This window comes from Rhinolophus ferrumequinum, chromosome 23 (genome assembly GCF_004115265.2).
Source record: "Rhinolophus ferrumequinum isolate MPI-CBG mRhiFer1 chromosome 23, mRhiFer1_v1.p, whole genome shotgun sequence".
NCBI classification, from domain to species: domain Eukaryota; kingdom Metazoa; phylum Chordata; class Mammalia; order Chiroptera; family Rhinolophidae; genus Rhinolophus; species Rhinolophus ferrumequinum.
In genome coordinates this window covers 19,570,938-19,789,755 of record NC_046306.1, presented here as the reverse complement: position 1 = coordinate 19,789,755, position 218,818 = coordinate 19,570,938, and the positions used below count along the sequence as shown (strand labels likewise).

Here is a 218,818-nt window from a genome sequence, read left to right as displayed (position 1 = left end):
TTGGGAACATGACAGTGCAGAATTTGAGCTTAACCTCTAGGCTTCTTATTTGGGAAGAGGAAGATTTTAAGCTCCGAGTCACTTGATGATTGAATATCCCTTAAGTTGTTTTCTATTCAAGGACCATCAGAGTGAACCTGGCAAGTTAGCCCTCAATTAAAAACTGCCAGCTGGAAAACTCAGTCTCTAAAACAAAAGTGTTTTTTATATTTCAAAGAAAATATTTAAAACATCATATGCTTTTCATTCACTTTGCAAAACTTCTCTGGATCTGTCTAGCTCGTGGACTTTCTGTGTAAATTAATTCCCCTTTAATGATTTTGTTCTCAAGTTATTTGCAGCAAAAAGTCATTAAGTTAAATCATCACCACTCTCAAGAATGCTATTCTGTCCTATAACTTACAGAGAGGAGGCCACAGCATAAACAAGGGCCTGGGATAGAAGAAGTAGTAGATTTACTCTCTGAGAAACTTTCAAATATGCAATACAGTATTATTAACTATAGTTTCCATGCTGTACTTCACATCCTCATGACTTATTTTATAACTTGAAGTTTGTACCTTTTGCCTCTTTTCACCTATTTCATGAAACCCACCCCCCCCCCCCCGCCTCTGGCAACCACCAATCTGTTCTCTGTATCTAGTATGAGCTTGATTTTGTTTGGTTATTTTGTGTTTTTTTTTAGACTCCACATATAAGTGAGATCATATGGTATTTGTCTTTCTCTGTCTGTCTTATTTCACTTAGCATAATGTCCTCAAGGTCCTCCATGTTGTTGCTAATGGATTCTATCCTTTCTTATGGCTGAGTAGTATTCCATTGTGTATAATACCACCTTTTCTTTATCCATTTATCCGTTAATGGACACTTAGGCTGTTTCCATATCTTGGCTATTTTAAATAATGCTGCAATGAATGTAGGGCTGCTGGTTGAGTTAGTATTTGCATTTTCTTTGGATAAATGCCCAGAAGTAGAATTGCTGGACATTTTAAATTGGAATGTCTAATATGTCAAGTTCTCTTAAACATTACAATTTAAGTACAAATATACACAAAGTATTCCTAAACTTAAAATGAAAGTTTTAAGATTTCATCTGTATATTTAAATTTAAACCTCCCCTGGATAGACACCCATAAAAGAAGGGTTTTATTATCTCAAAACGCTTGAGACTAGCATCCCAAGAGAATTCAGATACAATTTCAGAGGACCAAGTTTCCTTATTGGTCAGAGTTTTTGACCTACATGACAGACTATGGTTGCATGGTCTACCTGATAGACTTCAACAATTCTTCTTGAGTTACTGATACGTAAAATGAGCCTTTTTTTTTTCCCTAAATCACTATGACAAGGAGTAACTTGAGCCCATTTCATACAGATGAAATTAATTTTGCCATCCATATGACTTTTGCCTGATTTGCGTGGATGAAACTATCATTCCCACCTTAGTACTTGATTATCTAGTCAATCTACTTACTGATTGAATTTGGCATTGGTTTCAAATACTTGTCTGTCTAAGGGCCAAAATATCAAGGACATTGTAGTGACATAGACCAAAGAAATTTGCATAAATTTGTGAAGGCTAGTCCTTAAAAGAAGAGGTTTTGGGGTACACCACTAGCCACTTTTTTGAGGTTGATACCGTGGGCTGCGACTCTCATAACTTGCTTGGGATCACCATCAAAAAATTCTGTTCCTCAAACTCAAGGTAGAGTTTTTTAAGAGCCTATGTGAACTACATAAGGAAGCGACCATTGATGTTTTTGCCAGAGCTTAATTTTTGGTCAAAAAAAGTAGAATGTTTGAACTTCCCATAGTTAAGACAATCAAGAAAATTAAGGGGTACTCATGAATAAATAATATAACCCATCTATCCATAATTCCCTGGGCAAAAATAATACCCAAAACACTATTTTAGAATAAAAATAAAAATGAAAAAATTCAATACACTATAACTTAAAATATAATTTAGAACATTCTTTTACAGTTTAATCAGTGAAACGTGCCATTTACTGATTCATTCAATAAGTCTTTATTTAGTACCTTCAAAATTTTTAGCATTCTGCAGGACAATCTGTGAGTACAAAATAAATAAAAAGCACAGTCTTTTTCCTTCAAGCGTTTCCAGTTTAGTTAGAGAACATCTGAAGGAATAAAAACCATGTTCAAGATAGTGTTTTATATTGTATTAAAATTTTGTATAAACTCCATGCCTTGAACATTATAGTATTAATAACAGCATTGAGCACTTCATAGTTTAAAAACTGTTTTCTATACTTTATCCCATTTATTCCTCTAAATCTACTGGTTTACTTGAATAAAATAAATTGATGTGATCAGACTATGAAGAAGGTGATCACAGAATATTCTTTTGGAAAGAGCTGGTATGTCATCAGAGCAGTTAAGGAGTATTTTTTCAACATTTTATTACAAAAATGATCAAACAGAGAGTTGAGAGAATAATATATATGCCTACCACCTAGTTCACGTTTAACATTTTACAATATTTGCTTTACATTTAACATTTTACAATATTGATTTATGCACCTACCCATCCATGAAGTTTAATTTTTTAATACTTTTCAAAGTAAGTTATAGACACCAGTGTACTTAATCCCTAAACATTTCATTGCATATTCTTAATTAGAGTTTAAATTCTTTTGTTTTATGAGGTAAATTTTACGTACAGTGAAATGCACAATTCTTAATTGTACTCATAGATGTGTTTTGACAGATACATACAAATTGGGTAATGTTAATTTTATTTAAAGTGAAAGCATGGCAGAAGCAGGCATAGAGGGCTAGAGAAAGCAACATATTTTATTCCAAAATATCCTGATTTGACAACTAGAGAAATGAATAAAACATTGCAAATTAGGAGGCAGAGTATTATTTAAAAACATCTGCTAACAGAAGGAAAAAGAAATGCAATCAAACATAACATTGCAAAAGATGTGGGGTTTAAGCAAATCTAGCCACAGAGAGGAAGATCCTGCTGACAAGGCATTACAAGATGGAGCTATACCTTGAAAATGATGGTTGGAAAACAAAAGAAGCATCAACCCACAGTGAATTTGAATGTAAAGTATGTGATTCATGACATGAGTGAATGACCCTGTATAATGGATAGCCCAGAAAGACAGGATCTCTGAAAGGATGTAGCTAATAGACTCAGTCTTTCTTGGAGCTGGAAAAGAAAAAAAAGGTCCTTAACCATCATTTTCTGGAGTAAAGGAGGCCCAAAGAGATATGGCTTATGGAAAAACATCTCTAAATAACCAGGTCCTACGTCAATATGTAAATGAAGCATCAGAGTTGGAATATGTGCAGCATGAACATGACTTGTATGCAGTAGTTGTAAAAGAAAGGAGATGTTGGCAAGCATATGGAAAAAGTGGAAGCCTCAGACATTGCGAGTCAATGTAAAATGGTGCAACTGCTTTGCAAAGAGTTTGGCAGTTCCTCAAAAAGTTAAATGTAGAATTACCACATGACCCAGCAATTCCATTCCTAGGTATAGACAAAAGAATTGAAAATATGTTTCAAACACTTGTATGTGAATATTCATAGCAGCACTATTCAAAATAGCCAAAAAATGGACACAACCCAAATATCTATCAATCGATGAATGAGTAAACTAAATGTGGTGTATCCATACAATGGATATTATCAGCCATAAAAAGGAATGAAGTACTGATACACGCTACAAAGTAGATGAACTTTGAAAACATTATGCTAAATTTAAAAAAAAGACACAAAAGGTTACATGTTGTCTAATTCTATTTATTTATATGAAACATTCAAAAGAGATAAACTCATAGAGACAGAAAGCAGACTAGTGGTTGCCAGAGGGTGGGGGGAGGTGACTACTTAATGGATGCAAGATTTCTTTTTGGGGTGATGAAAATGTTCTGGAATTAGCTAGTAGTGATGGTTGCACAATATCATAAATGTAGTAAATGTCCAAAATTGCACACTTTAGCATGTTTATAGTTAATTTTATCTTATGTTATGCAAATTTTACCTCAATAAAAAAAAGAAAGAAACAAGGGATCTTCTAAGGACCTCCAGAATCTAAAGCAAGAAGAAATGAGAAGCTTCCAAATTCCTGCTTTCTAATACATATTTCTTCTCATGTCATGGCTTCGTTCCCTATTTTCAGAATATTGAAATAAGTCATGATGAATTTAAAGTATGTGGCAGCCACAAAACTAGGCCCTGGGAAAGCAAACAATGGAGTATAAAAACAGTCATGGACCCTGCCCCACTTGAGCTTACAATCTAATTGGAGGAGGGAAGTATTAATCAAAAAACTGTATCAATAAATGAAGATGTACAACGGTGACAAGTGCTACAAGAAAGGTTAATGGTGTTATGAAAGCATAGAAAAGGGAGATTTGATGTGAGGAAGAGCATTTAATAGGTGAAGCACATCCCAGTCAAAAAACAGAATATGCAAAAGGCCTACCAAGAGGAGGAAGCATGGTGTATTTAAGGACCTGCCAGAAAGCCACGTGGCTGTAGTAAAGAAGCTTATGCCTGACCACGGCACTGTACACCTGAAGCTGAAACAGAATAATATTGAATGTCAACTGTAATTTAATATATATTTGGTCATGGGTTATGGAGTACAGCATAGGGAATAGTGTCAGTGGAATAGTAACAGCTACGTATATACGATGTCAGAGGGGTAATAGATTGTGGGAGGGGAGTTATCACTTTGTGAGGGGTGAAATGTCTAACTATTACATTGTTTTGTACACCTGAAAGTAATAAATAAATAAATTATAGAAGCTTATGAAGAGCCAGATCATGCAGAGCCTTCAAACCAGGTAAGCTGAATCAATTATTAGGTATTGTCTCAGCTCCAAATGCACTCTTCTATGATTATGAAGCTGGGACTCTGCAAACAGTATTTCTCCTTTGCATACTAGCTCTGTTAAGTTCTCCCAACAGAGGCTACTAGAGAGATACTGCAGTGGCATCCCAGCAAATCTTAGTTCTGGCAGTGACAGTTTCTTCCATTACAGCAGCTCAATCAGTTTGCGGTTTCCCAACACTTACAGAACCCATCTCATTACCCCTTCTTCAGAGACACCAGTGCCAAACTGCTCAGTGTCCCCTACTCACAGGTCTGGGTCCCAAACCCATGGGGCCCTTCCTCTGAGATCAGAGACCCAAGCATCTGCCAAGTAGCATCTCCTCTTCAGAAGCCTGAGTTTCAGCTCTGTTTGGCCCCTCCTGTAAGTTTCTGTGTTTTAAGCATTTCAACCTCTTCCCTTTGTTCCTCAGCCCTAGGGGTGGTAGCTATTCCTACAATTAGGACTCACATATCTTCAATTTCTCTTTTTATTTCCTCAGTTATATAATTAATAATCCATTATATTAAATTCTTCAAATAACATGTGGCTTCTACTTCCTTACATGACCTTGACTGATATATAAGGATCTAATATTTACTCTTCTATGTGCGTGTTTTTCCATTACCCTCAGTCATAATTATTCCTCCAGTTAATTCTTAATGCCTTTCTGTAAATTTTTGCTTTTGTAATCATATATGAAATCACGCCCATATGTCTACAATTACACTGAAACCCCTTCACTTCCCTTTCATACTTTTTCTCAATAGCACTTATCATCATTTTAAATACCATATATTTTATTTATTTGTTGATTTCATTGTCCATCTCCCACCATTATTATAGCCCCAGAGCCTAGAATAATATCTAACACTATCAATGGTGTGCCGATAAATTTGCTCTCAAAAAAAAAAAAAGGTCTGATATGTAGTGTTTGCCAATATCCATAGTATAACCACTCCCACACTCCCACTATGGCCTATTTTAAGCTACTAAATGAATATTTAATAATCAACTCTTGCAAACCAGTACAAGCTGGCTCCAGCACCCCACTCTATGTGGCATTGAATAAGTTATTTAACCTGTATTACGTCTCAGTTTTTTCATCTGTGAAATACCTGTGGGATAATAATAGAACCTAATTTATAAAACTGTGGCAAAAGTTAAATGAGTTAATACAACCAAAGCACATAAGTCAGTAGCTGATATATAGTGTTAATTTTATTATTTTTATTTACCATGTTTCCCCGAAAATAAGACCTAGCCAGACCATCAGCTCTAATGCGTTTTTTGGAGCAAAAATTAGTATAAGACCTGGCATTATACTATATTATATTATATTAGACCCAGTCTTATATTATTTTTTGCTCCAAAAGACGCATTAGAACTGATGGTCCAACTAGGTCTTATTATCGGGGAAACACGGTATATACTTCCCACGTACACTTTTCTCCACATCTCACCAACATTACTTTGTCATTTCCAATAACGTTTGCTATATCTTCCAATGTTTGTACTGATTGAAACAGGTCTATCAAGTTCTGTAGCATTCTTTGATCAATCAACAGAATACCTACCATAGTTTGTTGGTCATGATTTGCTGATAACCAACAGGTATAAAATTTTGGCAAACGTTTCTCAAGATGTTGACCGATTGTTGTATTTCCCCCTGTGTTCGTGATCTAGTCACTGATTTTGACCACTTGCCCATTTGAGATTCTGCTATAATGGAGTGCAACAGAGTTTCGGGAACGCAGAGGAGTCCAGGAAGCCTTATCATCTGTCTCACCCCACTTTCTTTATCTCAAAAGTTTCAAATTGTCTGTTACGTTCTGGCCTAGAAAATGTCTGCCCTTAAAGATACTTGTGTTTTACTTCCTCAAGGAAGTTGGCCTTAATCCTGCCCGCCCTTGTCAGACTCAACCAATTCCTCATTATTCCTTTTGTTAGATCATAATTCAACTGCATTTTTTACACATTTGCCTTCACTACCAGATTGGGAGCTCCTCTGAGAACATTGACTGCTTCTCCTTTATCTCTATCCCCCCAGTTCCTAGCATGCTGCCTAGAATGTGCTGGTTGTTTAACAATTATTTGTTGAGTTGTTTGGGGATGCTTTGGAGATGGATCAGAGGCAGACTGAAGAAAGATGAAAGAACTTCTCAGAAAGAGAGCATATTGCCCAATGACAATTGAGTATAAACAAGTAGGGCGTGTTCTCAAACGGACAGGAATTCTGTATGATTTGAAAATGGGCTGTGTAGGTGAGTTGGCCAGTAAAAGAGATTCCATCAGAAAAACAGAAAAGGGTCAATTTGTGAAAGCCTTTTCTATGCTCTACTGAGAACAGGGCTGGAATATGCTCATATTAGCTCGTGAACCGCTTATTAGGAGTCCAGGAATTTCGTGAGCCAGTTGATCTCACATTGGTTGTTTGAAATCAGCCACAGAGTATTTACACCACAGATATCTGCAAATGCTACCAATCAACCTTTTTTTTTTTTTCTCAGAGAGCCAGTGGTTCATAGGCCAACTGAAAAAATTTGGGTATCACATTAAAAGGGTTGTTCAATCTCATAAGGTTGTTATAAAGATTAAATGAGAAAATAAATATGTAAAGTACTTAGAATGTCTGGCATAATAGAAGTACTCCAAAAACAATTGTGATATTATCAGTCATGTAAAATATTACAGTCCTATTTTTACACTAGACATCATTCCACACACTGGGGATATAGCAATAAATGACAAAATCCTTGCCCCTTAAAAATTTTAAATTCTAAGGACACGAAACAGATTATTAACAGAAAAAATATTTAATACACAAGGTTATGATAAGTGCTCTGAAAAAAAATAAATGAAGATAAAGGATACAGAGAAGGAGAAGACACTTTTATTTAGGGTGGCAGGGAGAGCCCCTATGATAAAATGACACATGAAAAGAGACTAGAACGAAATGAAGTGGTCAGTCTGTGGGTATCTAGGGGTAGATCTTTCCAGGCAGAGGGAACAGCAAGTACAAAACCCCAGATAGAAGTGTATTCAAGGAAAAGCAAGGAATCCAGTGTAGCTGGAGTGAGCAGAGCAGAGAACAGAATTTGAGGTCAGAGAGCTAGGGAACACAAGAGGCAGATCAAGAAGGGCTTATAAGTAAAGATTTTGGATTTGCTTTCAGTGAGAGAGGGGACAACATTAGAGGGTTTTGTGCAGAGGAGTAGATGATCTGATATATTTTAGAAGGATTACTTTGCTTATGGTTACTATTATGTTAGAATGGTAACTTGAATAGTTTGGCAAATAGACCGGATTAGAGAGAGATTGAGGGCAGAGGAAATAGGAAATGCTCCACTGAGAATTTGTTTAGTTTAGAATTAATAAGCATGAAATCTGGAGTAAAACTGTCTGTGCTTAAATTATTCTTAGCAATGTGACCTCAGACAAGCAACTTGACTTCTCTGGGCCTCCATATCTTCAGCTGCTAAGTGATGATAATAAATGCAACCTCTCTTCAAGGGTTATTGTGAATATTACATGAAATAATTCTTATAAAGCGCTTAGCACAGTGCCTGGCAAACAGTGAATGTTCAATAAATATTATCATTATTTTGTTTTTCCAAAAGGGATAAATTTTGAGGTAGAATAGGAAGGGGAGACAAGCAAAGGTGAATTTGTAGGGATAAAAGGAAAATTTGTAAAATCTGTAGGGAATATGCAACTTTTCCCCCCTCTCCATCTTGCCTCTGAAAGGTCAGAGGTCTGACCCTAATGCATGTGGTAGGAGGACAGTAGCCCTCTGGGGCAGGGAGAGTGAAATGTGGGCAGGATCTAGCTCTCTCGTGTATTCATGTATTCCTTAGGTTTCATCATCTGGGTTTTTATGGCACCTTTAATTTCTACTTTAGCCAAGTATGCAGAGGTTTCTGTGTCTATTTTACCTCCTGCAATAAAAAGGCTCCCTTGCAAACAGAGGGAGATGAAGTGGGAGGAACTAGAATAAATAAACCTTTGAAAAGTATAAATGCCTGAAAAGTGCTTGTGAAGTAGCAAGAAAATAAAACAACAACAATGATATAGGCAAGGGAAGCAGGGAAAGCGGAATTGGGTGTGAGAATACCTGTGACTACCTGTTTCTCCATAGCTGTCATCCAGTGAATTCCTTTGGTGGTGCTATTTTGAATATGAGATTCCAAATCTAGATTGGATTTCAGATACTGTTTTAGGCTCAAGGAAACTGTGGGCTGGGCTGGGCTGGGTAAATTCAAGGAGGAGAGCTTTCAAAGTAAGCATGGGGCAATAGAGAAAGGGGCCGCAAGGTTTTGGGTCTTAGGGAGTCAGTAAGTCAGCAAGAAGGAATCCAGGGGGGTTTGGACTGCAGAACATCTCTTATCATTGTTCTTCACCATCACCATCCCCACTTCTTTTTAAAACCTCAAATGCACAAAACTACACTAATACACTCAATCACACATTTGTTTCTTGGCCCACAATTTCCATCAAGCCAAACACAGCCCCACTTTTTCTCTCTTTTTTCCTTTTTTTGAATGTACAAGACTGCTTATTGAAGCATTGTTTTTAGCAATTGGAAATGTTGTGAATGACCATCAGTAAGGGAATTATTTATTGCAAAATGGTTTATAAACATTGGAAACAAAGTGAATGGTCTCTCTTTGTTTGAGTTACTCCTCTTTAGCCTCCATTCCCTGTCTCATTTCCCTACCTTTCTGAGATCATCCATGTAAAAATGAACATTCATAGATAAAATACAATTTTTTTATGTTGTTGAATTTATATATCTTTACATATCTTAAGGATGTTTTCCTCTATATCAAGATCCTCAAGAAAATTTCCAATATATCTTTTTAAAGACAGATGGTGATTACATGGCCATGTGTGACATACATAGCTGTGCAGTGGGTTATACACATGCCTCACTGGAAAAATGGAACATTACTCATTTCTCTTCCTATCAGGAATTTGAGTAAGTGAGAATAACATAATGAGAATAATCTTGAAACCACTTCTATTTCTTAAATTATAAATAACTTGCCTGAATTTTAATTGTTGCAAGTAACAGATTACTTGCAACACATTTTGCAACTGTAGAGTTACATCTTTGGGGAATCCGCAGAGGGCACTTGCAATTTCTATCAAAATTGTAAGTGCATGTACCCCTGCCGCTCAAATCTCCCATTTCTGAGAATTTAGACTACAGTTCTATCTGCATATGTCTGCTGTACTATTTGTAAATGGAGCATTTCTTTTTTATTGCAAAAGGCTGAAAACAACCCAAATGTCCTTCAATAGGGGACTGATTAAGTAAATCATAGTACATCCACACAAGGAATACTATGCCGCAGTAAAGGAAGACAAGATAATGAAGAAGTTATTTTTATGCCATTGTACAAAATATATTATAGGGTGTCCAAAACGTGCTTTTTAGTGAAAAACATAAGGTGGAGAACTACGTATATAAATCCTTCCTTTTTGGAAAAGGGCCAAAATGTATTTGAACTTGTATTCAAATTTGCTTATCTAGGCATAAAGATATCCTGAAAGGGTTCATAAGAAAGTAAGAGTAGTGGTTACCGATGGCAACAGGACCAATGAGGGACAAAAATTTGAGGGAGACTTTGTGTTGTATACCATTTATATAGTTTTTGGCATTTGAACTCTGTGACAGCATTACCTATTTAAAATTAAATTACAAGATGTTTGGGAGTGGAGTACCAGCAGATTTAGAGATTGTTTATTTAATCAACTTCTTTATAACCTCCATTCCCTTAGTCCCTGGGGCTAAACTCCTCCCCCTTTCTTTTTATCTCTGGGATGGCATGAGTTTTAACCCACAAAAAACATGTATTAAGTATGCTTAAATTACAGGGAACAGTGCTAGGTAGCGGGGGCCCCCAAGGGGCAAAGGAGACAGGACATAATCCCTGCCCTTGAAATGGTCCACATGGATTTTATCACTCTTTTTAGTGGCTAGGAGAAGAATCAAAAAATGTTCTCTCCTCTTTTCTTCTTCTTCCTTCCTTATAATCTTGCAAAATGCGGGAAATATATTAGAACTCCTACTTAATTCTCCTCCCCCTCATTTGAAGAGTACTAAGGCTTGGAGTTCAGGAACTTTCCATGAGGCCCAGACTGCAAGACCTCAGGCCAGGGCCAAGACTCAACCCGCTTCCCGTGGGCCCCTAGTGCCTTGTGGAGGTTCTTGGACCTCTCAGACGCTGTTGTGACTGTGGTTTCCGGTTTTTTGAATTCTCACACTCAATTTGGCGCTGCAGATATCATACTCTAGTTCCTGCTTTGCAAACGGACATGCTGAAGCTTGATGATACTCTGAGTCCATAGGGTCTGTGGGGGCTTGCTTTTCTGTTTTAGTTTTCCTCTTTTCCCTTGAGTATTGTAAATGCCTTGGGGTTACATAAGGACAGAGTATAAAGGTTTGCCGGGTAGAAGCTGAAAAGATCACTTTTCTAATTGAATATCCGATCTCCTGTTAGATCTTTAGTTCTGCTTCTCTTTAGCTGGGGACATTTTGAATATTCTAGATGACAAGTCTAGTAAGAAAGCAATCAGAAAATCATTTCCCCGGAACTTTGCAGTTTACAATACATTTTCTCACATGTTATTTAATTTAAATGTGACAATGCTGGGGGTGATTGGTTAGCTCAGATGGTTAGAGCCTGGTGCTGATAACACCAAGGTTGCTGGTTCAGTCCCTGCATGGGCCACTGTGAGCTGCACCCTCCTTTAAAAAAAAAAAAAAAGTGACAATGCTGTGAAGGTAGATACCCAATTTAGAGTTGAAGAAAAGTGATGCTTAGAGAGGGAAAGCACTCTTCCATGCAGGTATTGAATGCTTCTTGTGCTACTGTATACCTTGTGTGTATGCAGGGAGCAATCTTTTTATGGGCTGGGATCACAGTTCTGAAATTGTTGGATACTTAGCAAGAGAGATTCTACTCTCTGGAGTTGAGGCTGCTACACATTCATTCTTTCAGTCATTCACTCAATCACAACTGTTAGTTGAATTCCTATTCTGTACAAAGAAAGGCTCTACCAAAGAAAGAATTGGGATGTTGAGACCAACTGCTATTGAGATTCTGGGGAGGCTCTTAAGGCAGAAAGTTGGAGGCTGCTAAGGAGGCAGTGGTAAGACCTGGGCTTTAGACCAGAACTTTGCAAACTGGAGATCTGTGGTTAGCAGTCAGTGAATGCCCAGTTTAGAAGAAGCTAGCAAGCCAGGTTTCTGCAGGTTTTTTAATCAGAAAGAGCTTAACTTCCAACGTACTTTATTTATATCTGTATCAAGTTAGTTTTGCCTAACAAGCATCAATTCTCCCCTTTTCCCGTTTGGAGGGATATCCTTTGGGGAAGATTGTTCCTCTCTTCTTTAGCAGCGTGGTCTAATCCATGTGATCAGAGATTGACCAATCAAAAACAGCTCTTGGACAAGACTTTGCCTCTTGAGTGAGTGACTCAAAGACAAGGGGATGTTAGGATTGAATCCCAGTTGTGGTGTGTGGTGCTGCTGGCCACATCAGGTGTTGCTTCTTTTTGGAGGTGTTATTGCACCTGATTGCTTTCCAAGCCTGGCCTCTTGTTGATGCTCTGGACCCCCAATATCCTTATATTTCTCTTTTGGTTGTTCTTGCAACAGACAAAAAATTTTTAACTTACAAATTGTGACGCTTTCTTTACCAGGCTGTGAGCTCTCTGAGAACAGGACCTAAATGTCATTCTGCTCTCTGTTTTGGTGCCCACCTCAACCTTGGGTCTAAATACATGCAGGTCGAATAAACGAAGAAACATTGTTATATTTTTATGGGACTATGGAGTCTGGGATTCTTGGCATTATTGTGGTTGTGGGGCAAAAAATTCTGTATATGCTACAATAGCCACTAACATCTGAGCAACTTCACGTTAACAAATGTAAACTGAGAGGATTCTGCAAAGGTCCTTTCTTCCTGTATTTGAGCACTTAGCTGAGTTCATGTAGGTGGTTCTGGTCCTCAAATTCCTGAAGGTATTTTGTGGGTTTTTTTGTTCGTTTGTTTGTTTGAATACTGAACACTTCACTAATTTGAATGTTATCCTGGGGGCTAACACTAATCTTCTCTAATTTGTGTATATGTGCTGCTGAAGTGAGCACAGCTGAAGCTTTTGTCCCTGGTTTCCCCAAACCTCTTCCTAAGCACTGTCCTCTGTTTTTTGTTTTTTTTTTCCTTTTATTAGCATTTATTTGATGTTGAATTTACTCCCGGGCCATAAGTTTTTGTTTCTTCAGTTTCTTCTGGGAGATCTTCTGAGCAACCTCCACTTCTGGTTTAGGAACAATTTGTTCTTTTTCAGTTAGGATCATCTCAATGTGGCAGGGGGAAGTTCATGTGTGGGTTAATGCGCCCGTGAGCTCTGTAAGTTCTCGCTGCATCTTGGGAGCTTTGTTCACCTGGCTCTGCTCAATGATCAGAGAGTCTACATCTAAACCCTTAAGTTCAGTATTACTCTCTGCATTTTTAAGCATGTGCAGTAAAAATTCTGCACTCTTTTTGGGCCAACGACCCTGTGTCCAACCCCACTGTTTGGCTTGGGCACACCTCCCAACTCCACCATTGTAACAACGGAATGGCACACATTGCTTTTGTAACGTGACATCCTTTAAATACTTGGTAGCTTTTCAGATATTCATACCCTTGATGGCCTGGGCAGTTTCACGAGTGTTCTTAAAATGAACCCGTAGATTTGAACCTCTCGATTTACATGATTTTGTGGGGTTCTCTGGGTCAAGAGAATAGCGAACCATTTTCAGAGGTCACCTCAGGCTGCTTTCGGGAAGAGCTGTCCTCTGTTTTTACTTGAGCTGAGGTAATGCCCTCTTCAGTCTCCAGCCCTGATATGAAAAGCACCTCTTCTATGGACTCAGGTCATAAAGAAGGATCTACCAATTTTTTTTTCAATGTTATTCTCTTTCATTCCTTTCACAGATACACATGAAGCATCTATTATTCGTCAGGTTCTGACAATTTATTAGGTACAAGATAGTCCCTAACTAAAATTCAGGAAGTAGACAAATACAACCAAGAGAACAGACAAATGAAATAATAACAAACTGTGCTAGGTGCTCTGTTGAAATTGAAGTGATAGAGAATAATTGCTATGGGGGAGGCATGCATGTGATTGAGGGAAGCATTTCTAGATAATGTAATCAAAGAGGATCTCACTGAGGAGATGACAAACAGACCTGCATGATGAAGAGTCAGCTTTGCAAGATGGAACAGCCTATTCAATGACCCAGCAGCTGGAGAGAGCTTGGAAAGAGCCATAGCAACTGACAGAAAGTCAGTGTGGCTAGAGGATGAAAAAGAGTGGAGGATGCAGATGGAGAGATTGTTTTAAGCAGGACAATGACATGATTAGATTTACATTTAAAGAAGTGCAATCTGGCTGCTCTGTCGTCTTTCCAATGTAAAATAAAGTTATTGCCCTCATAAATTACAAATGGTTAGCATTTCTCTTTGGGACTTTCCAAGTCTCATTGGGAAAACATCTCAGAACCTTCTGGGGTGGCTGCAACTCCCATCTCCGTCTCTGGAGGCTAAATACAGCTCTTCACACCAGTAATTGGAATCCTTACCCAGCAGATAATGAGACAAAGTGGAAGAGGGATTAGTACAAAGGCCCGGAGGTGGGAAGGTACCTGGCTTCTTTGAGGATTTGAAAGAGGCTGAGAACTGGGGAAGCTGGTTGTATTAGCATGTGAGGAGAGGCAGGTTAGGTCCAGACTTTCCAGAGCCTGGTAGATAGGTTTAGATCCTAATCCGAAGAAAAGTGGGGGGAAAAGACTTTAAGCCTGTGACTATATTTGCTTTTTGAAAAGCTCCTACTGTCTGTGTGTGGAGAATGGATTGGAAGGGGGAAGAATAATAGGCTGGAGGGGACAACCGTCACCTAGGAGAGAGGTGATGGTGGCCTAGACCCGGGAGTTGGGAATGGGATGGAGAGAAGTGGGAGGTTTCGACAGGCATTTAGGAGGCAAAATTAACAGGCGATGGATAGTGTCCAGTCCCAGGTTTGCTTTGGTCTCACTGATTGCAGGTGAGTGAGGACTTCGAGCTCCGTCCGCATCAGGGCGCCGGTCGGGTTCCCGCGCGTCAGGGCAGTGGGCGTGGCCCGCCTGAGCCGTCGCCACGGTGACCGGGTTGGGCGGGGCCGAGGGCGGGGCAGCTGGGGAGCTGCGTCACTCGGTGGTGGCGATGGTGCGTGTATGTGGGGGGCGGGGGATACGCTGGGCGCGTCCCGAGGGTCACGTGGTGCGCAGCACGCAGAGTCCTTCTGTCGGTTGGTCCTGGAGCGGCGCAGCCGGAGCCGGGCTGTGAGGTGAGCTCGCGGTGAGGCGCGGCGAGGCTAAGCCGGGTGGCCGAAGCCGGGTCGGGGCGAACCCGCGCCAGGCGCGCGCCGTGCGGGCGGGGACGGTTACGGACACCACCGCTGCTCGGGTCCCCTGCCCGGCCCCGCTCCCTGCTTGGCCCGTCTCGCCCAGCGCGGAGGGAGGCCCGGGGACCGCTGCTGAGAGCGTGGCGGTCGTGCGAGCGGCGCCCAATCCCCAGGGTTGCCCGCTGGAGTGACGGCGGCCGCGGCCAATCAGCGCCGCCTGAGGGGGCTGGGCCGCGGGGTGCGGGCCCAGGGCGCGGAGCGGGCCGTGTTGGGGGTGGGGGGTAAGCGCTAGGGCCACAGCTTGAACTATGAGGCCCCCGAGAGCTCCACCACCAGCCCTTGCTGTTTTCATGTGCTTTGGGAACGCTTTTTTTTTTTTAATTGACTGTTTTATCCTATTCTGGGAAGCACACCCCTTTCTTAACCCCCGACTATGGGAGTGTCCCCTTTCTCTAGTTTTGGAAATGTGGGTGGTGCACCCCCTTTCTGAGGCTCCAGCTCAGTTTCCAAAGCCCTTCGAACAGGATGTATCCCTTTTCCCAGACCCCCCCCCCCAAACTGGGAGGACACTTCCTTTTTCAAGCCTTCAATCTGAGCAAGCACTCCCTTTCAAATTTGGAAGTTCGCCGCATTAACGACTCTCTCAAACCTGGAGTCCAGTAACCAAGTTTTGGGGTACTTCTGTTTCCACAAATCCAAGGAAAAATCCCTTTTCCAGGCCCCAAATATGGCAACATGCTTTCCAGAATTTCTTAAATTTAGGGGACACTTCGTTTCTCCAACCCTGCAAATCTGGGGTGCACCTCGTTTCCAGATGTTACTGAAAATAAAATCGAAATCCTGAAGTTTAAGGGTACATATTTGCAATTACACAAATAAGGGAATTCGCTGCACTTTCCAGTCACTTTTTGGATTTGCATCCTTTTTCATGAGTTCCCCAAATCGAACTACCGTATTTCCTGGGAGATACTTATTTTAATGTCTGAGAGTGTGTTTGTATCCCCAAATGTACAGAATGCACCCCTCTTGGTTACACCATTCTCAGGGAGCAGTAACTTTCCTGATGCTTCTTAAATCTGGGAGGGCACACCTTTTTTCTGAGTCCGATCATTACCAAACCTTGGTCCATGGTTCTTGAGCTTTTCTGCCCTCCAAGACATTTTCTTTCCTCAGTTTCCTTCCCTTTTTTCCTTCCCATTTCCATTTAGGTGCTTTTCCTATCTGGTCATTGCACCCATTTCCTCTTCTATTGATGAATGGGTATCTTGAGCACAACACTTTCCCTGCTTCTATGGCCTTTTTTTCTGAGCACAATTCCCAGTCACACCTCCCGAATTCCCTTCCCCTAAAGGGAGGGTCCCCCTCCTAAAAGAGTGTCTGTATGTTTTCCTTTTCTATGTCTACTTTACCTTTTTCTGATTTCTGCTAACCGGAACTCTCTTCTCTCTCGGCTTGCTCTATCCCCAGGCATTTTTTTGGTTTCTAACTCTCATTGGACACTGCTCTGCTTGCTGGAGGCTGTAGAGATTTTCCCCTTTCTTCCCCTGGCGCTGGAGGTGACCTCAGGTCCAGGACTACCTGATGCCCCAAGCACTGAATTCAAACTGGAAATGAATCCCCTCTCATTTCTTTGGTTATTCACAGGACTCTTAATCCTCCTGGTGATTTGCTTCCTTTACCATTCTGCCTTGATAGTACTGTTTTCTTCTTTGCTTTATTTCCCTCAAGAAATTCTTTTAGTCTTGGTTTCAGCTAATAAAACTTCCTCTCTCTATTGGCTTTTCTTCTTTCCTTTTATCAAGAAAAGAGGTCATTTGAAGGAACCTCTTAGTCTTTTTGTTCTTGTCCATGGGTTGCAGGTGGGGGATGGACTTAACTCTCCCTATCATCCTCACACATATCTGCCAAGCCTTGCTCCCAACCCTCACCTTAAAATCTACAAGTATCTGGGCCCTCTTCTCTCTTTAAGAGCCTCTCAGTAGGTTCTTTTGTATTTTCCTCTGCCTTTCCAGATCTTACTTAGGGCTTTTCTGCCTGAGCCCCTAACCAGATTAATTTCTCCACAGCTGAAACCCCAAGTGCTTATGGGATAATGACACCTCTGACCTTTCTCCTTTTTTAGGAAGTACTTGAGTGTGCAGCTGTAAGAGGCCTCAGTGGAGGAGAGAGTTTGGGCCTGCGAAGCTATACTGGCAGGACAAGGCAGGAAAATACAGCATTTTTAGGATTACATCCTTCTGAATGTCATTTGGAGGTTGGACGTTTGCCAAGCACCTGCTTCATAGGGATGCTAGGGGATATAATGAGACTCCCAGGAACCTATAGGAAATAATGGGGCTTGTGGAGAAGTGTTCTGAACTGAGTGTTGGAACTTGAATAAAATTAACCATTATTGTATTTTCAGAATAACTAAGCTGTTTTATATTTCATGTTCAAGAAAGCCCTGGAGCTAGGTTGTGCTATTTCAGGAAGTGAAATAGATTCCACATTTAGATTATTTGGTCATTATTAGTAAGTACCAAATTCATGAAAAAACACTGGAGGTCTGTCTGAGCAGTACGTAAACTGTGATATACAGCAAGTGAACAGGTACTTTGTCTGCCTGTTTGGTGCTTATCTGTGTACTGCTCTGTACAGTGCAGTGTTCAACTACGCCACTGCTTCTCAAACTTGAATGTGTGTATAAATCACTTGGGCAGGGGCGGGTCTTGCTAAAATACTGATTGTGATCCAGTAGGTTTAGGGCGGGGCCTGAGTATCTGCGTTTATAATTCCCAGGTGATGCTAATGTTATTGAAATACACTGAGTAGTGAGATGCTATATATACATAATAGCCAAAGATTTCTCTGTGAAAATAGGTGATTGGTTAGCTTTATGCTGGGGTATTTCCATTTTCTCTTTATCCAGACACATCCCTTCAAGTTTGTACCAGGCATGGTCCCCTTCTGAGGACTGTTAGTTATACTCAGTTTCCGTTATTCTAGCATTTAGATTTTAAAACGATGGCTGAAACTTCTCCAGGAGTTTGATTGCTATGTATTTTGTCAAATTTAAGTGCTTAAATATTTCTTGCTTAAATGTGAACATAATTCTTGACATAGAATCATTCTAGTAAATACTTCATAGCTGATCATCAGCCAGCTTGTGTCACTGGTTCCTCACCTGTCCTCCTACCATGGGCAAGGAGTCTGAGATACCGCCTGGGTCCCAGGTGTTGGAATTTCCAAGGGGTCCTTCTTGGTGTTCCAGGTTCTGGAAATAGGCCTGGGAAAGGCAGGTGCTTGGACCTTGAATGGAAGCTGCTGGCTTATCTCTGTATGGGAGCTTCACAAAGGCGAATGCTGGTGGGAAGATGACCTGCTTTGATGGGGGTCAGGCCTTATGATGCTCTCTTTCCTTTTGTACCCACATCTCTATTTCTAAGTCTTAGTGGGTTTTTCCTTTCTAAATGTCTTAGGTCATCTCTACCTATTTCCCTGGCTGTCACCTGTCATGGCCTTTTTCCAGCATGATCCTATTCTGGGCCCTAATCAGGACAAACCTGAATGACTAGACCGTTTTGTGTCTTGGTCCTTCCCCCTCCCCCATCCCTCACATGAATGTCAGATCCTCTTCAGTAACGGATTTGATCTTGATTTGGCTTTAGTCCCAGCTCTTCCACGCACTGTGAGACCTCAGGCAAGTCATTTAATGCTACTGGGCCTCATTCTCCCCATTTCTAAAGTGAGGGGCTGATTATCTCCAAGGTCTACCCTGCCCTAAGTCTTTGTCAGTACCTTGCTTAGAAACCCAGTGTCTGGGAGTTTGTTGTAGCAGATCTGATTTCCTTCATGTGCGCTGTTGGGCCGACTGCCAATCATTCTCTCGTCCGAGTCGCTTCTGCCACCGTCTCTTTTTCAGCCGAGGCGTCCAGCTTGTCCTCACACCCAACTTCAGCGTTCTTCTGCCTCCATGTCCTCTGCCAGTTCCAGGCTTTATTTCATTCAAAACTGCCTAAACTTATCAAAGAAGTCTTCTTTGAATTCTCCATTAAATGTTAGCTACTCCTCACAAAGAGGAAGACTGTATTTACATACAGCATGTTTATTTGTAAGTTCTCTTATCTGATGTGTATTTAAAAAATGTTTCCCCACCTCCCCATCCCAGCTTTCTTTTTCACTTTGAATTAGCAGTGTAGGTAGAATGAAATTTAAAAGGGAAGCAGGTAGTTTGCCTTTGGCTGGAGTTGGGGAAAGTGAGATGTAATGCTTTTAGCCCTCTACTCCCAAGGTCTCCCATAATCTGTGGGAAATCAGCTACTGGTACTTACTTCTTCCTGGATTTTAAAGGTGCTTAAACTCCCTATCTGAAATTTGAAAGTGCATCCTAAGAGCAAGCACCATTTAAAAATTACTTCCAAGTGTTCTTCCTTATAGGAATATACTTAGCCACAAAACCCCAGACAAGATGCTAAAGGCAATGATAAGAAATCTAGATTTTAAATTACTTCATCAGTGAGTAAAACTAACAGTTTTTTGAGAACACCTGGTTATTCTCAAAGGCAGTTGCTGACACTACATGGAAATCAGGGCTCTAAAGTATATAAGGTGTGATCAAATGATACGATGGAATGTTTAAATAAAAAAGTTTATTACAGTAAAAGACACATTGCCATTAATCTCCCTCAAAATTCTCCCCATTTCTTCGAACATACTTAACCTTATCGTTTTTGTCACTTTCTGAAGCAGTTCTGGAAGTCCTTTTTCGTGAGTGTCTTTACTTCATCTTCTATCGTGACAACGCTTTGTGTCACACATTGCTTCTGGTATGGCAATTTGTGTCAAATAAAAACATTATAGCGTGTCCTCATCCACCTTATTCAGTGGATCTGGCACCATGCAACTTCTTGCTCTTTCCCAAAGTCAAAATGACCGTGAAAGAAAAACGTTTTGAATTGATTCAGGACATTGAGGCAACCATGACAGCGCAACTAAAGACACAAATAAAAGAGGACTTTCGGAACTGCTTCAGAAAGTGGCGAGAACGATGGGATAAGTGTGTTTGAAGCGAAGGGGAGTATTTTATTTTATTTATTTATTTTTTAAGATTTTTATTGGGGAAGGGGAACAGAACTTTATTGGGGAACAGAGTGTACTTCCAGGCCTTTTTTTCCAAGTCAAGTTGTTGTCCTTTCAATCTTAGTTGTGGAGGGCGCCGTTCAGCTTCAAGTTGTTGTCCTTTCAGTCTTAGTTGTGAAGGGCGCAGCTCAGCTCCAGGTCCAGTTGCCGTTTTTAGTTGCAGGGGGCGCAGCCCACCATCCCTTGCGGGAGTTGAGGAGTCGAACTGGCAGCCTTGTGCTTGAGAGCCCACTGGCCCATGTGGGAATCCAACCGGCAGCCTTTGGCATTAGGAGCACAGAGCTCCAACGGCCTGAGCCACCGGGCCGGCCCTACATTTTTCTTGATAAACATTCTTTAAGCCAAAATGTATGCTAAGAGCCTCCTTTCCAAGATTGTAAACTTGGAAAGAAAAGGGAGGATGCTGTCCCTGTTCATCTCTTAGCAACTGTACCTTGCAGATTGTTGACTGACTACCATTGGGTTAACCTATTGCAAATTGAAACCCTGATTCGTCATGATGGTGTGACAACTTTGCTAGATCTTGGGCTACGTATCCATCCAGCTGTCCTTTGCTTTCTTTGGCCAAATGGAAGCAATGAGCTTGCAGAAATCCCGTAAAATTTTTGGAGCCTGGTATGAGTCACCAAGTGTAAATAGTACAGTTGTATTAAAGGGAGGTGGTGCCTGAATCCGCGGACTTCGGGGAAAGAGGGAGAGGAGGGGGCTGGGGAAGGATTTAAAACGATGGTTGTATTCAATGAGAGCTTATTCCGTGTCAAGAAACATAATCCTAGGATTAAAAAGGCTGACTCCCAGGCATCATAGATGCTATTGGGGCTCTCTTTGTCCTAGTGGAGACCTGATTTTCAAGAGGTCTCTTTTTTGCATGGAAAAGGTGCATGGTTAGGTGGATTGACATGCCTTCCTTGCTTCTACAGGTGCACAATTATTGGGATTTCTAGGTTGTGGAAACCTGGCCTGGAAATGTGGACATTTTACAATCATAATAACTACACCAAGCATTTTTTTGAGTACTCTATTGGATCTTTTTTTTTTTTCCCCCCCAAGTCAAGTTGTTGTCCTTTCTTAGTTGTGGAGGGTGCTGTTTAGCTTCAAGTTGCTGTCCTTCAGTCTTAGGACAGTCTTAGTTGTGGAAGGCGCAGCTCAGCTCCAGGTCCAGTTGCCGTTGCTAGTTGCAGGGGTGCAGCCCACCATCCCTTGGATGGGGAGTCGAACCGGCAGCCTTGTGGTTGAGAGGACGCGCTCCAAGCAACTGAGCCGTCGGGAGCTCAGCGGGAGCTCAGCTCAAGGTGCCGTGTTCAATCTTAGTTGCAGGGGACAGAGCCCACCATCCCTTGCGGGACTCGAGGAATTGAACCAGCAACCTTGTGGTTGAGAGCCCACTGGCCCATGGGGGAATCGAACTGGAAGCCTTTGGAGTTAGGAGCATGGAGCTCTAACCGCCTGAGCCACCGGGCCAGCCCTCTATTGGATCTTATTAAATCTTTACAATTTGTCTATTATCTTCATCTGGTAGATGAGGAAACTGAGATTAAGTAACTTGTTCAGAGTTATATGCCTAATAGAGTCCAGATTTCTTTGTCTGCAAACCTGGTGCTCTTATATCTTCCTCTCTCTATAGCTGCCATCTCTCTCCCCCCATACCCCCCACCCCACCGTTTGAATAAGTCACTTTAATCACAGTATCAAACAGGTGGAAGCCTGGAACCCAGGACTGAGGTACTGCTGAGAGAAAGGGTGGCCTTGCCCTCTCACCCCAGATTCCATTACTGACCATGCAAACATTCCTTAATTGTAGAAGCTCCACTTTCCCAGCTCAGGCTGTCTTTCTCCCTTTCTTGAGGCATTTGGGAATGGATGGTTTGGGCTGCTCTGCTGTCCCTTTGTCCCATGGAGTAGTGAATGCTCTCCAGTGTGCTTTGATGAGTAGGAAATCGGTCATGCTATGACCTCTCTGAGAATTATGCATCTGTAATTGAGAAAGGCAAGATAAAGAGGCGGCCTTTTGTGTTCAGGCTGCATGGCATGTAGTGGTTAAGAACCAGGATTTAGAGCAGAATGGCTGAATTTGAATTCCAGCATCTGCCCCTCTCTTGGGGCTCCATGTAACTTGGGCATGTGGCTTAAACCTCTTGGGCCTGTCACTGGCGTGGACACTGGAGGCAGACATCCACCAGGGCAAGTCATTTAACCTGTCTCGACCTGTTTCCACACTCAAGTATCATAACGGCCTCCCATTGATCATTGGAAGTACATATCAGTAAATGTTAGCCTTTTCCTACATTTCCTACTCTGTAAAATGGGAATAAGAAAACCTAATTCATAAGGTTAGCAAAACTTGATGAACTGTGAAGACTTGTCTATGTTACCATTATTTTTGTTTTATTCCTCTCACAAAATGTTTGTAAAATTTCCCTCATGGACCTTGTTTGTTTGTTTGTTTGTATTTCATTCATAAGTACATCACTTTTGTCTGTAAGAGAGAAAGATACTTAAAATTTCCCCTCATTTTCACACTTAACAGTACTCCTTTCATTTCATTAGTGTTTAGATATCCCAAAGGTGTTAATTTTTATTTTTTCAAAATTTTATTGGGGAATGTTGGGGAACAGTGTGTTTCTCCAGTGCCCATCAGCTCCAAATTGTTGTCCTTCAATCTAGTTGTGGAGGGCGCAGCTCAGCTCTAAGTCCAGTTGCCGTTTTCAATCTTCAGTTGCAGGGGGGCGTAACCCACCATCCCCTGGATGGGAATTGAACTGGCATCCTTGTTGTTGAGATCTCGCGCTCTGACCAACTGAGCCATCTGGCCGCCCCTCTGGAAGCTCAGTGGCAGCTCATTGTCCTTCAGTCTAGTTGTGGAGGGCGCAGCTCACTGGCCCATGTGGGAATCGAACTGGCAACCCTGTTGTTCCGAGCTCCCGCTCTAACCAACTGAGCCACCTGGCTGCCCCCTAAAGGTGTTATTTTTAAAAGCAGTGTAAGTATAGTGGGTTTTGGAAGAGGTCCTGCTTCTGAAATCCCAGCTCTTCCGCCTAGCCGGTGACCATGGGCAAGTTATTTGCTCCAAGCCTCCTTTCCCTCCTCTGGAAAGTGGGATAATACTGCCCAGTTGTCTGCATTCTTGGGAATGAGATATATGTCAAGGATTTAGCCTGTGGTGAAGACTAAGTAAAGTTAGCTATGTCCTGGTATTAAAAAATAAAGGCCAGGAATAAAAATTATTTAAGAATAAGATAATTAATTCATTAACTATTAAACTGTTTAGTTTTAAAACCCCATACGCAGTGAAAGGGTTGTAAGTCAGGTAAATGTCTTTGGAGGCCCTGTGGAGTAATGACTACATCTCCAAATTGTTTTCCTTTGTAATATAGTGATACCTCAATTAAAGAATCCTGTAAGAACAGCTTAGTCAGGTATGTTTAAAAAAAGACACCCTTCCTTAAAAGGAACCCACACAAACCCACTCCACAGCTCCTGATATTTATAGATTGTAGCCTCCCCCTGACAACCGAACACAGCTTTTCTTTGGCCTTGAGGGTGAAATTGTGATCTGTCTTCAGGTGCCTCATTCTTTGTGTTTTGCCTTCCTCCCCCTGCCTCCAAGGAGTAGAAACAGTTCCTACATTTACCCGAGGATAGCACTTTTCCAAGAGCGAGGTTCTACATGGTTGTCTCCTTGAATCCCTACATCCCTTCAGGGGAGTGGTATTGGTCTCTTTCCTGTTTTTATTCCCTTTTTGCCAGTGAGGAAGCTGAGGTTATCTCTGACAAGCATCTGACCACCCTGTAAGGGCACTGCTTGCTTGTTAGATGCTGGGGGTCTCTGTAGGTCAGTGCCTAGGGAGAGATTGGCTCAGAAACAGGCAATTGCAGTGTAGAGTGCTGCATGCTGTGGCCCAGAGGGCAGGCCAGGCTGCCGTCAGAGAATTTGTGTTTTTTTTAAGATTTTATTGGGGAAGGGGAGGGGAACAGGACTTTACTGGGGAACAGTGTGTACTTCCAGGACTTTTTTCCAAGTCAAGTTGTTGTCCTTTCCATCTTAGTTGTGGAGTGTGCCATTCAGCTTCAAGTTGTTGTCCTTTCAGTCTTAGTTGTGGAGGGCGCAGCTTAGCTCCAGGTCCAGTTGCCGTTGCTAGTTACAGGGGGCACAGCCCACCATCCCTTGTGGGAGTCGAACCGGCAACCTTGTGGTTGAGAGGACGCGCTCCAACCAACTGAGCCATCTGGGAGCTCAGCACGCGCTCCAACCAACTGAGCCATCTGGGAGCTCAGCGGCAGCTCAGCTCAAGGTGCCGTGTTGGATCTTAGTTGCAGGGGGCGCTGCCCACCATCCCTTGCGGGAATCGAGGAGTGGAACCGACAGCCTTGTGTTTGAGAGCCCACTGGCCCATGCCATGGGAGAGTATTGAAATGAGCCCCTGTCCCAGTAAGCCCTGGTTGGGCCCAATCCTGAAGGACAGGCAGAGGAAACAGCTTGTTTGAGCAAAGATCTGGAGGTTGGAACTGCAAGGAGTCTGGGTGTGTGGGCTGTAACAGCAGTAATAACCTTGAGAGCTTACTGTGTGCCAGGCTCTGTGCTACCAAAGTTTTTATCTTCACAACACCTGTGTGAAGGTATTAAGTAGGTACTGGTACTATCTCTCTTACAGATGAGCCTGAGGCTCCCAGAGAAAATGACTTGTGCAAGGTTATCTGGGAAATGGTGGAGCTGGGACCCCAAACCAGGCAGGCTCACTCCAGAGTTCTGGTCATAACCACGGTGCGCCACCGCCCCTCTGCTAAGCCTGCCTGCTTCCCTCCTCTTAAGCTCCCATCGAGTTTGGTCTGGTCATAATGGCTAACTCACGACAGTCTTGCTGCTCCACTGAATAGCTTGAACTCTGTTCTGTAGGGAAACTACTGAACTGTTTGTTTGTTGTTTTTTTTTAATTGAGATACCATTGACATATAACCTGAACTGTTTTAAACAGAGGCGTCTTATAATCAGGTTTGTGTTTTAGAAATACCACTGAAGTAGCAGTGAGGAAGATTAGCCACAGTACTAGTTGACCCGAGTCAGACTACCTGGCTTTAATTCCTTGCCCCAATACTTGCTAGCTTTGTCATTTGGGCAGCTTACTTTCTGAATCTGTTTTCCCATCTGTAAAATAGGAATAATAAGAAGCTTCATTATGAACCTATGAAGTAGACCCTAGATGATGTATTAATATATATAAAGTAACATATTTTGCTGCGTTTAATGTGCACTTTTTTGCCCAAATTTGTCAGGAAAAAACAAGGATGCACATTATACGTGGGTAGTACTAATTCCTATCTATATAAATGTTTTTAATTCTTTTATTTATGCTTATGAGTTAAAGTGTAACTCTAGAAATCAATAATGATATCCGTATGCAAAATACCCTGGAAAACGATAATCGGTTTTGTTAACCTTACCACGAACTTACGACGATGAAGAGTTCTTGGCCTTCTATGATGTGTAAATATCATAAATTTGTTACCGGTACATAACATTTCTTATGCCTTGTATCTGTTCTTGTGTTTTGTAATTATGTGTGACATAAAATTTCTTGTACCATAATATGTTAAAAAATGAATGCTAAAATTCCTTTATAATACATAATACAAAGAACAAGTACCTAAATGTAAACAAATAAAAATTTGAATTAAAAAATTAAAATGAAAGATTTTTTTCCCCCCTGAAAGTTTGGGCCAAAAATGTGGGTGCACGCGCATTATACACAGCAAAATACGGTACTTAGTATAGTGTCTGTCATAAAATAGGCAGTCAGAAGATGTCAGCTAAAAAGACAGTATTGATTTGGATCTGGGGAGGCTTTGAGCTCCATGAGAGCTGTTGCAGTAATGGGATGAGAACTGGTGGAGACCCTGGACTGGGCAACCACTCAGCAATGGGAGAAGTAGGTGTTACATAAAATGGTGACTGAGAGTGGGAAGCAAGGGCGATGCCCATGTTTCTAGCTTGGCACATTGGCCAGTCTTTGGGCCTTAAACTGTGATGGGGAGAAAATGAGAAGGAACTTGTGAGAATGAGATGATTAGCTCAGTGAGGTTGAGTAATGTGGCAAAGGTCATGCAGCACATATATTCTGGAGCCAAGCCTGGGCACTGCCTCTGGGAAGATCCACTGACTTAGCCAGCTCATTCTCAGTACTTTGAAATGAGTAAACTCAACCTGTGTTTGCTGTCTGTCTGAATTTTAATTGTGGGAGGAAAAGCTAGGGTCTTGGAGAAAGCATTTCAAGTATCTGGGAAGAGGGCAAGGGAATTTTTTTGGCCTATTTCTTTCCTCCCTTTCTCCTTCTCTGACTCTCTGCTTCTGTTTACTTCTTTCCTTAGCCCTTCAAGTAAAAAAGGCTAATTCAACTCTCTCAGTGTGACCTAGGAAAGGGCCTGAAGGAATGGAAATGGTCTTTGCTTTAGACCCAGTCTTCCTTCTGTGTCCTTGAAACTTGAGGACAGTGGTGGAGAGGCCCTTCCATTTACTTGAATCAACTTGTCACTTCCACAGGACTAAAGTTGTTCACTTTATGTTCTTTAGTATATTGGATACTATTTGTTAGTATTTCATAATAACATTGACTGTAATCCTTTGTATCTGATGTCCTTTTTGTTTGTACTACTGTTACACAGCCATTTTATCACCAATACTGAGTATTTAGTGCTTATTGTGCTAAGCACTTGACATCTATTAACTCATTCCTCACAATAAACCCAGGAGGTAGGAGTTATTAATCTCATTTTATAGATGGGCAAACAGAGGGAGGCTCAGTGATTCTTCTCATCTTCATTCAGCCTCCCAGGATTGGCCGAATTGAGTGTAAAACCTGTCTGCTCCCATCGCTACGCACTCCCTGGTCTTCCTCCAAGACAGAACTTTGGCAGAGGCCCTTGAAAGCTTCCTCCTGTGAGACCTATGTGTCACTTGACCTACGAATATTGTTTATGTTTTTCTGGGACAGCAGAGAGAGTCTCCACCTCCTAGGCTCAGGGGCCCCAGTACGGAAGGGAGCTCATTCCCACCTGAGGCCCCTGGCCTCTAGGACTTTGCCTCTGCCTAGATAGAATTTTCCTCCCCTAGATCTTCACATGAGTGTCTCCTTGTCATTTAGATCTCTGCTCAGACCTCAGCTCCTAGCCCATTCTAACTGCCTTATCTAAAAGGGTCCTCCCATGTCACTAGTTCACATTATTTTGTTGGGTTTTCAGCCATAGTACTTAGCCTGCCAGAAATTCTCTTTGTCTATGTGTTTACCTTGTTTTTGCCTGCCTTCCCCACTGGAGGACAGGGTTGGGGTTCTCTCGTCTTTAGTATCTATCTCCAGCACTTAGCCGGCACTCAATTACTATTGAATGCAGGAGGCCTAAAGACTTAAGCAGGTCTTTCACTTGCAGTGTCCCTCAACTGAAAGGGGGTTGCATTAAGTTTAAAAGTCACCATCACCCTTTAGTGGAGGAGGTTGAATGCAGTCCTGGTGGTAAGTACTGTTCAGTTGTCCCAAAGCCTGCTCTGTAGTTTCTGGTGATTGACAGTCTTTCCTTGAGTGTGACAGAGTCTATTTCCCCCCAACCCTGACTCAGAGCTGACTAGTTGAAACGTCTTGTTCCATACCCATCTATCACTTTAATTCTGGCTTACTTTAAGCCCTCAATACCTTTTCTCAGAGCACAATGCGATTGCTGAGGGCAGGACTTGCAGTTACCATGGCTATCGTACTCTTTTTACCTCTTTCAAAAAGAAAACCCAGAGTCCTTATCAGTATGTATGTCATTAGCTGTAAATGTATTATGAATTCAGAAAATTCTCCTGCCATTTTTTGAATACCTTCTTTTCTAGACAAATAGGGGCTTTGCAGATCTTTTCTCACGTAATCCTTATAATAAGCACCCAAGATAGGGGCCATTAATTCTCATTTGATAAGTTAGGAAAGAGAACTCAAAGATGTAGCTGGTAAACAAACGTAGTGGTTAAGAATCGGAAGCCACGCAGCCCTAGATTCAAATCCTGGCTCAGCCTCTTATGATATGGGTGTCTTAGGGTATCCCTAATTTTTCTTTGTTCCTCTGTTTTCTCATCTTTACAATGAGGGTTAGTAATAGCACTTAATCTCTGTGGTTGTGGTAAGGATTACATGACAGTATGTGTAGAGTTAGCTATTATAATCATAAATTTTTTATGTAGGTCTTGTTAGTCTGCATAAGGGTATTTTATATCTGCTCTTTTTTTTTTTATGAGGTTAATTCACATCCTCGTCATTTTAGTAGCTTGGTAGCTTTCTTAATTTCGTTTATCAGGAATTTGTTGAACACCAGTCATTCATTTCCCTAGTAGAGCTTATAGTGTAGTCCCACTATATTAGGTTTTGCTTTCATATTTTCTTGTTCTTAAAACATATGAACTATATCTAGTTTCCCTAGAATTGTATGTAAAGAGCCATTGCTTTTTCCTCGTTTTCACAAATGATTTATTTTTATCCTGAGCTGTACTTTGCAGATTGAAATTACTGAGCCCAAGTGAATAGGCAGTTTTACAGCTTGTTCCTTGCTTCCAGATTGAGGTATAAAAAGATGGTTGTAGTCACGGCCCCAGGCAGTGGTTCAAGTGTTCTAGTTTCCTCACCTGGATCAGTCTTAGGTTTTGTCCTTTCTGAAAAATTAAATATTTCTATTTTTATATAATGGTGTGGTAATTCTGACACAACATATGAAAAGCACTTGGTTGATTAATCTTGTATTCAAATTATGTTTGTATCTAAAGGCACGAATATAAGCATAGAAACGACTTTGGTAGGGGAAAGAGGAAGGGCCTTTGCGAAGTGGTTTGTCTGCCTCTGGGAAAATCCTGTTACCTATGTTAAGACGGATGTCTCCTGTCTTGGAGGACCTTGAAAGCTGCTAACCCCTATGTACCTTGGTTTCCTTCTGCACCTCAGTTCCCTGTGTTTACCATGAGGACATCACATTGAGTCCTAATCATGTGGTGGTTGTGAAGATCCTGTACAATACTGTAGTATAAGATTATTTAATATGTAATTTTTTATTGAGATATAATTGATATATAACATTGTGTAAGTTTAAGATTTACAATGCGATGATTTGATACACTTGTATACTGGAAAATTATCACCATCACGGTGTTAGCTAACACCTCCATCATGTCACATAATTACCATTTCTTTTTTGTAATAAGAACATTTAAGATCTACTCTCTTAGCAACTTTCAAGTGTATAATACAGTATTATTACCAATAATCACCATGCTATACATTAAGTCCCTAGAACTTATTCATCTTATAAATGAAAGGTGGCACCCTTTTTTGTTTCATTTCCCTCATTCCCCAAATCCTGGAATACACCATTCCATTCTCTGTTTGAATGAGTTTGGCTTTTTTAGATTCCACATGGGATGTAAAACACTATTTGTCTTTCTCTGATTTATATCCCTTGGCATAATGCCCTCAAGGTCCATCCATGTTGTCACAAATGGCAGGATTTCCTTCTTATGCCTGAATAATATTCCATAGTGTGTCTTCTTTATCCATATGCCCATAGATAAATACTTAGGTTGTTTCAGTATCTTGGCTATTGTGAATAATTCTGCAGTTGTGACCAAACAGAAAGAGTTCATCCACCCAGCACTTGCAGAGCCTAACACTAAACACTGGTAACTGCGGTGAAGAAATTGGGGTTACTTTATTTGCAAAGCGGTAAGCAAGGAGAAGGGGTAAGCTATGGCTCAAAAACCCAAACTCCCCGATCCAGGGTTTGATGTATGTTTTTAAGGGGTTGGGGCAATAGGTATGTGGAAGCACTGGTGGAGCAGTTTTTAATTGGAGGACCTTGGAGCTTGCCCATTTATGGTAAGGGGTTTCGGCACCCATCTTCCTGGACAGACAGTGGACCCTGTACCTCTGAAAGGGTTCCAGTGTTCAAGTTCTGATTATGTCCTTGTCCTTTGGTTTTGGAGAGTGGGGGGGCAAGACTTTGGTTCTTTGGTGCAGGATGGAGATCAAAGTTCTCTCCTGTACACATGCTTCAGCTGCATGACTTACAGTTTTGGTCTGTTGTCTCTGAAAAGCAACTCGGTATCTTTTTAAACAGGATAAGACCATTTTGAGTTGGTTCTGCGGGTTACAAATCTCCCCTTTTTGTTGTTCATTCCTCAGTCTTGAGGGAAATAGGGCAACAGGTCTAGGTTCAATTAAGAAGGATGACGAGCTTCAAGATGGAGTCAGGTTTGTCTGCCCATTGTGCCCCTCTTATCAGGCTCTTACAATCTCATGCACCTGCCTCTGCCGTGATGGTCTCCGAGCCTTAGAGGGGATATTAGGGGTGTTCAATTTGTAATCAGAGACCGTAGCAATAGTAGTAGAGAGTAGCAGGTGATGATACGTGTACCCTGCTGTGACCCATGTAAGCAAGGTATCAGGCTGGTATCTCAAGAGGCATTTATTGGCTTCCAAAGTCAATCTTAATTCTTTAAAACTTTCTGGTCATATCCAAGTCTCTGCATCTCTCTCTCAAACATGACAACCCAGACAAAGCCTTGAAAATAAAACCAGTTTCCAATTATGTCTAGTAGACATCTTCCAAGCCAAGAACCCAATTTCTCTCACTGGAAAATGAAAGCTCCGTAGGTCAGCCACGTCTGGTCAGCAGCAAGCATTGCAGGTCTGTCCTTGGAGCAATTAATCCAGGCAGCCACTTGGACAGAATCTGGGGAGACCTTCCCAGCCAGGGGTTGTTGAACCACAGGGAGAAAGCCCACTCAGAGCTAAGTCCCATCTAAGTCACCATTTTTGTTATCCAAAAGAGAGAGTTTGTACAACCAGCACTAGCAGAGCCTAACACTAAACACTAAGATTTACATATTTAAATAATGTTTTTTAAAAATATAAAGAAGTAATCAAAAATTAAAATCTTACCAACTAGATAATCCCTGGAAGTATATTCTTAAGGTTAGAAAATTGTAACAATACAGAAAGGTAAAAAATGAAAAGTCAAATTTTCATGCTCTATTCCTCTCATTTAAGAGAACTACTTAGACAGTTTCTTAGTTCCTTCCACGGAATCACTTTATTATGTATGTGCTGTAATGGATCTGTCTATGTATATGTGTTTGTTTACATTAAAGGCATAATACCATACATACGCCTCTACACATACCAGGCCTTTTGTTAGTTGTCATTGTATCTGGCAGATGGCTTCATATCATCTATAGATTGCTGTTATTCCACTTAATAGCTGTACAACATTCTATTGTATGGATGAACCATAATTCATTTAATTAGGCCTCTTTTTTATTTTTGACTTTTATTTTTTTTAAGTGTGTTTTCCAGGACCCATCAGCTCTAAGTCAAGTAGTTGCTTCAATTTAATTGTGGAGGAGGCCTCTTCTGATGGAGAGTTTAGCCTCAGAAATCGCAAAGTTATATTGCTAATTCTCATAGGTATTTTGGTAGACTTTGGGGGATGTATCTGTAGGATAAGTTAATGGCAGTGGGACTGCTGGGTTGCAGGTATGTGCATTTTTGTGGGTAGTGCCAAATTGCCTCTAGAAAAGCAATTTATTCTTCTATCAACAGTACATGTAAGCAGACTCTTTTCTCCTCATCCCTGTAAACGTTGGGTAGCCTACCTTTCTGAGTTTTGCCTATCTGAGAAGGGAAAAATTGTTATTTCGATTTTCATTTTCTTTAATTTAGGGTGAGATTATATGGATATAATACCACATGTTTATTAGACCTTCGCTTTATTCCCCTCCTTTCCTCCGGTGATCTGCAGTTCTTACATTTTGCCCATTTTTAAGCGAGTTGACTTTTTTGTTCTTGGTTTGTATGTACTCTTTGTTAATAAAGGAAGTGTCATATGTGTTGCAGTTATTTTCTCCTAGTTTGTCATTTGTGAAAGTGCCTTTCAAACTGTATTACACAGTGTACAGTTAAAGCTTTCATTGTCATTGATACAGGGGCATTGACTGTGAATATGGTATTTAAGGAAATAAGCGAGGCTCTCTGCTGTGTAGCAGTGGGGTCCCATTGTAGGGAAATTTGAATCTAAAGGAGTAATTTGAAGTCCTGCCAAGGCCTTTAATGGAATCCCGTATAAATACAGACTGCATCAGATTTGTTTCTCTTAGTTTTTCTTGGTGTCCTTATTGAACATACTTCCTTTTGCTTCTTATTCTGCAAGCTGGAGATTTTAAGAAAAGCTAAGGCCCTGAAGAATGGATAAGTTAAAAGCTACAGAATCTTAGCCCTCTTGTGTCTTGAGAAAAATTTGTGTTTAAAATTAAATGTGAGAAGTAAAAATGTACTTCTTATGTAATCTTTTTTTTTTTTTTTTTTTTTTTAAATTCCCGCTTCTGTCTTGAACTCTTTTTTGTTAGCAGGTGTTGTCAGATTGGGACTTTCAGATGACTTCCCAGGTATCCCTCCACGTGCCCTTTGCTGGAGCTTGTTCATCTCTATTTGTGTTTGTCTTGCTGGGTGGACTGGAGCGGGGATGAGCTGGATTTCTTATTCCTAATTTCCAGCACAATGCCTTACTGGTAGTACCAACTAATGGTTTCTGAATGAATTAATGTGAAATTGAAAAACTCTGCCTCTCCCGAGAAGTGGAGGGAAGACTGGGAATGGGACGTGGTAGCCAGATTAGTCCTTAGTCGTGTTCCGTGTAATGTCAGAATGAAACTTCAAATAAGTGGGTCAGAGTTAAAATGAAACAGGTTTTAGTTCACGATGAGGAAAACCTTCTGACAACTCAGCCTCAAGAGGAATTGGTTGTCTTGAGCCGTTGGGAATAATTTGCTCATCTTCATTTGCTGCCTTGCTCCCACACACCTGTGTTTTAATGGAAGGTCTCCTGAAGCACCCTGGGGGAAGTTGTGTGGTGAAAGTGTTAATTCAGATATCCAGCAGACGTGGGCTTTTGTTCTGGGGCCTGCCACTGAGCACCTGAACCTTAGCCAAATTATTTTAAGCTTAATTTCCTCATTTGTGATAATAGAATTATTAATGGCTACTATGTAACAATGTAGTCCTTACTTTGTACTGGCCCTGTGCTCTTTAAATGGATCATCTCATTTAATCCTCTCACACCCACTACCTAACAGCTAGGTACTGTTGTTATCACCATCCCCCTTTCACTAGCAGCTCAGTGCGTGTTCAGTGCCACTCCCTTTCTTCTTGTTTGGCACCACCTTTTCATATAATCTGGGAGGCCAAACTATTAATCTGAATATTACTTCATACATGAGGTCAGAGATACAAAGAAAACTTGATGTGGTATTTCAGGCAAGCAAAACGAAGACTTTTCTCTTGGTTGGATTAACTTGCACCAGATTTGGTATTTTATTTTCCTGGAGAGTGTTAGGTAAGGCCAGTCAAACCTCTGACTCCCTTCCCCCGGGGTCCACATGAAACACTCCTACTTAGCATAGCTTCTCAGTTTATTAGGTATTCAGCTTCCTTAATTTACAACTGGCAACCATTCCTGCCTTAGTTTGATTTGCTTTGTGTGTTTCCCAATGTCATTCCTTCGGAATGGGGTGTCTAATGGATAGCTAGCTCATCCTTCACATTACATGTTATTTTTCTTGTGGAAAATTTCTGCTGTGAAAAAAACTGTGTAAATTTAGGAAACTGTCTGAGAGGCAAAGAACAATCACCTACAACCTGTTTTTTTCCCCTCCCACTTAAAAAAAACAATGTATATGAGTTTTAATGTGAGCTCAAAGTGGTGTCATTTTGCATCCTGCCTGTTCATGTAATACACTTACTGCAAGCAGATTCCTCCTGAGATGTGATGGACCCACTTCTGTGATTTTTTTCCACATTCATCCATTGCATGATTGTGCTCCTGATCTGAGGTAGATGTTGCCCTGGCAGTGCTCTGGCGTTGCTTGGGTATTGTAGGCTGTTGAGGGCCAAAGTTTAGTGGCAGAGAATTTGGGGGTAACTCGCTGTGTGGAGGTGGCCTGCTCCAGTGGTTTGAGAGCTCGAGTGGCTCCATTTCCATCAAAACCACCACGAGCACCTAAAGATAGATTTTACTTATATATAAAATGACCACCAGTCTCAGTACCCAAAGGCTCCTAAAGAATTACTTAGGAAAATGTAGATTGTCAGAATGTACTCAAGAAGAAGCAGAAAATATAAATAGATCAAAGAAAGTATAAATAGATCTTTTTTGTCCAGGCTTCCAAAGGTAGGGTCAGGAATTATTAGTGTCTCTGCTTTTGTTAGCTTCCTTTGTGGCACTTAACATTCACAGCAGGTACAGCTTGCAGTTATTTCATTTATCTGTTTACCGGCTACATTTTTGTCTTTCCCCCATGGACTGGAGGCGCCATGAGGGCAGGAACTCTCTCTCTTTTGGCCTTGACTAGTTTCCTAAATAGTCTCTCTGCAGATACATGTTGACTGAGTCAGCAAGTGATTAAATTTAACGCTGAGAGCAATTGTTTTCTTGGAGTTCTGAGGGGTGCCCCTTATATGTGAGTCCTTTCTCCTCCCAGGTCCAGAGACTGCAGGGTGCTGCATAATAGAGGAGGCCCCAGTGGAGGGTACACACCTGAGTTAGGATGCGGGCAGGCGCGAAAGAGTCTAGGCAGGGTTTCCTGCAGCTTTGTGTTTTGAATAATGCCTGTTTGTCTTTTACGTGTAGTGAGTGCTGCTACACTCTGGGCAGACTTTGCCTAAGTTTCATAAATATTTAATTGGCTTTTGCAGGAGAATAAAGGCAGCTCCGTTGATGACTGAAAATGACAAAGCATCCACCTAACAGACGAGGAATCAGCTTTGAAGTGGGAGCCCAGTTGGAAGCCCGGGACCGATTAAAAAACTGGTACTTTTACGTTTTTCTTAATTAAATCCCTTCAGTAAAGGAGTTTTGCCAGCACTGATAAAGAGGTGTAGCCTGGGCTTTTCTGTAGTGTTTTCCTGCTCCCTGACTCTTGGAAGGTGGAAGGAGAGAGACTTAAGTCTTGAGCTGTGGGAATGTCCTTTCTCTTTGGTGCAGGGGTCCCTGTGTCAAGGGGACCATTCTGTGACCCCTTTGTTCATGCTTGTTTCCCCTTTCTGCCTCTTCATCTGAAGAAGTTATAAGAAAAAGAAGCATGAGTGGCTGCAGGGAAGGGAAGAGTTAATAGTGGCAGGTATCGTGCTCTTGGCTGCCTGTCTGGAAGAAGAGAGGAGAGAGATCAGGATGGAAGAATGAAGAAAAGGGGTTAGATCAGAACAGCTCCAGTGTTGTGGACAACCCCTCCAGTTTTCGGGGTGTGTTGTATGGTTGAAAGTTAGTTGTCATACTGTAGGAGTGATTAGATTCGGAAGCTGAGGGGTTGTAGTCTTTGTCATTGACTTGTGACCTCATTGGTCATTAGCCACTTTGAGCATCAGCTTTATCTATAAATGTGGGTAATAGTAATATGACCTCATAGATTTTTTTTTCTGAGAATCAAATTATAGAATATATGGGGAAAGGCCTATAAACTGTAAAGTGATGCTAGTTGTTGAGGACATTCTAGAATTTGATTATTTGTTAATGCTTAAGGTGAAACTCAAAGCTTTCTGAGTTTTCATAAGGAAGACGGTAGCTGTTTTGGAGTTATCTCAAAATATAGAGGCAGCCAGTGCCTGGGATGTAAAGAGAAGACAAGGGAAGAGAAGCAGGGAAGTGGCTGGAGTAGAATATATCTCTGCTGCCTTTTGGGGCTGGGAGATTTAATCCAAGAATTGGAGACACTTTGAACACCCAGTTGTTTTTAGGCTATTTGTATTATCTATAATTATTTCTCTTTTTTGTTTTCCCTCAGTTTTTTTTAAGGCAGCTTTCATAAAAAGAAAATTCTTTTTAAATTAAAAAACTTAAAATACAGAAAAAGTAAAAAGAGCTAATCATAAAATAATCTGTGTACTTACTACTCAGAATTAATAAATATTAACACTTGTTTTATTTACATTTTATAAAATAAAGGACATAAAACATTTCTGATGTACTGGAAGTGCCTTATATATCCTTCCCTATTCAATTCCCCTCCTGCACTCCATAGAGGCAACCGGCATCCTGAAGTTGGTTGTATCCTTTCTGTCTGTGTTTTTACATTTTTACCGTATACAGTAGTACCTCAGTTTTCGAACGTCTCTGTTGACGAACATTTCGGTTTACGAATGCCATAAACCCAGAAGTAAATGCTTCAGTTTTCAAACATGCCTTGGAAGTCGAACATGTCACGTGGCTTCCGCTGAGTGCAAGATCCTGAGGCCTAGCTGTGGGATGTTTTCGAATGTTTCAGAACTCGAACCGTCTTCCGGAACGGATTACGTTCGAAAACCGAGGTACCACTGTATATGTCTCAGTAAATAATAGAATCATTCTGAGTGTTTCAAAAAAATTCATATAAGTGATATCATATTGTTTGTTTCTTTTCTGTATCATGTTTTTGATTTACCCATATTGATATTGATATACGCTATTCATCCTAACTTCTGTATAGAGTCCACTGTATAAATATACCATATTTTGTTTATCCAGTCTCCTACTGATGGACATTTAGATTCCAGTTTTTCACTAAAACACAGTGCTACTGTGAACATCTCTGTAAATGTCTCTGTGCACCTGGGCCGAGAATGTTTCTTGGGCAATGGCTTTCAAATGGTTTTGACTACATTCTGTATAATAAGAAATATATTTTAAGTACAGTGTGGTATCCGCTCATGTATACATATAAATTTAAATGAAGCAAAAATTTTATGGAACTTAACCTTATTAAGTACCATAAGTCCTAATAAGTCCATAACCTAATAAGTCCTTAACCTTATTACATGCATTATACTCTGATGTTTTTCTTCTATGTTGCGTGCATATCTCCTTAACATACACACAAAAATGCTGGTCAAGAGGCACTAATTTGATTTTTATAATCTACTGATGGGTCATGAATTGCAGTTTTTTATAAGCCCTACCCCAGTGAAATTGTTGTGTAGTATGATACACACATTTTCAGTTTTACTGGAAACTGCCAAGTTGATCTCCAAATTGCTTCTGAATTACACTCCCATCAGTAGTACACAAAACTTCCTGTTTTTCTACATCCTTATCAACATTGCCTTTGACAGATTTTCTGGTTTTGCCAAACTTTATTGTTGGTTGTGAACCTCACAGTGTAGTTTCGGACAAGGATTGTCAATGGATACAGTAATAAAATCATTATCTAAATGGTGTGGGGGAACAGGATATTGACAAGTACCAAAGTATCACCACAAATTATTTAATACTTTCACAGGGTAAAGTATACCTTTAAAATGGTGAGAGATGGTGGGCTTTACCTTATCCAAGTAAAGGAACAGTGGGACGACCTAGCTTTATGTGTTCCCTGATATGATGCATTATGAAACACAGCATTACCATTGAAGCATTCTGCAAAAAATATGTTTAATCTGAAGTGTAGACATAACTTTTAAGTTTATAGGAAAGTTTATAGGAAATATAAGAGAATACAAGAAACAAGTTAAACTCACCATGAGAAAATAATGTGATCAACCCAGAACGTGGAATGTTCTATAAAATAACTGTTTAGTACTCTTAAAAAAAAAATTAAAAAATGCCGTGATGGGGGAAAGGGTGGGGAGGGGAGGATTATTGTGGAATTAAAGGAACTAGGGAGACATAAAAATGTGATGTGCAAACCTTTGATTGAATCTCAATTTTGGAAAAAGACATTCTTGGGAATAGAAAAATCTTAATATCGTCTGGATATTAGATATTATGGAATTATTGGTAATTAGGATTGGTTACGTTACAATAAGTATATAAAGTGGATGTCTCTGTCATTCTGTGTTTTATTAGCTCACGTTCTGCAAGAAGAGCTTTCTCCCCTCCTCCTTTTTTCCTTTTTTAAGGATCACTAAGAACTCAGATTATTTTGTATAGTGTTGTAGTCAATTACATTCATTATTCTATTTGATGCTAAAATTATTCCAAATTTGGCCAGTGAGAGGTCCTTTAAACTATCTCCTTTGTTCTTGTGACACACTCCTATTAGTCCATGAGCATTTTCTTGTTTTCTGGCACTACGAGAAGCCCCAGATTTATCCTACACATGTCTTGTTCCAGACCCTGGAGTCCGCCATTTCTCCAAGGAGACCCGGTTCCTTTTAGTTGCAAATGGTATATAGAAATTAAGCTCTGGGCACTGGGTGTGTTTATTGCTTCTAGAATGTCTACTCTTTTAGGCCTTTTCAGTGGCTGGAGCTAGAGAATAAATTATTTGAAAATTGTGAGTTCATTTTGATATTTCCAGTTTAAATTCAACGTTTTGTAATTTATTTTTATTTTTGCCTTTCTCTTATATTGAAAATCTTTGTTCCTAATCACACTAATATATTAACCTGTTTGTCTCATTTTACATTGTACACAAAATAATTTCAAAGTTACAATACCACTGTTACCACTAATGAATCTACTGAGCGAAGTTTAAGATTTTCTTGACATTAAAAAAAATATGTCTAAGGATGAATTATATTTAACTTATAAGTTTATATATTTAATTTGTTATAAATTAAATACGATTTCAAATTAATGTGAGTTCCTTTTTAATACTTACTCTTACAGTATAATTTTATCTCTGCATTTTAGGTTATTTTCTAATATACATACAGTAAAATGCCCCCCTTTTTTGGTGTACATACCTGTGAATTTTAACACATACATAGATTCTTGTAAGCATCACCATTAACAGGACACAGAACACTTGAAAGAATTCTGTCATGCTACACCTTTGCCAGTCTAAGAATTATTTGATTTGATTATTTTGTATACTTGTTTATCTGTCTTCCCCACTAAAATGAAAGATCAGTGAGGGCTACTGTGTTAGCTTGGATACTCCAAGAAGCAGTGCAATTGATTTATTTGGAAACCGCCTGTAGGGGGAAATGGGGAGTGAGGCGAGGAGGCTGGGAGAGCTGTCAGATAGCCTTGCAAGTCTGACCCCTGTGGAGGAGAGAAAAGGAAGGAAGGTAGGAAGTATGGGACTGCAGTGCAGTTCTCTGAAAGTTTTGGCAAAGGAGATGGAGAATCCTCAAGCCAAAGTTGTCAGAAGAGTCTTGTCTTCTAGAAAGAGTCTTATCTTAGTACCCCTACTTACTCAATCATTGGCTGGGCCAAGTGTGGAGATGGCACAGAGATGGTGATTGGTTTAGAGCTGCTGCAGCTGTGGTCAGTTACTAGCCCCTTGATAAGGATAGGATAGGTGTGTTTTCAAGACAGCCACAGGTGGCCTGTTTTGTTTACTGATATACTCCAGTGCCTCAAAATTGCATGTGGCATATAATAGGTACTCAATAAAATATTTGTGGACCAAGTTCCAAATGATTGTAGGAAAACATTTCCTAGGGTGTTTTGATTACTTACACCTTAAGCGTGAGAGAAATTTTTTTTTTAATATTGCAGAATTTGATAGCAATTATGTAAAGAATTGATTCTCTCAGGCTCTCCATATGCAGTTTCTCCATTAAATCTTCTCAACAAGCTATCAGGTTGTTTACTATTTTTTTAAAAAAATTTATTTAAAAAAAATCCCCCTCTCCCTCCCCCAGTTCAAGCCGTTGTTTCTCAGTCTAGGTGTGTAGGACATAGCTGCCTGGCCCATGCTGGTATTATGAGCTCCCCCCTCCCCCCAAGGCAGGCAGTCGATGACCGGTCGGCCGCTCACGGCAATTCTCCCGGCTGCCGGTCTCTCAGGATGGCTGCCTGCCATTCACACTGGTTGCCGGCCACTGATGCTGGCCACCGGCCACTCATCCCGCAGCAGTGCACCGCAGCTCACGCTAACCTCTGGCAGCCCACGGCCGTTCATGCCAACCTCGGGCTGCTCTCGCTCGGCCCCCCACCTCCAGGGAGAACTGTTGTTCACAATCTTAGCTGTAGAGGGCGCAGCTCACTGGCCCATGTAGGAATCGAACCGGTGACCTCGGCGTTAGGCGCATGACGCCCCAACGCCTGAGCCACTAGGCCGGTTCTATTTACTGTTTCAATGTTTTAAAGGAGGGAAGAAACCGAGGCTCATACAAGTAAAAGTTCTTTGTTCCAAATTTTATAACTGGTGAGTGGTAGAGCTGGGGTTTTGCACCCCTGTTGACTTGACTCCAAAGACTGCCGTGCCTCCCAAGTGATTGCTTTCCCTGGTGATATTTTTCTAGGTGCTCTTCCATATTTTCTTGATTTGCTGCTAGTTGCTAAAACAAACACATAAAAAAACATGAAAATGAAGGGTTATTTTTCAAAACCCATGTGACAGTAGTGTATGGAGGCACTAATGTGACCCAGAGTGGGTGAGTAGGATTCATGTTTATAATAGGTCTATATCTTTTATTTGTCTGTATTGCTCTGTATACTGCAGTAACAGAGTACAGGACACCTAATATTATACTTCTGTTAAACTAACAACAAGAGCAATGACCGCTAACATTTATCAGAGATTTGCTATGTGTCAGGCTGATGCTAATTGCTTTAGTTGCTTTTCTTGGGCTATCTCATAGCAAGCCCATTTGGACCTGAAGCTCAGAGGTATAGTGACTTGCCCAAGGCACAAATTAATAACTGATGAATCTAAGACTTAACTCAGTTTTGTTTGACAACATTGTTCTGTGTACCTTACCAGAATTTTATTTGTAAGTCATCCAAGCCAGCTTTTCTTAAATTAATAGGGTCTCAAAGAAATCATGAAATTAGGGTTTTAATTTTTTTAGAAGAGAGGAGTTTGTAAAATACAGATTTGGATTTTCCATGGCAGTTTATCTCACCAAACAGACTATGGCATAGTGATAAGAATCCATGTTCTAATTTTGGATCTACCACTTTGGGGTGAACTTTCCACATATCCTTTTCCTATTCCATAGACAGAGGAATCCTGCCTGCCCTCTTCACCTCCAGGGTTGTGTAGGTGAACTGACTAACATGTGAGAGGCTGCAGTTTCCTGGTAATGAATCTTGGTGGATAGAATGGAAGCTGCTTGTTCTGCCGTTTTTGCCTTCTTCCTGTCATCTGTTAGGAGCGCACCATCTGCCCTGAACAGGAGGCCTGGCTCTCCCTGTTCCTGTTCTGAACACAGTGATAAAAGCTCCTTCTGTCTGTTGTTTTCCTGACTCTTTGGCACGTTTTCACTACTTTGTTTCCATTTAAGTTGATCATGGTCTCCTTCCATCTCTTTTACAAAGGATTTTAAAATCTGAGTTTCATAATGTCCTTAGCTCTCTTTTCTATTTCTTTTTTATTAGGATTATTTTACACTGATTAGGTCTGAGTTTCTGCTTCATCCCTCTTCACTTCTTGTACCAGCTTTTCTTTTTCAGTAATCTTTCATTTCTGAGCTTTCCACGTACACGTATTGAGCTGAGTGTATGCTGTGATCAGGCATTATGATAGAAATGAAGAAAAATCACATCGGTCCCTTAAGAAATTTAGAGGCCAGTGTAGTACTGGCTTTTAGCATTGCCAGCCAAGGATTGTTAATCATATATTCTAATGCTTATGTCTTTGCTAATAGCTCACATTTATTGAGTGATTGACTCTGTGCCAGGCACAAATGTAAAGGCTTTGCATGTTATACCCCATATAATCCTCACAACACTATGAGGTTGTTATTCCGATTTTATACATTAGGAAACAGAGGCACAGAATAATTCAGTAAGTTGCCCAAAATTGCACAAATAGTAAGTGTTGGGTTTGGGATTTGAATCCAGGTAGTCTGGCTTCTGAGCATAACAAGATATGGCTTTGAATCCCTTGCTATGTTCTGTACCTAGGAAGGAGAGTGAAGTCCCTGAAATTAATTACATCTTGAGGTGATATTTACATATGTACAAACCCCTGGGGGAGAACAATAAATTTCATGTGTGGGAATTTCAGAAAGCTTCACAAAGATGACTTCACGTGAAGTCTTTCATTCATTGCTAGGAGCTGGAGATAGAGTAGTGATTAGGACATAGTCCCCGATCTTTAGGAGCTGACATTCCAGTGGAGGTGGATAGACCGTAAATAAACAGGTCAATACCTGTAAGGTTAGGTGGTGATAAATGCTAAGAAGAAGAGTAAGTACTGGTAAGTAGATAGAGAATGACATTGTGTGTATATGAGGTATGCTTTTTTATGTAGAGGGTGCTTGGGGAAGGTCTGTCTGACAAGGAGACATTTGAGTAGAGAGCCAAAGCGAGGGAGCGATCCAGGTAGATATCCGTGGGAAGAGAGTTCCAGGCAGAGGCAACCAAAGCACGGAATGCTGGCTGTGTTCAAGTAATACAAGATGGGTAAAGAGTGAGGGGCGAGGGGCAGCCGGATGGCTCAGTGGTTGGAGCACAGTGCTCATAACACCAAGGTCGCCGGTTCGAGTCCTACGTGGGCCAGTGAGCTGTGTCTTCCACAACTAGATTGAAAAACCATCACTTGGCATCCTGGGAAAATCACACTGTTCCTTAATATTCCCTAATTAAAAAAAAAAAAAAAAGGGGTCGGAGGTAGGAGGAGTTTACAGATGTCAGCAGGAGCCAGACTGGCCATAATAGGGGGTTTGCACTTTATTCTAAATGTAATAGGAAGTCATTGAAAGATTTTTAAACAGGGAAGTGACATCTGATTTCAGTTATTAAAAGTGGCTGTGGTTATTGTGTGTAGAATATGCTGTAGGCATACCCGTGCAGAGGTAGGGAGAACAATATGTCTTTTGTAGTCGTCTGCATTAAATGTTGCTTGAATTAAAAAGCAGGGGTGGAGATGATCAGAAGGGATCAGAGTCTGGGTGTTTTTGAAGGTACAGCTGACAGATTTACCGACGATGTGAGAGACAGAGAAGAGTTAGGGATGACTCCAGGGGCTGAGTAGCAGAGTTACTAGTTGCTGAAATTGGAAAACCAGCAGTTTGGTTTTGCACATGTTAAATACGGGATTCCTTTTAGATAACCAAGCGGAGATGTTGAGCAGATGGTTGAATAATAGAGTCAAGCATTCAGGTGTGAGCTCTGGGTTAGGGATAGAAATTTGGGTGTTGGCAGTGAGTATATGAGATTAAAAGAAAAAAGGTCTTATTTTGTAGACCAGTTTTAGGGTTCCATAAACTGAGCAGAAATGCAGTTCCCCTCCCTTGTATCCACACATGCATAGCCTTCCCTACTGTCCACGTCCTTCACCAGAGATTACGTTTATTCTAATCGATGAGCCTGCACTGACACGTCATCATCCACAGTCCATCGTTTACATTATGGTTCACTTTTGGTGGTGTCCATTCTCTGGGTTTTGACAAATGTGTAAAGACACGTGTCCACTATTACAGTATCACGCAGAGAATAGTTTCACTCCCCACAAACCCTTGACTCTTCTTCCTCTAGCTCCTCGCAGTCACTGAGGTTTTTACTGTCTCCCCAGTTTTGCCTTTTCCATAATGTCACATAGTTGGACATACGTATAGTATGTAGCTTTTTCAGATTGGCTTCTTTCATTTAGTAATACGCATTTAAGATTTCTTCATGTCTTTTCATGGCTTAATAGCTCATTTCTTTAAAGTGCGAAATAATATTCCATTGTCTGGAGGTACCACTGTTAATCCATTTCCTACTGAAAAGCACCTTGGTTTCTTCCAAGTTTTGGCAACTGTGAATAAAGCTGCCATAAATATCTATGTGCAGGTTTTTATGTGGATGTAAGTTTCCAACTTATTTGGGTAAATACTGAGGAATGTGACTGTTGGATCATACGTAAGAGTATGTTTAGTTCTGTAAGAAACTACCTGGGGTGGCTGGTTAGCTCAGTGTGGTGCTGATAGCACCAAGATTGCCGGATTGATCCCCGCATGGGCCACTGTGAGCTGTGTGTGCCCTCCTTAAAAAAAAAAAAAAAAAAGTATAGAAACTACCAAACTGTCTTTCAAAGTGGCTGTACCATTTTGCATTCCCACCACCTATCCTGTATTTGGTATTGTCAGAATTTTGGCCACTATAATAGGTCTGCAGTGGTATATCATTGTTATTTAAATTTTCCATTTCCTAATACGTTGAATATCTTTTCATATACTTATTTGCCATCTGTATACGAGTATTTTTTTTGGTGAGGTGTCTGTTAAGTTCTTTTGCCTGTTTTTTAATTGGTTGGTGTTGTTGGTTGTTACTGAGTTTTAAGCATTCTTTTGCAAGTATTGTATATGGGATTTAAGGCGATGAGACTGGATGAGCTCATCTAGGGCTGCACGATCCAAAAAACCATATCGGAGAGCAGAGATACAGAAAGTTTCCACTGAGAAGGTTCTATTGGCCAGTGCTGACCTAGGGAGTCAGTGTAGATAAAAGGACTGCGCCCTAGAGCCTTTCACTGTTTAGACATCAGCAGATGAGGAGGAACCAGAAGAAGAGACTGGGAAAGAGTGACCATTGAGGCAGGAGGAAATCCATGAGGAAGGTGTCCAAAGGCCAAGTGGAAAAAGGGTTTCAAGGAACAGCAAGTAATCACCTCAGTCTTGTGATGCTGGTGGGTCAAGTAAGATGAGGATCGAGTGGCTGTTAATTTGGTCACATCAAGGTTATGGATGACCTTGACATGAGTTGTTTTAATGGAGCAGTGGGCTCAATTAGCCTGATTAGCATAAGTTCAAGGAAAAAGTGGGAGAGGAGAGACTAGTGTAGTACACAGGTGGAGGGATTGGCCATTGATAGGAGCAGGTCGTTCTTTTATTCTAAGGGGAAGAGGGAGGCTGGGTATCGGTAGGAATGAAGGTTGACTGGGAGAGTTGCTGATAGGTGCATGTGTTACTGTGTTTTTAAATTGAGGTCTAATTTACATACAGTAAAATTCTTTCTTTTCAGTGTATAGTTCTTTGAGGCTTGTCAAACTCATACAGTCGTGCACGCATTACCACAATAAAAATGTAGAGCACTTTTATCACCCACGAAATTTCTTTGCGTGCCTTTGAATCAGCCCCACCTGCCACCTCCAGCCTTTTGCCCCCACTAATCTGTCCCCTGTCCATATAGTTTTATTTTTTCTAGAATGTTATATAAATGGAATGATATAGTATGTATTTAAATTGGGCTTCTTATACTTGTCATAATGCATTTGTGATTCATCCATATTTTTACATGAATCAGTAGTTTCTTCCCTTTATTGCTGAGTAGAATTCCATTGTATGGATGTACCAGTTTATCCTTTACCTGTTCAAAGATATGAATTGTTTTCAGTTTGTGGTAAATATGAACAAACATTTCCATCAGGTTTTGTGAGAACAGAAGTTTTCATTTCTCTTGGGTCATATGTTAAATGTATGTTTAATTTGAGAAACTGCCAAACTGTTTTCCAGTGTGACTATTACATTTTGCATTTCCACCAGCAACGTATGAGTCCCCGTTGCTCTGTATCTTTGCTAGCACTTGGTGGGATTCTTTTCTTTCCCTCTTTTTGATTGTTTTTTTTTTAAATTGAGATATAATTTGCATACCATAAAGTCGTTATTTTAAAGCATACAAATCAGTGGGTTTTAGTATTCACAGTACAACCATCACTACTAATTCCAGAACATTTTCATCACCCCAAAAGGAAACCTCATAGTATTAGCAGTCACTCCGCCTTCCTCCGCATCCCTAGGCAACCACTAATATACTTTCTTTTTTTTTTTTAATTAAAATTTAGTGTGACAATGATCAACAAAACTACATAGATTTCAAGTGTACAATTCTATACATAATATATCATCTATATATTGCATTATGTGTTTACCACCCAGAGTCAGTTCTCCTTCTATCACCATATATTTGACCCCTTTACCCTTTTCTACCAATCCTCTTCCCCCCTTACCCTCTGGTAACCACTAACCTGTTCTCTGCGTCCATGAGTTTTTGTTTCTTTATTTGTTTGTCTTGTTCCTTTGTTGCTTTCAGTTTTATATCTCACATATGAGTGAAGTCTTGTGGTTCTCGACTTTTTCTGTCTGACTTATTTTGCTTAGCATAATCTCAAGATCCATCCATGTTGTTGCAAATGGCAGTATTTCATCTTTTCTTATGGCATAATAGTATTCCATTGTGTATATGTACCAATCTTCTTTATCCAATCATCCGTCGAAGGACACTTTGGTTGTTTCCATGTCTTGGGCACCGTAACTAAAGCTGCAGTGAACGTCGGAGTACATATATCTTTACAGATAAATGTTTTCAGACTTTTTGGGTAGATACCCAGGAAATGGATTGCTGAGTCATATGGTAATTCTATTCTAAATTTTTTGAAGAACCACCACACTGCCTTCCATAGCGGCTGCACCAGTCTGCATTCCCACCAACAGTGTATGAGGGGTCCTTTTTCTCCACAGCCTCTCCAACACTTGTTACTATTTTTCTTGTTGATGATAGCCATTCTGATTGGGATGAGGTGATATCTCATTGTGGTTTTTATTTGCATTTCCCTAATAGCTGATGAAGTTGAGCATTTTTTCCTGTATCTGTTGGCCGTTTGTATGTCTTCTTGGGAGAAGTTTCTATTCACGTCCTCTGCCCATTTTTTAATTGTTCATCTTTTTGTTGTTGAGTTGGATGAGTTCTTTATATATTTTGGATATTAGCCCCTTATTGGAGGTGTTGTGTGCAAATAATCTTCTCCCATTTGGTTGGTTGCCTCTTTGTTTTGTTGGTGGTTACTAATATATTTTCTGTCTCTTTAGATTTGCCTGTTCTGGATATTTCACAGAAACTGAATCATGCAATACATGTTCCTTTATGGCTAGCTACTTCACTTAACATGATATTTTCAAGATTCATTTGTGTTGTAGCATATATATCAGCATTCTTTTTTATAGATAAATAATATTCCATTATATAGGTATACCATATTTTGTAATATTTGTTCCATCAGTTGATGAGTATTTATTTGTATTCTTTTCACTTTTTGGCTCTTATGAACAATGCTGTTATGAACATTTGTGTTCGAGTTTGTGTGTGGGCATACGTTTTCATATCTCTTGGGTATCTACTTAAGAGTGGAATTGTTGGGTCCTATGGTAATTAACTTGTTTAACCTTTTGAGGAACTGTCAGACTGCTTTCCACTGTAGCTGTACCATTTTGCATTCCCACCAGCAATGGGAATTCTTTTTTGATTGATTTTATTTTTTTTAAGTGACTGAGGATCAGGAGGAAGGCTTGTGCTGAGGGAAGAAGATAAGGTATGAAATGTCATTTGAGAGAGTGAAGAGGGATTGGACATGAGAAATGTGGTAGGATTGCTGGTGCTATCAAGTGACATTAAGGTCTACAGGGGGTTGGTGGTCATGGAGTTTTTTTCAATAAGCTTTTGATTTTAGAATAGTTTCAGATTTACAGAAAAATTACTAAGATGATACAGAGCGTTCTCATATATGACACACCCAGTATCCCCTACTAAGATTAAGCATTATTAGCAAGATGGAAATGTTACAATTAATGAACCAATAATGGTATATTATTATTAACTAAAGTCCATACTTTATTCATATTTCCTTAGTTTTCCCCTGATGTCCTTTTTTTGTTCCAGGATTCCATCCAGGATGCAGCATTATGTTTAGTAGTCATGTCTCCTAGGCTTTTGACTATGTCTGTTTCTAGAGTTCTCTTGTTTTTGATGATTTTTTATTTATATCAGTATGGACTCAGAAATTTATTTTAGATTTTGGGTTATAATCCAATACTGCTTTATTTGTTTTGTTGCTCCTGTTGTTTCATTGGGAGCTCTTTCAGTGGTCTCTTGTGTCCTTTTGACATACTCCCATCATCGTGTGTGTTTAACACTTCCTTATTTCTGGCACTACAAAATATTCTAGGTTCATCTTGTATAATTCCTGCCTCAGTCCTAGAATCAGCGGTTTCTCCAAGGAGCTCTGGTTCCTTATTTTAAAAATTTTAAAATTATAGTTGACATACCATATTATGTTAATTTCAGGTGTACAACATAGTGAGTAGACATATAATCTCATGGAGTGATCGCCATGATAAGTCTAATAACTACCTGTCACCATACATAGCTAGTACATTATTATTGACTATATTCCCTATGCTGTACATTACATACCCGTGACTTATTCTGTAACTAGCAGTTTGTATTTCTTAGTCCCCTTCACCATTTTCACCCGTGCCCCCCCCCCCCTTTGTTGGACATGATGTTAAACACTGAGATCTGGGTCCTAGATGTGCTCCTTCCTACTGAGGGATCGTTGCTTCTAGGCTCTGGATTATTATTATTATTATTTTTGGGTAAAAGATAATCTCTGTATTGTTTTTTTCTCATTGCAATAGTAATATGTACTTTTTTTGTGTGTTTTTTTTTGTTTTCTTAAATAAAACAGTCAAGTGTCACAGAACTCAACAGGCCAGAACCTTTAGAGCCCCCTTGGAGCCTCCTTGCCTGATCTCTTCCACCCTATCATCTGGTCCATCAGCTAATCCTTTCAGATCCACCTGCAGAATCTATCTTGACTCCGACACTGGCTGTCACCTCTACCCTACCTCCCTGGCCCAAGTCCCCATCATGGATCTCTGGACCCTGGCAATAGCCACCTAACTGGTCTCCTGTATCCTTCTGGACTGTGCCTCTTCCTCAGGCTCTTTTGCACTCAGCATCCACTGGTAGGCCCTGGATTTTTTTTTTCAAAACTTTTTGATATTAATTTTCATGGCAATTTACAGTTGTAAGGCATTGAATTAAGAGAGCAAAGATGCTACTCTTTAAAATTCCTTTTTTGGAAACCTTTTATTAAGGTATAATTTATACCAGAGTGCACAGATCTTAAGTGTGTAGCTTGATGAACTTTTATACATGTTTACACATGTGTAACCACCACCGAAATCAAGATATTGACATTTTGGGCACCTCAGAAGACCATTTTTCCCCATACCAGTCACACAACTCCTTCCACCCCCCAGGGAACCACTATTTGTGGTCGTGCATTTAAAGAGAGTCCTATCAGCATGTTGAATGTATTCACCAGCCATAATCTGCTGCCTGGAAGCAGGAGTGGAGAATGTCTACAATGTGATTTACCTAGGGCTGGTGTTTTCCTAAGCAGGAATGATGGAGGGAGAGAGGGACCGGGGAGTTGGGGGTCTATACCAGGGAATAAGATTAAAGTGTAAGATGTCCAGGATGAAGTGAGGGTGAGAAAGCAGGCAGAAGGAACAATGTAAGCAAAAGTATTCAGGGCTCAAAAAACATAGTGTGTTCTTAGAAATCCACAGAGGCGATAGATCAGGAGTGGGAGAAAATTGGGCTAACGAGGGGATTTTTAAGCCAGGAGAGAGACACTGTCCCGTCCCTCTTAGGAAAAGAAAAGTGGTGTTTATTCTGTAACCAAATATTTACAGAGTGTCTCTATATCAGTCCCTTTAGCAGTACTGAAAGAGGCCTAGGGGTCATTTGACGTACTGACAGTTGCTGGTGAGAAATTACCAGGATAAGAGAGGAGAGATGAATGCAAGATTTCCTGAGTTAGAAGTGTTAGATGTTGATTAATGGAAGTGGTGAAGAGGTAGGGAAAGAATTAAGGCATCCAAAACAGCGCAGTTTTTATGTAGCTTAATAGTCAGTCCTTTGTTTTTCACTAAATACAACTTCCATCGCCATCCCCTCTAGAGCAAAGGCTGGGGATGGCTTAGAATGTTACTTTTGTGCATAGGCATCTTTTGCTTCTGGTGTTTGCCCTGAGCCAGGAATAGAGGCACACTCTGATTCTTTTTTTTTTCCCTTTCTTAAAAAGTTTTTCTAATTATAAAAGTTACAGCTATTGCCCACAGAAAACTTGAAAAATACTGGAATATATAAATAAAGATCACATGGTCTCACAGAGATAACAACTGTAACATTTTAGTATATTTCTTTCAAAATATGCACATGCCACACTCTGATTCTTGAAGTAAATGAGTGCTGTATGTTTACAGAAAGGTTGTTTATGTAGGGAAGAATCTGGAAGCAGCCTGAATGCCCAACCCCTCGGGGAAAGTTCAGGCAAATTCTGGGTTAGTCACCGGGTAGACTTTAGATGGTTGAGACACCTCTGTGGACCTGCATCATGACAAAGATATTTACACGTGAAGTCACATTAAAAGCAGTAGGCTTGGGGGGTGGGAGATGAGGGTATGGGGGATCAAATATATGGTGATGGAAGGAGAACTGACTCCGGGTGGTGAACACACAATGGGATTTATAGATGATGTAATGCAGAATTGTACACCTGAAATCCATGTAATTTTACTAACAATTGTCACCCCAATAAATTAAAAAAAAAAAAAGAGCAGTAGGTTTTTTTCTGGGTTTAGTGTCAGGTTTGGATACTGATGTAGGTTACACCTCTTCCTCATCACTCTATTTGGTCCTCCATTTCCACAAATGTAAAATGGGTGCAGTGATAATAACAACTCCTTAAGTCCTCATGGGATTGTGGTAAATATCTAGTGAGATACCCTACGTAAAGGCAGTTTATAACCCCTAGAGTAAGCCTACACACATTAGTTATTAATAGCCATGTGAGTGAAATGTTGGGGTGGAAATCAGAAGGGACTTGTTATCCTTTCTGGTTCCTTTTTTTTTTTTTTCCCAGGTAACATTTCTTCAGTTTGTGTTTCTGGGGTGTGTGTGGGGACCAAACAAATTGCTGCCAAGCACTGCCTAGCTGCTCTAATTTAAGCCCACACACAGTGTGCAATGTTGGGCAGCTTAATTTTACTCAGAAGCAGCCAAGACTCTGAGCAGCAAGCCTTTGTGGGACTTGAGGTCATATACTGTGGACAAGCCAACATTGTATCCTTGCATGAGACCTGTACTGTTCTCTGTCTTTCTGGACATAAATGTGGAGTTACTCCCTCTGGTTTGGTGTGGGCTTCACTCTCCCACAGTCCTCTCCTTTCCTTGGTGGAGCCCGAGGGTGGGTTGGCTTATCTGGTATCTTAGAGCGGTGTTTCCCAAACTCAAAACCATGAGGACTGGAGCCTCTACCCTATATACTATCTATGGATCCCACTTTTAGTAGCATTGGAGCAAAATGCTAGAATTTAGTTATTTATTGCTGTGTGACAAATTTTCTCAAAATGTAGTGGCGTAAAACAGCGCTAAACATTTATTATCCTCTCAGTGTCTATGGGTCAGGAATTCAGGAGCAGCTTAACTAAAGGGTTCTGGCTCCAGGTCTCATGACGTTGTGGTCCAAGGTGGCTCCCTCATGCCACTGGCAAGTTGGTGCTGGTTGCTGGCGGGAGACCTCAGTTCTTTGCCACGTGGATCACTCCATAGGGCATCTAGAATGTTCTTACGACATAGCACCTGGCATCCTTCAGAATGGTGAATCCAAGAAGCAGCAGTGCTGTGTGTGTGTGTTAAAATATACATAACATAAAGTTTACCATTTTTAACTGTACAGTTAAGTGAATTTAAGTACATTTATATTGTCGTGCAACCATCACCACTATCCATCTCCATAACTTTTTCATTTTTCCAAACTGAAACTCTGTACCCATTAAACAGTAACTCCCCATTCTCCTCTCCCCCCAGCCCTTAGTAAACACCATCCTAGCTTGGTGCAAAAGTAATTGCGGTTTCCGACCATGAATTTTAAATCATGATAACTAGCCTCAAACACATCTTTATTAATCAGGATAGGAGCCATTACAGTCAACACATTTTTGCCAGCGAGAAATGTTTGTTTATTCCTGTAGCGTAAAAATTCATGCTTTGGGATTTGACGAACTCTTGGAAAGCATTTTCTACATCCTGGTTGTGGAAGCGTTTTCCCTGCAAAAAGTTGTCGAGCTGCTTGAAGAAGTGGTAGTCGGTTGATGAGCGGTCAGGTGAATATGGCGGATGAGGCAAAACTTCGTAGCCCAATTCATTCAACTTTTGAAGCGTTGGTTGTGCCATGTGTGGTCGGACGTTGTGGAGAAGAATTGGGCCCTTTCTATTGACCAATGCCGGCTGCAGGCGTTGCAGTTTTTGGCGAATCTCATCGATTTGCTGAGCATACTTCTCAGATGTAATGCTTTCGCCAAGATTCAGAAAGCTGTAGTGGATCAGACCGGCAGCAGACCACCAAACAGTGACCATGACCTTTTTTTGGTGCAAGTTTGGCTTTAGGAAGTGCTTTGGAGCTTCTTCTCAGTCCAACCACTGAGCTGGTCATCACTGGTTGTCGTATAAAATCCACTTCTCATCGCACGTCACAATCCGATTGAGAGATGGTTTGTTGTTGTTGAGTAAAATAAGGGAAGATGACACTTCAAAATGACGCTTTTTTTGATTTGCGGTCAGCTCATGAGGCTCCCACTCATCGAGCTTTTTTTCACCTTTCCAAATTGCTTTAAATGCCGAACGACCAAAGGACTGTAGAATGGTCGACGTTGAGTTCTTTGGCAATTTCTCATGTAGTTCTAAGAGCATCAGCTTCAATGATTGCTCTCAACTGGTCGTTGTCAACTTCTGATGGCCGGCAACTCCACTCCTCATCTTCAAGGCTCTCGTCTCCTTTGCAAAACTGCTTGAACCACCACTGCACTGTATGTTCATTAGCAGTTCCTGGGCCTAATGTGCTGTTGATGTTGTGAGTTGTCTCCCCTGCTATACGACCCATTTTGAACTCAAATAAGAAAATCTCTTGAATTTGCTTTTTGTCTAACATCATCTCCATAGTCTAAAATACATAGAAAATAAACAGCAAGTAATAAGTCACTAGCAAAAAAAATAAAGCGAGAAATATGCATTAAAATGATGTATAACATAACCATATTTATTAAAGAATGTAGTCTAATATCAAATGGAAACTTTTAACAGTGCAAAAACCGCAATTACATTTGCACCAACCCAGTACTTTCTGTCTCTATGAATGTGACTATTCTGATATTTTATAATATGCATGGAATCACATAGTATTTGTCCTTTTGTGACTGACTTATTTCACTTAGTATAATATTTTAAAGATTCCATCTATGTTGTAGCATATATCAGAATTTCATTTCAAGGCTGAGTAATAAATATTATATTTTATGGATATATTACATTTTGTTTATCCATTCATCTGTCAACGGACACTTGGGTTACTTCTACTTTTTGCCTATTGTGTGGATAATGCTGCTGTCATTGGTGTTCAATAATCTGTTCGAGTCCCTGCTTTCATTTCTTTGGGTGTATGTCCAGAAGTGAATTGCAGCAGTGCTTTTTATAACCAGCCTTAGAATCCCATGCTGTCACTTTCACCACATTCTATTTGTTAGAAATGAGGCCACATTAAATAGGCTCTGCCTTTTAAAGGACAGAGTGTCAAATTTGCAGACGTATTTTAAAGCTACTACAACTATGTTTTCGGGAGTAATCATATAATGCCAGGTTAATTGCAAACACAAATACACCAAAATCCGTTAGTAGTCCTTGAGTGTGTGGTGGTCATGTGGTCAGTGCATCTCAACCTTTTCCATGTCATTGTTCACTTGTAATTCATTCATGTCACCTCAGCTGGGAAGCTCTCATACAGATGGTCTAGATTATGGAAAAGCACAATAAAACATTTCCTCATGGAGACCTTATGGACCAGCTCTGTGTTCAGCCTCACCTGGTGGTCCATGAACTGCTATGGGAAATACTCGTTTAGAGCATCCGTACAATAGCTATGGAATCCACAAGGTTCCTGTGCAGCTCTCTGTGCTGAGTGACTGTTTCCTTTCTCACTTTCAGTTTCCTGCATTTTCTTTTCCTGTTTTCTGCTTCCCTTCTTCTGTCCTATGCTGGTTTACTAATATGCACCCTCTCCCAGAAATACTTTCTGGCTTCAGTGCCTCCGTGATGACCTGGAAAATGCCGATTCATCTTTCAGAATTGAGATTATCTCCTCTTCACTAGGGTTGTTTTGGCCTTTCCTTCCTTTCCTCCCACCGCCCTCTCCCTCTGCCCTAGAACTAGCCTCTCGTTCCTCTGTGTGCTACTCTAGCTTAAGTAGTCTTCTGTTGTCTCACCTGTAATGCTTTATTACAATTATTTGTGCATATAGACACATGTTTATTCCCCCTGAGGATGCTGAAGAGACAGATGCCTTCAGGGGACGTCTGTAGTCTCCCAGGGCAGCAAGCCATAAACATAAACAAGTAAGCAGGGGGGCAAATAAAATAATTACAGATTGGGGTAAGAAAGAAGCAAGCGGGAAACGGACAGGCTGGAAGGAAATGGAGCTACTCAAGATAGTGTCGTCAGGGAGCCGAGGCTGCTGCTTGGGAACAACAGGCAGGAGAAGTATTGCAGGTAAAGTGAGACTGGGTCGGTAAGGTGTGCGGTATGTCTGAGCAACGTGACAGTCTCCCTCTGCCAGCTGCTGTGGTCACACATCTTCACAGACGTGGGTCGGTATTTCCAAACGCCGGCACACTTCCTGGCCCAGAGTAGGTACTCAGAAAATATCTGTGGGATTGACGGATTTCTCTCCCTCTAATTTTTGTCCATTCTCCTTTTCCCTTTGTGTTTGATTGGCTACACTGGCTTTCTGTGGTTGGCTTAGTGACCAGTTATACCACTTGCCTAAAATAAGGTCCCCATAGTAACCTAGTTCGCTATGACGTTTAGGTTCGCTGACCTTTCCGAGTTGAACTTTGGATAAATATGAGTTCTTGATACTTTTTGGCTTTGGGTAGAAACCTGTTTTGTTACTAATTTAATTTTGTCATGGTGAGCACAGCACATGAGCGTATATCCCCTCTAATCTGACCATTTTTTGTCGTTCTGACACCACGTGGATATCATTGGTTTATTTTGACGATTCACCTTGGTTTGTGTGTATATTCCTATTGCAGTTTTATGGCTCTAGGTATTCATAATCAAGTCTTTAAAAATTACATTTGATAAACACTTATCGAATGTCTAATATATTCAGAACACTCTGGAAGAAATTTAAACGTTTGGCAAACACCTCTCTTCATCAGGCTCAACCCAAGTGCTAAGTCGTCTTTAAAGTTACTTTCCAACCCTATAGTACCTTATGGAAAAGTTTGAAGTGGGTTCCCAGTTGGTTGCTGCCTCTGAAGGGGAGCAGAGGAAGTAGATTTGGCTAATTAAGTAGGAGACTGGGAAGAGAGTGGTAGGAAATGTACTTTAAAAGGAGAAGGGTCCATTCAGGTGCTTCAGAGGGGTTAGGGGAGAACATGTAGATGCTTAGATTCTCCAGCCCAAGTGTGCCATGGAAGGGCAATGCCTCTCTTCCATCTGGTCCTGGTTATGGGTACAGACAGGCCAGACAATTCTAGGGCTATCCTCCTTTCCCTTCAGAGGTCTAGAGTGTTCTTGGTCTCTTTGCTTGTGGAAAGGGGTGGGAAATTCCAAGGAGTACACCAAACTTCTCCTTGGGCTGTTGTCATCCTAGATGCTCTGATGTTTGGTCATCTATTTAGTCAACTAGCAGTTTTTCTCAGAATGCAAACTTAGGAATGTTTGTTGAATAATGGAATCAATAGGGCATAGTTTCTGCCCCATAAAGTGTTTAACGATCTAGTGTTTGTATTTGCCATTTAAGTCCTGTTTGTAACTTGAGTTTGAAATGTTTTCGTTGAGTTTTCAGTTCTTTTCTTCAAAGGAAAACTATAGATTTTGAACACTTACATTGTATCTGATGATCATTTCAAACTCTCTCTCTAGTTTAGGCAAATTTAGCTCAAGAATAGGTAGAACACTTGTCCAGACTGATAACCACAGAAGTCATGGAAATGGTAGATCAAGAGCTATCTTATGAAAAGGTTCCAGAGGAAGTAGTTTCATAGAAAATGAAATAAAGCTTTCTAGTTTATTCTATGAGGTTAGCATAGCCTAACACTAAAATTGGGCAGGAAGATCTTAATACAAGGAAACTTGGATAAATCCTACTTATAAAAGAAACACAAAACTTGTCAATAATATACTAGAACCTCACACAGACACTTATTAAGTGAATGACACATGCAACCAAATATGACTTATTTTAGCAGGTAATGATAACAAATTTAAGAAATCTTACTATATTCGTAGAGTAACAGAGAAAAGCTGTATAATCATCTTAACAAAGACTGAAAATTCTCAAAACTTATTCTTGACAAACCCTTGGTAAGTTAGGTATAGAGGAAAAAACTTCATAAGCTTGATTAAAGTTATTATACTTAACGATGAAATACTGGAGACATGTTCATTAAAGAGAAGGATGCCAACTATCTCCAATAATTTTTAACATCATCTTGGGAGCACTATTCAATCTGATAGTATAAGAAAAATAAATGGCAGGTGTCAGTGTTGAAAATGAGACGGTATAATCATAATTTGAAGATGATATGATAGTCTATTTGGGATTAACTAGGATTAACTGCAAGGGAATTAACTGATAAAACATTAGACAGAGTTTGAATAGGTTCAAAAAAAAAAAAAACCAGTGTAACAAGATATACATTGAGAATGAGTGCTTCCACTTCTTTATCCTATACCCACCCTACCCCAGTATTATTAGTTTCTGTCCGTCCTACCAGTGTTTCTTTATTTAAATACAGGCAAACACCCACATATATTCCTATTTTCCTCTTTCATAACACAAAAGGTATCATAAGATATGCACTGTTCTGTAGCTTGCCTTTTAAAGCTTAATATGTCTTGGAAATCTTTCTATATCAATTCATAGAGTACATTCTCATTTTATTTTATTTTTTTACAGTTGCATCATATTCTATTTTGTGGATGTGCCAAGCAGCACATAAGCCCAATAACCATGAAGCTATTGGTTGATACCTGCCCATTAAATACTTTTTAAAACTTTTAATTTAAAAGTATTTCTTTTTACTTACATGCAGGTATTATGTAACTAAATCCTTAAAAAATTCGGACTACAAGCAAAAGTCTCTTGGCCCTTCTCAGTCCTCTCCCCTCCCCTTTTGTTATCAGTTTGGTGTTCAATATCTGCTTCATTCTGGCTAATATTTCCATTAGAAATGTGACTCCCAGCTGCAATGTTAGTTTGGAAACTAGAGTCTCATCAGTGTCTGTTACATGTTGAAGCTGGAAATTCTCTCTCCCCTTTTTTGTTTATACAGATACCAATCTTGTCTCTTCATTTGTTAACCTTGCTGCAACTTCTCCAGCTCCACTTATAGTTGTCCAAACATTTAGGTTGAACCAGATAAAATTAGTATTTTTGTAGGTAAAAAGCAGTTGATTATCAGCAGTTTCATGTGATTCCCACTAATAGTTTTAAAGCTTAATTGATTCATGTGTCTTGTTTTCCGTAAGGAGAGGGGCCAGAACACATGTCTTATAATCCCTTCCAAGACCAGGAATTGACTGCCCAGATCAAAGTCATTTAATAAAGTTCTGTGGACTGAGGAAGCTGAGCTGTCCCCAAGGCAGCTAGCAGTTGTGATCCCTTGAGTCTTACGGGTTGATCTCTGAGATCGACTGTCTATTCTCTGAAATGCAGTTGGGGTTCTCCATCCTCCATGAGTGACTTGCATCTTTGTCACACTTTAGAGTAGAAGGGAGAACTACCTTCTCCATAGGAAACTTGCTCACCCCTTGGTTACTGTTGATCCTCCTGGAGAGTTTTATGTAGTTTGCAGGTAGTGGGGTGCCTGTGCCCTTTAACGTGTTTTGAACGAGGAAGAAGCGTTGGGCTCGCCAAGGGCCCAGAAGGTCCTGCAGACTCCGAGTGTATGCAGTGGAGTCGTTAGCCTAGGAATTTGGAGTTGATTCTATGGATGCAGACTACCAGACTCTTAGAAGACCATGAGCAGTGCAAGTTCAAAAGAATTTGTCCTGAGGTTGCCAACTTTTTATTTTGCCAAATAAAGATATTTAAAATAAGTATATAATGATATACTTTTTATAGTTAATACACGCTCATGGTACAGCATTCAAAACATACGAAAGGATATACATTGAATAAAATAAGTCTCATACTTCCTCTCCAGTTTCTTAACTATCCAGTTCCCCTCCCAAGAGGCAAACCGGGTTGCTTGATCATCCTTCCAGAGATAGCCCACGCATTTAAAAACAGGTACGAATGTATTGGCTCTCTCCCTTCCCCCCAATAAATAGTAGTGCATTCAATACGGTTCTGCATCTTGAGTTATTGTTTTTTTTCCCTATTTTTCTTAGAAATCTTTTAAAATCAATACATGGAGAGCTGCCTCATTCTTTTTAATGGCTGCATAATTTTAGTAAGGGTATTAAAAACAGTTACCATTGTTTTAATTTAAAAAGTATATTTAAGCACCAAAACGTTAGAAAGAATGTGATTTTTGTATAAAGAAAAGCTCTGTAAATTAAATAAATTTAGTTCTGTGAAAAATTAATTTTGTGCATTGATCCAAAGACCTGTGTTTAAAAACTATTGCTAGAGATAGTAAACCATTAAAGAAAGGTCTTTGAATAGGTGTGTGTTAGGGCAGGTTGTGCTATTTTAGGAAGACTCACCAATCTCTGGCAGGCTGAATGAATGATAGGGCAAGAGGAGTATAATTGAGTTATCCATGTCCTTCTCCCCATTTCGCAGGGAGGAACCCTCTTTTGTCTCCTACAATTGTACTACTCAGTTCACCAGATCGTACAGTTAACCATTCTGTCGTCAAGACATCTTGTATTGATAGCAGCTGTATGTCAATTGGATTGAAGTAGGGAGACTAGTTTCCGGGCTGTTTATTCCTTCTGTTAATGTTTTTTTGAGCAACTAATGTGTACATAGTACCATTAGGAATTTTGAAAAGCATACCCTGTCAGTCCTGTATGAGAAATACCCACATGAAGTGGTGGGTTACTGAAATTGGAATGGGTAGCTGGAGCTTGAGAGCCTGGGCATTGAAGAATTGACAGGACATGTGACCTTTGGGAAGAATAGAAAGAGTGGAATTCATATGCTGAACATTTATTGAATGCCCAGTATCTGCAACCTACTGTGATAGATTATCGCCAAGCCCACTGCCTTGGAAGATACGTGTAGGATTGAAGAGGACACAGTCTACAGACACAAGGAGGAGACCTATTCATTTAGGTAGCACATATTTATCAGGACAGCAGGGTATAAGAAAGGAAGGAAGTGGTGTAAATCCAAGTTGTAGGGAGAAAATATTGGTAGAATCTAAAGTTTCTCAATCTAGAACAGCAGTCTGATTAATAGAACAATTGCATGCAATATTTGTTTTTCTTTATTTTTGACCACTTATTTATTTTTGGAATGAACAATAAATACGTTTATATGTTGAAAAATGAAAAAGTATTGAAAGGTGTACTGCAAAAGTCTCTCTCACTTTTGCCCTTCCCTGTCCCCCATACCCAGTTCCCCTCTTAGTCAGATTTAAATGCTGGAAACAGAAACCACTCTGGGTGCTTTAACCACAAAAGGATTTAACACAAGCAATTGGGTACTTAGAAAATTGTTGGAAGGGTTGGAGGAGTGGGGTTCAAGGGGGCTGCCCTTAGAGTATCAGTTTGAAGGACCCACCGCTGAAGCTGTGATCTAGAGCTCAGGAAGTCACTACTGCCACTGCCATCTCCACCACTGCTGCTTGACACTCGGAAAGCTAGTGACTAGACATTAGCCCCTTGCTACTGCAGACCAGCATCTCAGTATCACTTGGGAGCTTGTTTAAAGCTCTTGGGCCCTTGGTCTGCCTACTGAATCAGAATCTGCATTTTAACAAGATGCCCTGAGGATTTGTTATAGGATTTGTCACTTGAAAGCTTGAGAGGCTCTGCACTGGAGCTTTGGTTCTGGCCACTGTAGTTGCCTCCAAACCCATAGGTCTCTGTGACCTTGATTGCCATTTGTAAGGGAGTTAGGGAAATGTAGTTGTTGGTTTTCCCAGCTCTCAGTCTAGAAGGAGGTGAAATGGAAATTGGAAGAGTCTATCTACTGAACTGACCATCCTTCCACAAGAAAGCACTGTTAGTTTCTTGTTTATCTTTCCGGATATTTTATGCATATTTAAGCAGATACGAATATTCTTTTTAATTAAAAAAATGAACAATAGCTTACCATACATAGTGTTCTGCACCTTGCTCGTTTCATTTAATAGTTCATCCTGGGAGAACTTTCCATATCATGGCATAGAACCATCTTGTTCTTTTTAACACCTGCATGGTAATCCACTTTATGGATTTCAAAAATCCTTAAAATTGAGACTGTCTAGTACAGTCTGGTTTGCATGGTCATTCGTATTTGTTGGAACATGTAAAATATAATCTAGTTGTTAAATGTTTACTTACTTCCTGTCTCCTTTGTGCTCAGGTCTTGTGTATCTGTTATCTTGTTTAACCTTTACTACCACCCAGTGTGCTGGTATCCTTCCTCCACTTCACACGAGGGAACTTTGTAAAGTTAACCTAATAGTTTATAAGCTAAGGAGTATCAAGGTTGGAATTCGAATCTCATGTCTGTAGCCTCCATAACTTGTGATTTGACCAGTTATGCAGAGCCTCTAAATGGTAGTATTTATTTGGTACTTTGGTAACCTACTCCTTTGGAAAGAGGTTTGGAAGGATACCATTTTTGGTAAGTTGGGTGGGTATTAAAGGCATTTTATTTTTTTTTTTTCTGACTCAGGTATCCAGCTCACATAGAAGATATTGACTACGAAGAAGGAAAAGTACTCATCCATTTCAAGCGTTGGAACCATCGTTACGATGAGTGGTTCTGCTGGGACAGTCCTTATTTACGCCCTTTAGAGAAAATACAGCTGAGGAAAGAGGGTTTACACGAAGAGGAAGGATCTTCTGTGAGTAACAGATCTGGGAAGTTCTGTACTGAGCGGGACTGGCCATTGGGTACTTTGTGTTCCAGCCTTTGATGTTCAGTATGAAAGTCAGTAGCAGCTGGGGACCAATCTTTATTTAGGCCTGTAGTTGTAACCCTGAGATCCCCAGGGCACCTGGGGCTCTTGAGGAATCCCAGTTGTCATCTGCTGGTATGATGTTATTGACGTGTCAGCTCATAAACTAATTTGGTTGAGCCTGCATTGATGAGGAATGGGGACCTTATATTTCTCTTTTACACCACTGTACGAGTGTCCCTTTGGTCATTTATTAAGCTGATCTGCTCCTTGATCATTTATTAAGCAGTCATGCCATGTTGAGTATTGTGCTAGCTTCATATCAAGGTCTTTTATAAGTCCTTGAAAAACCTGGAATTGATTTCATCACTATTCTTGGAGCTTTTATTGACTTCAGAATGAAGGATGAAGTTTTGAGTTTTTTAAATAGACATTGAGACGTCTATAGAGATCCTGCTGCCTTTGGATCTGACTCAGCCCTGGATTCTGGTTTCCATTTTAACTCGGACCAGGAAACTTGAACTCTCGATAGCCTCCTCCTTCCCCCCGTTTAGGATTGTTCACTGTTGTTCAATTTGATTGCTCCGTATTTATTCTACAAAATACAAACTGTGTACTAGGAAAACAGTATGAAATATTAAAGGTGAGTGGGTGCTTCCTTTGGCAAAAGACCCTTTCAAAGTGTGAGTGGCTGTAGGTGGCATGAATGCTTCTTCCCTCATGATGAGGTAGCCTCCTTCCTTCCAGCCTGTCTACTGCATGTGTTTCCTGGTGGTCCTGCGCTCTTACACCCACTTTCACGGTCAGGGTAGGATTATCATCAGTGCTGTGCTGCGCTGCCTGCACCTCCTTGGATGGGGAAAGTCTGGCATCCAGCCTTTCTGTTGTGTCTCCTACTACTGAACAGCAGAAATACCTTCCTCCATCCAGTCACCATCTCCCCTTCCCACTCTTGTGAATTTCAACCTCTTTTATGAATTCTGGTTCTGTGTGTGTCCTTTGAAATTAGATTGGTAACAGGATCTTTTTTTTTTTTCCCCATGTTTTTTAGGAATTTCAAATAAATGAGCAGGTCCTTGCTTGCTGGTCTGATTGTCGTTTTTATCCAGCCAAAGTCACTGCTGTTAATAAGGACGGTAAGGCATTTGAGTTATAATGGTTTTACTCATGACTTAGGGGGGAGTTTGTAATAGTAGTGTTGGATAATATATTTTCAAATGTATTTGTTGCCTAGAAGTCCCCTCTCCAAATTAATCACTACGTCAAGAGTTAGGAAGAAATTATAAATGGAGAGAAAGCTAGGTTAAATAGGGTAGTTTGATTCTTTGCCGTCTTAATTTTAGTCATTGTTTTCTAATACAGTCGTGGTTCATCTGACACTCTCCTGGAAAGGGTGTGGGTTCTTGCTGTCTAGGAGTTCCTAATATAATTGATGAAATAAGCCCCTAATATTCCTTTTTCTTATTGTGAATAGCCTAGAAATGAATACCAACAGACATTTCTTAAAAATGTGCTTTGTGGATGCAAGGTGACTGAGGGTGGTCTGTTATATCAGAGTTGCTAGTTGAAATTGGGGTGCTGGGATTTAGAGCACCATGTTGGGATGCCTTTGCCAGAGTTTAGAACACGTGAGGAGTCAGACCAGGAACTGTTACCCAAAAAGGCTCATTTTGCTAGTACAAAGGCAAGAGGAGGGTCATGAAAATAATACCGTGTTTCCCTGAAAGTAAGACCTTGCTGGACAATCAGCTCTAATGCGTCTTTTGGAGCAAAAATTAATATAAGACCTGGTCTTATTTTACTATAATATAAGACCGGGTCTTATGTAATACAGTATAGGATAATAATATAATATAACATAATATAATACCAGGTCTTAGTTTACTGTAAGACCAGGTCTTATATAATCTAATATAAGACCGGGGGAGGGGTGTTCTTATTTTACTATAAGACCGGGTCTTATATTAATTTTTGCTCCAAAAGACGCATTAGAGCTGTTTGTCTGGCTAGGTCTTATTTTTGGGGAAACGGTATGTGTGGTCAATATCTTGACACAGACAACAGACTGTGGGTCCAAGTGATGCTTTATTTTTAGCATTTTCTACCAGGATGATTACGGTATGTCCATGATCTCTGTAGTGACTATATAGGGTAATCAGGCCTCTTAGTACTACTGTTAGGGGTGACTAAGCCAGATTGACTTTGCATTCAGTGAAGTTACTCAAGTACTTATCAGCTCTCTGCTAAATGCTGGCCCTTGCGCTGACCAAGAAATTTTGTCTGAGAATAGGTTGAAATGGTTAAAAATGAACATATATTTGCACGTAGCAGCAATTTTAGTTTCTCTGTTGCCCCACCTCCACCCATCCAGCTGTTAGACCAATGTGGGTTGATGGATGTAGGTTAACTCCCGTGCCAGATGTCGGTTATCCTCAGGCCTCCAAAGGAAGATTGTGTCTTCTAAGTTGTCTAAGCAGTTGCTGATCCTCCAGTTCATGGTTGGTTGTCTTTTTGGATAGTCCCTTGTTTCCTTAAATTCCTTTTATAAGCTTGTGTTCAAAATAAAAACCTCTGTTATAATTTTCATATGTATCACATTAACCTTAAAACTTATTTTAGAGGAAAGCTTATATGTTATTAAACTGCCTTAAATCCCTTTTGTAAAAGATATAATTCACTTTTTCAGTCTCATTTTCAAGATTAATAATTTTTCTGCTCTTACTGGGTTTAAATCATCTGATATGAAATACAGGTGTTCTTCATGTACATAGATGTGTTCCTGAAAGTCTGTTAGGTTGATTTATCCTGATCAAGTCTTATTTTCCCCCTGAATAATATCCATTGGAGGTATACCTCCTTGAAAACATGGCTGCCCCTTGGAGGAGATGAAAGTTGTGGGTGGTGACATGGGTAACTATAGGTAAAGAAGGTAGCAGAAAGGAAGCAACATTTTTCTTTTGTTCCAGTGATGTCCCAGAGTCACGTGGAGGACAGAAATGAGATGAAGGTGATTGGATGAGGGATTAGCAAAGGAGGGGCAGTTTGAGGAAGAGGGATTGGGGAGCCCTGGGAGCTCTCACAGAGAGGGGAGTGGCTTGGTGGAGGCAGGATGTACTTAGGAGCCTACTGTGTGTATCTAATATCTGCAGAGTCCAGAGCTTGCCAGCATGGATGAAAGAAAAACACCACCACCTACTAGTTCAAGGCAGAATGAAGTAGGTGTAGAGATGGAGCCACCAGAGGAGGCAGGGCAGGAACAGATGGTGTAGATAAATCATAAGGGGAGTGGGGAGGGACCCCTGTGTACAGTTAATGGTTTTTGTGTGTGAGTGGGTCTGAAATCCTTTGAAATAATCATTTAAGGACTAGAAGTCATTGGCCACATTGGCAGCCATAGTTAATTAAGGTTTTTAAATGTCTTTGAAACTGGGGCAACCAGAGCTTTACAAGTTGTTTTAAAAATCTTTTCAGTTTATTTCCTCCATGAGCTAAAATTATAGGATGGAGAGTCTTGAGGTAATGGTTGTTTGTTCCTAAAAAGGTCATTTGCTCTCCTAATACATGGGTTCTATAAGCTCCAAATTTTGTCCCTTGAATTTTAGTTAATTGAAGGACGCTGGAAGAGAGGGGAGATTTCTGCCAGAACCTGTTTTCCTGAGTTCTTGAGTCTGAAGTCCTGTGTTATGCTGCTACCCTTACTGGTTCTGGAGACTAATTGGAAAGGGGAGGAGAGAAAGGACGTGGGGGAGGGGAAGTCCTGAAAGTTAGTGGAACTGGCTGGGTGGTGTTTTGAGGGAAAGGTAGTCTTTGTGGGAGCTCAGATATTCTGAGGTGGGGTTCTGACCCTTGGGTGCTGCCTTTGGGTTAGATTTTATCTGTGGGAGCAAGTGGACAGTTTCTAGTTCATCATGAGTCGTTTTAGCAATTGCAGAATTGGGAGGGACAATGCTGGGCTCTCTTTTCACTCTTTTTCTGGTATTTTCTGCCCTGTCTCCGTTTCATTTGTAACAGGGGCCACCACAGCTCAATGGCGCTGTGAGTAGAAGCTCTGCTGGCACGGTGCCCCTTTATTTCCTGTAAAAGTCATTCTGTCTTGTTAGCACTGCCAGGAGTAGGTCCGGGATATAGCGAAGTCACACTGTGTAGATTCATCTTTGGAAGGCTTGGTCTGGTTTTCTTGCCACTCTTAACCTCCCTGGTGTTTTTGCTGAGACTGAGCATTGACTGAGCAGGGTGATGGGTGGGGGGCTTTAGCCAGAGTGGAGAGCAGTGGCTGCTGGCATTGGGAGCCTGGCATGATTGAATTACAACTGAATAGTGACTTTAGAGTTTCTTAAGGGAGTTATTTATTTAGCCTTGGGAAACTGTGGAGGAGGGCAATGCCATGTTATTTAGCTCTTTTCACCTGGAATGGTTCTTTGGCAGTGGTAATTAAGCATCGTTTAGTGTGAAGGCAGTCACACCTGGTAGTTTTGTAGACCCTCAGTCTGTGTTGGAGTAAAAGATGGAATTCTGCTTCCAGGGAATCTTAGTTTGGAAGCCATCTCTGGTGAGTTGACCTCAGTTGTTTGCTGCGGCTACTCAGCTCCCCCCCTTTTTACACTGGGGGTGGCAGAGCCACTTTTCTATCAGGGCTTTGTGCCCCCAGCCGTGGAGGACTTTGCTCTGCAAAGCGTTATCTCCGGGGGAAACTGAAAGTAGGTTCATATTTACAACAAAATGAGGAATTGTTCCTTCCTGTTGATTTGTGGTTCTTTAACTCGGAGTGAGCTGGGGTAATCAGGTCCCTCTTCCTTACCGATATGCATATGCGTATTCTTAGACCATGTGCGCCCCACCCCCGTCCCAGTTCAGTTCCTTGACGTAGTGCGTGAAGTCTGTAGAATGAGAGATTCTGTGGAAATGGTTTTATTTCTAGAGTCTCTGATTGAAGCAGTTACTGTTATTTGTTTTCTTCATGCTGTGACTGATCTATTTGAAACATGGGGATGTGAAACTATGTGAACAGCTTTGCCCAGAGATAAAAGGAAGATTTAGGCCCACTTATGCCAGTGCTAGCTTGGCTCTTATCTTCCATGGAGGGGAGAGGTTGGTGCTTCTGTTTTAAAGTGACTTGGGGATGGTAATAATTAGAACACTTATTGATCCCTTGCTCTGTGACAGTCCCTTTGCTAAGCAATGTCCATATCTGATCTCATTTAGTTCTTCACACAAACATGGAAAGGTTGTTGCCATCAACTTCATCCTCATTTTAAAGATGAGGAACTAAGCTCACGAAAATGCTTGAGGTTACAGAGCACATACATAAATGGTAGAGCTAGGATCTGAATGGAGGGCTGTGTGACTCCAGAATTCCTGAACTTCAGTTCCCATAGTACCACGCTGCCTCTGGGAAGCAGGGTGTTTCTAAACAGCAGGACTTGTCAGTTAGGGCAGGTGTTCACTGCACTGAGGGGGGGAGGGAAGGGGGAGGAGGAGGAGCAGGAAAGAGAGAGAGAGAGGGAGAAAGAGAGGGAGGGAGAATGCGTATGCACGCATGCACCTGAGGTAGTGGTAGGATAGGTGGGTGTGGATGGTCTGTACATTCTGGAGTCTGGTGGTGCCTTTAGAGCCTTGACTGGGAGACAGTCTCTAGTCCAATCCCTGCTTGGTGATTATAGGCAATTCACCGTCCTTGCTCTGGACTCATTTGAGCAATTAGAAGCTGAAGAAGAAATCGGACTACATGAGCATTTTTTGAAATTGTTGGCCACCGAACCTAAGCCCATTATATAAAAATTGCTGAGAAGAAAAGACTAAGGGAAGGGAAAGTGTGCCTGCAGATGGGTACACATCCCTCTGCCCACCCACTGAGGCACATCTGTTGAAACCTCAGTACTTTGAGAAATCATGTTGGAAAACTCTGAGTCTCCCATCCATGGCATTCTGGAATTCTCTGATTCCTGGAGAAGAAGTGGGATAGAGAAAAGGCCCTGAAGTCACAGGTATGGTAGATTTCAAGAGCAACAGAACTCTGTCCTATCCAGAGTGACCTGTGTATCCCTTGGTCCTAGAGAAGACGAGCTTGCGATACATCTCAAGTTTGGTCCTTACATCCCTTCTGCTATTACTGATGCTGTAATTTGTCTGATACGCTGAGTTCTGAACTTCCGGAGAGGCAAGGCCGGGAAGCTTTGTTTCACCTAGCGGTGTAAGGACAGGGGCTTCTCAAGGGAGCCTGAGCCAGGGGACCTTTGTGTTAAGGACACACTTATTTTGAATTCTGTCATTTACATGTTATCGTGTAGATGTTGTTTATGGCCATGGGAGAGCTTGATTGTCAGCCATCCATGGGAGAGTTCAATGGGAAGACATTATTTTAGTTATGTATGAAACCATTAAGGTAGATTTGGGGCCTCTCTAGGTCACTGTTGTCCATGGGATGTGTTGTTTTGTTCCCAAAGTCCAAGTTAGAGTGTGTGCATGATCAAGGGAGAAAGTTTCAAGATGATCCCTTGTAGTCCTTTGGAAGTAAAAAAGGTTAGGGTTGGGATATTGCCATCTAAGGACTGTGGCCCTGAGCACCTCTGGCTATATAGTTTGGGTCATTTGCAAATGGCCATTTGTGCTGTGGGTCTGTGGTTTGGACTTTAGGCTAAAGGACCTGGGGAATAGGCAGTGTGGGGTGGTGGGAGAAGAATTGGTCAGAGGTCAGCAGACAGGCTTGGATCCTAATCCCAGCTCTGCTTCAGACTTATCATGGAACTTGGGGCACAACCCTTCATCTAAGGTGTCCTTTTTGAGACTGTCATCAAGAGTAAGCTTCAAAATTGACCTCAAATAGCTGAAAAGGTACTGTTGGATAGTATTACTTAATGACGTCCTTCTGGATGTTTGACAAGTCTGTAAAAATTGACAGTTTTCATTTTGATGTAGCTGATGCTGAATTTCCTTTCTTGATAAAATAATTGAAAGGATAGGCTTGGGTGGCTTGTTGGTACTCTTAATCGTTAAGATTTCATGAGAATTGGGTGCTTACGGCCCCCACCCCCATTCCCCAGGCTGGTCAGAGCTGCCCCATGATTACTTGGAAAGGGTCTGTTGAGAGTTCCGTAGCATCGCCTGTGATTGCTCTGTTGCTTGCCAACCCCTTCACCATAGAGGCAGGAAGACAGGAACGAAGACTTTTGTTGTCATTACTCATCAGTTAGCGCTGAGCTGCCTGATCTACATGAGAATCCTTTACCATACCATCCAAGCACAGCCATATATCCTTAATATCTAGCTTGTGTTCTAGCCATTTTCTTTCTATGTTGGTGACTCTTGTGACAAATAATCACCTTTATTTTATAATTATTAGGATAAAGATCAGTAAGTAATTACTAATTGTCTCTGCCAGGGGTTCTCAGACTTTAGTATGCACTAGAACACCAGAAGGACTTGTTAAAACACACATTTCTGTGTCACATTCCCAGAGTTTTTGATTCAGTGTATTGGGGTTGGGGCTGGTAACTTGCATTTCTAACAAGTTACAGGAATTGCTGGTGCTGCTGGTCTGGGGACCACACTTTGAGAAGCACTGGTCTGCAGTGAGCCAGATGCTACGTGAGGGAGAAACGGGTGTGAAATGTGGTCTCTGGCCTTGGAGAGCCTGCCTTTGGGTTGGGATCTGCCTTCTATTTTAAGGCAGATCTAAGTGAGAGGCTGTGCAGGCCGGGTGCCAAATGAGTCGTTGAGAAGCTCTGGAGCAGGGAGAAATCTCCAGTAGCTAGGAAGTCAGGAAGCTTTTACAGAACTGTTTGTCATCTGAGTGGGAGGCTTAAGGATCAATGAGTGGCACATTCCAGGCAGGAAAACACTCGATAAAGATACGTATGGAGGTAGAAATATCACAAGGCAGTTTTAGTGGGTAGCAAGTAGCTAATCACTTTGAGTTTGTGGGTATGAGAAATAAGTTTTGGCAAATAATTGGGCTCAGGTTGCATTTTACTTTGAACACTAGAGAAGAAGACTTTTAATAGAGGTGGCTAGCCATTGACAGGGCCCTATTTAGGATTGGAGGAGAGGTGGGGTGGGCAGAGAATGTATAAGGAGGCAACCAGCCTGTTACATTCTTCTGCTCTCAGTCTTTGGGATTTTATTTTTTTCCTTCCTTGTTGGGTGGGAACTTGATCCTAAAAATTGACCATGTTTACTAATGGTAAACCATTATGTAATTACCACTGGTTCACTGGTAATCTTGACAAGAATAACTGATTTTTGTTTTTTTTAATCCCTGGGACAAAAAAAAAGAAAAGGGACATCGGTGGGTTCTAAGACGCAGAAGTTTGAAAGTTGGTTTGGGTGTAACTAATGAGAACTTCTGTGGTCGGGTGCCTTATTTGGGAAGATAAAGGTTATTTAGATTTCCAGCTTTATTACTTTTTAGCAGAGAGTGATTTTTGTTGGACATTTTTTTTCTAATGGAATAAAACTGGTAATGAAGCAGGCACCATTTAATGTTTTGGCCAAGTCTCTATTTTTAAATATTCTAACATGAAGGTAATTCGTATGGATTTTGAGATTAATGTGACCTCTAAAAACATTATACCTTTAGTAGATGGTCATGTTTCCTTGAAAGTTTAAAAGCTATTAAGCCCAGAAAATAAAGATTAAATGATAAAATTTAATAATTCACCAGTAAATAAATAAATCTTCATTTTCCTCACCTTCTCCATTGTTTTACTCCTCTTTGTTCTTTGTTCTTGGTAAATTCAGTGCAATTTTTATTTTATTTTATTTGAAGCATCATAAAAATGAGTTTTTTGATGGATTTTAATCTGTATAGATAAAAAGAAAGGCAAACATACTATTATCTTAGACATAGGTAAGACTGATGTGATTCTCAATTTTTTTGTGTGTGTGTGTGATTCTCAGTTTTTAAATTTCCATAAGTTTGTTATTGTGATTGGATCTCCCTTGTGTTTATGCTTTGAAAAGTTTTTTCACGTTCATGAAACTGCAAGTTAAAATCATGATATCTTCTTGAATTTTAGGTACTTACACTGTGAAATTTTATGATGGAGTAGTTCAGACTGTCAAACATATTCATGTCAAAGCTTTTTCCAAAGATCAGGTGAGAAATGTGGTTTTTGTGCTTTGTGGTATGAATAATGCTAACATTGTAGTTTTGTTTCTCAAATAAAACATTACGTTTGTTTATGTTGGCAAAGTCTTTGTTTCCTCTATCTGACACGATTTCACCAAAAAGCAATACTCAGATTTTCAGAAATTGTAAATATTTGTCTCTCTCTGCCATTTCCTTTTAACATAGTTTCTTCTTTTCAAAAGCACCAAACACTTGGATACCATTACCTGTTTCTGTTTTCCTCATCTTTTCTCAGAAATGTCGTTATTTTTCTCTCTCCATGTGCCCTGTGGCCAGAGCTGTTCTCCATCGCAGGGAACTTGCCAAACTGCTTGAGTAGATCTAAGTATGTTTCCTCCTCATCTCACTAACTTTGTCTTTAAGCTCAGGACCATGACACGGGTTACAGAGCTACAGTTCGGTGGGATTTGGCAATAGCTTGGCGCTAGATGTGCCAGCATTGAAAATTTTGTTTTCTGTTGTCGCAGGCATATATTTGCCTGAGCACGGGCCTGAGTTTTGATACTGGAAATATGGTGCATACGTATATGGGCCATCTGGAAGTGCTGCCTGCTTTCGTCATGATTTTTTTCTCTTATAATCTTTTTCATGTTTATGTCTTAATGAAGTAATTGAGGGGAAAGAGATCAAAATTTGGATACTGATGTTTTTAAAAACTGTTACTAATTGTTACTCACCTCTTTGGTGGTTGTTGATGTAACAGTGTTTTGTGATGCTGCGACCTGTTGTGTCTTTTCTTATGATTATCAAATGCTTCTACTTATCACAGATTTTGTAAATTCTTCTGTACATATATTTAGCAATTTCCGAGGATTGTGAACAGGATATCTTTGAAGGTAGCCTCGAGACATTTTTACCTTTTGATGATTATCCTCGTCAGAAAATTGACAAAATTATAAAGCTTCAGCCCCGAAGATGTTTTCTCTTTGATGATTTGTCCCTCAGACATCTAAGGAGATACACTGTACCCTAAAACGTTATTTTAGCGTTCGGTTTGGCATTTTTTGTGTTCCGTTCGTGGAAAGAGTTAGTATAGATAGAGGACCATGTTAAGAACTTGTTCAGAATTGTCAGGTTGTATCCAGAACCTCCCCCAAAGGAAGTCCAGGGCACCATATAACATACTGTCAACTGTTTAGTCTGCTGCACTCACGGTGCTTTGGCTTGGAGCTGGGCACCTTACCTAGTGTGGATCTGTGGGTGCTCTTCAGTTCTCATTTCCCAGATGCCTCTAAGTCTCACCTCATCTCAGACCTGGCAGGTAGTCAGGCACAGGCCCATGGTGCCTGTTTGCTGGATTTTCTTTTCCGGGAGGACACAATAGTTTGGATAAATGACGTCTCAGCTCTTTTCAACCCTAATAATCTAGGGTTCTGTATTGGCCACTTACAAAGCAAAACTTCTTTGAAATATCTGTCAGACAATTTTTAAAGTTTTTTTTCATATAGTATTAGACTAGATTGAGGTTGCTTCTGTAGGACTAAACTGTCCTAAATATTTTGATAAACTGTGTTTTAGGAACATTTATCTTTCTTTGAAGTTGTAAAAATAATACATATTTGCTCTAGAAAATTAGGAAAGTACAGAAAAGCACAAAACAGTAAAAACTGATTTTATCATCTAGATACAATTGCTGTTGACTGTTAACATTTTGATGTATGTCCTTCTGTGCTTTTTGTTAAGTATTTAAGTGTATACGTATTCTTTTCAAAATTTGAGTCATGTAGCATATTACTGTACCATAACTGGCTCTTTTAATGAAATAACATTTTCCCAAGCTCCTTAAGACTGTATGAGAATACGGCTTTTAATAGCTATGTAGTATTCTATAGTATGTATGTAATACATACTGTATGTATGTATGTAATGCTACTTTGTGTAACCAATTCCCTAATGGTCATTTAAGGAATATTTGTAAATCTGAGTGCACAAATCTGATTATTCTGTTAGCAGATTCCATTTCTAGGAATTCATTCTAGTTCAAAAATATAAACTCAAGTCTTTCACACAAATTGCCAGTACCCCCACCCCCCACCTCGGTGGTTGCCGTTTCTATTTCTGCCAGCAGTTAGGAGGAATGCGTGTTCTCAAACCTCGCTGCTTTCAGAAAATTTCTGGGACTTGAAAAAATATTTCTGTCTAGGCTCTAACCACAAGGATTCTCCTTGTTTATTAGTTTTCCCTATGGGACAAATTAAACTTTCACTCAATGAGTGTTTGGGCGCTCCTTCCTGCTTCTGGGAAAGATCTGTGTGCCTAGTGCGTGCTAGGTGCTGGGGATCTCATCTGAACCTGATACGGTGGAGACTGAGTTCGCGAAAGAGAGATGCACATACAAATAAACTTAATTGTACTTTTGGAAACGCCAGAGCTTTCAGAGCTGGCTTTATTATGAGCCAATCATAACAGGACACAGGACTTTTAGGGTGAATTTTTAGTTTGGATTCTTCTTTACACAGGGAATCAGTATCCACTGGCAAACGGAGCCATGCCTCTGAAAGGCCCTGGTTCAGTGTAGTCATGCTTGGGATGAGAAGGATGGGGCACGAAGTCATTTTCTTAGAACACCTCTGTCAGATTGCTTTCCACAAGAGGTCCCTGGGGTAATTGTATGTTCCTTTAATTATTTTCTAGTGACTTATTAATCATAAGGGAGATAGCTCTGTCTCAGAAGGAATTGAACATGACCATTGTTTTCTTTAAACCTAAGATTGATTCTCAAGCCCCAGAGTGTGGATGGATAATTTTCAGTGGTGCTTTCCATTATGTGACCTGGCATATGTCCTCTTTAATTTTCTCTGTTTGTTTTCGTAAGTTTGCAAAAAACCATCTGATTTTATATTTTCAAGTAATCACAAAATGTGTTTCATCGCTATTTTGCTCATTTTAGAATATTGTGGGTAATGCTAGGCCTAAAGAAACAGATCACAAAAGTCTTTCGTCATCTCCTGATAAACGAGAGAAGTTTAAAGAGCAGAGAAAAGCCACAGTCAATGTGAAGAAAGACAAAGAGGACAAAGCCTTGAAGACAGAAAAGCGACCCAAGCAGCCTGATAAAGAAGGAAAGTTAATCTGTTCTGAAAAGGGGAAGGTGTCAGAGAAAAGCCTTCCCAAGAACGAGAAGGAGGACAAAGAGAACATTTCAGAAAATGACAGAGAGTACTCTGGAGATACTCAAGTGGATAAGAAATCTGAAAATGACATTGTGAAGAGTCCACAAGAAAACTTGAGGGAGCCGAAAAGAAAACGAGGCAGACCCCCTTCCATAGCTCCTACTGGTGAGTTTCCCAAGTGGGCTCTGCAATGGGCAGTGCCAACGTGTTCTTATGTGGCCATTTGTGGTTCTTTTTCACTTCTATACGTCAGTCCTTCATTTTTGTGGCTAACTTGGAATTGTCCTGTGATCTGAAATCAAGTTGTATCTGTGGAGCTAAATTTTTTTTTTTTTTTTAAGATTTTATTGGGGAAGGGGAACAGGACTTTATTGGGGAACAGTGTGTACTTCCAGGACTTTTTTTTTTCCCCCAAGTCAAGTTGTTATCCTTTCAATCTTAGTTGTGGAGGATACCATTCAGCTTCAAGTTGTTGTCCTTTCAGTCTTAGTTGTGGAGGGCACAGCTCAGCTCCAGGTCCCGTTGCTAGTTGCCGGGGATGCAGCCCACCATCCCTGCGGGAGTGGAACTGGCAACCTTGTGGTTGAGAGGACGCGCTCCAACCAACTGAGCCATCTGGCAGCTCAGCGGCAGCTCAGCTGAAGGTGCCATGTTCAATCTTAGTTGCAGGGGGCGCTCCCCACCATCCCTTGCAGGACTCGAGGAATTGAACTGGCGATCTTGTGGTTGAGAGCCTGCGCTCCAACCAACTGAGCCATCTGGGAGGAGGCAGCTCAGCTTAATGTGCCGTGTTCAATCTTAGTTGCAGGGGGCAGAGCCCACCATACCTTGTGGGACTCGAGGAATTGAACTGGCAACCTTGTGATCGAGAGCCCACCGGCCCATGTGGAAATCGAACTGGCAGCCTTCGGAGTTAGGAGCATGGAGCGCTAACTGCCTGAGCTACCGGGCTGGCCTGTGGAGCCAAATTTTAAGGGAGACTCATATCCACATGAACATAAGTTGGGAAATATGTCTGTGACTGAGCTTCTAGGGTGATAGATAACTGTCCACTAGATACATCAGCTTATATATAAAACCTAATGAGCTGAGACCTTTTGCTTGTGGCTATTTAAATGATCTCAGTTTAAGTAAGCTTAATAGAACCTGAGATCAAGAAATACAGTTTTCATGAGAGACATGAAAGAGAAAAGGAGAAGTAAAATAGGTGTGGACGTCTGAAGGAGGTGGAGCCAGAGAACACTGGAAGGCATGGGTGCATTTGAAATGGAGCTCTGGAGAGTGATTATTGATTGGAAATTTTTAGTCTAAATAAGCTGAGATGGTTACTTGGTAAGAGTCAAGGTTAGAGGGCACAGATTTAGGGAAGAATGAACAGCTCTTTAAAAAATTTGAAATTTGAAATTATTCTAATCAAGAATGAAACACACCTCGATTTCTTTCTAAGCCAAACAGTCCTCCTCTAGATTGATTCAGTGGCATGAAGAGCCCGCAGGATCTCTAGACTGAGCGCCACCTATTGGCAGTGGTCTTCAGACATTGTTGCTTGCATACATGAATTTGGAAAAACTCTGAAGCCCCTAGCACAGTTTAAAGTGATACCTATTTTTTCTCACAAGTTTAAATAGTTGCAAAAGATATATATAATAAAATTTATTTTCAGCAAAACTAGAGGTAGCTCTTTCATTGTTTCCATATGCTGTAGAACGCAAAGTTAGTCCCATCGATCCAGACAGCTACACTAGACCATCAGACTTAATTTCTGTGACAAAATGTCTACCTTAATTTACTTCGAATGAGTGTATTACGACTCATTCCCTGTAGGCAGCTTCTCACATCTGCGTTCTAATTTTAAGGTATGAAAAGAGGTAGATTGATTTCTTTCCAGATGAAATAAGGCACGTATGTCCCCTTTCAGTGATTATAACTGGATTTTGCCCTCAATTGCAGAGCATGCTGTGGACCTTATATCTGGGATAATTAATAACCTTATCTCTGGAATAAATAATATAAAAATACACATTTATTTTGCTAAAAAAAAAAAAAGCTGAACAGGCTCGAATTGTCCCTAGACAAATCTAGGGCCTAGACTTGTGCTGTCCAGTATGGTAGCCGCTAGCCACATTTGGCTATTGAGCACTTGAAAAGTGGCTAGTCTGAATTGAGGTGTGCTGTAAGTGTGTAAAATACACAGCGGATTTTAAATAGTACCACACACACAAAAAAACCCAACAAAAAACAAAAAAGCAAGAATTTAAAATATCGCAATAATTTTTATATCGATTACATATTGAATACTTTTAGATATATTGGGTTAAATAAAATACAGTCTTAAAATTAATTTCACTTTAACTTCTTAATGTGACGAAAGCTACATTCATGGCTTGCATTTGTGTCTCTTACTATATTTCTGTTGGACGGCACTAGCCTGAATTCACTGACGGGCTTTCTCAGCAGAGTTCTGGGGGAGAATTAGTCCCTAATGTTCAAGGCATCCGTTATCTGGGATGAATTGACTTCTCTCCTGTGCATTGAGAATGGTTACAAACCACCCTTGGGTGAATTCAGGGAATAACCTGTGTGTTTGGTGTTCACGTGAGGACCCTAGTGGAGAAGGTCTAGGGGTTTTAGACCTCTGGGCAGTGTACCATGTTAAGATGTGGGATGAGTGAGAGGCAGACCTTTTTATGTAAGTGGGAGAAGGGCACTTACGCAAGGAGAGGTGGAAAATGTGAACTGGCAGAAATCTGATGTGTCCCCATCTCAGTTTAGGAAAAGAGGATATGTGGGAATTGAGTTTTCTGAAACTGGTTCCTCTTTAGCTATTCATGCTCTGGCTTGTACCTTCTGGAAAGTGTGTACTGGCGTAGTTGCACTTCACTTTCCAGACTGCTCTTATGAAGCCACATGATTTCATTCAGATAAAATAAAGGCCATTCAGTTTATCGCTTTTATTTTGTAAATGTAAGATTTCATACCAGGTAGGATCAATTTAATAGAGAAATGGTGTATTCCTAGTTTACTGTTAACACTTGTCTGCGGCTTTCCTCCGCAGTCAGAATCTCTGGATGAGGGTCTGAGAGTGTGACTTGTTAAACAACTTGCCCAGATTATTCTTATTATTGTAAGACAAGTTTGGCAACACTGAAGTTCTGTATAGTCAGCCCCAGTTTGTATCAAAGTGAAGAAGTCTTGCCAAATATCTCATGTAGTTCAAGTCCCCTTTAAAAATTGCTTCGGATAAGATCATTGACTCCGTGGGTCCTTGAGCTGTCTAGATTGTACAGATTTGATTGGGAACAGGATCTGAGCTATTTAAGGAGGATTGTTTGTCTTTGTGTTTAATTTGGAATGTGTGTGATCTCCAACTTCCCACCACGTGGAACAAAATAGTGTTGGCACCTTGGGAAGACTGAACACAGGAAGAGCCAAGGATTTCAGCCCTCATCAGCTTAGCCTCCTTAGAGCTCAGTCCAGTTTCTTGTTTGGCCATTTGTGATGGCAGCTCTGAAGCTACTGGTGTTAGATGAGTCTTTTCTCCCCTTCCCCTTCCATTTCTTCCCCTTCCTCCCTCTTCCTCTTTCCCCTTTCTCCCTCCCTCTCCTTTCAACCTTCATTAGACCCGTTAGCCCTGCCTTCACCCAAAGCGTCCCAGTTTTTTTCTTTTGTTTTTTTCTTTTGCCTGCCTTTCATATTCTCATCTTTCCTGATTGGGCGAGAGCTTCTTAAGTGTTAGACTTAAAAATAAAGAGTGAGTGCTGTCCAAAGGTTTAGCATCTGCACTGCTAAGTTATGTCGGAGCTGGATTTGCTAGTGATCAGCCGCCATGCCTGGAACACTGACGACCAAATAACATAGTCTCCTGAGACTTTTCTGGAATTGTTTTTAAGGGGTTATAAATATTGACATTCTTTTTGGTTCCTCAAAGCTAGGACCAATGCCAAGCTAACTAATTTAGCAAGTAGAGATTGGAAACAATAGTCAAGCTGTAGTTCCAGGGTACATATTTTAGGAATTAGCCTGCATGGTGGATTTCCTGGGTATTGATGAAAAGATTTGATGTTGATAAAAATGTTTCTATTGCTCTTACACCTTCATGTTGAGGTATAGTGTTTTTTTTTTATTACTATTTTTTAAATTTATTGGGGTGACAATTGTTAGTAAAATTACATAGATTTCAGGTGTGCAATTCTGTATCACATCATCTATAAATTACATTGTGTGTTCACCACCCAGAGTCAGTTCTCCTTCCATCACCATATATTTGATCCCCCTTACCCTCATCTCCCACCCCCCAACCCCCTTACCCTCTGGTAACCACTAAATTACGTTCCCCAGATTAATTAAGGTATAGTGTTTTAAAGAGAGGGTTTCAGGAGAGAGGTATATGACTAGAGCTGGGTCTTAAGAGAGACCAAGAAAAAGAAATTTAGGAAGTCAGTCTGCAAGGTGTAAGTATCTCCTATAAGGAAGTACTTTCTCACCCATTTCACTTTTCTTTTCACTTAACTAAGAAAGCCTCTTGGTCTGTTTATCACGCGAGGATCTCTGTATGTTATTTATATATAATAACGAAGATTGGACCCTAAGAAATTACATGCCTTTTTTTGTGTGTGTTTTTATTTATATTGTAGCTGTGGATTCAAACTCTCAAACTTTGCAACCAATAACATTGGAATTGAGAAAACGGAAAATATCAAAAGGAAGTGAAGTCCCGTTAAAACGTCCTCGGCTTGACAAAAATTCACGTGAGTCTTCAGTTTGTGTATGTGTGGCTAGAACTTGATGTGGATTAGGATAGCTTCCCCTCTATCCCTATAGACTCTAAGGCTTGTCCTTAATTTCAGGAGCTAGTGTGCGTGGGATGTGGTTGGATTAGAACAAGTTTTGCTAGAAGAAATAAATCTCAGAGCCCAAACTCCACTACTGTTGGGTTCAGCAGTGTCATCTACATACCCATAAACTACATTTGATTTGGAAATTTAATGGCTTAGAAAGGGATGGATTTCATATGATGAGTGAAACTTTAAAAATACTACTTACTGATTTTTTTAAAAGTAGTGCTGTAGGCTCCAAAAAGGATTTGTGATGGCTCTAAGCTTTATAAATCTTACTGACTTTCAAAGTTAGTACATAGATTTTTATATTGGGAAGCCCTAACATAGAACTTAGTTTTTAAAATTGGGACATGATCTTGGAACATATTTTCAGACCATGAATCCTTTAATAAAGAAAATTCTGTCCTGGAAGAGAGACTGTGCCCTTACTTAAAACTGTAAACTAGGAAAGGATATTTCCTTTTATTACTGGTCTAATATTCCATAAGTCTCTGTAAAGCCTGTACAGAGGACAGCCAGTCCAGAAATCTGTAATAGTAGAGTTATTTCTTCTGGTCTCTTGACTACAATTCTCTTAATGGTTTATAGCCCAGGAAAAGTCAAAAAACTACTCAGAAAACACTGATAAAGACCTATCGAGGAGACGGTCCTCCAGGCTGTCCACTAATGGGCCCCACGAGATCCTAGATCCTGACTTGGTTGTATCAGATTTGGTTGATACAGTTAGTACTGGTCCTTTGCAGCACACATCATCCAGTACCAAGGAATCAGAAGAAGGTGAGTCAAAGTCTGTTCTGGAATTGTCTTGCCAACCTGATACCTGTCTAGTGACAAGTAATCTAAATCGTTGTCTACTGCCTTCCACAAGTTTTAGATAGTCTTGAAATCAAGTTATTGAATGGGCTGCAGTGTTTCTTACATTGTTCTTCACTGATGGTTCAGTAGACAAGCTTGAGATTGGTTTTGCTTATGTATGTCTGAATGCGGGTTTGAGGTATGATACTTGAAGAGCCCTGCCCCGTCTCTGTCTTTCTGGTGCTAATTCACTCCAGTGTCTTTGCTTTTTTTGTTAATGCTTTTGGCAAATCCTCCCTTCATTTTAGCCTCTTATTAGCCTCTTTCTTGAGATGCTCACAGCCCTGGCTGTAGGTGCTGGAACCTGCGGATATATTCTTGTATTGTGGAAGATGAATGGCTTCCTCTAAAAAGTCCCTGGTTTTCTTAGTCTGCTGAGGTAGTTTTGGTTCCTAGATTATATACATGTATATGTTTCCCAAATTTTCTTTTTTCCTTCTAGGTCAGTTGAAATCGCCCTTGGAAGCTGGCCAGGTCTCATCTGCACTAACTTGCCACCCCTTTGGGCATGGAGTGGGAGCTGCAGGCGCAGAGTTGAACTGCACGTCAATGGGAGAAAACGCTATGAAAACAGAACCGGCTACTCCTCTTGCTGAGTTACAAGAGATTTCTACTGTGGCAGGTTCATATTTAGAGTTAACATAATTCTCTTCTAATGTATACTTTTGCTTTTGCTTTGATTCTGAGCTACAATTAATGGACTTTTCTAATGATGTTTTTCCACCTTTTATTGATAATATTCCCTTATCACTTTAATGTTATACCCTTTTCATTTCTCATATTGCTAATTTGTGTTTTCTTTATTAGTATTGCTAGGAATTTATCAATTTTGTTAGATGCTTTCAAAAAACCAACCTATATGATTTTCTCTATTTGTCTTTAAAATGTCATTGATTTCTATTTCTTTCTTTAAATTTTTCTAGAAACTGAGGTCATTGATTTTAGATCTTTCTTCTTTTTCAGTATGAACATTTGAAGTTATAAGTGTCCCAGCAAGCACTGGGATCTTGTATTTTCATTTTCATTCACTTCAACTATCTTGTGATTTCTTTGTTGATCACGGGCTACTTAGGAAGTAACTCATTTCTAAGTGTTGGGGATTTTATAGATACATTCTTGTTACTGATTTCTAATGTAATTCCATTGTGCTCAGAGAATGTACTGTGTAGGATTTCAGTCTTAACCTTTGTTGAGACTTATTTTATGATTTGTCTTGGTGAATTTTCTATTATATATGCACTTGAAAAAAATCTGCCATTGTTGTGTATCTGTTCTATGTCTGTCAAGGTGTTTTATGGTGTTTTTCTGGTATATATCTCCATTGATTTTGGTTTTTTGTTTAGTTCTATCAGTTACCAAAAGAGGAGTGTTGAAACTCTCTTAACCATGGTTGCGGATTTGTCTATTTCTCTTTTTAAATCTGCCAGTTTTGCTTCATGTATTTTGAAGTTCTCTTATTAGGTGCATACACGTTTATTATTATGTCCTCCTGATGAATTGTCCCCTTTGTAATATGATATATCACTCTGTCTTTGGTAATAGTATTTGACTTGAAGTTTACTTTATCTGATATTTAGTATAGATACTCCAACTTTCTTTTACTTACTGTATGCATGGTATATTTATTTCTGTCACTTTCTGTCAACGTAAATGTGCCTTTAAATTCAAAGTGTATCTTTTATAGATAGCAGATAGTTAGGTTTAGCTTTTAACTGCAATGTTTAGTCATATTAAGTGTAATTATTGATATGGCTGCTTTTAGGTCTACCGTTTGCTTTTTGTTTTCTGCTTATCCTCTCTATGTTTTGTCTTTTTCTCCTTTCCTATTTTTTAGGTTAATTGAATACTTTTGAAGAATTCCATTTTAATTCATCTATTAGGTTTTATCTGTACTTACTAGCATTTGTTTTAGAGGTTACCCTAGGAATTGTGACATACAGAGGGTGCTAAAAATATATGTACATTTTAAGAAAAGAAAAAAACTGTATTAAAGTTGTAATGCTCGGGGCCGGCCCGGTGGCTCAGGCGGTTAGAGCTCCATGCTCCTAACTCCGAAGGCTGCCAGTTCGATTCCCACATGGGCCAGTGGGCTCTCAACCACAAGGTTGCCAGTTCGATTCCTCGACTCCCTCAAGGGATGGTGGGCTCCTCCCCCGGCAACTAAGATTGAACACAGCACCTTGAGCTGAGCTGCCTCCCGGATGGCTCAGTTGGTTGGAGCACGGGCTCTCAACCACAAGGTTGCCAGTTCGATTCCTCGACTCCCTCAAGGTATGGTGGGCTCCGCCCCCTGAAACTAAGATTGAACATGGCACCTTGAGCTGAGCTGCCACTGAGCTCCCGGATGGCTCAGTTGGTTGGAGTGCATCCTCTCAACCACAAGGTTACCGGTTCAACTCCCGCAAGGGATGGTGGGCTGTGCCCCCTGCAACTAGCAACAGCGACTGGACCTGGAGCTGAGCTGCGCCCGACACAACTAAGACTGAAAGGACAACAACTTGAAGCTGAACGGCACCCTCCACAACTAAGATTGAAAGGACAACAACTTGACTTGGAAAACAGGCCTGGAAGTACACACTGTTCCCCAATAAAGTCCTGTTCCCCTTCCCCAATTAAAAAAAAAAAAATAGTTGTAATGCTCAATATATACCAATAACAGAAGATAAATACAAGCCATGTTTGACTCTGCAATTACAAGAGGTGCTCAAGTGGTTACCATCAGCGTAATTTTAATACAGTTTTTTTCTTTCTTAAAATGTGTATACATTTTTTTGGCACCTTCTGTATGTCCTTAAGTTTTCCCAATTTAATTAATGTTGAATCACTTTATGTAAAATGTTGCATAGTTCCATTAACTCTCCCTCTTTATGCTCTAGTTATCACATGAATTATATCTGCATATGCTGTAAAATCCACAATACAGTATTATAATTTTTGCTATAAACAATTATATATTTTAGAGAAAATAAAAGAGGTAGTCTTATTTATTTACATATTTACTATTTTTAGTGTTCTTCATTTCTTCCTGAAGATTTCTTTCCAGCCTGAAAAATTTCCTTTAGTTTTTCTTGCAATACAGATTTCCTGGTGACAAATTCTCTTGGCTTTTGTTTATCTGAACATGACTTTATTTAACTGTCATTCTTGAAGGATATCTTCACTGGATATAGGATTGTGGGTTTAGTTTGTTTCTTTAAGTACTCTAAAGATGTTATTCATGGTTCTCTGCCCTCTATTGTTTCTGAAGGGAAGTTAGTGATCATTTATATCATTGTTTCCCTGTTTGAAATGTGTTGTTTTCTTTTTGGCTACTTTCAAAAGCTTTTCTCTTTATTTTTGATTTTTAGCAGTTTGACTGTGATGTGTTCAGGTTTGTTTTATTTTTGTATTTAACCTGCTTAAGTTTCACTGAGCTGAATGTGAAAATTGATGTCTTTCATCAAATTTCAGCCATTATATCTTTGAATATTCTTTACTATTCCATTTTCTCTGTCTTCTAATTTTGACATTTACATTAGACTTATATTAGGCCTTTTGATATTGTTCCATAGGTCACTGGGACTCTTTACCTTTTTTTTTTCAATCTTTAACCCTTCTTTTTCAGATTGAAAAATTTCTTTTGATCTGTTCTCAAATTCTTTCTCAACTCCAATCTGCTGTTAAGTTTGTCCACTGAATTTTTTATTTTGATAAAAATATCGGAAAAAAAAATAGAAAAGATCACCCCCCCAAAAAAAAATTCTAGAATTCCCTTTTTTCTATATTCTCTGCTGAGATTTTCGATCTGTTTATTCATTATGAGCATAGTTTTAATAGCTGCTTTAAAGTTCTTGTCTACCAGGTCCAATGTCTAGATTATTTTGAGGTTAATCTTCATTGTTTGACTTTTGACTACAGGTCACATTCTTCCCTTTTCTTCATGTCTAATATTTTTGGATTGTATCTTGGGTATTGTGACTGATACGTTGTAGAGTTTGGATTATGTTAGGTTCCTTAAAAAAAGACTATTTTCTTTGTTATAAAGGGCAATTAGTTTGGCCAAACTCAAACTCCAAATTCTTTTCCTCTGCAATGGGCAGCAGTTGAAACCTCTGTTCAGTTATTTTTGCCTTAGTTGGGCTGCTTGAAACTGTGTACATTCAGAGATCAGCCAGAGACTTAGGCAGAGCTTTTATGCAGAAATTGGGGCCACCCTTTTGTGGCTGTCTTCTTTCTAGGATTTTGTCCCTCACTTTCTAGTAGTTGCACTGAACTTTATCTTCTGTTTCTTCAATCAATAAGACTAAAAGTTTCTATCTGAGTTTTAGCTACCCAATGCTACTGACTGGAACCTGACTTTAGGTGAAAAACCTTAAAAAATAGGAAACTCATCTAGTGCCCTTCTCTATTCCAAGTATCTGACTCCTGTTTCGGCCTGCGTTTTGTTACTCTTCACTGCCCTTAGATATTTGTTTTGTTTTACATGTTTTTTGTAGAGTTTATAATAGGGTTGCATACAAAAGTGTTATTTCAATATGAGTGATTCTACCATATCGAAGAAGAAAACCCTATCTTATGTTAACAGACAGCTTTAGGAAGTTATGCACATTCATGAGCACATAAGGGTTTTCTTTTCTCTCAAGTAGAGATTGCTTGTTGCATTAATACCTATCTGGATGTAATTGGTAATGCATACTCTTAGTTTTGCTGATGGTGGTGGTAAGTGGTCAGAGTCCAGGACGGTGCTGACCGTGATTGCCTTTTAAAGTGAAGAACATCTAAGCCCCTTGTATTGTGTGTATGTATATTTTTTATTTTCCTTAAAAAAAGCAGTATGAAGTAATACATATTGATCATAAAAAAGCCAAACAGTATGGAAGCATTAGGAGTAAAAGTGAAACGCCTCCTCTGTCTTGTTCCTTTCCACTGGGGTAGACCTCTGTTATTAGTTTGTGATTTTTTTTTTCTTCCAGACCATTTTCTATATACATTTACATAGGTAGGGAAGAAATTAAGGTTTTATTATTTCTAAATATAATTGGGTTCTTTTAGTCTTATTTGGGTTAATTCTAGGCTTGTTGTTCTCTATTTAATTTTACAGTATTTTCTGAGATCTATCCATGGCAGTGCACTGTCTTACTCTTTTTAGTGGTTGAATATTTGTCTCTCGTAAAAATGTTCCAACATACATTTAACCGTTTCCTTTTTGATGGACATTTAGAGTATTTCTGAGCAGTAAGTATTTCAAATAATGATAGCGTGGTATTCCTTGAACATGTATTTTTTGATTTTTTTTTAAATGAAATAGAAGTGTTTTTCATGTGTTCATTGAATATTTTTATCTGTTTTTCTGTGAATTGTCTTTTCTTACTCTTTGCCCACTTCTTGTTGGGTTGTTTTTATTATTGATTTGTCACATTTTCTTTGTATATTATTGACACTGTTCCTTTTTCTTTTATATACATTGTATTATATTTTCTCTTGGTCTATCACTTGTCTTTTGCTTTTATTATTGTATTTCACAATAGTGAAATTAAAAAATTTAAATTACTGTCTTTTTTCCTATTTAAAAAATGTTGTTACGATCATAATATGCATGCAGTCGATATTCATATGTATGTATTTTCCCATATTATAAACCCCATATTTAAAAAATCATTTTAATTATAGTATAAGCCACTCTTTAAATGTTTTGATGAGGTTGTTTGTCTCCTACCCATAGCTTATGTCCCATGGTTGTTGATTAACATCCATCTTTAAAAAGTTTTGTGAAGTTTAAGTTATCACGAATTGGGAAGGGTCGAGTAGGGGAGCAGGGAATTAGTGTCGGTAAATTCGGGCATTTCTAAATATCCATGAAAGTTTAAGGCCTTGTAGGATAGCTTCCTTCTGGACTCAGCTATATTCTGGACGAAGGCCAACTTAACTGTGGGAAGACATGGCCTTATGGGAGAGTTTATCCATAAACCATGTGTGGAATCAAATCTCATGAGGTATTATTCGTTACGTGGTTCTGGAGCTGGGACATTTTCTTTGGTATATATGGATGGTCTGTAAATTTCTTCCTTCCCAGTATGTAGAGAGGTTTGTGGGTACCTATTACCCCAGAGGACAAATGAAGCAGCTTGTGGAGATTTTTGTGGGTTGCTTCTTGTTCTCTGGGGAAGAATATGCCGGCAAGTGCTTTTACATAGCAACTCAGGGAAACACTAAAGGTGAAATGAAATTGTCTTCCGGCAACAAGGCCATCACACGTGAGAAGAGGTGGTGCACATGTGGATGTGGAGGTCGTGCACGGCTGCACATCTTTTTTTTTTGCTCAGTTCAGTTACAGCATCCTGTGAACTCGCTAAGTACCAGGGCCTGTGCTAATAAGCATCACTGATACAAGATCAGTCAGATTTAGTGCTAACTAAAGGTATCTTAACTTGGGAGACTTGACATTGAAGCTGAATCTTGATGGATGAATAGCAGTGTTCCACGAGTAACAGGTGGGGCTGGTATTCTAGCAGAGGGAGCAAGATGACCAAAGGTATAGCGCATTTCCTCTTAGGCTGTTTCATATGGAGAGAAGGTGGTCGAATATTTAGTGATTCTGTATTTTGACACTACATACTTGCGACTTTATTTAATATTAGCTGTCATGAAATCTATATCCTCAGTTGTGTTATAAAGATATAAATCTAATTTGTATATTTAACAGTGAACATAAGATTTGAGATTTTTTGCCTTTCTTGTGGAAAGGCAAATTCCAAATAGTAAGTAATTTAAATTATAAATAGAAAATAGAAAATTTTGCATTGTTAAAAGGTTAATGGTATTTAAATAGTTTTGTTTTTAATGTGACTATTTATAAGACTTTTACACCATAATGTCTACATGTCTACAGAATTGCATACTTCTATTTGGATGATTTCAATTTTGAGGGGAGGGGTAGATTTTTTTCTTTTCTTTTTGTCTTGACAGATGCCATGTAGTTAACATAAATACTGTAGCAGAGCAGCACTTAGAAAATAGTGAACTGAAAGTTCTCAAGTATTCACTCCTGGCTCATTTGTGGTGCCATTAGTTTGGTCTTTTGACCCAGTAGGTCCAGAGTGTTGTAGCTCAGCCTCCGAGGCTTGTGGGTGCAAGTGGTCTCCCTTTTCTTGCCGAGCCTCCTCTCAGTGGCAGGGCTCCTCTCCCCCCAGCCTGCTTTTCTGTCATGTGAGAGGAATTATTAGAGTTGATGTATAGATGAGGTGGAAATTTATTCTCAGAACTTAGTTGTCTGTTTTGGTAGGGAGAGCTCTAGCTGACAGCCATGTCTCTTATAACTCCGCAGACTAAGCTCTTAATTATGTTGTCTTCAGGGAGGTGTTACGTTAGACATCACCTGAAAATGGCGGTGAATTATTCCTATACCACTAGAAAATACGCTGTGCAGATGAGACGAGTGGAGACTAGGCTAGAGGCTAAATGCAGTGCCTATTTGGAAGTTTGCATATTTTGTAGAGTCTTGGGCTACCTCTTTCCAAAACACTCACATATAATATATGTCTTGTGTCGGTTAATTTAGTTGTGTTTCTGGTTTGTGTCGAGGACAGAAATAAGGTAAAGTGAGGATGGGACAGTCTTGGGAAAGGGGGATGGTAAGATTTCATGTCTTTTGCTTCTTTAGGTTGCACAGAGGATTTTCTAGGGAATAATCCTGAAACCACTACAACTAACTTAAGCGCTGCTCATTTTCCAAGAGAGTTTGAGGAATGGTAGCGGTCATACTACCTTGAGCCTGAGCTGGGAGAAATAAATGCAGCATGCAAGCCCTGACTATACTCTTGAAGTAGGCTCTAAACTATTGGCCTTGATGACTTAAAAGCCAGAGGAGAATGCGGTTCAAATTGTTCTACTTGGGTAGGCATTTATTTATGCTGTAAAACAGAAATTAGAGTAGATGCCCTTAGAAGTTCAGAGATCTCAGGTTATTTTCTAAATCTGGGCCCAGCCTACTGACCATTCACAGATAACCAGGAGTGTTAGAAAATGGACTGCAGTCCATTCATTCGTTTTAGTCAACAAATTTTAGCAAGTGCCTACTAAGTGATAGACTCTATTCTAAGCTGTCTCATTTGTGAATGTTCTACATGAAACACAGGTTAAACAAGAGAAGACCTAACAGAAGTACAGCCTCAGTGTATATACAGAAGGTGCCAAAAAAATGTATACACATTTTAAGAAAGGAAAAAACTGTATTAAAATTATCCTGTTGGTAACCACTTTGAGCACCTCTTGTAATTGCAGAAGTCAAACGTGACTTGTATTCATCTTTCGTTTTGGTATAAGTACAATTTTAATACAGTTTATTCCTTAAAATGTGTATACATTTTGTGGGCACCCTTGATATGTATAATTTTACTAAGTACTTATTAGAAATGGGACACTTTGCCATGTGGTCTAGATAAATGATTTTAACCCATGTGTAATCAGTTATAAAATTAATAGGAAGTTATTTGTCAAAGTATCAAATGTTTACAAGTGATTTACTTTAAAATTAACCAGATTTGTTTCAGACTAATATCTATAATAGATTTTGCAAACGACTTTGAAAACAACCAGGTCTGTGTAATGCTCCAGTACTTTAGCTTTTATGCATTTGTGTTCTCTATGCTTTCTTGACAGGAGAGTCATAGGGTTATAGCCATTGTATTCTGGGAAGCTGTGTTGTCTATGGTCTGCCATCAGGCGTGTGCTGTGGTGGAAAATTGGTTGAGAATTCATTGTTCTAGGGGTTAGAGAGATGAGTGAGACATCTGGTCAATGCCTGTCTCGGTGTTTTTTTGTCTAGAGGAATGAATAAGACTGCAGGTACCTGTAACACGAGAGAGAGAAAGTAAGGTGGTGTCATGAGAAATACTTAGAACAAAAGTATGGAAGAGAAGACTGACAGTGATGTTGTGTGCCTGCCACATGGAAGTTGAACTCAGGACTCACTTGTTGAGCCCTGTAGTACATGCCCAGGAGTTCTGCTAACTGTTGAATAAACACAGATGAACGGGGCGCTCTTGGTCTTGGTGTTCATTAAATGCGTTTTGGATCTGACTTTGGGAGAAACATGAAATTTAGGTTGATGGTTTGGGGACAGGGGTGGAAGAAGGTGGTACTTGCTCAGGGCCTGTAAGCAGTTAGGCATTTGGAGGGGGACACAGAGCAGTGTCAACAGCATCATCAGAGGGTCTTGTCGGAGGCTGTCGGGTGTGCTTTCTGAATTAATTGCAGGTTTCCGGAAGTGGGTTAAGGCTGAGCAGGGAAGTTGTTCCCAGACTGAGGTCAGTGGCTTTGAGGATTTTATGGAGCTACTGAAATTGCTTTGTTTGTAGGACAGGGAGAGAGCCCTGAAATGTTGGCTCTCTGTGTTGTGTCGGTAAGGTTGCTTTCCTCCTATTTAGCTAAGCCGTGGCCTAAAGATGTCTTAAAGTATTTTTTCTGAATTGTTTGCCGACTTTTACCCTTAAATACTTTGGTATATATTTCCTAAGAACAAGGACATTCTCTTACATTACCACGATGTGATTATCAAAATCAGGACCTTATTTAAACTTCACCAGGGATTTTGTTGGTAACTTTTACCTCATTTATGGAAGTGATCTTGTCTTCATTCATTTGGTAACTTACTTTTTTATATTTATACATTTGAAAAAAAAGCTAGAAAATAACAAAAATAAAACTAGCATTCACATCTCCCACTGCGCAGAACTTTTGGTATTTGTTCATAAGTGCCTGCAGTGGGCCTGCTTCTTCTGGCCACCTTCTACCTCTCCAACTTCACCTTTCCTCACTCTCTCTCCTTCCTGTTGACTGTTCCAGGCATGTGGCCGCCTTGCTGTTCTGCAAATACTGCAGGTACACTCTCATCTCTGGGCTTTCATTCAGCACACTTTTATTGAATACCTTTTATTCCCAACCAGAGCAAACATATCCATTGGAAAAGTTATTTCATCAGTTCAGTAGTAGGTAATATTTAATTCATTGGGCCAGTCCCTAAACAGTGACTTGAGCATTTCTTACGTACCACAACTTTGAGGGAGAGAAAGGAAACCTGGAGAGAGTTAGGAAAACACACAAAAATGAATAAATTATCTCCTTGACCTTAGGGAGGCATTTACTTATAAGAATGGGTTGTCCTGCATACTTCCAGTTGATAAATGTTGAATAGCATTGTTGATTGATCATTGCCCAGCTTAAATATTTCTAGATCTGTCATAATGTTGACAATTCTTTTATCCAAACAAAATTTCAAATAAGTCCTGCTTTTTAATGCAGTGATTCTTTTTCCAAGATTCCTGTTGGATTTGGGGATTAAAAAAACTCAACATATATGGCCAAATAAAGAATGTTTTGAAAATTAATGTGAAAAGGTATTTTAGTACGTTTTCTAAGGTATTAAAAGTTAAATCACATCAGTTGCTAATTAATTTCTTCATTGAAAAACATAACATGGCAGGAACTTAGTAATCTCAGACTTTGTAGATTTACTATCCTCATCATTTTTGAGTCTTATATAAGGTGATAACAATAGCAAGTTTTGTTTAATGTTGATTTTTAAGTGAAATTTAATATTTCACAATCAGAACGCTAAGGAATACTAGTTCTTTGTAAGTACTAGTTCTTCATGAATTTTCACAACTACTCTCAAAGGCATCTGAGATCCATATTTTAAAAAGTATTTTATAAAGAGTCATGTTGCTGTTTGTTTTTCCTATAAATTTCAAAACCAATACATGCTAGGAAAAATTAAAACCAAGTAAAAGAAAAAAAAAAGTTAAAAGTCCTCCTTTTATCGCCTTCTCATTCTCGAAAGAACCATGGTACAATTTGGTGTGTGGCTTTCCATCCTTCCAGTCATGGATCTGTGCATATATATGCAAGCCTATATACACTCATATAGCTTTAAAAAAACACAATAATAGAATCATATTCTTGTGTTTATTCAGTGGATTGCCATTTTCATTTATGGTATTTTCCCATGCCGGTTCATAATCTCTTTTCACAATTACATGTAATTTATTTCCTTGTATGGGTATTTCATAATTTATTTAACTATCCCCTGCTGACAGACATTTATTTCTAATTTTTCACTATTAATTCTTCCTGTTTTATAGACAAAGAGCCTAATACTTGGCCAAGAAAGAGTGACTTAGCCAGAGTTGTACACTTCTTTATAGCTGGTGATGCAGGGTCTCTGACTCCCATCTACTGAATGAGTGCCTGATGCCATCTGTTGAGATGCCGGCTGCTATAAAATCAAGCGAAGTGAACACAATCCCTGCCTTTAGGGAAGTTGTACCTATGTGATGTATAACTCCCACTGCTCTTGTGGGCACTCATCAAAGCGTTGTGTACACTCTGAGTAAGAGGCTGATTAAGTCGGGTGGTCAGTCTGGAAGAGCAGTGTGGGACAGTGATGTCAGTATGCGGACACGCTGGTGCCTTTGGAATTCTCTAATTTGATCTGGAAACCGAATGGTGTTCCTGGTGTTCTTTTGGAACAGGGCTTAGTGGTGAGTACAGGACGATCCAGAAAGATTGCTGGGAGAGAGACAGGGGTTGTTGAGAAAACTCATTCACCAGGAATGTGTTTTGTAAGTAAGCAGGAAGGAGGGCGGTATCATCATCAGAAACATCCAGCAAGGCCCCTGGAGGCCAGGATGCTTCGGTGTTTAGTCATTGTTTAGTGATTGTTGTCCTAAGCTGGTGCCTGTCATGGAATTTCTAACCTAGTTTGGAGTCACGATCTGAGAAATCAATGTTAAGGAGGCGCTTGGGCAGCAGGAGGAGACGCTAGGGAAGGCAACACGTCTAGTTCAGAGAAGAGAGGAAGGATTAGCTGTTCTAAACGCAGCTCTGGCATTTAGGGCAGCTCTGCCATCTTGTGGAATAAATGCTCAGTGATTTTTGTGAGGGCTGAGTGCAGACATTTGCAATCTAGAGGATGGCCGTGGCAGGGTTTCTTTCCTCCTACTTGAATATTCTGTGGCCTCAAAATATTTTTCCTGCATATATTTTTAAGACGTTTTTATTTTGAAATAATTTCAGACTTATAAAAAGGTTGCAAAAATAGTACAAAGAATTTCTGTACAGGCATACCTCTGAGATTTTGCGGGTTCAGTTATAGGCCACTGTAATAAAGCGAGTGTACAATAAAGTGAGTTGTAATCTTTTTGCTTGTGGAGGGTCTTGCCTTCAGTTTGTAAAAACGCAACATCTGTGAAATGCAGTAAAATGAAGCACAATAAAACGAGGTATGCATGTATGTCTTTAACCAGATTCCCCACTTGTTAGCAATTTCCCTTGTTTGCTTTTTTGTTCTGTTTTTTAAAAAATATTTCTTTCTGAATGTTTACAAATAAGTTGCAGACCTTTACCCCTAAATACTTCAGTGCATATTTCCTAAAAACAAGGACGTTCTCTTACATTACCACAATATAATTATCAAAATCAGGACCTTATTAAAGGTTTGTCAGTTATTATAATAATATTCTTGATAGCAAAAGTGGGAAAAGCATTATTTTTCTTGGTCGGATCCAGTCCTAGATGACACATTGGATATAATTGTTTTGTTTCTTTAGTCTCCTTTCATCTGAAACAATTCTTCAGATTTTCTTTGTCTTTCATGACCTTGACATTTCTAAAGAATAAGATGTTCCTCAATTTGGGGTTTTCTGATGTATCCTCATGATTAGATTTATTTACTCACTTATAGCAGAAATACCATATAAGTGATGTGTCCTTTTCAGGTGCATTGTTTCAGGAGGCACATATCTGTTTGTTCCATTTATTGCTTGATGTTAATTCTGTCTCTTGGCTAAGGTAGTATCTATCGGGTTTCTCTGCTATAAAGCTATTATTTTTCCCTTTGTAATTAAAAAATGTCTTGTGAGAGAATACTTTGAGACTGTGTAAATATTTTGTTTCTTCATTAAATGTTGCAGACATTTTAGCATCCCTTGATATTGCCTGAAACAACTATAACTACGATGGCTGCCAAATGGTGATTTCTAACTCTCCTCATTCCTTCTGCATTTATTAGTTTGTATTTTATTGTAAGGAAGAACTTTCCCTTCTTTTTTATTTATTGTATTTATTTATAGCCACATGGACTCATGGATTCTTACTTTGTTCTATGAGTTATAATCTGTTAGTATCATTTACTTATTTTAATACCCATATCGTCCCATATTTGGCCAGTGGGAACCCTTCAAACTGGTTCCTATGTCTTCATCATAATTGAGCACTTACTATTTTTTGGCATAACAAGATGTTCTAAGCACATCTTATATTTATCCAATTCTGGATTCAGCTATTTCTCCAAGAAGCCATATTTTTTTTTAAGTGGAGAATTGTATTTGGAAACCAAAATCTGAGTGCTAGGTGTGCTCCTTGTTTTAGGGTATACAGAGAAAATGTGGAAGTTCTTCTTTACCACCTGCCTTCCTAGCCCAAGCCCCTCTCCAGAGGTAACTACTGTCAACAGTTTGATTTCTATCCTCTGCTGTCCTTTCTGTGCAGTTTTATAATGGAGTTGTACAGTATGTACTGGGCAATTTCCTGTTTTCACTTAACAGTGTATCTTGAGATTTTTCATATCAGTAAGTACAGAGCTACTTCATTCTTTTTCTTTCTTTTTTTTTTTTTACTTCATTCTTTTAAGTGGCTGGTTAGAATTACATAATGCAGACTTCCCATAATTTTTTTTAACTGTTCCACTGTGGATGTTTAGATTGTTTATTTTTTAATTCTAAGCATTTGAGTGGACTTGCTGTGAATATTTAAAGCTGTTCATGTTTCTCTTTGATTGCTTTTGTTGCTTCAAAGCTGAGAAAGTTATTCCTTCACAGACTTGGAAAATGTTTTATTCATTATATTACAGTATTTGAAGTACATGTCAAAAAAGTATTCAACTCCTGGGTTCATGTGGTGCCATTACTTGACTAGGATACTGACCGTATTAGGGGTTGTTGCTGAGGGAACACTAGACAATGAGAAGTGGCCCTTATCTCTGGCTGGAGAAATGACAAATGACAGGATCCAGGAGCAGATCCAAAGTGCTAAAGATGGGGTGCAGCAGATAGTCAGTCAGTCATTTGTGCCAGGAGTTGATGGCATGTGGTTCTTAAAGAGCCAGGGCCATCTGGACGTCTTCCTGCACGTGGAGTGAGCTGGGTCTGGATGGAACTGAAGAGTTGGCTGAGCCCTGGGGGATGGCAGGGAGAGGGCACAGTATGAGCAGAGGTGTGAGCTGCGGGAGCATGAGCGGTTGCGGGGGCCAGCAGTAGGCTGGGGCAGACCCGAGGCCTCATTGTGGTAGATTCATGGGAGATAAGCTGGGAAAGCAGGATGGTGCTTAGACTGACATGGGCTTAGAGTGCCAGACCGAGTATCGCCAATCAGACTGAATATAACTATCCCAGTCATCTAACTGTGCGGTTTTGAGGTACTGGCAATGGATACACACGAAAAAAGAGTGAAATATGAAATAGGACATTTATTTCTAATCCAAGTTTCAGAAAACATAGTTAAAAAACTTTTTTAGTATAAAAGTAATGTATGCTTATTGTAAAAAAAGAAACTATAAAGCATTTGTGGGGACAGAGCCCCAAAAAGCAGTTTCCAGGCTCTCGGCCTCACATAGAAAGGTGCTGGCTCAGGTAATAAATGGCCATCGACTGCGATCAAATGGCCATCAACTGTGGCTAGTTGGCTGTCAGCTGTAACCAGTGAGCCATTGGGCACTAATATAACTGCCGTGGCTAGGCTAGCAAAAAATGGGGGCGAGCAAGAAGATGGTGGCTGAGCCTGCAAGCGGTGCAGTGAGGGTTGCAAACAGTGTGGCTCCTGCTTCCTGTGTCTCCAACCCAGCTGCCAGCGAGAATATAGTAGTATGACTCCCCTACCTATGGCTCCATGGGTGTTCCTTTTTGGCCTCACCATGTCCTGCGTTTTTATGTGGGGAGCGGGAGCAGAGACCCCGCAGGCCGCCCCGCATGACAGCATTATCCAAGCATATAGAAAATGAGAGGGCTTCTGATCCTACTCTGTATTATCTATTGCCGTGTAACAATATTAGCACAAACATAGTGGCTTAAAACAATGCATTTATATTCTCAGTTTCTGTGGACGAGGAGCCCAGGTACAGCTTCACTGGATCCTCTGCAAGGCTGCAATCAAGGAGTTGGCCAGGGCTGTGTTCTTAGCTGAAAACTACTGGGGAAGGATCTACTTCTAGGCTCACATGATTGTTGGCAGCTTTCAGTTCCTTGCAGGAAGTCACACTAACGGCCACAGTTTTTTGCTGGCATTCTCAGCTCCTTGCCACATGGGCCTCTCCGTAGAGTAGCTCACAACATAGCAGCTTGTTTAAACAAGCCAGCAAGGGGCTGTGCTGACTGGTAAGATGGACATTACAATTTTACATAACATGATCAGGAAAGTGACACACTGTCACCTTTACCATATTCTATTAGAAGCAAGTTACCAGTCCTGCCCATACTCAAGGGGAGGAGATTTATACATGGGTGTAAGTACCAGAAGGCAGGGATTATTAAGAGACATTTTATAATCTGTTCCTACTTTCACCACCAAAAAAAATTAAAAAATACAAAAAGAAAACAAACATTCCTTAGAGTTACCATTATTAAAAGCAAATTCAAATTCTGTGCACTGTTTTTCTCTGTCTAGTAGTAATTTGGGAGAGGGAAGAGCAAACGGTGCCTGGGAGCCAGGAAAGCTCTATGCTTTGATTCCTTCAAACATCTGTTAAACATAGGGAGAGCACAGAGCATGGAAATGGTAATACCATTAACTGTTTGCAAAGATTGATTTCCATATGACTTTCTAAAACAGGAATAAATGGGTTTCTACCCCAGGGGCAAATTCCATTATCCCTAGCTTTTGAACCGGGCTCCCACGAGGTTTTTTTTTTTTCTTTTTCTTTTTTTAAATTAAAGTTTATTGGGGTGACAATTGTTAGTAGTTACATAGATTTCAGGTGTACAATTCTGTAATACATCATCTATAAATCCCATTGTGTGTTCACCACCCAGAGTCAGTTCTCCTTCCATCCCCATATATTTGATCCCACGAGGTTTTAATGTACGTATTTTCTGCTTTCTGTCCTAGTAACTGCTCCCATCTTGACAAGGACCGTAGTATTCCAAGAGTGGATGACGTCACTTAGCTGGTGCCATGAGTGACATAAGTTCCAAATGAACTAACTGTCCTCCCCTTGGGAAATACACACCTATGTGTGAGATTTGGAATTCATGTAGACAGTGGCCAGCAGGCCCTTTTGGCAACCAGAGGCTCTCCTAATTTTTCGACCATGCTTCCATCACCATGTTTCTTTTGTCACTGGAACACCTTTCTGAGGAGGAGTGTAATATGAAAATATAAAAGAATTTTTTTTCTACTATGAAAATAATATGGCTATTATAAAAATTAGAAAATATGGGAAAGTAGAGAAAACTGATTCTTTAAAAATTTCTCACCTATTTTTTAATTTTTAGTGGTTAAACATTTATATAATTTACGAAGTGGTCCCCCAGTAAGTCTAGTACCCACCTGACAACACACATACTGTGCGTGTTTCCCCAAAAATAAGACCTAGCCGGACAATCAGCTCTAATGCGTCTTTTGGGGCAAAAATTAATATAAGACCGGGTCTTATAGTAAAATAAGACCGGATCTTATATAAATTTTTGCTTCAACATGTGCATTAGAGCTGATTGTCCGGCTAGGTCTTATTTTTGGGGAAACACGGTAGTTATTACAATATTATTGACTATATTCCCTATGCTGTACTTTACATCTCCGTGACTATTTTATAACTATCAATTTGTACTTTTTAATCCCTTCACCTTTGTCATCCAGTCCACCAACCTCTTTCCCATAAGGCAACCATCAAACTAATTTTTTGTTTTACTTAAAATCCCTTAACCAAAAAGTTGCCATTATTTACATTCTTACAATTCTAACAAATTAACATATACTATTATATTTATGTATTATTTTTATATGTATTCTTATGTTTTGCTTATAACATATTTTGTGGGGTTTTTGAGCATAGTTATGCTGTGCATATTTTGTTTTTTTAATTCTTCCTTTTAAAATGTAGAACACTTTTGCTGGTTACATCATTTTACTGTTCCTGTTGCGCTTTTATTAATTACCATTGATAATTCAGTTTTTGATTAATAAAATGGGGCAATTAGATGTTAAAATTTTGCAGGTTATGCCACTGATACATGGATCCCTGGCTGGGATTATGCATAATTTTGATTGTTTTAAGTAAATTACTGTGAGGTCAGTGACAACCATGATGATAACTAATGCTCAAGTAACCTGGTGCAGTTAATCATGGGTTTTCTCTTCTATGACCTCATGGAAACATGTGGGAGCCTTGTGAAATAAGTGTTTTCATTCCCACTTCATGATAAGGAAACAGTCTTGGAGAGGCTCTCTTGTTTGATGTAGAAGTGCACAATAAGTACTGTAAGAAGAAAAGAAAGGAGCACATTTTCTATTTCATTTTGGAATAAGAAGTGAACAGAACCAACTGTGATACAAATAGAAAGGGACAGATACTACCAGATTTATTTTCCATGACATGCTTATGGGAATTCAGAGAAGGCAGAACAGAATCTTTTCTGCCGAGAAGCCAAGGAGAAAGCATTGTGCAAGGAGATGCATTTGAAGGATGAGTACAGCTTGGTTTGCATATGGGAGAAAGGTGCCCAGCAGGGAACCACGTGGATTGCACTGGCTGACCTGGCAGCTTTCATTGTGCATACAGACTGCTCGTTGTGGCTGTTGTCAGGGAAAAGGAGGATGAAATTGTGAAGTCTGGAAAATTTTTCATACCTCTACAAACTTGTTGGGTTCAAAATTAGTACAGTTTGCAACACCTTCATGAAAAAGGAACAAATATTTAAGTCTTGGGTTGTTTATATATCTTTTTTTGCTGTTGTTTCATTTTAATTTAACATATAACTCTCATTATTAAAAAGTTAGCATAAACACTTTTATTACTGTAGAATATTTTTTATCTACTTTTTGATGTGTGGGTCTGAAATTATAGTTAATTGTATAATCTATCAGATTTTGTCACAGACTATTTGTAACTGATTTATACCCTATTTGCTGCTTTTCTCACCCTGGTGCTTGTGTTGATTGTTTTTCCCCAACAGTGGGTTACTGGCAGGCTTATACTCAGAAGGGCTTGCATATCAATGAGTTATACTTCACTGAGTTGAATTTATGGGGGAATCTTTCAGAATTTCCATGGTTGAAGATTCATAATTCTTAAATCTTTTAATGTTTACTCCTTCAGGCAAAAACCAGCAACTGATTTTTGTCTTATCTATGTTGCTGTCTTGAAAGGGCTCTTGGTTTGGCCAGGGGCTTGGTAACAGTGACACCTGGAAGTGTCTTCTCTGTTGGGGAGTTTCTCTGTTCACGTGAGCGGCTGTGATCCTAGGCCGCCTCTCAGAGGCAGGTGGCCCACTACGTGCTAAGCTTGCTCACCTTTGGAGGCCCTGCTGCTCTCACCTTCTGCTTAGCTGTGAGGAATCAAGTTTGTCTTTTGGAGGGAGGAGTTTTTATCCTGCCAAACTAAACTTACTTTCTTTTGAGAGGCTTACCAGCTTGGAAGACTATTTGTCTTAGTCCATTTGGGCTGCTATAGCAGAATACCCCAGACTGGGTGGCTTATAAACAACAGAAATTTATTTCTCACAGTTGTGGAGGCTGGGAAGTCTGAGATCAAGGCTCTAGCAGATTCAATGTATGGTGAGGACCCACTTCCTAATTCATATTGTATTGTTCTCACTGTGTCCTCACATAGTGGAAGGGGCAGGGGAGTCTTTGGGGTCTCTTTTATAAGAGCACTAGTCCCATTCATAACCTAGTCACCTCTCAAAAGCCCCACCTCCAAATACCATCATATTGGAGATTAGATTTTCAACATATGCATTTTGGGGTATCTATAGCACTATCAGACCAGGTATATCTTCATTTCAGCAGATGGTTTGACCACATCTCTCTTGAAAACGATCTGTGGACACAGGAAATATCTACATGAGTGCATTGGTGATCTTCATAGATGAGATTGAATAGGCTCAGGCAACTCTGCCCAGATGGTGTAGATTAATTGGTTGGTGTCAGCCTGAAATGTGTTCTGATGGCCATCCTCAGCTATGTCCTACTGGACCTTTATCAACAACTTGGAAAAAGACCTAAGAATACACAGGATTACAGAGTTGAGAGTTATGAAATTCTTGGGCTAAAATAATCAGATGGACTTTATTAGGGATAAATGTAACTTCCAATGTATAGTTTGAGAAAACTCTTTGGGGAAAATGGAAATACAAAGACAAACAACACAGAGTTTAGGATTTCGAGGGCCTAAGCTTGTTGCTTTCCAGCATCGTATAATAAGATTTGGTTGCATTAGTAAAAGTAAAATGTCTTAAACAGTGGAGGTAATAATCCCACTGAATAGCCATACTGGAAATCTTGTGATTGGTTTGGATTTCACATTTTTAGAAGGATGTAGACAAAACTGAGTGGTTACACAGTGCTTTGTCTCCCAGCCAGAGCTTATGAGGGCTGGTTCAAGGGGTGTTTCACCTTGGTTGATAATTATAATAGCTGTCTCCAGCTGCTCCATAAATGACGTAAGCCTATTTATTTATAAGGTGTATTTTATATTTGAAATGGTCTGCTTTGTGCCACATATATATTTTGTCTATAGCCCCCTTGGCAGCTCTTTGAAATAGGTGGTATTATTCCCTTTTGTAGATGAGAAACTGGATAATCAGATTAGTTAAAAAAAATACGCACAGCTTATTTATGCAGCTAAGGAAGGATAGAGCTAGGATTTAGGGTTGGGCTGTTTCCATGATAGCGTGCTGCCTCTGGCATGGGCATGCAGTGAGGCTGGGAGCGGCAGGGCCTTCTGCTCTCCTGCTGATGAACAGGTTAATTCCTGAAAGGCTGTTCCCATTTGTTCATACACCCAAAATGCTCCTGTATAGCAACATGACACTTACATGCCAGACACTTTTTCCTAGGATCTTCACATGTAATTTATTTAATTCTCACAACTCAGTGAAGAAGTTACCATTATTATCTCCATCCTGCACATGAGGAAACAGGCAGGAGACGTAAGTAGAGGAGCCAGGAGTGGAACCAGGCTGTCCAGCGCCGAGTCCACGCTTTTAACTACTGCCCTGTCTTTGCCGTATCCACACCATCAGCACGTGTACCAAGGATGCAAAGTCTTTATAGAATGGTCCAAAGTTTTCATTTTCAACTCTTTTTTTTGTTTTTATGTACACTATTTTTATTTTTTCTTTAAGTATAATTGATATACAATATTAGTTATATTAGTTTCAGATGTACAATATAGTGAGTGATTCAACATTTTTATGCCTTACAATGTGCTCACTCCAGTAATTCTTAGTAATCGTCTGTCAACTATGCAAACTTATCACAGTATTACAGACTATCTCCCTTCACGTTTTCCACCCCCCAACCCCTGGCTCTCTGGCAACCATCCCTGTGGTCTCTGTTTCTATGAGTCTGCTTTTGTTTTGTTTTGTTTGTTCATTTGTTTTCTTAGATTCCACATATAAGTGAAACCATATGATATTCTTTCTCTAACTTATTTCACTTAGCTTCATACCTTTTAGGTCCATCCATGTTGTCACAAATGGCAAGATTTCAGTCTTTTTTTATTGCTGAGTAATATTCCGTGTGTGCATGTGTCACATCTTGTTTTATCCAGTCATCTATCGACGGACACCTAGGTTGCTTCCATATCTTGACTATTGTAAACAATGCTGCAGTGAATATAGGGTGTATGTGTCTTTTCAAATTAGTGTTTTTGTTTTCTTCTGATAAATCCCCAGAAGTGGAATTGCTGGATTGTATAGTAAATCAATTTTTAGTTTTTTGAAGAATCTCCATACTGTTTTCCATAGTGGCTGCAACCAATTTTCAGTCCTACCAGCAGTACACAAGGGTTCCCTTTTTTTATCTACATCCTCACCAACACATGATATTTGTTGACTCTTTGATAATAGCCATTCTGACTGGTGTGAAATGATATCTCATTGTGGTTTTGATGTGCATTTCCCTGATGATTGGTGATGTTGAGCATCTTTTTTTATGTCTGTTGGCCATCTGTATGACCTCTTTGGAGAGACGTCTTTTCATGTCCTCTGCTCATTTTTGGGTTGGATTATTTTTTTGTTATTGAGTTGTATGAGTTTCTTATATATTTTGGATACCTTATTGATATATCATTTGAAAATCTATTTTCCTATTCAGTCTTTTGGTTTTGTTTATAGATTCCATAGCTGTGTACAAACTTTTCGGTTTGATGAACTCCCATTTGTTTATTTTTGCTTTGTTTCCCTTGCTAGAGGGGACATAACGCGAAAAGATATTACTCAGGCTGGTGTCAAATAGTTTACTACCTATGTTTTCTTCTAGGAGTTTTATGGTTTTAGTACTTATGTTTTAAGTCTTTAATCCATCCGGAGTTTATTTTTGTATATGGTGTAAGAGTGTGGTCCAGTTTCATTCTTTGCATGTAAATGTCCAGTTTTCCCAGCACCACTTGTTGGAGATCATTTTCAATTCTTAAAATTTTTTAAAAATTCAAAGATGTTTATATTTTAGTATTCTTTTTTTGCATTATAAATAAGTATATCACAAACCTGGGTTTTAAACACGAGTCAGAGGATGGCTGAGTTTACGTAAACTTGGTTGCTGTAGTCAGGTGGTGGCAGGCATTAATACTCTATCTCAGACCTTCGCTTTGTTCACATGGCAGTAAGTGGAGTTGTCTGTAATAATTTTTTTTTTTTTAAAGATTTTATTGGGGAATGGGAACAGGACTTTATTGGGGAAAAGTGTGTACTTCCAGGACTTTTTTCCAAGTCAAGTTGTTGTCCTTTCAGACTTAGTTGTGGAGGGCGCAGCTCAGCTCCAGGTCCAGTTGCTGTTGCTAGTTGCAGGCGGCACAGCCCACCATCCCTTGTGGGACTTGAACCGGCAACCGTGTGGTTGAGAGGATGTGCTCCAACCAACTGAGACATATCTGGGAGCTCAGCGGCAGCTCAGCTCAAGGTGTCATGTTCAATCTTAGTTGCAGGGGGCAGAGCCCACCATCCCTTGCAGGACTCGAGGACTCAAACTGGCAACCTTGTGGTTGAGAGCCCTGGCAGCGCTCTAACCGCCTGAGCCACCGGGCCGGCCCTGCAATAATTTTTGAAAGACTGTCATATGGAAGAGGGATTATTAGGTTGTACCGTACGAAATGGCCAATATTTAACCTTTTTAACCTAAAAAAGTGACATATCTCAATGGTTCAACCTCATTGGCCCAAGAAGAGGAAATTCCAGAGAAACCATTTGTATTTAGTTTTAAGAAAGAATTTTAGGATATATTGGAGGTTTGAGTTTTGAATTTCTCCACTGACATGCTTGTCCTGTACAACTATTAGTCTGAGAAGTATGGATTCCATTTTACTTTGTTGCTTTTTGTTCTCTTAACTGCTTCTATTTTGAGCTTCGTAAATCTCTTGTCATGGATAGAAAGTGATTTTAAGGCGTTTTGCTTTGGGATGTGTGTGTCTGTGTGTAGAACATTGTACTTTAAAATTGCCCATATGTTATAACAGCATCTATCAGATCATCAAGCCCACCAGTTTTACAACCATTCCCTAGTGCTGCATTGGAAATAGAGTATGATTTAGATTGAGTTTACGAATTTTTAAATTCCTTTTGATTCTGGAATGGTACTTGAAAAAGTAATCATAACATTTACCAGAGGTTCAGCACACTGTCTGCTTCTAATGGAACTTCTGTCATTGCATTTAGGAAAAATTTGATTCACTCAAGAAAGGCTATTCTTGGGTGACCTATTCTGTAGAGTAGGAGTGACTTACTTGAGTTTAAGGTCATTGTTCTCATTGGGGTGAGGGCATTGTGGAGGGAGTCTTCAATAAACTGATTAAAGTTTTTTTAAAAATTTCAATTACAATTGACATACAATATAATATTAGTCTCATGTGTACAGCATTGTGATTAGACATTTATATAACTTAGGAAGTGATCGCCCCAAGTCTAGTACCCATTTGACACCATATATAATTATTACAGTTACTGACCATAATTATACTGATTTTCTAACACATGTGAAGGCCTTTTGACAGCTTTACTTTTTGTCATTGAAGCATAGACAGACCATTGACTTCTGTTTATTTGGTTTTGGGAGACTCAAACTTTTTTGTCTCTTGAATTTAATCATTGAGTCCTCCAAGTTCTTCTCATGCCCTCTAGTTCCATTCAGTTGGTTTCCCCCCCCCCCCTTATAGTCTCTGAGTCATTTTGATCAAAGTACTTGGTAGTGAAATCTCAAAAAAGCTCAATACCAAAACCTTTATAACAGTTACACTCTCCTTGTACAAAAATTGTCGTAAGATCCTTTAGGTTTAATAAAGAGATCCCATCAGAATGACCCCTAGTTTTGTCTACACAGAGAGGTACCAGAATGGTGTTGAGTCTGAATCTGGTCCAACTCATGAATAACAAGTGCTGGGTTGGGGTCCTGATTTTTGTTTTTAGTATTTTCCCTTGTTCTTTTCACTAAGTATGAAACCATGAGAACTTGTATGGCTGCTTTATACAAACAAACAAACAAACAAGCAAACAAAGTTGATCGCTTCTTTCAAAAGGTGTATCACAGTTGAGTCTCTGTTATTTACCCTGAAGTTATATCCATTCTCTCCAAAGAGTAATCTTGGGAGGTAATGGCAGTCTGATTGATCGGTAATGGCAGCAGCTTTGTATGTATGCTACTCTTTCACTTTCTATTGCCATGTGTTAATGTGTATATTGTAATAATTAGGTAAGCACAAGGGATCTTTGTTTTTGTTTTTCAGTAACAAATACTTTTAAGAAAACAGATGATTTTGTGACATCTAAAGCACCAGCTATCGACCTAGACCACAAATTTAGGTGCAAGGTTGTGGATTGTTTAAAATTTTTCCGCAAAGCCAAACTGTTGCACTATCACATGAAGTATTTCCACGGAATGGAGAAGTCTCCAGAGCCAGAGGAGAACCCAGGAAAGAGGCATGTCCAAACGAGGGGCTCTTCAGCTTCAGACAAGGCCAGCCAGGAGAGCCTGACCAGGAAGCGAGTCTCTGCCAGTTCCCCAAGTAAGTATTTTCATTTTGTGTTGTGTCTGTATCACGGAGGGTGGTTCTGAGACTTAATGAAAGGGTGTATAACGAAGCCAATTTTACCATAGGCTAATTGATCTAAAGAAGAGTTAGATCCCGTTTCTCCACTAACCAGCAGGTGCCTCAGTTATTATCTGTGTACTGGGGTCTAGACCCTCATCATGCTTCTGGCTATCAGTGAGAGCACACAGCAGGGGGTTAAGATTCCACAGGCCCCAGCGCTCCAGAAGGCACCCCCCGTTCCAGGCATCTCCCCTCACTTTTCTCCCATCAAAGCCTCTGTCTGTTTCCTCATGGTTTTGCTGGTACTTGACTAATCCGATAACTAAATTTTTTAAGATTTGAAAGAATAAAACCAGCTCAGCCGCTTGCCTATTTTCTTGGCATACCTAGGTTTCTAAGAAAGCCTTTATCTTTTAGGAGTAGCATTTCAGACAGTTGTGGGGAGTTCAGTTGAGGACATGTTTCAAGGTGAGACTCTGACACCAGGCAGCCTGTGTCCTGAACTTGACATTATGCTTAAGTAGAAGACAGAATATTATAGGATTTGTGCTGCTTGGGGATAATTACTGTAAAAAAAAAAAAGTACCCTGTTATGCTGAGTGCTCTGATCATGGCAAATGGAAACTTGGGTTCTGATGGATTTCTCAGATGGAGATTCCTGGCTCTTCTAGTCCATCAGGACCAGAAAACGCTCTGCAGAGACTTTTTTTTTCCTGCCGATAACCTTGATCAGGAGAAGCAGTTGTGATCTGAGAGTCTATAGACCAAATCTTAGTAGCAGTCCTGCTACTGTCTGCTTGTGATCTGAGCTCTTCACAGATCTCATTTCCTCATTTCTAAAGTGATGATATCAGACTAGGCATGAACGAGACAAAGCCCTTTCACGTGGGGAGAAAAGCACATGAACAGATACAGTGAAAAGGGCTAAGTCTTATATTAGGGACACATAAAGTGCTGTCGGAACACAGATTCAGGTTTTGCCTGTAGAGCAAGGGTGGGGTGTCGAGAGGAGGAGGTGACATTTGAGTTAGGCCTGAAAGGGTGAGGGTAGGACCAGAAGGCAGGGGGATGGGAAAAGGTACCCTGTGCTGGGAACAAGCAGAGCAAAGGTTCAGCGGTATCGAGGGCAGCAAACTGGCATGATCGTCTGTCCCAAAGGTGCCCCTCTGACTCGGGCCTTCATTGGTTTCCTCTTCCCTCAGCTAGGCCTTCAGTCCCATAAGGGAATTTGGAAGGTCAATTTAGATTTGCTTTTCCAAATGTAGTTTCTCAGAATATCAGAATGTATTTAATAAATTCTCTTCAGGGGCAAGTTCGGGCTTCCTTGGTATTTGGGTCTGATTCTGCATAAATGCGTTCAGACCTGACTAGAGGTTTGGCCCAGAAAGAACATTCTAGGATCAACGGGAACCTCACCTGTGCTTCTTACCTGTTGTCACATCCTTTGGTTCATATTCTACCTCTGGATAAACCTTGACTTTAGGCCAGAATAATCCCTGGGGCACCAAGGTGGGTACTACTTTGTCGCCATCTGCACCTTTTCTTGTGGTACTAGACTGGCCTTCTCTAGTAGGGCACATCTCTCTGGATGTGCCCTCTGTCCCCTTAATGGGAAGAGAGCAGTATGAGCTTAATTAGGATACAGATCACGATGCTAAAGTAGCTGCTTCAACAAGACAGAGGTTTTTCCTTCTCAGTCCAGACTGCAAGCTCTTCACTTAAAGTCATAGAACCTATGTGCCGTGGCTGTGTGAGTTGTCTGAGGCCAGCCTTCTCATTGTCCCAGCAGGCCCGAGGTGTGGCTTTCCTCTGCATGGTCCATAATTGCTCACCACCTTGCCTGTCTTCCAGCTGCTGGGCAGGGAAAGGGAGAGCATGCCTCTGTTCATAGGGTATAACCTAGACTCCCCCGTCACTTCTGTTCCTATCCTGAACCTCTGTACTTGGCTATCCCTCAGTCAGGGGAAGCTGGGAACATGTCCTCTTTTCCTGGGCATTAAGTGGAGAATGGGTATTGGGAAAGGCATAGCAGTCTCTGCCATGAGCTAAAGCAAAAAAGAAAAAGAAAAGCAAATGCAAGGCTCGAGGGAGGGGTTTATTGGCACGCCCTTTTGGGCTGATGTGTGGGGTCGGGGACTGATGGGCGATGAGGCCAGGAAGGTGGACGTGGTGACACGATGGTGTTAGGCTGTGCGCGTCACTTCTCCGATAGGCAGTGAGAAGCTCATCAGGAGCATGGTGAGTCATCCCTGCCCCTCGTGCAGGTCAGACATGATCTGTTCTGCGCTTGCCCGAGCTCTGTGGCCGAGCTCTGTGGTGTACAAGCGGTTCGCCCACGGGGTGGGGGATGTTATTGTTTCCTCTTCCCTCCTGTGAGCAGCAGTCTGGTGTGATGACCTGATGGAGAAATAGGGAGCAGGCTGTGCAGAGGGAGCAAGAAGGTATTTCTCTTGATGGGCGCTTGCAGCCTGACAAGAGGACAAGTGGCCATCCTGGAAAAGCCTTGCCCTCCTCAGGTGACAAGCTGTTCTCTGATCCAGAGGACTGGCAGGAAGTCGCTCTTGGTCCAACTGAGTGTGGGCATTCGGGACGGAGCCCTACAGCCAGGTACATGTTCTGTGCGTCGCGGAACAGTTGGCTAAGCTATTTGAAGAGAGAGCTAACAGCAGACCAACGCCACTTTCTGGGCAGAATGTCGCACAAGATAGTAACAGCTACTATTTGAATACTTGCCGTGTGTTGAGCAGCATGCCAAGTTCTTTACTTGCAGTGTCTTATTTAATCCTCAAAACAAACGCTAGGAGATGAGTACTATTGTTTCTAATCTTTAGATTGGAACTGAGGTACAGATGAGATGGATTCACCTGAAGCAATGCCTACATATTCAGCAGGTGGTGGAGCCACGGTTTGAATCTAGTTGTAGAGCCCATACTCTCATCTCTCGGCTCTGCTGTATTTAAGAGAAGGACACTCTGCCTCTGGGCCCTGGAGTGGGAAATAGGAGTGCCTCCCTGCACGAGACTTCCTGCGCACGTGGGTAGTCTGAAGGAGCGCTGCCTGTTGTCCCCTTGTCTGCCCCTGTTCCTCAGGGACTCACGTGGGTTACCTTAGTCCCTGATGGGCAATTCTCCCTGTGAGCTCTGCCACCTAAGGCTACATATGACTTCACAGTCTTCAGCCAGAAGCCAGGGTGAGCCTCTGAAGGCTTCTCTCTTCCCTCTTCCCTGAGGGAACACGGGCTTCTATAGAACAACTGGAATATCTCTTCTTTTTATTTTCATCGTTTACTCCTCTAATTGAAGCCTCAGGAGGGGCCTCTTTAAAGCTTAATATGGCCATGTTTCTGACCCACTGTAACACTTGGGATGCTTTTAGTTACAGGTAACAGGAAACCAACCCAATTTGAATTGACTCCACAATAAAGCGGATATGTTGGCTCACGTCATAGGGAGTCCAGGGGAGGTACAAGTCCAGGCCTGCTGATCGAGGACCCAGTGTCTCGCCCTCTCGCCTGTCACTGCGGTTTTCAGGTTGAATACCCTCGTGGTCATAGATGGTAGCCAGTATCAGTGGCTCCGTGCTGCTTCCTTCAATGCTAACGAGAGTAAGAGCATACCCTTTCTATAAACGTTGGACCAGAGTCCTAAGTTTGGTTCGGAATAGTCCATTCCTGTTCCTGCCTTCGGAACCAGTTGGCCCAGGCTCAGACTATCTAAGCCTGTCACTGTGACACGCGGGGCATGGGATTACTCTTACTGGTTTACTGAGTGTGGAGTCAGTGCTGTCCAAACCCTTTAGATGCTGCACAGTGAGGTAGGGGTAGGAAAGGTTCTGGAGCTGTCCACCATGTCTACTCCCCCAGCAAGCACTACGTGAAAGGAGAAACGTGCCCCGCCAGGGAAGGGTGGTGGGGGTGAGCTATAGAGGTGACCCATGCCCTGTGCTCGTTTCCTGTTACAGGGCGCAGGACTTGGAGGCCCATGTGCTCTGACAGGTCTCAGTTCTCCTTTTCTGTACACTCATTTATGTGATCTTGCAGATTGTCTGAATTGCACTTCCTCCTTTATAAAGTGGTAATGATGTTAAGGTATTTGTATTTTATGCAAAATTGAATTTTGCCAGTTTGAAGTTGTGAATTATAAAAAGTTTTATGTACAAAATCTGAATTAATGCAGACCCCAAGAAATTGAGAAAATTCATCAACTACATGATTTCAAAGCTGGTAGGCCAATGAGAGTGTGTTAATTATACCTTTATTGTATGAGAATATTAATAATAAATTATGTGAATTTGAATATATTAATAATCATAAATTATGTGAATTTGAATAATGTGGAGTCTTCAGGAATCCCTTGTATGGAATGAACTGCCCCATCCTTCTCTTACTGCCTGTTGTTCCCTAAAGGATGTGATGCTGTATTATAAAATGTAAAATGCAAAAAAGATTGTTTTTAGAGAAGCCCAAAGGCACTCCCATACTTAGGTGCCAATGGAGTCTGCCCTGGCTTTGGCAGTTTAGACCTTACATCTTCACCTTGATCTCAGGGATCCAGGACCTAGGTGACATCTCTTCTTCAGCCAGTTCTGCTGCTGACTGGGTTAATGCTGTTCGCATTTCACTGAACTAATGCGTACGGTTACTTTAGTTTGGAGGCTATCAAGACCTGAATTTACAAATTAAGAACTGGATTGGGCAACAGTTTCTGTATGTGTATGGGTGAAGGTACATCACATCCTATTAGTCCTTTACTCAGATCCTTCCAGAAGTCCCCTAAGTCACTCATGGTAGAGGCCAACTTCCTTATAAGGCCCTACATGATCTGCCTCTAGCCCACGTCATCATCTTTCCCTCTACCTAATTCTAATTTCAATTCCAATGCAGAGACAGAGTCCTCCTTGCTATTTACTGATTTCAAGTTCCAACTGTTCATTGTTAATATATGGGAAAGCAGTGGACTTTTGTATATTAACCTTATATCTTGTAACCTTGCTATAACTACTGTTAGTTCCAATTTTTGTTTTTTTGTCAATTCTTCGGGATTTCCCACATAGCCAGTCATGTCTATGCAAACAGTTTTATTTCTTCCTTTTCCAGTCTGTATTTTATTGTACTAGCTAGGATGTTTCGTATGATGTTGAGCAGGGACAAAAAGTTGGGATGGGGGAGTCAATAACTTACGGAGTTTTGCTGTGGAGAGTAGCAGAGAGTGAAGTTGTGGTATTTGGAAGGTTTGAATTGGTCCTTTTTCACAGGTAATTTTATGTTTTGTGAATTGTACCTCAATTAAAAAGGAAAAAAAAGAGTTAAAAAAAATCCTGATGCCCAGGTCACACCTGAAATCAATTAAATCAGAATCTCTGGAGGTGGGATCTGGGCATTCACTTTTTAAAAGTCTCCCCCAGTGATTATAGTATGTGATACACCAGTATTGAGAAGCATTGATCTAAGTAAGGTCAGTAAACTTTTTCTGTAAAGGGTCAGACAATATTCAGCTTTGAGAGCCACAAGGTCTCTGTCTTCACTACTCAGATCTGCTGTTGAAGCATGACAGCAGCCATAGTCAGCATATAATGAATGAGCGTGGTGTGTTTCGGTAAAACTCAGGCACAATAATAGGCGGTGGCCAGAATTTGCTGACTCCAGGTCTGAAGGCTAAATGATGGAGGAGGGGATCCAGAGCCGTAAGGGGGGTGGAAGGTGACCTCCCAGGCAGAACAGACCCGGAACTCTGTTCTATCACCTATTTTCATTCATCATGTTGGACATGCTTACTTAGTTAACAATAAATACCCAGAGTGGAAAACAAAGCGTTAGAATGCCAATACTTACACTTGTATTTATTTCTAGCTGCAAAAGACAAGGAAAAGAATAAAGAGAAGAAATTCAAAGAGTTTGTGAGAGTGAAGCCAAAGAAGAAAAAGAAAAAGAAAAAGAAAACCAAACCTGGTAATGTTTCCCTTGGGTTTCCTTACCATGCATTGGTGGGCCACGGGGTTGCTTTCTCCCCAGGCCTGGCCTCCCAGCCTGCACTGAGGAGAGGAAGGGCCAGCAGCCCTTTAATGGAGCTTGTGGGCTCAGCCAGAGCATGGGCCCTGGCAGGGGAGGAGCCCACTCACCCCGGAGTTACAAGGCCACTGGCATTTAGAAAAGCCCTCCCTTGGGCTGCACTGGCCGGTGTGCCCTGTCACAGGGCCGTGCATGTGAAAGCCTCATAGTAGCAGAGGATATGCAGGCAAAGAACTGTATTTGTGTACAGACACAACTCAAACACATGTCTGAACCCTTTTAGGAAAGGATTCACTTCTTGAAAAGAATATGTCTAGCACTCACAAAAATGTTGGGTTTTTAAGAAAATCAGTGTTTCAACCTTTCAAATGTGGCTAAAGGGACACCACATTTTATTCTCAGTGTATCTTGTGGCTTAGAAAAACAATCTTACCAGAAAAGGGGGAAGAAAGATGATGATGAGGAGGAAGCTTTTGGTTTTGAGGTCCTCAGAGGTAGCCAGAAGAATTAATCCCTAAATCTCTCCTCCACACCCCTTTGTACTCGAATTGCTCTCAAACCTTTGTGCTGTTTGAATAGTGGAGCTGCTGGTTGGATGGGATTGATACTGGAATGCTCTGATGATGTCTGGGGGTGCTAATTCCTTCCTGATCCTGTTCTTCCAGAATGCCCCTGCAGTGAGGAGATCAGTGACACCTCCCAGGAACCCTCTCCACCCAAAGCATTTGCTGTCACCAGGTGTGGGTCTTCACACAAGCCCGGGGTCCATATGAGCCCACAACTCCATGGTTCAGAATCCGGAAACCACAAAGGGAAAGTGAAAGTATCCGGTAAGGAGGCCCTGCTGGCTTGATCATTTCCATTGCACTACAGTCAGAGAAGGCTGGGTTTATATGGGTACTTCAATCTACTCCCTAGGCTCTCTGCAAGCATAATCTGTTATATTTTTAAAATAAGAAGTATATCACATGAGACAAAGGCCATTCTGTACCTTTCCTGAACGTCCCTTCTTTCCAACTTTGTTCTTAGTTGAATGTCTTTTAGGGACCTCCAAGCCAGTGTGTCCGTAACCAAATCCATTATCCCCATCCCATTGCACACCTGCCCTTGCTTTCCTCCATTTCTTGTCTGATGGCCTCTGCATCTGACCTGGTTGCTAAGGGAAATCTGAGTCAACCTTGAAGCAACCCCTTCTCTAGCAACTTACAGGGTGATTGTGAATTTTAAAGGAGTTAATAAACATGTAAAAAAATACTTAGAACAGTATCTGGTATAGAATAAGTGATCAGTAAAGGTTAGCTGTAACTGACTAAGCAGATTCTAGTTCTGATTACCCCTGGAATCTGCTCCTTCTTCACTCCCCAGATCTACAGTGTTTTAAAGGTGACTCTGGACACAGACTTGACTGTAAGCCCGGTCCTGGTTGGCTGGTTGGGGTGAGGTGGAAGAACATGTGTGAGTCCTGAGGGATGATGACCCGTACCTGCATGAGGAGTTGCAGCTTTTCAGACGATGGGCTCTGTGCCCTTGAGCAGCCACTTACCTTGGGCTTCTCAGTAAAATGAGGAAGTGGAGTTCAGTTCACTGCTAGGCAGCACATATTGTTTGGGCTATTACTAGATGACAGGCCCTAGGAACAGATTGGAGTCTCCATTTCCCAGCTCTGAAAGTTCACAGAGTACGTCTGTGAGGTCATTTCCACTGTTGACAATCTAGGAGTTTAAAATTTTTATCACATAATTTAAAATAGTGACTGTTGTTTTCCCTTTCTTCCCAGAGGAGGATAATCTGAGTGAGTCCTCTTCTGAGAGCTTTCTTTGGAGCGATGAGGAGTATGGGCAGGACGTCGATGTGACCACCAACCCAGACGAGGAACTTGAGGGGGACGATCGCTATGATTTTGAAGTGGTCCGCTGCATCTGTGAGGTTCAGGAGGAAAATGACTTCATGATTCAGGTAGGTAGAGCCTCCAGGAGACAGGTATAGAGAAGCACAAGTTGGTCCTTGGAGGGAATTTCGAGGGACTGCAGTTTGAGGCCTGCAAAAATAACAGGTCACGTCAGAAGCCCCAGATAGGCAGTGTTATCAGCAGTACATCGAGTTTTGCTTTTCTGGTTCAGCTTCCTCTGAATCTCAGGCTGGTGTCAATAGCCTGTTAATAGAAGAAGAGAGGACATAAGGGGTCACTGAGTCTACACCTTTCGTGCTCTGCTTGGGGCGGTGGGAACCCGTAGCTGGGAAGAGCCTTGCCTGTGGTCACACAGTGAGGAAGGAGTTGAACAGCAGCGCCCCGAATCTCTGGCAGTTTAATCTTCCTGCGGACCCATACCTTCTCTCTGAGGGGAATTTTCTTTATGGCCTAAAGACACGGAGGCCAGCTTTATAACTTGTCTGTTTCTTGTTTTTTATTTTGCTGACACTTGTATCTGTCATTTCCATCTCTGGGATGTGCCTGTGGGGTAGGCCTCCCTGCCTGCTTGCCTCTGGCCCTTCTCTTGCTCTCAATCACGGTTCTGGTGGAGGTGGCTCCTCTCTGGCTGACTGCAAGGGCTGTCAGAAATACCCTGCGTGCCTTGGAAGCTGCCTGGTTGTCCAGAGAAGCTGAGTTTTTTAGTAAGTCATGGTTATACTGGTTAGGATTTTTGGGGAGTGTCTTTCCTTTTGAATAGCCTTCATGATAACCTCTGGGAATTCCGGGTACATACATGAATGGTCTCAAATACTACCTGATACGATGACCTTGAGGATGCCTAGGTCAGTAGTTTTCAAACTTTTTCAGCATCAGAACCCCTTTTCCTCTTTCACAGAAAGAGGAACTGGACTCTTTCACAGAAACCCAGAATGTGTAACTCGTAAAAGCGGTAGTTTTAAAAGTTCCAAATGGCTAATCTGCACTTTGAAGTTCAGAAGTGTGAGTGGTGGGCCTGTCCCCATGAGGTCTGATGCGCAGCCAGGGTTGTGAGAGTTGACGACTTGGAGCATTTCAATCGCTTAGTTGTTTTTCTTTTTTGATGAGATGAGCCTGATGCACGTGGCCTTTGTATGGGTGACTTTTCCTAAGCAGCATGCTGTGTAGTCACTTTGATTAATCAGGATGGGAGGAAAAGCTTTGTTCCAAGGACAACGTAATACTGAGCTAGCCTAACAGTGCAGAATTATAACATTAAGCTTGAAACACGTTTCCGTGTGCATTTTAAAAAGGATGTTACAGATAGTTAGTTTTTATCCTGCCTCTGGATGTGTGCTTAGTTCCAGGCCTTGGAAGCCTGACTTGGTCCTCGTTTGTCCCTAGACATCTTTGGTGAGTGAGTAATAGAGGCAGCCCTGCCAAGGCGATTCCGGCTGATTAGCATGAGACCCAGTGCTGACCCACTGTGGTCCTTTCTCCGTTGACTTTTCTATAAGTAGCAGGGATCGCAGGGTGTTTGGGGGGTAGAGCATGGTGTGCCATTCTGTGCTATATAAAGAAACGAAGTCGGGAGCTAGTGAGGCCACACCAGCTGTCACATAGCAGAGTCAGGAACTGAGCTCCATCTCCTGCGTCCCAGGGCCTTCCCCACAGCTCAGCTCACGCTGTGCCTTCCTATCTGGCATCGTGGTGATGAGCTCACTTCAGGACTTGTTGGGTTTTGTTGTAGGCTTTTCCTGCTGTCCAGCTGGCATTGTGTTATAGAGGGACAGGTTCTTACTTTTCCCTATCATTATGAGCAATGTACCTTTTCTACTGAGTAACTTTTAGCAAAAGGCGTAAATTTAGAAGGAGCTAATACATTTAAAACTTTTTCAATTTATTCATCGTCTAGTTTTAAATGTATTCATTATCTAGGAAGGGTTAAATAATCTTTTCTGAAAATAAATTTTTAACTTTGATAATTTGTACAACCCTAGAATACATTGAAAGTTTGTTTTCTAGAAGATGTGTGCATTGATTTTAATGGCTCCAGGGCAAACTTTTTCTTGAAGGACCAGATAATAAATATTTTAGGCCTTGAGGGCCATATGGTCTCTGTCCTAACCACTCAACTCTGCCCCAAGCAGCTGTCGGCAACATGTAAAATGAATGAGCATGAGTGAGCATGTTCATATAATACTTTATTTACAAAAACAGGACTCCAGCTGATTTGTGGGCTGTAGTTTGCCGACCTTTGCCCTAGGCCAACAAATATATATTAGGTGCCAAACCCCAGTAAAGATTGGGTACCAGTTTTAACAAGGAGCCCATTTAAAAAGTTTTGTTTGTTTTGAAATTCATATTGTTTATTTGTTGCTAGCGAATGTATTCACATAGTTCAAAGTCTAAAAGGTAAACATAGGTATACAGTGCAAAGCAGCCCCCTCACCTGTGTCCCTCAACTACCCTGCCCTGTCAGCAGCCTCATCACCTTTTTGTATATCTTTCCAGAAACATTCTGTGGCTACACAAGCATCAACAAATATATTCTCTCCATTTTTCCTCCCTTTTTTCCGCAAAGTATACATATATCATTTTTAAGTGTATGTGGAATTAAGTGAATTGGCATTGAGTACATTCATATTTGCTATGCAACCATATTTCTTTTTAAACACAAATGTTATTTTATATGTAGTATTTTCAATATCTTTTTTTGAAGACCATTCCGTTTTCAAACATAAAAAAGCTTCCTCATTTTTTTTTTTTTATGGCTGCATAATGAATGGATGGATGATCATTTATTTAACCCTTCCTCTGTTGCTGGACATTTGGATTGTTTCTAATCTTAACAGTGATGTAATGAATAATTTTCTGTAAGTATACCTGTGGGACCAAGTTTTGTAAGTGGAATTCCTGGGCTAAAGGGTATGTGCATTTATAATTTTGACAACTACTACTATTTGTCATAGTATGATGTAAAGCCTCCCCCCGGAGGCAGAACCAAAGAACAGTCTCACCAGCACCCTTGTAAGCACAGGGTACTGTTGAACTTTTTTATCTTGGCTTTTCAGAGAAGTGGGAAAAAATAGTTTATTAGTATAGCCATTTCGTGTTTTATTTTTAAATAAACGTTTAAAAATTTTCATAATTGAAGCATTGGAAAATGCAGAAAATCACAAAAAAGAAAACAAGAATTGCCCAGATTATTTTTGCCTTGGGATAACCAGTTAATACGTATTTTGGAATACACACATACACATGCATATACCAGGGGTGCCCAAAAATGTATACACATAACTTGTATTCATCTTTTATTGGTATATATTGAGTATTACAATTTTAATAACAAGTCTTTTTTCCTTTCTTAAAATGTGTATACATTTTGTTGGCACCCTCTGTATAAATGAAAATTATGCTCTATAAACAGTTTTTCATGAGAATAACACTTTCGTGGTGAAAGAAGTAAATGTTTACTAGAAAAACTTCAGGCAGTACATAAAGGTATAAAGAAGTGATTGATGTTTACATGTAATCCCCGAATACTGTGTATGTGTTTATTAGTCTCGTTTTATTTCACATTAATTTATATTAATTCAGGTTGTTGTACATTAATTTATTCTTTGGATGGTTCATTTGAACATCTTTTTAAGAATCAGGTTTTTTTTCCTTTGATTTGTCTGTTCACGTCCTTTTTTATATTTTGTTGAATGGTTAGTGATTTTACTAATTTGTATAAGCTTTTTGTAGTATCTTTTTGTATTTCTAACTGAGAACAGACTGAGAACAGTTAGAAATATTTGTACCCACTTTGTCACCTCTATTTTGACTTGCCTTACAGACTTTTTGGTTTTTGTGAGGTCAAGTATATTAACTTTTCTTCAGAGGCTTCTGAAATTTGAATAATAGTTGCTTCCTCATTGGAAGTTCATAAAAGTTTATAGAACGGTTAATAAAAAGAATTTTCTCTCGGTTTCTTCTGGTACTTTTGAGGTTTCTTTTTTCTTTTTTAACCATATAAATATTTGAGCCACCTGGAATTGATCCTGGTATAAGGTGAGACCTATGACTACCCAGTTGTCCCAACATTATGCCCCACCAGTTTCACCTTTATTCACTCTTTCTGTATGTATTTGGATCTTTTCTGGATTCTCTCTTCTTTTCCGTCGATCCATCTGTCTATATATTTGCTTGTATAATTCTATTTTAATTACTGTATCTTTATAATATTTTAAAAATACCTTGTAGGGCTGGTACCCTCTTCTTTTTTACAAATTTTCTGGCTATTAATTTAAAAATCAGCTTTTATCTAGTTCCAAAGCTATTCATTTATTATTTTATTGGCACTGCATTATTTTTATAGATTAATCCAAGGAGAAATGACATCCTTATGATAATGACTCTTGCTGTTCAGGAATAAAGTACACCTCACCATTGACTTAATAAGTCTCTGTGTCCTCGAAATAGTATTTTAAAACTTTTTAAAACTCTTCATAGAGATCTTGCATGTTTTATTCTTAGATATTTTATCTTAGATGTTTTATTCTTAGATTGTCTTAGATTTATTCTTTTTTTATTTTTTGTGTTATTATTCTTGGTCATTTCTAAATTTAAACTTTTAAAAAATGAGTAAGGTATTTTAGCCAGACCCACATGAAAAAAGTTATTCTGAAATTTTCAACTTGCCTGTATTTGATTCAATTGCGGTGAATCCTAGTTCTTTTTTTTTTGAACTGCTTCCTCCAGATATCTTTTTTTTTTAAATTAAAGTTTATTGGGGTGACAATTGTTAGTAAATTTACATAGATTTCTGGTGTACAATTCTGTATTACATCATCTATAAATCCCATTGTGTGTTCACCACCCAGAGTCAGTTCTTCCATCACCATATATTTGGAATCCTAGTTCTTAAGACACTTACAGAGTCATTGCTGAGACACTTTCATTCTTATTATTAGTCTGTGTTTTTTTGTGTGCCGTTAACTGGTTTTGTTGTCGGGCACTCTCTACTTTCCCTCTGAACAAGCCTTAGTGTCCTCATTGGAAATTGAAGAATCTGGATCAGATCTTCATCTGAAGCCTCTCTTCCAGCTCTGCCCCTGTTGACTCTGATATGACCAGCTTTCTAGAGGGTTTCTGTCTGCCCACGACAGCCCTCTTGATGACAGGGACTGTCTGACTCCAAGTGGCTGAAGACTTGCTGAGCTTTGGCCTTTTAGTCCCTGTGTGCAGGCTGGTGGTCAACCCATAAGGCCATGTCAGGAAGCTCACTGTCCACCTTCCAGAGCTATACTTTTGGTTGGGTACAAAGATTTAGGGTCATGGTTTGGAATTGCTTCAAGGACCTTAGTATCCGTGTTGGCATCTGTTTTTTCCTTTCCATTTCCTCCTCTGGGCCTTTAGCCCTCAGGCTTGCTTACTGTCCTCAGGTCTCCCAAGGCTGCCCTCATTGTCTGCCCCTTTCTTGCCTTCTGTGCCTCCTGTCCCTCCTCCTTCCTCTCCCATTGCCCAGGGAAGGCAGTGGAGTCTAGGAGTTAAAAGAACTAGCTTTGCAAGTTGCCTGGCTTGTGTTCTGATTCACAGTTGCTTGTCTTCCGCTGTGTGACCTTTGGTAAGGTTTAGAGAGAATAAATGGGAGGTGCCAGCCCATGGTTATTCCAGGAGCCATCAAAGTGAATCAGCTTGCCCATTGGTAGTAGTAGTAATAGGCTCTTAATACATTAAAGCTGTTTTCTGGGCTCTGAGACAGGAGCTGCTATACATGACCCATTGATTCCTCATAAACAGCCCCATGTGGTTGGTCGGTAGGACTAGTATCCCATTTTGCAGATGGGGAAACTGAAGCCCAGGGTGGAGAAGTGACCTGTGCAAGGTCACTTAGCTAATGAATGAATGAGCCAGAATTCAAACTCAGGTTTTTGTCATTCCCTGTTAACCTTCCCTTAAGGACTTGAACAGTTTTTGTCTGTCCTCATAAAGTGATCAGAACAATGAAAGCCTATAGAAATGGAAACGAAAATAGTCATTTTTCTGAGACCAGCACTGTTTAAATGTTCTTCGTCTGTGCTGTTCAGTACAGTGGCCATTAGCCTTATGTAGTTATTGAGCACTAAAGATGTGGCTGGTAGGACTAAGGAACTGAATGTTAACTTAATTTGTTAATGTAAATAAATACAAAGAGCCACAGGTGGCCAACTCAGTTCTAGATGAGTGGTTGCAGCCCAGTTCCTGTGTAAGTCAGTTGGGGGTGCTCACCCTCCCCTCTCCGTCTACATCCCCTTGTCCCCTTCCCCCACAGGTGGGTCTTATTTTTGGACGGAGGATACCTTCTGAGTTTAATTTGTATTGCTTCTTTAATTCTAACAGTGTGAAGAGTGCCAGTGCTGGCAGCATGGGGTCTGCATGGGATTACTGGAAGAAAATGTGCCTGAGAAATACACCTGTTATGTTTGCCAAGACCCTCCAGGTAGAGACTTCTAGAGTCAGGGAAATTAACAGTATGTAGCCTTTTCCTGAGCACAGCTGCCTGTGAATTAGCCTAAGTGTCTGTGGTCTTGAGACTCGTTTCTTCAGCATCGGCTAGACTTCGACAACTCGTCGCCTTTGTCACTCACTCACCTGGTGGCCAGCTGTCCTGAACTTAGCAGTAAGAGGCCGTGTGTGAAGAGGTTCACCTAGCCTTGAACTAGGATTGTAAAATTTTTATTGTGGTAAAAATCATGCAACATAAGATCTACCCTCTTAACAGATTTTTAAGTGTATGGTACAGTGAGTTTTAAGTGTATGGTACAGTATTGTTTGTAAACTAAGCAGTGTTGTACAGCAGATCTCTAGAACTTTTTCATCTTGCATGACTGAGCCTCTGTAAAAACTATGGAACACTACAAATGTGCGTGTCATGCTTGTGTAGGGGCCATGCTAATCTTCTCTGTAGCACTCCAGTGTCAGAATATGTGCTGCCCGAGCAGCACCTTTTCCTTTGCTTGGCAGATCATGAGGATGTATGTGGGCTCTGTCCTTGGCTTTTTGAGGCTGTTGGAGGGTTAGAAACCTGCCGCTGCTCCCTCTGGTGGCATCGCCCTTCATTGCTTCATTGCCACTAGGAAGGGAGATACGCTCTTGAAGGTACGGGAAAGGTGTGGTTTCAAAGAGCTGGTCTGCCACCCGGAGCAGTGAATTAATTCTGTAGCAGAATCAGTTAGTTTCATTGTTCCATGGCCACAGGGCTAGCCTGTGGCTCTTGGGTGCCCCTTTCCAGAAGTCTGAGGGGTGGATAATAAATGTGTGGTTCTTGTCTTGGTGTCAATAAGATGGTGACATCTTCTCCCTTTACCACTTGTAGGGTTTCCCCTCAGCTCCATTCCCATGATCCCCTTACAGTTAGATAATTCTTGAGAGCCTCTGCTTCTGTTATTCCTTTTAATGCTCTGAGGGGCCTGGTAGGAACTCCTGTTCCCATATTTGCTTATGAGAAAGAAATTGACACTCAGGGATATGAATGACTTTCCTAATCTCATAAAGCAAATTGGAATTAGAACTGGCTTGTGGGGCCAAATTTCTTAATTTTGCTGGTTGTGTATGGAGGGGCTGGCCACTGTAGTTCATTTTCCAGCAAGCAGGTCCCCTGATAACCTTTGTTGTGACACTGTATCTCCTCGCGCTAGATTAGTCGACAGAGAGGAATCTGCCTGTTTTCCCTTTATCCAAAGGAAAAAATGTGGTCAGATTAATCTGAGTCATAGAATGTTATCAATGGGCAGGATCTCAGAGACCAGCGTTTGACAAGTGAGCTAATACAGGCCCAGAAAGGACGTGACAGAGAAGAAGAACCAGTGTCTCTGGCCTTTGTGGTGTAAAACAGGTAGAGCAGCCCCGAGTCCTGCTGCTCAGGCCACTCCTGCAGTAGCAGCTGCCGCTGAGATCCCGCACCTCATTCTTAGGGCTCCTTGGGGGCACTGCTTCAAAATCTCTTCTGTCTACTTGGTTGTCTCTCATTCTTTTTAGAAATCATATACACCGTCTTTGTCAATTCCTACACACTCTCTGAACTGTTATAACTCTAACTGCCAAGACTATGAATAGATTCCTCTTTGCATTGAACACTCGGTGTCTGTCACATTTATAGACTGGGTTTGACTCTGCAGTGACTTGGGCCCGAAGTTTAACCTAACAGATTTATTCTTTAGAGGTTACTTAAAGATGTTTTTAACAGAGTCAGGGTGCATCCCCACCACACATGTTGGTAAAGCCAGAAAAAGAAAGAGCCCAAGGACTTCTATGGGGATAACCCGGGGTATTTCAGGGTTTTTAGGTATTAGGAGGTGAACAGCAGTCTGGTTGAAAGCTGTTCCCTGGGCTTCTGGAGCAGGAAACACTGCCAAGTTACATGTGGTTGTGTTTTCAGTCCTTCCTAAGGATCCCTGTAATGAACAAGACCACTGAAGCCATCCAGTTCATCTGTTATTGTAACAGATGGGAAGCAGAGGTCCGGGGAAGGGAGGGGGCCTGACCATTATGTAGTTAGGTGGTAGGTGACAGTTGGAGGGTGACTTGAGGCTCCTTTCCATTTGATAAATCCATTCAAGATGCCATTTGCAAGGCACTGGGGATACAACTGGCAACAAGATGCTTCCTATTCTTGTGGCTCTTAGTGGTGTTGGGGCCCGAAACAGATGTCAAAATCAGTCAAGCAAGAACTTGTTAGCTAGGGATGAATGCTCTGAGGGGGCAAAAACGCTGAGATGGTGATCGACTAGGAGGCACTGAAGAGACTCTTTTACGTCGGGAGGTGACAGAAGGCCTCTCTGAGGAGAGGTGGGAAGGACTCAGTCCGGCAAAGGTCTTGGAGAAGAGGTCTCCCGACAGGGCGGGTGCTAGAGCCAGGACCGTAGACCAGAAAGAGCTTGATGTGTTCCAGAAACCGAAAGGAGGCCCCTGTAAGGGTAGGGCCAGGAGGGAAGGAAGGATCCGGTCCTGCAGGCCTCAGGAGGCCCGAGTTAGGGCTTGGGTTTCTTTTGTGCGTACTTGGAAGTCTTTGAAGGTTTTAAGTAGGAGAAGGGATGCCGTGATTTAAATGTAAGGAGATATCCATGTTCCCACTGCATCTCTGGCCGTTTCCAGGAGATCAGGGAATTTCCATTCCTTACTCCCTACCTGGTCCCTAATACCTAGTAGAGAGCCTACTATATAGTAGGTGCCAAGTAAATGTATATTGGGGGAATAAATGAACAAAATGAACACACCAATCCATCCTTCCAGTAGTTTGTGTGATAGTTGTACAATGATGAAATGGCCGGGGTTTCCTTTAGGCCAAGTATTAACGCTGTCATTGTCACTGTTTCAGGTCAGAGGCCTAGCTTCAAGTACTGGTATGACAAGGAGTGGCTGAGTAGGGGTCACATGCACGGCCTGGCATTTCTAGAAGAGAACTACTCCCAACAGAATGCCAAGAAGATTGTGGCCACCCACCAGCTTCTCGGTGACGTGCAGAGAGTGATCGAGGTTCTGCACGGCCTGCAGCTCAAGATGAGCATCTTGCAGTAAGTGCGGCAGCCGTAGCCTTGGGGCCGGGGCTGATGGGCTGGGTCCGATGGGCCGGGTCTGGAGGCAGGATAAATTTGAGAAATTGGAAAGCCACAAAATCACTGATAAGAAAGAGATGAGTTTGAAACCTTTACTAAAAATTCTGTTGTAAAACATTCTTTTTTTTAAAAAAAAAAAAAAATCAACTTTTTTGAGGTGTACTTCCATAAATGAGGTTCACATTTATTGAATTTTGACAGATCTGTACACCCTTACAGCCACCACCAAAATCAAGATAACAATGTATGTATTTGTAGTTCAGTTTGTTTTTGTTTCGCTGTACAGTTCTGAATTTTTTTGTTTTTGTTCTTAAAATCATAAGATATACATAATATAAAAATTACCATCTGAACTGATATTAAGTGTACAGTACAGTAAGAGTCAGGTACATTCACTTTGTAGTGCAGCCAATCTCCAGAACTCTTTGTATCTTGTAAAACTGAAACTCTATACCCATTAAACGACTCCTCTCCATTTCCCCTCCGCCCAGCCCCTGGCAATCACCATTCCACTTTCTGTCTCTATGAATTTGACTACTGTAGGTACCTCGTATAAATGGGATCCTACAATATTTGTCTTTTTACAACTGGCTCTCTTCACTTAGCATAATGTCCTCAAGGCTTCATCTATTCTGTAGCCTGTATTGAATTTCCTTTCTTTTTAAGGCTGAATAATATTCCATTGTATGTATTAGGTTGGTACAAAAGTAATTAGGTTTAAAAGGTTAAAAATAATTGCGAAGACTGCAGTTACTTTTGCACCAACCTAATAATACCACTTCTGTTTATCCATTCATCCTAAACATTCTTGATTCGTAAACAAAGTAAAATTGGAAGGTAGTGGAAGAAATGCTGTTAGCAAGCCTGCCCTCTAGCATAGGGATTGCTTAATAAGTATGTCTATGGATGGTTTGCTCATACAGAAAAGCTTAGGCCTTTTGGAGCTGGATTTCTGGCTTTTAATGGCAGAGTCTGGATTTAAATTGAGTGTGAATTCCCTTCTGTGGTTGCATTCTACATGTCAGGTGACCCAAGTTCACATAAGCTCTGAGAAAGAAATGTGGCTCTTATTGGGGTCTTTGGCTTTATAACCTACCCCCACTTTACCAAACAGGACAACTGGACCTTGAGTGGGGCAGCCATTCCTGTGGTTTCTGGGGGTAGACCCTGGCTCCCGTCAAGTACTTGTCCTAGCCTTTCTAACTGCCTCTCCTTAGCGGTTCCGTGAATTTTCTTCTGGTATTAGCACAGTCTGTGGCAGAGACAGCTTCTCTTCTGTAAAAGTCTCTCATCAACAACAGCAAACTGGTGCCTCGAGTGAGGTAGACCTGACAGACCACCCTTCGATGAGGTTTTCTTTGTGCTGACTAGTCCTGGAGGCCTCTTGGAGTCAGGCAGAGCGTCGCAGCCCTGAGGTGGCAGCATGAGGGTCTGCTGTCTCTGGCATTCTGGCGTCACACAGAGGCCTGGCTCCAAGTACTGGCATGACCAGGAGAGGTTGAGCAGGGCTTGTTCAGCAGGGGTATATATTGGTTTGGGTAAAAGCTAAGGTGCTATAACAAAGACCTCAAAAATAGAGGCTAAAACAAAAAGGAATTTTCTTTCTCACATAATGCATGGTTCAGAAGAAGGCAGGGGTCCAGGTAGGTGACTTTTCTCCAGGATTCTGGCTGCAGTCTTGGGGATTTGGGCTCCTTCTGTCTTATTACTCTGGCAGTCTATAGGGATTATCCTCATCTGCGTGGTTGAAGGAATGGCATCTGTACCTCAACTCGGCTCTGACCCCAGGATGAGAAGAAGGGAGAAAGGGGGAACAAGCAGTTTCATGGATACACCTAACTGCAGGTGGCCATGTGCCCTGCGGAAACTCAGGAGTGAGGGTGGAGGTGTGTATGAGGGAAGGGAAGGATAGTTGCTGAGGGGAAAATAGCCATTATTGTTGAGGGGAACTGAATCGGGTGACAGCCCTGGATAGGATGTCAGAGACTAGCTATTCTGTCACATTTTATAAAATTGGAAAACTTTGCCACATTTCAACCAATGAATTTCTTCTTAATGAGCTGCCAGAAATTGACTGAGGTAGGTAGAAGGTGGTCCACGTGAGAGCCTAAAACACTCAGGTGATGCTGCTCATTGTGCCGTTGCTACATCTCTTTTTCATCATTGAGGATTCAGTCAGATGGTGGTTCTCTTTCTTCTCACTGAGATGGCAGACCTCCTGCCTGTGTTCCATATTCAGGAACCTTGTCTCTTTTGAATCCCTGTTTAGATCCTTCCTCTTTATAGTAGTGACTTCATACTGGAATTAAGTCTGACTTCTCTGAGCAGTTCAGAAGAGGGTGTAAGGGGATCATGTAGTCAACCATGTGGAGAAAAGATCCTGGGAGATGGGACGTGGTCCCAGTATGTCTACGTACATATGGATAGTCTCTGCTCTCACAGGCTCTGGGACTTCATGCTCAGACATATTGTTCCTAAGTGGCCTGGCCGATCGATTTTCAAAGGCAAACAAAACTGGAAATAACTTCAGAGCATCTGTTGTCATTTAAAAAGTAGCATGCATGGCTGTGCGTACCTTCTTCCTGATTGGCAGGGCTTACAAGGCAAGGCCAGAGTCATGCTTGTGTGGAGTAGTAGTTGGGGCTTCAGGTCTTAGCTGGGAGGTGAAACTTATAGGAGGGAGGAAGCAAAGACTTTTGTGATTTTCATGCACGAGGAAGTCTGTACTGTGGCTTATATGTTCCACGTTAACAGATTTCTGATGATAGTGAACTTTAAAGTTAACAATGGCTCCCAATTACCCGATGCAGTTACGATTTCAGAGGTGTGTCTGGGGTCTGGTGTTCCTGGTATAGGCTGTGATACTCTGTTGGAGGTGACCCAGGGACCCAGCTGCCTTGCTGTTGGTTGTTTCCTCTCCTTCCCCAATAGATAGGAGTGGTACTGGTATTGGAGATTGCTGGAGTGGGAATGCTGAGAAAGAATAGTTGCAGCCCCTTGGGAGCAGAATTTTAGGTTCTGTAAGGTCCATGCCTTCATATTTATGACCTATTCCATTTCTGCAGGAAGGCTTCAGTGAAGTGTGTGTTTTGGAGGAGGGAGGTGGGGGTGGTACCCATGTGTAGGAGTTGCTAGTGAGTTAAGCTTATGCCTTTCTGCTGATCTGGTTTCAGTGTTTCTTAGCTGGGCCTGGGAAGGTACTGTTGACAATTATACCATAGACTAACTCTGTGTGGGATTGGCCTGAGCATTACAGGATGTGTAGCATCCCTGGATTCTAGGGACTAAATGCCAGTAATACCCCTCATCATTGTGACAGTCAGAAAGACCCCCACATGTTTCAACACATCTGTGAGCCAAATGTGAGGAGCACTTGTCTGTCTTTCCACTTGTTTCCCAGCACTTCCTGGAGGACACTGCCCTCCCAGCTAGGAGCTGCTGGTAGCCGATGGACCTTACTGGAGAAGCCCAGTTTTCCTTCCTTCCTCCTTGCCACCCACCCTCCCTCCTTTCTTTCTTCCTTCTTTGTTTAATGATCAAAGGTTATAATGGAACTTCTGGGTGGTAAAGAGGAGTTAAAAGGTGAAGTTTATCTAGAGGAGTAGTGGCTTTTAAACTTAAATATATATCTCAGAGTAAGGAATACATTTTATCTCACTCACATGTATAAAACTGAAACTAAAATTTCACAAAACACCTACTCCTACTTTCATATTTTCTATTCTATATTTCTATTCTATTTTTCCTTTTTTATAATTGATGCAGTAAATTAATAAGTTTTGACCTCTATTGGGTCAAAACTTAAACAGTGAATGAATCTGGGAAACTGAAGTTATATACATAGCTTTATGTGCATATATATGTAGGAAGAGCTTTCAGCATTATCTCAGAGGAGTCTGTGGCCCAAAAAAGGATCAGAATCCCTGTTCTTTAATAGCAAACTTTTCTCTTTGGAATGGTGAGAACAGAAGATTTTAGAAGAATTTTTAAAAACTTTCTTATTAGTGACCTATATACACAGATGACTTTTGGTGTTCCCCCCCGCCGTGTCATCATTGATTTTTATAATTGAGTGCCATTGTGTACCCGGATTATCGTGCCTTGTTTATTAATAAGTTAGGGTTATTTTTAGCAAGTCACATTTGAAGAGCACTTTGCCACCAACAAAGTCCTTCCATTTGAATCAATTCACTTAATCTTCACCAAACTCAGTGGTTGATGGCAGACAGATGGCTAGCCCAGTTTTGCAGAGGAGGAAATGGCAACAAGGCTGGCTGAGTGACTCGTCCCAGCTGCATTGCTAATCAGCAGCTGAGTGAAATGCAGTCAGGTCTTCTGACGGCAGGTCTGGTCCACTTGCCACAAGTGTATACAACGGGAGCTTGCCTGGAAGTGGTCCCCTCAGAGACTGCAGATTTTCATTCCTTCTTTGCTTAGCATAGGACGGTTTGCGACCAGATGGCCCAGATGGGAGCTTCTCTCCCTACTGGGAGAGTGTTTGGGAACCGCGCAGCCCCTTGAGTGGTTCCAGTTACTCCAGTGCCCTCTCCGTGTTTCCCCTCCCCACAGAAACAGGGAGCACCCTGACCTGCAGCTGTGGTGTCAGCCTTGGAAACAGCACTCAGGGGACGGAAGGTCTCATTCCAAACACATCCATGTCGCGGAAGCCAAGAGCAAGGAGGAAGCCCCAAGCTATAGAACTTTGAACGGGGCGGTGGAGAAGCCCCTGCCGCTGCCCCTGCCCCGGTCTGTGGAGGAGTCCTATATCACCAGCGAGCACTGCTACCAGAAGCCCCGCGCCTATTACCCTGCTGTGGAGCAGAAGCTTGTGGTGGAGACCCGGGGCTCTGCCCTCCATGGTGCAGTCAGCCCCCTGCACGAGAATGGCGACGATTCCCTCTCCCCGCGCCTGGGCTGGCCTCTAGACCAAGACAGGAGCAGGGGTGACAGTGACCCCAAACCCAGCTCCCCAAAGGTATGCGGCTCACTTATTGTTCTTTGTGGGGGTGCTTGTAAGTTCTAGGGCTAAATGTTCTGTGGAAGATGATTAGGGTGAAATTGTATTTATTGTAGAATTACATTTAAATTTGCCTTCATAGGTGTTTTTTTGGTTTGCTAAAATGGGTGCAAAGTCAGGAGAGCCCACTTGATTTGATTCTGGGGGGCACCCACAAAATGGCATAGTCAGTGGGGTGGGGTGGAGAGGTGGGAAGTAGCAAGGAGGAGAGGTTTGCTTCGGACTTGGTGAATGGAACCAAGTTAGAAAAATGAGTTTTTCTTTAACACAAGTTACATTATAATTGCACCTAGGTGCTAATTCTTAGCAGGAGAAAAGAATGAGTCAAGTGTTGTGTTAGGCATAGTTTTTCAATACAATTCTATGATAGCTTTACTCTGACCTTTGACTTCTCAGCCCTGACATAAGAACAGTCTGTTTGGTCAAAGCATTTGTAGGTTTCATCAGTTTCCCAAGAGCCACTCTCATTTTTGTTTCATTATTCAAGTCATTCTCTTCTGGCGCCCGCTGTGTCATCCTCTTGCCAAAGTTGTCATCTGTAACTGTTCCCTGGCCTTGTCCAGTCCTGTCCTGTTGTCAGTGAGGCTCTGGGTGATTGGAGAGCTCCCCCACCTTGTCACCCTCACTTTCACAGACTTGATTGACCCTGTGGGTTGGTATCACCAGCATTGGGTACTTTGCTGCTCATTGCTGAGAGCGAGGGAGGGTCCTAGATTACAGCTGCCCAAGGGTGGCCATTGCACCTCAGTAAGCCAGTGTCACAAGAGTGCTGGGCAAGGCTGGTAAGGACAGTCTTTGGAGACAGACCCAGGTTCAAGTCTGGACTCAGTGATTTGCTGTGATTCTGAGAAGGTCACTTTCGTCCTCAAATGTGTCTCCTCACCCGCCTATAGAATGGAGTCAGTGACAGTGCCCTTTCAGTTACTGCGCAGTGTATCTGTGAAAAGCTCTCAGCACATGGCTTTGCACATAGTAAATTCTAAGTAAATACCAGCTAGAATTTATTTCATTTCAAATGAATGAATGAAAAGTTGAGATCACCAACCCCAGAAACGGTTTGTGCTCCTGCAGGCGAGGCAGAAAATACTGGGCCTAAACAAGGCAGCCAGGGTTAAAAATTCCTTTCATCGATGGCAGGCTGACTATAGGCTGGCACTGTATTTCATAAACCTTATCCCATTTTATCCTCATGAACCTTAAAAGTAGGTTTTGCTATTTCCATCTTTCCCATAAAGCAACAGAGGCTCAGAGAAGTGAAGTAAATCATCCAGGTTCACATGTTCAGCAAGACACGGAGCTAGGACTTAAAACTAATTTTTCTGACTCCCATATACTAATCCTGATGTACACTCGCCCAGCTCTATTCTGATCTCAAGGCTCTGGAAGCCATCTGGGAGGCCTACTTCAGGCCTCGGGCATTGGCCAGTCACTGGAAAGCCGCTGTGGGGCCCTCTGAGCCAGAGGTCTGTGCTGCCCCTGAGCCAGAGGTCTGTGCTGCCCTGAGGTGGTTGTAGTTGGCACAGCAGGCACGCTTCTGCCCAGTGCGCCCAGGAGAGGGAGGAAAGGGAGGTAGAGATTTGGAATATTCACACTGCAGCTGGGTTTTCAAATAGTTACACTGACTGGATGGAGAAGGGTCTGGGAGCTGTCTCCACTCAGTAACTTAAATGCCATTGCATCACCAGGTGAAGGACTACGTCTCCAAAAAGGTCGTACCAGAGGAAGCCCCTGCTCGGAAGCTGCTGGACAGAGGCGGAGAGGGGCTGCTGAGCTCCCAACACCAGTGGCAGTTCAACCTGCTGACTCACGTGGAATCTCTTCAGGACGAAGTCACACATAGGATGGACTCCATTGAGAAGGAGCTGGATGGTAGGGCTCCTTCCCTGGCTCTCTGCCCATTAGTAGGCACTGTGAGTCTGCCGGAATGAGCCGCTTTCTGAACCCCCAATCTAGCTCTCCAGGGACAGCCGTGTTCTTGCCTTCTCTTTTTTTCAGTCTTGCCCAGCTCCATTCTGCCCTCCAGATGGGCCGGCCTTACTTACTTTGAGTATTTATCATGCATGTCTAAGATCTGCCCCATCCCTTCTGCAAAGGAGAGTGTACAGATGAGCAACTGAACTCTGCCTGCAGGCCGTGTGCCAGCTGAATGTCTCAGGAACCAAGTTCTTAATTGAGTTTTTAGGGTATCTGAGGATTAATCTGAAAAAAACCTTTTATTTCAACTTTTGATAAATCTAAAATGAAGCCTTCTCCTCCGTATCAGTAGAGATTTAAGAACTTGACTGAGTCGTTTGTGTAGCCCCTGGGTATTTCTCCCAGATGTTAGTGGCACTAGCAGATTGGGTTGGAAGATGGCCTTGTGACGATGTACATGACCAAGTTAAGTCCCTTTTGATTCCCAGGAAGTGGCCGGTTTGGTTTTCGAAGACAGAATTCCCTCTTGATTGTTCACTTATTTCCGAATTATTTGTTTTCCTTCTTAAAATGGGGCCTGATTAAGAAATAAATGTTCTGTTTGAGGATTTCTGAGTACAGTCAAGCTATTATTGCTTTAATTGGGGATATAAAAAATACTTAACATGAAATAACTCAGAACAATGCCATATGTTACCCAGGCTAGATTCATGAGGTATGGCCAGGACGTAGGTATGGCGGAGGCCGTGCCAGCAGAGAGCTGCCGTAAGGGGAAGCGGTAACAGGGAGGCTTCCTGGAACTCCTGGGAGTGAAGTGGAGCCTGGAGGATGGTGTTTTTGCTGGAGAGGGGGTGACTCCAGAGTGGATGAAAGAGGACTAGCTCGATTGGAAAAGGGATTGCCCTGCTGGAGGGCAGTGAGAAACAGAGATACCTAGTCCATGGCCTCAAGCTTATGTGGGAATAGGACGCTAATGCGGGGTCCCTTGTGAGGGCATTTCTGAAGGGGCATGTTTCTGTCTCCTCTACTCCTAAAAGGTTTGCTTGCGCTCCTTAGAATTGCAGCTGATGTCACTGTCTATGAAAACCCTGCTCGTAGATGGATGAAATGGGATCGAATACCAGACTGAAAATGACAGATTTTGGAAGAATGGCAGTAGGAGTGGCTCTGGGTCCCTGAGGGGAGGCGTGGCACCGGTGGAAACTGGGCAAACATTCTGTTGTTGTCAAAGGAACCTGCCCTATGGGGAGAAGTCGGAGCCTATGTACTTTTTACTCACCGACTTACTCCTCTGGCCCAGCATGGGCGGTGGTAAGGATGATGAGCCGAGGCTCCCTTCTCTAGCCTTCCAGCTGGCCTCTTCTGTGTCTTGCTGATTTGGGGCCACATACTCTGTCGATGATCTGCTACTCAAGGCCCTGAGAGAGACCAAGAAAGCATGAAAATCAATTATACAGTTTAAAGATTTTATTCACATAAACAGACTTTTGCATTGTGTTTAATTTATTCATAACAATCCTGTTTTATTTCTACTACAGTGGGGAGTGAACTCTTCAGTTCATCTAAATACCATCAAGATAAGCTAAGCTTGTATAGGAATTGGGAGACAATATTACTTTATAAAAAGCCTAGTAAGCTGTTATATTGACTGATAAATATGTTTTAAAATGTCATTGTTTTAATATTAACCATTGTTTAATAATTGAGGTAGTTGTGTGATTGAATAGCATTGTAAAACTAAAAGACAAAAGATATTTAATGACCATGAAAATACTGAATCTTTTAGCATTAGAAATTAATATTTTAAGAAAATGTGTTACTTTAGAGCACATTGGCCTCTATCCAGATGGTCTGGGAGAGTATATTTGAAATGAAACCCTTTCCCTTGCTTGCAGTCGTCATACTGCTGAGAAGCTGTTGAGCTTCCTTAAAAGAGCGACTTAGCTCCAGCACCTGGTGTGGAGAAAAGGCTGGCCTGCTGGATCCTGGGTCCAGAGGAGAGGCTGTTGGCTCCCAGTCCTAGGCCTGGTCTTCAGACCTACAGGTTTAGAGAAGGCTTCAGCTTCGGGGCTCTAACCAGTCCTCTTAACCACGCTCAGACAATGCTGTTTGCAAACTGGTGCTCTTTCTCCTGGTGCTTGCCTCCTGGGTCACAGTGTTGGGAGAAGTCTTCGGTGAGCCTGAAACCAGATCTGAGGTAGTTATGGTGACCTTAAGAGAGGGGTCTCTCGTTAATTGTAGGGTCATCTTGCCAGGGACAGACTGACATTCTCACTCTCTCAGAATCGACCCCGCCAGCCCTGACCGCCTCTTCCTCAGACTCACCCAGGTGGGCTCTTCCAGCATTGGCTTTAGGTCTTTGCTCCATCATTTATTCTTGTGCCCTTTTGTTGAGCAGTGGCTTGTCTCCTAGTTTCTTTCTTTCTTTCTTTTTTTTTTTTTAAACTTACTGCTGTATTGGAACTTTTCACTGTGGAGTTTTTTCTTTCTCAGGAGGTCATTAGTCCCTGTCATGTGACTTTGGTCCTTTACTCTTGGTTTTCAAGTTCAAATCTGAGCACTCTTTATTTTTCTTATTTTTAAGTCCCTGTACTTGTTGGGATCAGGAAGGGGGTAGGTTCCTCCTCCTTAGAATCCCCAAGAGCCAACAAGAAATATGATAGAGGGAGGAAGGGGAGCTCTGTGGAGCCCGAGCAGTCACTGGGCATTCCGCCAGAGCATTCCCGCGTGCTCTCACTGAGCCTGCTATGTTCCAGGGACAACTGAGTGTGAGGGGTCTAATGGTGAGCAAGGCCACCTCGGCCTCTGCCCTCATGGAGCTTGGTGTTGTGGTCGAGACAGATATTAATCAAATCATCACGTTATATATGATTACAAACTATGGTTAGTGCTCCAGAAGAGAACATGTGGTAGCGTAGCACCCATAACACAGGGACTGGATTCCAGGTCTAGAGTTGGGGAAGGCTTCTCTGAGAAATAACTTGTAGGAAATACAGGATTTTAAAAGGTGGAGGGCTGAGTCTGAGCAAGGAAGAGGATTGTGTGTGATACTGCGAGCTGCTTGAGGAACAGGCACTGGATGAGTCGTCCTCCGTCTGCACCTCTGGCTCCAGGGTCCAGAAGGTGCTCGGTACAGGACTAGAAAAGCTATAGGCAGGCTGGGGTAAGCACAGGGCCTACATGGAGAGGCTGGCTTTTGTCAGAAATGCAGCATTCCAAGATGGCTTCTCCCCAAATGCCAGAGCTTCAGGGAGTTGCCTGGGGAAGAACAGACATCTTCCTAAAGAGAAATCCCTGCTCTCAGAAAAGCACGACAGCTTTTTAGATAGGGAACCAATTATAATCAAGTGCATTAGTACCTGGACATCTTATACTAAATACTTCAAGAGAAAATAAAATCAGAGTATTCTGTACTACTGATGATAGGAATTAATATGAAGCAGGCAAATCAGAATTTATGGTGATAAAAATAAACCATTTCAAGTCCCTTTAGATTCTCATTTTTCTTAACAGGAGGCTAAAATACCAGACTTTGATTCCAACATGGGTGGGGAAGCTTTAGAGTGACAGCAGTCACTGGCTATGTGTGGCTGTTTAATTAATTAAGATTGAATACAATTTAAATTCAGTTCCTCATTTGCACTAGCCACATTGTAGGTGCTCGGTAACTACCTATGGCTACTGTACTAGACAACACAGACATACACCATTTCCATTGTTGCAGAAAGTTCTATTGGACTGTGCTGCTCCAAAGCTTTCGAGCTTTGTCCTAGGGGTTAATCCTCTCCAGAGAGGGTGATGAGTCAGTGTTGCCCTCCCTTCCCGCCTCCCAGGAATGCTCAGATGGGATTTGGTGCCTGAATTGTTGTTGACAGTCTTACGAATCAAGTGTTGGGGAGTCACTGAGTCCTCTCTCTCTGTTCTGCCCACAGTGTTGGAGAGCTGGCTGGACTACACCGGGGAACTGGAGCCCCCGGAGCCGCTGGCCAGGCTCCCGCAGCTCAAGCACTGCATCAAGCAGCTGCTGACGGACCTGGGCAAGGTGCAGCAGATCGCGCTCTGCTGCTCCACATGAAAGTGGGCACCCAAAACTAATGGGGGCACAAGCCCGGGGCCCCTGCAGGAGGAACTTCGCATATTTAAATAAATAAACCTAGCATGCTGAATGCACGTGACACCGACCGACTTCAGGGATCTGGGCAGGGGGTGTGATGGACATTGGACAAAGAGGCCATTTTGACTGCTGGAGGGCTGGGCACTGATCTCAAAGCCTACCAGGAAGGTAGCAAATAGACTCCTGGGATTCCCTTCTTCTGTGCACATCGCTGGATGGAGAGTGAGTCTTTTTGCACAAACTTCACTTGAAATCGTGCCACTGATGATAAATAGAATGAGAGCCAAAAAAGTTTCGTCGGAAACAAGTTATAAATTCAACTTGCAGCTTATTTAATTGAATTTTCTGTTAGGTTGGGGCACATGCCAAGCCATTTGGTTTCTGCCTGGCATGAATTTAGGCAGAAGGCATCATTTTCATTTTTGCAGAATGTCGTGACTTCACCATTCTGTGGAGGTTGGAAAGGAGCAGAGGCCTTGGCTGCCCTGTCTTCTTAGGACTCTTCACTTTTCTCACCACATCTCTTGCATGACTTCATGGTACCGGGGACAAGTTTTATATGCTTTCATCCCAGAGTTGGCTGGGTTGTGTCTTCTGTAGCAGAGCCCATACAGCCTGTGGAGAAACTCGAATCTCACCGTAATAAGAATCTAGGAGGAATTCCAAGCTGAAGCAGGCAAGGTCTGGAACCCAAAGGACATCGTTTTCTACCTACTTCTTAATATTGACAGCTTCCCAGTTCTATTTAATGTCCAAAAAATGTTTCCCAAAATTTTGAACTCTTTCACTGTAAAGATTTGTTACAAAGAATGTGGTTTGGGGATCTACCTTATTTTATATTGTAAACAAACTTCAGATTCTACATGTGCCGCTTTCCTCCTTCTCTGAAGGGAGTATGTTCAGTAGTGGCATTTTCAGAATTGTTTTAATATACTTTAACAGTTTAAATATCCTGTTTGTATTATTTTGTGAGATAAAGGTGATTATTATGCTGCTTAAGGTCCAGGTACAATTTGTACCTTTTGAGACAATATTTGTTACTCTCACAGGTTACGGTTCCACGTGTAATTGCTATATTGTTGTTTTTCCTTACTAGGCAAAGTTAAAGAAAATGTTCCATGCTTTGAGGAGTGACCAGTTGCACCATTTAGTTTTCTTATCACTAAAGGCAAAAATCAAAGCACAGTTGTCCATTAACACAAGTTAATTATGGGTTTTTGAATCTGTAATGTTATATGCTGCAAATATTTACTATGTAAACGTGAAGTAGCCAATATCTCAGTAGCAATGACCATATGTCCAGTGATCTGTGGAATGGTTAGGCTTTAAGGCACAGGTCATTGTGGTCATGAAAGCCTCTGTACCAAGATCTGTTTCAGGGAACGCTGTCTAGTGATTTGTTCACCATGTGATTATAAAATGAATTTAGGACAAGTTGACCTGCTGTAGCTTATCCATCAGAAAGCATACATGTAGATGTGACATCCGTAATAAAGCTGACACAATTCCTCTATAAGAGGCTGTTTCCAGTTGCTAACGTTGGTGTTTCTGGTATGGGAAGAAACGCTCAAGGAGTGTGCGTGGCATCCATGTTTTGCATAATTTATCAGACAGCCACGTTTTCAGAATTGTGTGAAACTTGTCTGCAAAGGGAAGAAACAGGATGGTTTCTGTAGCCACAACTGTGCGGTGTTTCATAGCATTAGATTACTGATTTTTTTTCTGAAAATAAATTTGAGTGTCACATCTGGGGAAGCTGTAACTTTAGTCAGTCTCATGTCTTTTTCAAAGATGGAAGCAGAAACTGAATTACCCTAATTTTGCCTATTATTGGGTTTATTGTTTATTTTGTAAAGAAATAATCCCATATCACTCATTGTGACTTTTATCCTTAGGGAAGCAGGGATGACTCCTAATTCTGATAACCTCAGTATGTTTCCCTAATTTAAAGCCATGTTGAGGGGCTCCATCCTCATTCCTGGGTCAAGTTGAATTAACCCCAAGTTGGAGCACTGGAAACTGTTATTTGCAAGTATTACTGTTACCATTTAGAAATATGTACACTACCTAAGTTTTCTTTTGAGAAAAACTATCCACCTTTAAAAAAATTGCCTTGACAAAAACAGTTCTGGTTTGACTAAACATTTTGTTTCTTTAAGCGATGAGTTTATGCAAGGTGGACCCTTGATGAGCCAACATTGCACTGTGGATACATATCTATGTTTACGCGCTATTAGAACAGAAGGCCCTGTATATAGAAATGTTGCTTTGAAGCAATATTTGCAAAACATGCAAACTTCTGTATCTGTATTTGGAAAAAATAAAACAGGTTTTTGTTGCTCTGTCTGTCATATTGTTACCACACAAAAGCCAAAACTCAAGATTTGGTTGATGGAAAGAAAAGCAGGTTTATTCACAATTCCGGCATTCTGGGAGGATGTTGGGACTCGGGTCCCAAGGCCATCCCTCCACCCCCACCCCCACCTCTCAGCTTGGCCAAAAGATTTTATGGGCTTGTAAGAGGCAGAACAAAGGAAAACGGTGGAGGGGGAGGTGTCTTGGCCCAGAGTCAATAGTCCTTGAAACTGGCCTAGAGTAAATAGAATCATTGAAACTGGTATGCATAGCAAACTGAGTCATTAAGGTTTGACAGGGAGGGGAGAAAAGACAAAAACTTTCAAAAAGACCCAAGCTCAACTACAGTGTTAAATTACACTAGTGGTTTAAGTCTCAAAATAGAAGATACAGTATTACCCTTACAATATTACTGTATAATAAAGTTCTGTATTCTTAATATGTATTACTTTTGTATAAATACTATCTTTTAAAGGAAGTCTGTTTTTACATTCTAAACAGGTTTATCTTCTGCAGGGAGGCAGATGAATGCAAGCTCAAGATTCTAAAGCCCAAGAAAGTACGCAAAATACTTTGGAATTCATTTGTGTTTTTAATATGCAAACGTAAAACGTCCCACACCAGCCTCCAGCCCAGTCTGGCTCATATTTTTGTGATGTGAGCTGTAGGCGTATTAGATTTTGATTGTTGAAAACAGTGCACAGGACAGGTTTTGGCCTTCCTTATATTAAGAGATGGCACCCACTGCAATTAGGACTCTTATGAGACCAATCCAAGCTGCTTATGGACCCCTTAGTTCCTTCCTGGTTCACCAGAAGACTCAAATCTCAAGTACGCTTTAGATTTCATAGCTGAGCTTCCCTTTTACGTCCCCAATTTTTTTTCCCAGTTTCAGGTGTACAAAGCAGTATAATAGACATTTACACCCCTCAGAAAGTAACTCCTCCTCCCCCTTCTTCCCTTTCTAAACGCTTATTTTTAAAAAAATGCAGGCAGTTGGAGATACTTAAAATGCATAGCTCCAGCAATATAAAAAAATCCATTAACTCACATCAGTTCTGCTGAAGTCCTAGAGGCCTAAAATTTGGCAAGGAAGGTGAGGCCGGAGGCTTAAACCAGAGCTCAGAAACAGGAACTACATAAGGACCCGCACTGAAACACTTATTAAAAAAGCCCTATACCGTAGTTTGGGCCTTTTGGGAAGCTGGTGCCCAAAGGGCAGGCTAATAGAGTATGTTGGCAGTGTTGGTGTAGAGGTAGTTAAAAGCAAGCACTTAATCGAGCCAGTTATTTGCCAGAACGATCCCAAAACCAACTAGAAGGCAAGACTTAACACTACCGTCTATTTTTTTCAGGTAGGAAAACAAGCCAGATTCTAGCTAGTGAGAATTGGGCGAATATGGAACCCTATTTAGACTCCAACTAAACAAAGGACGCCCAAGTGGGGTCCTGGGGAGCGCGCAGAAATACTTCCCAGATGTGCAGGCCCAGGGCTAGCCAACGCGTAATGATCCAACGAAGGCCAAGTGATTATTAACAGGTTTTATTCTCATGGGCTCCCAACTGGTTCAGCCAGGAGGTTGAAAATACGCTTGGGAAAATAAACCCAGTAAAAAACGAACGAAAGGGACACCAGACGACAGGAGCTACACGAACTCGTTTTTCATTAACGCGGAGTGGGGAGCAGGCTCACGCTCCCAGACCCCATCACGGCTCCAAGTCCAGAGAGCCTCCGGACCAGGCCGTCCGCAGCTCCGCCGCTCAGCCGGTGATGCGCACATCCGTGCGGCGACGAAGCCGTCGGGCCCGCGCCGCCTCCGGTAGGATGGCGAGCAGCTGCTCCTGCACCAGCATCTCCACGATCTGCTCCTTCGTGCGGATGTCAGGCCGCAGCCACTGGCGGGAGAGCTCCCGCAGCTGCCGGAACGCCTCCCGCGGGCCAGCAGCGTCCTGGTAGCGGAACTGTCGGAAACGCTGGCGGAACGTCTCCGGGCCGGGCCGGGAGCTGCCAAGGCCGCCAGGGCCTGAGGGGGAGCGTGGAGCAGCTTCGGCCAGCGGCGCGGAGCCCAGGGGTGCAGGACGGAAAGGCAGCTCCAGGGCCGCGGACGCCGCCGCGGGAGGCGGAGGAACCGCTTCGGGGACGGCGGCATTTTGGTTGGAATGTTCGGGGGCTGGCGGTGGCGCCTCAGGAGTCGACGAGGAGCCCGCAGGGTTACTCTCCGGGCCTGAGCTCGGGCCGGCTCCTTCTTCTTCCTTCTCCCGTGGCGGCGCCGGGCTCCCAGGGGCCGCCAAGACCGGCTCGGTCGCCGCCATGACTCCGGCTCTGAACGTCACCCTTTGTTCCACGGCTGTGTGCTCAGCACTGCGTCTGCGCGGGGGCGGGGTGAGGAGGGAGACGTTTCCCGCGACAGGGCTGAGCCCGCACGACTTCCAGGAAGGCGGACGCGGGGCTCACCGAGAGCGCACGGAGCTCACCTGTGCCAGCGAGGCGCCGGGGACGGGCGGAAGCGGAAGTTTTCGCCGGCGTTTCCAAGATGAGGTCGGCCCGCGAGCACCAGGAAGCGGAGTCCTGGCTCCAGGAAGCGGCGCCCCCTCGCGTTGGCGAGTCGAGTCAGGAGGTGACAGCGAGCGCGCAGTCATGGGCCAGTGTCGCCTCAGTGCCCCAGTGTGAGCAGGAATCGGAGGAGGGGGAGGAGGAGCAGGAGGAGGAACAGGAGGAGGAGCAGCAGGAGCAGCAGGAAGAAGAGGAGGAGCCGGAGCCCAAAGAGGTTATCCGCTCGGATCGCTTCCATCCGCAGGTGACCTGCGCCTGCCCCTGCCCTCGCGCCTCATCCTGGTTAGGATGTTGGGGAGCCACGGGCTCGCGGGGCTGGCGCCCGACAGGGGAACGGAGCGGGACAGCGGGATGGCGGTCGGGCACTGACTGAGTGGCCGACTTTAGAAAGTTCTCTCGCACCGTCAAGGGGACTGCATCCCCGTCTTAATGCGAGGGAGACAAACCATAACATAAGATCCTCAGCAAACGTGGTAACACTGCCCTTCTCATGTCACAAAGTAAATGCTTAAGAACTCTTTGCCATTTCTTGTGTGTCTTCTGAAACCAAGGGACTCTCTGGGTTCGGCTTTTAACTTTAGCAACTGTGTTGCTTCGTATAGTGGCCAGTGGCCACTATGTGCTTACTGAGCCCTTGAAAGGTGGCTAGTTGGCATGGAGATGTGCTGAATCTAAAATACACACGGGTCTTAGTACCAAACCCCCCCCCCCAAAAAAAAACCGAAAACCAATATCTCAATAATTTTTTATATTGATTACACGTTGGAATGGTAATATTTTGCATATATTGGGGCAAATAAAATATATTAAAATTAACTTCACTTGTGTCGTTTCACTTTTCAAATGTGGTACTAAAAAGTTTTAAATTACATATGCTATTTGTTTACATTATTTTTGCATTAAATAGGAGTCAGTATGCTATGTTGGAATCCCCATCGCAGGGTTGATTTGCCTTAGGCCAGAGTTATTGAGGGGATTAAATCAGTAAAGCCCTTGGAAAGACCAGGCTTTTTAAAAGTTTGCTGTTGTCTTCATTAGGTAAATTGTTTGCTATTTCTGAACTACAGTTTTCTTCTCTGTAAAATGTGTATGTGATAGAACTTCTCTCATAGAAGTTACTATGAGAATTCAGTGAGATGACACAGGCAAAAGCATGTAGTTCTGATAGCCCTTCAGTAAGTGATACATTCTGTTTGACAGCTGACTCTCAAATATGTTTTGTATCCCCATTTTACAGAGAGGGAAATTAACTCCTGGAGAGAAACAAGGGCCCCATATAAAAGGTTTTGTATGGCCTTTGCAGTCCCTTTGAGCTCTGTGCAGGATGAGTGGGCCTGTTTAACAACCATCAACATACCAGTGGCCCTGATATAAAACTTGTCTCCCCCAGAGGATGTGCTCTCTGCACATCCTGTGAGGTTGAAGTGGATCCTCACAGAACAGTTTCCAGAGTCTGAAACCCTTGACGGAAATCGCAGTCGGTCTTTAATATTTTGTAGTGACTGCCATGTAAAAATTGGGAGATTTCACATGCAGTCTGGATTTTCTTGAAAGTGGATGAGCTGGCCAAACTGCAGGCTAGACGGAGTGGTGGTTAGGATGTGGGGAAGGGATGAAAGCTGAGGTTGGAAGGTCAATTGGAAGTTAAATCATGAAGAGCCTAGAATTCCATGTTGAAAAATTGAATCCTTGTCCTCTTGGTATCTTGGGAAAGAGAATGAACTCTTGTGGTACTTGGAATCACAGAAGAAATGGACTGGAAATCTAATATGCCATGATCCCAAGTACCACAAGAGTTCATTCCCTTTCCTGAGAGGACATTTCTTCCATCTCTGTTGGAATCAGACTATTAGAGATGGAAGGAGACATCTTAGAGATCTCTTAGAATTGTGGACTGTTAGCATGGAAGGGGCCCTTTAGATTAAATCCAAAAATCGGACTGTTATTCTAAACTCTTTATGGGTCAGTAAGCCCCCAGAATCTGGGGGGAAAAAATTATACAAATACCTCTTCCTAGAAGAGTGATCCATTTACATACGTCTGCATACAATTTCAGGTAATTTCCAGATATCCGTGAATGCAGGGTAAGTTTAAAATATATGTTTATATGTACTCTATTCTTCTGAATTTTGCAGGTGAAGCAGTCTAGCCAGCAAGAGCCAAAGGATTGGTCCAAAACAAAAAAGCTGGTAAGTAGTTCCACCAGGACAGAATTCTTTTGACTTCTAGTCCGATGCTCTTTTCTTATTAGGCTTTTTTATTAGCACTAGGCTGGGAACTCACTTGGGAAGGAATCATAAGTCATTCATCTTGTATCATTTAGCTTCCAATGCAAGCCGCAACTCCCAGCTCACCCTCAGTAAGTGCTGATTAAAGGAAAGAGGACAAGCAGTGGCTCGCAGACCATCCCTATGAAGGGCGAGCTCTAATATGACTCGTTCAGACAGCGGCTTTGGATACTTTTTTAAAAATGCTTTTTATTTGGAAGTACAGAGTCATAAAAAGTTGTGAAAATAGTACAGAGAGGTCTCATGCACCCTTCATCCAGTTTTCCCCAATGGTAACATCTTATATAACTATAGTACAATACCAAAACCAGGAAATAGACATTGATACAATTCACAGAGCTTATTCAGATCTCACCTTTTATATGCACTCATTTGTTTATGTGTGTAGGCCTGTGCAATTTTATCACATGTAGATGCGTTCAACTACTACCAAATCAATATCTAGAAATGTTTGGTCACCACAAAGATCTCTCGTGCTATTGCTTTATAATTATATCCGCTCCTTTCCTCTATACCCCATCCCCAATTGCAGGCCACCAGTAATCTGTCCTCCATCTCTATAATTTTGTCATTTCAAAAGTGTTATATAAATGGAACGATACAATACATAACCTTTTGGGATTGGCTTTTTTCACTCAAAAGAATTCCCTGGATGTTCATCCAGGTTATTGCATGTATCAATAGTTTGTTGATTTTATTGCTGCATAATAATCCATGGCATGGATGTACCATGGTTTGTTTCAACAGTCATCCATTGAAGGATATTTGAGTTATGTCCAATTTTGGCCTAAAACAAAGAAAGCTGTTATGAATTATTTTATAATATGGCCTTAGGTAAGTCATTCACTCTTTCTAAGCCTGGAAATAATAACTACCACAGAGAATGGCTCTGAAAAGTCAACGAGGAAATAAATGTAAAGGAAGTGGTACCAAGTCTGATACAGAGTATGCACATACTGATTTTTTTAAATGGTAATAGTTATGAAGGACTAGCACTTAATGGAATGTATAAGTTCTAATGTGTGGCATTGAAAAAAAGTCATAGGCGTTGCTATTATTAGCCATTCTTGGACATCTGTGTGTATGTGACACTTTACAGATAAGAAATTCAGGTCTAGAGTGAGTGATTAACTTGCCTAGGTTTAGCTAATGAGTGGCAGGATTGGGATTCAAACCCGGGTTTCACCTAGAGATAAGAGGGAACTGTGGAAGGACTTTAAGCAGGGGAAGCCTGTGTTCAGATGGTGTTTTAGGAGACTCACTCTGGATGCACTGTAAAGAATATTGCATTATTGTTGAATACTTGGATTCTTTCTGATTTGTCACTATTAAAAGAATGATAATCACCTAGTGCTTTAAGCTCTTTCTGTATTTTGGATTACAAGTGTCGGTTGCTAACAAATCTATTTGATTTCTGAGTTTGACAAGCAAGAGTTTGGATAGTAAGGGAGACCTGGACTTCCTTAAGCTATATTCCCAATAGAGAAATGACTGAATTAAATCTTTTGATAGATATTTCCACCTTGCTGTCCATAGAGGTGTGTTTGATTCATAGAGCCTCAGAACTTTACTTCATAGATGTGCAAACCAAAGTTCAGAGAGAATAAGGATAGCCAGGATAGAATCCAGGGCCCAGCAATGTCATGTATGAAAGTTTCAGTTGCTCTGCATCCTCACCAGCACTTAGTACTGTCAGATTTTAAAAACTGATTCTAGTCAATGTTTAATTGTAGTTCATTGTGGTTTTAATTTGAATTTTTAAAAAATCTAATGGTATGGGGTATCTTGTCATATTTTAATCTTTTTTTGTAAAATGTTTGTTCAAATCTTTTACACATTTGAAAAATTTTTTTCTTATTGTTGAGGGTTTTCGGGTTTTGTTTTTTACTTATCCTAATGCAGTTTTTAAAAATTGTGGTAAAATATACATAATATCAAATGTACTATTTTAACCATTTCTAAGTGTACTGTTCAGTGGCATTGAGTACATTCACATTGTTGTGCGACCATCACCACCAGCCATCTCCAGAACTTTTTCATCTTCTCAAATTGAAGCTTTATACCCTTTAAACAATAACTCCCTATTCCTCCTTCCCGACCCCCCTCCCCCGTCTCTGGCAATCACCGTTCTACTTTCTGTCTCTTTGAATTTGGCTCTTTTAGGCCCCTCCTGTAAGTGGAATCATGCAATATTGCCCTTTGGTGTTTGGCTTATTTCACTTAGCATAATGTCTTCAAGGTTCATCCATGTTGTACTGTGTATCAGAATTTCATTCCTTTTTAAGGCTAATATTTCATTGTATGTAATATCATATTTTGTTTATCCGTTCATTTATTGATGGACGTTTGGACTGTTTTCACCTCGTGGCTGTTGTGAATAATGCTATGAACACTGGTTGACAGATACCTCTTTTGAGTCCCTGTGGCCCATTCCACATACCCAGAAGTGGAATTGCTGGATCACGTGGTAAATTTATGTTTACTTTTTTGAGGAACCACACGCTGTTGTCCACAGCAGCTCCGCCATTTTACATTCCTCTCAGCAAGACAAAGGGGTTCCAGTTTCTCCACATCCTCACCAACACTGGTGTTTTTGCATTATTTTTTTAATGTGAGATATTAAATAGAAAATTTTAAGAGAAGTTACAAGCGGACAAGAAATTCAGATTTTCAACAGAATTAGTAATTCTATAATTTCATTTGCACACACCACACAGTATGTCCATCATTCCAGGGGGCCAGCCAGATGTGCTCATGATGAAGAAGAAGCAGGTTCAGCTAATGAGGTGGTTTGGATACAAAGCTTCCAGGACGTTCCTTTTTCTGCATTTGAAAATTTTATCTGTAGTCTAAGAAGCTTGCTCTGGTCTCTCTGCTGACTTTATTCACCTTTTTTTCCCCTTCTTCTGCCTCCCCCCTCACTCCGATTCAAGCCGTTGTTTCTCAGCCTACTTGTGTAGGACACAGCTCCCTGGCCCATGCTGGTATTAGGAGCCCTGCGCTCCCGCCAGCTGAAGCAGTCGGTCGCTCACAGCAGCTCTTGCCGGCTGCTGGCCGCTTACGATGGCTGCCCACTCACGATGGCTACCTGCTCATGGCAGCCCACAGCAGCCCACGGCAGCCCACGGCAGCCCAGCTCCAAGGAGAGCTATTGTTCACAATCTTAGCTGTAGAGGGCACAGCTCACTGGCCCATGTGGGAATTGAACCGGCAACCCTGTTGTTCAGAGCTTGCACTCTAATCAACTAAGCCATCCAGCTGCCCCTTACTCTTAATTTTTTGAGGAACCTCCACACTGCCTTCCATAGCGGCTGCACCAGTCTGCATTCCCACCAACAGTGTATGAGGGGTCCTTTTTCTCCACAGCCTCTCCAACATTTGTTACTATTTGTTTTGTTGACGATAGCCATTCTGACTGGGGTGAGGTGATATCTCATTGTGGTTTTTATTTGCATTTCTCTGATGATTTCTGAGATTCACTTCTTTTTGATAACCTATTTTATCAAATGTGTTTGATCTTGGGGTGAAGATCTGTTTTGTCTTTTGATGTTTTGATGAACTGCAGATAACAGGTCTCTAGGGTGCTTAATTTAGCTGGACTATTTGTAATTAACTCAGTTATTAGTAATTCTCATTCCTGATAAACCAATGTTTCCTCACATCCCTGTATTATCTCCATACTTGTTAGCTATATTATTTTCTGGTTCCTGTTTTTTTTTCTTTTTTTATTAGTTTCAGGTGTATTTCTGGTTCCTTTTTAGTTGTTTATTTCCAACTCCATCACTTGCTTTTTGCAACCTTATCCTCTGTATTCAGCAAGGCTCGCTTCCTTTTTGATGTTTCTAAAATGACTTTCACTGAGATGGTTTTTTAAAAAGCACTTCGTTCCTGAGCTCTGCCAATGCCATATCCTCCAGTTGTCTCGTCATCTCCTCTTTGAACTATGTCATCTTTGCTTTGATCTCTTATTTTAAAATTCACTCAGCCCTTTGAATTCTTTGTTGTTCATGATTATCATCTGTTTCATGTTAATATTTTTCTGGTGAGTGCCTTTCATCTGCCATTTGTTTTTCTTGTTCCCTGCTTCCCTCTCCCACTTTTGGAGTAATATATAGGTCTGGTGCTATTTATTTTTTACTATAACTCCCCTTTAAATGAAGTGAGTTCTTCCTGGACCAGCTATTTGTTGGAGTTGTGTGGGGAGAGGGGACTAGAGATAGAATTCTAGGATGGCAGGGATAGCGAAGCTCCTTATGACAAGGGGTTTTGTGTGAGTGAGTTAGTTTAGCCCTTTCTCTTCCTGGAAGACAGGACTTGGGAGCTGCAGGGCTGCAAAAATGGCATGTCTGTGTGTTCCCTTGGTCAGCCCACATGTCCTGATTCTCCTTGGTACCAGTGGCACCAGGGAAGCTCCCAGAGCCAGCCCTGGTATCATGATTCCCGTGTTCTACAGAAGGTGCTCTTGGTTCTGCTTTTGAGGTACATGGCCTTCGGAGAACTCTGAACTCTGCCAGCTCTCCCTGAGACCTGCAGCCCCAGGCATTTTCTGTTGGCTTTATGCGTCTCCTGGGCACATGATATTTCTGCACAGGTCTACGTAATGACCTCCTACTCTAAGCACCTTTGCCGAGGGCTTTCTCTGGCCTCTGAATTGTTCAGCCCAGAAATGCTGGTGAGTGAATGCCTCCAGGAACAGCCCCCAGCCAATGGGGTGGCTCTCAGGCCTGCGCTGTGCGGTTTTAATAAGGTCCCAAGCACATTGGAGGCCCAGGTGCCCACAAGAGTGACATGTTCATTAACGTGCTTTTGTCAAAAACTATTTTTTTAATGTATGCAGATGAGATGATTTTTTTTCCCCTTAGCCGTGCTAACATAACAGATTATGTTTATGGATTCTCTGCTAACCATTTTTGCATTCCTGGGATGATATGTTATTTTTAAATGTGCTATTAAATTCTGTTTGCTTGTATTATATTTATGATTTTAAAAACAATACATACTCATAAATGAGATGAATCTCTAGCTTTCTCTTTTTATGCAGTCTTTATCATATTTTAAGTGTCAGTATTCTCCTTACTTCATAAAAAGAATTTAGTATTTTCCTTCTTTTTATGCTCTGGGACAGTTTAAGAAACATCAGCATTATCTGAAGTTGCCTGTGAAAACTTCAGGATCTGGTACTTTTTTCAATTTTGGTGGTAGTGGTGGTGAGAGTTCTTTTACAATTTCCTCTATTTTTTCTATGGAAATTAGTCTATTTAGATGGTTTCTATTGGGGTCACCTTGGTAAATTATGCTTTCTGAGAAAATTATCTATAAAATCCCCAGTATTTAGCTATTGACAACTAATTCAAAATTTTTAAAAAACTGTCAAAACCTGCCAGCAGGCTAAATATGGCCTGTGGACCCCAATTTTGCAACCACTGATTATAGTCAAAGGATTTTAGACCTGAAAGAGACCATATAGGTCCTATACAGGGGGGTTGTAAATAACGTGCCTGGCAGGTAACACAGTTGTGTGAGATGAGGACATTGGTGAGTGGGAGAGCCCATTCCCAAACTAAAGATAAGCAAGTTTGAACCAAAATACCATGCAGCTCAAAAAAAGCAGTCTGCAAGCTCAGTTTGGTCCATGGATGGTCTAGTTCGTGGCCTCTGCCAGCCCAGCATCACTTCCTGCCATGCTTTGTGGGCATCTCACATTCCAGCCACATCTCATCCTCCCTGAACAGGCCCTGCCCCTTCTTCCTATGTGTTTATAACTTTATTTAGAGAGACTTTCTCTTACGGTGGTGGAAGCATTTTTCTTCCCCATCGTATTGTGTACTTGTTAGCAGAGACTATATCCTACTCACCTTTTCATGCATTTTCCAACTACATGTTGGAGCTCTATAAACATTTGACACATACATTTTATAATTAGCAAAGCAATAAGGATCTTACCTTGTAAAAAAATTATTTGTGGCATTGACTTTAACTCCCTTTTATAAGAAGTAAAATGAGGCCCTACGTGGTTAAGTGATTTACCCAAGATCACATAGGAATAGGACCACTGCTCTTTCTGAAATTCTACTCTGTAGCAGTTCAATTACAAGATTAGGAACTAGGACAGAAATGCCACTTTCTTAATTTCTAGAACTGAGTTTAATGTCTAACTCTGAGTCCCCAGTCTGCCTCCTAGCAGACAACTTAATTTACATGTCTTCAAGTAAATGGAGATTCAATCCAGTAGTTTTGAGGGTGTCATTTCAGATTTAGTGACTCATCTTAGGCCAGTTCACAGCTCTCCAAACTTCCTGCCTCTTCCTCCCCAACACTGATCCAGTTCTCAGGGAAATTATACAGCCACAGCTGGCAGGAGGTGAGGTTGGGAGTGTCTACTTTTGGGGTCTCATCAGGTCTTTGGTCCTACTTACTGGCATCCTCTGATGCCCCTCGTTAGTCTGGGTCCTCTCCAAGTCACTTGTATCCTCAGGCAACTCAGGGACTGATGGGACACCCTCGTGTCCATAGCCACCTCCCACCATCTCTCTTACCTTCCCCATGTGCAACAGTTTCTCTCAGAAACCCCCTAAACTTTTGCAGGGGATCTTCTTGTATTTCTTTACTTAAGACTAGGTCTGGGGTGAAGGAGGCAAAAACTGCACACTGCTTCTCTCCCTCTGAAACTCTCTCTTCCTCTGTAAGTCCTTTGCATCTTTTCATCAGGTAAGGGGGAAAAAAACAGTTCTGTCTATGCTCACCTCTGTAAGTGGTTAGTGTCTCACCCCAGGAGTGGTGGCTTTTTAGTTTAGTAATTCAGAGCCTGGGTCTTTGTTCTCAGCTGTCCATCTATCTTCACTGCATTCAGTGCCCTTCCATTTGGGGTCATTTGGGGAAGGGTTGACAGATAGGCCTAGCTGGATAGGAATGGCAAATCAGGCGATACGTGAAGTCATAGTTTTTCACTGAAGATTCTTGTACAAGAGCAAATTGGGATTATCAACTGCCATCTTTAGTAGAAAAAAAGTACTTTAGATCCTATGTTCATCTCTACTTTTGAAAGGACCCCAGAGTCATTGAGTTTCAGTCACCAAGTTCCTTTCAACATTTGATACCCCATTTGTTTGAGGACTTCCAGTTTTCTGAGTGTTCCTGATATACTGATTTAACAAGTTTTATAGGTCAGTGCCATATACCTACATTCCAGGGTCTCCAAGCTCTCAGTCTCAGAGTGGTCCCCAAGCTGACGTCTTGGATGCCCCGACCCAAGCCCAGGAGCCGCCTACTTTCTTTAAGATGGCCTCTTGGCTCTGGCAGTCATTGAACCACTTTGAGCCTCAGTCTCCTCATGTGTGGGGTGGGTGTAATGTCCCTCGCCTTGTGGTACTTATGAGGATTACCTTATTTTGCCGTGTATAATGCACACTTTTTTGCCTAAATTTGTAAGGGAAAAATAAGGAGGCGCATTATACATGGGTAGTACTAATTCCGTATCTATATAAATGTTTTAGATTCTTTTATTTATGCTCATGAGTTAAAAGTGTAATTCTAGGCCGGCCCGGTGGCTCAGGCGGTTAGAGCTCCATGCTCCTAACTCCGAAGGCTGCCGGTTCGATTCCCACATGGGCCAGTGGGCTCTCAACCACAAGGTTGCCAGTTCAATTCCTCGAGTCCCGCAAGGGATGGTGGGCTCGGCCCCCTGCAACTAAGATTGAACACGGCACCTTGAGCTGAGCTGCCGCTGAGCTCCCAGATGGCTCAGTTGGTTGGAGTGCATCCTCTCAACCACAAGGTTACCAGTTCAACTCCCGCAAGGGATGGTGGGCTGTGCCCCCTGCAACTAGCAACGGCAACTGGACCTGGAGCTGAGCTGTGCCCGACACAACTAAGACTGAAAGGACAAACAACTTGAAGCTGAACGGCACCCTCCACAACTAAGATTGAAAGGACAACAACTTGACTTGGAAAAAAGGCCTGGAAGTACACACTGTTCCCCAATAAAGTCCTGTTCCCCTTCCCCAATAAAATCTTAAAAAAAAAAAAAAAAGTGCAACTCTAGAAATCAATAATGATATCCATATGCAAAATAATACTCTGGAATATGATAATCGATTTTATAGAACTTTCGATGAACTTGCAACGACAAAGAGTTGGCCTTCTATGATGCGTAAATATCGTAAGTTTGTTACTTGGTACATAAAATTTCTTGTACCATATGTTAAAAAATAAATGCCAAAATTCCTTTATAATATAAAAAAAAGTACCTAAATGTAAACAAATGAAAATTTGAATTAAAAAATTAAAATGAGACCCCAGTCACTGAGCTGCCTCCGAAGACTTAGCAGCCTCCCGCTTGAGCGCCGTCGCTTCCTGACGGCCCATCCCTCTTGCCCGCCTTCTTCGGCTGCCGCCTTTCACAGGCCGTTTCCACGAAGGAAAAGGAATCTATCTTATGTCCGCTACCCAGAACCTCCACTTTTTGACCACTTTTCGACCCCTTTGCTGATGCAAGTAAGGGTGATGATCTGTGTCCTGCAGGCACTGAGGATTATATCCATATAAGAATTCAACAGAGAAACAGCAGGAAGACCCTTACAACTGTCCAAGGGATCGCTGATGATTACAATAAAAATGAACTAGTGAAGGCGTTTAAGAAGAAATTTGCCTGCAGTGGTACTGTAATTGAGCATCCAGAATATGGAGAAGTAGTTCAGGTTCAGGGTGACCAGCGCAAGAACATATGCCAGTTCCTCATAGAGACTGGACTGGCTAAGGAGGACCAGGTTGTACGTGCTTTTGGCTCACTGAAGCTTAAGTGAAGATTTCCCTGCAATGAGTAGAATCTCCCTTCTGTCCCTTGTCACAAGTTTAAAAACCTCCCTGCTTGTATGATGTAACCATTTGGGGCCTGCTTTTAACTTGGACTAGTGTAACTCCTTCATGCAATAAACTGAAAAGAGTCATGCTGCCTAGTTTTGAAGTCCCTCCTTTAAACAGAGGTCTAGCAGTAGGCGCCCGGCAGTGTCCAGCCTGAAAGAGAGCAATAACGTGATGTTTCAGCCAATCCCAGAGCCCCAAGATCACAGATGGCTATGTCTGGCCAGAAGCTCCTCCGCTGTCCCCCTGCAGAGTTCCCTGCCCTAAGAGATTGTCACCACCATCTGAATTCCTTCCGTGAAGCTGAGAGGAGAGAGGAGGGGATGAGGAAGCAACGGCAACTGTACCACGAGAGGGAGCCTTCGGTGGTCAAAGATCCCTTGGTGTCTCCCACTTGACCCACGTGATAGGACATCTGGCTTCTCACCAAGGGCTTTTTGACCAGACATATCCTAGTTATTTGATGTCCAAACACCAGAATGTGAGGCCAACCTTCTATCAGAGTTAAATTTTTGACAAGGGAACAAATTTCAAACTGATAACGTCAGTTATGTAGCTAGCTGTGGAGCTTGCAACTTACTGGCAATAGCTGCACAATGCCATGTGAAGTAAACTGATTTTTTTTCCCCTTCAGTTTTGATGTTATGTAATGTATTTAAACCCTTATTTAAATAAAACTTGTTTTCAGTAAAAAAAAAAAAAATTAAAACGAAAGATTTTTTCCCCCTGAAAGTTTGGGTCGAAAACTTGGATGCGCCTCATACAAGGGAGTGCATTGTATGCGGCAAAATACGATAACTAAGATAATGCCTATGAGTGTTCAGTAAATGTTAGGTTTTCAGAATCTGGTTTCCCTCTTCCTTCCAGAATCCTTAACTGAGACAGGAGATGCTGAGGATGAAATTTTCTCAGAACAAGGCTTCTCGCAGCTGTTGGTAGGGTGTGAGGAGTGGAGAAGTGCATTTACCTTACTACAGAGGGAAGCTCTTCACTTCTAATATAAGCAGATACCTGGGGAAGGATTTGTGGTCCTACCTTTGAAAGGCAAAGAGGCTCGTGTGTCATTTGCCAACTCAGGAACCATGAGGAGATCTATGGTATCTCATTCCTGGAAGGTTCTGAAGAAGGAACTGGTGGGGAGTGTCAAGAGCCCTGGGAGGAAAGAGTGGACGCTTGAGCAGACAGGTATTTTGAGGAAGGGAGAGGCAGGTGTAGGAGGCGACCTCCAGTGCATGTGGCCACCCTGTACCTTTTGGAGTCACAGCATGGGTACAAAGGAAAGCGTTCCAGATTAGGGTTCAGAAAGACTGACTTCTGAGTCCTGCTCCATAGCCTACTACCTCCACCCCTCCTTCCCAACACTGGGCAAGTCACAGGTTACCCACTGAGCCCCTAAGTCCTGCTCTGTACCCACCTTTCCTGCTATTATGAGATCCAGAGAAAACAAAGCACAGCAGTAGGGTAAAGTAATAGGTTAAATTTATGGACTCTGGAGCCAGACTACTTGAGTTCAAATCCCTATCACTTATTAGTCATGTGACTAACACTAGTATTAGGAAAATTACTTGATTTTCTGTGCCTGTTTTTTCCTCTGTAAAGGGTGATGATAATAACTACTGTGTAGATTTACTGTTGAGGATTAAATGAGTCAGTACACATAAAGGACTTAGCATAGTGGCATGTTGTTTTCAATAAGTATTAATTTTATTAATAAAGCCTCTCCCCAGATTTCCATATACAATTTTTAAAGAAAATATTAGAATTACAGGTAAAACTCCTTACCATCCCCCTCCCATTCTCCTCACTGGTAATGACTTTCCTGAGGTTGATGTATACCCTTCCTATCTATATTTTTAAAGATTATTACATGTGCATGTATACGTAGCAATGCTAAGTATCCATAAGCAACTGTGTAGTAGACAACCTATTTTCTAAATGGTACTGTGAAGGGCATTGTTGTATTTTACCTTTTTTTCACTCAAAATTATGAGTGAGCTTTACCCACATTGGCATACACAGCTCTAGTGCTGTGTTCAACCCTGTGACTGTGTTGTAACCTGTTGGTGCATTCCCCTACTGGTGGCCACCTTCGTTGTTTTCAGCTTTTCACTGGAACAGTGTGCCGTGGTCACCCTCATGGTCATCTCCTTGTGCACATGTGTAAGTTTCTCTAAAATATACATAAGATGCCTACAATTCCTTGATTGTAAAGGACACACATCCTCAACTTTTAAAAATACAGTGGTACCTTGGTTTTCGAAGGTAATCCGTTCCGGAAAACCTTTCGAGTTCTGAAACGTTCAAAAACAGCGACAGCTAGGCCTCAGGATCTTGCACTCAGTGGAAGCCACATGACATGTTCGACTTCTGAGGCTTGTTAAAAAATGGAAGCATTTACTTCCAGGCTTACGACTTCGTAAACCGAAATGTTCATCAGTGGAGACGTTTGAAAAACGAGGTACTACTGTAGTGCCAAGTTGATCGTTAACATAGTTGTGCCATGTTTTTCATTTCCCCAATCTGATAAGTATAAAATGGTATTTTGTTGTTGTTTTAATTTCCATTTTCATTAATTCCAGTGGTATTCAGAATCTTTTCATTATTTATAGGTGATTTAAGTTTTCCCTTTGAATTACCTGTTCATATCTTTTGCTCATTTTTCTATTGGGTTATTTGTGGTTTTTTAGATTTGTAGAATTTTTTAAATTAAAAAAATTCTGGCTAGCTATCCCTTGTAATAGTAATACCTTGTAATTCTGGAGAGTAATCCTTTGTTGATTATATGCAGGGCAAATATATCCTTCTAGTCTTCAGTTTGTCTTTTCATTTTGTTTATGATATTCTTACTATCAAAGGTTAATAAACACAAGTTTTTGCATTTTTTAAATTATGGAAATTTTCAAATATAAAAGTTGAAATATATATAATGGTCGCCCCTTTGATCTAACAATCAACATTTGCCATATTGGCTTTGTGTATTTGTGTTGCGTGGGTCTGTGTTTGCTGAATCATTTGAAAGTTGCATACTTTATGACAATTTTCTTAAAAATAAGAACACAACACAATATCACCATCATGATAATATGAAAACTACTACTAATTCCCTCTAACATCTAATATCCAGTCATATTCAATTTCCTTATTTTTTCCTCAAATGTGTTGTTCAGCTTATTATGATGAATTAGGATCCAGTAAAGGTTTATATTTTGCATTTGTTTGTATGTCTCTTGAGTCTTAATAGAGAAGAGCCCCCACACCTTTTTCTTTTTCTTTTTTCTTCATGAAATTGACTTTTTGAAGAAACTGGGTTAGTGATTTGTAGATTGTTTCACATTTGGATTTGTCTCTTGGTATTGAACTTGCTTCCTTATCCCCTGTATTTACTTGGCAGGAAGAGGGTGACTGCCCTTTCCCAAATTCATAGTTGAAATTTGTTCTCAGTTTTAATTCCAAATTCCCAGGGAGAAGATTGGATGACCCATCTTGGATTAAGTGTTGTGTTATGTTAGTTTTCTATTGCTGCTGCTCTAACATATTACCACAATTTAGTGGCTTACAAAAATGCAAAGTTATTATCCTGTGTAGTCTAGAAGTCTGGCATGGGTCTCCCTGGGCTAAAATCAAGGTGTCAGCAGTGCTGCGTTCCTTTCTTGAGGTTCTAGGGAAAAATTCATTAATTCATTTCCTTGACTTTTCTAGCTTCTAGACACCACCCATATTCCTTGGCTCATGGCTCCCTTCTTCTGTCTTCAAAGCCAACAATGTTGCATCTCTCTCACTGCTCTTCCCTCAGATCTGTCTGATTCCTACTTCAGGCTCTCTGCATCACCCCTCACTTCCTGCCACTACTTGTGTTCTTTATTTTCTGGACCAAAGTGAAGAGCTTGACATTTCATTAGAGCTGGGCTGGTAAATATTTTAACAACTGGCTCTTGGGGAGAGGGATGCCCCCATTTGTAGTAATTGCCAGTATTTATGTGGCATAAATATTCCCACCGTGGGCAATTTCAAGCTACCAACATGATTTCAACAGTCTTGAAAGCAACCTGAAAATGTAACCATTGCTCCAGCACATCACTGCATTTAATTGTATTACATTTCACCTTATTCAGCACCATCCAGCCTGCTGCTGATGGTTGAAAATAGATGGTTTCCACTGCTTTTGTTTGTTTTGTTTCCACAGGGGCTGTACCAGCTCATCCTGGATATCGTCATCATGACCCGAGTGTGTAAAATGTTTCGCCAAGGCCTCAGGGGATTCCGGGAATATTTGATCGTGGAGACGGCTTACAGAAGGCACCCTGCCTTCTCCTTCTGGGATGTAAGCAGCTCGGCTCGGTAGGAGTAGGAGGGTTTAAAGGAGTACTATAATTAGCCCCTACTTCCCAGCCCAAGTTCTGTACCAACTGAGAGAGAGGACAAAGGGTAAAGCAGATGGGAGACTCAATTGTTGCTTTTATTAATAAAGAGATTTATATTGGACAAGATGACTTGTAGCATCAAGCGGGAGAGTTACCTAATACTGAACACCAGAATTAGACAGCCTTGCACACTGTCACAGGCAGTGCTGGACCACGGCAGACCTCCCCGGTAGCAGCAGGGCCTCTTGCCCTAAGCTCCCAGCGGAGAAGGGCAGAGCAGGAAGTGGTCTCAGAGGAAAGGGGGAGGGAGTGAGTATGCCCAGTTTCTGCTTCCAAATAAGTCACTCCTTATCAGTGTGGAAGGAGGAGAGGGGCTAGTAGTATTTGACTAGAACAGCTTCCTCCATGTGGAAAGAAACATCGGGAGTGGGGAAGAAGCTATCACCATTCCGACAGTGATCAAAAGAGCCAGAAGAAGTCTAGTTGGGGCTTTCCGAATGCCCATCCCTGTTCATTTTCTCTATCTTTTTTCCTGTCCTGTCACTTAAACAAGAAGGGAACATTTGCAGGGCCTGTTTGCTCTGGTGACCATGGTTTCTAGACTTTCTATAAGGTCCCAATTTCAAATATTTTATCCCAATCATAGATCATGAGCTCCTTTTTGGCTCAGAAAAGTTGCTCACCATTTTGTTAACTTGTTCTGGTTCCCTAAAGTTGTCTTCATTACTATCCAGGCCTCCAAAGTTCCCCCAGCCAATACCGGGACAAACCCTGCCCATTTTCCTTGTTATGCCAAGAGTGACTAGATGCAGCACCCTACCCCGCATCCAGTGATTCACTTCAAGAAATTTCCCACAATGGTTTTTGAAGGATAGTAGCCAAGGAGGGTGGGGGGGGGCTGGTGATGGGGGAAAGGAGGGTGGTCTTAGATTGGCTTCGAAGGGACCAGAGGTAATGTAACTATATGGATGTGGCTGAGTTTAAGATGTACAGGGAGTAGAGGCCTATGGGCCAGCTAGAGAGAAAGGGCGTGCCCCATCTAAAGATGTTCAAATTCGTATATTTTGAAGACATTATGCTGGCTGAACCAAATAAGTCTGCAGTTAGATTCTGCCCTGTATTTAGGCCATGTGGCAGGAAGGGTTGGAGTAGAAGAACTGTAACCTGAGAGACTCAGATTAGTTCTCAGGAAGGACGGGCTGACTCAGGCTGCCATGCACTGGTGACGTGAAGGGCCCTGGAGACAGGAGTCTTTGGTTACCAGCAGACCTGGGCTGATGCCTGGGCGGTTGAAGAGCTGATGACCAGAGTCAGGCTAGCCATCAGGGGAGTGTGAAGCTGAGCCTTACAACATTACCCAGTCAGGGCGGCTTTGAGTAGAGCAGAAGCCTCTCAAGGGCTGGTTATGGGGGTTATGTGGTTGCTGGGCAGAGAGCTGGGAGGGCTGGGGCATAAGGGGGTGAAGAGAGCCATAGACTGGTTTTCAGTGGAGTATGTGAATCCAGATTGTTTTGAACACCACCTCTTTCCTTCGTTGCCCCCCACCCTCACCCCCTGAGAAGCACCATGTGGATACCCAAACTATAAAATAGGGGGAGAAGACAGGGATCAGCGTGGGCTCTGGGGAAGGACAGGAGGTGTGCCTAGAGAGATGAAAGGGGGTCCTTGTTGGCCCAGGATGGTGGTCAGGGCCTTCTTTGTCCCTTTCCTTACCCCCTACCTCCTCCTACCTATTTTCCCTTTTCTCTGCCCCTTTCTCTACTCTTTCCACATCCTCTCTGCATCTTTTAGGAGGTAGGGTTGGATTAGATCATCCCTAAGACCTCTGACACCTCCTCCTCCTGGCTGTCCTCTAGACAAGGACCATTTACTTGGCGTGTGATCCTTGCACAAGTTCCTTCACTCCCCTTGAGTCCTAAATGGGGCTTAAGGAGACCTGCTTCGTCCTAAAGATGTAATGGAATAAAATGAGGAAGGTGCAATGTACCTGGCTCGTTCTAGTAGGCTCTCAGTGAAGGCTGGTTCCTTTCATTGTATCCCACTTTCTCTTTTTCTCCCCTCTAAGTTCCCATTTGTTTGCTTCTTTTCCCTCTCCATCCTTTATCTTTCTTTCCCTCTCCCCACCCCCATCTTTCTCACCCCACCCCATCTTTCTCTCCCTTCACACTAGTATATTGTCACTGCTGTGCCCAGGGCTCATGCTGCGTTGGGGCTTTTGAGCTGAAGTGGACAGGAGAGGCCCAGCTGGAAGGAGGTTTCCCATGGCTTCCTGTCTGCTGTGGTGGTCCAGGTGTGCAGAAGAGTTTCAATGCAGAATTTTAGAAGCAGTCATGCCGATTCTCCTTTCTCTCCTGTACTGCCCTTTTTTTTTTTTTCCCAGGAAAAGAAGCATGGCCGAATCACCTTTGATACCATGGACTTCGTTACAGAGTCGGTATGCATAGCTCTGACCTTGATATTGGGAATTTTCTTTCGGCGTCATGGCGTGGAAGAAGCATTGGACTGGGCATCAGGACAGCTGGGTTCAGTCCTGTTAGTGCCACCAACCCACTGTGTCACCCTGAGCTCTCCGCTTAGTTTCCTCATCTATAAAATAGCTGATCTCAGTGATCCCTTCTAGTCCTGGCATTTGAAGACTGTGAGCCCCCCTGAACTCACTGTTGATTTATAGCTGAGCAGCACCAGGAGGCAGCGCTCCTGCTCTCGGACCCTGAGGAAAACAGCAGAAGGCAAAGCAGAGGACGTGAGAGCCCTAGATGGTGGATAAATAATCAGAGTGGTGGCAGAAGCCCAGGCTTGTGTGACAATTCTGCCTCTGTCCCAAGCTCTCCAAGAGATGCTGGGCACACTTGTCCCCAGACTCGATGTGGGACAGCCATTCTGATGAGGAAATGCCTTATATCTGGGTGAGGCTTTGGACTGGGTGACTTGTTCTCTGAATTCCAAGAATCATGGTTATCTTCCCAGCATCTCCCTACCAAATCTGGACATGAATTAAAATTTAAAATTAAATTTAAAATTTAAAGAGACCTACCTATTTATAGAGAGGATTTGAAGTTCTTACCCGTGTAGACCTGACTTGACCCCGGCTTGGAGTAGCCATGTCGGTTTTTCTCTCAGGGAAAGGGGGCCTAAGACAAAGTTTTATAACTGTTACCAGAACCACTTGTGCCACCCTGCCCTTCCCCCTTGGAGCCAAGGCGTGGCTTCTGTTGCCTGCCTCTGCTGGGTATAATCTAATTTCTCGTCCCCCATTGACAGTTAAGTCATCCAATTTCTGGGTTTCTTCAACTTTCTAGACTGGTCAGTGTCTGATATTGGGCATTGAAGTTTACCCAAGTTTTGCCCTTCTGACAGGAGAGATTAGAGGCCTCTCTGAAAGCCACAGAACTCGAGAGATGAAAGCAATTCTGTACCTAACAATAGAGGGAGAGAAGAGGGCATGAAGGACAAATCCGTCACACAGACAAGGCCTCTCGGCCTCTTGAATAACTCTGGCTCCAAAACGGAGACGAAGAGTAGAGATCCAATTTAAAAACGTGCCCTTTGAGTGACTGCTTATGGGTACTGGTTTCTTTTTAGGGTGATGAAAAGGTTCTAAAATCCATTGTGGTGATCGTTTCACAACTCTGTGAATACACTACAAATCACTGAATTGTACACTTTAAATGGTGCATCATATGGTATGTGAATTATTTCTCAATCAAGCTGATACACACACACAAACACACACATTTGTACATATGAGTATGTTAAATGTATGTTTAACTTGAGAAACTCCCAAACTGTTTTCCAGTGTGACTATGATATTTTACATTTACACCAGCAATGTCTGAGTCCCAGTTCCTCTGTCTCTTTGCCAGCACTTGGTGGGATTCTTCTCTTTCCCTCCTTTTGATTGTTTTTTTTTTAAATTGAGATATAATTTGCATACCATAAATTCACTCTTTTAAAGCATACAAATCAGTGGTTTTTAGTATATTCACAGAGTTGTACAACCATCACTACTAATTCCAGAACACTTTCATCACCCCAAAAGGAAACCCCATAGTATTAGCAGTCACTCCGCCTACCCCCTCAGCCCTCCGCAGCCCTAGGCAACCACTAATATACTTTCTTTTTTTGTCCAGAATTCTTCATCGCATCCCACTTTCATTTTGTTTCTGTGACAATTACTGTTCTGTAACACTAGCACATTCATTCATCGTTTCCATAAATGGTTTGCTGAGTGGCCACTACATGTGAGACATTATTCTAGAGTGGGAAACAAGACAGACTAGGTTACTGTCATGTTTACGTTGGGACTTATATTCTAGAGCACCTTTGTCCTATAGAACTTTTTGCAATAAGGGAAATGCTCAATAGTCCGTGTTGTCCCGTGCAGTAGTCAGCAGACACGTGTAGCCATTGAGCACTGGTGTGACTGAGGAACGTATTTTTTATCTTACTTAGATTTAAAGTGGCTGTCGGATGCCATATTGGACACTGCAGTTCTAGATTATGTGTGTGCTTGTGTGTGTGGGGGGAAATGATAGATAATAGACACATTAATCATAGGAATAAGATAATTTCAGGAAGTATTAAATGCTTTGAAGAAAAGGATCCAGAGCTTATAAGGTGCTGGGATAGGGGCCCTGCTATTTTTATTTTAGCTCAACTGATTCAGTAGGGACAACCGGAGGACATAGACGCTGAGAGCAGAATGAGGAGGAGAAAACAGTCATAGCCATAGGAAAATCCAGGGGAAGAACATTCCAGGCAGAGGAAACAGCCTAAGCAAAGACCACAAGACAGAAGTGAGCTTGGCATCTGTAAGAGATGGATAGAAGGCTAGAGACTAGAGAATAAAGGGTTGAGGCAGGAAGTGAAGTTGCAGGGGGTAGGGAGGTAGGGAGTCAGACCACCTGGGCCCTTCAGCTGTGGTGTGGACTTAGGATTTTATCCTAAGTGCAGCGGGCAGCCAGTGGGAGTGCTAACAACCTAAGTTCGTACCATTTCCACAGCAGGTGGGAGTGGTGGGTAAATGGGTGGGTCCTTGAGTCCTGGTTCATGAGGGTTAGCCAATAGTCTCTGTAGGTTCTGCAGTCCTTAGTCTTCGGTAGCATGCAGAGGTAAAGGCTGAGCCAAGGGAGGTCTCCCCTGGCTGCAGTGTGCATGTGCTGAGGGGCCCCTGGAGCCCAGGCAGCACATATTGCCTGGGAGGGGGCTGTCAGTGAATGGCAGTGGCAGTATGGTCAGTAGCTGGAGATATAGGCTGTGGCACGTAGCAGATCTCGGTTCTAATCCTGCCTGAGTGTCTTCCTCTGTCAAATGGGAATAATAATTGTGCCTCGCTGGTTGGGCTGGGCAGAGGTGCAGTGAGACGGTGTGTGTAAAGGGGGTACCCTTACCCCCCACGGCACATAGTAAGCACCTAACTCCATGTCAGCCACTATTGTGACTGGGGGGTGTGGGAAAGTATAAAAGCAGGAGTGTGGGGAGTTGCCTGCTGGCTCTGGGGGAAACTGGGGGGTCCTGTGTGTCACTCTGGCTCTCTCTCCCCAGGGTTACTTTCCTCCAAAAGCCATTGAGATAGCACGGAAGAAGCCTTCTTGGAGGACGGAGCAGGATATCCAGGCTCTCTGTAACCTCTTGCAGGTTCTGGGGAGCTACCGGAACTACTCGGAGCCCCTGCAGCAGCTTCTGGCTAAAGTCATGCGCTTTGAAAGGTCAGTGAGGGGGACAGCCCTTGGCCCCGGGGCTAGGGCTGGGCTGGGCAGGAAGAGCCTGGCTGAGAAGGCCATGGCGGGTCTGCTGCTCTCTCTGCCGAGTGCCCGCTGTGGAAAGCCCTCTGTCAGTTCACTTAGTGCTCACTGTTATGATTGCCGCCCAGTTTATCTCATCCATTTATTGAGAGTCTACCCAGAGTTAAGGAGCCACTGAATCTGGAGAGAATCTGGTAGGGACCTCAGAAAGGATGTGGTCCAATTCCCTCATTTTTCAGATGAGAAAACTGAGGCTCAGAAAGGGGAAATGACTCATCCTAGGTCAACCAGATAATAAGTGGTAGAACTGAGACTCAAACACAGGCCCTTAAAAGCCAGAATGGATCACAGGTGATTGTACTATGTCCAGATAGGAACTAGGGCAAGGGTCTTGAACTTGGATGAGAAAAACATTATATTTGTATTTTCATTAACCTCTAACTGAAATTTATTATGTCCTCTAATCATGGATGTAGGTTACAAACTACTGTAGTATTAGACATTTTTGTGACTTTTTTCACCAAAAGAAATCAGATATTTTGACATCATATTCAAGTTGTTGTAGATTTCTTGAAAAATAGTTTATCACATCTTCGAAAATATGATAGTTATTAGATATGCTGCTAGATCTTATTATTCAGCGCCTTAATAAAGATGCACATCTATTGCTATATCACAGATTTGGGTTTTTGTTAACTGTAATTCTGCTGTATTTTATTTTATACATTTAAAATGTTACTCTGTGAAGGCTTCACCAGGTTGTCAAAGGGCCCATGGCACAAAAAACACCATGTAAATACCTTGTCCTGAAAAAGTTTAAGAGGTGTGTGTGAACATATTGCCATTTCCAGGACATTTCAATGGCTTACGGGGCACAGACTAGCAGAATATTTAAGGTAAGGCCTGTCTTGAAAAGATAGGATGTAGGTCATAAGTTCGTACCCTGACATCTTCCTTTATGGAGGTCACAGTTTAGGACTAATCACAACTAATGACAGATTATGACCCTTTATGAACTATCCAGGATCCATTCCGCAGGTAATAAGCCAGGGGGAGTTTCACAGCAGAGGTGGCATTTGAACTGGTGCATTTGATAGGTGGAAGTGCAGACAAAGACATTCCAGGCAGAGGGAACCATCTGCTTTGTTCTCGACTAGTGAAGAAGAGAGAGTTGCTACTGTCTTAAAGTAAAATTCCATGGCATGCAGAATGGTGTCATGGAAAGAAAAAGAAGCCACCAATGCATTCCCTTGGGCTGTGTTTTCTGTCACTTGTAACTGGAAGGATTCTGTAGATAATCTACTAATTCCTAGTCCTAGCAATAATCAACAACTGGCTTTAACAATCACCACCTCTTGATCTATATAAAAATCCGTATTATCTTCATTGCACTGATGAGGATACCAGGCTCAGAAAAGTTAAGTGGTTTGCCTGAGGTCACAGCAAGGCAGACATGGCATTAAATTCCAGAGCTTCTAGCTCCATGATTCTAACTTACTGAATGAAGGAAGCAAACTGAAAGAAGTGAGGTTTGAGCTTGCATTTGAAATACAGAAACTTCCCTCTGAACTTAGGCACTAACTCTCAGTTTGCTCTGGACCTGGGTATTTCTACCCTAAGGGTTCCCAGTTGGCTAGTGAGTTTGTGGGGATATAATAAGATCATTTATCTGTCCCTTTCTAGGCATACTCATCTGTATTTTACAGACAAGAGAAACTGAAGCTCAAAAAGGGGATATGAGTTGCCCAGTGGCACATAGCTAGGGACAGAGAACCAGAGTTAGGATCCTGGTCTGACTCTACAGCCAATGCTCTTAATCATTTAGCTACTACTCACCCATTGCTTTCAGCATTTGTCCATTCATTTATTCCATGACTGTTCATTGAGCATTTACTATGTGCCTAAGTAGACTGCCAAAATCTCTGCTCTCAGGAAGCTTCAACCAGAGGTGGGCAACTAAATAAATGTTGGTGAAGAAGTCAAGCTTGGTGGGGCTAGGACTGGACTCTTTTGAGGTACCTTCTCGTCCCAGTCTGTGCTTTCGAACTCCAGAGCAAAGAGCACAACCAGTCCCAATCTCCCAGCATGGACCGGGCTCTGTGTTGCTCTCAGATCTACTGGCCATGGTCTTTTTCCAGGTTTGGTCGCAGGCGTGTGATCATAAAGAAGGGGCAAAGGGGCAACAGCCTTTATTTCATCTACCTGGGCAGAGTCGCAGTAACCGACGATGAGGATGGGAGCAGTGCCTTCCTCGACCCCTACCCATTTTTGCTGTACAGGGGCGACTGTTTTGGGGTAAGTGTGGTGGAAGGGCCTGGCTTCCTGGGTGGGGTTGGGCTATGAGAGGACTCCTGATAGAACCTCTCAGCTGGACCCCATCCTGCCTTATACTCTGTGTAAGTCACTGCCCAGTATCCTTACCTGTCAAACACCTATTTGAGTTGGACCAAGTGATGTCCAAGGCCAACCTTTTCATTTGTGCTGTTTAAGGAGTTTGTTCCCTGTATAAGCCCTTAGAGATTCAGCGCCTGCTCAGGGAGGCCTCTCCGGCCTCATCAAGCCGCTTTTTCCGCAGGCAGCATATAAAGAGGGAGAAATGGGCCCACAGAAGGGGGAATGAGCAGCAACACAGGGTGGGCCAGGGAAACTGCAGTCTGGGGAGGAGAGATTTCCGGGGTGTGGGGGTGAAGATGAAAGCAGGAAAGAGGTGGGGAGGGCCGCAAGCAGGAAGCGGGAGGTGGCTCTCACCTGCCTTTGCCCTTGTCCACCCAACAGGAAATGGGTCTTCTGAGTTCTTCGGTAAGGAAGTCCACCGTGGTTTGTATGGAAGAAACGGAGTTCTTGGTTGTTGACAAAGAAGATTTTCTTGCTTATAAGCTGGACAAGGAAGTTAAAAAGGATTATCAGCATCGGTTTGCATTTTTTAGGTACCTCCATCATCAGCTGGCGTTCTTCCCCCTGGGTGTATATTGCTAGGTGCCTAACTTCGCTCCAGGCCCGGTGGGAAACTCTAGGTGCCATTCTTGCTGCCTGAAATGTCTTTCGGCACCCACCTCCCACCCAATTTCTCCGTCTAGCCAACTCCTACTGTACCTTCAGGTCTCAGTTCAAACATCCCTTCCTCATGGACCAGGAATACTAGAATGGCTAACATGTACTTGACCACCTGCTTTATCTAAGCTCACATTCAGTCCTGTGAGGATGTTTGTCTCATTCTCCCCGGTTTGTGGCTGAGGGAACTCAGGATGGGGATGTCCCAGAATGTCTGGTTCCGAAGTGCCTGGGCCTCTCTGCTCCACCTCACTAACCAACCCCACCTACCCTCACCTCATAATAGAGTGTGGTATGTGACAGGAGATTGGCTACAGGCTAGGTGATTGGAGAGTGTGTGAAGCCGTCCACCTCTGTCCGGCATTGGCAAGAGCAGGAGAACATGCTCCTTTTCGGGAAATTGCTAAGAGCTGTGCACCTTCTGTGATGGAGGGCAATGCATTCTAACAGGCCTTTCCCCTCAGGGAGATGGATCTGTTTCGGTCATGGTCTGATGAGAAGCTTTGGAAGCTCGTAGCCGTGGGCAATGTAGAGAAGTTCTCGTATGGGCAGCTGATCTCAGAAGACTTTGTTGAATCATCCTCCATCATGTTTGTCTGCAGGGTAAGAGGTCTGGGTTGGGGATGTGAAGCTGGGAAGGGTGTGCCTAATACAACGTCCGTCCGGTGGCCAAGCAGACAGGGGCTGAGCTCTGTTCCACAGCATCGCAATTCACTGCTTTTTCTGAGTTTCTGTGTTCTGGATACAAAAGGCAAATGACACCCTCCCTCCCTCAGAGAATTGGTGTGAACTTTAAGATACAGAGTTGTTATATTAGGGCTGATAGGATACCCACACCTTGAGCTCATGTATGTGTTTATTTACATAAGATACATACTGTGTTTCCCTGAAAATAAGACCTAGTCAGACAATCAGCTCTATTGCATCTTTTGGAGCAAAAATTAATATAAGACCCGGTATTATATTATATTATTGTATTGTATGATATTATTTTATATTATTATATTATATTATATTACATTATATTATATTATATTTCCTGTCTTATAGTAAAATAAGACCGGGTCTTATATTAATTTTTGCTCCAAAAGATGCATTAGAGCTGATTGTCCGGCTAGGTCTTATTTTTGGGGCAACATGGTATTTAAATTAGACACTTGGCTCTTGAATCTTAAGAATTTTAAAATTATATATTTTTTAAAATTATGATCTTTACATTGTAAAAGTGATATGACCGCATTATAAAACTTTCTGGAAAGAGGGAAGAAATCACCATAAGCTCATCACCTCAGGTTTTCATTATTTTTATGGCTCATGGAACAAATTGCATTTAAGAATTTCTGTAGGTTGTTTCATATTAGTACATAAATAACTGTTCATAATTTTTTCCCACTTGTGTAGTATTTTACTGTATGGTTGTACTTTAATTTATTTAATCAGCTTCATATCGATGGATATTTAGGTTACCTCAATTTTTTGCTATTTCAGTGTTTTGTGAGTAACCATTTCACCATAAATCTTTACCATATGGTGAGTCTTAGTTCACCATACATTTTTATCATAGCTCTACAAGGAAGATATTAGTATTCCAAGTTTACAGATGAGGAAGTTGAAGCTAAGACACCTTAAAAAAGGCCGCCCAGCTAGTAAGGTGCAGAGCCAGAGTTCTGCCCCCAAACTTTTAGCATCTCCCTATCCCTATTGTTTACATGTTAAGTCACCACAGACATTTGTTGAGTTTTTGCCAAGGTCATGACACATTGGTCCAGGCTTGGGAGGGATACAAAAATGGAAAAGACTGGTTGTCTCTCCTTATATATCTTCTCCCCTAGAGTCTGAGCCCAGACAAAGTTGTCAATGCCAACTACCAGGTGATTAGTGCAAAGTCTGTGAGTTATAAGAATTCAGGAGGGAGAGCTCTCTAAAGGCTAGAGGCTTTAAGGAAGGCTTCCTGGAAGAGGTGAGGTGGGAGATGAGCCTTGAAGTATTGGACCAGTAGACAAAAGGAGGGGGGATAATTGATTGTGTGCTGGAGCTGGCTCCTCGTGGCCTTCAAGATCTGATTAAGTTTTCAGGAATTCTATGAGTTGCTAAACACTGTAATTATTAAAAATTAAATTAAATAAACCTATAATTAAATACATTACATTGAAAATAAAAGTAATAGATGCTGAAAACTCATAATTTCCTAATGATGTTACTGCATTTTAGTATTATCTATGATCTTGAGGTTATTTATATCTGTTGTATTTGTATGGCAGAAATACTATACAATTGTACACATCTCCTCTCAATTCCATGTTCAGTGACTTCACATTGGTAGCTTAAAATCGGCCACAGTGGGAGTATTTACACGGCGAAATTGGCAGGCATTATAAGACAGGTCTTCATTGTCTTAAGAAAGCTATAGAGAAAATGTTTATAATGCAGATTAAATTTAATAGTGGACAGGGTCTGTAGCCAGTACACTATGAAGATAAGAAAATTGAGAAAATATTTGTCTGTGTTTAAAAAGTTATTATCTGATTCTTCATAGAAATGACTCATATCATTGATGAACAGTGAAGTTCTGATATACATAATGACAAAGCTAAAAATGGTTTAAATGTAATGAATATAATTTATATAAGATAAATAGTTTCCCAGTAGATTACAAAACAGATTTAATAATATTAAATTTATGGGGCAAAGAGTGGATTGGGATACAAATTCATTTGTGAAATCATGGTTGAATTGTGACTGTAGATTGGCCATAGACACAAGAGTTCAGCCAAAGTCAACAAAAGCATTTTGTGAGAATCAATTGGCCATATGGAATTTCCAATAAGAGTATGTTATATTTTGTTATTTATAAATTGTGTAACACACACTTTATAACAGTAAAATTTCCCAGAGGGCTTTTCCCAGAGGGCTGGTTGTTAAATTTACCAGCAGCACCAGGGGTGTGTTTGTGTTATTATTCTGGGTTCCGTCCTAGAGAACAGAGTCAAGTCTAGCTTATGTAAGGAGAAAGGGATTTATTGCAGGATGTTAAATGGCTAACAGATTTACGGGGGTGGGGGTTGCGGGGGCAGTGGGTAGGGAGGCCTGAAGAAACAGACGTAGACTGAAAATGACTCCCAAACAACTCCAGATCAGAGTCCAGAACTGAACTGCCATAGGTACTGCTGCTCCTGCCACGTTCAGGAAGCCACTTCTACAGCCACTAACCAAGTGGATGTTGGGCAGTTCCAAAACCAAGCCTTGCCCAAGTACATCGTACTGGTGGAGCCCAAATCACATCTAGAGCCTTAGCTGCAAGGGAGCTTAGGAAATGCAGTGTTTGGCTTTCAGCCTCTACACACAAATGGGGATTTGGAGGCATAGGATGTGACCCAGAGGAGGGTGGGGAAGAGGATGACGTCATTGCCAGCTGAGGGGAATAGTGGGAAGCCAAGCACACAGTAGGGATGTGCCTGTGGTTTATATGATAAGTTTGGAGAATCCTGATGGTCAAATGAGAAGAGGTGGGAGAGAGCTTAAAAGAGGAACTGGTAGTGGACAGCTCCGAAGGCTAATCTGAATAATTTGCAATTCCTTCTCCTCCCTGATATCTGCGTCCTCTTTCCTAAAATTCTTTTTCCTAAAATTTTTCCCTGAAAATTTGTTAACTTTGCAAATCTGCATTTGAATAAGTGTAGCAGGTGATTCTAATGCAGGGGTGCTTGAACTTCATTCTGAGAAGAATAATACAGATGTCACAAAGTGACAGTACGTAGGGGGCCTCCTGGCCAGCAGATGAGTTTAGTTTGTCCCTTACAGTATTTAATTAAAAGCTGATTTAAATCTGGCCAGCTCAAGGAGTGACCTTGATCTGCTGAGACCAGGCTATCCTGACTCCTGTAGTTTATTCAGATCGCCACTAGAGGGCGAAATCAGGAGCGGGTAGCTGGGAGTCCTTGGGACCCAAGAAAGTTGGAGAACCTGATTTCCTGCTGGCATCACAAACGCAATTAATGCCTATAATCAACTCATTTTGAGCAGTTTATCACTTGGGGACACATGTTGAAATTGTTATCTCCACAGATAGAGACCCATGATTAAAGACCCGTGATTAAAGACCCCTGAGAGACTTTCCAAGAGGAAACTGTTAGAGTGTTTTTCTCTAGCACCTGCAGTTCCTGGTTGATAAATGTTTGTTGAATGAATGTTGACTAAAGTTCCAAGCACACGGCCTGGCATTTAATAAGGGCTTATGAAACGTTTGATCCCTTCTTCTCCTTTCTCTTCAATAGTAACATGTCTTAAACCTTAACCCTTTTTATGTATTTCTTAGAGTTCCTACTAAAAAAGGGTAAGATGTTATAAAGATACGAAATATATAAGAAAAATGACGTATCTTTCTTGCCTATCAGATTAGAAAAGATTAAAAGGCTTGACCCAGTTGTCAGTGTAATACAAAGATGTATTACCGTGGGCTCTGTTAAGCATCGTGAGAGGGTGTAAACTAACCTAACGTTTCTGGAGGGCAGTTTGGCAATGTGTATGTAAAACATGCATATCTTTAGGAATTAATCCAGGTAGATAATCAAACATGGGTATTCTATTAGGTAAACTAGATTCTGCTGCAATTATTTTTAAAAATGGATTAACTAACAAAGATTTGTTCCTTCATCCCACTACTTAATCAGAGCATGCCAGCAGGTCTTGCTCCTTATGGTCACTCAGGGACCCAGGCCACTGGAGACTCTATCTTGACCCATGTTCCCATGATCAACAGGACAGGGGAAGGGAATGCTGAGAATCAAGCACTAGCTTTTAAAGTTTCCACTCAGAGTCTGACAAGTCACTTTGCTAATGGAAATTGGCCAAAGCAAGAAGGAGGCCATGCCTAATGCAAAGGGTGGAAAAATACAATCCTGCCATGTGCCTGGGAGGCGAACTCAAGTATTTGTGAACTGCCTTAATAACCACTCTAGGCGTTAAAGATGTCTGTACGAGATTATCACTTAAAGTTGCTATCCACTGCAAGTCACAGGAACCCAACTGCAGTGGCTTACTGAATAGGAATTTATTTTTCTCATGCAGTAGAGAGCCTAGAATTAAGCAATCCAGGGCTAGAAGAGCTGTTCTAGGAAGCCTTCCAGAATTCAGGCCCTTTCTAGCTTCTCCCTTTATCATCCACAACTTATGGCTTTCGTCCTGATGATCACAATATGGCTATTCCACCTCCAGCCATCACATCTGCGTTTCAGGTGGAGGGAAGGTGGAAGGACAACCATAGCTTTCCTGGGAGTTTTATCCATCAGTCAGTCCTCCCCTTACATTGCATTAGCCAGAACTGGGTCACTGCCCATCCACTGATGGAGAGTCTGGGAAGGTGGAGAGTTGTTTTAACTGGGGATTTTGCTGTCCTGAGCAAAATTAGAGTTATATACCATACTGACAAATTAGAAACAACTAAATATTAATCTTCAAAAATATTTTCTTGAGCTATAACATATAGGCAATAAAGAAGTCAAATCGAAACTGTACAGCTTGATTAAGTTTTACATATGTATTCATCTGTATAAGCATCACCCAAATCAAGATAGACATTTCCAACTCCTCAGAAGGTTCTCTTATTCCCTTTCCCAGAAAAAAATCCCCCCAGAAAGGTAATCACTCTTCTCACTTCTGTCATCGTAGATTACTTTTGCCTGTTCTTGAACTTCATATAAATGGAATTATCAGTTACGTGTCTTTTGCTCAACTGAATATTTGTTATTTTCAATTTTATGTCAATTATGGAATATATAGAATAATAAGCAATCATTAAAAACAATAATGTAGAACAATATTGCTTATCATGAAAAGATGTCCTTGATGTATTACTGAGTTTTTATAAAGGTTACAAAAGTCTGTTTTACATAAATGGACTAATTTGTGAAAAATTGTACACGGATATCTTATATGTTTATAGGGAAAAGTTTGAAATAATGCGCACCAAAATGTTATTACTTGTTATTTCTGGATGTTAGGATTAACATTGTTTTATTTTTCTCTATGTTCTTCTGTTTGGTTTGAATAGTTTTTTAAACTTTTAATTTGGAATGATTTTAAATTTATAGAAAATTTGCAAGAACAGTACAAAGAACTCCTGTAGAATCTTAACCTGGATTCACTAATTGTTAACATTTTCATATATATATATATATGTATGTGTGTGTATATATATATATATATATATATATACAGTAAAATCCAGGAATTTAATATTGATATAACATATAATCTACGGTCCATAATCAGTTTCACCAGTTGTCCCAGTATCATCCACAATGGTGATTATATTTCCAGTGCCAGCATTGTATTTAGTTCTCATACCTCTTTAGCTATTTGAATTTTTTTAAAATAAATTTTATTGGGTAATATTGTGGAACAGTGTGTTTCTCCAGGGCCCATCAGCTCCAAGTTGTCCTTCAATCTAGTTGTGGAGGGTGCAGCTCAGCTCCAAGTCCAGTTGCCGTTTTCAATCTTAGTTGCAGGGGGCACAGCCCACCATCCCATGCAGGAATTGAACTGGCAACCCTGTTGTTAAGAGCTTCCGTTCTAACCAATTGAGCCATCGGGCTGCCCCTCTGGAAGCTCAGCTGCAGCTCGTGGTCTTCAATCTAATTGTGGAGGGCGCAGCCCCACTGGCCCATGTGGAAATCTAACAGGCAACCCTGTTGTTCAGAGCTCGCGCTCTAACCAACTGAGCCACCCGGCCAGCCAGCTATTTGAATTTTTTATAAGTAGATAACATTGTCATTTTAAAAAAGGGGTGGGGGACCTGAAACCACTTTCGTTAAGCAAGTAAAACAAAAGGGGGTACAGAGAGCTTATCTTCAAAGCCTAGCCTGCCTAGAGCCTAGGGGGTTAAGCCTTTTGCTTTGTCCCTTGACATGTCCAGGGCAGCTGTGAAGTCCTGCGGTTGATAGACCTTGGGGCCTCGCCTTTCTACTATAAGTGGATCTGGCAGCATCTGCAGCTGATAGACGACAGACCTCTAGAGACCCACCTCAAGGGTAAGTGGCTGTTCACATCTGGCAGCACAGCAGGGGGCGCCTGGCCTTCAGGTTTCCAGTTCCCAATCCATAGAGTCTTAGAAATCCAGAGCTAGAAAGACCTGACAGGTTGTCTGGTTTGATCTCTTCTTCTACCAGCTGTGGAAACCTGGTCCACATGGCCCCGCCAGGTTGTACTCTGGCCCACCTCTCCCGCTCCTCTTTTTCAGCCTTTCCCCTTTGCTTCAGGTTCTCCCAGGGAAAGGGTAGGAAAAAGAGACTTTGAAACTAGACAGAGCTGGATTTGCATCCCACTGATTAGCTGCGTGAGCTGAGTGACTTCGCATCATCCCGATAATGTTGAGCTTAAGAGCACAGGCCCAGGAACCAAACTGTTTGTATTTGAATCCAGCGTCCGTTTCTTACCAGCTGGTTGGTTGATTCTAGACAAGTCACTCTGTGTCCCTGTGTCGATACCCTTAGAGTCTATAAAATGTTAATCATGGTCCGTACCTCAGACGTGTTATGAAATTAAGCAGATAAATGTATAAAGCTCTCAGAACACTGCTTGGATGCATTAGTATATAGTCCATAGATGTTCACTGTCATTATCACACAGGTTATTAGGAAAACTAAGTGAGATCATGTAGGCATGGGGCCCGGTAGGTGCTCAGTAAATGTCAGTTCTCTTCTCCTGTCAATTATTTTTTCTCTCTTTTCCGCTTCCAATCCACCACAGAAAAAAGCTGCATCCCATGAATTATTTTCCCCAGTTTTTTTTTTAATGGTAAAATGGTGTGTTTTTTTTTGTGGTAAAATACACATAACATAAAATTTACTGTCTTACCCATTTTTACGCATATAATTCAGCAGTATTAAATATATTCATCATGTTGTGCAGCCATCACTACCATCCATTTCCATAACTCTTCATCTTGTAAAACTGAAACTTTGTACCCATTAAACAGTAACTCCCCATTTCTCCTCCCCTTAGCCTCGGGCAACCACCATTTTGTCTGTCTCTGTGACTTTGACTACTCTAAGTACCTCATGTAAGTGGCCTCCTATAGTACTTGTCTTTTTATGGCCAACTTATTCCACTTAGCAAGATGTCCTCAAATTTTGTCTGTTGTAGTATATAAGGCTGAATAATATTCCATTGTATGTACATGTATACTACATTTTGCTTATTAATTCATCTGTCGATGGACATTTGAGTTGCTTCCACGTTTTAACTGTAGTGAATAATGCTGCTATGGGTGTACAACATGGGTATACAAATATCTTTTTGAGACTCTTTTTTTCTTTTGAATGTATACCCAGAAGTGGAATTGCTATATCAGAAGGTAATTCTATTTTTAATTTTTTGGGGAATTACCTTACTGTGTTTTACACATTTTACATTACTACCAACAATGCACAAAGTTTCCAATTTCTCCACATCCTCACCAACACTTGTTATTATTTTAATGTTTCCATCCTAATGGGCACAAGGTGGTATCTCATTGTAGTTTTGATTTGCTTTTCCCTAATGATTAGTGATGCGTGGAGCATCTTTTCAAATGCTTGTTGGCCATTTTTCTATCTTCTTTGGAGGAATGTCTATTCAAGTCCCTTCCCCATTTTAAAATCTGGTTGTTTGTTCTTTGTTAAGTTTTAAGAGTTCTTTATATATTCTGGACATTAATCCCTTATCAGACATAGGATTTACAAATATTTTATCTCATTTTGTGGTTTGCCTTTTTACTGTATTGACTTTGTCTTTTGATGTATAAAATTTTAAAATTTTCATGAAGTCCATTTTGTCTATTTTTTCTTTTGTTACCTGTGCCTTTGGTTTATATTCAAGAAGTCATTGCCAAATCCAATGTCATGAAGCTTTTGCCTTATGTTTTCTTCTAGGAGTTTTATAGTTTTAGATCTCACATTTAAGTCTTTAATCCATTTTGAATTAATTTTTGTATTATCTATATCCTTACTGATTTTCTGCCTACTTTCTTTATGGTGTTAGATAAGGGTCCAACTTCATTTTTTTTGCATCTGGGTCTCTGCTTTTTCTAGCACCATTTGTTGGAAAGACTGTCCTTTTCCCATTGAATGGTCTTGGTACCCTTGTCTAAAATCATTTGACTATATATATAAGGGTTTATTTCTGGGTGTTCTATTCTGTTCCATTGGTCTATATGTCTGTCTTTATGCCAGTACCACACTGTTTTGATTACTGTAGCTTTGTAGTAAGTTTTGAAATCAGTCAGTAGGTGTGAGTCCTCCAGCTATGTTCTTTTTCAAGATTGTTTTGGCTATTTGGGGTCCCTTGAGATTTCTTAATGAATTTTAGGATGGTTTTTTCTATTTTTGCAAAAAAGTTACTGAGCTTTTGATAGGAATTGCATTGAATCTGTAGATTGTTTGGGTAGTATTGACATCTTGACAATATTTTCTTCCAATCCATTGAACGTGGGATGTGTTTCCATTCATTATGTCTTCCTTATCAGCAGTGTTTTGTAGTTTTTCATTCCTTGGTTAAGTTACTTCTTATGTAAGTATGTCATTCTGTTGATGGTATTGTAAATGAAATCGTTTTTGTAATTTCCTTTTTAGATTGTTCATTGTTAGTATATAGAAATACCACTGATTTTTGTGGTGACTTTGTATCCTGCTACTTTGCTGAATTCATTTATTAACTCCAAAAGTTTTATCATGGAATTTTTAGGGTTTTCTACACAAATTTTGATATGTTGTGTTTTCATAGTCTTCAGTTCAAAATAGTTTTAAATTTCCCTTTTGATTTCTTTTTGAAAGAAAAGAACCCATTGGCCCATTGAATATTTAGGGTGGTGTTATTAGGTTCCAAACATTTGGAGATTATCCAGCTATCTTTCTGTTACTCATTTCTAAGAGAACATACTTTTTATGACTTGAATCCTCTTAAATGTATTAAAACTTGTTTCATGTCTCAGACTTAGTCTGTCTTGGTAAATGTTCCATTTGCATTTGGAAATGGGTGCGGTGTTCTATGAACGTCAATTAGGTAAAATTGGTTGATAGTGTTCAAGTTATTTATATCCTTACTGATCTTCTGTCTACTTTCTTTATCAATTTTTTTTTTAAGATTTTTATTGGGGAAGGGGAACAGGACTTTTTATTGGGGAACAGTGTGTACTTCCGGGACTTTTCCAAGTCAAGTTGTTGGCCTTTCAATCTTAGTTGTGGAGGGCACAGCTCAGCTCCAGGTCTAGTTGCCGTTGTTAGTTGTAGGGGGTGCAGCCCACCATCCCTTGCAGGTGTCGAGGAGTCCATCTGGCAACCTTGTGGCTGAGAGCCCGCGCTCCAACCAACTGAGCCATCTGGCCACCTGGGAGCTGAACCGCAGCTCATTGACTTCATTCTAGTTGTGGAGGGCGCGGCTCGCTGGCCCATGTGGGAATCGAACCGGCAGCCCCGTTTCCCAGAGCTTGCGTTCTAACCAACTGAGCCACCCTTTCACCCCTTTCTGTCAATTATTAATAAAGACAGTTGTTAAAATCTTCAAGTACAATTGTAGATTTGTTTTCCTCTGCATTTCTACCAGTTTTTACTTTATGTATTTTGAAGTTTTCTTATTAGGTATATAGATGTTTAGGATTGAATTCCTACTCATTATAAACTTCTTTATCCCTGGTAATATTTTTTGCTCTAAAACTCACTTTTTCTGATAGTAATTTAGTCACTCCTTTTGGTTAATATTAGTTTGGTATATCTTTTTCCATCCTTTTACATTTAACCTATGTCGTCTTTATACTTAAAGTGGGTTTCTTAAGAGGCATCATGTAGTTGGTTCTTGCTTTTTTTTTTTAATCCAATCTGACAATCTCTGCCTTTTATTGAGATTTCTGAACCATTTACAATTTAATGTTGTTATTGATTATGGTTGAGTTTAAATATACCCTCCTGTTATTTTTTATTTATCCTATCTATTCTCCATCTGTTCTTTATTCCCCTTTTCCTTTTTTCTGCCATCTTTTGATTATTCTGTATGATTCCATTTTATTTTCTTTGTTGGCTCATTAGCTATAATTCCTTGTTGTACTATTTAGTGGCTTTATAATATATTGTATATATCTTTAATTTATCAGGCTACCTTCAAGTGATATTATACCACTTTGTAGAATCAGAACTTTATAACAGTATACTTCCATTTCTCCCTTCCCAGGTTTTCTGCTATTGTGATATATTCTACTTTCACATGTTAAAAACCTTACAATACATGGTTATTACTTTTGTTTAAACAATTATCCTTTAAATATACTTAAGTAATGAGAACAAAACTTTTGTATTTACCTATGTAGTTATCATTTCTGATGTTCTTCATTTCTTTGTATAGATTCAGATTTCCATAGTACCATTCCTTCTGCCTGAAGTACTTCCTTTAACATTTCTTATAGTTCAGAACATCTGGTGATGAATTCTTTCAGCTTTTCTATGTCTGAAAATGATTCCATTTTTACCTCTGAAAGAAATTTTCACTGGGTATATAGCATTTTAGGTTAACAGATTTTTTTGTTCAGTACTTTAAAGATATATTAAACTCTGACCCTTAGTTTGCATTGTTTTCAATAAAATGTCTGCCAACATTCTTATCTTTGTATAACCTCTTTGTATAATTTTGTGTATCCTCTGTATATAATGTGCATTTTTTTCTGGGTGACTTAAAATTTTTTTTTGTACCAGTAGTTTTAAGCAATTTGATTATGTTGTGCCTTGGGATACTTTCTGTCATGTTTCTTTCTGTGTGTGAGGTTAATTTAATTTCTTGGATCTTTGGCTTTATGTTTTTCATCATATTTGGAAATTTTTGGCCATTAATTTTCAAAAGTTTTTCTGCCTTTCCCTTTCCTACATTTTGGGGACTCTAATTACAAGTATATTAGACTGCTTGAAGTTGTTTCACTAATGCTTGTTAATTTTTTTTTTTTTTTAGTCTTTTTTCTCTCTATGATTTTGGATAGTTTTTATTGCTATGTCATCAAGTTCACTAATCTTCTGCATTGTCTAATCTGCTGTTAATCCCATCCAGTGTATTTTTCATTTCAGACCTTATAGTTTTCATATTTAGAAGTTTGATTTATGTCTCTTTTTTATAACTTTCATGTCTCTGCTTAATATACACAAAATTTCCACTTTGAATATAATTATAATTACTGTTTTAATGTCCTATATTAATTTTGTCTTCTGGGTCAATTCTGGGTCAATTTCAAGTCATTTTTTCTTGTTATGTGGTTCATACTTTCCTACTTCTTTGCCTGCCTGGTAATCTTTCACAGGATGCTAGAAACTGCATTTTGGATGCTACATATTTTTTTTTGTTCCTGTAAATATTCCTGAGCTTTGTTCTGGGATGCATTTAAGTTATTTGGAAATATTTTGATCTTTTGGAGACTGGCATTTAAGCTTTGTTAGGTGGGATCAGAGCAGTGTTCAATCTAGAGAAAATTTTGCCCCATTCATAAGGCAAAACCATTTTGAATATATCACAGTGCCCCGTGACTTGAGAGGTTTTCTGTTCTAGCTATTGGGAATGGGAACTACTTCTGGTCCTCTCTGAGCTCTGATGATTTATACTTCTAATTATTTTGGATGGTTCTTTCCCCAGTCTCAGGTACTATATTAGTATCTATTACCATGTAACAAATTATCCCACAATGTATTGAATTAAAAGAATAAATACTATCTCTCAGTTTCTGTGGATCAGAATTTGAGCATGGCTTAGCCAGATGCCTTTGGCTTAAGTTCTCTTGTGAGAACTGTCTCTCTTGTGAGAGCTGTCTGTCAGGGTTGTGGTCTTATCTGAAGCCTCGGTTGGGAAGGAGCCCCTTCCGAGCCCACTCACATGGGTATTTGCAAGCCTTAGTCCCTCGCCTCATGGGAGTCCCTACAGGGTTGTTTTTATGACATGGAAGCTTGCTTCCCCCACCAGGAATGAGAGAGCAACACAGGGTGGGCCCAAGGTTGAAGCTACAATCTTTTAAATCTAATCCAAAGTGGCATCCCATTACTTCTTCTGTATTCTATTTGTTAGAATCAAGTCCAGCCCACACTTAATGGCAGGCTATTACACAATGTGTGAATACCAGGAGGTGTGGGGATTGTGGGGACCATCTCAGAGGCTGCCGACCACTGGTGGTTTCCTAACATCGTACATGTGCTGCTCAGTGCTCAGCTGGGAAGCTCAACTTTGAAGGGAGATCTTCAAAGTTCTTTCGCAGCTTTCTCCTTCCTGGTACCCTGCCCTGTGAACCCCTAACTGCTTTGTTCTCCCTGGGAGTCTCAATTCTATCTTATCAATTCAGAAAGACCACTGGGTTTCCCTTCCCTGCACTGCGTCCTAGAAAATCTCCAGGCATAAGCTAGGGCAATAAATATGGCTCACCTCTTTATTTTCTTTCCGGAATCATTGTTCTTTGTGGCCTGATGGCCCTTGTCTTGAAAACCACTTTTTCGTACTTGTAGCCTGATATTTTAGTAGTTTCAGGTGGGAGAGTAAATCTAGTCTGTGTTAGTCCATTCGGCTGGAATCAGAAGTTTAGATATCTATTTCTTAATAGCCAAGTTTTATTCTACTATGTGGGTATACCATAATTAATTAAACCAATTGTCTTTTATAGATATTTAGGGTTATTTCCAATTTTTCACTATTACTTTCCTGTGGTGAATTTCCTGGTGTTTATCTCTGCATCCTTGTGCTAGGAAACGTATTGGATACATTCTTAGAATTACTGGATTAAGTAATTAATCCAGTGTGTATGCACATCTAAAATGCTGATAGATGTTTCCAAAATGCCTTCCAAAAAGGTTGTACTCAGGCCTTTTTATATGTGCTCTCTTAATCTAGGCCCTATTCTTTTTGCAGCTTGTAGACTTATTTCTACTAACATTAATTTTAATAGCTGATTCTAACACTTGGAGATCTGTTTTTAAAATCGTTATTGAGGTTTAATTTTCATGCAATAAAATGCACACATTTAAAATGTGTAGTTCAATGAATTTTGACAAACTTACATCTGTTGCAACCACCAGAATCAAGTTATAGGCTCCATCACTCCCAAAAATTTCCTTGTGCCCTTTCCCATTCGATCCCTACCCTTCGCCCCGGGCCCTAGGCAACCACCAATCAGTATAAGGTACATTTGTCTTCCCTAGGGTTTTATGTAAATGCCATCATACAGTAGGTACTCTTTCATATCTGGCTCCTTTCACTCAGCACAGTGTTTTGGGGTAGTTGGTTTACTCGTTTTTATTCCTGAGTAATATTCTCTTGGAGAACTTGTTACTAACTCTCATGAGGGCCTGCTATGTGCTGGGAACTGTGCTAGGTGATAGCAGATACTTTTATCTGGATTTCTTACATTAGTCCTACTTGTGCAAGGTTCTGTGGCTGGGCATCCACTTATCTTTAGTTGCTGGCCTACCCCAGAGGCAGTTTGAAAGCCCAGATAAATGCGATCTTGCTAAAAGACATGACCTTTGAATCAGGTAGACCTGAGTTCAAATCCAAGCTTCAGCCCCTGCCTGGGTGACTTAAACTCACTGCTGCTCATTTTACCTCTTAAATGAGGCCAGTGACACTTGTCTGGATGTAATGGATGTAAAGGCTCCAGCTCAGGGCCTGACACGGAGGGACAATACATGGAAAGAAGGCACAGTGTTTTCCTTTTCTGTTTTTCTTAACTTCCCCCAGGCACCGGACTAGCTAGGCAGGGGACTGTGATATACCTCCAATCGCCACCACCACGACGCTCACATATACAAAGACCCGTTATTGTGTTTTCTTGTCTTTTCTCTAACAGAACCTCCTACTGTGGAGAGATTTAAGAAATTCTGGATAAAATCATATCCTGTACAGGACTTTAGCTCTCTGAAACTTCTGCGTCTCCAGAAAGCCTGGGAGCAACAGGGGACCAGCTTCAGCAGGAAGATTAATACCTCAGAAAATAGTCTCCCAAGGACTTTGGGCGCAAAGATCAAGTAAGCTTAGCTCTTGGCAGATAGAAGGATCCAGATTCTGGTTGAAAAGGGTGACATAACTTACAGGGCAGAAGGTCAGGAATGCTGGGGAGGGGACAGAGGTACTAGCTCCACCCCCAAAAGTTGGGGTATGGGGGAAGGAAGCCTAGAGAGGTGCTAAGTTTGATAACCAGGAGCTGCATTCTCTGCCTCTAACTTACAGGGCCACTTTAGGTGGTCAGTTACTTCCTTTCTCAGGGAACCCATTTGAGAAAGAAGGGCAAGACACATCTTCCAGCTCGGATACTCTGTGTGTCACTGGGCCTTTCTGACTCTCAGCCTCCTTAGAAAATTCTACCCATCTAAGGGAGGCAGTAGATAAGAGCCTGGGCTTTGAAGTCCAACCCAGGTTCAAATCCTGGCTTGGCCACTTATTTTAGCTCTGCGTCCTTGGGCAAGGGATTTGACCTCTGTAAGCCTTAGTTTCCTTGTCTGTATATAATAGCAGTATCTAAGTCTTGAGGTTGTAAACCAGCAATTAAATGAGATAATGATAACTACAGCTAACACTTATGGAATACTCTGTTTCTGATATGGATTATCTAATTTAATCCTCACAAAAACCCTATGAAGTAAGTGTAAGTACTACGATTATCACTCCCATTTTTCAGGTGAGAAAACACCTGAACAGAGAGAGATTGTTACTTGTTCGAGGTCACACAGGTAGGAAGTGGCTGCCAGGATTCCAGCCCAAGCCGCTTGTTAGTGCTCAGTCTTGTTATTGGGTACGATTGTCGCCATGGAAACAAGATGGATGCACAATGAGGGCTGCAGTTTTGCCTCAGCCCAGTGAGGCCGAATAACAGGGAAGGACGCAGTGGGCACCAGCCTAGAGGCAGCCCAAGGCTGGGCCCAGAGCAACATAACAGCCCCATCCCCCATTAAATCTGAAACAGAAAGATCACAGCGATACTGATAATGGCATTAGGGTCCCAATCTCCGTATTGCCAGAGCGCCACTTCCCTAGTCCTTTGCCTACGAACAAGCCCAGCCTGCTCGCCTCCATAATGAGCATCCCATGACTTCCGAGTGGTGTTTATCTCAGGTGGACATTCTTCCCAAGGGACCCAGTGCTTGAAATCCCAATCCCCGTTCTTCTGTAGTTAGAGATGGAGCAGACCCCGTTTCTCTGCTGTAAGTCTGTCATGCGGGGCGGCCTGCGGGGTCTCAGCTCCCGCTCCCCACATAAGAACGCAGGATATGGTGAGGCCAAAAAGGAACCCCCACGGAGCCATAGGTAGGGGAGTCATACCACTAGAGTCTCACTGGAGGCTGGATTCACACGACGTGCGACCTGCTGTCCGCTTTTCTGTCTGCCAACCAACTGACTCCTTTCCATAACTGGGACCAAAATCCCTCTGGCAACGGCAGGAGCGTCAGGCAGAATGCAGGTAGCAAGGGGTTGGTTGGTTGGCAGAGAAAGCGGATGGCAGGTTGCGGATCGTGTAGCTCCTCCTTCCTGTGTCCCCAGCCCAGCCGCCAGCGAGACTATAGTGGTATGACTCCCCTGTCTATGGCTCCGTGGGTGTTCCTTTTTGGCCTCATCATATCCTGCGTTCTTATGTGGGGAGCGGGAGCTGAGACCTCGCATGACACCCTGCATGACAAAGTCAATAAAGGAGAAGGGACAGGTTAGACCCAGAAGTGACAAATAAAGGACCTGCTGGGCATGTGCCACTGATGTACATGTCCTGAGGGTGGTGAGAAGAGAAGCCTGCTTTATTTATGTGTTGGTTAAGTTCAGCTATAGTCTCAGCTGATAAACAGTCTTTCCCCTGCCTCTAATCCAAATAGTGTAACCTTCTCCCTCGCCTGAGACCAAAGAGATCACAACAGCATTGCCTGTGTAAAATCAGCCTCAACATGAACAAAGTATAGAGTCTCCAGGCCACCCAGGGAAACCTGTCTCTGTAAACAAACACACAAAGCCATTTCTTCTCTGCTTTCCTGTCAAGAAGACGAGCCCCGGCTTCTGTTGTGTCCCCAGGGGCACAGAGCTTACTCTCTGTCAGTCTGCTCCATTTTCAGACAGCTCTGACTTAGAAATTCTTTCCTCATGATGAGCATAAAGTAGCCAGCCTGGAGTTCTCACGCAGTAGACCTAGCTCAGCTGCGTGAGATCTTCACCTCCTTCTTCCACATAACAGCCTTCAGGTGTTTAGAGGGGTCCTATCTTCCGTTCCAAGTCTGTCCTCCCCCCCATTAAACTTCTCTAATTCCTGACACAGTCTCTCCTCGTGCTTGATGTTGTTTTCTCACCTTCTGGGAGAAGGGCAGGGGAGAGCTCCATATGCCGGAGGGTTGGGGCTGATTACCCACAGCCTCACAAACTGGCTGTGTTACAAATGAGTTCTTTTTAACAAGTTGTCACCTTTCAGATCCAGGCGTCCTCGTTTGATCAAGTGTCCCATGATCAATACCAAGTACGGCGATCTCCCTGTGGAGGCTGCAGTGGGGGCCTATGTCAAGATCCACACTGTGGAAGAAGGAGAAGTCATTGTAAGTGTGCAGAGAGCCTCGGTCATGATGCAGCGTGTGACGTGATGGGCGGGCGGAGTTAAGTCGTGAGAGTAAATGTTTAAAAACACCTCACTCGTTGTGGTGACAGAAAGGAATATTATTGATTTTTTTAGATATGATCATTTTAAAATGATCAGATCATTGTTATGTTTTTTAAGAATCCTTATATTTAAGAGATACATGTAAAAATATTTACAGATAAAATGATATGACATCTGGGACTTGCTTTACAATAATTCAGGGACAAGGCAAGGATGCCCCCTCTCGCCACTCCTGTTCACCATTGTACTGGAAGGCCTTGCTAGTGCACTGAGATAAGACAAGGAAATCAAATGCATGCAGATTGGGAAGGAAAAATAAAGGTGTCTTTGTCTGCAGATGACGTGATTGTATAAACAATTCCGAAGAATAAAAACAAAAACACTAACAAAATCCTCTTGATTATAGCAAGGTCACAGGGATAAGGCAATGAACAATTGGAATTTGAAATTAAAAACACAGTACGATTTACAATAGCACCAAAAAACGAAATACTTAGGTATAAATCGAACAAAATGTGTTCAGGATCCATATTCAGAACACTATAAACTATAATGAAAGAATTTAAAGATTTAAATAAATGGAGAAATATTCTCCATTCATTTCATGGATTGTATGATTCCAATTCTATGACATTCTGGAAAAGGCAAAACTGTAGAGATAGTTAGATGATCTGTGGTCGCCAGAGGTTTGGAGTTCAGGGGGAAGGATGAACAGGTAAAACACACAGGATTTTGAGGACAGTAAAATTATTCTGTATGATAACGTAATGATGGATTAAAAACATTAAGCATTTGTCAAAACCCATAGAACTTTACGGCACAAAGAGTGAACCTTAATGTATGTAATTTGTACAAATGAAAAAAAAAATCATCTAGGAAGTCAGGGCTATTGTCGTGCGGGGTGTCAGGTGGGGTCTCCGGTCATGCCCCCCACACAAGAACGCAGGACATGGTGAGGCCAAAAAGGAACACCCACGGAGCCATAGGTAGGGGAGTCATATCTCTATACTCTCGCTGGCGGCTGGGTTGGAGAAACAGGAACCAGGAGCAACACAATTCTCAACCCTCACTGTGCCGCTTGCAGACTCAGCCACCATCTTCTTGCTAGCTCCCCCTTCTTCTCTTTTTTTTACTAGCCTAGCCACGGCAGTTATATTCATGGCTAATGGCTCACTGGTTACAGCTGACGGCCAACTAGCCACAGCTGCTGGCCACTTGATCACAGTCGATGGCCATTTACTACCTGAGCCAGCACCTTTCTATGTGAGGCCGAGAGCCTGGAAAACTGCTTTTTGGGGCTCTGTCCCCACACTCCACCCCTACAGGCTCTCGCCTCACAATCTACGCGACAAGCGTCTTCCGCGAGGGGCCCTGTGCGAGGAACCTGGAGGTGAATGCTATTTCCTGGACACAGCCAAGCTCTCTGGTCACAACCAGGGTTTCTCAGGGCACCACCAGTACTTCTGGGCACAGCCAGACTTCCTGGACTTCTTAGGGTACCACTAGTCTCCCCGGGCACAGCCAGGGTTTCTCAGGGCACCACCAGTACTCCTGGGCACAGCCAGACTTCCTGGACTTCTTAGGGAACCACTAGTCTCCCCGGGCACAGCCAGGGTTTCTCAGGGCACCACCAGTACTCCTGGGCACAGCCAGACTTCCTGGACTTCTTAGGGTACCACTAGTCTCCCCGGGCACACGAGGGCCTCTCAGGGCACCGCCACTCTCCCTGGGCACAGCCCGGCTTCCTGGACACAGCCAGGGCCTCTCAGGGCACCGCCACTCTCTCTGGGCACAGCCCGGCTTCCTGGACACAGCCAGGGCCTCTCAGGGCACCGCCACTCCCTCTGGGCACAGCCCGGCTTCCTGGACACAGCCAGGGCCTCTCAGGGCACCGCCACTCTCTCTGGGCACAGCCCGGCTTCCTGGACACAGCCAGGGCCTCTCAGGGCACCGCCACTCTCTCTGGGCACAGCCCGGCTTCCTGGACACAGCCAGGGCCTCTCAGGGCACCGCCACTCTCTCTGGGCCTCTCAGGGTACCGTACTGGAACAATAGCGGCTCACAGTCAAGGTGCTTACATATTCTCAATGGTGGCCGGTCAAGACACAAAAGCAAACATCCCCCAGTTCCACTACATGGTGGTATGTTCCCAAACAGTCAAGCTGTCCATTAAATTAGGGATGGAAGGCAATTCCCCATAGTCCATAGTCATTCACCAGGGCTGTCCTGGGGGTGAGGGATGACCTTGACCTCACCCTCAGCTCCCACGGAGGACTCAGCAAGCCTTTCCTCCTGGGACTACAAGTCCTGCATCCGGGCTGCCTCAGCAAGCACTTCCCAGCCCACAGGACCGCAACAACCTTTGCTTTCTCCGGCCTCTGCTGGTTGGGGAACCGTCCACATCTTCCCACCCCTCCACGGAGTCCAGCTCTCAGGCAGCTGCTCCTCCTGGTCTTCCTGAGACTGAGTGTTTATACTCACAAACTGCTCCACCGTCCTTTGGAGAACTTTGGCCGGCACCATACCCTGCTCGCTGCACCATGTGTAGTGCAGGGGATCCTGCCGACTTCGCCAAGTGTCGTGCGGGGTGTCAGGTGGGGTCTCCGGTCATGCCCCCCACACAAGAACGCAGGACATGGTGAGGCCAAAAAGGAACACCCACGGAGCCATAGGTAGGGGAGTCATATCTCTATACTCTCGCTGGCGGCTGGGTTGGAGAAACAGGAACCAGGAGCACCACAATTCTCAACCCTCACTGTGCCGCTTGCAGACTCAGCCACCATCTTCTTGCTAGCTCCCCCTTCTTCTCTTTTTTTTACTAGCCTAGCCACAGCAGTTATATTCATGGCTAATGGCTCACTGGTTACAGCTGACGGCCAACTAGCCACAGCTGCTGGCCACTTGATCACAGTCGATGGCCATTTACTACCTGAGCCAGCACCTTTCTATGTGAGGCCGAGAGCCTGGAAACTGCTTTTTGGGGCTCTGTCCCCACAGCTATCCCAGGAAGGAATACATACTATGACAAGAGAATCTAAGGATACTGCAGATGCATGAAACAACCTCAGTGAAGGGGATGGGAGAAAAATGTGCTGACCTAAATATTTGGAGATGTCAGGTCTGTAAGATTAAAAGCAAAAGGAACTGCGTATGAGCATTGTACTCTAGTTGATAAAGCTGTTTCCCATGGATGTATGAATTAACAATTCTGACAATGTTATACCTGTATACTGAAATGAATCAATTAAGTATAAGTAAATGAATGGTAGATGGTAAGAGACAAGTTTCTCACCATTGGGGTGGAAATTTACAGATAAGCAAGGGCAGGAGGCTAGAAGGATCCATGTGGTAATGGATTAGAGTTGGGGACATCAGTATGCATTCATGTTTAGCTAAATATTGATACAGATGGTTACATGTAGAAATATGTATAAATATATGTATGTATAAACAGGTATGGTTTGCTCTGTCACAAAAGATACATGTTTATATACATGTATTTGACACGCCTATAGCATTGAGCACAGCAAGCACCCATATCGTGGTTTCTAATACCGTTCTTCAATAAAAGCAACAAGGGCTCCTTGGGAAATGATTGATTCTAGGACTAGGGCAAGAAATAGACAAGAGGAGCCTGGAGTATTTTGTAGTGCCAGGAAGTAAGGAAGTGTTGGGGGAAAATATAAATAAATTTGCAGTGAGGAAACCTGTAAATTGCCACAGCCAGGTGATCAATGCCAACATCAACAGTAATAAATCATGTCGCTAGTATGTCTCCTTGACATGTTGTGATAAAAAATGGCACTTTATCTCTGTGGTTCTTTTCCCGATAACCCATGACCCCAGTCTAATCATGAGAAAAAAATCAGACAAATTCTAACACTGGGGCATCCTGCAAAATACCTGGCCAGTACTTTGCAAACCTGTCAAGGTCATCATAAACAAGGTAAGCCTGAGAAACCGCCACAGCCCAGAGGAGCCTAAAGTTCCATGACAGTTTAATGTAATTTGTATCCTGGATAGGATTGTGGAACAGAAAAAGGACATTAGGTGAAAACAGGAAATCTAAATAACTCATTGGCTTCAGTTAATAATGCATCAATATCAGTTCATTAATTGTAAGGTATTCTAATGTAAGATGGTAATAATAGGAAACTGGGTGCAGGCTATATGGGAGCTCTGTACTAGCTTCTCAATTTTTCTGCAAGTCTAAAAAATACAGTCTATTAAAAAAAATAATTATCCAGTAGTGGAGGGGGACATGTGGATGAAACAAGTGTGGCGGTGAGTTGATTGTTGTAGGAGCTGAGTGATAGGTGCTGGAGCTGGGTGGCAGGGTGAGCAGCATGGAGAGGGCACGAGGGCTTCCTGGAGAGCAGCAGTGGGCCTCAGTCTGCCTGAGGAGGGCTGTCTTCTGGGGCCCTGTGTGTGGTGGGCATAGTCAGGAAGCTGCTCCTTTCACATGCCCTTTCCACTGTTCCCCAGACATGTTAGTGTCTGCAGGGGCCTCTTATGCCCTCTCACCCTGTGTCGTGGTGGGCTCTTCATGCTTCTGCCCTGTGGATTGTGTGTCTTGGGAGGTAGGAGAGTCAGCCCAGTGTTGTCTCGGAGCCCCAGGCCCTCTCATGGCCCTCGGTCAATGCCAGTGGAATATTTTCGAGCTCTTGGGAAGCATTTCCTTGTCTCCTGTAAAACTCTGCCTTCTGCAACTTTTAACTAGTTCCTTCCCCACCCTACCCCACTCCCCAAGAACAAAATGGAAGAAATCAGCTTCCTTGCCATGTGATGGCCCCTAGGTATTTAAAGAATGCTGTTTTCTTTTTCATTGAGCATTTATGGAGCCGGGCCCAGTGCCAATGCCCTGTTACTTATTTTCTTATTCGGGCAAAACATCCTCCATTCCTTCAGTCAGTCTTCATGTGATGTAGTTTCCAGCCTTCTCATGTCACTGTTTCCACGTGAGGTGCCCAGGACTGAACACAGGTCGCCAGATCCCAGGCCCCTGGGCCCCTGAATGCAGCCTGGCACATGGCAAGGCACAGGAGTTTGGCACTCTGAGCAGAATGGAGGCACCAGAGGACAGGAAGATGTTACCCAGTTTTGTAGGTGGTGAGAGGAGCAGGAGGCTGTGTCAGATGGAATAAGAACCACAGGATTCATACAGCAGAAGGCCTGCAATGTCGGAATAGGGACTTTGGACTGAATTCTCGAGGAAGATCTGCCAGGCTTTGGGTAGGGCTCAGAGCAAAGACCCGACTGCCTCGTTCACCACACGGGGCCCAGTGCGTAGAAGGCCCCACACAGTATTTGTTAACATGACTGTTTTTAAATGGTTGTGGATGTCTCATGATGTACCTTTGGTAAGACCCACACTTTCCCTGCTTTCAAGGACCTGGCTTTATTTGTAGGAGAATGATTTGTAGGAGAATGAATGGTAACAGCTGTTACTGTATTCACCTGCCAGAGATCACACTTTCTTTGTCTTGGGAGCAGGAGATGGAGTTGGGTTGGCCCTCGAAAAAGCAAAGGTTTGGTCCTCGAGTAGAGAGACCCGGGTTTTGAGCTAGGAGGCATTAGGGAAATCAGCCTGTCCAGGGAACAGGCAGGTCGAGGCCTCAGAAATTGTCCATACTGAGTAAGGCAGGCCGTGGGCAGGGCAGAAAGGAGATGACATACTGAGGTGGGGGTATCTTATTCTCATTTTGCTTCTAATTAGCTGGCTGTGTGGCCTTGGGCAAATCACTGTCTCTCTCTAAATTTGTGTCCTCATCAGAAAATGAGGAAATTCCCCTGGATGAGCCGCCAACTCTAATGTTCTGGGCATTCATTCAGCAGAATTTCTTGAGCATCTAGCATGCTCCAACGCATGGCACAAGGTACCAGTGTGGCAAGTAAACTGACATTATTCCTGCACTAATGGGGTTTGCAATCTAGTTTGGGGATAGATAGGTAACAGATAAACGAACACACATAGAAAGTTGCAAATTACTGTTAGCAATAGAATAGAAACCTGAGTTTGGGGGAGCAGGCTTCTTAAATGGGGTGGTCAAGGAAGGCTGCTCTGAGAAGGTGATGTTTAAGCTGAGACCTGAATGATGGAAAGAACAAGCTATGGATGACCTGAGGGAAGAGATAGAGGAACTGCAAGTTCAAAGCCTGAGGTGGGAAGGAGATTGGCATGTTGAGGGGACTGGAAGAGAGGGCAGTATGGCTGGAACAGAGTAAACAAGGCAGGGGCAACATGAGGCCAGGCTGAAGAGCCAGGCAAGGGTGAGATGGCCCAGGCCTTAGTGGCTGCAATGAGTTTTATTTTATTCTGGCTGCTTTAGGAAGCTCTTTGAAGGATCTAGGCAGAGAAGGGGCCTGACCCGAGCTGGAGTGTAGGGGGGTGAATTAGAGGTGGATAGGAGTGCCAGCTGGATCAGCCCTGCCGTTCTGAGACCTGGAACAGGTCACCGGGTCCCAATCCTGGCTTCACCACTTTCTGTCCTTGGGCAATTTCTTAACCTCTTTGTGCCTCCATTTCCTCACGTACTGTAGTAGTTAAAAGTATGGACTCTGAAGACAGACCATCTGGGTTCAAATCCTAGCTTTATTGATTCCATGCTGTGTGATGTGGGACAAGTTTCTTAACCTCAGCAGCATCCTCTGTAAAAGGAGGATAGTAGTAGGACTCACCTCTTGGGGTTATTGTGAGGGTTGCATGAGTTAATATACGTGAACATCATACAAGGGGCTGGAATTTAATGACTGTTCAATAAAGGTTAGCTGGTGCTATTACCATCATCATTCTCGCTTCATCATTATATTGTAATTACAAAATGTATGACGTTTGACAAGTAAATTTCCTTTCCTAAGCTTCATTTTCCACATCTGAGGATGATAATCCCTATACCCTGGCGTGCCTGGGAAGATTAAATTTATATATATATTGTATATTTTCACCACACAGTAGGAACTGGCTAAAGGGCAGCCATTTTGGTTTCTGTGCAAGACCTGGCGCTAGTTAGAAGGGCCATCATGTCCACTATACTGAGCATAACTGACGTGTGAGGTGCTTTGTCTCCCAGAAGGTCCTCACACACCATCTTGTTTGGACCTTCAACAGCTTCGTGAAAAAGATAACGTATCTATCTCCCTTCCAGTCTTACCAAGGAGAGACAAGGCCAGGGCTCAGAGCACCAAAGAGTTTGCAGATGGTCAGACTTCAAGGTTTAGAACCCAAATGGTGGTGGGAGGGGCAGCTCTTCCAAGTCCTACTTTGTCGCCACGCAGCAGCCTACCCGTTTGTCGCCTTGTACTTGCCCCCAAAGAAAGGAGAGTCTGTGAGACAGATCCTTTCAAGGACTTTGCTAAACCTTTGTGTTTGCACCTCATGTCTCCCTGTTTGGCCCCAAAAAGATGGCTGCTCAGCCAATGATGAGTAAGATTCCCCATGTGGGGGACAACACAAACCAGGTGCAGTTGAGTGGGGACCAACAAGGGAACCCACGTGGTTCCTAGAGGTGGGCAGAGCCCCCCACCTTCCCCAGGCTAAGAAAAGCCTCTGCCTCTGTGGCTGCATTCCTTCCCAAAACCTGCAGGGGAAGAGATTCAATGATGTGCTCTCCATCTATTCATATGTATATAGGTTTTGTCTCTCGGGAAAGTACAAACATCCTGAGACTTATGGTGCAGCTGCCTGCAGGCAAGGGTGATTGGCTTGAATCAGTTTTCTATTATAGTGTATGGAATTCACAGATCTTGAGATTGACAAGCTTTATCTCCTTTGCTTCCCCACCTAACTAATAAAAGCTAATGCGTAGGCCCCTCAGCCCAGGCTTTGAGCTGCTGGTCCCTTGGCCCTCGCACTTAAGCTCTATTCTTGGCTACTGTCTTTTCTTAACCCAGCGCCGCCCTCCTCGCTCCCCACAACCCTCTTCATGCTGGACACGACACCACTTCACATCCCTCAAATTCAGAATCCCTCACAGACATGGGCAGGTAGTCTCACCTCCGGTTCATAAATGAGCAAGCAGTGGCCCAGGGAGGTGTAACTTGCCCAAAGTTACATAACAAGTAATCAATGGGATCTTCCTTCTGAAGCCGGGATTATTTCCAATCCCACATGGCTTCCATAGAACAGACCTCTTGGTTTGTGGCCTCCTTTCTTCTTAAGCCCAAGACAGAAGGGCACTGATCTCCACTTCCCTTCTTACCTGAATCTTAATTAATCGCTGCGAGGCTGAGGAGTGAGCACTGGATTGAGCATTCAGCAACAAGGGTTCTAGTCCCAGCTTTGCCCCATCTCAGGGTCTCTTCTTCAAAATGGGTTACGCTCTGTGTAGAACAAGCAGGTATGCCTGTTGATCTCCATCCCCCCTCCAGATATAACCAAATAAGAATCCATGCCAGGGAGCCAAAGGAACATCATAAACTGCAGAGAGGAGGCCACTGGCCCCGAAAGTCGGTACGGGACGGAGAAAGAATTGAGGCTCAGCAGGAACATGCACTTGTGAGCGAAGACCTGCAGCAAAGGATAGGGGAGGGTGTGGAGGCTCCAAAAGGGAAGGTCTAGAGAGGAGGACTAGCTCTAGCTATTTGATTTTCCTCATAGTCCTAAGGAAGAGAAAAAAGGGCTTACTTGGCACAAAGAAAAGGTGAGAACACTGGGGAAAACTTGTAAAATTCTGTCCTCTGGAGAGCAACTGTCTGAGTGAGATTCTTGGAGAGCCTGCTGCCTGGAGGTACGATGTGGACAAAGTGCCTGGAGGGCTCTTCTCATTTGAGGCGTCAGAGGATGCAATGTCATGTAGCAAAAGGAGCCCTGGACTTCTCCCCCTCACTTGCTGAATGACCTCAGATGGGTTCACTTCCTGTTTGGGGTCTTGTTTTTCCCATCTCGAAAATCTGATAGAAGTGGATGGCCTCTGAGGTAGAATTTTCTGCGACTTCTTTTCTCTAGGGCCTTCACCAGATCCTCCTCCCGGAGAACCAACAAGACACTCGGCCCTTGATCCTAGTGAGCCTGGGAACGGAGGTGATAAGGGTGAGGAAAGAAATATTCTGTGAACTGATGGATAGCGAGATAACAGAAAAGTTGTCCAAGTTCAAGATCGAGTACCCCAGGTCAGTACTGGATATGTGCGTACACCTCACCAAATCAAATGAACACATTTTCACCTATTATTTTAGTAAAAGACAGAAAAGAATGACCTAATGTTGACAAGGGTGGAATGACACTGGTAGTTGTTGTTATACTCTAAAAGGGCTCAATCTTTTTGGTGATAATTTTAGCATCATGTTCCCAAGGCCATAAAACTGTTCCTACCCTTTGAAACTATGTCCACCTGTGAATATATCTTTATATAACTAAATTATGGGGAAAACTACATACATTAGGATGTTCAGAGCAGCCATATTCACAATAGAAAAGCAACCACCACCCACACGTGTCACACGAAGGGGATAGTTTAGAAATTATGGTCCATTCCCTTGATAGACTATAACTATTTTATTAAAAATCCTAAGTTTAATGGTTCTACAGCAGGAGGGGAAAATGGGTAATGTAATGATAATGAAAAGGCCAGGGTATAAAATTATGTGTCTACTCTGAGTATGACTTTGTAAAACACTTACGTGGAAAAAATGTAGGAGGAAATAAGCAAAAATGGTAATTGCTGTGGTAATGACTATGCCAGAGAGATTCTCTCTGGAAGGTGGACCACAAGGGACTTTCTAGTTTTAGTTATATATTCTTCTTATGTTTGTTTTTTGCAGTGAGTATGCATTGCTTTTATAATGAGGGAAAAAAGGTACTTCGTAAAAGTTGGGTCAGGGTAGTAATGTTTCAAATGGATCTTTTTTGTTATTCTTCAAGTTTTTGGTAATGATGCTATATTAGTTTTATAATATTTAAAAAATAAATTATAAGATTCAATAAAAGATTTTTTTACTTTTCTCTCGTTTCCAAATTTTCCAGAGTGAATACTTTTATCATGTAGGAAAAAATCTAATTTTTTTATGTAAAAATTAATCTATTGCCCACAACAATGGTCAAAAAACTATGTTGATCTCATACTCTTACTAAAAAGTGTTTGAGCATATTTTCTCTAACAATATATATGTAATACAAATAACATGTTATTTAATTTATTTTTACTTATTATATCTATATATTGCTGTACTAATAATGTATCATGTACATTATAAACATACAAAAATAGATATTTAGAAAGAATAAGACAAAGATAAATATAAATGAAGTCCTACTATTTTCTTCATCTTATTCACCTCCCTGGGTGACATGCTTCCCACCCCCACCCTAGACTCCTGCAACAGGTCCCCCTGCCTCAGTCTCCCCCTCACCAGATTTTTTTCTGCATAGTGTGCTCTTGGTAAAACCCTAATCTGGCCGTGTTACATTCTTGCTTAAAACCTTTCAGTGGTATCTCACTGCTTATAGCATATAGTGCAGACTCAATGCCACATAAGTGGCACTTCATAGTCTGACCCCTCAACTCCCCTGCAGCACCTCCTGCCACCTCTAACCCATTCCAACAATCCAGGCAGATCACCTCGTGGATCCTGCTCATACGCACCTTTGCCAGTGCAGGCCCTTCTGTCATCCCCCAACCCTGCCCCTCTTTTTCCGATAAATTCCTGCTTATTCTTTAAGATTCATTTCCTTCAGAAAACTTTTTCTGACTGATCCCTGGTTGGGGTAAGTACCCCTTTCTGTACACTCCCCATGCTCCCTCCACGGCTCTGTCACTGGTTGTACATGTTGTATTATAGCTGTTGGGAGGCGTGTAATTTGTACAGTTCTTTTGCCACCACTTGATTCATTGTATCATGAAGGGCTTTATCCGCTTGTCATCTCTCGCCCCCGTCCAGTACCTGGTAGGTGCTCAATAAATGTTGACTGAATGGGGCATACTCAGTGCGGAAAAATGCTGAACATTTAAAAGACAAAAACCAAGATCATTTGCATTTCTCCAACAATCCCAATTAGCATTTTGTGTATTTCCTTCTAGTTTTTTTTTTCCACGTGGACATGTGCCAAATAGGCACACAAAGTTTCCTAATGGGGATCATACTGATTGTACAATTTTACGTCCTCCCCTTTTTTCTTTTCTGGTGGTGATATTGTGATCAGACTTGGTTTTGCTGACAGGTGTGCGAAGCAAGTGATTCCTGGTAGAGAAAGAGGAGTAAAGTCAAGCAGCTCTGTCGAGTTACTGCGGCCGTGTCCCATAAGCGCATCAAAAAAAGATTTGATGTGGGATCTATAGGGATAAGTCATTTCCCCTCCTCGACGCTTCAGACTCCAATGTGCAAAACAAGAAAATGAGACTAGATTGTGTTTCCCAAAGTTTGGAACATAATCACAGAAGGTTTACAAGATGATTTTAGGTGGCACACGATTTGACATTGTTAGTTTTAACACAAATGTATTTATTCTAGTGTGAATTAGAAATATAACGTGACTAGCTTTTACAGCTCATTAAACCCATCATCTGACAGATCTTATTGCTTAGAACAAAGCCAAAGTAAATATTTAAGTAAAAGAAACTAGTAGATTTAAGAAAAATCATTAGTAAAGTAAAGAACAGATAATCTGTAGATATGGCCCAAATTGGGGCAGTTTTGTGAGAAAAGCAAGTTGGGAAACACTGGTGGTTCCTTGCCCTTCAAAGATACCACAGTTCTCTGATTCCTCCATCCTATCAATATAGAAAATGGCTATTCAGAGCCACCTACCCAAGGAAGGATTTAAGGAGCCTTAGCTCCTCCCATAATGCCTGGCACATGATGGGGATCAGTTTATGTCTGTTGAATTGAAATGCAGAAAAGGTTTACATAGACTTGAGGCTGGCAGACGTTTGGGCGTTCAGCATCTGTACTGCTCAGTCAGCACTTTGCTGCAGGCATCCATAATGCTGACAGGTTGAATTCTGGCGTATTCATTAATTGTTGAACTCATGGTTTTTTAGGCTGCTAAAGCAGGCAGAAATCATATCCATTATCTAGCTCAAACCCTCCATGTGTTAATTGAGGACCGTGAGGCCTAGGAAAGGGACTATGACATCCTGAAGATCACGCAGTCAGTGGCTGAGACACCTGTCCTGTGAATGCCATGGGCAAGATACCCTGAAACCTCTCACCCTGCACAACACAGAGAGTACCGTGGAAAATAGGATCAATAGCTGAGTTCACAAGAAGGGGCCTCTCCAAGAGTCAAAGTGAAGAGGAGCCTAAAAACCAAAGCACAGAGTGGGATCTAGTGCTGGGATTGCCCGGCGAGGATGGGGATTAGGGGGAATCGGGTTGAAGTTGTACAGCCTGCAAGGACAGATGAAACTTTCAGTCCAAGTGAGGCAGGGATTGGAACTAAAGAGCTAGCCTGTTTCGTGAAAAACTATACTACGTAGAAATCAGTAGGACCCTCAGCATCAGGAGGTGACATAGAATCTTGTCTGTCTTAACTTGGAAAAAAGACCCCTAAAAATCTGTAAAGACCTGCTTGTCCTCTCATAGAACGTGGTGAGTCCCTTAGCCTCTTTGAGCCCCAGTTTCAGTGTTTGTGAAATAAGGTGGTGGTGAGGATTAAATGAGTCAACAAATGTAAAGTGCTTGGCACATGGTAAATGCTAGGTCAGATAGTATTGTTATTATGTAAGAAATTGTTGTTGTTATTGGAGATAATGGAACTTTTAAAGTGGAGACTCTCCAGCAGTGTGCTGGTGAATGTTTAACAACCGGAGGTGGCAGGTAACCTTGATTTGAAGTGTATGCCAGTTTCTGTGGTGTGCACAATCCCACCATGGCCAGTTTTGAGCTACCAACCTGATGTCACTGAACATGGAGTTGAGAAGAGATGCAACAATCAGCTCTCGTGAAGTCGTAGGAGCTGACTTTGGTATACTACTAGCTTGTGGCCCACTCTGACCTCTGGATTTTTTATTAATTTGATCTCTATGGATCAAAGTTGACTCGGCCCTGGTCAATATAATCTAGCCAGAAGAATGTTTTAATCTGATAGTGATTTATTAGGCTTCCCTCCTTAGGTGAGAGCACAGGTGAGTCAATGGAAGTTGAACACGCCCATCCTTTGCTGTGGTCTCAGAAGTGAATAAGCCAGTGAGTGCTGAGCCCATGCCACCCTCCTCCATTTGTCCCACCCTCTCACGCTGTGAGGGCAGGGGCAGAGTAGAGCCAGAGCACAATGACCAGTCCAAGGCAGCTACCAATCTGCTTTCTGTGTATAGATTTGCCTGTTCTGGATGTTTCATATATGTGGAATCTTACAATATGTGGTCTTTTGTGACTGGTTTCTTTGTATAATATTTTCAAGGTTCATCCATGTTGTAGCATGTATCAATACTTCATTCCTTTTTCTTGTCAAATAGCATTCCATGGCACGTATATTCCACACTTTATTTACCATTCATCAGACGATGGACATTTGGGTTGTTTCTACTTTTTGGCCATTATGCATAATGCTGCTATGACCATTCTTGTGGAAGTTATTGTGGGAAATATGTTTCCCTTTCTCTTGGGATACCTAGGAGTAGGCTTGCTGAGTCATAAGTTAACTCTGTTTAACCTTTTGAAGAACTGCCAGACTGTTTTCCAAAGTGGCTACACCAGTTTACATTCCCGCCAGCGATGTATTGAACCCTCATTCCAATATTTTCACATCCTCATCAACACTTACTGTCTTTTTAATTATAGCCATCCTAGTGGGCATAAGTGCTATCTTACTGTAGCTTTGATTTACATTTCCCTGATGGCTAATAATCACATATGTAATTTAAAATTTCAGTAAACACATTAAAGAAGTAAATAGAAACGGGTGGAATTAATTTTAATACGTTTTATTGAATTCAGTATATCTAAAATATGATCATTTCCACATAAAAGTTATTAATGAGACATTCTACATTCCTTTTTTTGTTCTAAGTCTTTGAAATCAGGTGTGTATTTTAGGCTCGCAGCACATCTCTAATTCAGACTGGCCACACTTCAGTGCTCAGTAGCCACATGTGGCTCTAGCCACTTCGTGGAACAGCACAGGACCAGGGGAGGGAAGTGTGGAAAGGTAAAGGAGGCAGAGAGAAGAGACTGGGAACAGGCACAGAGGTGGGATGGAGCACGTGGTGTTTAGGGATGGCAAAGAGTGGCAGGAGGCAAGGCTGGAGGGGCAGGGGCACAGGGAGGGGCTGGCGTGGGAACCTCAGCCTCTGTGCCTTACCTTCAGCGATGGAGATATGTGTCAGAAGTTCCTCATGGAGAACAGCTGGAATATCTTCCGGAAGGACCTGGTGCGCCTGCTGGTGGAGCCTCGCCAACGACCACCATTCACTCCAGTTCGGCCCAAGAAGAAACAGATCTACAACCCCAAGTCTGTGATGCTGGATTTGTGTAGCTTCCACAAGAAAACTAAAGGCTACCCCATTTTTATGGCACGCCAGAAGTACCTCCCCCCACTGAGGGTCGTCCAAGCCATCATAGCACCCCGGTATAAAATCCAAGAACTCCTGCCTCAGTATAAGAATGCAGGGGTCCTTGTCTAGACCCAATAAAGGATGCTGGGTTGGCCACCGTGTTTCCTGAATTACCACCATGGGGGTGTGGGGCTTGGAGTGGGGGCTCCTGGGGGCTGAGCTGTAGATCTGGAGAGAGGTTTGGGGGCAGCAGCTGGGGACTGTCTCCCTTGATACTTGTGGGGCTGAGTGAGTGGACGTTCGGTAGGCTAAGTGTGGATGGTCTCACTGGGGATGGTCTCAGGGTGGGGAGGGTCTCATCTGATGAGATGGATGGGGAGGCAAAGCGGGGCTCAACCCAAAGTGAGCAAGATGGGTTGCAAACTCAAATGCCTTCCAAGGCCACACAGGTCAGCTAAAGGAATATAGCAGAAGGCCTGGGGAGGCAACAGGGAATGGTGGGGACTGCGCACATTCCCATCCAGAAAACAGCTGCTCCTTAGCCCCCGTCATGGATGCCATGCCAGGAAATAATGCAGGCCCAGTACTGCCAGTCTATTTTTCAAAAGAGCCAAGAAACCCAATGTTTAAGATGATTCCTACTGGTTTTTAAATGTGAGCAACTAATTCAGATGGGTTGTTTTTTTATTTATTTATTTAAAAAAAAATTTTATTGGGGAACGGTGTGTTTTTCCCATCAGCTCCAAGTTAAGTCGTTGTCTTCAATCTAGTTATGGAGGGTGCAGCTCACTGGCCCACGTGGAAATCGAATCGGCGACTTTGGTGTTAGGAGCACTGTGCTCTAACCACTGAGCCAAGCAGCCACCCTCAGATTGTTTTTGAAGTACTGTGTTAGGCAAACAAAACACATATGTGGGCTTTGTGGCTGCTATTTTGCCAGTGCTCATCAAGCACCTCTGTCAGACTTGACAGAGCGTTGCCAGAGGCTAGAGTGAGGCATGAGAGGGGGTGGTGAGACGTATAAGGAGCCAGAGAGAGACAGATGGGCAGCATGACAGGAGAGGCATCCAGGGTCAAGGATGAGGAATGAGCAGCCTGAGGGAGAGGAGGCAGGCCAGAGACAGGAGGCGGTTGTTTGGACTTAAAGAGGGCTCCTCAATCCCTGTGGTGGCCCCTGAATCTCCAGCTACCTGTCACTGACCTGAGCCTAGAACTCAGGGTTCCTGTCTCCCTCCAGCCTCAGCACCACACACCCAGCACCCAGTCACCTCTCTCCTCTGGGAAACCCCATAGTTTAGCTTTGAGAGTTCTGAGGAGCCTGGGAGAGGCCACGATAGCGCAAGAGCCTGGCCTGGGGCCACCAGCAGAGGCAGGAGCCCTCCCCAACTCCACACACTTGAACACTCCCCTACCCCACCCCTGGCAAGGAGTGGAGTCTGGGGGACACCTGGGCACTGAGCTGGAGAGCCTTGCTCTGTCTCCATCTCACTGGACCTCCTTGAGTCCCTTCCTGTACCCCAGTTTCCCCAGTGGCAAAACGAGCAAGTTGGACAAGGTCAGTAGTTTTCATGAGTGAGGGGTGAGTATAGTTCGAAAAGCACATTCAACATTATAATTTTGTTTGTTGAATTTGAAAGAAAACGTTTTATGTTGTACAGCCAAGAAGGAGGAGTAGGAATTTTTCCGTCAGAGCGGAATACGGAGGTAAAAGGGTAGAGAAGCAGTGGACGTAATGATCTCAACTTCCCCGATAGCTCCAAAGGGTCAAAGAGTCTGAGATATCTGTGGCCGTCCTGGAAGGGCTGTCTGTGACCTACAAGGACAGGGTGGCGCTGTTTTGGAACCAGGTAAGTTAGAGAGTGTGACTCAATTTGGGATCTGTCTGCATTTAGGGCTGTGGCTCCAAGGTGATGGTGTGGACGTCTTGTTCATTCAAAACGTATTTATTAAGCACTTGCCCCGAACAGGTTCAAAGGCAGTGCCCGTACCCTAGACCAGGGGTCAGCAAACCCTTTCTGTAAAGAGCCAAATAACAAATATTTTAGGTTTTACCGCCCATACAGTCTCTGTTGTAACTACTCAACTCTGTGTGGTGAAAGCAGCTTTAGGGTTCCAATAAAACTTTATTTACAAAAACAGGTGGCAGGCCAAATTTGGCCTGAAGGCCATAGTTTGCTTATCCCTGCTCCAGGCAATAAGGAGCCCGTGAAGGTTCTTGAGCAGACATGACATGACCAGAGCAGGGGAGAGAAGCTTATTATTAAGCACTTATTCTATGACAGCCATCTTGCTAAGTCTCTCACTGTGGAATCTGATGACCTTTGGGCTAGGATCCCAGCTCCACCACTTACTGGCTGTTGAGGATTGAAAGAAGTACATGTACAACAAGGTGGACTGTACTCACCAAGTGGAACTCGCCCCTGGGTTCCACTTCCTGTGAAGTGAGAGAAAAAACTTCCGGAATAGGAGGTAGATCACAGGGGAGTGGTGGGTGAGAAAATAGACCAGAAGAGCAACCTGGGAGTGTCGGCGCGGTGTGGGGGGAGGGTTTGGGGGGGCTGGGCTTTGATAAGTCTTGGGTGTAGAGAAAGAGCAAAGCCTTTTTCTGAAGCCACTGTGCAACTGCAGAACCTGAGAATGAGAAACGTCTAAAGAGGACTTTAAAGAGCTCTTCTGTGCATTAAGAATGTGTTTCTCCTTTGGCATTTTCTCGAGAAACCAAATAAACATTTAAATCGCTCTTAATTAGGTTTTATGCAGTACTGCTGTTTCTTTGAATTTTGTAATCAAGCCGAGAGTGGGCAGCACGAGGCCCCAGTTACATTTGGGTTTCACATGGAAAGTACCGGGTACTTAGTAAGTGCTCAATACACATTAGACGCTATCAGCACCTTTTTGACCGAGATCAGTGTAGCATCGGAGACTCTTCCTCTTTTAATGGAATAGGAAACTGGGGCTTTGGAACACTAAGCCTTCATCATCAGTGATAAAGGCCATCTCCAAGAGATTTGGGGTGGGACTGTCCTGGCTGACATCTTGCCATACTCTTTACTAAGTGACATGGTTAGTCAGCTTGGGAGGTAGAGAGCAGAGGCAGGTCAAAGTGTTAACATGCACTGTGGGTGAGGCTGCTGTTGAAAGGGTGGGTGGGAGCATGGGGAAGGCTTGTGGTTGCTTGGAAGTGTGTGAGAGCCTCCTCGCTTCCAGGCTGTGAGCTCCAGCATGAAGAGTGGTTCTCAAGGCGTTCTGCAGCACGCAGCACGGGTCAAATCAGGAAGGGAGGACAAATCAGGATATATTTAGGAGAGCAGCTCATTCAGAAGGAGCAAATGTGACACCTTTTAGCACACGTGTTAGCAGCAAACTATGTTTTCAGTGCTACAGAGGACCTCATCGCCCACCTGGGCACAGATCCATGAGTCGGGAACCCCACAGTGATCTGCCACGAGGGAGAAAGGCCTGGGCTCAGGTATTGAGTGCCCTTCAGGTGCCAGGCATGGTGTGTGGCATTCGACAGAGGCCATCATTTATCCTGAAAATATTTCCCGGCTACTAGCGAGGGGGCGTTATCCCCATTTGATAGATGAAGAACCTGAGGCCCTGAGAGGCAAGAGCCTTGTCTAAACTCATCTGGCTACCATGTGGTTGTTTCAGGAAATCCGTGTGCTTTCCCCGGCGTCCTCCGAGGCAGTCAGCATCAGAGTGTATACTGTGACACCATGTTACTCATCTATTCCAAATGAGCCACCTGTTTTCATAAAAGAAATCCTGCACACACAACCCGGAACTGTGCTAGAGAATATAATCACCTCCTGGAATGATTTTCCATATGTAAATAAACGCAGTCATACTTGAAGAGGCACACCCAGGCCACTTGTGCCAAAAATACAGCCCCCAGCACTCACAGCTTCCACTGTTGGGAGAAAATGAAAAAACCCATTTGAAAAATAAACACGGGAAATGTTGCCAGTATTTGTTATAGGAAGTGTGTGAGAGTCCCATCTTGGGGTTGAAAGCAAAAGCATTCTTTAAATCCTCTATTCCTTTTGTATAACTCATGGAAAAATCTTCCGATTATGGGAAATCTAAGGGGTGAGGTGGGTTACTTTGCAACTTCCATAGTACCACCAGAGGCCATCTTGCTGTGATGCCATTTTGTTGTTTGGGGATTTAGGGGCTTAACCACCAGGGTGTTGAGTTGCAGAATCTGTAATCACAGGTTCAGAGCTAACAATGCGGACGAGTTGTTTCTAGGTGGCTGAGAAGCAGCAGAAAGCTGGAATAAGAGTTTTTCATGGCTGCTGAAGGCAGTGTGGGCTTTAGCCTTGGGGACAGAGCTGGGGGCAGTGGGAAGGTGGCACACTGGCATATATGCTGCGTGACTTTCAGCCAGGCTCCTTCCCTTTCTGGAGCTTTACTACTGTCATTTGTAAAATTTGAGGGGTCCAGTCATTGTTCTTCTAGCCTCCCCCTAAACCCAGGGCTGTGCAGGGCCCCTGACCCACTCTCTTGTTCTACTTCTGAAGCCTCCCCATCCCTAACAGAAAATCAGAGTCAAGAAGCAAATGAATTATTGAGACCTTTGGTGAAGTGTGAAAATGAACTGCCGATGAGATAATAGTATTGTATTAATTTAAATGTCCTGATGTTGGCAATTGTACTGTGGTTATGTAGGAGAATCTCCTTGTTCTTAAGAAATACACACTTAAATACTTGATAATTAAGGGAGATGATTTCTTCAACTTTCAAATGATACAGAAATATGTGTATATTTAGAATGGCAAAGCAAATACAAACATAACAATTGGCGAATCTGGGTGAAGGGTACTTAGGAGTTCTTTGAACCATTTTTGCAATTAAAAAAATTAATTGGATAGGACACATAAAATTTATCCTCTCAGCCATTTTTTAAGTGTACAATTCAGTGGCATTAAATACTTTCATAGTGTTGTGCAACCATCACCACCATCCATCTCCAAATCTTTTCATTGTGTAAAACTGAAAGTCTGTACACATTAAATAATAACTCCCATTCCCCTCTCTCCCATCCTCTGGACATGACTATTTTACTTTCTGTCACTATGAATTTGACTACTTTAGATACCTTATATATGAGGTGTGATCAAACAATATGGTGAATGTTTAAATTAAAAATAATTATTATAGTAAAATACACATTGCCATTAATCCCCCTCAAAATAGTCCCCCTCACTTCAAACACACTTATCCTATTGTTCTTGCCACTTTCTGAAGCAGTTCTGGAAGTCCTCTTTTGTGTCTTTAGTTGCGCTGTTGTGGCTGCCTCGATGTCCTGAATTGATTCAAAACGTTTACCTTTCATGGTCATTTTGACTTTGGGGAAGAGCCAGAAGTCACATGGTGCCAGATCCGGTGAATAAGGCAGATGAGGACACGCTGTAATATTTTTATTTGACAGAAATTGCCGTACCAGAAGCAATGTGTGACACAGAGCATTGTCATAATGGAGGATGAAACCATTTGCCCATTTCATGTTAATGTGTTGTGATCCATGATTTACGGCGCACATAAAACACACCTTCTCTCACCATAGCTCACACCTGACTGCGCTGAGCAAGTTGAAACTTGTCACACACTGTTACTAAGGTTCGACATGCCGCTTCCTGTATTGAAGATCCCTGCCTTTCCGTTGGATGGCCCTCGGCGGCAGCATTCACTGTATTATTTGATCACACAGTGTAAGTGGAATTATACAATATTTGTCTTTTTGTAAATGTCTTATTTCACTTAGCATAATGGTCTCAGGGATCATCCATGTTGTAGCGTGTGTCAAAATTTCCTTCCTTTTTAAGGTGAAATAATATTCCATTATATGTATCTATCACACTGTGTGTCCATTCATCTGTCAGTGGATATTGGGTTGCTTTCACCTTCTGGCTATTGTGAATAATGTTGCTGTGAACATGGGCGTATAAATATCTTCAAGATCCTGTTTTCAGTTCTTTTGGAATATATATGCTCAGAAATGGAATAGCTGGATCATATGGTAATTCCATTTTTAACTTTTGGGGGAATTGCCATACCATTTTCTGTGGCAGCTGTACCATTTTTGAAATTTTACTGTGAAATTATTTCAAAATAAAATTCACAACTGAAAAAAAAAGAGGGGAAGTGAATATTGACAGGCATAAATATTAGCTCTGATTGACTTTATAATTAGGTGATGAGGGATTTTTAAACCTGGCGATAAGCTCTTTAATATCCAGGGTGAAAAGGGAAACATGTTATTTCACTAGAAAGTACACAATTAAGACCAAGAAGATGGAAGAAGTCAGTATGGATTTACATAAGCATAAACTGTGATGATTATAAAACCTGGCTGTTAGCTCCCTGCAGGCCAAGGCAAGAAAGAGAAATGTGGTATTTTATTATTTGAAAGGAAGAATCTGGTCAGTTCCTCAGGAGAGTTTTTGTCACCCTAGGAGATTGGGGAAGTTTGTCCTCACTCCCTTCTCTTTCATATGGGCCTTCTACTCAGTTTATTGTGTGCTCCCTTCTTTGGGAGTACCTTAAATTAGGGATCTGCCTGTTCTACTTGACTGTAAACTTCTCAGCCTCAGGGCTCTTCTAATAGTCCGAAGTTGGCATGTGAATGGTTGGCTGCAGGTGAGGGCTGTGCCCCCCTCGCTCCCTTATTGAAGGCTTGTCACACGGAAGGAGGCAGTGGACTCATGGCATTTAAGCCCTAACAATGGTGAGCATCTGTGATTTTAATGCGTAGAAGCTGGCACCGTATCTTTTCCTGAGAGCAGGTTTTTATCTTGAAAGATACTGTTAGGAAATCCTCCTTCCTGTCATAACTTAAAATTCATGCTACCATTAAAGACTTTCTTTTGTTGTGTGTAAGGTGGAGATGGAGAGGAATTGCTCATCTCTCTTCTGGAGGCCTCCTACCAGTGAAGCCAGCCCTTTCCCTGCAGGTCTGTCTGATTTTACTGACATCACAGAGCAGGAGGAGTGGGAGTTCTGGATTTAGGCTGCTGTGCTGCAGACCAGCTGTGTGACATTAGGTAAGTGACTGCTCTTTGCCTCAGTTTCCCCATCGGTAATATGGTAATGATAAAACATCTGTTTCATAAAGTCATGAAGATTAAGTCGTCTATATAAAACACTAAATTCAGAGGCCGGAGGTGGGAGAAAAAGGGGCGACCATGGACAAAATGGTACAGGTAGGAGATCCGTGAGCCTGCAGAACAACAGGGAGGATAGCCCTGCCCACAGAGGTCAAATTGAAAAGTCCTACATATGGGCATTTCTCAGTTTAACAGATCACAGTAGTTGGGGGATTTTCACGTATAAGGAGCTCTCATCAGCGAATCATTCTGCATTCACACATTGTTCCATTATCATACAATGATTACCAGCTCATGGGGTCCTCTGCCTCTTTGAGAGAAGATCCCTGGAGCTTCTCTGATGGCTGCCTACCTGCTCCCACTCCCTTTATGCCAATGCTTATCTTCTGTCCTCAGCTTTCAGGCAACTGGCATCTCCATTGGGTAGAGAGGTGTATGGGAGCTGACAGGGCTGAACTGAAATGGAGATGAATTCAACCAGCGTATCTCCAATCAGCAGATATGCTTGGGGGAGAGGGAGTTTGGTCAGGGTTTACAGATACAGCACCAAACCAAAAAGTCCTTGGCATCAAGGAGCTTCTATTCTGGGTCGGTGGTTAAAGAACACAAAAAATGAACAAGAAAAATTGGGGTAAGTGGGAGATGGAGGCAGGTTAGAGGTTACTGCTTTGTAAAGAGTAGTGAGAGAAGGCTTCTCCAAGACTCATATTGGTGAGTACAGGAAGTGAGGGAATGCGCTGTGCGGATCCCGGGGAAGAATGTTTCAGGCAGAGAGACAGCATGCGCAGCATGGCTAAGTAACAGTCAGAAGGCTGGTGTGGCTAGAATGGAGTCAAAGGAGAGAGAAATGAACGGAGACAAGGGCAGCGGGGGACTAGGGCCAGCTCATGATCATGCGAAGGGAGCATTTGGAAGGTTCTTAGCAGAGTAATGTGATCTGTACTGACGTGGGGTTTAAGCAGGAGGTGGAGGGGGGCAGGGGTGAGCAGTTGGGAAGCTGGTGCCATAACCCAAGTCAGAGGTGATGGTGGCTGAGATCAGTGTGACTGTGGGGGAGGCGTCGCAGTGGGGCTAAGCCCGGACCAGTTTTGAAGGAACAACTGAGGACGGTTTGCTGATGGACTGAATGTGAGGAAGAAGAGAGGGGAGTCAACGATGACTCCAAAGATTTTGGTTTGAGCAAGTGGAAGGTGGAGTAGCCATTTCCTGAGATAGAGAAGGCCGTAGGAGAAGCACATTTAGGGGTGGATGTCAGAAGTGTGGTTTTCAACAGTTTAAAGAAAAAGGATTTCAGGATAAAGTGACCGAATATATATAAAGGAGTTAGAACAGTATCTGACACTTCATGCACATTCATACAAGGTCAATCTTATCCTCATTTTTAAAATGAGAAGGTTGAAGCTCCAATGGTCAAGTGAACTCTGTTGTCACACTGCTGGTTTGATAGAAAAGCCAGGATTCAAACCTGTGTCTCTTTGGCTCTAAACCTGGGCTCGCTTCTCTTTTTAAACATCCTCAGCCTTTTATGATCTCTTGTCCTTATGGTGACACGTTGATACTGTCAAAATTTTCTTCCTCATGTTTAACAGCAGTCTGTCCTATTGCAGTTAGAGCCCAATTCTTTGTCTGGGACTCTTGGGTTCTGTCAAGTGAGGAGAGCAAAATCTTGCTTTGGGAGGTGGGGAAGCAGGTGGCAGTCATGAGCTATTTGCCTCTTCAAGCATTATTGGTAGAGCCATGAAATTTAAATTCCCTTTTTCTAGGTCCTAGTCACAAGAAAGGTCATTCAAAACTTCCCTGACATCAGGTAATTCCTAAAACATGCTTTTAAAAATACAGACAGGTAGTAGGTAGGGACACATAGATATTTAGATATGTAAATATTTTAAAAATTCTAAAAATATTTTAATGTTTCATAATCCCACATTTTAAATATATGTAAAGAGAACTGAAAATTTTCCACCACGTCACCCATCTAATCTCATCTCCCAAGGATAACCCAATTAACAATTAACCTTACTTAACCTTCCCAAAGGTCACGTACTCATACCGATCTCTGTATTTATTATTTGTAAAAAATGGAATTATGCTATCCCAGTGCTGTCCAATAGCATTTTCTGCAATGCTGGCAATGTTCTAGTTTATGTACCTGCATGTCACCAGCCACACATGTGTCTATTGTGACTAAGGACTGAATTTTTTAATTAATTAAATAGCTACATGTAGATAGTAGCTCCCATAATGGATAGTACATTTTGTGTTTTTTTTAACTTCATGGAGTATCATGGACTTTTTTTTGGTATAACTTTATAAATTTTGAAATCATCTCACAGAAGAGTTGCAGTGACAGAATAAAAAAGTTTTTCCCCTGAGCCATTTGGGAGTAAGTCGGGACCTGAAACATCATCACACCCAAATAATCTCATGCTTATTTCCTTCAAACAAGGACATTCTCTTACAAGCCACAATGTACCCATCAAAATCAGGAGATTATCAGTGACACGTTACAACCATCTAATCGGCAGAGCCCATTCACAGTTTGCCAGTTGTTCCAGTGATGCCCTTTGTAGCGAAGGATCCAGTTCCTAATCATACATTGCACTTGGTTGTCGTGCTTAAGGCTGAATAATATCCCATTGCATGTATATACATTTTGTTTATCCATTCATCTGTTGATAGAAAATTGTGTTGTTTCCACCTCTTGGCTTTTGTGACTAGTGCTGCTTTGAAATGGGTGTGCAAATATCTCTTTGAGACCCTGCTTTCAATTTTTTTTGGTATATACCCAGAAGATGGGGTTGCTGGATCATACAGTTTGGTTTGAGAAACTTGTCATCTTATGTTTTTCATAGCAGTTACAATCCCACCAACCGTGCACAAGGGGGCCAATTTCTCCACATCCCTGTCAACACTTATTGTTCTGTTCTTTGTTAGTAGCCATTCTAATGAGTATGAGGCGGTATCTCATTGTGGTTTTGATTTCCCTAGTTATTAGTGAGGTTGAGCATCTTTTCATATGCTTGCTGGCCTTTTGTATATCATCTTTGGAAAAATGTCTATTCAAGTCCTTTGTCCATTTTTAAATCAGGGGTTTTTTTGTTAGAATTTTTTTTAATATATTCTAGATGTCAACCCCTTATCAGAGATATAATTTGCAAATATTTTCTCCCATTCCATAGGTTGCCTTTGCATTGTTGGTTGTGTCTTATTCCCTTTTAATAAGTACTTTGTGTGGAGGTACTTTGAATATCCACTTATCATACTTTACATTTCTTTATTATTTCTTCATTATTCATTATGTATATCAGCATTGGACTCATGGCTTCCTATTTTATTCAATGTGTTATGTTTTTATCATTCTATATTTTGACACACAAATTATCAGATTTGGTCAGTGGAAGCTACTTCCAGGTGGCTTGTTGTCCTTTTGACAAGTTCCTGTCATTTTCTAAGCACTGTTTTCTGCCACGATATTCCAAGATCATGTTGTAGTTTCCCGGCCGCAATCCTAGCATTAGCCATTTCTCCAAGGACCCTGGTTCCTTTTAGAAGAGAATGATATTTAGAAGTTTCTGGCCTCAGCTCTGCTGCTGATGAAATTTGTGGCTTTGAAAGGCCCAGCATCAGACCTGGATAGGCACACCTCATTCAACCCACCAGAATGAACCCCATTTACAGATGAGGAGACTGAGGCCCAGATGGGCTAATTTGGCCAATGTTCCTCAGTTAGTGAGAACTTAGATGAGAGCTGAGGCCTCTGATTACCTGCCCAGTGCTCTTTCCTTAGCAATACACATTGCTAGCCATGAGGTGTGATCCCAGTGGGGCCTGGCCCCTTTCTGGACCTCACTTTCCTCTTCTGTCCACTGAGGATTAGCTTTCCTTGGGGGTCCAGGACAGTCTTTCTGAGAGGTAACCTCATCTCTTAGCTCTGAGCCTTACCCCTTCTGGACACCTTTGTGTGTGAATCCATCTTAAATTGCAGGAGATCTTCAGCTTTTATCTCCAGCTCTGGAGGATTTGGAGCTTGCAGACAGGTCTCAGCCTGGGATTTGTCCACATACACCTGGTTCTCTCCTTCCAGGCCAGGGATTTAAAGCCTGTGTGCCTCCCTGAAGTCCATCTCTGTCAGATAACACCTGTCTCATAGGGGCATCAGCAGGAGAGATAGGGTGCAGGCCTGACCCAGGGCTGGGAAGGGCCTCCTCTACCTTCCCTCACTGGCTCCCAGCCCACCCAGGTTATACCAACAGCACCCACGGCACCACTAGAAACGCTACCTCCCCACATTTGGAGGAATCTCTTGAGCCTCACCTCACAAGTTTGGGGTAACCCTTCTGGTATTCCATTAGGTTTTCTGTACCTGACCTGGGGGGTGTGGGGTGCTGCATCTGACCTATACTCTCTGGCCTGATTGGCTGTGAAATCAACTTCCAGCCTGGGAATCCCTGACTATACAACCAGTGTTGGTAGCAGGAGTGCCAAACCAGTCTGAAAAGCTGAGCTTTTGCCTTCTTTGTATTCAAAACATTTCCTAGCACCGGCTCTGTCAGGCATTATGCTGCATCCTGTGGTACAGAGATGATTTAAGCCTGAGCTCAGTCCAGTACTCTTTCAAGTAACAATGATGGTTCAAGTGGGTTCCATATCAAAGGCACAAGTAGGGGCTGCAACAGGAAAAGCGTGACTTCTGACGTTTGGTTCTGGCATTTTAATTCTCAGGTGTCAGGTTCTCAAAGACAAGACTATATAAATTAGTATTTGAGTTGGGCAATTTGAGTTGCTAAATGAAAAACGTAGGAAGGATACTATAGGCAGAAGGAACAGTGTGAACAAAGTTGGAATCACGAGAGTGCGAAGATGTCGTAAGACACCTCAGGGCCCAGAAATGAAGGGTACGAAAATGGTGCTTCTATAGAGTATGCAAACTTTACAAGCTATGAAGACTTCATGTAGGTTTTGGAAATAACATTTATTTTTTAAAAGTTAACATGTGCATATAATAAGAAAGTGAAAACACAAGACAAAGTCATAATCACAAGCAGTTTAGTTTGATGTGTCCTTCTAGGTCCTGTGTGTATCTACACAACTAAGCTTCCATTTTTATGTAATTAAGATTGTATAGTTATGTATCAAGCTTTTTCACACATATGAATATTTACTATTTCAAAATCCCAAAACTATGAGTATTTTGATAACCAAGAACACACTACACCAACTCAATCTGAAAAAAAAATGTAATCCTGCCTTTCTTGGCGACAAAAATTTCATAAAGGATAAAAACGGCAACAGGCCTCTATGATAAAGATATTGGCAGAGTTACAATTAAAATACTGCATTCCCTTAATATTCAATTAAAAATGAGACATAAAGCAACAGAGTACACAAAGTATTCTAAGAGAATTCATTATGATCTACACTTTTAAAATATTAACGAGGCAAATTTCCACGGAAATACTTAAGTGTATTTCGATAGTAAAGCCAACAAATGCACGCACATCGGTCGTTATCACAATGTAAATACGAACACATCTGCATACATCCCTCCCTCTATGCTTCCTTCTGCCCCTCTTCCGCCAACCTCAAGAACAAGTCTCATGAACAAGTCGGGACGTCCATTTCTCAGAGATGGTTTAACAATTCCATGTCCAAGCTGCCTCTTTTCTAGCAATTGTAGCAAAAAGATATTTACAAATTGGTTAATTCACTGGCTCTACTTTTTATCATAGTCACCTCAGGACATCTAAAAAGCTCAGCTATTCCAAAATAAAGAATGAACCTTGTCCACAACACAGGTACTTTACAAAAATGCACATGGGTCTATGATTCTAACCTAAAACTGTCTTCTAGATGTGGGGATCCTAGCCAAGAGCCCTTCCCGTCACCTTTCCCCTTCTCCCTCCTCCACCACGTCAATGACTAAGCATAGGCTTACATCTAGTAGCTCCAAGAGGTGATTAACAAAGACACTCCCAGAAGACAGTCCTTCCTAAAAACAAAAGGGCATTTGTAAAGGGATTATTTTACTACCTCTACTTTTGATATACTTTGGGCATTAGGACTTGTTTATCCTTGAATACATAGCACTATTAATTAAAATGCACATTTATAACAATGGTTAGACAATCTGAACTTGTCTGAAAACTCCTGGGCACAGAACCGACAGGTTCTCTGTACTTCCTTCCCTCCCCCCACCCTGTGAACAGTCAGCATCCGCTCCAAGACATCAAGACTGCATTCACCAAATACAATCACTCCTAGGAAAAAAACAAACCCAAAAACTTATAAAGGGCATTAACTCTTTTAACATGTTGTACACTTTTAAACATCTAGAAAAGACTAGATGTTTCAAATAAGGATTTAAGTTTGGCCACTATACACCTAGTAGCATTGAATAAACTGCACAGAAAGGTTATAATCTGAAAGTGTCTTCTAAATAGGAAGGAACATTCTGGCCTAGAGCCCTTCCCCGTCTCATCTGTCAACCCAGTGGGCAAGTATAATAAGCATCTGTAATGCTTAGAGGGGATTTTTAAAATGTCACTTCCTCACATTTTCAGAATAATCTTTCCTAGGAATTTTAATACAAACTGTATACAATGTATTTGTTTATTAACTCTACTTCTGTCATACACTGGCAACCTCTTTAACATCTGGAAAGACTTAGATGTTCAAATTAGGACGTTTGTCCTTTATATACACTATATACACAGCTAACTAAAACAAAATGCACAGACAAACGGGGACAGTGGTTAATCTTGCCAAACTATAAACATACTGGTATAAAGCGCTTTGCACTTTCTTCTCCTTCCTCCCCGAACCTACACAAATATAGTAACATGTACTGCTTAGAGAGGTGGTTTGATCATCCCATTTCTAAAACACAGTATTTCAGATGAATTTTAACAAAAGGATATCTACAAAATGTGTTATTTTACTAACTCTACTTTTAACATACTTTGTGCACTTCTAAACATCTAGAAATACTAGATGTTTCAAATAAGGACTTAAGTTTGTCCACTATATACAGAGTAGTGTTGAATAAACTACACACATGTAACAATGGTTATATCTGAAAGTGTCTTCTACATAGGAACATTCTCGTCTAGAACCCTCCATTTCTCCCAATTCCTCCTGTCTACCATCAATCCAGTGGGTTGAGTATAGGCACGTGTATCACTTAGATGTGATTTCACAATGTCATTTTCAAAAGTCCTTTTCTGAAGACGGCCTTTCAGTGACTTTTAACACAAAGTATACAAAATGTGTTAGTTTACTAACTCTACTTTTGTCATACATTGGCAACCTCTTAATATCTAGAGATTAGATATTATAAAATTAGGACCCATTTGTCCAGTATATACACAATATATAAAGTTAAATGAAATGCATGTAACAGGGCAATAGATAAGCTAAAAATTTCTAGTACACACTAGCAAAATGTATTTTGAAATTTCTTCCTTCCCACCTCCCTCAACCCAATGAACAAGTAAGTACATAAGAGTATACACACTGTTCAGAGAGGTGGTTTAACAATTCCATTTCCAGAGACAGTATTTCCCGAGACAGTTTTTAAAAGTTATTTACAAGAAGCGTTATTCTACTACTCCTAACTTTTAAATACATCAAGCACTTCTAAATATCTACAAAGATATTTAATATACAAACTTACGTGGCCACTATGTACACAGCACTGTTAAAATTGCACACATGTAACAATGGTTAGTCTGAGGTATCTTCTAAATATGACCGTGTTGGCCGGAACCATTCCCCCTCTCACTCCCTTCTCTCCACCACCAATCCAGTGGACAAGTACAGATATATGTAATGCCTAGAGGTGGTTGAACAAATTCACATCCAAAAGTCATTTACACAAGACAAGCTTTCTACGAATTGCAACACAAAGTGTACAAAATGTGCTAATTTAACTACTTTGTCATACACTGGCAACCTCTTTTAACATCTAGAGACTAGATGTTGCAAAATTAGGACTTACTTGTCCATTATATACACTATATACACAGCAAAACGAAGCACGTAACATACAAAAATGGTTTTGTCTGAAAATGTCCAACACTCTGGTATAGTACCTTTTGCAATTTCCCTCCCACCTCCTCCAAACCACTGAACAAGTATATAATATATTGCTCAGAGGTGGTTTTAACAATTCCATTCCCAAGACAGTATTTCCTATGAATTTTAGCAAAAAGATATTTACAAAGTGTTATTTTACTACCTCTACATTTAACATACGTCGGGCACTTCTAAACATCTAGATGGACTAGATGTTTCAAATAAGGACTTACTTTGTCCACTATATACACAGCAGATTTGAATAAACTGCACACATGTAACAGTTATAATCGGAAAGTGTCTTGTCTTCGAAATAGGAACATTCTAGTCCAAGATCAACCCTTCCCTTCTCCCCCTCCTCTACTAACCAAGTGGGCTATAATGCTCAAATTTTCAAGACAGTCTTTCTAGGGATTTTTAACACAAAATGTACAAAATCTATTAGTTTACTAACTCTACTTTTGTCATACACTGGCAACCTCTTTAACATCTAGAAAGACTAGATGTTGTAAATTAGGACTTATTTGTCCATTATATACACTATATACATAGCAAACTAAAACAAAATGCATGAACATAAGGGACAATGGTTTATCTTACCTCACTAGAAACACACTGGCATAGAGCTCTTTGCACTTCTTTCTCCCTCCTCCCTCGAACCAGTGCACAAATTCAGTGTGCACTGTTCAAAGGAGGTGGTGGTTTGGCCATTCCCCAAAATAACAATATTTAACATGAATTTTAATTTTACTACGTCTACTTTTATCAGGCACTTCAGAACATCTAGAAAGATAAATATTTCAAAAAAGTACTTAGCGTTTTCAACTATTATACAGTAGTGAGGAATGAAATACATACACAAACAATAATTATACTCTGAAAATGTCTTCTAAATAAGACCAGTTAGTATAGAACCTTCTCTTCCTCCTCAAGGTCTTCTCCATGTCCTCTACCCCACTGAACCAACGTGAATGTGTGTTGCTCCTGATGTCGCTTCTAGGGATAGTCTAACAATTCTATTTCAAAGTCATTTCCAGAAGACATTTCTTCGATTAAAAAAAAAAAAAACCCACAAATGTGCATTTGCAAGACGTGTGATTTTCTAACTCTTCTTTATCATACGTCGGCAACCTCTTTACATCTAAAGGCCTAGATGTAGCAGTTTTCTTTTGAAAGGTTGGGGGGTAAAGTTGAGAGCAGCTTTTTCATATTATATACACAGGCCTTCTATATACGGCCAGTAAATCTTCCCAAAGGGTGGTGGGCACTTCCTGTTGGCCAACTGTGGTATATTGTTGTGCCTTTTCTTTCTTCCGTAATCAAGGTCTAGTAGAACGAAGACCAACCGCCCGATGGCCCACTAACCCTTCCACCCGTCGTCGACTGGGTTCTTTCTGCTCACCTTCCGGGCCCATTATGGCCTTTGTCCGTCGTTGTCTGTGCGAGGTGAGATCTCGTCCAACTGGGTCAGAGGAGTTACCCCAAGTCCTGCATCTGCGAGACTCGAAGGCCTAAGGGTGGGCCAGCTTGCGACCACGTAGACCCGCCTTCTCGGACCCCCGAAGGTCCTAACGGCCCTCCGCGGCATTCGAGTGGCCGCCATTCTTTTCGCCCCTCCACGCCCTTCGCTCAAACGCTCGGCGTCGTCCGCCGCTTGGCGGGGCTTCGCCTAGGCCCCGCAGGGTTGGGCCAGGAGACCAGGCGATCGGTGGGATGTGCGATCAGAGAAGCCGCCGCCATCAGGTCGCGGAGATGGAGGTGGGGGTAGGGCGAGAGGTTCGCTGCTGCTTCAAGGCCTGGGCCCAGCCAGTGGGCAACCGGGCTCGGAAGGGGTCTGGGTCCCTGCAGGACAGAGCCTGCGGCCTGTCCCTGGGCCCCTCCAGCTCACCTCCCAGCCCGAGGCCGGAGGGCCTGGAGGGGCCCAGAATAGAAAGCCGTGCTCCGCTTCTCACCACGTTCTCTGCCGGAACTGACTTGGCAGTTCTCTACGCGGGCGAGAGAAGAGGGGCACCGGAAGTGCCCTGCACCGGGAACCGCGAGCCGAGGTTCCGGGACTGAAACGTTCCGGCAGGGGGAGGGGCAAGGGAGGTGTCACGTGGGGTCAGGACCCCTTCCTGTCACGTCGTTCGCGACGGTGTCACCCAGAGCATGCGTATTTCTCGGTCCCTTCACTCCCACTGTTCGACAAAGTAGGCTCTTTTTCATTCACTCATTCACCACCTGTTTATTAAGCACCTACTCTGTGCCACATAAGCACTGGGGAATGCAGTAGTGAAGGGAAAAAACTGCACGAAAATTTCTGCCCTCCTGAAATTAGCATTCTAGTAGTGAAAATATTCAATCCTTAAAATGCGAAAAGGGCAGATAGCGAAAGTGCTATGGGAAAATAAAAAGCAGAGAAGGGGAATAGGAAGTGTGAGTGTGGAATGTTTTAGATGGGGGTCATGACACTTTTGAGCAGATAACTGAAGGAGGTGAGCAAATGAGCCGTACATGGTGATGTTGGGCCGAAGAGCCCTCCTGGCAGAGGGGAAGAGCCAGTGCACAAGCCCTAAACCTAAACCGTATGGGCCTGGTCTGTTCCGGGAACAGCAAAGAGGCTGGAGCAGAGTGAACAGGCAAGATTGTAGAGGTTAGACCAGGCCATGTAGTGGGAAGGATGGAATAAGGAATTTGGTGTTTTTTCTGAGTGAAATGGGAGCCATTGAAGTACTTTGAACTGTGGCATGGAGAACAGCTGAAGTGTGGCCAGAGGTGGAAGCAGAGAGACCTAACAGTAGGCTATTGCCTTCAGGTGAAATAGGATATAGGATTGTACCAGGATGATGGCAGCAAAGGTGGCAAAACGTGGTTGAAGTCAAGATAAGTGTAAGATGAGTCTGCAGGATTTGCTGATAGAGCAGATATGAAGTGTGAACGAGAGGAATTGAGGATGACTCCAAGGCTTTTGGCCTGAGCAAATGAAGGAGGGAATTGCCATTAACTAGGATGGGAGAGGCCATGGGATGAGCAAGTTTTGGGAAAGGTCAGGAATTCCGTTTTAGACATGATCAATTTGAGATGCCTGTTTGACATTCAAGTGGAGGTGTCAAGTAGACAGTTGGATTGATGAGTGGCATTCGGGGAGAGTCTGAGCTGGACATATACATTTGGGAGTCATCAACATATGGATGTCTTTAAAGCTATGAAGCTGCGTGAGAGAACCAAGGAAGTAGATATATACAGAGGGTGCCAAAAAAATGCATATACATTTTAAGAAAGGAAAACTGTATTAAAATTGTAACACTCAATATATACCAATAACAAAAGATGAATACAAGTCACATTTGACTTCTGCAATTACAAGAGGTGCTCAAAGTGGTTACCATCAGCATCCAGACACTTCTGATTATGGAGAACTACTGCTTAGCAACGTTGACCAGAGTGTCCACTTGTATACATCCCCGGTATATATATCTGGGGCACACATAGAGGTCAGGGTGATGAGAAGGAACCAGCAAAGGAGACTGAGGAATGACAGAGTGGTAGGAGAACAACCACAAGAGTGTGGTATCCTGGAAGTAAATGAAGAAAGTGTTTCAAAGGAGAGTTATTAATAGTGTCAAACATTGCTGATAGGTCACGTATGATATGGTTGAGAATTGTTATACTTCTAGCTTTTGTAATTAACACTGTGATGAACTTTCTTGTGACTTTTCAAACTTTGTGGAGGCTTCTGGTTTCCTTTGGATACCATTCTAGAAGTGGAAAGAAAGATCAAAGCATTGGTCCTGGTTTAAGACTCTTGATGCGGATTCAGATAGGATTCCCAGGAGGAAAATCTTACAATTAGAAAGAACCCTGTACTGAAAGGCAGAAAGGAGGAATGGTGAGAAGGCCAGGGGCGCTGGACACTGAGGCTCTAGTCCACGATGAGAGGACAAAGTCCTAAGCTGCAGGAGTGGCTCCAGGAGTAGAAAACAGGTGAGGTGAGGGTTTCTAGTTTTGCAAAGGAAGAAGCCACTGTGTTCAATACCTGAAGAGAAGAGGGAGGAGGTATAGGAGAAGCCACGGATCACACAAAGTTTCAAACACTAGGGCTAGCTGGTTGGTGAGTGGTTGATACATTTACCAAGACAAGGAGAAGAAAAGTCTCAGTGTGGAGTTCCTGGTCCCCTTTCTGTACTCCCTACCTCCTAAGCAGCCAAAGGGTTGGTATCCCTGGAATCTAAGATGACAATCAATGATGACAAACATGTCTACATCTTGCTTTCTACTTGTTATCTCAACTTGAATGTTCCAACAGTATCTTAAACTCCTCTTGTGCAAAACAGAACTCTTGATATCTCCCCAGAGCCTGTTTTTCCCCAACTCAGTAAATGGTAGTATCATTCATCCAGTGCCCAAATTAAAAACTAGGCATTCCTTGATTCCACGCTTTCTCTCACTCCCCATCCCTCAATCATCACAATTCTATCTTCCTCCTCAGTATATCTAACATTCAGCCAGTTTCCTATGCTGTCCAATATAGTAGCCATTGGCTACAAGAAGCCATTTAAATTTTAATTAAAATAACATAAAACTAAAAATTCAATTCTTCATCTGCACTAGCTACCTTCCAAGTGCTTAAGAGCCACAGGTGCAAGCGGCTGCCATATGAACACAGATACAGAACATTTCCATCATCCCAGAAAATCACAGGACAGTGCTGAGCTATAACCTAGTACAAACCTGCGACATCTCTAGTCTGGATGATACTAATAGCCTCTTAATTGTTGTTCTGTTTTCTACTATTCTTCCCTTCTGATCCATTCTCCTTCCAGAAGCCAGAGTTTTTAATCAGAAATCAGATCTTGTTACTCTCTTGTTTAAGCCTTCAGTGACTTTTTATCACACTTTGAACAAAATCCAAACTTCTTACCGTCGCATACTGCCCTCTGTCATTACATCCCAGCCACACTGGCCACCCTGCTATTCTTTCCACTCCCCAAGCTCTATCAACCTCAGGGCCTTCACACATGCTTCCTCTGCCTGGAAGGCTCTTTACCGGGTCCTTGACAAAGCTAAATTTCTTCTCATCTTAGGTCTCCGTTCCAGTATTATATCTTTAGAGGGTCTTTCCTGACCTTCTGGTCTCAAGGAGGTTTCTTCCATTTATCATCACATCATCCTATTAATTTCCTTCCTTCATCATAATATTTCATTATGGTATTAATAATGAAAATTTCTGTGTACTTATGTGCAAGGTACTGCTTTATATGCTTTATCTTATTTATTAATAGTTTATTTTCTTCTTGTTTTCCACTATGTCCCTGGCACCAAGTACTGTGCCTGGGACACAATAGACATTAATAATTGTTAAACGAATGAACGAATTTATTGAGCACTTAATATGGGCCAGGCACTGCACTAAGCATTTTATATATATTGTCTCATTTAACTTGCACAGCGATTCTGTGACGTAGGTACTATTACAGTCTTCCTTTTGTAGGTAAGAGGCTGTGTAACTTGTCTAGTTCACAAGAAGAACTAGGAGTCTAATCCAGGTCATCTGACTCCGGAGCTCCCTGGGAAGATACTATAGAGGGTTTAGAACCTTGAGCACACACCGGCCTGTAGCCACCCACAGCTCAGACTAGAAGCAGGGAACTAAAAGACTGCCTTCTTGAAAGGCTTTCCATTTCAGATCAGACCAGAAATTCCGGGGTGTCACTGCTCAACTGGGAGGCAGCCCTGGGTTAAGTCTCAGAATTGTGCAGAGTGGGGTGAGCTAAATGCTCTAGTTCAATTCTGAGCATCCTCAGTGAGGCTGGGGGACTGGCCTGGAGACCCCAGACAAGACGTTGAGTCAAAGGTGCACCCAGTCTGACCACTGACGCCACCGTGACTTTCTGCCTGTCTCACATCAAGGATGAGACAAAAAAAAAAGTAAAAAAAGTAAAAATAACGAGACTTCCTGGCACTTCTCCTTGGGAAACATCACATGTCAGGCCTGTGACACGGAACGGTGTTTGTTAGGCCAGAGGCTCCCAGCTCATTAGCCGGAATGATGCTGAGCTGCAAGCCACCCACACAGCTTGCTTGGGAAACAAACACAGTGCAGCATCCGTCCCTCCCAGGCCCGGGCACAGTCCCACCGTTACAGACATCAGCAGGCATCTGCAAGAAGGCAGAGCTGGTTGGCAGCAGGGCCCTGAGCGTGGAGTGTGTGTGGGTGTGTCCCGGAGAGGCTGCTCGTCATCCTCATCGTTACCATCCTTATCATCTTTGCTTGAATTTGGGACTCGGTTCGGCCCTGGTACAGAGTTTCTCAAACGTGAATTGTTCCCAATTCAGCTTAACAACTTCCTCCACGTCTACTACCAGGTTTTACTTAATACATGTCTGTGAATTGACTCACTTAGCAGGACCGTTAGCCGTGTCCTCAGCAGTATTGATGAAATCACCAATTTGACGTGCTGGTTATATGTTTTCCTAATGTCTATTAAAATAAAGTACAACTCTTAAAAAAAAAAGTTCCTCTGAGTTCCACTTGAAATCATCTTGGTACAACCAAGATGCAAAACAATTGGTGTCGAAGGGGCACAGCAGACGACCTGAACAAGCCCCAGTGGCCAAAGCTGAGACACTTTGAGCAACAGTATAGATAACATGTTATTAGATTATGACCTGAAGTATAAACTAAATATCCATGAGTCCACACTAATATAAATAAAACATTGAATGAATAAATAAATGGGGGCTGAGAGACTAATCTTCCTTATAGAAGAATTCCAAATAATTTATCCCCACCAAGACGAAGAGTTTAATTCCCCCTTTGAGTGTGGGCTGCACTTAGTGACTTGCTTCCAAATAGTAGAAAGGGAGGAAAAATACGTAACTTCACAGGGGAGAGAGCTGGGAAACACTTCTTTGGCCAGGTACTCAAGGTAATCAAGTCATGTTGATAGCATGTACCTCTCTGATCTGATGTCATGAGCCGGGCACTTACTTCTGTGGTTTCCTTCACCAAAACCTAGAACACCAGTCCAACCATGAAAAAACAGTAGAGAAACTCAAATGGAGGGACATTCTATAAAATACCTGACTAGTATCCCTCAGAACTGTCAAGGTCCTGAAAAACAAGGAAAGTCTGAGAAGCTGTCCTAGGCCAGAGGAGACTAAAGAGGCAAATGACTGAATATGAGGTAACATCTTGGATGGATTGCTGGAACAGAAAAGTGGAAAGACTAGTGAAATCAAAATAGAGTGTGGAGTTTAGTTAATAGGAATGTACCCAGGTTGGTTTCTTAGTTGTAACAAATGCACCATAGCCATGTAAGATGTGAACTGTAAGGGAAACTGGGGGAGGGGATATGTGGGAACTCTCTGTGCTCCGGGAAATCGCTGTAGCCTTTAAATCAAAGATTGACATTTATGAAATAAAGATTGACATTTTAAGTGGTTTTTTAAAAAAATATATATATATTTTTAGACTTTTTTCTTTTTAATTTATTGGGGTGACAATTGTGAAATTACATAGATTTCAGGTGTACAATTCTGTATTACATCATCTATAAATCCCATTGTGTGTTCACGCAGAGTGAGTTCTCCTTCCATAAATTTTTTTTTTCAATTGGGGAATATTGGGGAACAGTGTGTTTCTCCAGGGCCCATCAGCTCCAAGTCGTTGTCCTTCAATCTAGTGGAGGGCACAGCTCAGCTCCAAGTCCAGTCACTGTCCTCAGTCTTAGTTGCAGGGACCGCAGTCCACCATCCCATGCGGGAATTGAACCGGCAACCTTGTTGTCAAGCGCATGTGCTCTAATCAACTGAACCATCCCGTGACATTTTTTTTTTTTTAAAGAGAGGGGGTTGTATCCTAGTGGTTTGGAGCATGAATTTTGAAGTTATGTAGAACTGTGTATTTGTTTCCTGTGGCTGTGAAACAAATGACCACAAACCTGGTAGCTTAAAGCAACAGAAATTTATTTTCTCATTGTCCTGGAGGCCAGCAGTTCAACATTAGTCTTATTGGGCTGAAATTGAGGTGTTGACAGGGCCATGCTCCCTCCAGAGGCTCTAAGGAAGAATCTGTCCTTGTGTCTTCCAACTTGTGGTGGCTGCTGCCATTCCTTGGCTTGTGGCACATCACTCCAGTCGCTGCCTCTGTGGTCATATTACCTCCTCCTATCCTCTGTGTGTCTGTCTAACATCCCTCTGCCTCTCTCTTATAAGGATATTTGTGATGGCCACTCGCATAATCCTGGATGATCTCTTCATCTCAACACCCTTAAATTAATCACATCAGCAAAGGCCCTGTTCCCAAATAAGGTAACATCTACAGGTTCCAGGGATTAGGTCTCTGTATCTTTGAGTGGCCATTATACAGCCTGCCATAGCGTGGCTGTGTGAAATTTAGGACGTTGGTAGTATCAATAAGCCTCTAAAATTGAAAATAACAAAAACTATATAACTATTTTAAAAAATGTTCATCTGGGTTTCACCTGAAATCATTTGGGGGTGACCAGTGGGACCCAAGCCACACTTTGAAAAACAATTGGTGCAAGAGACTAGTCTTAGAAGTCAGACAATCCTAAATTCCAAATCAGGCTCCACATCATACAAGCTTGTGACCTTGGGTAAGTCAACACACTCCTTGAAGGGCATTCTCTTCTGTACAGGAGGGATGCTACACGCTGCCTCAAAAGAATGCTTTCAGAACTCATAGACGACGTAGCAGATGTTGTCTTCCTTCCCCGTTCACTTTATGGAGTATGCTACAGCTATTTTCAACGTGCAATAACATGTTTGATCCCCATAACATTTCACCATGAGATAAAGCCGACTTTTCCTTCCCATTATACACGTGGAGAAACTGAGAGTTGATGTTAATTGACTTAGACAGTGTCTCCCAACTAGAAGACTAGACACAGGGAGTGTCTGGCAACACAATGGGCAGGAGCTGAGAGGCAAAGCCCCCTTTAGATGGGGCAGGTTTGGCAATCTGGTTGCTGGACTCATTTTCATGACTTACGTCACCTTTCTGGCCTCGGTAGGCATTTGGGTTTATTACCCATGATATGTTTCTAATTCTGGGCTCACATTGCTGGAATTGCATCACAGATCTTTGGCCTTGAAGCCATGCTCATGAGGGTCCCCAGTGACAGCTTTCAGTGGCCTCTGGGCCCTGGCTTCTCTGATCTTCCAGGCTTCCCCTTCTCCAAACCCTGTGCGACAGACCCATGGTTTGTCCTCTGTAGTTTGCCAGGTTCCTGGTTTGATAGGTCCTGATTCTGAGTCCTTGAAGCAGAGACTCTAACAGGACCCTCACACTGCAGAGTCCATTATAGACTGGGTGTCCTGAAGCAGACCAGAGAGGCCTGCTGAAGGGGGTTCATGGTCTGCCTGCTGAGGTCACCAGGAGAGGGCCAGAGGGTATGTTGAGGGCCCACGGGCCAACGTGGAGTTAGGCTGCTTGGGTTCCCATCCTGGCTCCCCCACCTTACAGCCTCCTGACCCTGGGCAAGTCACCAACCGATTTCGTGCTTCTGTTTCCTCACATGTAAAAGGGAGATAATTATAGAACCTCAAAGGAAAATTGTGAGATTCAAGTGAATGACTGTACATAAAGCATTTATTACAGCGCGTGGTACAAGGTGAGTGCTAGTTCTAGTTATTAGTAAGCCCAGGGACCCCTAAACACATTATTGCATGGGCTGTTCTTTCTTCTTGATTCGCCCCCTCTGCCTAGAGAAATTTGATTCCTCCTGAGGCGAAGAGCACTGGATCCGGAGGTTCTGAGTCTCTCGGTGTCTGGCTGTGTAGCTTGACGCAAATTATTCCCAGTCTCCCAATCATCCCTGTCTGTACCAGGGGTACAAAAGTGCTGAGCCCGCAGCGGGGATTCTGCTGCTATGCAGAGCGCAGCCTGCCCAACCCACCCGCTCTTCCACGGCTAGAGGCGCAGCGGGGTAGGGGAAGGGAGCGGTGGGTCCAGGCGGCAACTGCCCAGGCAACGCCCAGAGGCTGCGGGGAGCGGAGGGGCGGGGCTGGCCCTCCATGAGGCCCCACCCCCAGCCAAGGCTCCGCCCAGAACGAGACCAGGGGCCTCAGTCTGGGGATTGCCGGGCAACTATGGTGCTCTTACTGATTCCCTGAGCGCCTGACAGGCTGCGTCTGACGGACCGGACCGACTGTGTCTGACTGGCCACACACGCCATCACCACCTGATAATCCGAGTCTCTCTGGCTGTGTCTGACTGAACACAGATTTCATGGATGCCTGACGGACCAAGACCAGTGATCTGTCAGCCTGACCACAGCTGGCTGGCTGGCTGCCCATACCTGGCTGATGACATCTGGGCCTGACAAGGCGTGTCTGACTGAGTGGATCTAACTGCCTCTGACTGACCAGACTCCATCTGTGCTCGACAAGCTGTGTCTGACCGACCGACATTCTCTG

At 41.9% G+C, this 218,818-nt stretch overlaps 3 protein-coding genes, 1 non-coding gene and 2 pseudogenes across 9 annotated transcripts; 3 read left to right on the top strand and 3 right to left on the bottom strand.

The window, feature by feature from the left end:
• Positions 1–13,116: 13,116 nt before the first annotated feature.
• Positions 13,117–13,665, bottom strand: LOC117016132 (60S ribosomal protein L17-like; annotated as a pseudogene).
• A 1,448-nt stretch (positions 13,666–15,113) lies between these two features.
• PHF20 (PHD finger protein 20) lies at positions 15,114–134,306 on the top strand. Of its 3 annotated transcripts, XM_033094509.1 has the most exons (18): positions 15,114–15,239; positions 35,171–35,285; positions 61,009–61,180; positions 62,286–62,370; positions 70,249–70,328; positions 73,252–73,639; positions 78,109–78,222; positions 78,901–79,089; positions 79,610–79,789; positions 103,133–103,411; positions 109,287–109,385; positions 110,111–110,275; positions 111,223–111,401; positions 117,700–117,799; positions 120,677–120,872; positions 125,484–125,889; positions 127,617–127,800; positions 131,778–134,305. In XM_033094509.1, the coding sequence occupies exons 2-18, from the start codon at positions 35,203–35,205 to the stop codon at positions 131,918–131,920; spliced, it is 3,042 nt and encodes a 1,013-aa protein (XP_032950400.1). In that variant the 5' UTR covers positions 15,114–15,239; positions 35,171–35,202; the 3' UTR covers positions 131,921–134,305. The 3 variants fall into 3 exon arrangements, with proteins under 3 accessions (XP_032950400.1, XP_032950401.1, XP_032950402.1); XM_033094510.1 differs by lacking the exon at positions 78,901–79,089 and having other exon boundaries at positions 131,778–134,306; XM_033094511.1 differs by lacking the exons at positions 15,114–15,239; positions 35,171–35,285 and adding an exon at positions 58,427–58,464 and having other exon boundaries at positions 131,778–134,306.
• On the bottom strand, positions 118,201–118,304 carry LOC117016356 (U6 spliceosomal RNA). Its single transcript, XR_004421881.1, has one exon. It is a non-coding gene; the product is annotated as a U6 spliceosomal RNA (small nuclear RNA).
• A 1,535-nt stretch (positions 134,307–135,841) lies between the features above and the next one.
• Positions 135,842–136,833, bottom strand: SCAND1 (SCAN domain containing 1). Its single transcript, XM_033094516.1, has one exon. It carries the CDS (start codon positions 136,625–136,627, stop codon positions 136,076–136,078), a length of 552 nt encoding a protein of 183 aa, XP_032950407.1. The 5' UTR covers positions 136,628–136,833; the 3' UTR covers positions 135,842–136,075.
• On the top strand, positions 136,814–193,353 carry CNBD2 (cyclic nucleotide binding domain containing 2). 4 transcript variants are annotated; one of them, XM_033094512.1, is made up of 13 exons: positions 136,814–137,112; positions 139,004–139,057; positions 152,199–152,336; positions 154,757–154,810; positions 157,921–158,084; positions 160,259–160,415; positions 160,896–161,047; positions 161,636–161,774; positions 168,085–168,199; positions 176,005–176,182; positions 178,600–178,720; positions 187,727–187,890; positions 193,025–193,353. In XM_033094512.1, the coding sequence occupies exons 1-13, from the start codon at positions 136,849–136,851 to the stop codon at positions 193,338–193,340; spliced, it is 2,016 nt and encodes a 671-aa protein (XP_032950403.1). In that variant the 5' UTR covers positions 136,814–136,848; the 3' UTR covers positions 193,341–193,353. The 4 variants fall into 4 exon arrangements, with proteins under 4 accessions (XP_032950403.1, XP_032950404.1, XP_032950406.1 ...); XM_033094513.1 differs by having other exon boundaries at positions 187,727–187,810; positions 193,025–193,324; XM_033094515.1 differs by lacking the exon at positions 187,727–187,890 and having other exon boundaries at positions 193,025–193,324.
• LOC117016230 (eukaryotic translation initiation factor 1-like) lies at positions 147,591–147,957 on the top strand (annotated as a pseudogene).
• Positions 193,354–218,818: the final 25,465 nt, after the last annotated feature.

Excerpts from the sequence above, each read along its gene's own strand:
- PHF20 (XM_033094509.1), top strand. The coding sequence starts at position 35,203 with ATGACAAAGCATCCACCTAACAGACGAGGAATCAGCTTTGAAGTGGGA. Across the intron at positions 109,386-110,110 it reads GAAAAAGAAAACCAAACCTG|AATGCCCCTGCAGTGAGGAG; the intron begins GTAATGTTTCCC and ends CTGTTCTTCCAG. Across the intron at positions 125,890-127,616 it reads CCAAACCCAGCTCCCCAAAG|GTGAAGGACTACGTCTCCAA; the intron begins GTATGCGGCTCA and ends TTGCATCACCAG.
- CNBD2 (XM_033094512.1), top strand. The coding sequence starts at position 136,849 with ATGAGGTCGGCCCGCGAGCACCAGGAAGCGGAGTCCTGGCTCCAGGAA. Across the intron at positions 152,337-154,756 it reads CTGCCTTCTCCTTCTGGGAT|GAAAAGAAGCATGGCCGAAT; the intron begins GTAAGCAGCTCG and ends TTTTTTTCCCAG. Across the intron at positions 168,200-176,004 it reads TCTAGAGACCCACCTCAAGG|AACCTCCTACTGTGGAGAGA; the intron begins GTAAGTGGCTGT and ends TTTCTCTAACAG.
- SCAND1 (XM_033094516.1), bottom strand. The coding sequence starts at position 136,627 with ATGGCGGCGACCGAGCCGGTCTTGGCGGCCCCTGGGAGCCCGGCGCCG.